Source organism: Cnephaeus nilssonii (genome assembly GCF_951640355.1).
Source record: "Cnephaeus nilssonii genome assembly, chromosome: 14".
In the NCBI taxonomy this organism is placed as follows: Eukaryota; Metazoa; Chordata; class Mammalia; order Chiroptera; family Vespertilionidae; genus Cnephaeus; species Cnephaeus nilssonii.
The window spans coordinates 19,523,648-19,812,005 of NC_137085.1; the positions used below are offsets into that span (position 1 = coordinate 19,523,648).

The 288,358-nt window shown below is 42.4% G+C and overlaps 6 protein-coding genes across 9 annotated transcripts; 4 read left to right on the forward strand and 2 right to left on the reverse strand.

Moving 5' to 3' along the window:
* Positions 1–4,606: 4,606 nt before the first annotated feature.
* On the forward strand, positions 4,607–71,937 carry TMEM245 (transmembrane protein 245). Of its 2 annotated transcripts, XM_079790072.1 has the most exons (18): positions 4,607–5,225; positions 13,305–13,422; positions 14,889–14,990; positions 20,592–20,708; positions 23,514–23,729; positions 25,582–25,751; positions 33,839–33,943; positions 35,929–36,011; positions 38,482–38,572; positions 41,103–41,201; positions 42,141–42,272; positions 43,291–43,326; positions 45,072–45,194; positions 45,323–45,468; positions 52,350–52,450; positions 54,032–54,206; positions 56,761–56,955; positions 66,368–71,937. In XM_079790072.1, exons 1-18 carry the CDS (start codon positions 4,632–4,634, stop codon positions 66,411–66,413), a joined length of 2,649 nt encoding a protein of 882 aa, XP_079646198.1. In that variant the 5' UTR covers positions 4,607–4,631; the 3' UTR covers positions 66,414–71,937. The 2 variants fall into 2 exon arrangements, with proteins under 2 accessions (XP_079646198.1, XP_079646197.1); XM_079790071.1 differs by lacking the exon at positions 43,291–43,326 and having other exon boundaries at positions 4,610–5,225; positions 66,368–71,936.
* Positions 71,938–73,351: 1,414 nt separating this feature from the next.
* CTNNAL1 (catenin alpha like 1) lies at positions 73,352–128,683 on the forward strand. The gene is made up of 19 exons (XM_079790074.1): positions 73,352–73,598; positions 86,726–86,915; positions 91,650–91,837; positions 93,576–93,695; positions 95,803–95,892; positions 96,944–97,114; positions 101,151–101,351; positions 103,423–103,509; positions 105,769–105,927; positions 108,011–108,103; positions 111,266–111,416; positions 117,409–117,446; positions 119,670–119,720; positions 119,821–119,975; positions 123,612–123,660; positions 126,559–126,615; positions 126,777–126,890; positions 127,524–127,607; positions 127,741–128,683. The coding sequence occupies exons 1-19, from the start codon at positions 73,452–73,454 to the stop codon at positions 127,804–127,806; spliced, it is 2,211 nt and encodes a 736-aa protein (XP_079646200.1). The 5' UTR covers positions 73,352–73,451; the 3' UTR covers positions 127,807–128,683.
* Positions 128,684–128,831: 148 nt separating this feature from the next.
* Positions 128,832–135,907, reverse strand: ABITRAM (actin binding transcription modulator). 3 transcript variants are annotated; one of them, XM_079790077.1, is made up of 6 exons: positions 135,735–135,907; positions 134,271–134,322; positions 133,245–133,374; positions 131,074–131,150; positions 130,928–130,988; positions 128,832–130,839 (listed from the first exon to the last, which is right to left on the reverse strand). In XM_079790077.1, exons 1-6 carry the CDS (start codon positions 135,865–135,867, stop codon positions 130,702–130,704), a joined length of 591 nt encoding a protein of 196 aa, XP_079646203.1. In that variant the 5' UTR covers positions 135,868–135,907; the 3' UTR covers positions 128,832–130,701. The 3 variants fall into 3 exon arrangements, with proteins under 3 accessions (XP_079646203.1, XP_079646202.1, XP_079646204.1); XM_079790076.1 differs by having other exon boundaries at positions 130,928–131,012; XM_079790078.1 differs by having other exon boundaries at positions 130,928–130,997; positions 135,735–135,900.
* A 35-nt stretch (positions 135,908–135,942) lies between these two features.
* ELP1 (elongator acetyltransferase complex subunit 1) lies at positions 135,943–196,273 on the forward strand. Its single transcript, XM_079790073.1, has 37 exons — positions 135,943–136,335; positions 139,604–139,766; positions 147,486–147,638; positions 149,236–149,317; positions 149,662–149,742; positions 151,529–151,614; positions 153,363–153,459; positions 154,071–154,161; positions 155,404–155,527; positions 156,506–156,599; positions 159,644–159,874; positions 160,744–160,914; positions 164,773–164,872; positions 166,515–166,697; positions 169,071–169,177; positions 169,731–169,834; positions 170,997–171,050; positions 171,140–171,245; positions 172,303–172,418; positions 172,779–172,852; positions 173,606–173,684; positions 173,780–173,859; positions 175,042–175,179; positions 175,284–175,369; positions 175,647–175,795; positions 178,916–179,039; positions 179,909–180,006; positions 181,102–181,303; positions 183,563–183,624; positions 184,779–184,841; positions 185,200–185,260; positions 186,600–186,713; positions 187,240–187,351; positions 188,675–188,802; positions 189,224–189,375; positions 191,283–191,358; positions 194,165–196,273. The coding sequence occupies exons 2-37, from the start codon at positions 139,617–139,619 to the stop codon at positions 194,230–194,232; spliced, it is 3,996 nt and encodes a 1,331-aa protein (XP_079646199.1). The 5' UTR covers positions 135,943–136,335; positions 139,604–139,616; the 3' UTR covers positions 194,233–196,273.
* A 1,544-nt stretch (positions 196,274–197,817) lies between these two features.
* Positions 197,818–199,498, reverse strand: ACTL7A (actin like 7A). Its single transcript, XM_079790075.1, has one exon. The coding sequence runs from the start codon at positions 199,440–199,442 to the stop codon at positions 198,120–198,122; it is 1,323 nt and encodes a 440-aa protein (XP_079646201.1). The 5' UTR covers positions 199,443–199,498; the 3' UTR covers positions 197,818–198,119.
* A 3,780-nt stretch (positions 199,499–203,278) lies between these two features.
* On the forward strand, positions 203,279–204,541 carry ACTL7B (actin like 7B; the record flags this gene model as incomplete). The annotated part of the gene is made up of 1 exon (XM_079789635.1): positions 203,279–204,541. The coding sequence occupies exon 1, from the start codon at positions 203,297–203,299 to the stop codon at positions 204,539–204,541; it is 1,245 nt and encodes a 414-aa protein (XP_079645761.1). The 5' UTR covers positions 203,279–203,296.
* Positions 204,542–288,358: the final 83,817 nt, after the last annotated feature.

The window sequence follows — 288,358 nt, forward strand, 5'->3', positions numbered from 1 at the left end:
GACTAGGGACCCTCACCCAGCCGGAAAGCAGGAGGTGGTGCTGATGCTGAATCTGAAGGCAGGGCCAGGAAAGCAGACGAAAGGTGCGAAGAAGCATCGCCAAGAAAGGGGAGAGCAACCCCAGAAGAAAGACCAGCAGGATGTGTTTGGGGACCACTGTCATTTGGCGAGGTTTGTCTTAATTTCCTATTGCTGCTACAAAAACAACAGATGTGTTCTCTTGCAGTTCGGGGGGCCAGAAGTCAGAATGGAATCTTCTGGAGCTAAAATCAAGGTGTTGGCCGGGCTGCTTTCTTCTGGGAACCACAGGGGAGAAGGTCCTTCCTCGCCCCTTCCAGCTTCTGGCAGCAGTGGGTCTTCCCTCACACCCATGTCCACCTCCGTGGTCTGATCACTTCTCTTCTGCAGTCTATCCTTAGAGGATTACACCCTCCCACCCCATAAAGATTCTTGTGATTACACTTAGGGCCCATCTGTATAATCCAGGATAATCTCCCCATCTCAAAACCATAATCTTATCTGCAAAGTGCCTGTTACCGGGTCAAGTGACACACCTCACAGGTTCTGGGGATTATACCCTGGATATCTTTGGGGGCCACCACATTGCTGGGGGATAAAGGACAGGGAGGGAGCAGGGCGAAGGGCGGCAGGTCCCTCATCTTGGACTTTGGATGTTCCAGTCAAGGGTTTGGACACCTTCCCACAGGGTACGGAGGCTTTGAAGGGATCAGATTATATTTTAGAAAGATCACGCTGGTTGCAATGCAGTGAATTGATGGGAGTGACCGAAAGGGCAATGACATCAGAGTGGTGTCAAGAGGGTACAAATAAGTGACTCTCAGGATTGAAAGCCAGCAGGACTTGGTTCTCAGATGAACATAGTTCATTTATAAATAAAGAGGGATTGGTCTGGCCAATTTGAAATGTACCCACCATGCTCTGGTTTTCAGTCTTGCTCTGATTTGCAGCAGGAGGCTGGCTGTTTATAGATGGCCTCAGCTTTGGTTGGAGTATTGTTTCGAGTTGAGCCGAGGAAGGGGCGGGCTAAGAATTCCAAATCCTCATTCCTAACTCTTACATTTCAACCATTCCAGATAAAATGTTCCCGATAAAAATCACCCCTGTGAAGATGAGGAGCCACCAGTAAAGGACACTTGAGGCCAGCCACTTTCCGGACCAGTAATTCTGGCTTTTAGCAATGATCTAATCACAACATTTACCTTGCAAATGCCCTTCTCCCTGCTAGCCTCCTCCCACTCTAGAAGAGGAAGGGGGAGTCACTTAGATTGCAGACTTTTTAAAAAAGTATTCCTCCCCTCTTCCTCCCACCAAAGAACTTCCCAAGCTTCTTTTTATTCATCTGGCCCTTTTCTGGGTGCATGGGTCTCAATTGGGTTGGTTGAACCAATTTGAAAATCTTTTCACTGACCCTTTAACACACTGATAACATCATCCTTGTTGACGTGGCGTGGAAGGTTAGCTGCAGCTGGATGGCACAGACCAGAAGGACAGGAACCTGGGGGCAGGAACTATTCCCAATGTTGTGTCAGTTGCTGGGCAACGGAAATGCAGCAAAGCCACGTAAACCACCAGCTTTGGCTGCAGTGTGGGAAGTGCAATCAGAGGGTGAGCAACATCCTGTGGGAACACAGCCTCCTTGTGTTAGGCCATATAAACGTCAGCCCATTGTCTAGTGCTTCAATCTTCATTTCTGTTAGAGTTCGGTTCTCGACTAGAAATTCTGTCGGAGATGTGTCAGTTCTATTAGAACAGTTGAAATGTTCAGAAATGTTGCCTTTCATTGGGAGTGGGAAGCAGAGCACCAAGACAGGGCATTTTTGATTTGCTGAGCTGGGTCCCTAACACAATTTAGGCAACATCACCCCTCCTGTCCAATGCATATGTCTGTTTCTGTTTGCATGCATCCATAGATGCTTTTATGTAATACTAGTGGCCTGGTGCATGAATTCGTGCATGTGTAGGGTCCCTCAGGGTGGCCTGCGGGGATCAGGCCCCAGCTTGCACCCCCAGCTCGAGCCCCCAGCCTCACAGCCCCGCAGCCCCGCCTAGCACCCTGCCATGGCCTGGCGCTGCCCTCTCACCTGCTCCACCATCCCACCTGTGGGCGATTGATAGGGGCAGGACCCCTGTCCAGCTCCCGCAGCACCTGGGAGCTGGGAGGGGCCCCTGCCCACCCCATTGCTGGTCGCCATCTGTGGGGTGATCTGCGGGGCGATCAGACCCCACTCACACCCACCTTGGCTTGGTGCCGCCCACTCACCTGCTCCACAGTCCCACTCTCATTGGGGCCCATTGGGGCCAGCAGTGCCTCCACTGCTGCCTGCTGCCAGCTCCGAGTTGCCAACGCTCACCATGTTCCGCAACGACCCCCTGGTGGTCAGGGCACATCATAGCGAGCGGTCGAACTCCCTGTCAAACGACCGCCCGAGGGGACAATCTGCATATCAGGCTTTTATTATATAGGATGGGATCTTTTTGTAATTAGAGGAAGAGAGCAGAGTCTTTGGTTGGTGGAGGACAGAGGCGGGTGGTTTAGTCTTTGTTCCTTCACTAACCCCTTGGATGGGTTTTGAAACTCTGTGGTTAGAGGCCTGAAAGTTAGACCTGGAAGGAACGCTTCCTGACAGGAGATATAATACATTGGGCACAAGTGACCTGGTTTAGGGCTTGGGTAACAAAAGAGCAAAGAGTATGCAAGTCGGGGAGAAGGACTTCCTCCCCACCTGTGAGTGGAACCCAGCTCTGCTTGGGAATCCTGAAGATTAGAAGTTTGGAAGTATCCAAGATCTGGGAATAATGACACAGGCTCTGACAATCTTATGACACGCACTGAACCCAGCGAGGTGTGTGGGCAGCAGGGTGGACACAGGATGGCTGGTGGTTCACTCATGTTTCTGGATATATGTGAGGCATCCCTTTGAGACTCCTTAGAAATTTACTGAGGGTTTTTTGGGAGGGAGACTGAGGCACTATTGTTATATACATGGGAGTCTGAATCAGTGTAAAATGGATACTGAAAGCAAAGGTGACCGTAAGTTGTAATCATCATCTCAGCAGTGCTATACAAAGTAGTTAAGAAGCAAAGCAAAATGTAGGACAACTGAAGCAAAATATTTACAGAATAAGTCAGAGTCCAAAGACCACTTGAAAAGCAAGGACTGTGACCTGAAACCCAAAAATAAAATGGAAAGGAATTACTTTTTCTTTTACTTTAAAACTTATTGAAAACAGGAAAGGGTAAACTTGCAGGGTTTTGAAACACTCACATATTGGGTACTCGGTAAAGGCTTCCTTCTTTGCTCTTCCTTCCTTCCCTCCTTTTTCTTTATAAATAAACTAGTAGCCCTGCGCACGAATCCGTGCACCAGTAGCTCGCCAGTAGCTCACTGCTACCCTCCTGTAGCTCTCTGCCCGCTGCCCCACCCTCCTGTGGCTCCCTCCCCCCCCCCCCCGCACTCCCCCACATCTTGCTGTCCTGCCCCTCCTGTAGCTCTCCGCCACCCGCTTGTAGCTCTCTACCCCACCCTCCTGCTGATCTGTGATCTGGTTGTTACATGGTCAGTCGTTAAGCTTCATGGTGTAGCTACCATTTGCATATTACATCATTATTATATAGGAAGTGCTGTTTGAGATAGGGCCAGTAGACTTGGATTGTAGAAGCACCTTGCTCTGCCCCAGAGCTTCCTTTTTCTCTTCTGAGACAAGAGCTTCTATTATCATTATACCCATTTGGGGGGGGGGGAAGGGATGCGGAAGGGGGGGTCCGGGGAGGGACGAATGAGGTTGGGGGCTTACTTGACCGGACTTCAGGTCTCAAAAAGAAACAGTGGCAGTATGAGACTCTGATCTAGAGCCCTTTCAGGAGTTTAGATTGCTGCCGCACTGACACCTGCACCAACAGTTGTCAACAGTGGTTGCACAGTACAGTTCTCTGAGGAGCTTTAAAAAAAATGCCAAAGGATCCCTGTCAGACCAGTTAGCAAAATAGTTAAGATAATAGACGTAGGAGCCAGACTTTGAGTTCGAATCCTTCCTCTGTCACCTCCTAGCTGTGTGACGTCGACAAGGTACTCAACTTCTCTGTGCTTGTGTTCCCCTTTGGAAGGTGTCAATAATAACACCACCTTTTTTTGTGGGGTTGTCCTAAGGATTGAGTTAATAGGAATGAGGCGCTTAAAACAGGGCCTGACATATGGTAATCGCTATGTAAAATCCTGCCAAATAGAACCTGGGGATCAGTTTTTTATAAGTACTCCCCCTCGGGATTCTAATCTGCAACCTGGGTTTTCAATCTGCGACTAGAGTGCCACTTTTGGGATTCCGCTTCCCGAAAAGTTGACATTAACCAATCGGTGAAGGGAGCTTTTTTTTTTTTCTTCCTTTTCCTCCAATAAGATTTTGAGCTCAGAAACCTGTTACCTGGATCCAGCGGAGCGAAGGGGTTTTCCCTGTACTTTCTGGGAGTTGTAGTTTGCCAAAGGTCCTGTAAGCGCTCGGTGGCCAGATCGGAACTACAACTCCCACAACGCCGCGCGCCGCCCGCCTTGCTTCTCGTTGGTGGCTCTCCCGGCTTCCCTGTACCGCCTCTCGGCGGCCGCAGCAGAGGCACTATGGCCGACGGCGGCGGCACTCCTGCTGAGACGTCGGGTCCACCGGACTCCCCGGGCCGGACGCCAGCCCCACGCGCGGTCGAGCCGGGTGGTGGTGGCGGCGGCGGCGGCGGCGGGGAGACCCCGCGTACGGCGGTGCTGGCGCTCCGCTTCGACAAGCCCATCAAGCAGGCCTTCTACAACACCGGGGCCGTGCTCTTCGTGTGCCTGTGCTGCGGCGCCGCCGTGCTCGTCTACTTCATCCTGGAGGCCTTCCTGCGGCCGCTGCTGTGGGCCGTGCTGTGCGGCACCTTCCTGCACCCCTTCAAGAGCTCGCTGACGCGCCTGGGCCGCCACTGGCTGCAGCGCCTGCACCGCGCGCACACGCCCATCCTGCTGGCCGCGCTGCTGCTGCCGCTCTGCTTCGCCGACTACGGCGTCGAGGCGCTGGGCGAGCAGGCGCTGCGCCGCCGCCGCCTGCTGCTGCTGCTGGGCGCGGGCGGCCCGCTCCTCTACGGCCTCTACAGCCTCGGCAGCTACCTGGGCGTGCAGGTGCTGCTGGCGCACGCCGGCGTGCTCATTTGCCGCGGGCTGGACTACTTCAGCAGCCTGTGGGTGAGTGAGCCTCGGCCCGGGCCCTCCGGGGTTCCCGGCGGGCACACTGCACCCTTCTCTGCAGCCCCAGCGCCCTGGGGTGCGACTCTGCAACTCCTTCTCCAGGTGCAAGGGCGACCAAAGTTCCACACCTGTGCGGCCGCGGCAGCCTCCGCCTTCCTTCCCAAGCATCTGCGGAACTTGGCACACTTCCTTCCTACGGGAGGGCGGGTGTGGTTTGAAACAGCCTCCCAGCCCTTCCCTCCCCCGCGCCCATCCTAGCAGATTCTCTTAGGGGGACGCGCCCCCAGTTGGGAATCACTGTTCCGCTTTGCAGGTGGGGGCTCCAGAGCGTCAGCAGATGGACTTGGATTTACTCCTGGTCATGGGGATGGGGGCAGGTGGAAGGGACCTTAAGAGTTCCTCGTTTAGCATGTCATGATAGGAGAGGTGACTTCTAACCGGGCTAGGGCTAGTTAGGGACAAGCAGGGGACTAGTTGACTCTGGTTTCTCAAGTCCTGAAACAAAGGTTTCTTAGTAGTCCGGGGCTGCCTCTCAGTTCAGGTGATTTCTCTATACTTTGTGCCAGGCCCTGGGTGCTGAGCCTGACCACACTCTACTTCTTGGGAACTACTTACATTGTGCAAGAACAGCTGTACCACAGTACATCTCCTCCTGCTGGATTACTTAAGCAGACTGGGTGGGAGAAAGGTAGATTCCTGATTCTTGGATCACCCTGGGCTTATTCTTAGAAAATTGGGGAGCCTTAGAATTGGAAGGGACTTCAAAGATAATCAATTGACGCAATTCCTAACTCAGATCAGATTGTAGACCAGTTAATTCAAATATTTAAAAAACAAGTGGATATTTAATGCACAAGAATGCCAATTTATCAATAAAGAGTACCATTAAAAAATTTAAATATATATATTATTGATTTTTTTACAGAGAGGAAGGGAAAGGGATAGAGAGTCAGAAACATCGATGAGAGAGAAACATGGATCAGCTGCCTCCTGCACACTCCCCACTGGGTATGTGCCCGCAACCAAGGTACATGCCCATGACCGAAATCGAACCTGGGACCCTTGAGTTCTCAGGTCGACGCTCTATCCACTGAGCCAAACCAGTTAGGGCCCATTAAAATTTTTTTATTCTCTTTTGTCAGTGTTCCTCAAGTTGCAAAACAATTCTCCTTATCTCTCCAGCAGCGTTTTGACTTGCTCGAAGTTATTGGTAGAGTGATGATTGATCTCAGAACTGCTGTCTTCTCTTGCTCTATCAATACCACTTCTCAGGTCAAGTTAAAAGTCGATTATGTTGGGTGCTGGGCTTTGTGAAGGATTTAAAAGCAGGAAGATGAAGGCTCTGACTTCAAGGTGCATATAATCATATGTGTACATAATCTAATGGAGATGACAGACTCACAGGAATACATATGTTCATTACCCACCAGTTATGGGCCGGCAAGGTATTGGGGAGCACCTCATCCATAATTTTGCGATGCTACCTGTGCGTGCAACGGCTAAGTGATCAGACAGAAGCCTTGGCCTCTAAGAGGCCTGGACTGTTTCAGTTGCAGGAGGGAGGGGTGTGCAACAACCCCCTCTAACTCTGGGGTCTTGTGGTTGTCAGTAGAAGTGATCCCAGAGTTAAGTTACTCTTTCCTGCCGGGTGCCTGCTTCTCTTCAGGAGAGGTTTCTGAGGTCCAGAGAATGTGATTGTCCCAACGTCACTCATACTGTGAACAAATCCATGGTTCCCATTTATGGAGTCCCAGTTCAGTGTTTTTTCTTCTTTACCTTGTTGTTTCACAGTTCAGTAGAAGTTCATTGAATGCCTCTTATACAGAAAGCAGAATACTGTATGCTGTTAAGAAATAGAAAGACTATTTTGGCCTGATTCCTATATCCTCAAGAAATTCAATCCTGTCAAAAGTCAGACACGTTTATAGAGTCTGCTAACAGTTTTCGACTGTTGATATTACAACTTACTGTAAATTACTGTAGCCAAGGCCAAGTATCTTATCCACTGCACTGTAGGAAAGTAGAAAAGAAAGGCATAACTAATGTATGTGGTGTGTTTTCATACTAGAGTAAGAAGTTAAATACATGGGTAAATGGGCATGATTAGTGGAAAATGAAGCATTTCTGTCAGTCACTCTCAGCAGAAAGAGATGAGGAACTAGATACTTGTAAAAAGGTGTTCTCAACTCAGTGTACTATACAGTATAGGTTTGAACATTGTTTTACTGAACATAAACCCTCATCTTTGTATTTTACTTAAATGCCCTTGTATGGTTTGTGGATGAGGAGAAGAGAAGTAAGGGCCAAGGTTGATTAGGCTAGAGCAGTGGTCGGCAAACTCATTAGTCAACAGAGCCAAATATCAACAGTACAACGATTGAAATTTCTTTTGAGAGCCAAATTTTTTAAACTTAAACTATATAGGTAGGTACATTGTTATTAACTTAATTAGGGTACTCCTAAGCTGGCCTTTGCTAAAAACTCAAGGGGCCAGCCGAAACCGGTTTGGCTCAGTGGATAGAGTGTCGTCGGCCTGCGGACTGAAAGGTCCCAGGTTCGATTCCGGTCAAGGGCATGTACCTTGGTTGCGGGCACATCCCCAGTGGGGGGTGTGCAGGAGGCAGCTGATCGATGTTTCTCTCTCATTGATGTTTCTAACTCTCTATCCCTCTCCCTTCTTCCTCTCTGTAAAAAATCAATAAAATATATTAAAAAAAAACAAAAAACAAACTCAAGGGGCCAAAGAGCCGCATTGTGGCTCGAGAGCCGCGGTTTGCCGACCACTGGGCTAGGGGTAGGGAGGAAGGTCAAGCCAATTAATGGTATAAAAAAAGGCTTGAAACTCAGCTGTTTGGCTATAGTAGTAGGGGCAAGGGAGAAGAGGAGGGGGTAAAAAGACCCCCGCCATTTTATAAAAGAGACAATATGAGATAAGAAGTGAGTAGGGAGTGGTAGAGGGACTAAATTGAAAGTAGAGCGGGAGGTTGATCTGAGTTTGAGAGAAACAGGCTAGCAGTTGTGTTTCAGCACTGGAGTGGGGGGTTGGATGCGGGTGAGGTGTACCTGGGAAGCAGAGATAAGGAGTTTTCAGCTCTCGGGCAAAAGTGCTGATTAAGGCCTGACATGACCTGAAAATAGGTCATGTGACTGGGCAGGGGTCCCACGCTGTAACTTTTCTGTCACATAGTTCACAGTCAGTTTGATTTTGTAATCCCTAGCAGGGCTGCCTGTTAAAGAAAAAGAGTCTTTATGCTTTTTGAACAACTTGTAAATTTGAGCCTGCTGCACGTATAGATGGGAGAGGCAGAGGGGAAAGTTACATTTACGCATATCTACATTTGGTGAGTTGACAATTCATACAGTTGAGATGCAATTTTTGAGCCATGACCCAGGCACTGGATTAAGGGCTTTTGTGTGTGTTATTTCATTCTCACAACAATCCTGTGCAGTAGGAGGGGATTTCACAGGTGAGAAGACTGACTAGAGATTAATTTGTTCTTTTTAAAAATCTATTTTTTTATTGATTTCAGAGAGGCAGGGAGAGGGAGAGAAACATCAATGATGAGAGATAATCATTGATTGGCTGCCTCCTGCATTCCCTCTACCTGGGATCGAGCCCACAACCTGGGCAGTGCCCTGACAGAGAATTGAACCATGACCTTCTGGTTCATAGGTTGGTGCTCAACCACTGAGCAACACCGGCTGGGCTATCTTTCTGCTGGTAAATGGTATTCAACAGACCTGTCAGCAATTGAAGTCCCTTTGTCATCAAGACATTCAGTAAGGATTTTTAAAAGTTTTCCTCCAATACATTGTGTTTAAATTTTTAGTTTAATTTTTCAGTATGATTTGATTTTAGTTATTAGGGAAAAAATGGAAGAACATCAGGGATTGGACTAACCACATGTGTTCCCCAAAAGACCCCTGGATTCTAGTCATCTAGAAATCTTAGCCATCTCTCTGTTCTTTGCTTTTATCCTTGTTCATTTATTTTCAATTCCTGTTCAGTTTTCCTTTGTGGTGTCTTCAGTGCCTTTATTTTTCTTTGTTCCCAGTTTATCTTTCTCGTTCTGTTCCTCTTTCCCTCACTTGTAGGCTCTTAGCGCTTTTTCTGTGTCTCCTAACATCTCATCCTGCTTACAAGTGAAGACTAATCATTTATGGTATGAGTAGTTCTTTTTGAACAGTTTCAAATATATTAGGATATTGCACTGACTCAGTAAGAGATTTCTAAACACTTAAAAGAAAATCATTTGTTGCACCATGCTCACATGTGACTCAGTCCTTCAGGTACTTGGCATCTCTCCTAGTGGTAGTGTGGGTTTGTCAAGATAAATATGAAAAGCTAATGGCTTCCCCTGCTCCACCATGTTTCTTTGCTGGGAGTGCCTTGCTTTTCTTCTCTCCATTAATTCAGACTTGTTGGAAAATTTGAAGACCGTTCACAGTGTTTACGGTAGTAATAGCTTTTTTTTTTCTTGGTGGTCTCTGATCGCATTATTCTCATTTTACTTCATAAAGAAGCATGTGGTGGAAAGAATAGTGGCTGAAAGATGAGAAGAGTGTAAATTCTACACTGAGCTCTGTCAGTAACTTGCTTCGCGACCTTGAACAGACCAGGGCTCTTCTCTGGTACTTGGAGGGTTTCTAAGGTTCCTTGGTGTTTAGTTTGGCAGCGTTGCAGGTGAGGCTCTTAGGAAGTGTGCATTAGCCATCCAGGCCTACTCAATTCTACTTCTGAGCCCCCGGTGCCTTTCTGCTTGTCTGGCAACAGTAAGGAGGAAGATTTCCAGTGCTTGCTTAGATTTCAGTGAAAGATTTCGATTTTATAAGATTCTTGACGCTTAAGTTCCCAGACCACAAAGAGAACAGTTTTCAAGTTAGCATTAAGCTGTCTTAAAAGAGAATGAAGTACTTGAAGCAAGAGTTGATTGGGGCTGTGATTAGGGCTGTGGCTCCATAACTTGGGAAGAAGTCTGTTGGTTTAGTCTCTCTTGTTCAAGACTTAGGAAAGTAAGAAGAAGGAAAAAAAAAAAAGACTTAGGAAAGTAAGAAGAAGAAGAAGAAAAGACTTAGGAAAGTAAGAAGAAGAAGAAGAAAAGACTTAGGAAAGTGTTTTGCAGAAACATGCAACAGAAGCAAGCCAAGTTGTCTTTCTAGTTAATGCCCAGATGAAAATAAAGAAAACATTGACTTAGTTTAAAAGGCAGAATCTACTTACGGTTTATGCATTTACTATTTTTTAATCAGAGAAGTATATATGGATAATAAGTCAAGTGAAAGGCCAATGTGACTTTTTAGTTTGCTTTACTGGTAGTGCATTGCCAATTTTTATGCAGTCTTAGTATAGTATCTAGCACACATTATGCAGAGCCTTATATAGTGATTCAAAACAAGCATTGAATGTATATTTTGAAAAGGACATGTTGTTTTAAAGAAAATACATTTGGGAAGGTATGACCTCTTGTGTATACACTTTGCTCATTGATTTATGCTGGGAAGAAAATTCATAGTTGAACAGGTTTGCTCAGAAGCTAAGCATATCTCTTTGGGAGACAGAAAAATAAAAAACTCTCCTAAAGGCACACTTAGGAATCCATACTAGAAATTACATATGGAATTTGAATGTCCAAATCCTTATTTTGAGTTTAAGTTATTTTAAAGAATATTTAGCAACTTAAAAAGTTGACTCAAGTAAAACATGCTTATTATACTAAAAAAAAATGTAAGTCGCATAGAAGTTTTTATGGTAAAAGTGAATTGTTGTCTCTCTTTTCTGCTATCATTTCCACTGTACAAATGTTACTGTTGTTACTGACAAATAGTCTTCTAAATTTATTTCTATGCCTATGTGGATATATAAAGTTTAGGATTTTCGTTTTTTAAAACAAAATGGGGATAACATATGTATAAAACTCTGCACCTTGGTCTTTAATTTATCATTGTATTGTGGACATCTTTCCTTGTTAGTACTTACAGATTATACTTCTTTTTTTAAATAATACTATAGTATACAGACTTTTTTTTTCTAGTTGCCTTTTAGAAAGTGTTCCTACCAGATTATATTAACTCTGAGTCTGTATTAGGATAACCTGATAAACATTTTTAAACATCGGTCATTGTAAAGTAATGGTTTAATAGGAACTCTTAAGTGTTTTTATAAATGGCCATACTTTTTGCGCTAATAATATTCTGTGACTCTTTTCTGAGGAAACACTTCAAAATATTGAAGGTAAAAAATCCAAAATAAGGCCAAAGTGTTTTTTGTTTTGTTTTTTAACACTTACTAGTTATAAAAGTAATAATCTTCTTAGGAGAAAATTCAGTATTTGAAGAAAAGCATAAGAAGCAAATTAACCCCTGAAATCCAACCAGCCAGAGAGAACACATTTTTAGCATTTTGAGAGTATATTTAACCATCATAAATTTTGCACTTGCACAAATTTATAGTGTATCATTGAATATAGATATTCATCATGTTTTTGAAAGTGAATAATTGTTCCATTTTTGGAGATACCATTATTTAAATAGTTCTCTATAAAAATGACATTTAGCTTGTTATCAATTTTTTAATAGTTTAAACTGCCACAGCATTTGTATATCTGTCTGCATAGTGTACAGTGCTTCTGTAGACAAAATTCCTAGAAGTGGAACAGAGGTGTCTATTTCAGTGGTCATTTTAAACTGGAATGAGATGATCTGTGAGTTTCAGGTTTACTAGGTGAAAACACATGCTTCACTTTGGACCATGAGTTTCCCTTAAAAAATCTGAAGTATGTAGTCTGGTTTTTGTTTGTTTTTTTCTCTCTTCCTAATAGTGATACTGATTCCTAAGTACAGATAAAGAACAAAAACTTCTGGGAGATTGGTTTTAAAATATCATAGACTTAAAATCTGAAAGTTTGTACCTTTTGTGATCCTCTAGTTCCACGGTCGGCAAACCGGCTCGCGAGCCACATGCGGCTCTTTGGCCCCTTGAGTGTGGCTCTTCCACAAAATACCACGGCCTGGGCGAGTCTATTTTGAAGAAGGGGCGTTAGAAGAAGTTTAAGTTTAAAAAATTTGGCTCTCAGAAAAAATTTCAATTGTTGTACTGTTGATATTTGGCTCTGTTGACTAATGAGTTTGCCGACCACTGCTCTAGTTCAACTTCTCACTGCTGAGGGGCAGATGTTCCTACTTGGTCATTCCTGACTGATGGTCAGCTCTGGCTCAAACACTTTTAGTGGTGGTAGCCTTATTCCAATTTTAGATTGCTGTAGTTTGTTAGAAAGACTTATCCTCAGACTAAGCTGAAGTGCGTTGCTTCCTAATCCTACCTAAATTTTCAGAAAATTGTCTAATGCTTTCCCCAGATGAATTTCCCCAGCTATTTAAGGATAGCTGTCAAATCGTGACATTTCCTTTCCTTTTCTAAGCTAAAAGTCCCCCTCCCCCAGCTATATCCATATCTCCAGTGTTGTCCTTTCAATTTCCCACTCCTCTGTATTTATTTATTTTAGCACCACTCTTCTTTCTCCTGGTTAAGAAAGCAGACTCTGGAGCTAGATTTCTGGGTTCTGATCCCCCTGCTTTGTCACTTTTTAGCCGTGTGACCTTGGGCAAGTCACTTCCCTGAAGTCTCAGTTTCTTTCATCTGTAAAATGGGAATCATAGTACTTATTATTTTAACCTTTTCTTGTTTTGTTTTGTTTTTAAACATACATTAATCTATAGAGAAAACTTGAAGAATTCCATAAACTCTATGGCTTAAAAATGAAATATTTTACCTTAAGGATCTTTATGCATATAATAGTTTTTGAACTTTAATATATCTTAAGTTAAAACTATATGTATTTTTGTTTAAAAATATTTAATCACTACATGGAATTTTAAATGCCTGTTTACCTTAAAACTTGACTTACCTGAACAGGGAAGGAACGCCTGCACATGCTCCTTGTAGCAGCATCTGCCTTCACCTTATCTGTGTTGTGACCACAGCTCTCATGCGATATAGACACTTGCACATTTTGTACAATTGTATGTATTTTCATGTGTATATATTTTACAACTGTGTCTATATTTCATTTATTTAAGATCTGGACGTTGGTAGTTGGCTATCTGTTGACTGTTTCATTCAAGTGGAATGCAAGCACTGAGCGCTACTTGAGAGCAGTTTCAATTCCTGTCTGGATTATATTGCTTTTTCATTTAGGTGGGTCACTTTTTCTAAGAAAGTTTAGCTTAAGGTCAGCAACGGCAGACCACGCAAATCAAAGTGATTTTTTTTTTTTTGTAGAATTACATGTTACATTTAAAATTCTTTAAAGTAATCTTTAGAAAATGTTCTGCTTTAATATTTTATTAATATTTAATGAAAATGTTATGCTTTAAAATGTCTATCTTTTAGTTAAATTGAATGCTCATTTACAAAAAGGCCCTTTTAAAAATAACCACATCTTAAAAAGTAGAGCACACTTGGATTATCATGGCTATTTCTGAGTGTCATACTGAAGAAGGATATAGATAAGCAGTCAGGTATGATAAGAGGTGCTCAGAATCATATGTGAGAAACAATGAAAGGAACCGGAGATGTTTACTCTGGATAAGAGAGGGGACTGGGCTGCAGGGGTGGGGAGAGGTGGAGGTAAGGGGGATATCAGAACTGGAAGCCTGTCCTGTGAAAGTGGTTTAAACATGTGGGAGAGAGTTACAGCAGTGAGGAGCTTCAGAGGAAAAAAATCTCCGTTCAACAGAAGAAAGATCAGCGTCAGAGCTGCACAACATAATTCTGTTATTTGGGACTGCACTGTTAGCTGAGTGACTACTAGGTGTTATAAAGTGAGTTTCAGGGACTCTTATTTCCAAGTCCAAGTCTGTGGAAATATTTAGTTCTAATTTTAAAACAACTTTAGTAACCAAGAGCAGTAGGTAGCCTATTTAAAGTAGTTTTTAGAGCTACTTATTGTTAAAAGTTGGAAAAAACACACAAGAGAGTTGATTGAGAAAATACATCTCTGCTTAGAGCCCAGAGGGAAGTGTTACTCTCTAACTTTGCTGACTTGGAATGCTGGAGGAGTTTATCAGCAAGACCCCCTAAAACATGACTTGACTCATTTTGAATTGGAGGAAGGCAGAGGAGGGAGGCAGGCAGGTCCATAAGGCTCCAGACAAACTCCAGGAACTCCAAATGGCTAATGGGTGGACACTTGTTAGCATTATGCACTAGGGAGGGTACGTGGAAGCTTTTAGAGCTCTTCTGGGCCGTGCCCCCCCTTCTTGAGACAGTTCACATCTAGTAGTATTTTTAGGCAATCAGGTGAGGCCGCATGACTGTAGGATCCATGCCTTACGCAGATGCCTGATGCAGGTCATTCTGGGATTACTTGGGGGTTTTGAGTTCGGAATAGTCTTAAAACCTGGATGTGCTTCAGAGAGGACTTGGTTCCTCAGGTGATACAAGCCTATTGAAGGTAGGCTGGTACAAGCTCAATCCTTGGGACCAGGGGCCTCTTAGAGAAGTCCTGTGTTTAGGTTTCATCTGTCTGATGGCCTTTTTTTCTTTTTGTCATTTTCCCTGTGAAACACTTTTGTTAACATATATGCCAAATTGTTCTTTTAAAGTGTTGGGTTCTTTTTTTATTTTTTTAATTAAAAATGTTAACTCTTAATAATTTGCAGCATCTCTGGCTGGCTCATGGAGAATTCCAGTATTCCTGGTTATTGTTTTCCTGATGTCTGTGGGCACCCTCTATGAAAAACAGAATGGAAAAGAATCTTCTGGTAAGAAATAAGGCATCTATTAATATTACTCTTAAGAGTAGCTTTGTTTAAAAACATGCTATGATGACATAGCTTTAAATATACTTAAAAACCTATGGTGTTTTCTGAACAGTAAATTTATTTAAAATATTTTAGGTTGTTAGACTATACCTCATGCCCCCTTTTTGCATTTTTTATTGAGGTATAATTTATAAAATTAACCATTTTAAAGTAACATTTCGTACATTCACAGTGTGTGCAACCATTACTTCTGCCTGATTCCAAGATACTGTCATCACCCCAAAAGGAAACCCTTACCCATTAAGCAACTAACTCTGTAGTTAGGTTATTTGAGATCTTCGTGTTTTCTTAATGTAGGCTTTTATAGATATAAATTGCCCTCTTAGAACTCCTTTTGCATCCCATAAATTTTGATATGTTGTGTTTCTATTTTCCCTGAGTAAAGATACTATGTGATTTCCCTTTTGATTTCTTCTTTGACACATGGATTCAAGTGTGTTGTTAAATTTCCACCTATTTGTGAATTTTCCAATTTTGTTGCTTACACTAATTGCCAAATCCATGGTCATGAATATTTACCTGTGTTGATCGTGTATCCTGCAACTCTGCTAAATTTGTTTATTAGCTTTAACAGTTTTTTTTGGTGTGGATTCACTAGGATTTTGTATATGTAAGAGCATGTCATCTGCAAAGAGTTTTACATCTTCGTGCTAAGTTGGATGCCCTTCATTTCTTTTTCTTGCTTGATTTCTCTGGTTAAAACTTCTACTACGATGTTCAATACACCAGGTTCTTTTAAAGATTATTTTTGGCTGTAAATGGTTTTATTCAAAAATAGTTTGTTAAAGATATGAATTTCTAATGAGTTGTAAGGGGACAGCTGAGGGTGGGGGAGCAATAGTGCTCAGGTCATCAGACTGGACTTCCTGGTTGACCAGCCAAGTGGAGGCAGCTGTGCCTGGAGAGGTAAATCTGAAGAGCACACAGTTATTCCAGTGACTGACATTTGTTCCTTGCTTCTTTCTGATGGTTATACATAAACTAAAAGAGCAAACAACTCTCATTCCAGCCTGCTTCGGAATAGGTTATTCTTGATCTAGAATCCTTTTATGGACTTCTAGTCTAGACAATCCTTATCATAAAATAAATCTTTCAAACTTTTTTCCCCCTAAATTTCTGAGTATTTTTTCTCTCCTGTCCCTAGAACCTGTTTCTTTTAGGCATCAGAACTCAAACCACCTAGTCCAGAGTTCCGCAAACAGCGGCTCGCAAGCCACATGCGGCTCTTTGGCCCCTTGAGTGTTCTAACGCCACTTGTTCAAAATAGACTCGCCCAGGCCTTCTGCGCATGGGCCACGAAGTTTCAATCGCACTGTACGTGCGCGCCCACACGTGGTATTTTGTGGAAGAGCCACACTCAAGGGGCCAAAGAGCCGCATGTGGCACGCGAGCCGCGGTTTGCCAACCACTGACCTAGTCCATACTGGGACACAGCCTTTTCCTTTGATTATGGTCCGTTCCCGCCTGTAGATGTCACTGTAGCGTAGTTAGGTACAGGACTGCTTCAGTGTACTGCCATGGCGTGCATGCATTTATTCCTCCCCTGTCATTTCCACTGCCCCATTCATTGTTCTTGAATCCCAGTCACCTGTATAGGCATCTCTCTCAGTGTCTTCTGAGCTTTGAATCTTTTGCTGCTGTGGACGCTTTTATGATCTGTGGTTCACTGGATTCACAGAATTAATTAATCCTTTGGATTTCATCAGAATTCATTACGCCCAGAAAACTCCTCTTGTGAATCATTGCTGAATTAGTTTTAGAGGCTCCTTCTGAATCCAGGGGCCTTACCAGTGTTTTCTCTTAGACCTCGGGAGCTCTTGGTATTTCCTGGAACCCCCAAGATAATGTAGAGAAAAAATGTTAAATGTGTACCATGCTTTTAGATGCACTGTCTTTTTTTAAGAATGGTTATCTCCATTCTGCAGGTGAAGACACTTCATTCCGGAGATTAACTGGTGACTGGTGGAGCTAAGAGATAAACCCAGGTCTTTGACCCTAAGCTAGTGTTCTTTCCCTTCGCCAGGGTCTTTGAACAAGCATCAGTCACCCTGGAAAGGTACTGACTGCTGATCTTCTTGAACTCAGTTGTGATTGCCAGCTGCTTCAGTCTTTTATGTTGGCTCCCCTGGCTTACCACAGCGGCAGGACCTAGGTGCTCAGTCTCCTGGGTCCCAAAGTCTCACTGGGTAGAAACCTGGAATCCAGCTTTGATGTGTTCCCTTAGCCTGTGAGGAAAGGGGAGCACTAGCATTATTGTTAGTAATGACAGTAAGGGCCAGGCCCTGGTAGACTCTTTAGGCATGCTGTCTCCTGTCATTTTACTCATTTAAACTTTTACTCTGAATATGAGAAGTACTTCTTCAAAAGCCAGGCAAACACACCAGCTATATCTTTAATAGCCTGGACACCCAGCTTGAGCAGTACGGGCAAGTGAAGCTGGATCCGTTCCTCCTAACATTGGTAATTGTTTATAAATGACCTTCTACAAGTCTCTTTGCAGGAAGACTTGGTGGTTGCCTTAATTGTTTTAGGACAGCATGCAATATGAGTGAAAAAGTTTGGTCCAGTTAAGCCCAAATTGGAAAAAGAAAAGGAACAAACTAGATTTTTTTACTGTTCATCTTCCACTCCCCATTTCTGACACTGTCAGTTAAATAGACATAGAGAACCTCCTACTGGTACATATCCGCATCCTTGTTACTGACTAATAGTACAATGAGATGATACTGGAAACCATTGAGAAGGAAATGTATTTTCCACATTAGTAATGGAACACAAGAATAAAGTCTCATTTAGATTGGTTGCAAAATATATTTTCCCTTGATTTAAAATAAATGTTATTCTGCCCATTGCTTATTAACAGATAATATTTGAACATGTGATCTGTTATTCTTTTACATTCTGCTGATTATAAGTTTCTGTCCCCTGGAGCTAGGCTGCTAATGTCAGTGGCCTGCTTCTTTGGACTTGTGTAGATCCCTGTTACTTGGACCTCTGAATGCTCGCCCTATCCCTGGGTAGATGGACACTTGAAACCTTGGATGCTCTTTCCTTTTTTGTTTATAGTTCTTGGACCCCAAGATTATGTTCCTTTGTCTGTATGTCTATTTTTGGCTGGGACTTTTTGCCAATACCATGACTTTGTCTAGATTCTCAGTCCTGGAGTTTTTCTGTCTACTTTGTCATCCTTCTGCCCAAACCCTTGGGGTTTTTTCAGTGCAGGTGGATATCACTAAGACAGAAGTCATTAGAATGCCTGTTTGAATAAGATCAGTTTCCTAATCTTACCTCGATAGTTTTCAGATACTCTATGTTGATTTTCTGTGTGCTCTTCTTTTCTTTTTATTTTTTTTAAATTTAAATTCTTTATTGTTTAAAGTATTATGTAAGTCTCCTTCCCCCGCCCCCAATTGACCTCTCCCCAGCTGCTCCCACCCCCCAGCATGTGTTCTTCTTTTCATTCCTTTATGAAGTTCAGGCGCTCTAAAAACTTATTAACTAGGATGGTATTGCATAGTTTTCTTTGATTTAGCTATGATTCACTGAATATTTACTGTGTATTTTAGTGACATCAGCAAGTTGGAGAAAGAGTTAGTATTTGTAAAGGTTAAATTTATTGGATATGTATAGTCCATTTGGAGCTCAAATTCATTGGCTTGGCAGAATTCTACGTTAATCACATTGAGTATTGGCCTACTAAAAGTAAGGTCCCAGCTGTATAAGTGTGGGTGTATGATTTGTTAACTAGGAATGGTCAGTGTTTTTAATTGTGGACAGTGGGATCTATGCTAGCTAGTCTAAATAGAAAGAGGTTTTGATTGGGATATAGAATATTTGCATATAGAATTTTCGGAAAAACCAGACGATTAAGCTTACCATAGATTCGACACAGGCAGAAATAACGCGACCAGGAGAAATGCTCAGTGACACCCAAGGACTCTTTGAGTAGAAGTGCCATCCTGCTGCTGCCTGCCACAAAGTTAAAGACCAGATAGCAGAACCTCTGGAACTTCTGTTAAGGCCTGGTGGATAAGCCATGTATGCCTCTGTGACTGTGTTTGACATGTATGTGGCTTTCAAATTACAGTGAATTGCTTTGGTCTTCAAAGTCTTACACAAGTGTGCCTGTGTGGTAGAAACTGCATCACATGTGGGACCTTAGCTGCCAGGGAGTCCAAGAAATAGTCTTTAGTTTTCTAGTCTCTACAGTGCAGGAAAGCATGCTAGAATCTGGTATGGTGTAACCTAATCTGTGTTGTCTGCCATAACAGATTAAAGGCTGACAATTATAGACAGACCTCATTGGCCAGTAAACCTTTTTAGTCTATTGCAAATTTAATCTTGATGTACTACCTGTTAGGAACTTAACATGGGCATATATAACATAAGACAGAGTAATGATATTCTTTTAGATTTTTAAGTGGTGGATTTTGACTCCTGATTTATGTGCTTTATATATATATATATATATATATATATATATATATATATGGTTTTACATAATGCCCATACATTAACATATTCATTTGTGGAATGTTATAATTGAGAGCATCAAGTATGGACTGTGCCGTACTGTACTCCGAGCTAGTGATATAAAAAAGAGTGAGACAGTATGTATTCAGGAAGCTCACAGACTTGGCAGTATTTTTCAACAGAGATGTGCATTAAAATTTACCTTTGGAATTAAAAAACCACCTGCCACAGGTATCAATCATCAGCATGAAGTTCCCCAATGAGAAAGATAGAGTCCAGGAACCTGCATTTTTAGCAGACTTTCCTGTTCATTATTAAGTACTAGCGTTCCCGTTGCAGGAAAAATCCTGCAATAGGATTTCCTGCTGCACTCTACCCCGCCTCCGCTCCTTCCTTGTCGCCCGCCCTGCCTTCTCCGCCAGCCCGCCTGCTTTTCCCTTCGCCCCCGGCCCTGCCTTCGCTCCTCCCTTCTCCTCCCCCCGGCTTGCTTGCTTCTCCGAAGCTTTACTCCCTTCTGCAGCTCTTGGCTTCTTTCCACACTGTCTTGATATGCAAATTAGCCGCCATCTTTGTTGGGGTAATTTGCATAGTCGTCCTGATTGGTTGGCGGGCGTGGCTTGGTTGGTGGGCGTGGCTTGGGCGTAGCGAAGGTGCGGTCAATTTGCATATTTGTCTGTTATTAGATAGGATTCTCCCTTGGCAAATAACCACTAGTCTGGTGGGTCATTAATAACCATTTTGTTTTGCCTGGCTGGTGTGGCTTAGTGATTGAGCGTCAACCTATGAACCAGGAGGTCATGGTTTGATTCCCTTTCAGGGCACATGCCTGGGATGCACCCAGTGGGGGACGTGTGGAAGGCAGCAGATGAGTGACTCTTTCTCATCATTGTTATTTCTCTCTCTCTCTCTCCCCCCCCCCTTCCTCTCTGAAATCAATAAAAATATATATTAAAAAATATTTTTTTTATTGCTAGTAAAAATTTAGGACTACTATGTTTCAATTTGCAAGTTAATTCCCACTTTGTTCATTTGCTTTAAGAAGTTTTAAAAGGCATGCTTGTTTTACAGGGGCAGAGTTACCAGGACACGTTATCTCCATGGCTGCTTCTACTCTGGCAACCTTGGCCATCTCTATCACAGGCTATGAATCGAGCACTGAAGACCAACCCTCTACTCAGCCTGCAGGTGACTGACCTGATGAAGGAACTAGTGGCCTGGTGCACGAATCGTGCACATTAAAAGGAAATTAATTAGAAGAAATATTTTAATATTGCTATTCGCCCTTTCTCTATAATAGAAGTGTCAACCAAATTCACCATTGACAATGACAGATGGAAACACATGCATGCTATTGGTGCCAGCTAGAGCTTTATATGTATCGTACATGCACGAGTCAACTTAGCTTTTTATAGCTATAGAATAAACTTGCTTAATTAGACCTGCTTTCTGATTTAGCTAAACTTTTTCCAGCCCAGTGAAGCACCCCAACTTCTCTTTCAGGTAATTGTCAGCAACACAGCAGTAAATATCAATGGAAACAGATTATTATTGTAGATCACGCAGGGAGAACAAAGGGTAAAATATTTAACTGCGGCAGTGCTTGACTATATTCTGCGCAGTGAGAAAACCTGAAGTCATTTTCAAGGTCCACCATTTCTTCTTTTCAGTTGAGTCAAGTTTCTAAACTTTCTAAATCTCCGTTTTCCGGCTAGTGAAAAGAAAATAGGATTCCATCGAGTCTCCTATCTACCTACTCTAGGACTTCTGTGAGGATCAAATGAGATGAGGCACGCTTCATCAGACGTTTGGTTAAAGTGTAAAATGTTTCCACCTGGCTAAAGTGTTCCTGGGCTGAAGAAACTGCAAGGAGGCTAGTCGTTGCTAGGGAGAGGAAGCTGGGCATTGCTACGTGATGTCATTACCCGGACGGAGGGAAGAACACTTAGCATATTAGCCTTTTATATAGACAGATGCCTTCAAAATTATTCTGGAAAATGAAATACACATAGAATATAAAATTAAGAAAGACACTAGCATTACAAAATGCTACCTACTGGTCCTTCATTTTTCTCTCTGATTCCTATTTTTACATCCTGCCCCATCTTTGTTCTCACATGTCACTTTTTTCATATATTTAATTATTTACCTTCTTAGGTTTCTTATCTTGATTCTTCATTTTGTACTGTTAATCTGGCATTTCTTGCTTTTCAACATTTGCTTTGCATGCCTCATGCTCTTAATATATTGGCCGTTTCTCTTAAAACAGACCCCTCTGGTTGTTCTGGGCTCAGTGCTCCCGAGAGACCCAGCTGGTAGATTTATATCAGCTTTAAAGTCACTCCATGCTCACGTGGAGGTCAGGAATGTAAAAGGCCACCCTGCCTGTGCCAAGGCCCATTAGAGCCAGAGGTTTGAGAGTTTAGGGATAATTTTAGTAAGCTTTTCTTGAAGAATTGACTTTAGAAAAGCCTGGAATGAAAGGGTCAGCTAAGAAAAAGGCATTTGGGGTAGTAGGACAACTTATTTTTCTTGCACATTGAATCATGTTTTCAAAGCGAGGATGGTGTTTTGATTATGGACTTATTATTCTAAATGTCTGCCATATCCACCAACTTGAAGTTTCCAAATTAGAAAGATACTCAGAGAGCACAAACAGAAGCATATTATAACTAGCTTTGGCTTTAGCCCCAAACCTCAGGGTGGAATGTTAGTTTTGTGAGATGGGCTCGCTTACAATAGTGCTGGTTCTATCAGTGGTAAAAATTTACTCACAGCTAAACATTTCATGTTAAAAGGAACACTAAGGACATTATGATATAGTACTGAGAAGGTTACTGTGTAGTTGCCTATGAAAATTTTGAAATAATAGGCAAGGCATTCTCCCAGTAAATATTTAGTGAATACCTACTAGATGTCAGGTACTATTCTATGTGCTAGGATTTCATTGGAGGGAGAACAAGACAGACAAGGTCTTAGCTCTCTTGGAGCTGACATTCAGCTGAAGGGAGAATGTGGACAAGGGTAGGTGGAACATGGCACAACTATGTAACACTGGGAAGACCATGGGGCAGATAGGGCGCTGGGACTATGGGTGTTCTTGTTTCTTTTCTTTTCCTAGACTTTCTGAAATATGACATACTTTTGTCATTAAATTTTATTTATGGCAGGTAAAATACAAGTTTTAGGATCTTACTCATTTCCATCATCATGGTATATACTAAGTAATACTGCTTTAAGAGTTGTATGATTTCTGATACATGTGGTATGTGTTGGTAAAACTAGGAAATAGATATAATATAACCTTATATTAAGACATAGTAGTTGCATTATTAGAAAATAGTGCATAATGTGAAATAATTTAGTATGATTTCCTTTATTTGAAAATTCCTTAACCCACAGAAATCTTGTTCTATGTCTCATTCTAAGAGGAACACATGTTTCAAAGTCCTGGGTTCTTTTTGTAAGAGTGGTTGGCTCCATTTTAGGTGAAATGACAATGAAAAGCCACATTGTGTCAGAAATATCTATATAAATGCACCTACTATCAAGTTATATTAAAAGAGAACATTTTAAATATAGGAATTCTATACGTTAATGTTTGCTGCTTCGTATGGTTTGATTAATTTTCATGGATTAATTATAATTCTCAGCTATTTTGTTATTTTTCTTTAGTTTTTTTGTTTAAATGGTGTCTATATTAATAAAGATATGTCATAAAAAGCTTGAACAGTGTAAAGTACCCCCCCAACAAATTTAATTAATTTCCCTAGATGTAAACACTGTCAGCATTGTTAATTCATCACATATTTTTCAGTGCATATGCAAACATACATCGAAATCTTTATATTTTTATTTTTTGACCCAATGTAATCATACTGTTCGAGTCCATTTTGAAGGCTTAAAATAGAGTAGCTTAGCCAATTACTCTGTATTACTGTTCACTGATGTGGACTAAGATGGTGGGTAATTCTTTTTTCTTTCCCTCTTCAGAAACCATGGACAGAGGCGAACCCCCTCCAGCATTGTCCTCTTCTTCGCCCTCTTCCCCTTCGCCCACGCTGCGCAGGCAAAGGCCTGAGATCGGAGCGTTCCCCAGAAAGAAGAAAACTAGCGACATCTACTTCGTGGCCCTCGTCTGGGCCATCATTGCCGTCCAGCTCTGGTTGAACCTGTGGATCGTGCAGCTGCTGCCAGTGCCGATTGCAGGTGACCGTTAATTAACATCTTAACGTTGAAATTGTTTTCCTTTTCCTTTTGGATTTTAATACTTGGGATCATTTTACTCTCTTTTTAAATTAAATGACCATATTTCTGCATTTAAATAAGCATTATTTTGGAAATTTGTTACTTGATTCCTCTTTAATATTTCTTCTTTCTGTGGAGGAGAGCGTTAGCAATCTGGGTTTAGGGGTTTATGATTGAATTTTGAGAGCTGCTCTTAGTGAAGTGCATTTTACATTGCATTTTTAATTCAATGGAAATGTGGGTTGTGAGAACTATAATGTATGCAAAATCGTGATTTTTTTTTTATTTGACAGAAAATTAAGTTCTTTGTACATATGTCATATGTTTTTTATCAAAATGGAGTCATATGGCTTTTCATAAATCATTAAGCTAGGTCTTTGTACCTGAATACCATGATTAAAAGATACCTTTAGAGAGAACAACACAATAGAGGTGGGCCTTAAATTACCATGGTATTCAGGTACAAAGACCTAGCTTAATGATTTATGAAAAGCCATATGATTCCATCTATCTAATAAAGAAGGAATATGCAAATTGACTGTCACACCATCACAAAGATGGTGGCGCCCATAGCCACAAGATGGCAGCACCCAGTCCCCTCAGCCCCGCTGGAGTCCCCCAGTCGTTTCAGCTCTGCCGGGGGGGGGGGGGGTGGCAGGCACGCGGTGCATCCGGACCCACCGAGGGCCGGCCCGCAGCACAGGCAAGCCTCGGATGTCGGCTGCATAGCTGCCCAGGGCGGGCCCGAGGCTCAGGCAAGCCTCAGATGGTGGCTTCCCAGCCGCCCAGGGCTGCCCGAGGCTAATGTAACCAGGGCCAGCTGAGGCTTGCGCTGCTGGCAGTGGCAGCAGCAGAGGTGTGATTGATGGGGCGTCGCCTTCCCCTGATCACCAGGTCGCCTCCCGCCCCTGAGGGCTCCTGGACTGTGAGAAGGGTCAGGCTGGGCTGAGGGGACCCCCCCTCTAGTGCATGAATTTTCATGCACCGGGCCTCTAGTTTTGATATAATATATGTGCTATATGTGTACATAGAATTTAATTTTTTGTCAAGCAAAGATAAAGCCTTCTAGTCCCACCACCTTCTTAGTTGGCCTTTACAGGAAGCTTAACCCCTGCTTGAAGGGCCGCTGCATTGCCTAACTGCAGAGGGCAAATTCATATTGTGGTCTGGGAATGGTCCCCGCTGAAGGTGTGCAATGCCCAGCCTCAGGCCATTTGTAACAGCCCTGCTTGTACCCAGCCTGTTTCTCTTCTGAATCCTGGTAAAAGATTCAGATGTATAGCACAACATCACTTAAAGAAATAGGAACGTAAATGAAAACGTTACCTGAAGTGGTATAAAATCATGATGTGGGTGGAATACCTTTACTTTTCTGGTCACTAAACAAAAAAATCGAAGGAAAAGAACAAAATTTGGCAACAGCAACTATAATAGCCAAGGAGATTAGAACATGTCAGAGGTTAGTATTCTTTACCCAAGAAGGGGTATGGTGTGAGTGGCCTAGGTTGTAGTCGCTTAAATCTTCATGATCAAAATAGGCTGTAAAATAATCCCTGACTCCTCAGGGATTCAGACTCCACAAAGAAGGTGGTATGTGTGGGAGCAAGTGGGGATTGTGTGAAAGGTTGCTTGTCCCAATACCATCAATTTGGAATACCTTGAACTTTTTTCCCTCCTCTCCTTTTTAAAATTGATCTTGACTTAAATGCTAGCTTTACTGTTTTAAAAAGGTCACCTGAAACTAGGGACCTTTTCCAGTTATAACCTTGTAGTCTGCATTTTGTTCATACATGTATTTCTTACCTCTTCATAGTCTGGATACTCAAAAAGCTCGTCATTCACTTTGGAGTTGTGGACTTCCTGGAGAAGCGCTGCTCCGTGTGGTGGCGGGTCATGGAGCGCTTCCTGAAGGACCGGCAGGAAGCGCTAGCGCCATGGCCAATTGTCGGACTTGGGAAATTCTTGTTAAAAGTTGATAGCAAGGTAATGTATTTTGAGAACTTGAGCTGTTTTAGTGGAATTTATCTATTTCATTGTCTGAAATATTCCATTTTATGGTATTTGGTGTTTATACTGGAATTAAAATCTCATTCCGTGGTAGAATTTAAAGTTTAGAATTATGGTTTATATAAGGATAGGATATCAAGGACCAAATTGAAATCCAGAGGGTTAAGTGACTTACCTAAAAATTATAGCCAGGTAGTGGCTCAGTTTAGTGAATATTTTTGGAATAATTCCCATGTGTCAGATATTGTGCTAAGTCCTTGGGGGAAAAACAGATAAATCAACAGAAAACTAGATGGGAAATTTCTGGGTAGGGAGTGACAGCAGTCCATTAAAATTTAGAGACAGTGGTTAGATTCAGGTTTAGTGGTTAAGAGCATGGACTCTGAGTACAAATTCTGGTTTCAGATCCCAGTTCAGCTACTTATTGGCTGTGTGATCTTGGATGAGTTTCTTAACCTTTCTGTGCCTTTGTTTCCTTATCAATACACTGAGTGTATGAGCATGTACCTCATAGAGTGGTTTGTGAGTACTAAATGAGTTAATACCTGTGCAGTTCCTAGATCAGAGCCTGGCACACAGTAACCTCTATGTAAGTGTTAGTAGTAATGATTTGTGGAGGAAAAGTACTAGTATGTACAAGAAATAGTGATAGTACTCAGCAAAAAAGTGACTCAGTGTTGGTGAGGTAATGGGAGAAGGGCGGTTTTGTATAGGAGGCAAATTCTGAAGCACAAGTAGGAGTAGATGTGGCAAGGACAGTGCGAAAGCACAGAGACTTCCACAGCATGGATTCTCAGGGAATGCCAAGAAACTGGTCATGGCTGGGCTTTGTGAACGGTGCTTAGTGGGAGGTAAGCCTGGAGGGTCAGGTGGGACTGGATCGAGAAGGTCTTTTTGTGTGCTGTGCTGTGCGAGCTGGACTCTTAGCACAGAAGCTAGTAACTATTTCCGTTAACAGGTGTATTCATGACTTAGGTTGAGAAATGCTGCTAGGTGAAACCGGAGTAGATATTGGTGAGAATAATATCTGGAGTGCATGAAGGGGGAGGAAGTAAATCTTTTAATGCTTATTGAAATATCCTGGGTCAAAGGAGAAGCAGGGGATACATTTTCTTGCAAATTGCCTGGCTGCCTTCCAGAATGTTTGCGTTTTAATTCCCACCAGTGCACCATGTGAAAATACGTATTTCCTTGAGCCCTTGCCAAGGAATATTATAGTGCAACAAAAAGGCCTTTTTAGTTTCATAAAAAGCAGTATCTCACTGTTGTTTTCATTTGAAATTTTAAAAAATAAAAATGAGGCTGACCATCCTTTTCCATGCTTATTGGATATTTATTTATTTATTTTTTGAAATTTGCCTCTTTGTGTTGTTACTAATTTTTTTTCAACTTTTTAAGTAAGAACGAATCTAAGACTTTGCATACATTTCAGCATATTTATCACATCCCTCTTGTGTTAGGGTGAAGCTTTATCTTACGAGAACAGATTCAGCACGTCAAACTGTTTAAAGAGGGTATCTTATTTTCAGTTAACGCTTTGTCTTTCCACCGTCAGGATAGAGATTAACCCTTTGCACTCGCTTGCTTTTTTCTCGATTCCTTTATTCTAATGCTAACCGTGTCGAGTCACACTCGACATCCGAGTGCAAAAGGTTAAACCCTATTTTCAGCGTTCTCATGTACTTGTATTTGGACCCTTCATTTAGGAAAACTGAACAGTTGTGTCAGTTGAAGTTCCAGGAATCTAAAAGTATTTGTTATGGGGTAGCCTTGTAAAAATTAGTCATTTTTATTCTAACTTGTTTGCCAATCTATTGTTCTTAGGGAACAGAGACAGTAAAATGAATAAAACTGGCTTTTTCTGCTGTACAACAATTAGAATAAATGGCTGTTGCAAATTGAATATTTGTTTAATTATAATTGATGCCAAATTTATGTCCTATCTAGTATAATAATATGTATGCACTGTTGCTTTGGGGAGTAAATCTATTTTTCGTGTTTCTATTAAATTTTAATTGATTGGACCAGTGTTTCTGAAATGATTCACCTACAGAGGATTGTTTGAAGAATACCTAAACGTGCTTTGGGAATACTTAAGGGAAAACGCTGCAAAGAGCATTTACAGTCACTGATGAAATTACACTTTTTATTAGCCTTTATACTTCTTATAGCACTAATAATGCTCTAAATTCTGTGTTTACCAATATTTAGGTTATGTGTCCACTAACTAGCATTAGTTATTATAGTGCTAAATATTGTGGGGTTTGAATGAAGTAACATTTATGTGAGGAAAAAAAAAAAAGCAAGGTAATACTTTTGCTTTTTTGTAGAAAAATGTGTGCCTAAAAAATTGGGGTGAAAGGAAATATATCATATAGTAACAAAATCTTAGTTATGGCCTGCTTTTAGCCAGGTGTCCTCTCTTCCAAATGCGCACTAGAATGTTTTTACTCGTTAAAAAATGTGAAATAACTAATACTATAAAGCTGCAACTACAGAGTTCAATGAAAATGTACTATGGGAACATAAACTGGTTTATACAGGGACGAAAAATCCTTTTGGGGCATGATATGCGAAAGGATCTTAATTATTACTCTCATCTTTGGAATTTAGTGTGGCTATTTAAGGCTACAAGCTTTCAGGTTATTTTATGTATTTTTAATTGTTGAATTGCCAGCAAAGCTTGTGGTTATCATCATCACTATAATCACTGTATATCTTAAAGGAATACTACATTCACTCGATTTATATATTTGCAATGCAGTGCAGTTTTTTTTTTTCTTTCTAGTTTTTCTTTTGTTTGGGATAATTTCCTCCTCATGCTTTCAGTGACTTTCTTTTCTTTTCATACTGTTATTGCATTCTCTAATGATATTCCACTGTTGTTATCTTCTTTTTCTCACCTTACTCCCCATCCCCAAGCTCTGGCACTGGCTAAATAAGAAGGTAAATGAACACACGGATGTTGGTTTTTGCTGTTCAGTTCTGTAACTTCTCTCTGTATCTCTGTTCTCACTCCTTCTGTCCGTATGTCAAACTAAGTTTTTGTTATTAAAGTTCTAATGATAAGCTATGGAAGGTCATGAAGCATTGAGGCTGTCCCAGTAAAATTTGCTAAAAACCCAAAGCTATTTTATTCAGGATATTGGTAGTGTCTCCTTGCTCAAGTGTGTGTAAGAAGTTCAGTCGTGTAGTCCTTTTGTCCGCTATGATTTCCATTCCTTTTTTTAGCTCTATAATGTGGCTTAGCCTGATACTATAGTCTCCGTTGATGTGTGAGGGCACATAGGCAATAAGTTACTAAAAAGGGAAGAGAATTCTTTGTTGCTAATTTTTCAATAAGTGACAGGAAGATTTCAGAAGATAAATCTGTGAAGTATTTGTGTAATTCCCTAGATTGGTAATTTTATGTATTGACTAGTATTCCAAAATTTTATATTTAACTTAAAAAAGATGGTAGTCATGTTCTGTATGTTCCCCAAGATACAGTTTGTGTCTGTGGTAAATGGTTTTCATGATTGGCTTGGAATTCTAAAGGTACATTTTAAAAAACTTCAATAACTTTAGTAACTCCAGATATATTAGGAGTGGTATACCTCTAACAAAATCTGCATAGTAGTTCTAGATTTAATTTCATTCAATACTTAGGACAGATAACAAAAGGTGACATCATTTACATGTATTGTGTTTAAACACAATAAGACTAAAAGTTTTCAGTGGAAATATTGTTACAGTCTTTAAGAAAGATGTGGTACTTGGAAATACGTCCGAATGACACTTCTATGTGTAGAGATTAGGGTTTCAATTTGTTGAAATGGGAAAGGGGAGACTATTGACAGTGCCTAAACTTTGGATTGAAAATAAACAGTGTGAAGTATAAATAGATACACACCACCACTGCACATACATCCACACAAATAAACACACACACATGTATGGATGCATATACCTCTGTCTCCTACAAAACTAATGTAAGTAAATGAGTGTAATCCTTGGCAGATGATAGTGCTGCAAACATACGTCACATTTTCTTATTTTGATGAAAGCAGGTGGTTTAAATGTATTTTCCTAATTTGTATATGTACAGGGTGTCTCCCCAAATTGTGTATATACTTTAACAGATATCTGATAGCTCAACTTTGAAAATGAAATGTATTTTACTAAACATTGCCTTTATAATTATTCAAAGTGTGTGTATACATTTTTGGGGGACACCCTATATATTGAAAAGAAAATTTCCTCAAAAGATGAAAGGAGACCTAAAGTCATTAGGTTTGTTTGATTTAAAGCTAAATGAGTTAGATTACCTAATTCATGAGCCAAATTACAGCTAATGAGTGAGTTTTAAACGATTCCTAAGAGATTAAGTAGCTTTTGTCTTTTCCTTGCTGATGCCATGCAGCATAGATAAAGCATTGGTGTGGAGCTGGAGCAACTGCTTGCAATTCTGAGAGTGTGTGCTCCAGGAAAGCGCTCAAATAAGTTGAAGATCATTTTATTACATTACATCCAAGGTCAGAAATTGCAGCATTGGGTATTTAGCATTCATTCCAAGCTCAAGTGGAGTGAATTAGAAAAATGAGAAGTGAGGGTGAAAGAGAACAAATATTATGTTTAGCTAAAATTGCAACCGATTTCTCAAGGCTCAATTTAGTTTTTTAAAAAAAAATCATAAAAACCTACATTCATGGCACAACACTTTTTAATATCTTGATAAATAAGGCCAGTGAGTTTAGAAATTTGAGTGTCTTTTGATATAACTATAAATTCACCAACATCTCTAAATTTTTACACTTGAAACACCCAGAATGTCACTTAAAATTTTTTTCCTCTTCCCCTTTTAGGAAATAAAGTTTAACAACTAAAATGATTTCACAAAGCCTAGAGACTGGGCAAAGTTCTAGGGACTGCGATTTCCGCGAGCAAGGCAGTGGTGACAGGTGGTGTGGTGTCCTTTGCCCAAAGTAGAGCACGGGCAGGTCAGCCTCATGGGACAGCACCTCTGGCATTCCTTCGGCTTCTCCGCCACCTTCCCCTTCTCCTGGCTTCCTCTGTGTTTCTCTTTCTGTGTCTGAGTTTCTGTTTCCTTGTGAGTCTTGTTCCATTCTCTCTTTCAGGGAATTCTTTTCCTCCATGTAAGTTTTGTATCCGTTTTGTTTGTTTTTTCTCCTCTTTTGGGCTTCTGTTCTATATACCAATTCCCTCTCCACATTTGTTTCTTCTTTTTCTTGACTTTTCTTTCTCTCGTTATTCTTTTTTATTTTTTTAATCCTCTCCTGAGGATATGTTTCTTTGATTGATTTTAGAGAGAGAAGTGTGTGTGTGTGTGTGAGAGAGAGAGAGAGAGAGAGAAAGAGAGAGAGAGAGAGAGAGAGAGAGAGAGAGGTGTGTGTGAGAGAGAGAAATGAGAGAAACATCAATTGGTTGCCTCTCATATGCGCCCGGACCGGAATCAAACCCAAAATCTTTTGGTGTTTCGGGCAACACTCCAACCAACTGAGCCACCTGGCCAGGACTTCTCTCTCTCTTTTGCCGTCTCTTTTCATTCTGTGTTTTGTTTGGTTTTTAAATCTAATCTTAACCACCCATAATGTGAATAGAAGCTCCTCCAACTTTTTTTAGCTTATGAATTGAGCTTCATAAATGATTTTATTTTAAATTTTGAATGAAACAGATAACCCTTACTGTTATCCCTTGAATATAAATTTTTATTTAGGTAACTCTTAGTATGGATTTCTTCCAACCCTTAGTTATACAGCTTGTGATAAGAAAATTCTACCCTGGTTGAAAAATACAACATTTAATTTTGTAATGTTGATGTACATAATGTATTTGTGAATATGCCATGTTTTATATGTTAAAAATACCCAGACATAAATTCATTTATTTATTTATTTATTTATTTATTTACTTATTTTAATATATTTTTATTGAATTCAGAGAAGAAGGGAAAGGGAGAGAGAGATAGAAACATCAGTGATGAGAGAGAATCATTGATGGGCTGCCTCCTGCACACCCCCTACTGGCGATCGAGCCCGAAACCCAGGCATGTGCCCTTGACCGGAATCGAGCCCAGGACCCTCCCTCCACAGGCTGACGCTCTATCCACTGAGCCAAACCAACTAGGGCTAAATTTAGATATTTATACTTTGTAAATAGAACATCATTTATGTTTAAAAATACATGTTAGGGTATGACTTTTCCAAAAAAAAAATGGAGGCTCGAGTTATTTTTAGAAACTATAATTTGTGAATACAAATCTGGTCTTATTTCTGAAAGTATTTTATTTATGCTTGCCTATGTAGGTATATATTAACTGAGCACTGTTAGGTTTGGGGGAACAAAGAGGAGTAATACAACACTAGCCCTTATTCAGGAAGTTGTCTCAAGAAATATGTGTAGAGTTGGTTTCTGATTGTGAAACTCTTCAGTTTCATTGATTTTAGAACTTACATTCAAAATATGACATTGACCTTCCATATCTTAGAAACCTGTTATTATTTTTTTAAATCTCTGCATTGTCTTCCATGCTTTGGTGGCACGCACTGAAAATTAACTCTTCTGTTTGAAGCTGTAATAGTTGAGATAGAAGATGAACTTTTTATCTTTGAGTTTACTGTAGCATTGATCTCTTAGTGACAGGATCCTTCATGAAAGATAAAGGGAATGCAAGCTTGTGAGTCTTGAGTGGAAATTAATTTTTTAGAAGTCATGTTATTTTGTGTTGTTGTTTTTAATAACCATTCTTTGCTTTTGGATGTTTAACTCACTGTTTGGAGAGCATATTTCAGATTTAAGTGAAGAATAACTTAATCAGCACCATTTTAGTTCATGTTAGAGTTGAGGGTTGCAATGTAGTGTTTCAGCAGTCACCAGTCTAATTGATTGTATTTTTGAAATGTTAAATACTAGCTTTGCATGGCAAGAATTCTACACATTTATCAGAATGATATATTCTGAAAATAAAAATTTTTATATGTAGGATTATTTGTGATTGTGGAAAATGAGAGAAGTTAAACTCAAAATAGAATATCAAATAGCATTGAAGTAGAGCATAATTTTAATTATTGATTTAGGAATAACCATACATTAATGGTTATTTTCTATTTGCAGTCAGTTATAACTTGTCACAAAGCTTATGTTTTAAGAAAAGAATAGAAATTTCCAGTAGAATACCAGATTTTTGTAAGTATTTTAAATAGTAAAAGATGTAAAGAATACTCATATGCCTACCCTCCAACGTTATAAAACATTACTTACATAATTGAAGCCCATTTTGTATCCCTCCCTGACCTAGAGAAACTATTATTCTGATATTGGTATTTATCATTACCGTAATATTGGATTTTTATTACTGTTTTTGTAACCCTAATGACATCAAAAGGAAAACATACATTGAAAGTAATTACTATTTTAATTTGCTCCTATTTTATCTATATATAATTTAGGACCTATTTTTATAAAAGTCACACTTTTTCTAAAGTCATCTATATTTGCTAATTGACAGTAAAATTTCAAAAGATTTGAGGTCAGCTAATTAATTCTCATTATTTTCTTTAGAAATATTTACCAGATTATCCTACATAATAAAAGGCTAATATGCAAATTGTCCCTTCAATCAGGAGTTCAATCAGGAGTTTGATCAGGAGGTGGGGCGGGCCGGCCAACCGCCCACGGCCCCTTTCCCCAGCATGCCCAGCCCAATCGGCCCCGATCAGGGTGGGCTGGCCGGACCCCAACTGTGCACGAATTTGTGCACCAGGCCTCTAGTAAATTATAATTTGAAATGTAAATTACCATAATATAACAGTTCAGTCATAATGTTTATGTTCACGTTGACTGCTTTTTCTTAGATGTGACAATAAAAAGCTCTTTAAATAACAGCAGTAATTAATACCTAATTTTATAAAGTTGCTTACAGTTGTCACTGCTTTAGTCATTATTCCATAGTTTGCTTTGCATTGCTGAATATCCTATTTTGTCTTCATTATATTTGAATGCATATGTGTTTTTATTAAGTTGTATTTTACAGCTAAGTAATCCTCTCTTTTATTTCTGTGCAGATAATCATCTGGTTGGAGAAGATGTTAGACAAAATAATTAGCATTTTCATCATATTTTTGCTAGTAATAGGAACCCTTCTTTTAGCCCTACTCCTGACTGCAAAGGTAGAGTACAATAATTACTATTACCACTAGTAAACTCTTAATTGTTAGAAGTGTAGTATGGATAAGAAGCTGACAGTATGGAAAATGTCATTTTGCTTATAAATATGTATAACTGCTATAACATAATTTTTGTATTACTAGTTTTGCCATGAATTTACCTAGTATATTTTTACATGCACCATTATTTTATTATCATCAAAATCCTCAGATGTAAATACAGATACAAAAATTGAGATACAGAGGGACAAGTGGCTTCTTCTGTCAATAGGAAAACTATAATCTAGTCTTATGACTCCTAATCTAGTTAGTACCCTGTTCACTAGATCAGAATTTTTTGACTAACTCTTTCCTTCTTGCCTTATTGGTCTGTCTGCTGATATACCATAGGGTCTTTATTTCTCACTCTCCAGGTTCTTCCAGCTTACATTTCCTCTCCCTTCTTTGCTCAGATTGCTATAAGAGAATGCCATAGACTAGGTGGCTCGAACAACAAGGATTTCTCATGGTTGTAGAGGCGAAAGCCCCAGATCAGGTGCCAGCGTGGTTGAGTTCTTGGTGAAGGCCCTCTTCCTGGTTTACAGATGGCTGTTCTTTTCTTTGTATCTTTATATGGCAGAGAGAACTGTTATCTGTCTCCTGTACTGTATAAGGGAACTAACCCCATTCATGAAGGGTCCACCCTCAAGACCTAATTACTTACCAGTGGCCCCACCTCTTAACCATCACAATGGAGGTTAGGATTTCAGCAAATGAATTTTGGGGAATGCAGACATTCAGTTCTTAACACTCCTCTTTCATCTCAAAGAATTATCATTGTCCCAACTAAATGGTATCTATAAGAGATACATTTTAAATTAAAAGCATTAAAAGATATGATAGTAAAAGGATTTTTAAAAAGATATACCATGAGAACTATAAACATAATAAATCTGGTATGATTATATTAATATCAAACAATTAAAACAAGAAATATTACACACAAATAATGATGAAAGAGTTAGTACAGCAGTAAGATACAACAATTATGAATGTGTATATTCTAACGATAGCTCTAAAATACATGAAGCAAAATATTCAGAATTAGAAGGAGAAATGGACAAATCAAAGATTATAGGTAGGAATTGACTAATACTCTTCTTGCAACAATTGGGAGAATAAATAGATAGAAAATTAGTAAGAATAAACAAGCCTTGAAAAACAGTCAGTATGACCTGACAGTAGCAGAATCCTGTTCTTTTCAAGTAAATGTGGTATACTCGCTAGGATAAACCATATGCTCAGCATGCTAATTTAAACAAAGTAAAAGCATATAGAGCCTGTTTCCTGACATTGGCTTGTTCCTTTTTTAATCCCTCATTTTGCTGATTATTGGGCAAGGTAAATTTGGAGCAGCTTCAGTTTCTGTTTGTTTTTATTACTCAGAAACTTTACTCAATTGCTTATATTTGTTTGTGTATCTTGCATTTAACCTTTTGCACTCGGATGTCGAGTGTGACTCAACACGGTTAGCATCGGTAGCAGGAATCGAGAAAAAAGCAAGCGAGTGTAAAAGGGTTAAGCTCATGTAGTGTTGATACTGCATATATATACATATGTACCTACAGACACATTCGTATTATATGTCTATACACATATACTTACACTACACACGTGAACTATATATATTATTGTGTATACGTGTATTTGTATGTATCTGTTTACATATTTTTTGCTTAAGTAAATTGTTGAGCTTCTTGAAGGCAGGGACCTATTATGTACATTTTATTTTCCATAGAGTGTGTGATAGAATATTATATAGCAGCTACTCAATGCATGTTTCTAAATTAACTGCAACTAAGATGTATAATTATTTAACTCTAAAATATTGCTCCACTAATAATTGGGAGAATAAATAGATAGAAAATTAGAAAAATAAATGTAGAAGAATAAATGTTTACTTAGGTTTATTTTTTATTGAGATTCTTTTTATCTCATTTGTGATGCAGGTACATCAAGAGAGTGTGCACATGATTGAAGTCACAAGCAGTTTGATTAATGAAACTCTAGCAAATCACCCTGAGTGGGCAAAGTAAGAATATTGTTTTACAACAACAAAAATAGAGCTGGATGACCTAGGTTCAGTATCTGTTTGCATGAAATGGTCTTCATTGATGCACTGCCTTGGAAGAGAAAAGATAGGGTTTGCTAAAGCTTTGATAAAGCTGTCATTTTTGCAAAAGAATTGCAAACATGTAATCTGGGAGAGGGGTTGATGGGAAAGTGCTTAAGATTTTGGAAACAATTTATAGTAAATGATACCTTATATTTGAATTGAGAGTTACACTTCATAGCATGTTTATAATTTACAAAGTACTTTCACCTGCTTTGGGACCTATCTTCCTCACAGTGACTGTGCAGTAGGTTGAAGAGATTATATCCATTTTACAGATGAGGAAATAGGATCGAAGGTTAAGGAATTTGAAATTATAATCTACCAGCAGAGTCAGCCCTCACATCCAGTGTTTCTGATCAAGTACCATTCCATGTAGGAGAGTTTTAAAAAGCTCTTTCATGAAAGGTCTGATTCTTTTGCAGCAAATTAGTGAGGATGAATATGCATTAATATAAATGGCTTCTTGCATATCTCAGTATTCAGTAGATTCCTGTCCTGATGAAGGCAATTGACCTTGTGAGAAATTCTGTGGATATTCCTAGAGGGGTTACAGTTAAGAATCTATCCAATTACTTTCTTCCAATATGGAGCACATTTTATAAGCCTTGTGTAGGTGCCCTGACTTCCTGTGGATGTGTTTGGTGAGCTGGTGGATAAATTGCAAGACTTAGGGTAGGGTCACCCTAGCAGAGCTTCAAAAAAATGCAGTCAGATCACATCTTAATTCTTGTCTTGGCCAATTCTATTAGTCTGGAACCCACTTTCTACTGACTAGAAAGTATATCAAAACTTGAGGGGCCACATGGTATGTTAGAAAGTTTCCTTTACTGGGGCTGTTCTCTTGGAAGTTTATAGTGTGAAATAGATTAACTTTTACCCAGAAAGATGAGGGCAGGCCAGTCCAAAATGTAAGAAGATGGTTTCCACTAAGAGTAGAATTAGTGATTGACTGAGGTAGTGACTATCCTACTGAAGGAGCTCAATATAGAGGCCGTGGTTGGTGTACGATCAGGGCTCATCCTAGTTGGTCCCAAGGTTGCTCGGTGTTTATGGCCCATGTAGTGTCGATACTGCATATACTGTGTGTGTGTGTGTATGTACATACAGACATAGAGGTCTTTGACTTGGCCTCAGGACAGCTCCTTTTACCTGTTACTGTAATGACACCTGTGTGAGTACGTTGGTGAAGTGTTTTCACTGAAACCAGCAAGATTTGTTATCAGGCCTAATCGACGTTTGTTAGTCATTAAGGATCCATCTGGATGCCTCTATGGATCCTCATACTTTTGAGTATCTCTACAGGATATAATCTATAATAATAAAACAGTAATATGCTAATTAGATCAGATGTCCTTCCAGACGACCTTCTGGACGAAGCCGGGGCTGCGAGGGAAGCCCGGGTCCCAGGTGCCTTCCGGCGGCCCGAGGAAAGCCTGGGTCCTAGGTGCCAGAGGGAAGCCAGTGCCGGCAGCTACGGGAAGGAAGGCCTACTCTTGCATGAATTTCGTGCATCAGGCCTCTAGTTTTCCCATAAAAATGTAGTACCGTATAATTGAAAGTATACAACAGACCCTTCAAACCACTATAAGCCTATAAATCCTAGAGTAATTTAAAGCTACTTAAATTAATTTCTCCCCAATCACATCTCTTTAGAGATTCAAATTTCCTGTTCATATCCTTTTTACTGTAAGATTTATATTTATAAGTATCTCTAAAGTTTTATCTTACTTGCTGAGAAATACTTGAACTGACTGAGAATTTGCAAAAAGCTTCACAAATATTTTGTTTATGTGGAGTGTATGGTGAACTCGTTAATACTAAAGATGCAAACCAATTTGTGGATGTCGGCATCTCTAGTACATAATATTGTGAGGAGCAGTTAAGAGAATTGTTTAGGTGCAGATTGCTGTGCTCTAGCCCCAGAGTTTCTTTTTCAGTGGGTCTGAGTTTAGGCCGGGTTTCTAAGCAGTTGTGATGCTGCAGGTCCATGGACCACAGTTTGAAAACCACCATTGTGAATTCCAGATGTTGACCATCAATGTCCCAGAACTACTTCCTCTAGTGCTGTGTGAATCAGGCAGGTGACCCAGGACTGGAGGGACAGAGAAACACGGCAGAGCAGAATGAGAGAGAGGTTGTGGGGAAAGTGGATGCAAAAGATAAGGAAGGCTTGAAAAGACATCCCGAATATTAGAATTAGGCCAATTGGGCCTGTAAGTCAAGGATTTCTGTGTGTGATTCATTTGTATTTCTGTGTTAATGGCTGTCCAGGAGTTTGTCAGTTCCTGATTGTTTAAATACATCAAGTTCAAAAAGTTACGGGTGCAGTACACTAAAAGTGTGCTAGTTTTTCATTTTTTTTCTTTCTTTCTTTGTTTTAAATTAGTTGGCTTCCTGAGGCTCAGGTAGTCCAAAGAGCCCTCAATTCTGCAGCTAACAATGTGTATCAGTATGGACGAGAATGGATAACCCACAAGGTAAGGGAAGAGCCTCTCTTTGTGGATTTCTCTTTGCAAGTTATTTATTGGTAGTGATTTCTTGCTTCGATAAAGCATAATTTCTGTTTTCAAGTAGGTTTATATCTACAAGTTGACAAGCAACATACAGTGAAATTAAAGCTTTTGCATGATCATACTGAATAGTGCTAGTAACCTGAACAAACTCAGAAGTTGGCCATTTGCTTCTTGTTCAAGATGGATCTGATTCATTATTTGTACACTAGAAAGGAATGATCACTAAGCTTGGTAGTCAAATAAGGTTCTCAGTGCCAAAGAAGACATAAGGAGTAGCCTGTGAGGTAGGAGGAAACCCAAACTGTGTGTGTCACAGAGGCCTAGAGAAGAAAATGGTTCAAGAAAGACTTGGTCAGCTAAGGCTTCACCCAAGATGAGTGCGGACTTGTCATCCCCATTTCATAGGTGAGGGTGTTTGCCTTAAGTCAGTCAGTTTTCAAATGGCATTGTGACTGCCCTTAATGCTTTACTGTTCTTCTTGGGCAAAGAGCATGTCACAAACCCCCCACAGTAGGTGTGTTTTAGTGATCCTGTTAGTAGACTCTGTGCGCTCTGGCCCCGTCTTCCCGGTTTTATAACATGCTGTAAAATTGTGCTGAACTCTCCTTTACTGTTGTAGTGTGGTATTTTAGTTATTCCCTGTCATGCTCGGAGTGAGCCTGCTAAAGGACATGTCAGTTTGAAATGGTATTTTATTGCAGTAAAGGCCACTGTGCTGACAATCTAGAAAAGGGGCTGTCAGTAACCTAAATTGTAGAACTCTTCAGGTTCCAGGGAGAATTCACGGCTAAATAGGAAAGTGACAGAAATAATTGGGAATAGGAAGTCTGTGAGTCTTTGACAGTCATACTATGCAAAAGACAAATTTAAAGAAATGAAAGGAAGTTAGCCTAGGGTAATTGTGGTTTTTAATTATTTGGGGTAATTTGCTCTATTAGGTGTTCTTTGTTCATAGGTTATATAGACTTGAGTTGAAAGAATATGAGAGAACTTTTCATCCTGAATCTGCCACTTGTCTGTGTAACTCTGGGCCTGTCATAGATCCTTTCTAAATCTGTTTTCTCAAATGAACAAAGATGATGCCAAAACTATTTTCTGTCTAACTCATGGAGTTGTTGTAAAGATCACATAATGTAGGTGAAAGCCATTTGTAAATTGTACAATGTGATGAAACTTTGATATTCACAGATTTGTGTTTGAATAAATCAATTAAATATAAAGAACAACATTGGGCAGATGTATTTGCATCAAATATGTCTAAGAACTGGTTTAAGCATCTATAAGGCCAGCATCAAGTGGGCGAAAGGTATGAATAGGCCACACTAAAGGAAATACACATTGAAAACCAAAATGGAAAATGGTCATTCTTGTTACTAAAGAAGAAAAGTATAATCAGTTATCACTTCACACCTTTTAAATTATCTAAAAATCAGTTATCCATAAGGCTTTGGGAAAAATGTTGGAAAGTGTTAATTGGTACAATCCTTATAGTAGACTATTTAACAATGCATAGCAAGAACCATTAAAAATGCTCATTTCCTTTGATTCTTGCACATTTATCTTACTATTAGAAGTAAGGAAAAATACTGTGTATAAGGATATTCATTGCAGTGTTACTTGTGACATTAAAAATTGGGAACCATCTATGTGTCCTGTGATTTGGTGATGATTAAATACTATAAAAACTTAATGAAATAGCATGAAACCATTAATAATAAAGTTGAAGGTTAGTGATGAAGGCTAAATATGAAAAGCTTATGATGTGAAAGAAAATACAGCATTCTAAATTATGTCTATGTAAACAGGCAGAAATTGCAAAGGAAATGAAGCAGCCAGTTTTAGTAAGGAAAGTGAGACTACAAATTAATGTTTGTCCTTTTAAAAGTATCTTTAATGTAACCACATGGTTTTAATAACACACAAAATGTGGGGTAAGATATTATAATGAATTACCTTTCTCTAAGTTATCTCAAGTGTACTTGATTCCCATACATCCTGAAGCCAGTCCGATCAGTCATAACTCTGAGACCCGACACTTCTTAGCAAACGGGCATATTTGCATTTATAGCTAGGGTTCTAAAATGTCACTTAAAAGTTCTGTGGCAATTCTTAATAATATGATAAATGTAACTTGAGACTTCAGTATAATGGGTGGGCACTGGGATCACATGAAAATATTTTTCTCTGTGCAGATATGATAAGAGATGTCCGTAGTCATGGCTTTATTTGCACCCTTCTTTTGCAGTTTGAAGTAACTCTCCTTGAGACCTAAGGATAGAGGAAAGAAAAAAGAAGCAAAAGATGAGAGGGAGGAAATTTACTGGGAATATTGAGGAGCAAAGTTTATGAGAAGAACATTGTGTGGCTAGAGACAATTAAATAGTCTGGAACATTTCAGTTTGATTTGGAACAAATGTAAAGACCCAGCATGTATTCATTTTACTGGGTTATTGCCTGGAATATTAAATCAGATTATATCTGTTATTTCTTCCAGCTTCATAAAATTCTCGGAGATAAGGTGAACAACACTGCTGTGATTGAAAAGCAGGTACTAGAACTTTGGGACAGACTGTATCATTCTTGGTTTGTAAAGGTAAGTTATTTTAGCTAAGGATTTCAATGGTAAACTAATAAAGTCCTTTTATAGACCCAATGACTAAGTAGGACTTTAGTAATACTGAAATTTCACTCATTGACATTTTTAAGCTACAGGGTCTTAAACCTTAGGCCACAAAAAGTCAGAGTGATTGATGGTTAATCTCCATGGCAGAGTCCACCAGACCCTCTGCTGTATCAGTATTTTGTCATCTGTTCGTTATCATCTACAGCATCTCATCATCTAGACCAGCTCTGGGCAGGAGAAATGTAATGCAAGCTGCCTAATGTTAGTTTTTCTGGTGGCCGTGTTAAAGAAAACAAAAATAAACAGGTGAAATTATTTATTCATAGCTCTTTCAAACCTAGTTATTCCTGCATTCCTGCCAATGCAATTCTCTTCCAGATAGACAAGTTAGACTCCCCTCTTGTTTCTTTTTCATATTCTCCCCCCCCCCCCCCGCTTTATTGATATATAATTGATACATAACATTGTATTAGTTTTAAGTGATATTTTAATATTCTTTCTCTCCCCTCTGCTCTCTTTATCTTGAAAAGAAGATTAATAAGGGAGATGAGGAAAGGAGGAAGAAAGCAAAAATGAGACCAAACAAACAAACAAAAAGGCAGAGGGATTTAAAAGGGGGACAATAAAAGTAAATGCTTTGTATACAGTTGAATATACACTGAGGAATAAAGTGTATCCACAAATGTACTGAGGAGAAAAGCACTCAAGCTAGGCTGAGACTCAGTAACTAGCATATTAACAGAAAAATAGGTGTTGGTGGAATTCTTAATTGATTTTTTAAATAATGCAGTTTTTCACTTTTGTGTATTCACTAAAGTGCTAAGTGGACCTAAAACAAAAGAGGTTATTGATACTTTCTGTTCTTTAGGTTAAGTTGGAGATTTAATGTCTGAACTGGTTTTTCCATAGAACGTAACGCACTCTGGAAGGCACAAAGGACACAAGATGCATATAAGCCGTCAGAACAGCTGGCTGGGAGACATTCTGGACTGGCAGGATATCGCGTCCTTCGTCCACGAGAACATCGAGACGTTTCTTTCTGTAAGGAATAGTATTTATAGTTAAACTGGACTTAGAAGTAAAAACAGAAACACTCATTTTCAGTCTTCTTTACCCACTAAAAGGTCTTTACTTACCCTGTTTTTAATGCCACAACATTTGACGTTTTGAAAATTCTAAACGCACTACAAAGATGTCCAAAACCTGTAGCTCTCAGGTGTCGCTGCCCTGATCCTGATGCCTGGAGAGTAACCAAGAGATGCTGTACCAGGGAGCATATGCATGATGCTGTGGCTCTCAGATTCTGAGCTAGATATCCTTGTCCCCATCGGCTGCCCAGAATGGCCCCAGCTGGACCACTACAGGGGGACCTGCCTTTCTGGTGGGCGAAGCCCTTTTGGCAGATGGATGGATATATGGTTTTCTCCCCCATGCACCATCCACCTCTGCCTTATTTTTATTTTTTATTTTTACAAAGGTTAGAAGGTGGCAAGGAACAGCTAGCAGTGCTGTGAAGTTTCAGTGACTGCTCTTCATTCTGTAGTGTACTTTGTGGGGAGTCTGCCTGGGGCTTTTCACAGAGATGAGAAAAAAGTTACTGTGAAAACACTAACTTGCGCCAAGTTAACAAAATCGATGTTTGCAATGCTAGATTTTTTCAATTTAATTTTTATCCAAACAATAGATGACCATAGTTGAAAAGCCAAAAATGCTTTAAGATTTATTTATTAATTTTAAATGCTTTAAGATTTTAAGTGGGGAAAAAAATAGCAGTTTTTTTGTGCTTCTCCACTTCAGTCTCATTCTCTAGAAACAGCTGTTAATTCTTTTATTCTGTTTTATTTTATCACTTTATTTTAAAAATGCATTTATTGAATTTATTGGGGTGACATTGATTGATAAAATTATATAGGGTTCAGGTGTATAATTCTATAATACATCATCTATATATTGTACTGTGTGTTGTGCTCACCACCCTAAGTTTAGCTTTTTCTGGGTGTTTACCTCTGAATTTCTAAAATACTGTTTACGCTGCTCTTTCTTGGTTTTGCAATTTTAGATATTATCTTTTGGCTTTCCAATATGGAAGATGAAGGTAACGATGTGACTTTCTTACGAGTCCCTTGGTGCTCTTCTACTCCTCCTTTGGGGTTTTCGTACAACTCCTTTGGTTCCTACCCTCATTCCTGCGCTCACACTTTTCCTTCCTCCCATTCACCTAATAGAGCTATAACAGTTTGAAATTGTATCTATCTATTTCTGCCATCATACTTTGCCCAACAGCTCTTTTTTATATTCTGAACCTTCCTTCCCAATCCTCTTGAGTACACAGAGAGGTTATTTGATCTTGGCAACTACCAGTCTACAATTAATGAATTCAGTTAATATCTTAAGAATTACCACAGGGCATTTCCTATCATTGTGACCTAGAAACTATTCAAAACTTTTTTTTTTTTTTTGATAAAAATTCCAGAATGACTGAGGCCCCCAAAAGAATGCCTGTCAAAATCACAAGTAAGGGCATTGTTGGTTTGTCTCTGGAATCAGTGCCATTATTCATTCATTCCTTTATCCCGCAGGGTCAAACAGTCAATCATGCATATTTTTGTAGGCACTGTGAAACATTTTCAAGATTTTATGTAAGGAGTTTTTGTAAATGAGACCAGCCTGCCAAAGTTCTCTTATGAAGACAGAGCTGAGGTTTGCAAGAAATGCAGAGGACAACAAAATGTGCTTTAATAAATGGTACATTTGAGTTAGGAAAGGAATGGGTAGGCCTTTCATAGCACAGATGGTGTAACTTGAACATATGACAAAAAACAGAGCTGCTGTTTTGGAAAGGGTAGACACCAAAATAAAATCAGACGTTATGAGTTCTGGTTCCACATATTAGCTCCCTGCCCTTGGGCAAGTTTTTTAAAAACTCTGGGCTTCATTTTGCATATCTATAAAATAAACATGGTGTCGTCTGCATTTCTTCCCTTACGGTGTTGTGAGGTTTATGTGATGAAAACTAAGGGTATTTAAAAAAATTTTTTAAGTTTTTCTGGTCATTTTGCTTCCATGTTTTATATTACTCAGGGAGAATAGAACAGACATCATCATAAAGGAATGTAAGTTTATGAAGAAATAGGAAAAGAAAACATCTAGGTGTGCTATTGGTAATATACATCTTCCTTTAGTAATATTTAACATTTATTAATAAACTTTATTTTAATATCTGGTTCTAGTAAAGTTGCAGGTGATGGATCAACTGAACTCAGTAGTTCTTAATAGAAGGGTCATCATTTATGTGAGGAACGATTTTCAGCTGCAGATCTCTGCGCCCCGACCCTGTCTGTTCATTTCTTTTATTGTCATTTTAGTGAAGATGCTGCGGTAGTTGTAGATGAAGTTAAGTTGAAGGTGGAAAGGTGGAAGGAAGCTAATAAATCAAATGCTAGGTTTTCATGACCTGCACTTGTGAACCTACATGCTAAGGTTGCACTTTGACGTATTCTCCTATCGGTATTACTCCTATGCATATCATTTTTACAGTTGTAATCATGCTGTCTATAAAATTTTCCTATCCTGCTTTTTAAACTTAGCATTATATCATAAAATATGTTCCAATGGTCATAATAGAGATGATTTTAATGGCTGTCTAATATTATTTGGAATAGATTCATCATAATTTACATAATAATTTTCTTTCCTAATCAATATTCAAATGTTTTCAGATGATTTTTCCCCCCAGTTCTTGCCCTTTCAGTTTATGGTACTGTATTAAAGGCACACAGATACCTGGAGAAACTTCTTTCCCGAGGATTAGTTCTGATATTCAGCTTTTCCTCCTCTCAGATCTTGGAGTCTCTGTGGATTGTTATGAGCCGAAACGTGAGCCTGCTTTTCACCACTGTCACCACGCTCCTGACCATCCTCTTCTACAGCGGGACGGCCCTTCTCAATTTCGTGCTCTCTCTGGTATGTACATATAGATAGAACACATCACAATTCCTTCCATAGGAAAGCATCTTCTTGGCGCCCTTTGTGTTTCCTTCCTGTAGTCTCCAAATGGGATTTTTTAGGAGATGCTGTCCTTTGTTTTGCAGATCATTTTCCTGACCACACTGTTTTATCTGTTAAGTTCCAGTGATGAGTACTACAAGCCCGTGAAGTGGGTGATATGCCTGACACCACTGTCTCAGCCAGGCCCTTCTTCTAATATTATTGGCCAGTCTGTGGAGGAAGCCATCAGGTAGGGATAAGATTTACGCTGTTCTTCTTTCCCAGAAACTTCTTTTCACGAGAAGCCCATTCAGTTTCTGTCTTGAGTCTTCCTGGTAACATTCAGTGCTAACCTAGTGAGGGAACTGCTGATGTTTAAAAACAAACTTTATCTCCTTTTGAGAGGATTATATAAGCAGTGAAAATGTTGCTAAGAAAAAATTTCAAAACAATTCCAATATCCTACTCTCAAGCCCACGGTTTACAAAGATTAATGGCCTGTCCCCATTGGCTTTTCCTTTGCAGACTCTTGCTCTGGGTGCCAGTCATCACGTCACTTGCTCACTCATATACCTCACCTTCTCTCAGAACCCTCCTTCTGTTCTCAGCAATTCCAGCTCTGCTCTGGGAGGGCGTCGATGGCCTCCCGGCGCCTTCCTCTCCCTCCACAGCCAGGCTGTGCCTTCTGCAGGGGATAGTTTGGACACTGGCAGTGCGGAGTTTTGGGTTATCTTTAAGTCATAGTCGCTGTGTGCATTGTAGGTTCTGGCCAGAAACTTCCGTCATGTTTTCTGGGATCCATGTATTGCAGGCTTGGTTTCTGAATGAGATGCTTCTTCAACATTTGTTCTTCACATGCTCTTTCCAGGTCACGGGCTCCTGCCCCCCTTTTCTTTTTTCTCATTTCCAGTAGGGAGAGGCCTTTTGAAGCCTCGGTCTTGTCCCTCATTGCTCTGAATTTATCATTAATACTTCGTCACATTTTTACTTTTTAAAAAGAATCTTGCCCTAGCTGGTTTGGCTCAGTGGATAGAGCGTCGGCCTGCGGACTGAAGGGTTCCAGGTTCGATTCCAGCCAAGGGCACATGCCTCAGTTTCAGGCTCGATCCCCAGTAGGGGGCGTGCAGGAGGCAGCCGATCAATGATTCTCTCTCATCATTGATGTTTCTATCTCTCCCTCTCCCTTCCTCTCTGAAATCAATAAAGAAATATATATATATATATATAAAAAAATCTTTATTGTTGATAGTATTACAGATGTTTCTCATCGCCTCCCTTTTTACCCCCTTCCACCCAACTCCCATTCCACCCAGGCCTTCCCCTACATATTTACTTTTTATGAATAGCTACTCATGTTAACTTCTCATGGTATCCATTAGAGCTCCTTTATCTAGTAAGTTATTAGCCAGGTGGTTGTAAGCTTCTCTTGAACAGTGAATCTTTGGCTGACATTTCTACATGCTTGTAAAATATACCATTGCTTGGAACCAGTCTTCTGCAGAAATCTTGATTTGACTGATAATCCGTGGCTGAGCTTGGCTTCTTTTTTTAATGTATTCACGTACCAGCTATGAAGATATCCCTTGGATCTTCAGAAAACCCTCCTCATTTAAATAGGTTGGATGTTCCTCAAATATCTTCTCTCTGGAAACTTTGGTAGGTTTTCTCCCTTTTTCCTACTAGCAAGGCCTGGGTAAGGTCTTCACCAGTATCTTACATTCTTAATTAGAAATCAAAGTTTTGTTGTTGTTTGTCATTTTGGATTAAAAAAAACAACAACAGTTCTTATCTACTATGGTGCCCTTGGGTATCCAGGGCGGGGAGGGCATTCATGTAAAGGCTCTAAGTTTGGGAGCTTTCAGGGTGAAGCTGTTCCTCAGGAAGAACCTCCTGGCCTTAGCATGCCTTCTCAGCCTGTGTGACTCTTGGTTATCATCTTTATTGAGTAAACGAATGATGAAAACTCCAGCAATAGATTAACTTCAGTTTATCTAAATGCCATCTATCTGCCAACAAAAATTTTTACCAAAAAGGAAAATAACCTTCTGTCTTCCCAGGAGAATAAAGCTATTCAATTCACCATCTCAAAGAGTGGCAGAATCCTCTAGTCAGTTGACTTAAGCCAAGATTTACAAAAAAATTATCTACCTTGTCCATAGAGAACTTCAAGAAATATGATAGCTTATTTTCCTAAAGTAATCTTTATTAGCACTGATTCTTATTCTCACAAAAGCTTTTCTATCTTTGAATCTCAGTTTTTGAATTTTCCCTTGTTCTACTTTCTTAGTGAACCACTTGCTGACCATTCCCTGAATCTGGGTCATTGAGTCACTGTTGTTTTTTTTCTCTCTCATGAAAATCAAGTTATCCTTTGATATGAAAACTAAGTTATCCTTTGCTTTAAATTTAATACTCTAATGTCATGGTTGCTTGTAATTGATAAGCAGAGCTATGTGTTGCGCCAGGATAATGAAAACCCATTATCCTTCTGGTATTCCAGGAGGAGCTGGTTCGGGGAGAAGTTCATGAGTTAACTTTGTGGTTCTGTTGAGACTGTTCAGATGGACACATGAAGCTGATGGCTGAAAACTCAAGTCTTTGGCTCAGGAGGGAATTTGAGATTAGAAGAGTTCAGTCATCTACAGAGATATGAGGAAATCAGTGTCTTTCTACAAATTAGATTTGCCTCATCGACTTGGGTTTGCACACACTAATCATGCACTCTAACAGTAGCCCATGTCTTGGTTCCAAAGTATACTTGGACAAAACCCATTCATTTTATCATATTATTTTTAATACAGAAATTTTTTTTAACAATCCTCAGTACCATCCTAATGGTCTCAAAACTGATAGGTTTTTGTGAGTCTGAAAATAATTGTACAAAACTAGAGAGTTTGTTACAGCCTGAGCCATTTTTCTAACCACAGCTATATCATGTTATATAAATTAAAGGTTGTAATTCAGGATGATTTTTAGCAGTCTTAAGTGCTTTTGGTCTATTTTTTTTTTTTCTGGGTCAAATTCAAGACTTAAAGAAAAATATATGAGTTTTACATAGATGCCTCTGAAGATCCTTCTCATGTATATGAGGGCAGTGGGTTCTAGTTATAAGAGCTTCTGTCAAACTTTTCGTTCTGAAGGATTGTCTTCAAGATGGAACATAGCTCTTCATGGAGAAACATTTTAAGAGGAAAAATATTGTACAGATGATAATGAAAATTCTATTATAGTGTCCTGAGAGTGTAGTTTAGTCTGCAAATTATTAGTGATTAACAGACTTCATAAGCATCAATCATTAGTCATCATCGATGCTGCAGTTAAGCCGCTCATTAAACTCATTTTATGTGGTCCATTAATAAGTTAAAGGTGGAATGGAAATTGGGAGTTAATTGCATGACCAGATAGTGAACATGTCTTTGTTCTTCAGGCTTTGCCTTTTGAAATATGTGGTTACTTTATAATCACTGTCTCATTGAATTTTTGAACCTTAATTGTTACTCACAATTCTGAATAAGCATTCTAAATTAAATGCATTTGTGGCTGGGTTTTCATTTCATGAAGTTTTGCGTCAGTGGCATGCATCCTTCATTCCCAAACCATTTTCCTCCCCTTAGAGCATGTTGTGTCAAGAATGTTTGCATCATACCCTTCTTCCCTGATGCTCCCATTCTGCTTGCTCTGGTGGAGATATTGCACATTACTAAGTTGCATGTTTCACGGCCTCAGTGCAATTTAGTGTGTGTGATATTTTCACATGAGTGCATGCACACGGGTATGGCTCTTGCTTGTGGGATTGCAGCTTTTCAGTGCCAGTGGGTAGGATGTATGTATTGTGAGATTTTCATTTGGAAAGTGAACACGCTTCCCATGTCTTTCCCCCAATTTTGGAGGATTAATAGTATTTGGGTTTTTAAAAAAATCAGTGTTGATCATTTGGTGAATCAGTACTTCCATTTTTTACTTGGAGCAAAGTGAATTTTCATTGGAAAGAAATTCTCATGATTTAAGGTTATAAACATTTATTTGAAATGTGTAAGGGAGAACTTAAAGCTGTTAGAAAATGTATTTTCATTTATTTGAAGAGATATCTCTCCTAATACTGGAATAGAGAGATATACTTTCTTACGGATAAATGGGAAATTAAATTAGCTATAGTTCTTAAATAATAACCAAATCAGTAAATATAATGCCTATTTAACCTACTTGGTTAAAGATTGTTCTAATAAACCTAACCATTTACTTCTTTAAGTTTCCAAGGAAAATGACCTTAAAAAACTTTGTCTTGTATTTAGTTTCTCATTGTGTTGCTTTAAAAATTACTAAATTTATTTTAATAGGCTTATAATAGAACTGGTGTTGAGATACAAATGTTTGCTATTTGCCTATATAATTGAAACAATCCCTTGTTAATTTTTTAGTTAGCATCTTCCAATCTCTTTTTCTCTCCGACTTCACTTCTGTCCTCATGTCTCCTTCCCTGACTCTCCTGTAGAGAAGGCAAAACTGTAGTGACAGAAAGCGTATCCAGTGGCTTTCAGAGATCCAGGTTTAGGGAGGGATTGACTATAAAAGGGCGTGAGGGAACTTTTGGGGGTGATAGAAATGTTTTATATCTTGATTGCAGCAGTGGTTATGAAACTGTATGTTTGTCAAAATTTACTGAATTATGTACTTAAAGTTGGTGAGTTTTACTGTTTATAAATTATAGTTCAATCAAGCTGAGACAGAAAAAAGAGAGAAGAAAAATGGCTAGAATTTGAGGGAGTCAAAAATGTTCTTAGTACATGGTTAGAGGATTTTCCTCTGCTGTTTTATAAAGCTTGTGTACCAGATCGTAAGTAATTCGATAGGGGGGAATATGTTGTCTTTTCCTCCCTCAGTGAGTTGCATGAATATGTTTAGTAACTGCAAACAATATATAATGCCTTTAGGGTCCACAAAACTACTTAAACAGTGCCTTAGTGAGAAAATGACGAACAAGCAATATTCCCAAAGACAGAAGAAAGAGGACCGTGCTGTTTCCTGCAAGTGGTCCTTTTTGGATTGAGTGTTGCCTCCTTGCCACCCCAACAGATGATTCATTTGTGATATTTTGATGCACCTTTGATGTCAACTTATTTTTGGCTTAACATTTCTTAAATAACATAATGTTGATGAAAGCACTACAACTATATCTTTTCTCATTGACTCCCCCAGTTCTAGTCAAATTCTGTACTTTTTTTCTTAGACTTAATTCTCATTAATTTCTCTGTGGTATTTGGTCTATTATTATTCCCTCCTTTTCAAAAGCTGCTTTTTCCCTTGGTCTCTGAGAATACCACACTCTAGTGATTTTCTTCCTACTCCAGAAATGGTTTCGTTATCTCTGGCTGGTGTTTATTTGTCTGTGGGTCCCTTTGACAATGGGACCATTGCCCCATTTTCTCCAGGCTTTCCCTCGGGATAGCTTATCCTTTTCTGTGAGTAATCCGTTCTGGCGTATCTCTCTTAGGCCTCGTCTCTTATTTCCCGCTACCTCATCTTCCCTTTTTTTCTAACCATTGCCCAAACTAAATGTATTCCCTTTTCTTCCATGGCCCCCCATTCTGGGCTTCTCCATGTCTTTGAGGCACTGCCATTCTTTCCCCTTTGCCGTTTTCCTTTTCCTCTGTCTCCTCTATTCAGTTACTACTTACATTTTTTATATTTCCTGTGGGCCATCTCCATTCCTTTCCGTCTTTTTGATACCACTTTAATCCGTGTCCTTATTGTCAGAGGTCACATGGCACTTTTAAGACATTCTTGAGTGAAAGCTGCTGGTCAGGGTGCCAAAGAAGGTTTCACATTTGGGGAGCCACTTTCACCAAATCCGTGTCTCCAAACCCTATTAAATGACTGAATCAGGAGGTTCCAGAGCTTGACTGCTCTGACAGGAAACCTCTTGGGCTACTTTGGAAAAGCTTTCCTTTTGTGGGTTCAGTGCCATCTTTGCTGCGACAGCCTCTGCTTTTTCCATTGCAGAGAGCTTTTCCTTCTCAGGAGTATGTGAGCGTTCCTCTCCTGTGCCCTCCAGAATCCTGATTTTTGTAATTTTGTGATGCCTTGTGATAACTTAAAATTTGCTGCTCCTAACACAGTACTGTCTTAATAATTTTCCACTTGAAAAGCACAAATGGAGTGCCTGAGACTGCCCTTTTTTTGTACTTCATTCCTACTAATCACCGAATATGTGTATCTGTTTTTACCCCTCTTATATATATACTAGAAGCCCGCCCCGCCACGCTCACAGCCCCGCCCACCCGCACCAGTCTTTGGTCCTTACGGCTTTAGGGCCTTGGGCTTTTTAGATAGATAGATAGATAGATAGATAGATAGATAGATAGATAGATAGATAGATAGATTTTTTTTTATTTTTTTTATTTTTTTAGGGCATATGACTTAGGGAGGTTTTATTTTATTTTATTTTTTTTCTTTATTGATTAAGGTATTACATATGTGTCCTTAACCTCCCATTGCCCCCCACCTCTTGTATTTTTGTCTCTGATTTTACTTTGGAGTTAATATGTTTGGTTTTCTTTTCTTTTTCTTTTTTTTTCATAAATTCTCTCCCAATGACATGCATTCTTTGATAGTTAGCATATGCAGAAGTTACTTTGTGGGCTTGGTTGAACAGTTGAAGAAATGTGGGAAATTTTGTTAACAGAAGGAAGGCTGCTAAGTACAAGTTCTGTTATTCCTCCCTTGCTCTTCCCAAAGGGGAGGGCTACTCACAGCCTAGAGGTCTTAACTGTATCCTCAGAAATATGATATTCACACTTAATTTTCTTTTCACCTATTTTGGCAGTAAAAGGTCTGCTTTAGAAGTGAAAAGTTGATTCATTATCTCAGTGACTAGGGTATTTAAAGGTGTTTTAGTCCACTATCGTTTCATCAGAAAGAAATGTAAAGAGTAGTTTAGAAAACATTTCTGGGTTTTAAAAGAAGTCTTTATATTTCTGTAGAACAAAATGAAAACAGCAATCTCAGGCATTGGAAAAATTGAAGCTGTTACCAGATTTGTAATGAAGTAGCCAGAAGCCTAGAAATAGTGATTTTTCTGAATCACAATATACTATGTTTATTTACTTCCCCTTTTATCTTTGGGCCTTCTAGAGGGGTGTTTGATGCTTCCCTCAAAATGGCTGGCTTCTATGGATTGTATACCTGGCTGACTCATACTATATTTGGCATCAATATTGTCTTCATACCATCAGGTAACGACTGTATCATAACTTTCACTGTCCTTTATTTAAGAAAAGTTAAGCCATTTTACATACATTGGGAAATGTCACATTCCCCAAATTAAAAATACTAAAATTTTGAGATCGAATCTAATCCAAATTAGGAACAGAAATAAAGTTCGTCATGTTAATTTATTGCTGTATCCCCAGTAGCTAGAATAATACCCAGCACATAGAAAGCACTGTGTACTATTTGTTGAATGAATGAATGTCCTATCACTAAGCACCACACCTAGCCCATAATTGGCACTCAATAAGTGTTTGAACTGAACTGATTGGCAGGAAGCAGTGAGTTGGTCAAATAGCTTTGCCCCATGAAGGAGGTTGTCCAATGGGCAAGATGAATGCTTCTGCGGGCCCGTAAACCGTCCCCACACCTCTTGAGGTCTATTCTGATAATACCCACATTCCATACGCACCAGGATGGTTTAACCTTTTGCACTCGGATGTCGAGATTAAAATTACTCTTTGAATGTATCAATAATTTGAAATATAAAAAAATCCAAATAAATAAGTTTGTATGAAGAGAAACTCCAGTTTTTTATTCTACTGCCGCGCTTTGTAAAATCTGGGGTATTTAAAAAATTAAATCCCGAGTAGAATAAAGGAATCGAGAAAAAAGCAAGCGAGTGCAAAGGGTTAATGATCATCTTTTACTTTTTCTCTATGTTATCTCTGCTCCTCTCCTTCCACTTTTTCTACCTTTATTTCTGTGGCTGCTTGTCTTTCTAAATATATTTGCCTCTACCACCAGTTTTTCCACTCGGGTCTGTGCTCCCATCCTCCTTCACATTCCCAAGTTCATTCAGGTTCTTCCTTACTTTGTTTTTCACATAGCCATCCTCTGACATGCAAGCACCCTGAGAGCACATGGAGGTTGTTCATGACAGCCCTATGAGGCAGGCAGGGCGGGTGATGTCCCTGTCGTATAGATGAGAAACCAACGTTTTCCAAGGTCACAGGCCTGGTTCATGGTTAGGACCAGAACTGGAATCCACGTCTGCTTGACTTTTAATCAGGAGAGCCCACGTCTCTGTAGAGTGCTTTAATGTAATGTTCTGGAAGGAGACAAGCTTGAGTGAGATCCTCAACAAGCGGGGTGTTTTGTTATTTTTAAATTACATTTCATTTTTTTTTTATTAGAATCAAGGTAAAGACTATATACTCATATCTGAACTATAGAAACTGATTTGGCTTTGGACTCAGTACAAATTTTGACCAATGGTCTATAGTTACGTTATAGAAGTGTATATTAATTAACTAACCATTGGTTCAAAATAACCACAAGACACAGAAATTTAATTACTAAAGAATAGATTCATGAAGTAGACACACATTTTAGAAAGATTTCCAATATCAACTTTTAAGATTTCAGACCTTCATTTAACTAGCAAAGTTAGTTAAACAAGGACATAGCATTCCCTGAAAATTTGAGTTGCTGTTTAACTTGTTTTGGTGGAAATTTTCAAATGGGAGGAGCTAGTGTTTAGGTTCTGCTGTGTTGCTGTTTTGCTGATGATGTTCAGTTGCATTTCTTAATTAATCTTTTACTAGCTTTAGCAGCAATCCTTGGAGCAGTACCATTTCTGGGGACATACTGGGCAGCAATACCTGCAGTGCTAGACCTGTGGCTTACACAAGGCCTAGGATGCAAAGCCGTCTTACTGCTGGTTTTTCATCTCTTGCCAACATACTTTGTAGATACTGCCATCTATTCTGATATTTCAGGGTAAGTATTCTATAGAACTTCCAGGAATCATGTCCAGGGATTTCTGTGGCATTTTTAAAGGAGAGTTTTTATATTTCTTTTGGAGATGGGAGAAAGGACAGGGGGTGGGAGTTTTTAGTGAAGTAGCTTCTGTGTTCTCCACTATATAATCAAAGTTTAATTTAATATAATTAATATTGTTTGCAAGGTATTTTGGTATTATGTAAGTATAATTTATAATAAAAAACACCCTGAGTTAAAACAAAAATGTGAATAATTTAACCTAGGAAACAAATATTACTAGATGTACATTAAATATTCAAAGTAACAAGTTTGTGATTATTTTCAGAAAGTCTTTGCTTTTGGAGAAAAGACATTATTAAGTTGTATGTCTGGTGATTTCCATGGAAAACCAAATCTCATCAAGCTAAATATTTGACAAACAACTCTCTTATTTAAGATGTTAGATAGTATGGTTGTTTGATAAGTATAGGTTAAATTTAAGACAGAAGCCAAACTTGAGCCACATAATATCAAAAAATATATATATATGTGTGTGTGTGTGTGTGTGTGTGTGTATATGTATATATATATATATATATATATATATATATATATATATATACATATACACACACACAGTAGATTTTGATATTTATTTTAGAACTGGCTTGATTTAGTTAATAAATCATGCCCAGTCTCATTTAGTTATATATTCAGATTCACATTGTTTATTCGAATCTGGGATGTCACCAGATGTTGAATTTTAATCAGCTTCTTAAATTCAGGCTACAGCCTACCGAAGCTATCATACTAGTAGTAAGTTTTCTTTCAGTAAAACTCATCATCACAATAAGGTTAGATGTGGTCTGAGTTTATAGAAAGAGTACACCCTTCAGCTAATTTGAAATTATATAAGGACAAATTGTATGTCCCTTGTTTTTCCTCTAGTAAGTTAAAGTAGAAAACAAATGAAGTAGAACTACTCTGAAGCTCCACAGGTCCAGAGCGAAAAGCAACAAGCAACTCTATAAACAAGCCTCCTAGGAGCTTTAATGCCTAAAACTTGAGAGAGATTAAAGATAAGAGAACATCAGAGTGTGGTAACTAGTGCTTAACAATTGATACGTAAATAGTAGGAATAGGTACACAGTTTATATCAAAGTGCTCTCATTTCTTTAAAGTTTACTGCACATTTTATATTAGGTTTCTAGGTAAAATTTAAAATTTATATGTAAATTTTTTCTTAATAATAAAATAATACCTTAATCAGCATCATTAGGACATGAAAGGTTTTGCATAAATTGTTTTATTTTTTTAATAAATTAGCTTTTTCTTAAAAGCTCTAGGACATTTTTTTAAAGCAGTAAGCATTTTTGATAGAACTTTACTTAAATGTATCATTTATTGACATAGCATACATGGAATACTGCCATGTATCTTTTTTTGGAAAAAGATAAATTGTGAATATAATGTATTGGTTTTCTGAAGACTGGCTCACTTCAAATGTTACTTATTGAACTATAATATAATACAAAACATCCTTCTAGGGCAGTGGTTCTCAACCTTTCTAATGCCGCGACCCTTTAATACAGTTCCTCATGTTGTGGTGACCCCCAACCATAAAATTATTTTCGTTGCTACTTCATAACTGTAATTTTGCTACTGTTAATGAATCGTAAAGTAAATATCTGTGTTTTCCGATGGTCTTAGGCACTACAGCAGCGGTTCTCAGGTTGGGGGTCACCACAACATGAGGAACTGTATTAAAGGGTCGCGGCATTAGAAAGGTTGAGAACCACTGTTCTAGGGTATACAGCTATTTGCCCCTCACTAAATTGTTGTAGTCATATGTGTTTAAAAACTAGAAACAAACAACATACCTTTTTCCAGTTCCCCTCATGTCAGTGGCCCTTGTTATCATTATCATTGTGCTGTGTTGCCATAATCTATCTTATTTTGTTCCAGTTATGTAAGTGATATTGTGATATGCTGGAGGACAATTATGACTCTCCTGTGAAATAAAAATCTTGGGTTTTCCGACAGATCTTTTCCTCGTGAGGCCTTTTAGCACTACCTACACTAAAAACTACTTTTGGGGGTTGCCAGAAGTCTAACCTATGAGTAACAGGGATGCTCTTATATTGTCATCATCTTTTAAAAAAGCATAATTAATTAATTACTAAATTAGGCTCACTTAATTGTTCTTAATGGAGGTAAACTTAACAGGTGACTGATATAACCAATCCTAAGCCGACATTAACCCACTTCAGGCAGCCACGTAATGCGTGCAAGGTACCTGCTAACATTACTGACTTCACTCCTCCAGTTGCTGGACCTATATGAAAGGCAGAGGTCAGACATGTTAGGTAGACAAGAAAATTCTTCCATCTCAATGCTATTACAATGTTCAGTTATCCACATTGAGGTAATCTGAAGAGAGCGATAATAAACTAGTAGTCAAAAGCCTGGTGTATTGGAGAATGACCGGTGTGTTAGAGAATGTATTACAGATTTACTCCAGGGTTTATGTTTGTTAAAAGTCATGAGCCAGCCTGTGTGCTCTTTTTTCCAGAGGTGGCCATCCTTACTTGACAGGCCTGGCCGTGGCTGGCGGAGCATACTACCTGGGCCTGGAAGGAGCAATCATCGGGCCCATACTTCTCTGCATACTTGTGGTCGCTTCCAACATCTATAGTGCCATGCTAGTGAGTCCCACAAGTTCAGTGCCCATGGCAAACCAGACTCCGTGGCCTGCTCAGAGTCAGCGGTGAGTTAAAGCGGAATGATCTCTGCCTTCTTGACCCGAGTGGTCTGGCAGGATGGAGGTGTTTCAGCGCCTACACTCTGCTAAAGATGGTAGTAGACACTGAGTACAGAGAAACCACTGCGTTTTGTATACCAGGAACATTTGAAAACTAAGTTGGGTCAGAAGATAGTTAATGTCATGAATGACCAAAAGTAAGTGGAAAATATAAAGGACTATTTTGGGACATGGGATGTCAGATTAAAGATGCAAGGTATAGGATCATCAAATGCAATACATGGATCTGTGGTAGCAAAGCATGCATGGCAGGTCAACTTGGGGACCATGCATGTCTGAAGAGGCTTTTCCTGAAGTCGTAATTGGTAACTTGCCTGTTTAAAAATGTTTCTCTTTAGATTGTTATTTCTTCACTGTCTTCTACCTCCCACAGTTGTTAAAAGTGTAAAGCCACTCTGATTCCTGATTCTTTGTAATTCAACTGTTTGAAGGCCTGTAGGACCTTCCTTTTTTTTTTAATCTATTTTTTCTGTTGTTCTGATTGGCACTTTTATCTAGTGCCTTTGTGATCATTAAAACTGGAAATTTATATTCTGCAGTTCTGAAATGTTCCTGAAACATTTCGTTGATGATTTCCTTCTCTCCCTATCAGAAACTTACTTTTATTTAATGCTGAGCCTCATACACTGGTCGTGTCATTTTGTCATCTTTTATTTGCTCTTCTATTTCTGTCTCTTTGGCCCTATTTTCTAGGTGATTTATCTTCTAAAACTGCCATAGAGATTTCCATGTCTGCTATTTTATTTTTTTTCAGTCTGGTTTATTGAGGTATTATTTATGTAAATAAAATTTATCTTTTTTAGTAGACAAGTCTATATCAGTTTTCTATAATCCATAACAAATTACCACTAATTTAGTGATTTAAAGCAGCATACGTTTATTATGGTCATCCCCAGGGGTCAGGAGTCCAGGCACAATTCAGCTGGTCTTCTGCCTGGAATCTGACAAGGCCACAGTCAAGGGGTCAGCTGCAGCTGGGGTTTTTATGTGTGGATTGGGGTCTTCCAAGCTTGTTTATTATTGGCAGAATTATTTCCTTGCAGTTGTAGAACTGAGGCGCACAGCTCCTGTAGGCCACTTCTCCAGGCCATTCATACATGGATGTTTGCTTCCTCAAGGCCAGCTGGAGAGTATTTTTCTGACTTCTGTCTCTGCTAAAACCATTTTAAAGGGCTCACCTTATTAAGCCTGCCCCACCCATCATACTTTTGATTAAAGCCAACTGATTAGAGACCTTAATTATATCTGTAAAATCTCTTCATTTTCATAGTATTAACACAACATAATCATGATATCAGAGACCAGATATTTTTGGCTCTTGGCTCATATTAAGAGTGCGACACTCACTCAAGAGCTGTGAGTAGGTTATGTATGTTACCATAATGAATCTGGTAGGGCCATTGTCTTGTGCAGCCTTCGATGTCGGTGCTTTGGGGTTCCCTTTTTGGGCTAGTAAATTCCTCAGAGAAAGATCTTCTAATCTCCTGCCTAGAGGTTGACGGCATGTTCAAGATATAAGCATTCACTCAATTACTCTGGACTGGATATCTGTCTTTTCTTTTCCCACTGGACTGTGGTTGCTGTTACTGCAGGGGCCATGTCAGTTTTAGTAACTGATGTATCCACAGCACCTGTTAATAGTGTTTTGTACTTGGAATGTGTTCACTTCCTAGTTGACGGAACGAATGGGCTGTGAAGGAATAGTCTCTACTGAGGCATGAGCTGTGGAACGTTTGGCTTCTCCTGGGAATTGATGTTACAGTGTGATAACAGCGGGTGGATGGTTGCATTTCATTAGGCAGACTTACCTTCTAGCTGCAGATGCAGGCACCGGTGGCTGAAAAGACCCATTTGCAAGACTCTTTCTATGTTCTGCCATCTGTCTTCAGACAGATGATCAACTGTCCACCTAAGGAGAGATGTAGGAGGGAGGACTCCCTGCCTTTAGTGGTGAATGCAGTGTGTGCTGGTGGTGAATGTCGCACAGCATTGGGCTTCCCACGACTTCGGGCTGATTCAGTCAGTAATCAGAACCTATCCCTTTCTCTTCCCTGTTAACACTGGGGCTGTTTGAAAGGACAAAAACGCGCCTACAATCATACGGCTTGGAGTACTTTCTTCATATTTTGACAGGATAATCAGACTTGATTTGATGTACGTATTTCACCCCTACCAAAGGCTGAGCAGCAATCTCTGAATATCAAAGCTCACAAAAACCTTAAGGCGGAAGCAGGAGACTATCCCAGGAACTCTTCCAGGAATGCTGTTCTCGGCATCGTTTTCCATTGCCCTCTGACACTCCCAAAGGTGACAATCGAATGTGGTCCTTTAGGAGCTCAGCTTTATCTTTCTCTAGGGAAGAGTTATTACTAACTCATTGCTGTTTTGAAGAGGTTTTTTTTTTTCTCTCATATTTTTGCAAAATGAGATACAAAGATATTCTTGAAAAACTTTACAGCTCCTGCCCTAGCTAGTTTGGCTCAGTGGATAGAGCGTTGGCCTGCGGACTAGAGGGTCCCGGGTTCGATTCCGGTCAAGGGCACATGCTTGGGTTGCAGGCTCGATCCCCAGTGGGGGGTGTGCAGGAGGCAGCTGATCGATGATTCTCTCTCATCATTAATGTTTCTATCTCTATCTCCCTCTCCCTTCCTCTCTGAAATCAATAAAAATATATATATTTTAAAAAATTACAGCTCCTGCAGCCCTTTACATTAAACCTCAGAATTTCAGTCGGGGTGTACTTCCCGTCATCTTAATTTGGTGTAATGAGGGGGAAAGAGAGAAATCTGGTTACTAGGGAGCTACTGGACTCACCCTCTGCTGACTGTTGCCTCTCCTTTGACTCTGTCGCTGGCACATTTCTTGAATCTGTTCACCCCTCTGTGTTCCCTGTGGGGTGACCCAGGGCTGGGGTTACCCTCAGGGGCCTTTTCTCTGGCCCCTGCCTCTCTAGTCTGGCTTCCCATATGGTCTACTTTCCATGGTGCGGCTAAGGGAGACCAAAGTTTTACCACCCAAAATATACCTTTTGGGGTATTGATTTTAAGCTAGTTATTAAGAAACAGAAGACTCAGAAAGAACCTTTGACTTTTCCCTCCTTACCAATCTAAAGGAATTCGGATAGAAAAACCTGCTTAAAGGAAAGGAACATCACCTTAGCATCTTATTATAAACTAAATGTGGCAGACAGGCAGAAGGCTAGCAAAGCCAGTGTGTTGAGCTTCCTTCTGTGCCCCATTGTCTCCGGGTGGCCCAGCAGGAATTGGTTTACAAGGGGTTTGCCCCCTCTCAGCTACCTATGAATTGCCTGCGTTTCCTTTGAAATCCCAAACCCCTGCCTCCCCTCCTTTGTCCGAAGTGGCATATAATCCTCAGGTGTCCTGTGTATCTTTGGGTCTCATATCTTATGACACCCCAAGTGTACACCTATAATAAATTGTAGACATGGTTCCTGTTGCTCTTTCTTATGTTAATTTGATTGTTAGTGCAGCTAGAAGAACTTAGAGGCGGGAGTGTTGCCAGTGGAAATGGGGTCCTCTCATGGACTCACAAGGAAAGCATTCTGGGTGCCCACATGTGGAAGGGTAAGGTGCAGTGGTAGGATTTATTGTAGAAGCAAAATCACTGTGAAAGAAGTCCAGCCTTGTCTTCATCAGGCTCAGAGCAAAGGCCAGCACCTTCATCCAGAGGGAGGTGCTTCCTCTGTGCTGTTGCTTCCGTCCCGTTCAGTCCCTGTCCCCATCCCGCTAGGTGAGCTTCTGTTCCCAGCTGTGCCCTGGCTGGTGCTTGGAGTCCAGTGGCTGTGGGGCCACAGGTGGCTGCTAGGGCTGCGTGGCTGTTATGAAGAGAGAATGTGTAAATAGGGCGAGTGTATGTTGGGGGGTAGGAAGGGGGGAGAGAGAGAAAGAGAGAGAGAAGGAAGGAGAGAGAGAGATCCCACATGCCCTTGTTAGGCTGATTATATTATCTCGTGCTTGGGAAGGACCAGGCACCCTTTTAGAATAACCAGTCCACTTCCCAGTCTTTCTTGGGCTGGCACTGGGCCCTCCCCCTACCCTATCCATTTCCTAGATCTTCTGGGGTGCTGTGTCCCTTATCCAGTCCAATCCTTTTCCCAGGCTAGGCTCTGCGGCCTTGTGATGACCGTCTTAGTTCCTACTGTGCATGCCTCAAAGTGGAAGCACCTCCCCCGTGCCACCTGGCTTCTGTGCCTGTACCCAGCAGAGGAATGTCCCTGCTCTTTTTATTCCTCCCCCTTCCCTGGTACCTGTAGGGATTAGGTCCCCAGGGTGGAGGATGCAGAGGTTCCCTGGGGAGCCTATGAATGCTGCAGTTTCCAGGTGAAGCAGGCTTATGATCTCATTCAGCTCCTCAGTTTATGATGCTCAACAATGTTGGGTTCCCTCTGCTCCCTTTATTAATATCTAGCTACCTATGCTAACATGAGGAAAGTTGTTTTTGCACCCCCACAAAGCCTCTCTGGTTTTTCTGAAGCATAAATGTTATGCTCCTCTGTACTTAAAATTCCCACAGTGGCTTTACATGGCCTTCAAGATAAAATGGAAACTTTTCATGGCTTCTTTCTGTCTACCTCTGCAGACTCCTCTCTCTGCTGCCCGCCTTACATTTTATTTTCTAGCCATCTTTAACTTGTTTCAGTTCCCTGAAGTCTGTGTCATCTTTGCACTTGTTTTCCCCTCTGAAAAGAATACTACCCCCTTTCTAGCCAAATCCAGTATCATGGTCTATACCTTTTTAATGAAAAGCATTGCTGGAACTCACTAGACTAGGTAAGATGTCCCTGCTGTGTGTCCCCATAGCATGTTGTACTTCTTCTATTGGAACTTAATACACAGTGTATAAATGTGTGCTTCATTAATTGTCTTTCTCACTAGTTGGTAAGCTTTCTGAAAGTAGGAGCTATGTCTGACTTCTTTACCACTGTTTTACCATTCCTAGCCTGGTGTTTGGCACATAGAAAGTGCTCAGTGAAAATTTGATGAGTTAATAGGTTAGTGAAACCAAGAGAAGATTTGATAAAAAGAATATTGCAATATAACCTTGAGGTTGAAAAAGACAGACGGAACATAGCAAACCTCAGTCTTAGAAGTTTATTCCATATCTGTTAGAAGAGAAGGTATGTGAATAGTGATGATATGATATAATAGTGATCACAGGTTTTGTACCTATGTGCTGGGGAGGGTTTAAGAAATACACACTCAGCTATGCCCAGCCAATGGAAGTTAAATTAGTCACTTAATGCTTTTTATTGGTTTTTTATTTTCAAATGTTCAAAGTTTATTCTGTTTCTCTGGGAGGCCAAGAGTCAACAGCTCTTGAGTTGTTAAATCAGAAAAGATTTAAAGATTTACATAAAACTGAATCTTCCTAAAAATCGCATTGAAACTTTAGGGCAGTGATGGCGAACCTATGACACGCGTGTCAGCACTGACACGCGTAGCCATTTCTGATGACACGCGGCCGCTGAGGCGGCCACATGCCAAGGATGAAACATTTGCTGCTCCTGAGGATGAAACATTTGCGAAATAATGTTTTTTCCTCAAAGTGACACACTACCCGAGTTATGCTCAGTTTTTTGGCAAGTTTGACACACCAAGCTCAAAAGGTTGCCCATCACTGCTTTAGGGGAAGCAGATCCCCAAACATTTTCCAAGGAGCAAAGGCTTGTGAATGGGAAACCACACTGCACATTGCCCGTTGCCCTTAAAGGAGCTCTAAATGCTCACAGCTGTCCTCTGTCCCCAGCTCATCCTGCATTGCTGGTTCCACCACCCTGGTTCTAAGGAGCATAATAATCCTTATGGTTTGGGAAAGAAGACTGTAATTTGGTAGTTTAGATAAGACATTCACCATTTTTAGAAATAATGTCAATGTAGTCTTTATTTCTTTTTTTCCCCTAATCTAGAGAGCTGCAATTTTATGAGCCCTCGAAATTAGTTAGCTCTGTGCCTCTTGACGAGGCCAGAAAGAAATCAGAGAAAGACAAATCCCTTATGATTTCACTTACATGCAGAATCTAAAAAAAGAAAGAAACCGCCCGACTGGAGTGGCTCAGTTGGTTGAGCGTCGTCCTGTGCACTGAAGGGCTGCCAGTTTGATTCCCTATCAGGGCACATACCGGGGTTGTGGGTTTGATCACCAGTTGGGGCACATATGGAAGGCAGCTGATAGATACCGGTTTCTCTCTCCCTTTCTTTCTCTCTCCCTCTCTTTCTTTCTCTCCCTTTTTCTCCCTCTCCCCCTTCCTCTCTCTAATAAGCATGTCCTAAGGTGAGGATTAAAAAATAAGTCCTCTTAAAAAATCAAACCAAACTTATAGATACAGAGAACAGATTGGTAGTTGCAGGGGGTGGGACAGATGCAGGGTAAGTGACCTGATTTTGTTTTGTAATTTTAGTTTAAATAAATTCAATTAAAATGTTTTTAAAGAAATTATTTCTGCATCTCTAGATTATGGAGTTTGTTTTCCAGGAGAAAATTGGAAGTTGGTTTAATATCAATGTTATGACTATAAGGTTTTACACACACACACCACCTTCACCAACCTAAACATCTAAAGAAGATATAATGTTGAGATGGAAAACTCTCAGTAACTTAAAAAACTCAGTAACTGAGTTTTCTCAGCTTGCTTAATTTTATTTTCTTTCTTCTGAGTGCATTTGGAGGCTTTCTTGGCCTGGAGGGAGCATTGAACAGTAGGTATGAATTTCAACATTAAGGCTAAGCTTACTTGTCAACAGAAGGCAGTCACCAGGCCAACCACAGTCTTAATCTTATTTCATGCCTCTTTGCCTGAGGCAGGACTTTCCATTCATCATCTGAGGAATTGTCTCATTAGAGATTCAGACTTGCAGGTAACTTAGAAATTTGAAAAGATGTCAGAGGATGAATTTAGAAACTTGTTGGGTGTTGGGAATGCTTTCTAGTATTGGCCAGTTTTTGGTTATTGGTTGTGAAGCCTTTCCAGGGGTTCCCAGAATTGAGTACTGCCTGGGATTGTCCTCTGCGACATTTGGTAGTCATCTTAGCCTCTATACAGGTGTTAAAACACAACTTTTGGGGGCGCTATGAAAAATAGGTGTATAAATAAATAGGTATCTAGAGCAATGGTTGTGGAGGGGGTAATTTTGCTCCTCTTAAGGGACATTTGGCAATGTCTAGAGACATTTCGATTGTCACAACTGTAGTAGGTAAAGGCGGGAATGCTGCTAAACATCTTATAATGCCAACAATGTCAATAGTGATGTTATTGAGAAGCCCTGACTTGATTAATAGACAGATTGGTAGATAGTAATATGTATAAAGCATCTATAATAATAAAAGCATAAAAAAAAAAAAAAGCATAATATGCGAGGGAAGCCCGGGTCCTGGGTGCCGGTGCCGGCAGCTGGGGGAAGGAAGGCCTACTCTTGCACAAATTTTGTGCATCGGGCCTCTAGTGTGTATATATAAATCTTAGTTTGGGGGAATTTTTCTCAGAGTTTCAAGTTATTTAAGGAAACAATTCATTTCGATTCCTAGGCCCATCAGCATATATTCAATATGGTGGTTTGGGCCACATCACACATAAACCCTTTCAAAACCGCCAGAGCCAGAGCCAGGAAGCTCAGCCATTACTCACAGCTGTTCCTTTGGAAGTAGAGCTGTGCTAGTTAGAGGCACGCTTCAGAGGCTGAGGGCACCACCCATTGGAAGAGCCTTGATGTAATCTCTGTACTGTACCATTTTACCTGGGCCCCTCTGGATTTTGAAGTACTCCCGGCATTGTACAAAAGGGTCAGTCTTTAATTTACCTCTGCCCTCTCTAGCTCACCCTCCTAAATATGTATATGAACTGAAAATTGGGAAGACAAAAAATGCACCTGAAGTTCAAAATTATTTGCTTTGCAAATTTTTAAGTAATTTGTATCTAATGACAACTTTTTGTCATCTTTTGTTTCCATAACTATGAGTGATTTCCTGAAGCTTTGTAACACTTTTCTTATATTCTATTTTAGGTCTATTTCTAATGAAAAAGTTAATCTTTTTAATTATAAGGTATGAAAATAAAAAGGGCTTTATTTGATAAATAATGTTAGAAGGAACAACGTGGTGTAGTGATGTGACTACAAATTAATATAGTATAGCTTGAAGACTTTAAAATTGTTTTGAAAACTAGCTTGTTGAGCTCAGATGTTCTTCTGCGGTCCTAATTGGTGATACTGCTGTGAAGGAGCAAGGTAACTTCTAGCTAAAAGGATGGCAATGAACTTCTGCTTCACACTTGTACCCTTTAAGATAGATTTAGCTTCATATAGCCCAAAACAAACAAACTCAAGAAACCACTGTCAGTAGAACTCAAATGACTTAAAAGAGCTAGAAGTTGATTTCTCTCACTTCTCTCTCGGGTGAAAGCGGTCCAGAGGCAGGCAGTCCAGGGCTGGTATAACTGTTCCACAACATCCAGCCGAGCCTCCCTCCTTGCTGTTGTGCCAGCCTTGGTGTGAGGTCTTTTCCTCTAAGGTGGGTGCTTGGGCTCATGTTCATTGATAAACTCTGACCTGGCCAGTTGGCTGCCAGCACAGATGCAGGCCTGACTGGGTGACGTAATCCTAGCTTGGGCATATAAATTATGTAGTAAAGGCAAATGAGCTACTACAGTCCTGAGGCAGGCGCCTCACAGGTGCAGCACACCACCGCTATACAGCCTAGATGTTACCTGCCAGTTAGTGATACGCACTTAGCTTGCCTATGTGGGTCAGACAGTTCAGTACCAGGCAATTTGGTGAAAAGACCTAACCTCATTTCTCCTTCCCTGAACCACATCCCTCAGAGCTTGGACTCTGCTGGGTCAGGTTTCCTGTTTTGTAATAAAACTTATTCACTTGGCTTTTGATCTTTGATCTTCCAGTGTTTTTCTCTAACATCCTTGTGTACACTTCTCAGCTGGCTAGAGTGGGGGAGGGAAGATCACCCTTCTCTTTAAGGACACTGCTGAGAAGTCACACTGCTCTTCCACTTACATCCCATTGGCTAGAACATAGTCACATGGTTGTTAATTTCAAGGGAAATAGTTTTTTGGATGGGAGATAATGGACTCAGCAAAAAATAACAACTCTGGAGTTCTTGTTACTAGCATACTTTGAAATAATACTCAAAATATCAACTCGTGATAATATTAAGAAAAATGACTATTATAACCTCATCAAGGCTCTCAGATTATAAAATAAGTTATTATTCCATTGCATTTAATTACTGGTTAGGTGCTGTTTTCCTCTCTTTTTTTAGTATCTCTGTGATTTCATTCTTCCTACCACCTCATTTCCAAAAGCAAAACGAATTTTATTTTTTCTTATAGGACTTTCCGTGACATTTCTGAAGATCTGAAATCTTCAGTAGACTGACATGGCTTCCGCTTCAGTGGTTTCTCTAGGAAGTTCAACCTTGACTGTGAGTTCAGCTCAGCTGTGTCTCCTGTCCTTTCGGCTGAGCCTAGCTCGCAGAGCCGGGGGAAGAAGAGGAGTCTCCTGGCCATCCTCCAGAATGCGTGGGCAAGAGCGAACTTGCTGTGAGCTGCTTTGCATTTTAAAGCACAGCTTTAGAGCTCCCAGATGTGGTTTGCTCACCTAACTGTTGCTAAGATGGCTTAGTTAAGAGTTTCAGTGTATACACTGGTACCATGGCTTGAAATTTACCCCCTTTGCTTATCTGTATTATTATAATATGTATTTATAAAGTTATTTTTTAAGAGCCCTAAACTACCTACTGTTGAAAGGACATACATGTAATTTTTCTCCTGTTTTAAGAAATCTGTTCATAAACTTTTCTACAACGGTCACTTTTCAATGAAAAGGGCTTTCACTTTTGAGTACGTAGTTGCTTGAGCAGGAAAAATGTGTCTGCTACCCTTTTCCCACAATGTATGGTCCTCTCTAAGAAGGAACCAGGCTCCCGTGGAAGGGCAGGTGGCTCACTTCAAGTTCAGTTGGTTGTGTGTTGCAACCCTAGGAGAGACAGACTGATTGAAGCTCTCTCTCCCCTTTCTTCTGCCTCCATCCCCGCATTACACTGTTGCCAAATTTCTAAAACTTGGCAGACCAATGGCATTGAAGTGAAATACACGTCCGCTGCTGTTAATGGTAACAATGTGATAGAATTCATGTGGTGATTTTTCTTTTTTCTTTCCAAATGTTTCAAGTGAAAAATCTCAGGTGCATCGGTACTCTGATTTGTTAAATGTATCCCTGTTTCACCATTTGGAACTCTGCCACTTGGTTACTTACAGACCAGAATTTTATATTTATGCAGTATTTTCCCATCACTTAGCACAGTGCCTTGCACATGAGACTCTAGATGAATGCCTGTTGACATACATTGTAACTTCTTAAACTTATCAGATATCACAATAACCAGGATAGTGCTTTACATTTTACAAAGTCTCCTTGCCTGTAATTATTTCACAACAACTTCACATAACCTTTCATACAGCATTATGTTGTTTTATAACAGTTTCACACAGATGATGAAGCTAAGGTTCAGAAAACTGACGAACTGAAAGTCATAAAGTTCAGTAAGATTTGGCCTCCTATCTTCTGACTCCGTAAGTCTGCAAACTCTGCGTATGCCGTAGTGTTTCTTCTACTACTTTCCAGTTTTCCGTGCTGTGAGATGCCAGTAGAATAGGTGTCCTTGGACTTGTCCTCCTGTTCCCGAGGGCTGGGACTAGAACCCAGCTCTGCGCTCTGTGCCCTTGCCGCCGTATAAAACAGTCCTCACGCTCTTTCTCTGGCCCTGGGGGAATGTGGAGGAGAAAGGCTTCTTAAGCATCAGAGGTCACCGCTTTGGAAAACACTTAAAAGGAGAAATTATTTTACCTCAAAGACTTTTTCACTAAAGAGCACAGTTAGTATAACTAGCTTAAATTTATTCCGATATTAAGAAAAGCTCCATTTAGAAGAGAGGCTCCCGTGAAGTCTTTGTTTATACCGTAGACTCTGTGCACATCTCTAATTTTTCCTATGAACCCTTCAACAATTGTCATTTGATATAACACCAATGTTACGTTTGGCCACTAATTGCTTTCCTTAGTTCGTTGCTTAATCAGTTATTCAGTAAAACATTTGCTAAGAGTTTGCCAAACTCTAGGCCCAAGCCAGGCACTGTACAGGGTGCTGTAGGGGATAACTCGTAAGCAGGCCTTCTCTTTCGGTAAATCTTAGCCAGATCATGTGTATTGCCAAAATAAAAAATTTGCATTAAAGGGGTTAAAAAAGAAATCGGGTTTGTATCTGTTAATTGTATACTGGTAAGTTTATAGCTGTAATTTGCACGCATTCACAAGAGGTAAATGTTGTACACAATGAGTTGGGTGCCTATACAGATTATGTTTTTTCAAAGTGCTTTTAGCGGTACAAAGTGATATTGTGAAAAACTAAACTTGAGCTAATGTGTGGCTGTAGCTGATTACAATTATTCATTGGAATACCAGATTGTTAGAGGGGGCACTCTGAGCACTAAGAGACTAGGTTAGAGCTGCCAAAATGAGCAGTGATGTAATGTCACCCTGGAATAGCAGGAACAGAGGTGTCCTCGTGCTACCCAGACCTGATCAGGAACTGAAGTGGCCCCAGCACTGCAGCAGCTGCATAAGGACGGGGAGGCTGGCCGGCTAGGGGAGGGCTTCCTGGAACCCTCACAAACATGCCCCTCAGGAGCAGTGAGGTTGTGCAGAACCTTCACAGAGCATAGAGATCAAGTGGTATGAAAAGGTAGGAGTCTCAAGCTCCAGTTTTAAAGATGACCAGCCCTCAGGTTCTCAGTTCGGATCTGACCCAGAAAGAGGGAGAAAATGCATCGATGAAGTAGAAGTAGCTTCAGTAAAAACTGAGTTCAGAAATCCCATCACAGTGTCTTGCATTTTACAGCTCGATTAAAGATTAGTGTTAAGTTCGCATTCACTATTCGGTTATAAACTAAATGGAGGAGACAAAAACTCTCCACACAAACGTGCTCCTCTCTTTCTCAGAGAACAGGAGTGTTGTATTTAGCATAAACTCCATATATAAGTCCTGCTTCAGTTCCAAAATTCTTACCATACTCTCTGTTCCTGGAAGTGAGCTGTCAGACTGCTTTAGATTCCAGTCTTATTTATTTTTTTCCATTTGCAAGGAATCCTAACACCCCCTTCCATTAGAGGTGGTGAGCTGGCAGAGGGTTCCCTTGACCTCTGAGACTGGTGTAGAGCGACCCTGGGCAGTGGGAACATACCCAAGAATTGTTATGGAGATGCTATATTTAAACAAATTCCGTAGCTCTTGGAAATGGCAGCTGTTTATTCCAGTTAAAAAGGGCTGCTCCAGGGCTTACAGATAAAATCCTCTGGCTGACCTTGGTCTTAGCAGGAACCCATCAGTGACCCTTCAGGACTTCCTAGTACCACTAGTTCTCACTTACATTGTATTTAGCGTTTCAGGAAGTGTCCCTGCTGGGTAAGAAATACTCAGAAATTCAGTCCATGAGGGTTAGATTAGAGCAAAGCAATATTTAGGTGAGCTATCCAGAGCTTTCCACCCCAGGTTTATAGGAAAAACCCCTTCGGGACTTCCCATACTCTGGTCCTGTCCTGAGGGTCTCCCAAGACCCTTACAAGAGTTGTACAGTAGGCACTTCACAGTGGAAATAGCCTCTGACAGTAAACTTCCAAATGCTAGTTCCAGCTGAAAATAAGTACTTTTGTTTTTATTAACTTGTTGCCTTTACATAGTTTGCAATAAAAATATATTCATTTAATTAATTTACCGAGGACCTGCAAAAAATGTGCATACTATCTGCAACACTGAGCAGTTGTTTTTTGATAGACTTGATTTACAGTTCTTTTATTTTTAGACTGTCTATTGGCATCACAGACATTCTGTGCTAGAATGGGCCTTATATAATTAGGTGGTTTTGTCGTTTTCTAGAGAAGGGAACAAATCCAAAGGTCCGAGCGGCTTTTCTAACACACACAGCCAGTTAGTAACAGAATTCAGAGTAGAGTACAGTTCTCTTTTCACCCAGTCCATTGTTCTACTTCTCTTTCCCTTTTCCTCATAATCGAGTAGCTTTTGGAAAAACGTGTTTCTTGTAGCAGTTGTTCAAATGGATGTTATTAGGTGGTATCAGAGAATAAAGTGTGCATGGGGGAGGGGACTCCAAGGTCAATTAAAATTGAGACATGCTGGGTTTGTTTTCTTTCTGTAGGACTTCTCAGAGTTTTTGATGTGCTATTATATATTGTGAATTTATGAGGGGACAAAGACTGTGTTTACTTAGATTTATTTGACCTTGAACTTCGGCGCCATCCTTCCTTTTCTCAGAGCATCTCAAAGTACTACTGGTCCTTTGGGAAACATAGCTGTAACAGTGAGTTTACAGCTTTTGTAGAAGACATCCTTAGTGGAATTTCTGAAAAGTATATCTGTTACCATGGTACCCTGTAATCGTTAACAAATCTCAAAGTTTACTGAGAATACTAGAAAGAAAACATACTTGCCCTTTGGAGCTATATGTAAAGTATAGAGAGTCTTACCACCTATGGTACGTAAAATCAGTATTTGTGTTTAGTTTTTTCAAGTTTTTCAAGGATCTGTTAATGTGCAGATACAGTGGTGACATATTGATATTACATTGTAATAATGCTTTTGTATGGCACTTTATAGTTTTCAGATTGTTTTCATAACAACCCTGTGAGATAGGCAGGTGTTAAGTATTATCAGATGAGGCATTGGAGGCTCAGAAAGGTTTTTGTGATTTTTTTTTTCCCCCCTGAAGTTTATAACACAAAGTAATGGAGCCAGAATTCAGTTTCAGAATTTCTGACTCCAAGTCCAGAGTTATTCGCACCTGGTTTCTTGTTTTTTTTTTCCAGCTTTATATTTTACAATGAAAGGTGTGGAAGCAATTCTTAAAGTAACATCATTTTGGCTTATTATCAAACACTGTTTCTTCTTTATTGCAGTGACTCAAAATTTAACTACTATTACAGCTATCCCAAAGAAAACCCTCCTTTTGTCCCTTGCACTGCCAATTTGTTTAGGTGACTGGAGTGTATAACAGGCACCATTTGATTTTGAAACCAAAATTGGATATGTAATTGTGATTGCTTATGTAATTTTGGGAAATGTACCATCTCTGCATTCTCAGAAAAAGTAGAGATGAGATGGTGTGAAAGTAAAAAAAGAATATTCAAATACAATACACCTCTGTTCTCTCACAAATGCTGTTTCTTAGCTTTAACTTGCTTTGACAACCTACTGATGTAAGTACTTTGTAAATGTAAAATATTTATATTTTGAAATAAAATAACTGGTGTTGAATGAATCAGGTGGTAAACGTAGTCTCATTTATGTTGAGAAATTTGATCGTTTGTGAAGTCAGACTTTCACAAATACACTGTCTCTTGGGTCCTAATCTTCTTTGGCACCACTGCTTACACTGAAGTTTTATGAAATAAGGGTCACTTACAAAAGGAAGATGCATGTGGGGAGTGGATGCTGGGCACCTTAAAGAGGTAAAAGGATCCAAGGCTGAGTTTGGAGCCCTCGGTACACAGGATAAGGTGGCCTTAAGGTGGGTGGATAAGGAAATGATGAGGTGGATGGCTGAGGAGTAAGCAACCAGAGGGGGGGAAAGTTGTATAAAGGAACTGTACCTTTTGAATGAACAAAATAAGCCTAAGTTAAGGCTATATTCAATACCAGAGACATAGGTGCAGCCCTGGCATCTATGCCAGGCAGCTCCAACCTGGAAGATGGAGCTGAACCCACAGTGGAAGTCCTGTGAAACACCTATCGGTGATGATTGCAAAAGAGCTTGCTGACACCTCGAGTTGGTGGTGTTGAGCTCATCAACCTGACATTATGGATGGAGAAATGATCCTGGCTGAGGTGTAAGGGTGACTAGCCAGTAACAGTTTTTAAAAAATATATATATTTTATTGATTGTTTTTTTACAGAGAGGAAGGGAGAGGGATAGAGAGAAACATCCATCAGCTGCCTCCTGCACACCCCTACTGGGGATGTGCTAGTAACCAAGGTACATGCCCTTGACTAGAATCAAATCTGGTACCCTTCAGCCTGCAGGCTAAGGCGCTATCCACTGAGCCAAACCGGTCAGGGCCAGTCACACAGTTTTCTACTCTAATGGTTTCTCGTTGGCAGACGATGCCTGTTCACAAAGCATTTCTACGTGCATCTCAGCCTGTTGCATAAGGCTAGACCCTTCAGAGCGAGTGTGCTCCTGACAACCTCCTTTGGCTTTGCCCTGGAATCCATAGGCAAGGGGTATTCAGCTCCCCCATTCCAATCCCGCAGGGGCGCTGTGCTTCTCAGCCTTACCCTTACGCGAGTTTAGTCAGAAGTAAACACTAATGATCGTTTCAGGCAATGAACAGCTGTTAAACTGTTCTGTGCTAGGCAACAGGAGAAAAATAATTTGGAAAAGTAGTTTTAAAAAGTAATAGTATTGCCCTAACCGGTTTGGCTCAGTGGATAGAGTGTTGGCCTGCGGGCTGAAGGGTTCCAGGTTCGATTCCGATCAAGGGCATGTACCTTGGTTGCGGGCACATCCCCAGTAGGGGGTGTGCAGGAGGCAGCTGATCGATGTTTCTAACTCTCTGTCCCTCTCCCTTCCTCTCTGTAAAAAATCAATAAAATATATTTTTTAAAAAGTAATAGTATTGTACTGTAGGTGAAGCTTTTTCATACGCTCTATTTAATTTCCTTTTCAAGAGTAATTCCGAACAATAGCCTGAAAGATACCCAGTACTCCTTAATTGCATAATCAAATATTTCATCTTCAATCCAGCTCAAAGTATTGTGAGAAAGTCGCAAAAGGAGCCGCGTGGAGGGGAAATGGGACCTCTGAAGCGCTATTACTAGTGGAATTCCCGCCGCAGGGCAAACGCTCTCCCTTCAGACTTGACTCTGGTTCTGCCCTACTAGGTAGTTTCAATCCCAGCGCAGCTTCTACACATTGTCGCCGAATGGGAGTGAGAACGACTCAGCGATCCCAGGACGGGAAGCTTTGCCGGGGACGGTTGTCCTGGTCGTGGTCAGAGGCCGCGGGAGGCCCTCAGGTGACCTGTTTAGTCCAGTGGGGCGAGACGTGCGTGGGAACCACTGCAGAGCGGTCTCCGGAGACAGACGGGGCGGGGCCCGGGTTAGGGGCGGGGCTTCGGGGCGAACCCGACCGAAGCGCGTTGGTGCGAGGTGGGGGCGGGGCCGTGCCGGGGGCGGGGCTCGGCGGCGGCAAAGCGGGACGGGGCGGGGCGGGGCCGTGCCAGGGGCGGGCCCGGGCGGGGGCGGGGCCTCCGGCGGCGCGGGTGCCTTGCCGCCGCCGCGGGCGGGCTGGCTGGCAGGCGGCGGGCCCGCAGTGGCGCGGCGTCCGAGCTGTGCGACCGGGGGATGGCCATGGCCGCCTCTCCGGGCCCCGCCGGCGTTGGCGGCGCCGGGGCCATGCCAGGCTCCGGCCCATCCAGCTTCGGCTTCGACTCGGGACTCGAGATCAAAACTCGCTCGGTGGAGCAGACGCTGCTCCCGCTGGTTTCCCAGGTAAAGTGGCTCCCGGCGCGGCCCCTCGGCTCCTGTGGCCGCGGCCCGCGATGGCGGCGGCGCTCGCGCTGCGGGGCCGGCCGGAGGCAGCCGCTGCCCCACATTCCGCGCCCGCACGACGGCGTGCGTGTCCGACCTCCTGTCGGGGTTGGGGACCCGCCTGGGCGGAGGCGGCGGGAGCCGGGACCCTCCGAAATCAGGAGGCGAGGCCGAGGGGGCTGAGCGCCCGGGAGGCGGCGGGGGCGCGGATCCCAGTGCGGACCGAGTGCCGGCCAGCAGGTGCGCCGCCGGCCTGTCCCCCTGGACCCGCTTCGGGGCTGCGGCTCCGGCGTCCCGGGCCCCGCGAGCCCCCCGCGGAGGGAGGGCAGCCGGACCCGGCTCCCCGGAGGCAGAGAGGAACCTGGCCGGGGCCCCCCGCTGGCAAATAGGGACCCTCCTCGTTGCCCCTTTGTAACCCGCTGCCGGCTCCCGTTTGCATCCCCAGCTCAAACCTGGACTGTTGGCCGCTCTGGCGGGGGGTCCCTGCCCGCCTCCAACTCCAGCGCGCTCCCCGCGGCCTTTGTCCCTTTCCCCCGCCGGGGTGCGTGCGGCTCGCCCGGCTCCCGTTCACCGGGGCCGCCCTGCCCCTTCCCCTAACCTGCCAGCTCACTCCACTGGCTTTTGTCCGGCCTCGGGGGAGTGAAGTGAAGGACTGTCTGATAGTTCATCCGGATACACATTTTTTTTTTTTTTTTTTGCCAAATTTCACTTGGGATTTATTGTACTTGCTGGTCCTAACAGAAGTCTGGAATCAGCTCATTGATGCGCTTAGTTTCAGAGAAGTTTTTGTTACCGTGAGCCGAGCTGTGGGCCGCCCGAGGGCTCGAATTCCTCACCTAGATCAGTTGTGTGCCAAGGACTGGGTGTGTGTGTGTGTGTGTGTGTGTGTGTGTGTGTGTGTGTGAGTGTGTGAAGAATTCTGTGCCTGGGGGCGCGCGTTGGCGTTGTGTGACTCACAACTAGAATGCAACGTCCTGATGACTCACTCGTATTGCCGAAATTTTTCGAGGTGGAGGGAATCTTCAAGACTACCTGGCCCTACATTTTTTAGAAAAATCCTTTCTTACAGCATCCTTGACACCTGGTCGCCAGTCCCTTCTTGAAACGTGTTTCAGTGATGGGAAGCCGGGAGCAGGTCCGTAGAGTTTTAAATGCCATCTCTTCTCCATCCCACTCCTGCAAACACTTGAAGTCAGCAGTCACACATGTCCCTAGGTCCCTGTGCTGCTGATTAAATGAACAGCTCCATTTTCCTTCCTCATTTTAGCCTGGCTAACAAAACAGGTAATGAAATACACCTGACGAGCTCCCCTCCCCCCACCCTGTCCATGTCTGAGAGAAGCACTGACTCGTGGGAAGGATTGCTAGGATCACTTAGTTGTATCTGCACTGCCCCTGCCCTCAAAAGAATACCACCACCACCGATACAACCACCCCCCCCAGTGAGAAATAGGGGAGTAGTTTTAGGAGACACGGAAATAAGAGAGTAGTGGGAGTTCAAGTTGACAGGATTTTATTCATTTATTTAACATTGACTCTACGACAGGCCATGTTCTAAGCACTTTATAAATATTAACTCATTGTCATACAATCCTGTGAGGTAGATAGATGTTTATTCTCATTATATGGCTGAGGGAACGGAGAAATAGTGAAGTTAAGTAACTTGTCATGGGACTGAACTATAAACGTCAAACTGGTATTTGAACCCAGGCAGCCTGGCTCTGGGGTCTAGGGTCTTAGCAACTGTGGTTTCTAGCAATTGGAAGCAGTGATGAGGTCAGCTAGGAGTAGGTTCAGAGAAGAGAGTCTACAATGGAAAAACAAGCTCTGGAAGGCTGTAATCTGAAGAAATGGTAACTTTTCACAGTATCACTGCTAAAAAAACGTATCAGTCCTACAGCTGTGCCTTGTGTAATTCTGGGGTAAAAGAGGGTGGAGGGAGGAGGAGAGTGGAGGAGGAATGTATAAATCGCTGCTGAGAGTTAACTAGAGGTCAATGCCAAAGAGGGAAATGCCAGTTTTTTTCCTTCCCTATTAAAGACTCATTCAGGCCCATAGCTGAGGTTCTGCATCCCACACGTTACATAGCCACGGCAATATCTTTAGCACAATACCATGACTGATGATCCTGATAGACTGTACTCAACAAGAAAAAAGTTAAATTATGCTTAACATGAAAAAAAAAAAGAGTATAAAGCATAGCCAGAACGCTGTTAACAAAACAGGAACGTGTGGAGTACAATTAAATGTGATTTTTGCCGGCCTGTGTGGCTCAGTGGTTGAGCATCGACCCTCGAACCAAGAAGTCACCACCAGTTTGATTCCTGGTCAGGGCAGAAGCTCAGGTTGCGGCCTCGATCCCCAATAGAGGGTGTGCAAGAGGCAGCAGATGGATGTTTCTCTCTCACGGATGTTTCTACCCCTCTCCCTCCCTCTCTAAAAATCAATAAAAACATTTCTTTTAATAAAATGATTTTTAAGTTTTGGTGAATGTTAGCATATTAAAGCTGCAGCTCTCTAGAAAACTCATGTCCAAGAATCTCCTTTTCTAAGGATGCTGCGTTATTATGCAACTCATGTTTCATCATCTTATCCAAAAAAATATTTCAAGCATTTTAAGAAAGCATTTGTCGTGTGCTTACTAGTTGCTGCTTTTTGAGGGTCTTGTATTCTAGCTGGGAGACGGGTGTACAGAATAGCACATCAAGTGTCAAATGGACATTGTCAGTAGTAAATGCTCTAGCCCTAGCTGGTTTACTCAGTGGCTAGAGTGTGGGCCTGTGGACTTAAGGGTCCTGGGTTTGATTCCGGTCAAGGGCACATGCCTGGGTTTCGGACTCGATCCCCAGTAGAGGGCATGCAGGAGGCAGCCGATCGGTGATTCTCTCTCATCATTGATGTTTCTCTCTGTCTCTCCCTCTCCCTTCCTCTCTGAAATCAATAAAAATAGATTTTTTAAAAATAGTAAATGCTCTAAGAGCTCAGAGGAGGCATGGATGAGTCAGGAACGATGCCATAGAGGAGACAGAGTCTTGAGGTGAACAAGTAGGGCTAGCACTGTACAGTTTAGTGAGTTTCTATTCTGATGCCATCTAACCTCTCTGACTCTCCAAGTGAAAAGTTCGGGATTACTGGCCTTATTCTAGGAATGCAAGGTTGAGTCAGCATTAGACAACTATAAACAATTTCCTGCATTCACATATTAGAAAAGATGTATTTTCTTATCAGTAGATGCAGAAAAAGCATTCAATTAAATTCAACTTCTAAGCATGATAAAAAGCACTTAAACTAATAACAGAAGAGAACTTCCTTAACCTGATAAAGTGTATTTGCAGAAAACCTTCAGTTAACATCATAGCAATAAGTTTTAAAAAAATGTTTTTTAGTCCTTACCAAGGATATGTTTTTATTGATTTTAGAGAGAGAGGCAGAGAGATAGAGAGTTGAGAGAAATAGCGATGTGCCCTGAAGGGGAATTGAACCTGCAACCCTTTTGGTGTACAGGACAGCGCTCCACCCACCCAACTGAGCCACCTGGCCAGGGCTCGACTGGATTTTTAAAGGTGGAATTTGATAAAGGTAATCCTAAAATTTATATGAAAGAGTAAAGAGCCAAGAATAGCCAGAAGAGAAGCAAAATGGGTGGACTTACTCTACCAGATTTCAAAAGTTGTTATAAAGCGATCACAAATTAAGACAATGTGGGTATAAGGATAGAGATGGACAAATAGAGTAGTGAAACGGAATGCGAACCTAGAAACAGATCCACACATACATGTAAACTTGGTAAATCACAGAATTAGCTCTGCTCGTCAGTGGGAAAAGGAAGAAATTTTATAAAAAACGGGTCTGGACCCTGGCCAGTGTTCTCAGTGGTTAGAGCATCAGCCCAAGCACCGAAGGATTGCAAGGTTGATTCCCTGTCAAGGGCATGTATCTGGGTTGCATGTTTGCTCCTGCCCCAAATTGGAGTGACTAGGGGAGGCAACCAGTTGATGTGTGTCTCTCACATCGATGTTCCTCTCTCTCTCTCTCCTCCTGCCTCCCTCCCTTTTACTCTCTGAAAAGCAATGGAAAAAAATGTCCTCAGATGATGATTAACAACAACAGCAACAAAAATAATGATAATAAATAAAAAATAATGGGTTGGGGGCAATTGGTTATCTAAATAGAAGCACGTGAAACTGGATCCATACCCCTAAGAGAAACTCCTATGTATGTGTTAGAGACATGGATTAGAATTTTTGGCCTTTTTTTTTCCTTTACTTCTTATGGCCCCAAACAGGAAACAACCCAAATGTAGGATGTTTAAATAAATTGTGCTACGTTCATACAATGAGATACTCTACAGCAGTGAAATGAATGAACCGTGGGTATAATTATCTATATGGATGGGTCTCAAAAAACATAGTGTTGAATGAAAAAAAATTAAAGGTTCAAAATGTAGCAAAACAAAACCATATGTCATTTAGGGATATAACACTTGTGCAGTAGTTATAATAAGGGAAGGATGAGCACCAAATTGGGACAGTGTTCTTTCCCGGGGGAGGGAGTGATAAATAAAGGGAGGGGCCCACGGGCACTTGGGTTGTCCGAGGTACTGACAGTGTTTGCTTCAGCTCAGCGGTGGTTGCATATGTCTTCCTTTCGTTTCTTCAAACTGTACGTGCATATGTTATATGCACTCATTTGCTACACATTTTCTAACTCAGACCATTTTTTAAAAAGCTCTGGGCTAAGTCCCAAACATATTTTCTGCAGAATAACTCCCCACCTCCTTTAATAATCACTTTATTCTTCCTGTCAAAACTCCCACTCCCAGTCTTAAAATGTTTTTATGCAAGGAAGGGAAGGGGGGAATCTGCCACCCAGCTCCACCCTGGCGTGGAATGTTATTCTACCACCCACTAGTCTTTTCCTGTCGGTGATGGATTTACTTCATTCTCCATTGTGCAGACCCTTCACAGTTCTGAGTAGCTCGCCCTGTCTTCCCATTTCTCTCCGCAGGGTCCTGGAAACTTTTCAGGATCCTTGTCTCACTAAGCTGGAGATAACCAGGGTACGTAGGGGGCCCTCTTTGCTGATTTGTGTATGTGAATATATGTGTGTTTTTAATTGCAAAGATAAAACACACAAAATTCAAACACTGCAGTGGTGTATAAAGTAAGCATAATTGCCCCTTTTTCTTACTCTTAAAGCATCTCCCATGATTTGGTGTATTTTCTTTCATAGTGGTTTCTATAGTTGATTAGCTGATTTTTATGTCTAATGATTTTAAGCATTTACTGATGAGTGTCGAGGGAAGAATGTCCGGCCTTAAGAAAAGCCTCATAGGAGTTTATTTGAGTCAAAGTGACGGCAATTGCCAGGAAGCCAAACCTCAACAGATTGAGAAAATGCTCTGGAGGATGGCAGTTTTGCAGCTTATTTTATACACTAGTAGCCCATCGCGTGATATTGCGAGCAGCAGGCCGCCCACCGCTTCCACGGGAGCCGGGAGGGAGCCACGCCGATTCCGTGGGAGGCGGGCCCGCCGTCTCCTCTCCGGGCTGGGCCGGCCCCCTGTCCCCCAGAGACCCTCCACGGCCGCCACCCAGAGGCCGCCCCCCCAGGACTGGGGTACTCCGCTGGGCTGAGGGGACTGGGCGCCACCATCTGTGGCTATGGGCGCTGCCATCTTTGTGACGGAGTGATGGTTAATTTGCATATTGCTCTTTTCTTAGATAAAGAATCAAAGGAGACCCAAGGGGGGGGGCGGGTGAGGGTTACATGAAATCCACAGATTGTAGATTAGGGAGGTGGGAGAAAGCAAAGTAGGGAATCTGAGATTAGATAAAAAGCAAAACAGAGACACATACTTCTTTTACAGTGGTGGGTACAGGACAGAACACAGCACAGAAGGTTATGTGGGCAACAAGATAACAATGTGGTCTGTGCTTGGTGCCTGTGCTGTGCCTTCGAGGCTCCGGAAGAGATTTTCTGACATTCCAGAGGTATGTTATCTTAGATGCGCAAAGACAAGAGACAGTTTCTTTATCTCTTGTCTTTGCACATCTTAGATAACGTACCTTAGGAATGCTACACATGACTACCCACCATGACCGCTATTAGTTAGGAATTTTTACGTTCAGACCGCCCTGTGTGTTTACTTTCGGTCACTGGGTTTGTAAGGCCCTCCATGCAGGCTTCCCCTGAGCTTGTCAGGTTTAGTATGAGGCCCAGGAGTTAAACCCAGAGACAAACTTCTCTGCCCTGGGCTGGCTTTCTTATTTTTCAGGTCCCAGGGAATTAAGACTTTGTTCTTTTTTAAGTATTGGCTACTGCCTTTTTTTTTTTTCTTTTTTCTTCCTGGTCTTTGCTTTCTTGCCTCCCCACAAAATCAGTAAATAAACGAAGAAAATCGATTTCGCTCAAGAGATTATTGTTAATTACTCTAGGAAATAAAAATAACATCACAAACCTGAGATTCTAGAAGTGTAAACAGTATCATACCTAACAGTCACGAGGTGTTGTACTGTTTTACATTTACTAGTGTATTCCCCACAATGACCTGGTGAGATGGGTGCTCATAGTATTCCTGTTTTCACAGGTGAGAACACTGAGTCATAGAAAGGTTAGATGACTTGCCACATGGCAGAGCCAGAATTCAAACCCAGGCAAGGTGACACCAGAGATCGGGCTCTCGTGCAAGTTTATGCTTTGTTAGAGATGGGTCCTTCTTGACACTGTTGGTTAGAAGGTATCAAGTAAGCCCTAGTTCTTACTCTTTTATTCCACAGCAGCGTTCTTCATTGTATCAGATTCTCTTTCTTCCCCAGGGACCCCTTCTCTGCTCTCTTTACCGGCCAACCAGGCATTCTCTAGGTTAGTGTTAGGGCAGCTCCAGGTTGTGACTCCCAATATAAGATGCCTCCTCTTTTGCAGAACAGTAGCTCAAATATTTTCTGGTGCATTATATGATTTACAAGGCACTGTCATCAGCTGTCTTTCCTTGATCCTCAAGACAATCCTGGAGGAAAGAGCAAGTGTAGTGATTAAGAGTGTCGGCAACTTATTGTGACCTTGGGCAAATACTTATCCTCTTCAAATTTTAGGTTCTTTATCTGCAAAATGCGGGTGGTAAGAATATCTACCTCATAGAGATATAACCATTCAATGGATCAACACATGTAAAGCACATAAAATAGTGCTTGCTACTGTTGTGCTTAATGTTACAGGTTACCTGTTTTTATTTTTTTTGTACGATGAGGGAATTGAAGTTTGGCCTGAATTTTGTAAAACTGTGTGTTTAAATGTGTATATGTATATGTATAAAACAAGACTGAAAGAATTATGCCAAAATGCTCATGGGATAGTGGAATTATGAGTGATTTTTATTTATTTAGGCTTTTCTAATTTTTCCTTTTTTTTTTAAACAACATGAATAATTTTTGAACCTCCCTTTTTTAAAAGTTTGGTCATTATTCTAGAATATAAGTAGACCTCTTAGTAAGGAATTTTATAAATGGACTCGGCTCCTCTGTCAATTTTAAAGGCATGCCTACCTCTATTTGGACTGGAACATTTTCTATTCTGCTTGGAGTAAGAGGAAGACAGCCAGCCACACCTAATTATGCACCCGGGAGGATGCTTGTAGTGAAATCAAAGTGTGCGTTTCAGAACTGAACAATAGTTGATATTTTAGCCTAATTGCAGGATCTTTTCTTTATGATTGAAAGTTTAAAGCTTTATGTAAATGAAGGGTTTGACAAACTGAGTCTGTTCCCAGGTGGTTGTTTGGAATAATCAATGGTGATCAAGCCCTGGGTACTCCAGGTGGTCTGCAGAGTTTCCTGGTCTATCCGATGTGGAGAAAAACTAAGCTGGTGCTAAAGGATTCCTATTTGTCTCCTTGCTTCCCAGCAGCATGGCCCACAGTCACCTGCAAAATTCACCCATAGCAACTCCTCTTTGACATGATAACCTAATGGCTTTAGGTAATATTTTATTTTGAAGACAGTGTTCTGCCACCCTCAAAAAAAAAAAAAAAAAAAAAATATATATATATATATATATATATATATATATATATATATATATATATCAGGAAGATTGAAAACCTCCACCAAAGGAGAGTACTGGGTGGGCTTTGGTGTCAGGCAAACTTGGGTTCACATTCTGAACTAGGCCACTTTTAGCTGTGTGAGGCAATACTTCACTTCATTCAGCCTCAGTTTTCTTATCTTTAACTAGTAGCCCGTTTGCACGAAGATTCATGCAATAGACCTTCATTCACCTGGCTGCCTGCACCAGTTTTCTGCTGGCACCAGGGACCCAGGCCTTGGCTGTGGCCACCGCCTTCTGCCTTTTTCAGGGTCGGGGCTTGGCCCCGGGCGGTGGCCTTGGGCTCGGCAGCACCCAACATCCTTGCTAAGGATCGAAGGAGCCGACCCCCAGTGGTTTCCTGCCCACTGGTGCCCAAGGCCGGGAAAGCCTCCGCCCCAGGCTTTCCTGGCCTTGGGCTCGCCGCACCCAGCGTCCCTGCTACCGATCACAGGAGCCGACCCCCAGTGGTTTCCTGCGATCGGTGCAGGCTCCCCGCTGGTGCCCAAGGCCCGGAAAGCCTCGGCCCCTGGGACCCCCGGGAGCGGCGGGAGGGGAGGGATGGGCCCGGCCAAGCCCCCCCAGGTGGCCAATCGACACCCGGGACCCCCAGGAGGGGCGGGAGGGGCCGGCCACACCCCCCCAGGTGGCCGATCGCCCCCGGGACCCCCGGGAGGGGCGGGAGGGGCCGGGCCACGCCCCCCCTGGTGGCCGATCGCCCCAGGCACCCCCGGGAGCGGCGGCCTGGGCACGGCCACGCCCCCCCCGGGGTGCCGATGGGCCCGGCCACGCCCCCCGGGGTGCCGATCGCCCCAGGCACCCCCGGGAGCGGTTGAATGGGCCCGGCTACGCCCCCCCGGGGTGCCGATGGGCCCGGCCACGCCCCCACGGGGTGCCGATCGCCCCAGGCACCCCCGGGAGCGGTTGAATGGGCCGGCCACGCCCCCCGGGGTGCCGATGGGCCCGGCCACGCCCCCCGGGGTGCCGATCGCCCCATGCACCCCGGGGAGGGGCGGCATGGGCCCGGCCACGCCCCCCCCGGGGTGCCGATCGCCCCAGGCAACTCCCGGGAGCGGAGGCATGGGCATGGCCACTGGGCACCGCCATCTTGATCTTCTCAATAGCGATATGCCACCCGGAGTCCCGCCCCCAGCCTCCTGCCGGCCCAATCGTGGGCATAGCGGAGGTGCGGTCAATTTGCATGTTTCTCTATTATAAGGTAAGATAATGCCTGAGAATTAAATAAGAGAGCTAATTATAATATACCTTGAGTGCTTGCCATAAACTTGGTACTTTGTTAAACACAATATGTGGATCATTTCATTTAATCCTCGTATCAACATCATAAGGCAGATAAGGCATTATGGCTAAATCGTTAAGAGGCGAGGCTCTGGAGTCAGAATGTCTGGGGTCAGAATGTCTCCTTGATGTCCAATTTCTTTACTCTTCATGATGTCTAATTTCTTCATTTGTAAATACCTGCTTCATTGGGATTTTTTTGAAGCATTATAGGGTAGTATCAAGAGGGATTCCTCTCTGCAATGCAAGGATGGTTTAACAAATGCAAATCAATAAAGGTGATATACCACATTAACAGAACAAAAGGGAAAAAATCATATGATCATAGAAAGCATTTGACACAATTTAACATTTTTTCATGATGAAAATGCTCAACAAATTGGGTATAGCAGGACCATATCTCAATATAATAGTGAAAAGTTGAAAGATTTTCCTCTAAGATCAGGAATAAGACAAAGATGCCCATTCTCACTTCACCTATTCAGAATAGTATTAGAAGTCTTAGCTAGAACAATCAGGCAATAAAAATGAATAAAAGGCCCTAGCTGGTTTGGTTCAGTGGATAGAGCGTCAGCCCACAGACTGAAGAGTCCGGGGCTTGATTCTAGTCAAGGGTATGTACCTTGGTTGCAGGCTAGATCCCTGACCCTGGTTGGGACATGTGCAGGAGGCAATCAATCTTTGTGATGTGTCTCTCTCACAGTGATGTTTCTCTCTGTCTCTCCCCCTCCCTTCTAGTCTCTCTAAAATCAATGGGAAAATATACTCAGGTGAGGATTAACAGCAACAACAAAAAGAATAAAAGGCATTCTAATAGGAAAAGAAGAAGTAAAATTGTCTCTATTTGCAGGTGACATGAGCTTATATATAGAAAATCCTAAAGACTCCACCAAAATACTGTTAGAACTAATAAACAAATTCAACAAAATTGCAGGATAAAAAAAGTCAACATACAATCAACTATTAATAAAAATAAAATTTTGAAAATAGAAAATAAAGGTAGCCTGTCATCCCTTGCTTGAAGATTCTTCTTGGTTTCTAAGGTAATAGAAAGAAACTAGACTTTTGATAGTGAGCATGCAATATAGTATACAGATATCAAAGTATAATGTTGTATACCTGAAGTTTATATAATGTTATTAACCAATGTTACCTCAATAAATTTAATTTTTAAAAAGCAATATAAGAAATCAGTTGTTTTTATTTATTTCTTTTCCTTTTATTTTATTTTTATTTTAAAATTTTTTATTGTTGAAAGAAATCAGTTGTTTTTATATGCTAACAATAAAATCTCTGAAAAAGAAATAAAGAAAACCATTCTATTTAAAATAGCATCAAAGACAATAAAATACTTAAGAGTAGACTTAACCAAGGAAGTGAAAGAACTGTACATTGAAAACTCTAAAACTTTGATGTCTTCACGACAGGGCAACTGGCTCCCCTAAAGTGAATAATCTCAGAGCGGGAGTGAGACGGGAATTGGAGTATCATTATGACCTGTCCTCAAAAGTAGCATGTTGTCCTGCTTTATTCCAAGTGCAGCCCATGCTTAGGGAGAGAGGAATGAGGCTCCAGCTCTTGAAAGGTGAAATATCAAAGACTCTATGGACGCACATCAAAACCACTAGAGAGTCTATCACTTTCCTGCTTCTATCACACTTACAAGAAAATACAAACTCTACTCCAACTCGTAGCCTTCATAGCTGGTCTCTGCCTACCAGTTGGATATCAGTCTTATACTTGCCCTCTGGCCCACCGTTCCTTAACCACTCTGGCCTTACCTCATTCCTTAGGTGACCCCCTCTTTTTTAAAACAATGATTTCTTTTCCCTAGAATACTTTTTCCCTGATGTTGGCCAGCCTGGCTACTTGATGTCATTTACATTTCAGCTTAAATATCATTTTCTCATGAAGGAAGAGAAATTACTTTCAGCTACACATACTTTCTATCACATTTTCCTACTTTAATATTTGCATAGCATTTATATTTAAATTTTTTTGTTTACCTAGTTATGTGATTATTGTGTCCCCCGACATTAGAATGTAAGCTCCATGAAAGCATGGGCCTTTCTTGTTCATTGCTGTTTCATCATTGCTTGGAATTTTATTTGGCATATGATAGGTGTGCAACAAATATAGTTTATATAATTGAACTAGAGGCCTGGCGCACGAAATTTGTGCATGAGTACAGTCCCTAGGCCTGGCCTGTGATCAGGGCCATCTTCCCTGGCTGCCAGCAGGAGGCCCCACCCCCCGCCACTACCCACCCCTGGTTCCCCATTTGCCATCAGGTGATCAGAGCCTGCTGGCCAGATGGTCAGTGCACCTCATAGTGACTGATTGAGTGGTCATTGTGGTTGTTCTGCCGTTTGGTCGATTTGCATATTACTTTTTTATATATATAGATTATTGTTATTCTACTAGACAGTTAACCAGACAGAGGCAGGATTGTAATGGTCTTGTTTACTGATGCATCCTCAGGGCCTGGCATCTGGGAAGTATTTAAAATTTGAAAAACAGTATTATAGATGAGGACATTTAAAGAGATTAAATACATTTCCCTAGGTCATGTAGCTAGTCAGGACAGAGCCAAGGCTCACACCCAGGCCTTCCTGATTCTAAACTATTAATACCATAACATAGAACGTGCTTGGCGCATAATTATTGCCCAGACAGTGATTCCCTTCCTGTTCTCTTAATTCTCCATCTGGTCTTTGTTGATATATTTATAGAAATCACTTCAAAGTTATGTTCCATGGCCATCTACTATTTAGGATCTATATTTTATGTAACATTCTTTAAATATTTTTATATGTCAGCAAAGTTCACGTGCTAATTTTATAAGACATTTTGAAGATTTATCTTTGTTTCAACCAGCTTAACTTGTCACCTTTTGTATTTTATTTCAGGGCCTGGAACCAAGTGTTCAGACTCTTGGTATTTCATTTACTTTGAGCTACAACAAAACTTAGGGAAGCATAAGACATAGATTATAATGGTCGTTCTCAGTGTCTATTGAATTCAGTATACATGTATGGCACCATTTTGTGCAAGCTCTGAACTTGTGTGAGGCAGTAGAGTGGAATGCAAAGTTAAGATGCTGTCTCTAGTCCTGGCCGGGCAGCTCAGTTGGTTAGAGTGTCATCCTGATACAATCAAGGTTGTAGGTTCGATCCCTGGTCAAGGCACTTACAGGAATCAGCTAATGAATGCATGAATGGGTGGAGCAACAAATAGATCTCTCTCTCTCTTTTCCTCTCTCTCTCCTTCCTCTCCCTTTCCTCTCTCTTGAAAATCAGTAAATAATAATAAAAATGGTTTCTACTCATAGTAGCTCAAGTCATAGCAAAAGAAACTAGACCTAAAGTGCTTTGATTTTCTGTGAATTCTTTGAATGTAATGATCTAGCCTCTCTTATTTATCTCCTGTCTCGAAGATTTGTTGAAATACCTGGAGGGCTTCTGGAACTGCATGCCCCAGCTATCTGCCCTCTCATAAACTTGGAATTGTTATCAATGGGAGCATTGTCCTGAGGAGAGATGCAGGATGCTTCCTGGTTCCCTCTGGGTTGAAGCATTAAACTATGAATTTGGTCTGTTAGGTTATCCAGGATGCCAGGATTAATGTACTTGGCCTTTATGATATAGCTTTAAAAAAAAGTGATTGCAATAAAATTTAAACAAGTTGCTTTTGTCTTTTATTTTTAGATTACCACACTTATTAATCACAAAGATAATACCAAAAAGTCTGATAAAACTCTGCAAGCAATCCAGCGTGTAGGACAAGCTGTCAACTTGGCAGTTGGAAGATTTGTTAAAGTAGGGGAAGCTATAGCCAATGAAAACTGGGATTTGAAAGAAGAAATAACTATTGCCTGTATTGAAGCTAAACAAGCAGGTATGTGGATGTTGATATCGAAGTGTGTTGATACCAGTTGTACTGCTTTGGATACGATGGTAAATTATTATCTCATTTGAGTAAAGATGTGCACTATGATTTAGCCCAATGATTACAGGTGCCTGGGACATAGAAGGACAGGATTGCCGAAACCGGTTTGGCTCAGTGGGTAGAGCGTCAGCCTGTGGACTCAAGGGTCCCAGGTTCGATTCCGGTCAAGGGCATGTACCTTGGTTGCGGGCACATCCCCAGTAGGGGGTGTGCAAGAGGCAGCCGATCGATGTTTCTAACTCTCTATCCCTCTCTCTTCCTCTCTGTAAAAAATCAATAAAAATATATTTTAAAAAAAAAAAAAAAAAGAAGGACAGGATTAGCTTCTAGGTCTATAGAACTTCTCTTGGCTCAAGTCCTAGGTCTGAAAGTATCATTTATCCATTTATTCTTTTAATAAATATGTTTTATTATTATTATTTTTTATTTTTAGAGAGAGAGAAACATGGATATGAGAGTGAAACATTGCCCAGCTGCCTCCTGCATGCTCCCCACCGGGGATCGAGCCCACAACCCAGGCATGTGCCCTGACCTGGAATTGAATCAGCAACCTTTTGGTGCATGGGACAAGTCCCAACCAAGAGCCACACCAGCCAGAGCTCTTTTAGTGTCTACTGCATGCTGGCTATATGCCAGGCATTTTTCTAGGCCATAGGTATCTAGCCATGCACAGATTAGTCAAAAGTCTGCCTTCATGGAACTTGGATTCTGGTATAGTAAGGGAGACATACCTCTCTCTGTCCAGACCATAAACAAACGAATCAATATGTATATAAGGTCGATTAGTGATAGTTACCATGAAGAAAGTTACAAAGCACAGAAAGGGTTAGGAAACCAATGGAATTATATTTTAGAGAGAGTAGATGCCATTGACATTTTGGGCTGGATCAGTGGTGGGCAAACTCATTAGTCAACAGAGCCAAATATCAACAGTACAACGATTGAAATTTCTTTTGAGAGACAAATTTTTTAAACTTCTTCTAACGCCACTTCTTCAAAATAGACTCGCCCAGGCCGTGGTATTTTGTGGAAGAGCCACACTCAAGGGGCCAAAGAGCCACATGTGGTTTGTGAGCCACAGTTTGCCGACCACGGGGCTGGATAATTGTTTGTTGATAATCCTTTGTTGGGGGTAGTAACTCTCCATTGTCGACTGTTTAGCAGAATCCCTAGCTTCTACCTATTAGCTGCCAGTAGGTCCCCTCAGTCCCCATTGTGACAACCCAGAATGTCTCCAGACATCCTCAAATGTCCCCAGTTGAGATCTACTGAGATGGGGGGTGGGGGGTCAAGAAATCCCTCTAAGGAAGTAACATTGGAGCAGAGACTGCCCAGCTATGTGGATACCTGGGGAAAAAGAAAAATAAAACCAGGTCTGGCCTTCTAGGCAAAGGTAAGAACCTTGGGTTGTGTTGTAAGTGTAATAGGGGAGCTAGAAGAAGGTTTTGTGTAGGGTGGTGATCTGATGTCATTTATATTTTAAAAGGCTGACTGCTGGCTCCTGTTTGGAGAATGGGTTTTAGGCGGTAAGAGGTGAGAAATCAGAGAGACCAGTTGAGAGGCTGTTGCAGCGGTTCAGGTGATAGATGGTGGTGACTTAGACCAGGTGATAGCCTTTGAGGTGGTGAAAAGAGGTTGCATTTGGTTATATCGTCAAGGTGACACTGACAGGATTTTCTGACAGTTTAGTGGTGGGATGTGATGGGAAGAAGAGTCTAGGTGTGGAGTATGAACAGCTGGGTAAATGAGGGTGCTGTTTACTTCCACGGGCAACCCAGAGGGGGGAAGCGGGTGATTTGGAGAGTCGCCATGGGGGGGAGGGAGTCGGGGAGATAAGGCCAAGTAAACATGGAGAGGCCAACAGGTCAGCCATGGTTCTGTATGTTACATGACTGACTGCGGGTATTATTCCGCAGATGGTCATCGGAGGAATTTTGAGCCAGATGAAAGACTTGTTGTTTTGTGTTAGAAAACTTCTGGTAGTATGGAGGGAATGAACAAATGAGGGCCGAGAGAGTGGAGACTGAAGGCGGGGAAGGGTTTACAGTAAACCAGGCTGCAGCAAGGCAGGGTCCGGGCGATGTAAAGAGCATCAAGAATGCACCAAACACCCCCCGGCGCAGTTAATAGCTAGAAGGTTGTGGATTACAGGAAAGGGAGGTCCCTGGTGACTTGGATTTGTAGCCGTTCACGAGGTGGAGAATAGGTGCAACACTAGCTAGTTACACATAAGTTAGAGATGACAGCCATGAAGCTATAAGAAAGCTCTGTGGCTTTTTCAGGGAACTGATTTCTGAACAGTCTACACTTGGAAAGACTTCATAATGTTCAGGGAGCACTGAACCTTTTGGTGAGCAGGCCAAATGCGACCAACGCACGTACTTTAAGTTCAATGCCAGGGGTTTAGTCAGAAAGGTTAAATAATGCCATATGTGCAGGCTCATGTGTAATGTTTTCGGTGATTGAGAGCTACAGGGAAAAGTAACATTTTCCAGAGGTCCAGAGGAAACGTTTTCATCCTTTCAGCTCTTGCTGTTAGAACGCAAACTTACACTTTTTCTCCTGCCCCTTTTGGTGTGTATGAGGTTTAATGCTAAATGCTTTTCTCTGTATTTTTGGCTACATAAAACTTTGTAATAGTTCCCTATGGCTGTGTAACTAATTAACCCAAACTTAGCAACTTAAACTGCAAACGTTTATTACCTCACATCTTTTCCGAGGGCCAGGCACCGGGGAGTGGCTCACTGGCTGGCTCTGGGTCTGTGTCTCCTGGGGTTGCACTCACCGTATGGGCTGAGCCTGCAGTGATCTGAGGGTGGACTGCGCTGCAGGGCCTGCTGTCCAACTCCTTCTCAAGGCCGTTGGCAGGCTTCACGTCTTTCTTGACCATTGACCAGAGAGAGAACACCAAAACGGCTGGGGGGAGGAGGGAGAACACCAAAACGGCTGGGGGGAGGAGGGAGAACACCAAAATGGCTGCCTCGATGCCTAATAACTCAACGTTGGAAGTCACATACCATCAAACTGCCATACTAAACCTCGTATGACGTGGGAGGGACAAACTCAAGGATGTAAATCCCAGGAGGTGGGCATCACTGGGGGCTTGGCGATCACAGACTTCACCTATTAGCAGAGCTTCAGCGGTTGCCATGGTATTTCAGCATCCATATGAAGTGGCGTTCATTTGGGCTTTCCTGTGTCACTTCAAATTCCTGTTGTCTGACACTAAATTTATCCTCTCCCTTTCCATGCCCTTCTGATTTTAAGTAACTTAGGTTCGCAACCTTGAAGCTATTTTTATTTTTCACTCTCCTTTCCTTATCAACTGTTCAGGTACTAATTTTATATTTTATTTTATCAGTATCTCCCAAATCTTTTTTTTAAAATCCTCACCTGATGATTTGATTATTGATTTTAGAGATGAAGTGGGTGAGAGAGAGAAAAAAAAAATATTAATGTGAGAGAGAAACATTAATCATATGCCTCCTGTACACGCCCCGACCAGGGATCAAACGCAAAACCTAGGTATGTGCCCTGATCTAGAATCAAACTTGCAACCTTTTTGGTATGAGGGACAACACTCCAACCGACTGAGCCACCTGGCCAGGGCCAAATCATCCTATTTTTAATATTCCTATGGCTTCCATCCCAGTAAGATCCTTACTGTTTTACACCCACAATTGAAATAGTAGCCTGACTTTAAGTCTTTCCTTTCAGGTGTATTTTATATGTTTCCACTAGGCCTAACCTGGACTTTCATTATGCCACACTTTTACTCAGGATCCTGAGCACATAGGCTGGTACCTGGTGGGTGTATGTAACGTTATTGACAAAGAGTGAATTTGTGAGAAAATCAATCTATTATGCACTCAGGTTTATTTAGGATTTAAAAGACTACCTAGAACATTACAAGGTAATTAAGTTTTTTGGTTTTTTTTTTTAATACTCACCCAAGGATATGTTTTTATTGATTTTTAGACAGAGAGGAAGGGAGAAAGAAAGAGAAACATTGATTGGTTGCCTCCCATACGTGTCCCAGCCAGGGATTGAACCCACAACCTTTTGGTGTATGGGATGACACTCCAACCAACTGAGCCACCTGGCCAGGGCAAAAGTTAATTTTTCTAATCTTGTTAAAAGTAAGGTTTAGAAACAATTACACACTGGTTTCATTTTTGAGTAGAACAAATATTTGTATTGTTTTATAGATTGATCATTGCTATTAAACGTTAAAAGGTTTTTTAAAAAGAAAAAAATATATATAAAGTTTTTGATAGCAGCAGTGAAGAACTTTTTCTAGAGGGTTGGGAGTTCACTTGGCAGAATGGCTCCTGCTGGGTATCATAGGAAGTATCAATTCAAACAGCAAGCCTGAGTGAGGGTCGGCCGTGGACTGAATTCTCAGGAGGGATGCTCTCCTTTAGTTTTGCTGGCCAACAGGTGATCTCGCTATTGTTTCCTTTTGCTTATGGCTGATTCTTCTAGGCCCCCTTTTCACTGAGGGTGCCTCTCGCTGGGGCCCAAAGCCTTGTCTTCTCTCCACTGGGTGTCCACAAAAACTCAAGTGCCTTCAGGTTATGGAGATGGGCATTGTGATACCTTCAAGATAGGAGAAAAATCTGGATTTTAACTTCAGTGTGTTTAATTCCCAATTTGCCATTTCTTCCTTGCCTTTCTTGTTAGGAGAAACGATTGCAGCACTTACAGATGTAAGCACCCCGCATCACCCCGAATCTGGTGGCCAGATCACCATTTTTACAGACAAAACAGGAGTTATAAAGGCTGCGAGATTACTCCTTTCTTCAGTGACAAAAGTGTTGCTGCTGGCAGACCGAGTGGTCATTAAGCAGATAATAACATCGAGAAATAAGGTACTTGCCTTTCTGTTGTTTCTATACTGGGACTTTCAGGGTTGTTCACAAAGTTTGTTGTTGTTTTTAGGTTTAATTTAGCAATGCTTGTCCACTGAACACCATGACAATGTATATAGTGGAAACCTAGTTGATAAAAATACTGAATTTCTCAGTGCCCTTTTTTCCAGTTCAGAGAGTAACAATTTAGAAGCTTAAGAAAACAATCACCAGAAACCACAATTATCCACACGATAGAATTTTCCTGTGCAAAGTCCCTAAGTATTACTGAAAAATTACAAACCTTTGAGAATAGATTTAAACTCTTCCAGTGTCTCAGATAACAGTGTTCCTCGGTCATCCAGGAATCTGTGGGGGGGCGGGGGGGCGCGGAGGGGGGCACAATCACTTGTTTCCCTGGATAATGCACTAGGCAAGGAGGGCACTCAGCCAGGGACGGGATGGGCCCAATCGTGTTTAAGGGACAAAGCCACCTGACCAGTGTGGAGTGATTCAGAAGTGTAAGTTTAAAGAGAGGAAGAAATTGGAGAGGTGAATAGATCGGGCAGTGCTAGAGGAATGAAAACCACCTTCCCGTCTCTGAAAGACAGACGCTCTGCTCAGTGGCGGCAACCTGCCTTATCTGTGGAGTCACCGGCACTTCCTGAGCGGCCCGGGCAGATTAACTCGCCAAGCATCCATCATATCCTCATTAAAGAGAAGGAAACACAGGATATCTGTGTTTTCTTTACTTAGCTTGGTCGGACTAAAGCTAATCCAGCAGTGTTATTTTAGAGAAAAAGTATTTGAAACACTGTTTCACATCTATTTACTTTCCTTTTTATTTTTATTATTTTTAAATTTTTTAAATTATTTTTTTAATCCTCACCCGAGGATATATTTTTCACTGATGTTCAGAGAGTACTAGGGAGGGAGAAGGGGGAAAGACACACACACACACACACACACACACACACGTGCTAGTACATCAACCGGTTGCCTCCAGAATTCACCCCGTCAGGGACTGGGGCCGGGGATCAAGCCTGCAACTGAGGCATGCGCCCCTGACCTGGAATCCAGCCCACGACACTTTGGTCCGCAGCCTGACACTCTAACCACTGAGCCAAAGCAGCCAGGCTGTTTACTTTATTTCTAATGTCAAGAATATGCATGACAATTTCTGTTGCCTCTACTACAGGTTCATGCTCTCTGTTCACCCCCGGCTGCCCAAAGCTTCTTGGCAATGAATTCATTTAACACAGGCAGTTCCTGACTGATCCACCCTGTTTCCTGCTCCTGAAGTCCCCACGCCTCCCTCTCCACTCCTCACTCAGCAGATTCCTTCCTTCCCCTGTCCTGAGAAAAAGGGTGTTCCCACGCCTGGTTGACTAACCTTAAAACATGTACCTTCTCTTAGCCTCACCCCCTCCGGGTCCTCGGAAGATGGGATTACCATAGTCCTACCGGTCCTCACCTTCTCCAGCGTTCTCTACATACACGATTTCTTCTCTTGGATATTCTCTTGAATATTCTCTTGCATATTAGTCCTTTCCTTTATGCTTTTTCCTTTTGATTTTCAAGTGAGCCCAAGTCTTCCCATCCTAAAAACAACTTGTCCCCTCGATAATTCTCACCTTTGGTTCTCTGAGCCCCGCTGTCCCCTCAAATTTAAATTTCTCTTTCCCTCTCTCTCCTCAGTCCTGACCTCTTAGTCTCTGTCATGTCTACACCTGAGAATAAAATATTCTCTGGTTTGCAGGTTCTTGCAACTATGGAAAGACTGGAGAAAGTGAATAGCTTTCAAGAGTTTGTCCAGATATTCAGTCAATTTGGAAATGAAATGGTGGAGTTTGCACATCTAACTGGAGATAGACAAAATGTATGTATTTACCACATGTTAAAGTTTTCAAGTACATGCACACTTTTCTGGTGCACAAATAACAGTTATTTGTTCCATCTCACACACTGGGGAAGGTCAGACTTGCCTTCAAGGCCCAACTCAAGTACTTCCTCTTTTGTGAAACTTTCCATTTCACTTTTCGATCAGAGCTCATTATTTATTTGCATTGGCTATGTGTTAGGTACTTAATATCCGTGATCTCATTTAATTCTCAAAACATCCCTATGAAGTAGGTATTGTTATCGTGAACGTGAGGAAACTGAATCTGAGAAGATAATGAACTTTCCCATGGTCACTCTTCTAGCAGATTGGGCTCAGTTATGTCTGATTCTAAAACCCATAGTTTTCAAATGAAACCGTAATAGAAGTTCTTTATAGGTCTGTCCCCCAGTTCAGACTGCACGCTCTGAAGTTTAGGAAGGTGGAAGACCCTATTATATTTAGGACTGACGTTTCCTTGTGAGGTTATTTGTGCATGAGTGTACCTTGTAAACAGGTTGAATATGTAGTAATTGACCTTTGCTTGGGGTGCTTTGGTGTAGCCCCACAGGAGGTGGTCTGGGGCGTGAACTTTCAGGCTGTGGCTGGAGTTGGGAGGTGGGTATTGGCCTGGGAAGTGCCAGACCAGTTGGTGATGCTTCCCTTGGTGCTTCTTGGGCCACCTGGGATTTATGGAGGCCTCTGTTTCGTCCTGTGGACCAGCGCTCTGAGATTGAGAGGCCATCTTTGCCCATCACTGGCCATCACCATCCACTGTATGATATGGTGTGTGGCTTACAAGTGTCTTGTGTGACACACGTACTTGATGCATTGTCAGCTAGGCCCACAGGTTGTTTTGCAAGAAGTCCTGTTCAACATGTTAAAGACAAAGGGGAAATTTTAGAAGTGACCTCAACTTTTATTTTTTATACTCATGATGGATGATATTCACAGGTAGGACACTGTCCTTTGGGATGTGATCTTGTGACGTAAATTAACGTTTGGTTCAAAGAAAGCTATATTGGGATACAAGTGAATGAGTGATATTATAGGCATAACTTTGAATCTACTATAATAATTTACTAAAACAAATAAAAGGCAAATGATTCTCAAACTTTGAGTCTTTGTTTTTTGTAAGAAAGGGCTTGTCCCTCAACTCAGAAAAGAAGAAAGACCGACTAATGTGGCGGGTGGAAATTTTATGTAATTTAAATGTCAGTGTCCACAAGTAACAATTTATTGGCGCACAGCCATGCTAATTTGTTTAGGTATTATCTGGGACAGTGTTCACACTACAGTGATAGAATTTTAAGTCATTGTGACAGAGACCGCCCTATGGTTCAGGAAACCTAAAAGCTTATTATCTGGCCTTTTATTGAAAATATATGCTGACCTTGAATTAGATGGTCATAACCAAATCATTCTAGATTGGATAAGTAATATTCGATACTTCTGTGATAAGCACACATTCCATCAAGGGCTCTATGCAGAGAAATCAAAAGAAAAAAAAATTCAAAATACAGTTTTTGCCTCAGAGTTCATAATCTAGTTGGGGAAGATTGTATATCTACGAAACAGCCTAAGAACATTTCAGAGCAGCAGGTTGGTTAAGTGTAGGACAAACCAACCTCATAATGAGATGAATTAGTACTTCGATGGGATTAATCAGACATGGTCCCTGGAAAGAGTTGGCTTCTAAGTATCTATTTTGAAGGAAATGATAGCCCATGGGTGCTCAATAAATAAGCCACTTTTATTTAAGTAAAGCACGGGGTGATCGTTTCTGGTTAGGAGTGAGGTGTGTCCACGAGGGCACAAGAACGCCAGGCATGGCAGGCCACCAGAAAGTGAGCACGTGGCAGTACCTCCCTGGGGCTCAGCCCTGTCCTTACGAAGGGCAGCTGTTTTATTCCCCTCTGTTCTGTGCATGTCGTCAGATTGAAGAGGGGACACTTTATGAAACTTCATTCTAGTTTTTTTCACGTTGTCACTTTTTTAACCATGTCACTTCACTGTTGAGTATTGTCATTATTGAGTAAATGATTTTTCAAGAAAGTGGATTGTCCGCATGACCCTAGCATGCTCAGTGATTTCATTCTCTTTTTAGGATCTGAAAGATGAAAAGAAAAAGGCAAAAATGGCAGCAGCGAGGGCAGTTCTTGAAAAGTGTACAATGATGCTTCTCACAGCTTCAAAGGTAAGAACACTTTTTGTTTCACTGTATTGCAGATTAATTAGAGAACCTGATTGAGTGCATCTAATTTATATATTGTACATTTTAAAAATGATCAAAATGATAAATTGGAATATAGGCTCTCATAGTTGAATCTCAGTTATTCTTTGGCAAGAATGCTAACTCTCTTCCCCGGTTCCAAACAGCAGTTAATCTACGAGTCAGCTTTGCTTGAGCAGCTAAGCAGAAGGTGCTGTATTAGGTGCTGGGAATGGAGGCCTGTCCCACATGGCCACTGCCTGCAGGGTTTTGCCAGTCTCGTTGGGGAGCCAGCACACCTATCTCTAGCGCAAGCTAGGCAAGTTAGAATCTGTTAAGTAACTGGAGTATTAAGTCAGCCCTTAGTTTGTTTATTCTGGAAATTCATATCTCTAATTCCTTATCCTACTTTAAACACAATTGTCAATCAAGAGCTTGTAATTCCAAACTGCAGTTGGCCAGCAAATTGGTACAATTCAAGAATGAACTAGTCAACATCTCATTAGCAGTGTGTTTAGAATTGCCTTTTTCTGCTCAGAAATATTTATTCTGCTGGGATCAGTAAAGCCACAAAAACAGATTTATCTGGAGCCTAGATGGAAGCCTCTGTTAGTATCTGGCCCTTGAGTAGTTTTGCATTTACATCATTTTTTGAAAAGGCAAACATACATCCACAGTCATATCTCACCTGTTCATTTTTCCTCATTGTTTTTCAGCTCTTACACACATAAGACAACATTTAAAAATATTTTTAATCATGATAAAGATATAGATAGGGTTTTTCTCAAAAATTTTAAGTAAACTGATTATTGAAGTGTAAAGATGTAGTTTTGCACTCTGCCTTTTTCACTTAACCTTGCTATCGCTTTTTACTCATCCTGCTTCCACTTTTAGTGAGGAGAAGCAGCTGGGTGAGCCAGGGACCCGGGAGATTTTGGTAAAGAACCATTTTTATTAGCATGACATGTTCTCTGTAAGATTTTGTGTGTTAGGATTTGGATCAAATCTTAAAATAAAAGCTTCACTTGTTTTGAAGACGTGTCTCAGGCATCCCAACTGTGAATCGGCCCATAAAAACAAAGAAGGGGTATTCGACCGAATGAAAGTGGCACTGGATAAGGTCATTGAAATTGTGACTGACTGCAAGCCCAATGGAGAGACTGACGTTGCAGCCGTCAGTATTTTTACCGGAATTAAAGAATTCAAGGTAAGAATTAAGAGAATATATTTTGATTTTTTTTTCTTTCAATTTTAAAGGAGCATCGCTCTATGGAATATCTTTATTTTTGTGTAATATTTTAGAATAGATGCTTCACAAAAGCAGATATTTCTCTTTTGAAAATGCCAGGAGGTACAAACTTAATAACCAGTAGCACTTGGCTTAGTGTGGAATGTACAGAGAACACTGGTCTTGGGTTATCGCAGCTACTCTGGCCCTGGTTAGCTGTATGGTTTGGCAGTAGCCTCCTGTCATCTGTTGAGGAGTGTGTCCCTAACCAAGACTTTGGAGCAGTGCTACACCATCCACGGATGGTGGCAGACAGCAAATAATTTCTGCTGGGATTTCTGCTCTTCCCTGGGATATAGGACTTATAATTTGAGATAGTAGTAGTAGTAATAGTATTTATGATAACTAAAATTTTAAAATTAACCATAATACATGCTAACATTTGTGGAGCACTTACTGTGTGCCAGCCCTGTTCTGAGTTCTTTAAATGTATGTGTATGTCTAATTCTCACAAGAACTATTGTTCTTATCCCCATAGACCCGGGGTGGGGAACGTCTGGCCCGTGGGCCATATCAGGCCCACGAAATCTTTTGGTCTGGCCAAGGCATTAGGGGTGAGTTAATTAAATGTGTGACCAAATATAGCAGGCTCATTGTTAAGTTGATCATTTTGTATGGCCCACGAATGATGTTATAAATACCCAAATGGCCCTTGGCAGGAAGAAGGTTCCCCACCCCGACATAGACTGTTGGGGAGACTGAGAAATGGATTAAGTATACTTGCCAGCTAGGAAGTGCCAGGGTTGGGATCTGAAACTAGCAAGTCTGACTCAGGAATCCCATCATTTTAGGGCAGAACTTCTCATCAGAAGTCAGAGAGATGGTGAAGCTGCTCTTTGGCTCAGAGCCGTGTCTGAGGCAGGGGGGGCCCTAGGAAATCATCTAGCACAAGCCCTTATTCCGCAGATAGGAAATTAACTGATTTGCCTACGGGTTGCCACCTCTCTGATCAGCAGGGCTGTGACAGGACAGGGATGGCATGGTTTTCATCTGACTGCACTTTCACTTTTCAGGTTGATTGTTCTACGATTTAGTTGTGTTTCCACTTTGGTTCTGGGAGGAGGTGAGTGTAACTCCCACCTTCTCCACTGCCATCCTGGATCGTCCACTTTGAGTTTTAATTGTGTGAAGGTCTAAGTGGAACATGGGGTGAAAGGTCCTTTATTTTTAGGGGCTGTGCTCTTAATAAATATTATTTAATCTCTAACACCCTTTTAGGTGAATATTATTACACCCATATTTTTTATGTAATATTTTAAAAATTGATTTGAGAGAGAGAGAGAAAAAGAGAGGAAGGGAGGGAGGGAAAGAGAGAAAGGAGTGGGGGAAGAGAGAGAGAAACATTGATTTGTTGTTCCACTGATTTATACATTCATTGGTTGCTTCTTGTATGTGCCCTGACCAGGTGTCAAACCCGAAACCTTGGCTTATCGGGATGGTACTCTAACTAACTGAGCTACCTGGCCAGGGCCTATTATTTCCACATTGTTTTAGGAGAAAAGCTAGTAAGTGGTGGAGTCCTTTTTTAAAAGCAGAACTCTCTATTCCCGAAGTCCATGACCTTCCAGCTTATACCTCTGGTTTGTTTGTATGCTGCCAGTCCTGCCATCAATCCCTTCCCGAGGGGAAAGAAGCTACAAGGAAGGACCATTCTCTTAGAGTTTTTAAAAGGGATCATATTATTCTAAACCCCTCTTTTTATTCAGGCCGAGGAGGAGGTGTCTTGTCAAAGGTCAGAGGATAATGAAGGAAACAAGTAGGGTTGGAGCCAGGCCTTTTGCCCCTTGACACTGCGTTTCTGCCGGGCTCACTGGGGCGGGCAGTGCTGTACCTGTGGCCACTGAGCCTGCGCCCGCGCTGACCCTCTCACCGCAGGCATCGGAGGGCAGAGCTGCTATGAATAGACTCAGTCTGGCTACCAGTGGCTATCTTTTTGGCATCTTACCTATTTTCAGATGGAGAGTATGACCTGTAGAGGGAATATTTTTACTGCATTTGGTACTGTGAATATATGGACACATCTTCTGAAACCATAAAAATGAATGGCCTTCAACAAAATATCTTTACCAAGTTACTGTTTAAAAACGCATCTTAATAAAAAGAAAAGAAGGGGGTAGGAAAGAAGGGGATCCTAATATGTGGTGACAGGAGAAGATTTGACTTTGGGTGGTGGGCACACAGTGCAATATACAGATCTTGTAACATAGGAACCCACACCTGAAACCTATATGTTCATGTTGGCCAATGTCACCCCAATAAATTGAATAAAAAACAAATAAAACCCACACCTATATTCTCTCTAAGGGGAAAATAAAAAACCTTAACATAAATGCTGTGGTCAACATGGCTGATTTTTATGAAATTCTCAAATTCTCAGATCCTCATTGTCAATTCCATACCTCACTTTTATCCATGCTCTTTCCGACCTTTAAAAAAAACAACCCTGGCCCTGCCAATGTGGTTCTGTGGTTGAGCACTGACTCATGAACCAGGGGTCACAGTTCAATTCCTGGTTGAGGCATGTGCCCAGATTTCGGGTTCAATCCCCAGTAGGAAGTGTGCAGGAGGCAGTCAGTGATTCTCTCGTCACTGATGTTTCTCTCTCCCTCTCCCTTTCTCTCTCTCTCAAAAATATCAATAAAAACATATTTTTAAAACAATCCTGTCAGCCGAAACCGGTTTGGCTCAATGGATAGAGCGTCAGTCTGCGGACTGAAAGGTCCCAGGTTCGATTCCGGTCAAGGGCATGTACATTGGCTGCGGGCACATCCCTGGTAGGGGGTGTGCAGGAGGCAGCTGGTCGATGATTCTCTCTCATCGATGTTTCTAGCTTTCTATCCCTCTCCCTTCCTCTCTGTAAAAAATCAATAAAATATATTAAAAAAAAACACACAAAAAAACAAAAACAATCCTGTGCACATATGATGGAGGGATACTGGAGGAGTAGGGGCAGCAGGCAGTTCCCTATGGCTCTGGATCCTCCTGAATCTTAATATTGTAAAGATTAACTTGAAATAGTATGAGTGAAAGGACTTGAACGTGCTAAACAGATGTAGCCGTTTTTCCTCAGCACCTTCACTGTGACACAGCCTGGATCATCACCGCTTGCTGCCTCCTGGCCCCCGTTGTTTCTGTGATATGTTTCATGAGCTAGAGGTGACGTGAGGTTGAGGTGGCGTAGCGTATCTTAGAAAACCGACAGGGAGGAAGGCTGTCCAGGGACATTGTCACACAGTGAAGGAACTCGAAGCACCAGGTGGTGAAGTGAGCGTGGGGGTGAGAGAGACTGTTAGAGAGGTATATAAAGGCAGGACCCTGAGGATTTTTTGTTTTACCATAGAGGTTTGGACTTGATTTTATAGGTGGTGAGGAGCCAATTAGAGAGGGGTGGCAATATCAGAAGCTTCACCCTTTCAGAAAGATTATCCAGGCCCCCTGGCCGAGGATACTGGTCAGGGAGGTGCTGTTAGGGACATAAGACAAAATGGTCGAGTTTTGCTGAATTAATTAAGGAAAAATTGAATCCTTTCCCATACCCTCTACCCTCCACACCCTTCCCCTGGGCTCAGTACATTTTTCTTTTTTGGGTGTAGCATTTTCTAGGACTTTGCCTCAGCGTTTTCTCAGATGCAGATCCTTTACGTGGAGGCAGGTTCATGTTTTCTACCGGTTGCTACATGCTAATGCTCTTCCTGTCTTCACTGACCTCACAGGAATGTTGTGTTAACAGCTATGGGAGCGAGGCTCTGCCTGGCCATGGGGGTTGGGGGGCTCCCGAGCCCTGTGTCCTCCCGGGTTAGTGGAGAATGTAGTCATCACTAGAGGTTGCATTCCCCCTGAGCCCCCAGATCAGGCAAGAAATTGCTCGTGCCTCCCTGGGCACTGCTAGAAACCACAGTCCCTTTTACTTAGGTGGGAACATTGACTCGTGGATGCACGTTGTTTTTGTTCTCAGATGAATATAGAAGCTCTTCGGGAGAACCTTTATTTTCAGTCAAAGGAGAATCTCTCCGCGACGTTGGAAGCCGTGTTGGAGCGCACGGAGGACTTCACCGATTCCGCCTACACCAGCCACGAGCACAGGGAGCGCATCCTGGACCTGTCGGCCCACGCGAGGGCGGAGCTCCAGCAGTTAGCCTCCGTGTGGATGCAAGCCGTAAGAACCTGCTTTCTTAGAAGTAACTTTTGTCTGGTAGCTCTCCCCTAAAGTTGTGAGAGATGGGGACGCTAACCACATCACCAGGAATGTGGATGTGGTCCAGAGGGAGACAAGGGCGTCTCCCTCCTCGTCTCCCTCCTGCTTGGCCAGAGCACGCTTACCATCACCGCAGCACTCACAGGACCTGACATCCCCAGCCTGTTTCCCATCCTGGCCAGTCTGGACTCTGTGCCACCGTCACCATCACAGTTCCCCCTGTTGTCTCTGCTCCTCCACCAAACTCACCTGGGGAACATTCCTCCCCAGAATGCTGCTTCAGAGTGAGGAGCAGAGGAGACCCCACCTTTAGGGTCTTGGGACCTGAGTCTTACTTGAGGCGCTCAGATGTGCACAGCTCTTCCCTCTGAGGACAGCTGGTTTGCAGACACACTGATTTAGGAAGCTTATTGAGGTCTAGCTGCAGTGAAGACAGGGTAGATCCAGCTGGCCGGTGGAAGATTTCTCACCCTCGCACAGATTCCCAGTCTGTGGGCAGACTCTTAAAGAGCCTTCCTAGGCTAGTGGTCTACGTAAAACATGGGCAGCTCTCAGGGCAGGAGAGTAAAGGCTGGCAGAGGTGGGACAGCCCAGGGAGCAGGTGCCTTATAGAGGGTGGGTTACAACAGAGAGAGACAAGCCTGAGATGACACTGGCACCTTTATTCTTAGACCTCGGTATTTAGCGTGGTTTTCAACATACAGCATGGAGGGAACAAATCTGGAACATACAGCATGGAGGGAACAAATCTGGACGTCTTAAAGGAAAGCTTTGGCAGTAAAGATGAAGAGGAAGGGTGAAGGTGGCTGGGAATGTCTGAACAGAGCAGAGCTTACTTCCTTTAATACATTCATTTGTGAATAAAGATTTCTCTCATATTTTCTTGGCATCACAGCATGGCAAATGCTCACATTAGCAGGAAAACTTAACCTCGGGTAGAGTAGTGTCAGGGATGAAAGCAGTATTTTCTGTCTAGTTTGAATGATCTGTGCGATATCTAATCTGAAGTATAGATTGCTTTGTGTTAAATATGTAAGCCCAACATTCAGGGGAAAACGTTTCTGTGAGGAAATGCTGTCTGTGTTGGGAATCTTATTCTATTAGTACTTAGATTTGCAAGTAGCACCCTTCAGATATTTTACAAGCACTGGCATCTCCAATTCTGCATTCCAGATGTATTGTTCATGCATTCATCTATTTCAGTTGTTACCATGTGCTTTTTATATGCCAGGCCCTGGAAATCTAAAGATGAAGAAGATAAAATATTTGACTGCACGAGTTTTGCAATGTAGAAGAATGTGGGGTGGGGTGAGGCAAGTACAGAGAGCTATGTAAGCGTCCAAAGAGAAGGGACAGACCGTGTGTTGAGAGGATTTGAAGGGGGATGGGTTTTTATTCAGGGAGAAAAATGAAGATGGCTTCTTGAGGATATTGACATTTAACTTTGATTTATTCATTCAAAGAGCTGAACACTTCCTTCCTTCCATTTGCTGTGCCAGGGATTGTGGATTCAGTGGTGAGCAAATTAAATACGATCGCAGCCTTCATGGAGCTTACCAACGCCTAGTGGGGAAGACAGACATTAAACAAACAAATAAAAAAGTAAACATGTAATGGCATACTGGGATGACGACTTAGACTGAGGGTTAACATGGGTAAGAAGGGGGTCTCATTTAGGTTGTGTGATTTGAGAAGGTGTGAGGACTTGTTTTAATTTTTAACTAGGTCAAGAATGATGATGAGCATCCTAGGCACAAGATAAAATAGTTTAGTCTTCGATATGATGAATTTATTTAAGAAAGTTAGATTTTAGAAATTAACCCATTTATAGTTAGAGTGGGAAAATATAACTAAATACTTAAAATTCTATTTTCTATTCTAACCATAAACAGGTGAATTTTTTAAATCTACGTTTCTTATAATGCACAGAATGATATTAAAAATTTATTATAATTTATAGTTCAAGTAAAATTGGAGTCATCAGATGAAAAAGATGAGGTAACCCTACGTATATACTTTTTAAATTTGTTAGCAAAGCAAGAGAACAAAAAGCATCGCTGAAGAGCTGGAACTCAGTATATTGAAAATCAGTCATGGCCTCAATGAACTTAAGAAAGAAGTAAGTATAGTTTGAAATCTAGCCTCTCTTAACTCTTTGCAAATTTTCATGTTGTATATGGTACATAGAAAATGCATTAGTATGTCGCTGTGCACAGAAAATAATTTTTTAAAGTTTTCCTTTGACCTAGTTATTTTGAAGCCACCATGTTATTGGTGCCATCAGTCTTAAAGCTTGTACACGAATGCTCACAGCAGCTCTACTTACAATGGCCCCAAACTGGAAACAACCTAAAATTTCATCATTGGGAATTGATGAAACGGATTTTGGTATGACTAAACGAAATATTGTTCAGCAATAAAAATTATATACATGGTGATCTGTTTCACATCTTACTTGGTACCGACCTCTGTTGAAATCTTCATTTTCACATCCTATTAAACATAGAAGGATACCATTTTCTATGGTTTAAACAAACCCTCACCATTCCCCTCCCGCGCCCCCCCCCCCCCCCCCCAGCGCCTATTCAATTTCAACTGAACTATTGTTAGAAATGTGACCATCAGAAGAGCACAAAATCCCCAAGGCGGAGTGGCTTTCCACAAGCTTCATTTTTCTTACCTCTGAAATGGGTATAACAACAACCTAGGACTTTGTAAGAATTACAAGCGATAACGTCTATAAAGCTGTTGTCAGTACATTGCACGGGGCAGGAATTGATGTTATTCCCCCTTCCTCCCTCAGGGTTGGTCGTAATTGTAAAATTTGTGTGGCCTTGGACAAGCGACTCCACCTTTTCATAGTCTGTAAAATAAGGGCTGGCATTAACTATTCTCTAAGGCCCTGGTGGCTAAACAAAGTCTTTTAGAATTCTCATGTTGTATTTTGTTTCCCCAAAAAAAGGGGGGCATTTTAATGTCTTTGTTTCTGACTAATTATTCTCACTTGATTGCGTGAATGTGGACTGCCTATTGTTAATTTCATAGCAAGTCCTGTAATTTGAGTTGACATTGGATTACTTCCAGGGGGAAAAAAATCACTTTATTCAAATAGAATCCACTCAAGGTCAGATTTTTTTTCTGGGGACAGTGTTATTAAAAGTGATCTCTTTCTGGAGAACCCCAAAATAACCTGTCACATTATTTTTAAATTTATAATTTTATTGATTTCAGAGAGGAAGGGAGAGGGCGAGAGAGATAGAAACATCAATGATGAGAGGTAATCATTGATTGGCTGCCTCCTGCATGCCCTCTACCCGGGATCAAGCCCACAACCTGGGAATGTGCCCTTGACCAGAACTGAACCCAGGACCCTGCAGTCCACAGGCCGACGCTCTATCCACTGAGCCAAACCGGGTAGGCCTATCACATTTCTTTTTTTAAGGTCAGCATAAGAACACTTTGGAGTTAATACTACCCAAAGAGATCCAATATGAGTGGGCCATGCTTAACATGCACTCCAAAGTCAAATATAACCTTGGAGGTTTTGTTACCCTTTTATGCATCGTTTCTCCTGCGACCCAGATGTTAAGAATACAGTTCTGGGTAACAACTATAGATAGACTGTAACCCCACTGAGGGGAGGGTTGTGTCCTATTTGTCATGTGGGCCCAGGCTCTAACCCAGTGCCTGGCATGATGTAGGTGTTCAGTCAAATTGTGGTGACTACTTTACTGACTAAATCCCACATTGATCCTTTTTCAAAAGTCTGATAAAAAAACTGGCTCAGTGGATGAGCATGACCTATGAACCAGGAGGTCACAGTTCCATTCCTGTCAGGGCACATGCCTGGGGGCATGCAGGAGGCAGCCAATAAATGATCCTCTTATCATTGATATTTTTTTCTCTCTCTCTCCCCCCCCCCCTTCCTTCCTAAAGTCAATCAAAATATATTTTTAAAAAACACTCACTCGTGATCACAAACTACCATTGATTTTTTTTCTTAATACTTTGGATACCATGCTGTAATACTGTTCTATTCCTCACTAACTTGAAGAGTAGCAGAAGCATTTTTTAAGGTAGGAGAGGACTGTGTGGGAAAGAGCTGATTGGTAATAGAATGAACAAGGGATCGAGTTCATTTTTCTGCAAACAGCATTACTTCCCACACAGGGGCCTCAAAGATGTTCCTATCACCCCTCCCAGATCTACACAACTGCTACCCTTACCACGGGGAACTGTACACTTCCCCCTGAAAGGTTCCACTGGGACTGTGTTGAGGTCACTACTCTTTGGTTTTTAAAGTGATTCTGAGGTGCTTGGCCACAAAATCTGATGGTTTGTTGTTTGTTTCATCACCCTTCACCCCCCACATCTGCAGCTTCACAGTACAGCAACTCAGCTGGCAGCAGATCTGTTAAAGTACCATGCTGATCACGTGGTTCTAAAAGCGTTAAAACTTACGGGAGTAGAAGGAAATTTAGAAGGTTTGGCTGAATATGCCTGTAAATTCTCAGAACAGAGAGAGCAGCTTGTCGAGGTGAGTGATCGGTTTACTTGTTCAAGAAATGGTGGTTTAATGGTCGCTGTATATCATCAGGGAATGTCAACGCAATGCAGTTTCGGGGCAACTTTTGTGAGCATTTTCTCTCTCGTTTGGAATTCTAAAGGTATTATGTTTATCTGTTCCGATCTTACAGCGAGCGGTCTGGCTTCTAAAACAAAACAACCAAAACTGCTGGAACCCACAAAAGCACTTCATATTAATCTTTTCCTTATTCTCCCCGGGAGCTCAGTCTCTGAGTAGCGCTATGGAGTCAGATGCACTGTCTGACCTTGTTTCTGTTTGAACCTGTGGGTCTCAGCAGGAAAAGAATGGCACACTCAAATTAGGATCCTCTAAAGATGGTTTAATAAAGGAGCTGTTTACAGTGGCATACATAGGGGGCTGGGGGGTGGACCATGGAAGTGCAGTAACTGGGGTGAGTGAGAGCAGAGCTGGTGTCACCCCCACGCCCACCGTGATGGGGGAGGGGAAGGGGAGTGGTTACTAGAGACTGGAAGGGCATGGAGTCTTCCAGAGAGACACCTTGAGAGGTGGTTTTAGGACTAGACATAGAGACAGTCCAAGGTGACCCTGCAGGGAAAGGACATGGGAATAAAGTCCCTGACTCTCCTCATCCCTGCTGGTCTATTGCTGGGGGTTCCCACCGGCCAAACATAGCTGCAGACCATGTGGGTCAGTGTCCCAGAACAAAAAGCAGATTTGAGAGAGAAGGAGGGTAAATATGGAGGGACAAGGAGAAGCCATCCAGTACAAAATGCCTTCTCTGAACCTCTCCTGTTCTTCCCAAATCTCTGTTACGTGTTACTGATGCTTACCTGCCACTTTTGTTATAATTCCAATTATTAATTGATATTCTAAGCCTTCCACCTATTAAGAATGTCTGACATCTGATCTGCTAGTAAAAAATACATACTCAATCCCTGTATACCTTGTATATAAAAGGTATCACTTAGCCCACATGCGTATAAATGCATAAATATGAGCCATCTATCTAGCTGTCTTTAGATTTTCTAATATACCCTGCCCATCACATCTCAAAGACTAAGGGCTGAAGAAACCTTTAGGTCAACTGGACTAGCTTCCTCTCCTTCATTTGATTATATCTTAAATCTGCTAAGGAGCTTTTTTTTTTTTTTTTTTTTTGGTCAATCCTTACCCGAGGATATTTTCCCCATTGGTTTTTTCGAGAGAGTGGGAGGGAGGGAGGGAGAGAGAGAGAAACATCAATGAGAGAGAGACACTCATTGGTTGCCTCCTGCATGCACCCTGACCGGAGCCAGGGATCAAACCTGCAACCCAGGTACATGCCCTTGACTGCGAATAGGATCCGAGACTCTTTGGTCCAAGGGCCGGTGCTCTAACCATTGAGCAACCGGCCAGGGCAGGAGCATTCTTAAAATGAGTGTAGATTCATCTCCTTTTAAAATAGTTTTGATGCTGTTTTGTTTGTAAGCCATATATTATGACTGTAAGCAAACTTGGTAATTATAAGATTCCTGCAGCAAATCATTTTAGAAGATGAAAAAATATTTTTTTCTAACTTTCTGTTTCAAGCCTCAAGGTTTCCAGTAATTTTTGCTGATATAGGTAGGCTCGCCACTCATTACATCAGTCTTGCCTAATCCAGTGTTATCTCCAATTAAAGGTGTGTTAATTAATTTCCCATGAAGGAAAGTGGTTTTTGTTGACAGGAAGAATACTTAGCTTTTAGTAATTGACCTAGTTTAGCCTAGAGACCTTGGGCAAGTCACTTCTCTGAGCCAGGTGTCTTTATACATAAAATGTGTGGGCACTGCGAGATCCTTTCAAAGGCTGCTCCTGGTCCGAGAAGTCTGTGAACACCTTGCCATGATCAGATAGGACCCCAAAACAATACTCTGTACCCTTATTTGTTCCTCGAGACTCTGTAGTATTATATAGTATTATAATTTCTCCTTGATGTAAAGACTTGTTTGTGTGGGTTTCCATGTTTTATTGTTGTTATAAAATATAAAATGAGTCTGCCTTGTGAAGAACGAGAACGTGGAAGTTGAACTGTAGAAATGCTCTCTTGCAGACCTGTCGATTGTTGCGACATGTATCTGGGACAGAACCTCTTGAAATAACCTGCGTCCATGCAGAGGAGACATTTCAGGTGACTGGCCAACAGGTACGACCAACAGCAGATTGTTCCTTCTGTATTAAGTCTTGTCTGAGTGTCGTAACAGATTGTGTGCAAGGAAGAGAAAGTGGTTCTGCATAACTACAGGCCAAATCTACCGAGAGAAATGCAGACTCTGGAATTTTCCTAGGTACAGCGCCGGAACATAGCTGACATTCCACTGGGTTATCTGGTCATCTGCCAACCTGGAGATTGGCTCATTCAAGGGAAGCCTAGTTTATATCTACTTTAATGAAGCTGTTGGCATTGTGGGTTGTTGTAACATGTTTGAAAAGTAAGCTATCTCTATGTAACAAGCCATAAAAATATTCACATTTTGACCCCGTAATTCTTAAGGACATAGGAGATAAACAACTACAACAAAAAACAAACAAACCGCCCTACCTGGTTTGGCTCAGTGATAGAGCATCGGCCTGCGGACTGAAGGGTCCCAGGTTCGATTCCAGTCAGGGGCACATGCCCGGGTTGCAGGCTCAGTCCCCAATGTAGGGCCTGCAGGAGGCAGCTGATCAATTATTCTCTCTCATCATTGATGTTTCTATCTCTCCCTCCCTCTTCCTTCCTCTCTGAAATCAATAAAAAACATATAAAACAAAACAAACAACCAAAAATGTTGTTTGTTACAACATTACTTATAATAAGTTCCACTGGAAACAAAATAGCTATCTTAAGTTAGGTAAATAATATAACTTAAAATAATAATAACTAGAATTAGCAACATTGAAAAATGTTTTGTTAAAATGTTGGGGCATAAAAGCATTATACAGATTTGTATATGTACTATAATTGCTGTTATTTAAAATGTATATATATATATATATATATATATATATATATATATATGAAAATGACTCTATGGGAATATGCAGAAATGAAAGGTCTTGTGTTTGAGAAAACTGTGTTATTTTTTCTTGACTTTCCTGTACTAATTTTCAAAGCCTTTTAAACATTTACAGCCCATTTAATACTGTCCCTGTCAAATCAATCTAAGGGGAAAAGTGAGGGACAGAACTTCCTTTCTAACCCCCAAATTACAAATACCAGGTGTGCTTGTTTCATTTACCACGGTCAGCCAAAAGGGCTTACCTTTTAATTGCAATATTGAAGATAGATGCCACGCCCCTGGATTTATGGTTGAGAACAGTGAAAGCAAGTTGGTGGTACGCGCCCTCCAGCAGAACCACGTTGGATGTTGGAGGGATGATTATATGCTCTCCTGTAGGGAACAGTGGCAAAGGCTTATCGTAGAAGCAGTAACTACATCGTTATACGTGGACTTTTGAGTGTGCAGAGGTCAGGGCCCCTAACCTCTGCATGGTTCAAGGGACAGCTGTATATGAGTGACTCTCACCAGTGGTCATCTGCTGAACATTTTATTATAACCAGAGGGCCTCTGTTTATTGGGAGAAACCAAGGCTTCATTATTTGCTGGTGCAGCTGGGTGTCATCCTACTAGCCTTGGCTGCAGTGTATTTCACTAGAACTAAAGCATGTGACCCTCCTGCCGTGTGCAATCAGCTGGTTGCAGTCCTCTGTTTACTGTTTCTACTGCAGCAATGATTAGGAAAAGCCAGATTTTCTTCCCCACGATGATGATAGAGCCTGTTGTCAACTTCTAAACTTGAGAAGCTTTTTCTGTCCCCATCACCTTGGCTTTCACCTAGTCTTTGCCATCTGTCTCTCAAAGGGATTTTTAGGAAATCTGTCTATTTAGGAAATAGAGCATGCCTCTTGGATACTTAATATTTATTTCTGGAGCTCTCTGCTTTAGCAATGCCATTGTTATATTTCCTTTAAAGTGTTAGGCACAGTGAGCAGGTTGCACGCTGTTCAGTAGCTCCGGCGAGGAGGGCAGCAGTGCTGAAACCTGGCTGGCCAGCCCAGGGTTCCACCTTCCCTGCCGATGGGGACCGTGTTCTGCTCATAAGGCTGCCACCAGCTTGTCAGCCCTGTGCCCGTGGGGCCGTGGCCCCCAGGAGAAGCATCTAGTTCTAGTTTCCTTGAACGTAGCATAACTCTGATATGCCAGTCTCTGGGAGCTCTCCAGTGACTTTCTTCCTTGCTCATAAAGTCCAGTCCTTACTGTGTAGGCTTCACCATCGCATGGCCACTGGTGACTTGCCTTTTTTTTTTAAATTTAATTTTTAATATATTTTTATTGATTTCAGAGAGGAAGGGAGAGGGAGAGAAAGATAGAACATCAATGATGAGAGAGAATCATCGTTTGGCTGCTTTCTGCACGCCCCCTACTGGGGATCAATCCCACAACCCAGGCATGTGCCCTTGACCGGAATTGAACCAGTGACCTCTCAGTGTGTGGGAGGACACTCAACCAACTGAGCCACACCAGCGAGGGCTGTTTGTGTGTGTTTGAGGATTAATATCAATATATGTCAAACACCTAACATGCTATCTCAAGAATATATCTACAATGTACTCATAGGTGTGTGCATGTTACTACTACTACCTCTACCACTAATAATATCAATACCTCTACCACCACCACCACTGCTATCTAGCTACAACTACTACTCTCACTACTATTGATACCGACACTACTGTACCACCACTGCTGTTGCCAGCACCACCAATGCTACTGCTACTACTACTACTCTAAAGGTCCCCACCAGACTGGCAACCAGGGGGGCAATGGGCAGTGGCAGCTCGTCCCAGGCTAACCCCCTAAATCTGCCCCCAAATTCTCCTTTTCTCTGACTCTACAGTGAGCTGACAGCAGCCCCGCTTGGCTCACTTCTTTCCCATAACCTTTCTAGAGAGCCACAGCAGCCCACCCATTCTCTCTCCTGTGGCTTCTTCTGTCCCAGGCCCTTCCTGGTTTCACTGTCCCTCGCTTTAATAAACATACTCTTGAAATAAAAAACAACCCCTCCCCCCCAAAGATAATTGCTAGCGGAATCAAGGTTTGTATAGAATAACACGTACTGTTTGTTTGTAGATAAGGTTATAAGAAACAGTAAGTTTTGTTCTACCATGTATCTCCACATTGGCCAACATGAGGCTTATCTGTGGAAATTACTTCATAGTTGTGTATTGAGTTGATTTGGACAGTACAGACTTAAGTTTGGTCTTGCATTGATTCTAAGAGCTAAGATTTTGAAAATCACACTTGTTTATATTGTATTTCTTCAGATAATTTCTGCTGCTGAAACATTGACATTGCATCCATCTAGTAAAATTGCTAAAGAAAACCTAGATGTATTTTGTGAAGCATGGGAATCCCAAATTAGTGACATGTCAACATTGCTAAGAGAAATCAATGATGTGTTTGAAGGAAGACGAGGTGAGAGACTGTCCACATATTGAAATATATTATTATTTTATTGTAACGCTATTAGTTTTTCAATTTCACACTTCAGATGCAAAATGAATTATCTTGTCATATCCTGAGTTATTTTTATAGTAAGATATCTTCCACAAAAAATCATGAAAATAATATTTGTCCTTTATTTAGTATCAAAGCAGTAAAGTTTGTTCTACAACAGCGCAGTAGATTTCTTTGAATTAATATTAGCATTCTAGTTTTCTTATTGATATTAAGCCATTTTGTTTCTTCTAAATTGTTTTTTAGTTTTAGTACAAATTTCTTCTGCAATACAGTGATTATCTGATTTATTTCTACTAATTTCATAATGAAATGAATGTAGTTGTTTGATTTTTGAATTGCTTTCCTTCCACTTGGATGGAATCGTTTTCCTTGATGACCACCTGACCTGGGAATATTTCCTATGGTGGGTAAGTTCATTATTTCTACAACATGTAGAATAACACCGTACAATGTGCAGGAGGGCATCATTTTTACTTTTTATTTTAACATCAACTGGGATTTTTGTTTATTTCCCATTGTACTGTGTGTCCTGTCATTTGTTTGTATTTTTATATATTTTTCCCTTCAAATGGCTTCTGTTAGTGTCAAGCATGCTTAGTTTTTAAAATAAAATACATTTAAAGTCACAATAATATCAAATTAGATATTTTTTACTGATTAAGGACATTTAAACATTTCATATTTTTTGAAAATATTTACTTAGAATAATTGCTGATATGCTTAAAAATTGGAATGGTATAGACTTTATAGATATATCATAATTTGTAAAATATAATAAAAGTTTACCATGCTTCTTCATTTAAAGATCTCTGTGATAGCTGGTCTGAATGGCATATCATTTTGATGCTTGGATAAAGTATTTATGGTTACATGGGTTTTTATGTGAGGCAGGTTTCATACATTAAAAGGTAAAGTGAGGTGACTGATCCGCATTTACAGGAGAATGATCGCTTAGCCCTAGGACTTGGCTAGGGAAGGAAGAGAAGTGGCCTCCCAGCCTTTCTTAGCACTCGCACCCACAGCGGGTAGACCAGACTTGACACAGGAAAAGTCATAGACTTATTTTAGACTACATGGTCACTGTGGTTTCTTTGACTTTCAAGCTGGATATTACATAATAGACCTCTTCTTTAGGTCTTCTTTACGTTTGGGTAACATATCCTAAAAAATTCAGGATTGCCCTGGCCGGTGTGGCTCAGTTGGTTGAGCATCGTCCCATGTCCCATGCACCGAGAGGTGGCTGCTTCAATTCCGGGTTAGGGCACATGCCCGGTTTGCGGGCCCGATCCCCAGTAGGGGGTATGCAGGAGGCAGTGATCGATGTTTCTCTCTCTCATCTATGTTTCTCTCTCTCATCTATGTTTCTCTCTCTCTCTCATCTATGTTTCTCTCTCTCATCTATGTTTCTCTCTCTCTCTCTCTCTCCCTTTCCCTTCCTCTCTGTCTAATATCAATAAAAACATATTTTTGAAAAAAAATTCAGGATTACTTTAACCTCCTTAGGGCGGAACAGAAATTTCTTTTTAGGAGGAAAAAACTCTGCTGCATTCTATCCATAGGACACCCACTGTTTAACTGGTAAAGATATCAGATGGCATCTTTATGTGGGGTTAATTGAGATAGAGTTGATTTCTTACAGTGCCTTTCTTTATCCTTGCTTTTTATCATGAAGCTCTTAAGAAAAGCTTTCTCCACGAAGTCCAACTCTGAGTTAGCCATTATTGATTGGGCTGAGTCTGTGTCACGGGGCTGCTCTCCCTGCTTTGTGGTTACGACAGACCTGCCTGTTCACCTTGCACCTGCACACTGCTTGCCACCCAGCACGGAGGGTATTCTTCCGATCCCGCTTCTCTCTGCTGCTGTAATAACTCACGTTATAACTGTCATTGAAAAGCCTTTGCTGTATTCTAGCCACCTGAGCTCTGCCCTGCATATGTTGACTCTCACAATTGGGAAAGTTATCAGATATATTTGCAACTATCATGGAACCAACCAATTAAGTGGCAAACAACGTGCTAAGCGATGAGAAAGTGTTCTCATACTTGAAGTCATTCTGAGAGTTCGGTCATTGTTCTCTTTACTCAGACACTCATATTTCACAGTCGGGCCTCATGGGATTGTTTTAAGAACTCAAAAATCAGCCCGACCAGTGTGGCTCAGTGGTTGAGTGTTGACCTATGAACCAGGAGGTCATGCTTCAATTCCTGGTCAGGACACATGCCCAGGTTGTGGGCTCAATATCTAGTGTGGGGCATGCAGGAGGCAGTCAATCAATGATTCTCTCTCATCATAGTTTCTATTTTCCTCTCTGAAGTAAATAAAAAGATATTAAAAAAATAATTCAAAAATCAATATCTGTCTTTTTAAAAAATATATGTATTTTATTGATTTTTTACAGAGAGGGAGAGGGAGAAAGAGTTAGAAACATCGATGAGAGAGAAACATCCATCAGCTGCCTCCTGCACTCCCCCCCCTCCCCCACTGGGGATGTGCCTGCAACCAAGGTACATGCCCTTGACCGGAATCGAACCTGGGACCCTTGAGTCCACAGGCCGACGCTCTATCCACTGAGCCAAACCGGTTAGGGCTGGTCTTTTTGTCTTTTCACCAAACTTCTGTAGCCTTCATATTAGAAGGGACCAGATAAAGACTTCACTTTCCCTTAGTGATGAGTATGTGGCAGCATTTAGAACTTGAGATTATTTTAGACAAATGTCAGGAAGAAGCCTTCTCTCCTGGCTTGCAGACTCTATTCCCCCCTTTAAGGAAGCTGCATTTCATTGATTCTGTTTGACCCATTTTAGAGTTCACATGACTAAGCTCAGTTTTTAAGGATGTGTGGTAGCCCTGTTTCATAGCCCTGCATGTAATTCATCACCTGGCAGGTTGGGTGCATGGGGTGCTGGTCAGTGACATGGGAAATTCAGGAAGAGGAACATGCTTGTGGATAAATACAAGCTTATTTGGGGAACACATGAGTCTGGAACATGGAAGTGATCCATCCAGACAAGGGATGATGGTGCAAGGGTAATAGAAATGGAAATAAGAGGACTGATAACAGAAGTTTACAAATAATATTGGTAGGATTTGGTGATTGAATGTGAAAGTAAAGAAGGGTTTGAGGTTGACGATTGGGTTTGGGTTTGAATCTGTCAATCCCACTCCTGAGGTTAGACAATAATCTGACTGTCCTTCAGTGATTAGGGATTCATTTTAAGTGGGTCTGGGGACATGGTTTCTTTTCTGATCAAGCATGTCATAGAGAGCCCCTCTTGAACCCAAAAAGCTAACTGACCTTCTCATAGGGAGTAATGTAGCACATCTTCAGTGAAATGAAATGATGAGGCTTATATGTCCCTGGGGAATTTGTTTTATTTTGTAGAGATGCAGAAAAGCTCTGAATATTGTAAATGGGAACAGTACTTCTCATTTAGGTTTTCAGAAGAAATCATTTTGTTACTCTTGTAAGATGAGAGGGCCTTTGGGACTTAATGGTGAGCTTAATTGATCTTGAAGTATAAACTCAGAAATAAAGATGGCACAATTGTGGTTTTGATTTAGAGGATATTAAACAAAGGATTTAGTGCTTTGAAAATAATTCTGTAAAACAAATATCTGTACCAAGTATGTGCTCCCCAAATATTTGTTTTTCCAATTATTCCTAATGTTTATAACATGTTTTCATCAGAGACAGCCTCTTTAATTTGATATAATAGCTAAATATAATTGAGTCAATATATTCTTGCTCTGCTTCAAATTAATGGCAATAATTAGACTTGTGTGGAAAAAATTATAAAATGATTCAGATTCATCTTTTTTATTTTATTTTATCAACTTATTTGGCAAGAATGATCAGTTTTGCAATGATCGTCAAGCATTCTGAGTCTCACTGAGGGCTAGGAATGTGGAGCAAAGCCAAGTGCAGTAGCTGAAAGAGGGCCTCAGTGAGTAGAACTGCTGGTGACTAGGGACTGGTGAATGGGAATGTAGCAGACCCGACTATATAAAGGCTCTCTTATGGGTTTATTTATCCCTACCTTCTGGTTTCTTTAACTGTGTTGTACCTTGGAGAAATAAGAAATACTGAAACAGTTGGCTATTTTTTCCCTTTTGGAGAGTAAATGTGAACATTTCAGGATCATGGGCACTACAGGGGGTCACAAGGGTAGATAACACAGGATGGCTTCCCTAAGCTAATTATCCTGAAGTAATGATTATGCCCTCTTCTCTGGCTATTAAGATCACTTTTTAAGAGGTATTATGGACAGGATTCACACTTTGAATTAAGATAGATGGTGAGTTTTGAGGTTCTGAGTGACTTAAAGACCGTCTTCTGTTAATCTCACAGCTAAATCTGGCACTTTTTACATCAGGGTTAGGAGACAAGGCATGGAAATTACTACTTCCTCTTTAAAGTTTTATTTTTCTCTCACAAGTTTGAGACCAGAAAACCATTAATAAAATCTCCTTACAATTCTGCCATTACAAAGAAATGATTTGAATCATAAAGCTATTTCCACATACCATTAAGGCTAACCTGTAATGACAGGTCATCTTCTAAATCAGCTCCGTTCAATGGAAATACAGTGCAAGCCACATATGCAATTTAAAAATTGTGGGAGGCAGCCCTCACTGGTTTGGCTCAGTATATAGAGCATCAGCCCACGGACTGAAGGGTCCCGGGTTTGATTCTGGTCAAGGGCATGTACCTTAGTTGCAGCCTCGATTCCCAGTAGGGGACGTGCAAAGGCAGCTGATAGATGTTTCCTTCTAATCGGTGTTTCTAACTCTCTATCCCTCTCCCTTCCTCTCTAAAAATCAGTAAAAAATATATTTTAAAAAATTATAGGAGGCACAAGAAAATTTTAAAAAGAAACAAGTGAAATTCATTTTAATACTATTTTTATTTAATCTGGCATACCCAAAATATTATTTCCATTTATAATCAATATTTTAAAATTATTGTATTATTTCTTAAAAATCCAGTATGTATTTTACTTACAGCAGCACATCTCAATACAGACTGGCTATATTTCAGTTGATCAATAGTGATATGTGGCTAGTGGATTCAATATTGAACAGCACAGTTCTAGATGAAAATTTAAATATGTTATGAACAAGTTTGCCTTATTTGTGTAATAGTCATTCCATAAGGAAGGGCATGATTTAGTGTTTTTACATATTATTGCCTTTAATTAGGTAGAACTATATGAAATTGCTGTTTTTATATTTCAAAGTTGTTGAGTATCAGCAATTTTATATGGTTTCACCTAATATATTATGGCTGAACACAATTTCCTTGAAACCAAAAGAAATCACTGTTCAAATCTTACCTTGAATTTTTACCCCAGATAAAACAAACTAGCTTAAAAGGAAAATCTATCATTCATTGTAACCTGACTTTATACATGACCCAGAAGCCAGAACATGAAAGGGCAGGGATGAAGTGGGCGTTACACATATCCTTTCCTTAGTAGTTGTGCTTCCTGCCACATGTCAGTTCCCAGCAATTGTTGTTTGCTCTTTTTCATCTTCCTATCTGTACCCTAGAGCTGTCTTCTTCCCTGACTGGGAGGACATGCTGGGGGGGTAGCTGTGCATGGTTTGGTCTGGTACTTGCAGGAAAGGAGGCAAACACTGATAGCTGGTACTGCAGACCCGGTTTCATTAGGGCGGGCTGCGTGGAAGCACTCCCTGTGAGTGAAATGGGTGGCTGTTGTGCCGTGTTCGTGGAGGAGCTGGCGAGGGCCCACATAGGTGCCTTAAAGATGCGACTGCTGACAGTCTCTGTGTTCACCATCAAATTACACTTTTATTTCTCAATCATATGTGATTAATAGCCAACATTTTAAAACTAATAGACTGACTTTTCTGTTTATTTAATAATATTTTTAAATTAGATGTGAATAATAGAAAATTTGTTTTAAGTTATATATGTTGTTTGTAGGAGAGAAGTATGGCTACCTTTCACTTCCCAAGCCCATGGTAAGTAGTTTTGTACATTTCAGAATGTTTTTTATTCAGAATTCAGTTATGCTTTTGCTGCCTATTGCTACCCAGCCCCCAATAATTGACATTAAAAATAGGATATTAAATGTTGATTGCTCATAGTTGTTATTCTGAGTAAAATCTAGTTTCAGTTCATATTATGATTATTAGTGTTGGGTTTGGAGGTTGAGGGAATAGGTAACAGATTGCATGATTAATAAGAAGCCATAATCTGAAGTCAGAGGTCTTTTTGTTCTTTAATCTTTTATCTAATTCACATTGTCATGTTGGAATCATTTTCTATAGACGAGGTACTTTCTTAATGTTTCCTACCTTGATGAAATTATGTCATGCTATTTATATTTAGAGACTTGAAATGTACAGCTTTATATAACTGAAGCTGAGGTACCTGACTGCATTCAAAGTAGTGTCCACTAGATGGCAAGCTCGGTTGCATGAGTAAGATAGTTTCTGTACCTTTTCAGGCAATTCCCTTCCTGTATCTTCATAAAATATTTTAACAATAATTTGTAAAAGTAAACCTAAAAATAATGAAAACAGAACTCAATTTCAAAAAAAAACATGGAATATAAAATTCTAAATAAAATAAAACCTAAAAACTTGTAGGTATTCTTATCTTTCCTAAATGCTTTATTAATTGCTTTGTAGTCTACTAGATTAAGGAAGAAGATATAGATGATGCAACTTTACGAGGAGGAGCCAAAGAGATCATTGATCATCTCCAATTATTTTCTAATGAACATAAGAGGCAGCTTGTGTGTGCGTGTAACCTTATAGTTTCCCTGTACTTAGTTTCTGTCCTTTAACTTCTCCCAATTCTTCTATAGCAAGGAGCATTAGAAAATCTCAAAAGGGCTATATTAAATGAGCAAATATAAACTATGGAGTAGAAAAAAGGGAAAAGTTGAGGATGTTTAGCTCTACAGTAAAACTGGTGACACAGTAGCTGGCTAGAAGTAATAAATCATGGTAATAATGAGGGCAATAAAAACAGAGAGGTACACCTATACCTCAGAGGTGTTTGTGATGATCTGTTTCTTAAGTGGGCACATGAGTGTTTTGCTTTATTATAATTTATACTTTATGTACTTAGTGAGAGAGAGAGAGAGAGAGAGAGAGAGAGAAAGATTGTGTATCTATATATAAAAGGCTGATATGCAAAGTGTCCCCTCAGGAGGTCGACCAGGAGACCGGGAGTTCAATCGCTTGCTATGATGTGCACTGACCACCAGGGGGGCAGCACAGAATGAAGGGAGGCCCTGGCCCCAATCGGCCCTGATCGCCAGCCAGGCCTAGGGACCCTACCTGTGTATGAATTTTGTGCACTGGGCCTCTAGTTGTTTAAATAAATGTTTCCTTAAAAAAAAAAAAGTTTCCCTGCATTTTCTGGACCTTTTATGTCCATGAGCCCAGCTGTTCTGGAACTCCTGCCCCAACCATGGGAGCTCCCAGCAGATCTCAATGTGAGAGGGATGCCCAACCTGGTCTGCCATCACTGAGAACTTCTGAACATATTTTTCCAAGGACCATTGCTATGGGTAGTGCTTTTTATCCGTCTAGTCAATAGGCACCTGTGGGCAAGCCTGGTAACCTAACTGGTGGACAGTGTTTTCTGCTTTCCCGGGGGAAATAGATTCTGAGTTCCAATAGTTCACATAGAAACAGATTTGCTGTTTCAAATATAGAGGCGTGTCCAACATGTTGGTTCAGATATTAAACCCTAAATTCTGGATATAATCTTCCATACAAGCTGGGTGAAGAATTGGGAACCAGGATGTCAGTGAAACAAGGGTGCTGAAATTTAGCCCTCAAAGGGCACATTGGGTAAAGGCGTTGAATTCCAGTTATAACATTAGGGGCAGATGGACCTCTACAGAGGGTGGCTAATTTTATTATATCATTTCAGAAGAATAATTATAATAATGACTCTGGGAAAATGCCAAAGTCCTTTGGTCCTTCTGCTCCGTTTCCCTCGCCCCAGATTTCTAACTACCTACCTGTTCCAAGCTGAGCTCACATACTGGTAGAGTACTTGCAGTCAGTTCTTTGTTTTAACTTATACAACTTAATATACTTTAAGTGTGTGCTGAAAATGTTTAGGTTACAACTTTATTATAGGTGTTTTATTATGCTTTCCAGTACTATTATATTTCCTCACAGTGACCTTAATCTTTTATCTTGATCTTTTTAATGTCACAGAAGAATAATGCAAACCTGAAATCATTAAAGCCAGAGAAGTCTGACTCTGAGGTAAGACCTTTTTCTTTGTCATAATCTTACTTCTAATCTCCCTCTTACATCGGTAATAACAAAATCATTGTGATTAAAGTATCTTCTCCATATTTTATAGGAGAAAGCCAAGATTGCAAAGCTTGGACTTAAGCTGGGTTTGCTCACCTCCGATGCCAACTGCGAGATCGAGAAGTGGGAGAATCAGGAGAATGAGATTGTTCGATATGGACGGAACATGTCCAGGATGGCCTATTCTCTATATTTATTTACTAGGTAAATATATTTTGATCTTTTAAAATCAATTTAATATCTAATGTAGAGGGAAAATGCCACGTTAAATCACTGATAGGTTGAGTCGGTTTTGTATGCATGGTAAAAGCCTATATATGTCGTTCTTATGTCAATTATGTGGATGCAACAAGAACACATTTAATTAAGACTTAGATGTAGTAGGGATCCTCTTCTAGGTTTATATTCTATTCTTTTCATAATTTTGTATTCTACTTTTTTTATCCTATACATCAACCCAGCCAGCATCAGTAAGTTTACAAAACATGCCTTTTAAATCATTATACAAATGATTGATTAGAAACAGATCAAAGAATAGAACCATTAGGCCTACCACCTCAACAGAGTGCCAAATCTCTGTGAGTCACTGTTTATTATATAGCACAGATTTTCAATAACTTTGCAATTATCTGACCTACATTCTTCATCTTGTCCATATCACAAGACTCTTGAGCAAATGCCTGTTGAAGTCAATGTTGATCACATTCCAAAATCTTCCATTATAATAACCTCCCTATATGGTATAATAATGTATACTAGTATGTGTATATGATAGTAATACCATGTTGCTAAATATCAGTTACTGCTCAATAGTCTGTTCTAGAATTTTCTCCTGGAATGACTTCAAACATTTCACTAATTTTCTGAAATCTATCTTTTTTATCTTTGAAAACCTGGAAAGTACTTGATCTATCCAATGTTATGGCCCCTCTTTTACTCATTTTGATTTTCAAATATTGTCAGCAGTGGTTCACACCTGCAAGTTGTTTCAGTATTCTGAAATGTAATCCATTTAATCTGGAATCTTAAGCTTGATTAAAGTAGGTAGGCTCTCTACTACTGTGTGGGCATTGGGGCTCAATAAATAGCTCTCTTTCCCTACCCAGCGTCTGAACAAAATACAAAAATAAGCAGAAGACTAGGCAGATGGGGGGCAGTTACATTTATACTGGTAAAGCTGATATTGGACAATGTAATTTATATCCACAGGCTGGTAGGTTTTACCAAATGATCTCTAGAATTAAGAAATCTACCTCCACAGGAACAAACTATGTCTCTTAAAACCCCTGAAAGAGCAGGAATCTCTGCAAGGTAGCTTTACTTTCAAGAGAAAAAGAAAAGAAAGAGCTACCATGTCCCATTTATTTTCAGAAAGTCTGAGAAGATAAATAAATGTCCACATCTTCAATGGGATGGGAACATGAGGGAGGGATGTGTACTAGTGGAAGGAATTTGAGGACTCAGCATTCATTAGGAAGAGCATTCATTTCCCTTTTGTGTGTGCCTTCTATTTCTTTAAGATAAACCATTCTTCAGGAGGGCGAAGGAAAAATGACAGTTGAGCTATTTTTTCTGTGTTGAGCAGTCATTTGTTAACACCTTACCATATTTTCCATCATTGGTGACCTTTCCTCTTTGGTGGTTTCCTTCCTTTGTTCTTAATTGTTTTAGCAAGCTTCTCCTGGGATTAAGTCTTCCCAGCACTATGACCTTCTTTAGTTCATATCTTTTAAAAATCTGGTAAGTCAAGTCTACAAAAGAAAGTAAAATGGAACTCCTTTGTTTTCTCAACAAGAAAATGTGCACAGATGAACTGAAATAACAAAGATCTTTACTTTTGGCTGGAATCATGCTAATAATCTCATGGTGATAAAAATCAGATCTTTAAAAAAACTTTATTTTGACTGATAAAAACTGGAGAAATACATTATTAATGAATATAGTCTGATATATAAAATCTGTCCTAAGAAAAGTTTCATGAGTAGATTTTTTCCTGTTTGTCATTTCCCTTTTATTTCTTGTTTCTTATTTCAGAATGTTTCAGGATGATATGGTCAGCATTTTTTTGCTTCACAGTCAGAATAGTGGGTTTTGATAAAGGATGACATGCACCCCACAGAGATGGGAAGCATGGGGGGTTGCATTATGAGGAGTAGGGAAAACTCAAGTTCTGTGGAATGGGACTTGTTGCTAGAAGATGGTGATTGGACAGGAACACTGAATCTCAGGACAAGGAAATCAGTTTCTGTGATGGATAGATAACACCTTGTGCTGTTTGGGCAAGTCTTGGTAATAGAATTGTAAAGCCTCGAGCTGGCTTTGTTTTCTACCAGCATGTTTAGTGGACCTGTTTTTTCTCCAAGTCTTTCCTGTTTTCCCTTAAGACTGTGGTTTACCAACCTCATCTAGTTGCTTCTTTCAGAGACTTACCTGTTGGACCTCGCAGTATCCAGTTTTGTAGTTTTCCTGGGTAATTTTATAGCTCTTCCTCAGGCTATTGTTTAATGTTGTCCTAACAGTTTATATAAATTTCTTAGTAATTTATATATAATTAATACTTCTTAATAGTTTATATTTATACATTTTATAATTTTAAAAAATGTCAGCTTTACCAATGCATTATACATTTTTTGTTGTTGCTGTTTTTAATCCTTACCAGAGGATATTTTTTCCATTGACTTTTAGAGAGTGAAAGGGAAAGAGGAGGCGAAGGGAAGGAAGAAAGGAAGGAGAGAGAAAGAGAGAAATATCAATGTGAGAGAGACACATTAATTGGTTGCCTCCTGCATGTTCTCCTACCGGGGCTTGGGATCAAACCTGCAACCCAGATACATACCCTTGACAGGGCATTGAACCTGTGACCCTTTGGTGCCAGACTGACACTAACCACTGAGCACATTGACCATTGCAGCATGTGATAGTTTTTAAAGTGGTTCCTGCTTCATAATTTCTTTCCTTTTATTTTATTTTTATTTATTTATTTATTTTTAAAATATATTTTATAGATTTTTTACAGAGAGGAAGAGAGAGGGATAGAGAGTTAGAAACATCGATGAGAGAGAAACATCGATCAGCTGCCTCTTGCACACCCCCTACTGGGGATGTGCCCGCAACCAAGGTACATGCCCTTGACCGGAATTGAACCTGGGACCCTTGAGTCCGCAGGCCGACGCTCTATCCACTGAGCCAAACCGGTTTCGGCAGCTGCTTCATAATTTCATTTGATTCTCACAACAGTTTGTCTGAGAACAGGAAAAATTTGCTCACTTGTCACAGTTGTTAGGAGGCAGAACTGGTGGCTACTAGATTTCAGGTCTCCTGACTCATGCCTTGTGAGTCCAGATTCATGCATTGTGTTGCTCTTTGTGGTAATTCACTTTCATTTGTAGGATCTAATTCTTCTTGATGGTTTTCAATCTGATACTCCCTAACCTTCTGATGAGATAGGTACACAAATATTATTATGATTATTTTACAGACTCAGAATTGAAACTTAAATAACATACCTCATCAAAGACAACTGAACTCCTCCTTGAGTTGAAATTGGAATGAGAAATGAGAAAAATAGGAAAAATAAAACTTTAATATAACTTGTGAGATATAAATTTTTTTACATTGTAAAATAAAGATGTATAATGTTTATTTAAAAATTTTTAAAAGTGTCCAAGAAATAATAATTAAAGTTGCTTTAAGAATAAAATCATAATATTATGAATCTATTCCACAGTCTTCAAAATTTGGGATCTCTTAATATACAAAATGCTTTATAACTTTAATATTGCAAAACCAATTCCCAGGCAATGACTTTTTCTTACCTTCTTATTAATTCATTTATTTCAGGGGAGAGGGGCCACTGAAAACTTCCCAGGATTTAATTAATCAATTAGAGGTAAGTTTTATTTCCATTTTTTGCTGCTACTTCAATTCTGGGCTAAAATAGATAATAACTAATTTCTAAATAATTACGGTATCATGTTTGTGTGCTTACCTATGCACACATGTGTACTACAGAGAGTGGAAGAAAAGTAGAGGGTTTGCTGTAACTTATTGTGGAGCTTTTTTGGTTATCTTTTTTGGGGGAAAAACACACCCTTAAATAAAATAGGAATAAAGTAGAATGGGCTTTGATAGTCAACAGGTGAAATAATAAGTTTTAGGTTTTCCCAAGTAGGTGAAACTGTGCTGTCAGCAGATGCATTTCTCTCATACTTTCCTGAATGCTCAAAGGCTTTTTGGCCTCTTCATTATTGATTGGATGAATGCTAGTGATTAAATGAGATAACACACAAGAAAGTATCAGTCATAGACGAGACTATCAGAGGGGACGCGGTACACGTTAGTCTCCTTTTTCTTCCATATTCTTGATGATTTGGGGCATTCAGGGAGAAACACGTATACCAACACCCACGCTTGTGCCCTGTGTGTGTAATGGAACTGCACATGGGCCCATCTCTAATTCTCCTCGCTTAGGTAGATGCTTTAGAATGACAAGCAGATGACAAGATTCCTTCTTATCTTCCCGACTCTCATGTCAGTCTGTTTGTCCCTCCAAAACCAAGAGCATTCTTGCTTCTGTCACTTTAATCACCTTTATGCCACTTTCTTTGGCATTTCCATGCTTCCACCTGGGCCTCTCGAGGAAAGGGAGGTACAGCTTGAGAGGATGTGTGTCAACTGAGTCAGAAGAATTGTAGAAATATTTCTCTGGATTTTTCTGTAAAGTTGACTATAAATGAGCTTTTTCTCTTGAAACAGTTGGAATAAATTCTAGATTCATTCCAAGTCATACCACAGCATAGTGGGTATTTCACTGCCGAAGATCCACTACTCACCTTCTTCTTGTGTGAGCTCGTCCATGACACTGATGCCTGCTGAATTGCCTACAAACAGCTGAACATAAACTGTTCATCGAATATTGATGGAGTTTGTACCATGTGTCAGACCCTGGACACATGGGTCAGACTCTTTGGACAAAAGTGAACAAAACAAAGCCCCTGTCTCCATGGAGCTTACATTCTAATAGCAGGAGATAGACAATAACGAGTATTAAGGCCCATGTGTAAGGACTTAGAGATGAAAGTGTGTAGGATAAGAACAGAGAGGGGATAGAGGGGCCATCAGAAAAGACCTCTCTAAGGAGGTAACATCTGCATAGAGATAGTAATTGAGAAAGTGGGATGGATGGATATCTTGGGATTGACTATTTGAGGCAGACAGAACAAGTATAAAGGCCCTGCCTGAGGTATGAAACTAGGCTGGGGGAATCTGAGGAACTATAAGGAGGGCAGTGTAGATGCCATGGAGTGAGCCGGAAAGAAACTGGTAACATATGACATCTCTGTAGCCACGGAAGAAACTTTTTCCACCCAAGTATGAAGAAAAACTCATTGGGGGTTTTGAGGAGAAGTAGCATGATCTGACTACATTTTAAAGCTTTTTTGGCTTGATCAACAGGGTAAATGGTAGTGCTGTTTGCTGAGATAGGGGACACCAAGGGACTACACCAGATCTACAGGGTGGAAATTGAGCATTATTTTGCTAAAGACTGATATCAGGGTAGTTCAGGAATAGAGAGAGAGGTTTGGAAGTCATCAGCTTTATGGTGGTTTTAAAACCGTGACACACTATGAGACAGATGTGGATCTTGCCCTCAAGGGGTTTACAGGCTAGAAGGGATAGAAGAGATAGGTAAAATAGAAAGTGGTAATGTAGAATGAGGAGGAATATATGAGTGAATCAATCCATTTGTTTAGACAGGCGTCCTCAAACTACGGCCCGCGGGCCACATGCGGGTGTTTTTGCCGTTTTGTTTTTTTACTTCAAAATAAGATATGTGCGGTGTGCATAAGAATTTGTTCATAGTTTTTGTTTTTTTAAACTATAGTCCAGCCCTCCAACGGTCTGAGGGACAGTGAACTGGATCCCTGTTTAAAAAGTTTGAGGACCCCTGGAGAAGCTCGGTATAAAACTCATTGGTCTTCCTTTTAAAGGAGAGGGAAGGATGCAAAGGATGATTTGACTTTGAGATCAGTTTATCTAATGACAGCAAGGTGTTAAGGCTATTGGACAGAGGAGTGAGTTATCCCTAAAATTATTGCCTCCTTCATATTTTTCATCTATGGTAATTTATGAGCAAAACCTGTTTTTTTTCCTTCACAAATCATTCTCAGATTGCCCTGTTCACTTCATTCTTACTGCTGCCATTTAAAGTTAAGTCTTCATTTTTTTACTCCCCTAGTATCTTTCACTTATACTGAATATTCTTATCAGTCCAACTCATTTGTCACTGTTTTTTCCCATCATCCTGTTCCCCTACTGGGTTGTGCAATGTGTGGTGAATAGGCAAAAACCAATCTGAATTGCTCCTCTCGAGTGGCTGGTTAAAGAATGTGTGTGGGTGACAAACTTTATCTTGCTTAGCTGGAAGTAGGGATGTTCTAAGCCTTTTCGGCTCATGTTCTAAAATTCGTCACCCTTTTATAATTGGGGGTATTACAAGGTGAGCTTTGGATCCCTCCAGAAGTTCAGACACGATTTGTATGGCTAAGTATCATAGGTCCATGGACCCTCGAGTGCTTGGAGGCGTCCAGATGTAGAGGAGCCTCCTTAGGGATGGATGCTGCAGCAGGTCGGGGAAGCCGCCTTCTAAATACCATTAAAATCTTGTGTTTTCCTGGGTGCAACAGAAAATGTAGGTGCACCATGACAGGCCTTTTATGAGTATTTTTCCTTCCAACTATCCAGAAGACGTACATCGAAAGTAGTGTTATTTTTTTCTTCCCACCAGGTTTTCGCTGAAGAGGGCTTAAAGGTTGCTTCAAGTGCACAAGCTTTCTCAAAACAGGTAATGCAGGTCTACCTGCCTGGTGTTGGTGGTGATGTCATGAATACCCACTTTGGGGGTATATTATTAAGATGTAAAGATTTAAAGATAGAAAGATTGATATTTAAGATGGAAAGATAGAGTTTGTTGGAGTTGTTATAACTTCCCAAATTATGTTTCAGCTGAAAGATGACGACAAGCTTATGCTTCTCCTGGAAATAAACAAGCTAACTCCTCTATGCCACCAGCTCCAGACAATAACTAAGACACCTGTGCAGAATCAAGGGCTTCTAAAGGTAAAAGTGAGGGTGGGTTATCCAGGTAGGCACTTGAAACTTGGACACTTCTTTAGCAGGTTAGCCTCCAGCCCCCTTTTCTTCAAATAAAGAGCTAATAACCACAAAAGAACAATTTATTTCCATTTTTCTTGCCATGAATGCGAGTCACCTATTATCTGCAGTTATAAATGACCCCAAGAAGCAGTAGGTTCGCCAAATAAATCGGCTTTTTTGACATGATTAATTCCATAGCATTAAGTCACTTCCCTTAAATCCTAACGTCAGCACATGTCTAAGGCATAGACTCCTGAGTAGGGGCTCCATTCACAGGGAATTAATTGGAGTGCCACAAAGCAGGGTGCTGGAGGAATTGCAAAGTAGGGGGTTCACTGCCACTATTTGAAATGCTTAGAGAAGCCCCAAACAGCCTAAAGTAGAACGGGTTGATTTTCCATCCATTCTTGGGGATTCATGAACTGGGCACGAGAACCAGCAACAATCCTTGCATCTGTGTTCTAGGACCTCAGGTTATCAAGAACCCTTAGATTTCCATCATGGAGAAACGTTATCATTTAAAAATTAAATGGTGATGAAGTCTTTTGAAGTAACCCTTGTAAAGGAGTTTGATTTGCTCACCTTTTGTCACTATAGGTTGATAAATGTATTACAAAGACAAGATCCATGATGGCTATTTTGGTCCAGCTTCTCTCACTTTGCTTTAAACTACTGAAGAAGGTGAGATAGTTTTCTATCTTCACTCACATTTTAAAAACTAGTTTAAAGGACAATGCAAAAGAAAATAGTTATTTAATTTTACAAATTTTATTTTGAAAGTAAAGAATAAATGAACTATGTTAACTCTTTCCAGCTTCAGATGGAAAACAACAGATGGGTCTCAGTCACGAATAAAGACTCCGTGGATGGTAAAACTTGAGAAGTTTTTGAGGACAGATCTCGGGAACACCATATGGCAAAGCTGACATTTTTAAAGCAAATGATCCTTTATATTTTTTGAAGTTCAGTCATTTTATAAAGAAAATAACACTGAAGTACTGCTTTATTTTCTGATCATGAAACCGATTGTGGCTTTTTGACAATTAAGTGCTGTGGTAGTTGCTAGAATTCTAATTGCAGTGTGATTTTAAAATGAGACATTGCCATCAATATTCTTTAAAAATCAAGCCAAATATCCCAGCTGTCTTAACGACAGTTTAATCCAAAGAAGCTATTTTGAATATGTGCTCACCTTTGGCATATTTTACCTTTCTGTTTTCCGTTTTTTATTTAAGCTTATCATCTAGAACACTAACTTAAGCCGGAAATACACAGTAGTCTGGTTGAAAGCAGTTTTTCTTAAGCCTGTGGACCCTCTGTCCACCAAGTGTGAGTGGGCCTCTCGGCCACCCGCTGTCACAGATCATCCATGCGAGGAGCACACATTTGTTCTCTAACAAGCATTTCACAGGCCGAGGCCATCTGTTGTGATGCATAGCCCTTCCCCACCCCCAAAGCTGGGTCATGGAGCTCACACCACGGAATCCTGGAGGAACTCACAGGAGATGGCTTTTAGTTCTAGTTGTAGCCGAGCAGCCTGTCTACCCTGAACACTAGCTGGAATCCTGAACCTATTGTGCTGGCTTAAAAAAAGTTGTTTTTAAACTGTCTTCAGTAGTGACTGATGGAATGAAAGATGTAAGACAGAGAATGATAGAACTAAGAAGCTGTTTAAAATAAATTCTGAACCATACATTTTATATATATGCCTTTGGAATGTTCATTGTAAAACAAATAAATGTCTATATTCTTTTTAATTTCAGGGTTTAAAGCCTTTCTTGTTTTTGTGGGGTGGGATTTGATGCAAGGTTTATAGGTCCTGCCTACCTGATATAGTGCAGTTAACTTTGGTTTGGACTTGTGATAGTGCTTGTATCCCAAAGCTCTGAAATCTTAACAGGACATGTCAGTTGCCAATTGGCTATCCTATATAATAAAAGGCTAATATGCAAATTGTACCTATGGGTGGGAGTTCAACCAACTGGGAGTTAGACATGCACTGACCACCAGGGGACGGTGCAGAACATGGCAGGCATCAGCGATGCGGCACTGGTAGCCGGCAGCAGTGGAGGCGCTGCTGGCTCCACTGGGCCCCGACGAAAGTGGGGGAGGATGGTAGAGCAGGTGAGCGGGTAGCACCAGGCCAAGGCTGATGCAAAGGGAGGCCCCAGCCAGCAGCGGCAGCCGCTAGGGACTCTCCCTGTGCATGAATTTCATGCACTGGGCCTCTAGTAGTTTTATAAGCTTGTCTGATGACTCTTATCTGGGTTAGCCACCACAATAGTCACAAGATTCCAAAGACCCACAGTACTACCAATTAGGTAGTCAGTATTTTATTGAAGGAAACTTGAATTGTATGGGCTTCTTCTTTATAAAAATCATGACGCATGATTTTTATTCCCTGAAACCAAAATATATTTAAATTACAATAGAAATAATGGTGAATGATGAGAGGTAGTTATATGTAAAATAGATACAATTTTTTTTACTATCATTGTGCTGCCCAAACCGGGGGCTTGCTGGTTTGTGATACATTCTCAGTGCACGGCACTGTCAGCGGAGATGTTTGCAGAGTTACTACCTGGATCATGTCTGGTGGGTGTACCTGGGGACAGTCATCTGGCACTTAAGTTACAAGAAGTTTTTCTTGTAAGTTAGAAATAATTTTTAAATTTTATTTACAAAATACTTTTACAGACCTGAAATAAGAATATTCTCTTATTTAAGTTCAAGTCGGGTGGGGAAGGGATGACTTAGGACTTCTACAGCATAAGATAGGGAACCAAAGGAATTTACATGTCAATTGATTTCTTCTGTACTAAACAACTGTTTGGATTTAAAAACAGATATTTAGACATACGTGTTTCAGTATGTCTTAAAAAATAACATTTTTAAAGTCTTTTATTTAAAATTAAGTATAAATAAGTATACCATCTTAAAACATAAATTCAGTTTTTTTAGTTCAAATGTGAAAGCTTTTGTTCTATTCAAAGGCCTGTCTTTGAATTACAGTAATTTCTCTTTTCTTGTTACCCAGTAGCTAGTGTGAGACTGTTACTGTACTACTATTAATATATGTACTGTATTATAATGCTTCCATAAATTAGGAAAGCCCTTTGTATTTTTCAAAGCCTTTTCATGTTGTTCCTCATAGAAGCCACAGTGTTAGAGTTCTGCTTTGCCTCAGAGAGGAAGGCCATCCTGTGGCATAAGGACTAGAGAAGGTACATCTATACACAGCCTCTTATTACAGCCTGGAGAGGACTGGGGGCAGAAGGGGTGGGACTAGACTTTCTGGTAGAGTCACAATGAAGCATACTCGGTAAGAAAGGTCAGCTGTTGTTTCCTTTACCATCAAACTGATGGAAGTTTGAGCAAAAACAATTAACCTTGCCATAACATTCAAACAGAAGTATGTCAAAAAGTAGTATTTACTAATGAGTTATAGGATGGGTAGATTATTTCTACTTGCTACTTTAAAACTTGTGTCTTCTTTTCCAAATTTTCCCCAAAATGCTCTCCTTGTTTTTAATCAGAAATGTTGCTTGTCAGTGTTTAGGAAGAGAAAAGCAAAAGAGGAGCAGGCTGGGTCCATGGCTGGGCAGATCTGAGAAGCTAAAGACAAATGGGAACCAAGGCTTGTCTTGCAAGAGAAAGGGGGAAAACAACAGGCTTCCCTGCAGAAGGCTGGCTGCGGAGAATGCTCCTGCCATACGGTGGTACTTGTTCAGTGCACGGATCGAGTGCCGCATTGCTTTTTATGCCATCTCAGTCCTCACGATGTGGCTGTTGCGGCATTACTGCGTTTTACCACAACTTCTTCATACTGTTTTTGTGTCAGTAACCCTTCTGTTATGCTTTTACTTTCTTCAAATTTGGGCAACACAACTGCAATGTAACCTTCAGTGGATGGCTAGAAAGGAAATAGAACATTTAGTACTGTCATATGACAAAAATCAGATGAAAAGTATGTGGATGGGATCATACTTCTCCCCCTTTACCTTCTCTTGAAGAATAGAAGGCTTATGGAGAATATTTTCATTCACTTCCATCAGCCGTCCTCTAACACAGCTATGGAAAAAAGAACTGTTTTGAAAAAAAAAATCTCCTTTTTTATCTCCTAAATTGTGGTTAAAAAGTAACTCACCTAGATATAGTATATTCTTCCCCATCAGAGCAGTAAATCTTACATAGAGGTGCAAGTTCTGTTAGAAACTGTGCTCCCTGAAAATGAAAGGGAGGAAGTAATTAATTGATATACATTTTCACTTTCCTTTGAGAGGTAGCCCTCAGTGTCATCATAGGATATATTCATGGAATTAGTGTTTTAAAAACCATTTATTCAAACATATTAAGTGCCTACTATGGGCCAGGTACCAACCTAGGTTCTAGGGGAAAAAGCAAACTAAGACACATGTGATAACAGGTAGTTTAAAGATTAAGAATATATTTTTTGAACTTAAAATGAGAAAGCTGCATATAGCTAAGTATAAAGATTTAAACAGTGTAGGAAAGTCCATCAATAAGCAATAATAGAAAATTCAACATGAGAGTGTGACACCAATATTGTACAAAGTTAACTTCATTAAGATTCCGACCTTCTCTAAGATGGTTTGAAAAAGGGATGTTTTTCTAGTTAACAAGTAATGAACTTGGAGGAAAATTTGGACAACAGGTAAGTTGTAAGTAGCAAATAAGAATCATTTACCCATTATCCTATAACCCAGAAGTAAATACCACATTTTAAAAATATATATATTTTTATTGATTTCAGAGAGAAAGGGAGAGGGAGAGATAGAAACATCAATGATAAGCGAGACTCATTGATCAGCTGCTTCCTGCACGCCCCCTACTGGGGATCGAGCCCACAAAAGAAAATCGAACCTGCTACCCTTCAGTCCATAGGCCAATGCTCTATCCACTGAGCCAAACTGGCTAGGGCAATACCACATTTTGACATATCTGTTAGAATGCTAAGGCACGTTATTGTTTCATGTACTCCACACTCTATGGATATATCTGGGGAGTTTCTGACAAAAATCTGCAAGGAGGCTCATGGGAACTGAGGCAGCCATGTCTCGTGTGTTGCTCTTTGTCCCCCTCAAGGAATTTTTCCCAGAGTGAACATAGACATTTGAGGTCAAGATGCTCTGCCTTATGATCTTTACCCCTCAAAACATTATTATACAACATTCATATGTACCACATTGGCTTCACTCCTCTGCATGTGGATACTTCATTCCAAAATACTAGTCCGTGGGACTCCCCACCTTTATAAGGGTGGGGTACTCATCCCAGAGGGTTTGTCTACCACTGGGACTATGTCAAAAGAGCAGAAGTGTTTTGACTCCTTTTTATCACCTCCCTTGGAAGATTTAAATGACGGGCAGTGCTGAGATCTAATTAAAACTTATCTGCAGTGGTTCTATTTGCAGGTCTCTCTCTGTTCTTCAGTAGTAACAACAGTGTTACTATTTTGGATAAAAATTTATCACAGGACTTTCACAAGTACTAAGTGTTTTTACTTGTAATTTGCAGACTTTGTCTTTTAAGAATGGTCCATGCTTTTCTAAGTCCATGTTTCCTGAGGAAAAATATCAATACTCATAAGCCACGTTGTTAGGGGATTTCAGGCCAACAAAGGGGAGTATAAACAAGGGTCTTCTGGCACAGTGAGGGTTATTGGCAGAAATTGTTAGTATGCACTCAGTACATGAAGGACCTAAATCATCCTCTGTGACAGAGCTACTAAGAGTGATCCTCTCCTTTAATGTGTTCATCCTGCCTAGGGTTGTAGAGGGTAGAGATAGCATTTTGTACAACCGAGCATTATGTGGAAGTAGAGGGTGTGGCTATATGTGTATGAAATAGGCAATGGAAAATGCTAAGGAGCAAATACTGTACATTTTTTAAGATTGCTTTTTTTTCACACCTCAGGAAATTTTTTTATTTTTATTTACTTGTGCAAATATATGGTAGAGTTGGTCACCTAAATTTTACAGAACTCAAAAACTGGTTTAACAAAACTGGGAGGGACAAAATATCTCATATAGTGGTATTCGAGTTGTTCTTTCAAAGGTCCACCTTCCCCTTCATCCTGGGGATGACGGGTGGTGATATAGAACCTGAAATGACAGATCCTCCTGAAATACCTCATTTTTTTGATCTGAGAATTTCTCTAGGGTCAATGTTTTCTTAAGATCAGCATCTCAAACTGCCAAGGAAGGATGCTGAGCATACATCACTGGATTCTAAGACTGAGTGGACCTATCTTTACTATGAAGTAGAGGATTTAAGTAGAGAATTATAGGAACATACCCGTTTAAATTTCCCAGAGACCTTGTTCTGAAGTCTGCTACAGTTGGTACTGATTTGATAGGAAATGCTTTTAATTGTTTTTCCACTTTGAAGAACTGGATGAGATTCTGCCAATGTGATGACACATATTCTACAAGGAGCAAAAATTGGTCCTGTATTACTGCTTGATATAATTTTTCCTCATATAGCACAGTATTCCTCCTGACCAAAGAATATCTGAACTGACATTTGTTTAGTCGAACTATCATTTCCCTCTGTTTTCTGTAGAAAGGAATGCAATAATAAAATGGGAGAAAATGGGGTTTTATATACTTCCCAGAGAAGGGAAGAGTACCAGGTCTTCAGGTAGCACTGAGGTAGAAGAGAGAGTAGTCAGGAATGCCCATATACACTGAGTGGCCAGATTATTATGTGTTCAGAGATCATAATAATCTGGCCACTCAGTGTATATCCTATATAATAAAAGGCTAATATGCAAATTGTCCCCTCGACCAGGAGTTCGACCAGCAGGTAGGCCGGCCAACCGCCCATGTCCCCTCCCCCTGGCCAGGCTGGCCGGACCCCACCCCCGGGCCTCTAGTGTGTGTGTGTGTGTGTGTGTGTGTGTGTGTGTGTGTGTATACACACACACACACACACACACACACACAGAGTGGCCCGATTATTATGCCTTCAGAGATCATAATAATCTGGCCACTTAGTGTATACAGGATACCACCTAGACCTCCACCCTAGCCTTCTCCAGGGGCTCTGGCAATTCAACGGTTAAGCAAAGGCTGGTTACTTCAGGCCGTAGTAACTGACTGAGGGCATGGTGGTCCATTTGGATGTTTGGATAATCACACTTGTTTAACATGAGTAGGCACTGAAAGGCTCATTCTTGTCAACCTAACTCCTATCATAAATAATACTATTTCAACACAGTGAAAATAATCATTTATTGAACATTAGTTCAATCCAACACCATACCAGACTACTATAGCAGAAAAAAATTTTTTTTTAATTTAAAATTCCCAATTTGCTTACCGGTTAGAGTGCTGTAGTATACAGTGGTCCTCACAGGGTTTTCCTTTGACATCTAGAAGAATGAACAGGTCAGGAGTTTGTGGAGTCAATATTTACTATTTACTGTATAGCTCTTTCTTTGGTTCATAGAGATAGTAAATTATGAAAATTGTACACATACCAATCACTTGTATCCTTTCGTTACTCGAAAAGATATACCTAAAAGGCTTGCTATAAAGTAAAGAGATGTGGCCCAGATGGAATCATTCATTCATCATTAAAGTGATTACCCTTTGCTCCATCTTGCTTTATCCTCTCTTTAAAATGAGTACACATTATTTCTACTAGAAAAATGCGACTAGTAATGCATTCTTTATATAATACAGTAGTGTATGTTTTAGAAAAACCAACTCCTTGTTTGCCTAGGACTGTCCTGATGTTAACGCTGAATGTCTTGGATTCTGGAAAACCCCTCAGTCATTGGTAAACAGGGACAGTTAGTCATCCAAAATTTGGCTAATAACACCTATGCTACAATATTTTAAAAAATGAGTACACCTGTTATCCCTGAATGCAATGGAGCAAGTATGGGGCTAGAACAAGGTCCCCAACGATGTTTCCACCACTGATATTCACTGCATACACAAACAACAGAATACCCAATTATTAAGTGGCAGATGTCGGCGGCTTCTCTTTTAGTAAAACTGTTGGATTCTGGCTTGCTACCCCTTCCCCCACAGGCCTGATCGAAACTCTAAGGGACCTCAGGAGACTTGCAACCAGGGGAGCAATGGGCAGTGGCAGCTCATCCCAAGCTAACCCCTGGACCTGCTCCCCAGGCCCCCTTTTCTCTGATCCAGTGAGCTGACAGCACCCCGCCCAGGCTCACTTCTCTCCAGTAAGGTTCCTAGAGAGCCAAAGCAGCCCCGCCTATTCTCTCTCCTGTTGCTTTTATCCTAAGCCCTTCCTTGTTTCCCTGTCCCCAACTTTAATAAACCTACTCTAAAAAAAAAAAGGCAATACACAAAATGGTTAGATTCTATTTTCTAAATGCCTCTATTCTAACCCACCTTCTCCCCATCTCTACAGTCTCTACCTTACTTCCGACCAGATCATGTAAGTCATTTTCTTAGGGCCACTCCCTATAGGATTTGCCGCTCTAATCCCGTCAGGCACTCCAGGAGATGGCCATCCAGCCCCTCCCTGCCTACCTCGGCGCCTCACCCATCCTCCCGCCGGCAACCCACCCAGGAATTCGCACAGCGCTCGCCAGCCCCAGAATGCGCTCTGCTGGCATTTTAGCCTTTGCAAATACCCATTCCCTCCTGCTTAAACAAAGCAATACACAAACACACACACACAAATGGTTCGATTCCTTCCATCCTGGGGCTGAGGCACCGGAGAGAGCGCGCGTGGCTGTCACCCTAGTCCCTACTGCATCAGGCCTATGTGGCTCAGGAGAGACCGACATTATTCCCCACTTACCCGCTTTGTACCAGCGAGTGAAGTAACGATCCACAAGTGACGGCACCGCGGACTCCACGGCCACCGGCTCGGTAGCCATGGCGACCTCGGGCACCGCTCCCTCCGCCCCCGGAGACCCGAGCACTTCCTCCATGCTGGCCCGGAGGAGGCGGTCCTTCCGGCGCGCGCCTGTGGCGTGCGCGTGCGCACTGCAATACTGGCCTGCAGGCTCCGCCCACCGACGCCAACCATTGGGCTTTGGGGTTGACGTCGACGTGAGGATCAACTACAATAGCATTTCTCTGTCTTTCTGGGGCGGCTTGCGGAAAAGGCCGGTCACGCCCCTTCAGCCGAGTGACGTCTTTCCCGCGCCGCTCTGCCCGTGTTCGGCCTGCTTCGCTGGCCAGTCGTTGTCCCATCGGCTGCCTCTGCGCCGGCTTCAGCCACTAACTACCTCGGGGCTCCGGGGGCCCAGTGGCCCGGAGGCCCAGTGCGCCCGCGAGAGCTCGGAGCCGCGGACGGAGAGGCGCGTGCGCAGCCGCGGGCGGACTCCGGGAGGCCGGCTGCGCGTGGCCCGGGAGGCGAGGGACGCCCCGTTGTTGGGGAGCGAGCGCGGCGTCAGGTGAGCGTTCCAGTGACTCCTGGGGTGGGGGCTCGCAGCCCGGCCCGGTCCGCCAGGTCCTGATGCCGGGAATGCCCAGCGCGCACCTCTGCCCGGTGCAGGCCCGGGCGTGGGGTGCTGCGTGACCACCTCTGCCCTCGAGCCTTAAGTTCTCTTTCTGCAGGTTTGCCTCCACCTGCGGCATTGGGCAGGGGGGCGGGCCCTGCTCCCCAGCTGCACACTTTCCCCAGCCTGCGGATTCCTTGCAGGAGTGGGCAGTACCGCCGAAAGCGAATCAATTAATGCGCGATAGAAGGCGATGGTTATTAGAAGTTTAAATACGGTGGCGGGTCCCTTCTCGTGTCTGGGACTTTTTCGTGATGTCCCCTGTGCTTCTCCGTCTAATGTGGTATATATTATATGGCCCTCTATACCGTTAAGCTGTGACCTCTTGGAGGCAGTGACAGCATCATTTCTTGTCTTTCAGATTGGAGCACTTACCAAGTTATCAGTTTTGTTTTTAGTCGTCACCGGAAGATATTTTTTTCCAATGATTTTTAGAGAGGGGGAGGGTGAGAGAAAGAGAGAGAAACATCTGTGTGAGAGAGACACATTAATTGGTTGCCTCCAGCATGCTCCCCAGCCAGGTCCAGGAGTGACCCTGCACCCAGGTACAAGCCCTTGACTGGGAAAGGAACCTCGATCCTTCGTTGTGCAGGCCCATGCTCTACCACTGAGCCACACGGCCAGGGCGCTTTCCGTGTTTCATGTAGGCCACACACCAGTTCTTGGGATTGACTAGGTACTTACTGTATAAAGGACTCAAGCTGTATACTGACAGCCACAGAGGTACCCAGTGAATAGTTTAGAATGAAAAGTGTGAACAAAAAGTAGGCAGTTTTCAAGTTGGGGAACAGAGAGAGTAGAAATGCCATGTCCTCAAATAGGGAAAACATGTGGTGGGGAAATAGTTAGTACTTCATTTTCCAGGTTGCATTGATGTGTTTGTGAGACATTTTTGTGGTAACATTAGGAGGTTGAAAATGTGGGTTTATTATCCAATTTAGGGAGGGTCAGGGCTAGACGTTTCCATCTCGGCAGCATATTAGTGAGCTGCCTGGTACTTGTAGTCAGGGGCTTCATAATTAGCTAAGGGATGCATAAAGGAGCAAGGGAAGAAAATGGAGTTGTCAGAAATTTTGGAGATCAGGATTGATCTCTAGTGTAGAGAGTTCTTGACTACATATAAAGACAAAAAAGTTGAATCATTGAGGGCTAGGAGTTGGAGATTGCAGGTGTAAAAGAAAGGGTACTAGTAAGTTGAGGTCCTGGGGAAGTTTGGAGGATACTCCTTTGCTGTCCTTGCAAATTGTGGGGACACTTGGAGAAGATAAGGGAGTAAGGATGATGGGTGTGAACATTGAGAGAAGTTCTTTTTGAGTCGGGGAGAGTCAGGGAGTGGGGAGATGAATGATGAGCTCACCTTGGCAGGTGATTCAGGAAGCTCAGTGATTTGAGAACTCCGGTTGTTGGTTGTATTTGTCAGTCAGGGTCCAGTTGGAAAAGTAGAAATCACATTATTATTTGAACAGAATTTAATATGAAGAACTAGTTAAACAGCTGTTGGAGGAACAGAAAGCAAAAGGTAAACTGATGGAAGTAGCTACAACACTTAGTTAGGGCTGGGGATCAAAACAAGGGAAGCCCCTGGGATTATCATGGCCTAAACTTGGAGCAGAGGCATTCATAAAGCAAGGACTCAGACTTCTGGAATTCAGAGGAGGAGCCCTCCTATGGCTGGATTTCAGACACCTGGAGGGGGCCTGGTTATTGCTGGTACCTCTAGGGATGGGGGAGATGAGGCTGGTCATGGGAGTACAAAAGACTGGGACCAAGGGCCCCTGCAAGGATGAAAGCCCACTGCTGGGGCAGCAGGTTTGGGAACAGTAAGCTAACAGGAAATAGTGAGTTCCTCTCAGCTCTTACTGCCTTTACCCTCCAGATTCTTATCCTTCGGTACATAGACTCAGGGCTCCACAGGTTATTGGTGAATATTCACAGGGAGGGAGATGAATATATTTTTATGATCTGATCATGGCAACAATAACAATGATAATTATTATTAGGTGAACCAGAATGGAAGAGCCGGAAACTACACATCTGGTCCCCCTCTTGTCTGTCCTTACCTCTTGCTACTGTATCACCCGTTTATTCTCCTCTAGTCAGACATGCCAGGCAGTCTCTCATCTCAGATCTACCAGTTCTTTCAGATATATACCAGTGGTCATCTCTATGTTTAATGAAAGATCAAGGATGTAATTTTTATATGCTTTGGAAAGTCTAAACTTTCTGTGCAGAATTAAACTTAAAACCTTTATGGTATAATACAGGTTCAAATAATTTCTAGAAGTTCTTGAATATAAACATCACCTAAGCTTATAAAACCATTGTTTACCTTGATTTTTTTTTCTTGCTTCCACCATACATGGTTTTGCCTTTCTCTTAAACCACATTTTATATATTATATCTTTCATATTACACTTAACATTATCTGCTGTGTAGGAGAAGGATTACCTCATCTTTTTCAATGTCATATGCATGAAATGCCAAGATGAGAGAATTCATCTTAGAATACGGTGGCTTTAGGCCATTGTGGTTTGTGTAATTGCTACTCCTAACATAATTTAGGGATTTCCAAGTATAAACCTTAGAGGGATCAGAATATAAATACCCAGCACATTAATATTTGCTTTCCTCTTACTTAGATAATATACATTAAAGCAAGTCTGATTTTGCCAGATTGAAGTAGGTTTCCTGTTTATCATTCTTTTCTCTCCTTACTCTTGCACTGGCAAAAACCAGGCCAGGAAAGCTGAATTACATGAAGTAATTATATCAAGTCATTAAGCAACTCAAACATTGGTTATCATTTTGAAGTAAACTGTTATAATTTTACAGGTCTTATTTTCCCTCTTAGAATGGTATGTACTTATATTTACTTCTACTTTTGATTTAAATTTTAACTTTTTTAATGGAAGTATATCCCAGCTTATAAATAAATGTATTTAGTGATATTAAAGGAATTTCATTCCAGATTTTCTTCAAATATTTATATGTATTTTACATGATTTTATAAATCTATTGGATTATAAAGTTATCCTTATATTAAAAAATAAAATGTTTTTCCATTCATTTTCTTCTTTCAAATTTACAGAGGAATAACTGATGTTAAATATTTTTGTTTTAGAACTGAGTGTTTTATCAAGGGATATTTGTACTTTTCTTTCAGGAATTGCTTCACCATGAGAAATTTGAAGTTACTTCGGACCCTGGAGTTCAGGGATATTCAGGCTCCAGGGACACCTCAGTGCTTCTCTTTCCGAACTGAGCGGAGCACAGTGCTCATTGGCTCAGAACATGGACTGGTAGAAGTGGACCCTGTCACAAGAGAAGTGAGTTATTGATTGAGAATGCAAGCATTTGGCATGACCGCTGACTTGTTTTTTTCCAAACTTGCTTCCCCCAGATAGTCTTTAAATCGTACTGATTTTTTATACTCCTAAATGAGAACTCCCTTTGTTTTACAGTGATGTCATATTAGGTGTAATTTAAATAGTAACCTACCTTTTACTTTGCTACTGTTTTAAATATGAGTTGGCAAAACTCTGACCTCATATTTTATGTGGGTACCCTACTTTTTACCCTTTCTACCTTGTACTTTTTGTAACAGTGGTTCTCAACTGGAAATTGAAAATTGCCATTTTAAAACTGTTTTTGTAACAGTGGTTCTCAACTGAAAATTGCCATTTTAAAACTGTTTCAGCCTCCATCTCATACCAATTAAATCAGAATCTTCACTCTAGGATCTTGAGCATATATGTATATACATATATATATATATATATATATATATATATATATATTTGTATATGGTGGGTCAAAAGTAGGTTAATGGTTGTTATGTGGAAAATAATACAATTAATAAATGATAATACAAGAATAAACTCTGGACGGAAGAAAGATGGTGGAGGAGTAGGAGGATCTTTCTCCTACCTCCTCCCAGGATCTAACTGGAATTAGAACTTAAGTGGGAAATATTCACCCTGACATACCTGCTTTAGACAGAGGGAAGAGACTTTTAAACAAGGAAGGCCAGAAACCACCTATAGACTTGTAGGAAGGGCTGGGTCGAGAGGCCATTGGCTGAGCTTTCAGGAGCCATGGGCCAAGGGTGAGGAGGGTTCCCTGGGAGAGAGTCTAGGACAGCCAGAGAGTTGAGCCACTGGGCAGTAGCTGCCCACACAGCAACCGGGGGTGGAGCTTCTAAGAGCGCTGAGCAGCTTGGCAACAGCCACCCACGTAGCAACCAGCGCCTGGCTTATATCAGCCAGGGAGCAGAGCCGCTGGAGGCAAAGCCACTTTTTTTAGACGGCTAGAGCTCAGGAATTCTGTGCCCAGTCTCTCACCCAAGTTTTGTTGGAGTGGGAGGTGCATACTGGAGTTGCCTGAGGAGAGACAGGGGTAGAAGGGGTTAGGGAGCATGGCAGGGAGGACGGCTGCCAGGATACCTGTGCTGTCACCCCCTTTCTCCCATATTACAGCGGTATTTCTCCTGAGACACACAAGCCTCTCCCTGTACCAAAAGCCTGGGAAAAGGCAATTACCCCACCCCTTGGGATACAGCTCAGGAGGCAGCAATCTCAGGAAGCATTAGTGGCTGGCTATCTTGCATGAATATTCCCCCTTTTCTCTTTCCCTTTTCTTCCTCTTTTCTAGTATTCTTTAATTTTTATTTTATTAGTAGTAGTATTATCTTTTTTGTTTATTATTCTTGTTGTCTTTTCTCTTTCCTAATTCTCTTTTCTTTTGGGGTTGTTTTTGCTGTTGTTGTAGGGTTCTTTTGTATGTTTTGTTTTGTTTTGTTTTGTTTTGTTCTGTCAGCACCTGCATGGCATTGTCAGGCTTGAGCATCACAGTTATCCAGCCTGAGAGGACATCTCACCCAGGAATGGAAAACAACGGTCAAAACCCAATTACAACAGAAGAGCCCAAATCACATAAGGGTCACTACTAGAGCATGCAGCTCAGTAGTTCAGGGAGTCTGCACCACTGGTTCCAACAGGACATTTACTACAAAAGACCACCCTTGCTAAGACCAGAGTCATAGCAGGTGTTTTAATACATAGAAACAAACACAAAGATACAACTTAAAGGGGAAGACAAAGAACCCCTAAATGAAAGAAAAGGAGGACTCTCCAGTAAAAGACTAAAAGAGATGGAGGTAAGCAATTTACCAGACATAGAGTTCAGAGTAATAGTTATAAAGATGCCCAAGAAACTTAGTGAAAACTACAAGGAACTTAGTGGGAAATACATTAGCACGAAAGACTATAGAAACCATGAATAAGAACGAATTGGAAATGAAGCATATTGTATTTAATATCAATAATACACTGGGAGGAATTAAAAGCAGGATTGATGAAGCAGAGGATTGATGAAGCAATTTGGAAGACAAGGTAGAAAGACACTCAGAGAAATAAAAGGCAAAAAAACATTTAAAAAGCATGAGAAGAGTTTAAGGGAACTTTGGGACAACCTGAAACAGAACAACATCTGCATTGTTGGGGTACCAGAGGGAGAAGAAAGTGAGCAAGGGATAGAGAACCTGCTTGAAGAAATAATGACAGAAAACTTTCCTAACCTGGTGAAGGGAAAAGTTATACAAGTTCAGGAAACACAGAGAATCCCAGTCAAGAGGAACCCAAAGAGACCCACACCAAGACACATCATAATTAAAATGTTAAATGTTGCCCTAGCCAGTTTGGCTCAGTGGATAGAGCGTTGGCCTGCGGAGTAAAGGGTCCCGTGTTCGATTCCAGTCAAGGGCACATGCCTGGGTTGAAGGCTCAATCCCCAGTGGGGGGTGTGCAGGAGGCAGCCAATCAATGATTCTCTTTCATTGATATTTCTGTCCCTCTCTCCCTTTCTCTGTCTGAAATCAATTAAAAAAATTTTCTTTAAAAAACAAAGGCCATAAGAGACAAAGAAGTTTACTATATAAGGCTAGATGGATCATTCCAACAAAAGGATATAACACTGTTAAACATATGCACCCAACATAGGAGCACCTAAATATATTTTTAAAACTACTGGAGATTGTAAAGGGAGGTAGACAACAATACAGTCATGGTAGGGGACTTTAACACTCCATTGGGTGGATCTTCCAGACAAAAAAAGAATCAACCTGGAAACAATGACCCTAAATAATGCACTAGATCAGATGGAGTTAATTGATATTTATAGAACATTTCACCCCAAAACTGCAGAATATACATTCTTAAGTGTACATGGAACATTGTCAAAGATAGACCACATGTTAGGACACAAAACAAGTCTGTACAAGTTCAAGAAAATTGAAATCATGTTAAGCATCTTCTCAGATCATGATGGCACGAAGCGACATCAACTATAATAAAAACACCCCAAAACATTCAAACACATGAAGGCTAAGGAGTATGTTATTAAATAATAAATGGGTTACCGATGTGATCAAGGAAGAATTAAAAAACATCCTGGAAACAAATGAAAATGAACAAAATCTATGGGACACAGTGAAAGCATTCCTGAGAGGGAAGTTCATAGTATTACAGGCCCACCTCAAGAAACAAGAAAAGGCTCAAGTAAACAATCTAACCCTACAGCTTAGAACAACAAGAAAAGCCCAGAGGAAGTAAAAGGAAAGGAATAATAAAGATCAGAGTGGAAATAAATTACATGGAGGCCAAATAAACAATATAAAAGATCAATGAAACCAAGAGCTGGTTCTTCAAAAAGATAAAATATTATAAAAAAGATAAAAAAGATAAACACCTTAGCCAGACTCATCAAAAAACAAAGAAGTGATGACCCAAATAAATAAAATCAGCAATGAAAGAGACAAAGTAACAACTGACACCACAGAAATACAAAGGATTGAAAGAAAATACTATGAACACCTATATTCCAACAAACGGACAGCCTCAGTGAAATTGACAAATTCCTGGAAACATACAATATTTCAAAACTCAATCAGGAGGAATCAGAAAACCCTGAATAGGCTGGTAACAATTAATGAAATTGAAGCAGCAATAAAAAACACACCTCAGCAAACAAAAGACTTGGCCTAGATGGCTTCATAGGGGAGTTTTACCAAACATTCAAAAAAAAAACTAACACCTATCCTCAAAGTATTCTAAAAAATTCAAGAGGAGGAAGGCTTCTCAGCTCCTTTTTATAAGGCCAGCATTATCCTAATTCCAAAACCAGATAGAGACACTACAAAGAAAGAAAATTAGAGTCCAGTATCTCTGATGAACATAGATGCTAAAATCCTAAACAAAATTTTAGCAAACCAGATATAGCAATATGTTAAAAAGATTGTACACCATGAGCAAGTGGGATTCATTCTGGGGATGTGAGGCATGTACATTGTTCACAACTCAAATGTGTTATGTCACATAAACACAATGAAGGATAAAAATCACATGGTCATATCGATAGAATGGATTTGACAAAATCCAGCACCCATTTTTTTATTAAAAACTCTGCAAAGTGGAAATAGAAGGAGCATACCTCAAAATATCAACATAATAAAGGCCATATATGACAAACCTATAGCCAACATCATACTCAGTGGGCAAAAACTAAAATACATTTCCCCTAAAAACAGGAACAAGACAAGATTGTCTGTCCACTTTCACTGTTCCTTTTCAACATAGTACTGGAAGTCCTAGTTACAGCAATAAGACAAGAAGAAAAAATAAAAAGCATCCAAATTGAAAGGAGTTAAGTAAAACTTACTATTCACAAATAAGATGATATTGTACATAGAAAACCCTAAAGATTTTTACCAAAAAACTACATTTATTTCTGCAAAGTACGTAACAAATTAACACCCAAAAATCGATAGCATTTTTATACACCAATAAAGAACTCTCAGGAAGAGAAACTAAAAAAACAATCCCATTTACTATTGCAATGAAAAAAATAAGAAACCTAGGAAAAAATTTAACCAAAAAGGTAAAAATCCTGTACTTTGTAAGCTATAGGTCATTGAAAAAACAGAGGAAAATACAAACAGTAGAATATACCTTCTTCATTCATTGGAAGAATTAATCATTAAAATGCCCATACTACCCAAAGCAATCTGTAGATTCAACGTAATCCCCACTAGAATACCTTCTGCTTATTTCACAGATCTAGGACAAATATTCCAAAAATTTATACAGAACCAAAAAAGACCTTCAGTAGCCACAGCAATCTTAAAGAAGAACAAAATTGGAGGGATCACAATACAAGATATCAAACTACTAGTGGCCCAGTGCACAAAATTCATGCACGGGGTTGTGTCTCCCTCAGCCCAGCCTGCACCCCCTCCAATCTGGGACCCCTCGAGGGATGTCCAAGTGCCTGTTTAGGCCCGATCCTACCTCTGCCGGCCTGGTCACCCCTAACTGCCCTCCCCTGCAGGCTTGATTGCCCCCAACTGCCCTCCCTTGCAGGCCTGGTCCCTCCCAACTGCCCTCCCCTGCTGGCCATCTTGTGTGTTGGAGTGATGGTCAATTTGCATATTATTAGATAGGATAGAGGCCTGGTAAACCGGTGGGGGCCGGCTGGTTTGCCCTGAAGGGTATCCTGGATCAGGGTGGGGGTTCCCTTGGGGCGTGGGGCGGCCTGGGTGAGGGGCCTGTGGTGGTTTGCAGGCCAGCCACGCCCCCTGGCGACCCAAGCAGAGGCCCTGGAATCTGGGATTTATTTATCTTCTATAATTGAAACTTTGTAGCCTTGAGCGATGCCAAGCCTCCTTCCTGCTCGCTTATGGCCGCAGCCATTTTTGTTGGGATTTATTTGTCTTCTATAATTGAAACTTTGTAGCCTTGAGTGGAGGCCTGGGCCCACCAGAAAGCTTGGCTTCCTCCATCACTGGGGGCAACTCAAGCCTCCTGCTCACTCCAGTTCCGTGACTGCTGCCATTTTTGTTGGGATTTATTTATCTTCTATAATTGAAACTTTGTAGCCTTGAGTGGAGGCCTGGGCCCGCCAGGGCAGGCAAAAAGCTTGGCTTCCTCCATTGCCGGGGAAACCCAAGCCTCCTGCTCTCTCCGTGGCCGCTGCCATCTTGTTTGGGTTAATTTGCATACTTGTTCCTGATTGGCTGGTGGGTGTGGCTTGTTGGTGTAGCGGAGGTGTGGTCAATTTGCATATTACTCTTTTATTAGATAGGATACTACAAAGCCATTGCAATAAAAGCAGCCTGGTACTGGCACAAGAATAGGCATATAGAGCAGTGGAACAGAGCAGATACCCCAGAAATTAGCCCACGCCAATATGGTTAATTAATACTTGATAGAGTAGGCAAGAGCATACAACAGAGTAAAGACAATCTATTCCATAAATGATATTGGGAAAATTTGATAGGTACATGCAAAAAAAAGAAACTAGATTATCAACTTACACCATACACAAGAATGAATCCAAAAGGGATAACAGACTTAAATGTAAGTTGCAAAAACCATAAAAATCCCAGAAGAAACCATAGGCATCAAACTCGGACATCTCAAGTAGCAGAATTTTTGCTGATACATCTCGTAGGGCAAGAGAAATGGGTAAAAAATAAGCAAATTGGACTATATCAAACCAAAAAGTTTCTACACAGCAAAGATATCATGAAATGAAAAGGGATATCTTTGCCAGTGATACATCTGGTAAGGGGTTAATTTCCAAAATATATAAAGACCTTATACAAAAAAAGGAAGAAAATACAATTTAAAAATAGGCAAAAGACCTGAATAGACACTTTTGCAAAAGAAATAGACAGTTGACCCAGAGACATGGAAAAATGCTCAACGTCACTAATCATCAGAGAGATGCAAATGAAAATGACAGTGAGGTACCATCTTGCACCTGACAGAATGGCTACCATAAAAAAAAAAAAAATCAATGCTGGCGAGGATGTAGGGAAAAGGGAATCCTAGTACACATCCTAGTGGAAATGCAGACTGGTGCAGGCACTATGGAAAACAGTATGGAGAATCCTCAAAAAATTAAAAGTGTAACTGCCGTTTGACTCAGCGATCTCACTTCTGGGAATATATTCTAAGAATCCCAAAACACCAATCAGAATCAATATATGTACCCCTGTGTTCATAGCAATGTTATTTACAATAGCTAAGATCTAGAAACAGCCCAAGTAACCATCAGTAGATGAATGGATAAAAAGGCCATTGTACATTTACACAATGGAATACTATGCAGCTGTACGAAAAGAAGGATCTTTTACCCTTTGTGACAGCATGGAGGCACCTGGAGATTATTATGCCAAGTGAAATGAGCCAGTCAGAGAGAGACAAATATCATATGATTTCACTTACATGTGGAATCTAATGAACAAAATAAGCTGATCAAAAATAGGTACAGAGACATGGAAGCATGGAACAGACTGGCAGATCTCAGAGGGAAAGAGTGGGGGGAGAAGTGGGAAGAGATTAACCAAAGAACTGGTTATGTATAGCTTATGGATATAGACAATAGTATGGTGAAGGCCTGGGGTGGGGTGGGAGCCAGGCGGATGGGGAAAATGGTGGGACATCTGTAATACCCTCAACAATAAAAATTTAAAAATAAAATAAAAAAGAATAAGCTGTGTCATGTACTCACCTATAAACCTACTTTTGCCTACCCCTGTATATATTTAAAAGCTATTTGGATTGATTCTAATATCTTCCCTTAATTATATTTTGCTACTAATGTATTTTAGGTGATTACATTCTTAGTCCCCTCCCTGCATCGATAGAAATCTCAGAAAACCATAGTCAAAAAAAGAAAGAAAGAAAGAAAAAAGAAAGCCATAGTTATTAACTTCATGTTTTATTGGATATTTTTTAAGAGACCAGGCTTTTTGCTTTTATGTTTGCTTATCAAAAATGTTGCATAAACTATTTTTCTTGTTAAAGATAGTAGGGTTATGAGAGTCCTTAAGTGAAAGTTTGGATTTTTATCTAGAAAAAAAAATTTTTTTGAAAGCTGTTATATTATAAATGAAGCATTAAAAAGCATTTTATTTCTGGAAATGTTGTCAGTTGTTCTTGTAAGTAGATTGGCTTAATTTGCTTATGTGTTTGTTTTGATGGAAGGTGAGAAACGAAATTTCTTTAGTGGCAGAAGGCTTTCTCCCAGAGGATGGAAGTGGCTGCATTGTTGGTATTCAGGACTTGCTGGATCAGGAGTCTGTGTGCCTGGCCACGGCTTCTGGAGATGTCATACTGTGCAATCTCAGCACACTCCAGGTAAGTGCAAGAGTCAGTGTAGAGGAAGTCTCAAGCGTCCTCCAACAGGACCTTGTTTTGCATAGAAGTTTAAATATTCAGGCGATGTACTATTTAAGCATTTTACAAATTACAGTCGTTGCAATATATATTTCTTTACAAAAAATTGTTGGCTTTAGCTGTATTTCATGATGCTTCTAAAACTCAGTTTTGTCTACTGCATTTGTTAGTCAGAACAATTACAACCTGGAAAAAACACACCCTGGCCATTCTTATGTGGTGTAGTTCACCTCTTATCAAAATCTGATCCTGAATTGTAATTTATATTTCTCAATTAGAAAGTCTTTGAAATATTTAAGATTGCCAAAGGAGATAGATTTCAACCGTTAGCCTCTTTCTCTACTATAGCATAAGGCTGACTTTGCGGATTTCTGTCTTTACCTTTTTAACAGCAAGGGTTTCACACTAAAATAGTCTAAGTCTTTTTAAACTTCTTTGATTACAACATGAGTTGTGATCTCTTTAATATTGATTGTGCAATGAGACTTATAGTATTACTAATAATATAATGATAGTAGTAGCAGACACTTATTCAATGTTTACAATGTGCCAGGCACTTTGTCAAGTGCTTTTCAAGCATAATCTATTTAATATACAATCTTATGAGATAGATAGTTTTTCAGTTCTTTAGAACTAGAGGAAATTGAGGCACAGAGAGCTTAAGTAACTAGGCCAAAGTCATAGTTTTCAGAGGGGATATGAACCTTGGCTGTCTAAATCTGATACCTTTGCTTTTTTCCATTGCATTTAGTGCAGTAATAAATGTTACTTTCAGTTTATGGTAAGAAATATCAAAGACATCAAGTCCAACTTAAATAGTGTTTCTCATATTTAAAAGGTATGCTTTTATTTTCAAAACTTCCTATAGCGATTTTTCCTGATTACTGAGCTCCTCCTGTCCATTAATTTAATCAAATGATTTTAATCCTCCCTATTTGTGGCTTTTCAATGTATGCAAGACAGAATCCATGTTCTTATTGTACCTTATAGGAACTTTCACTATGTGTTCCCCAAATTCCTTTTAGCCTCTCCCCTCTCCCATCATTCCTGTGTGTGTGTGTGTGTGTGTGTGTGTGTGTGTGTGTGTGTGTGCGCGCGCGCGCGCACCTTATGCTCTACTTGCAGCTGTTATTTAACTGCACCTTTTTTTTTATTTTGTGCCTCAATATTGCATTTCCCCCTGATGTCTTTTTCCTGGCCCTATTATCACCCTTCAAGGCACCTTTCCAGAAAAGCTTTCCTGAATTCCTGGGCCACTAGTGATTTCCTGCTTTGAGCCTTAACTTAGTTTCCAGAAACCTCAATTATATCTCTAATCCCACTGTAGAGTCATCTTTTCATCTCCTTCTTGAGATAACTCTGGGAGGAATGGAATGTCCATAGTCACATCCACTTCCTGTGCCCTGTGTCATGCCTAGTCTCTCAATACCTGATACTGAATAAATGTTTCTTGAGTAAATTCATGGTTGTTTTGTTTTTAATTATTTTGATTATGGTTGTAGTAAATTTTCACTGAGACAGTGGGGTTTTAATCTCTTATTTTTTCTGTCTGTCTCAGCTGGAATGTGTAGGGAGTGTAGCCAGTGGTATCGCAGTCATGAGTTGGAGTCCTGACCAAGAGCTGGTGCTTCTTGCTACAGGTAAACTTGTCATTAATCTCATCTGACTTTTATCAAACATGGCTCCTAATATCTCACAGGGTTAAGCTGTGTAGGTTTCAAATTTTTCTTTTAACAATTATACCAGTGTTATAATTTAGAGAGGACTTTTATGTTAGCCTTACAACATAAATAGCTGAGAAAAAGCATCACGTCAGAAGCTCTTTGCGTTTATGAGAGTCAAACACTTAGAATGAATTCTCTCTGTCTTGTTCTGACTATAAACTCCTTCACACCAGCTCTGCAGCTTCCAGTGCCATTGATACTTATGGAATTGCAAATTTGTTGTATGAAAATGAAATCATTCTTGTTTGTGCCCCTTCAAGGTCAACAGACTCTGATTATGATGACAAAAGACTTTGAACCAATCATGGAACATCAGATCCATCAGGATGATTTTGGTGAAAGTGAGTATAGCTTTGTTTGAAATGTCTTGTGACCTGCGTTCCACTCAAGTTTGATCATTGTCTTGCACACTAATCTCCATGTCATAACCCAAAGGACTATGATGTTTGAACTTCCATTCATTAAATGTCTGATCGCCCAGTTCCTTTGACACACTCCCAATCTTGAAAAGCATACTTCAGAGCCTCTCCCAGTCTGAGAGTTAGCTTTGTCAATAACCTGGGGAATAGAAAACTATGCTTAGGGTCATCTTGATAGTTGTTGCCCAGGAAAGGGACTACACTAGCTAGACAGAGGCGGGGAACGTCCAGCCCATGGGCTGTATAAGGCTGCGAAATCATTTGGCCTGGCCCTGCCAAGGCATTAGGGATGAGTTAATTAAATGTTTTTTAATTAACTCATCCCTAATTAACAAGAAAGATTTTTAACGTTTCCTGAGGTCTAATTTCATGCCTTCTTATTCCACCAACTCTGAGAAGTCATTTAGAAAATGGCTATTCATTTATTCATTCAAAAGTAATTTATTTGTTCAGTAATAATTTTGGGGTTGGTATGAACCCAGCAGTGTTAGGTGCTGTAGACAATTTGGCTTTTCTCTTAAGGAATCCCATTAGTTCACTGATAACTTGATGTGCAGGTATTAGGGTAGCATAAGGGGAGGAAGGGAGTTACGGAGAGGGAAGGCTTCTCAGACGTGGCTACTTCAGCTGAGTCTTGGCCGAATTGGTCTTGGGTAAATGAGGGTGGAGGGTAGGGAAATGGTTCAAACAAGTGAATAAACCCATTCCAAGGCAAGGTGTTTCCCAGAAGCCTTTGACACATCATAACTTTTTCAGACAACTGTGAATACTTAAGCATCGATGGTTGGCAGGACGTGAATGTGGAATGAAATAAACAGGATGAATTTTGATTATGTTTGGTAGGAAGGGAATTTGGACATTGAGTTATAGGTGATCAGCCATTAAAGGTTTTGATGATATAAGATTGAGTGATTGGTACAGAGGGAAGAGTAAGGGTGACCTGGTAAGAGGTTGCCAGAGGAATATAGGTGAGGGATAAAGAAGGTGGGTGTGGGGCCAAAAGAGGGAATAAATTCAGGAAAAATTTGATTCTCAACAAGGATGGGAGTACATTTTTTGGAATTATCTGAGCAACTATTTTGGAATATGTGTGCATGGTTCCTCTCCTGGCCTAGCCAGTTTGAAAAATACCAGTTTAGAAAGTACAATAGTAGGCTTTGGGTATGTAAGGTGAAGAGGAAAGTTTAATGGGACTCCAGCCTGAAGCTCAGATGGTGGGATTAAAGGTACCAGGATTTGAGAGGGAAGGTGGGAATTGCTGGACTGTAAAGGGGTAGGTGGTGAGTTATGTTTTTGGTTTGTTTCAGGGCTACATGGTATTACTATGTGAAGTAGGCAAATGTAAGGGGCCAAATCATTGGCATGTAGGAATCTTTACAATCTTGGGAGTAGATGAACTTGCTCAGGGAGCAGGTATGGTCCTGGAAGAGTACAGGATCCAGGATGGGTCTCTGGGGCATTCAGCTTTGAGGCCAGTCATAGAGATAGATAGTAACCAGCATACCTTTGCATGGGAAAGTGCCCTGGGTCTAGCTAATCCCACCTACTTTTTCTTAATGTTGACTGCTGGTCAATTTATTGAGAGGTCTCAGAGCACCCAAGTAATTACCAGTCCCTAACTTCTTGGAAACTAGCAATGAAACTGCTTTTATTTCATTTCATTTAGCTCACTGGTTGTCTTGCATGTTCTCAATCATTTGTTCTCTAGACAAGTTTATCACAGTTGGATGGGGCAGGAAGGAGACCCAGTTCCACGGATCAGAAGGCAGGCAAGCGGCCTTTCAGGTGCAAATGGTAAGGTTGATCTGATGGATAAAGACACTTAGAGGCTAATAAGGGACAGATGTCTTGTGCTTTAGTAAAGCTGACACTGTTCAGAAAACCTCAGGGAATGAGTCATCCTAGGACAGTGGTTGGCAAACTCATTAGTCAACAGAGCCAAATATCAACAGAACAAAGATTGAAATTTCTTTTGAGAGCCAAATTTTTAAACTTAAACTTCTAACGCCACTTCTTCAAAATAGACTTGCCCAGGCCATGGTATTTTGTGGAAGAGCCACACTCAAGGGGCCAAAGAGCTGCATGTGGCTTGCAAGCCGCAGTTTGCCGACCACTGTCCTAGGAAGATCCTTCTTTCTTTTTTAATGCCAGTTGCTTTATCTTTTTTATTTTTCAGCATATGGAATAATTATAATCAATATTCAGTGTAAAAAATAAATCACAGATAGAAATAAAACACTCTGTATCTCTTCCTGATATGTAGAAGAACTGTTTTTATACTTTCCTACATATGGAGATATTAGATATTTTTTCCTGCTTTTTCCTTTTGGATGAAACTTATTTTCCTTCATTCTGGATATATTTTGAAGGTAGAGCTTCATTCTGGATATATTTTGAAGGTAGATCTATCAATAATAGATCAGGTGTGGGGTGTGAGAAAGTGGAATTGAGGATAATTTGGGGCCTGAGCAAATGAAAGCATTGTGTGTATATTATATGTAGAAATTTCCATGAACTGCCCTTATAGTATAAACCAGAGGCCCAATGCACGAAGATTCGTGCAAGAATGGGCCTTCCTTCCCCTGGCTGCCAGCACCGCCTTCGCTCCGGCCGGGAGCCGCCTTTCTACCTTCCCACGCTGCCCAGAGGCCCGGAGCGGCTGGGGCGCCTGTGTATGCAAATTAACCCACCATCTTTGTTGGGTTAATTTACATACTCCTGATTGGCTGGTGGGCGTCGCGAAGGTACGGTCATTTTGCATCTTACTCTTTTATTCGTGTAGATGAGTCAGTAATACACTGCCTGTCATGTACCGTTTTTCATCTTTCATTATTTCTAGCTGCATTTTGTGAATCGTATTTCATCTTTTAACCCTGCACCTGAGGAAGTTTGTGTTCTGTACCATGGTTTCGTTTCGCCTAGAATGAATCTGGTTAGGCTGCCAGTGTATTCCCTGGGGTGCAGACTGTGGCACCATTCTGACTTAACCTGTCACAGGAATGGATGATGGCTGCTCAGGCGGAGTTGTCCCCAACCCCCCAAAAGTTGGTTTCTGTCTTGAAGGCCTTCAGGATTGAGATGCAAGTGGCACTGGACTGTTTTCACCATCGCTGCTGCCTTGATTACCGCTGGCTCGGCTCTTCTGTGCACTGTTGTGAAGCTTACACAACAAATAGAACTCTCTCTTTCTTCTATTTATATTTAGACAAACAACATTTATTTTCTTGTCGAAGTTACCTGGTAGATTCCTCAGCTCATTGGTGTTAATATCTCGATCTGTAGCTTTTTTTCTGTTGCTTGAAGGCCATGTTTTTTAATGCCCAAAGAAGAATTTTGTTTTGTTAGAAGTTCTTTTCTCTTCTACTGATGATTTCTGCATCTAAGGGTCCTTTTATTAGAAGAGTTCCTAAGGTTTCTATGAAGCTGGTTTTTTCTAGGTAGCTTAATAGCGTATGAAAGATTGACATTTAATAGCCTGAGGCTTGTTTGATTCTGGGCCACTGAAGGCCCTCAGTGACATTTGTCTTTCCTCATCTCTTTAGATTGAGTCTGCTTTGCCCTGGGATGACCAGAGACCACAAATCACTTGGCGTGGTGATGGACAGTTTTTTGCCGTGAGTGTTGTTTGCCCAGAGACAGGTATGGAAATAAATTGCAGTTAAACAAACTAAAAGTTTATCTTATTAAGTTCAGGAAAGTTTATTCTCTCTTTTTTTTAGGTGATACTCAGCATTTTAAAGATTTTTTAAAAATTGATTCTTAGAGATAGAGGAAAGGAGAGGGAGAGAGAGAAAGAAACATCAATGTGAAAGTGAAACATTGATCTGCTTCCTGCTACTCAATCTCCACTGGGGACTGAGCCCACAACCCAGGCAACCTTTTGTGTATGAGAATCCAACTGGCAACATTGTGTTGCATGGGATGCCGCCCAGCCAACTGAGCCGCACTGGCCAGGGCAATTTTTTCTTTCTCATTGAGAGTTTTCTTTTATTACATAAAGATATACTTTAGATGTTAATGAATTTAGAACTAAGAATTAGAAGAGTTCTTTGAGGCTATTTTATCCAGCCTCCTATGTGTTGGACACAAATTTTTACCAAGATTAATCTAATTTGTTTGTAAAACTATGACAGTTTTTATTAATAAGGGGGGGGGGGGAGGTGTTTGAAAAGTTCCGACTTGACAGTGCTTATCATAATGCTTTAAGCTTGTTTGTTTTTTGTTTTGTTTTCTCTCTACCTACTGCATAGGGGCTCGGAAGGTCCGAGTGTGGAACCGTGAGTTTGCTTTACAGTCAACCAGTGAGCCTGTGGCAGGACTGGGTCCAGCTCTGGCCTGGAAGTGAGTGGGAGAAGAAATCTTTTAACTCCTTCCTCAGAACTCTTGGAACTAAGGGTGGGGGTAAGGGAGAGAGAGATCAACCAAAGGACTTGTATGCATACATATAAGCCTAACCAATGGACACAGACACCAGGGGGGTGAGGGCATGAATGAGGGTTGGGGGGGCATTGGGAGGATAAGGACACATATGTAATATCTTAATCAATAAAGAAAAAAGAATACCAAAAAAAAGGATTCTTGGAACTGGGGTAGAGGTGGTACCTATTGAATGTGGGTGTTTATATAACACAAAAAGAGAATTACTTTTTTTCATTTGGCTGTAAGCCTATATGTTTTTTTCTTTTTTAGTTCCCTGAAGTCTGACTTCAATTTGAATAGTAGATTCTGAGTTTCTTCGCAGATCTCACAATTCCGAGACCCATATGTTTTGTAGGTTATAGGCAGGGTCTCCATGAAGCCATTGTATAAAGCAGAAAATGGTGCTTAGAAGGGAAGTCGCTGTATGCACAGCTCAGTGGGCAGTGGAGTTCTGGTGAGGACTAGGAGGAGGGCTTCCTTCCTGTGCACCATCTCCCACACCAAGGGAATCTGTTTGCTGAGGAACGTGCAGGGTGGATCCAGCCTGATTCTCTTGGCCCAGCACCCTTGTGTGGTCACAGCCTGCTTGCTTGTGATTGTGGCTGCCCTTAATATAGAGAGAGGATGTGTCCCATCCACTGTCTCAGTAGCATCTGTTATATGCAAAGCCACTAGGTCTGTAGGTTTTAGATATCTCATTTCCCACCAGTCTTTGAGTAGCAGTTGGATGATAGAGCAAAGAGAAAAATGTATTTGAATTAAAACCTAGAGATGAGGTGATTGAGAAGTCTTTAAAATACCTACCTGAGCATGGAATATTTGCTGAAGTTATCTACTTGAAGGAGAAATAGGTTATGGTGTTATAGGACATTATACATGCAATGATTTAAGTAAGGTATTGACTTTCTAAAAAGTCACCCAAGTGCATTCTAAATCTGAGGCTTTGGGGGCAAGTGGAGGCTTTGTGCAAATTAGGAAAAGGCACTCTTTCCTCGGGGCAGGCATAGTCTCACTAGGGTGACTGCTCACCTGGTGACATGGAATTTAAAACTTCCTTGGATGCTTTTGGTTTTTGCTGAAAAGAATCATTTCTCCTAATTTTATCTCGTTTAAAGCCAGCTGCATGTACTTGCGGGCCTTCTAACACTCTCCATTTGCTTTAAGGCCCTCGGGCAGTTTGATTGCATCCACACAAGATAAACCCAACCAGCAGGATGTGGTGTTTTTTGAGAAAAATGGACTTCTCCATGGACAGTTTATGCTTCCTTTCCTCAAAGATGAGGTGAAGGTAGGTGCCTGAGTTGTTTCAGAATAAAATTTAGGGACTTCCCACAGCTGTAGAGAAGGTTTATATTGGATATGGGCATGCGTGTAAATAGAAGCTCCCGTGTACGTAGTAATAGAAATAGTGGCTTCTTATAACTTAAGTTCTTTTGTGGGTTTCTTTTCTTCTTAAAAATGAGAAACTATTTTTCTTAGATTTTTAAAGAATAAGTGGTAATTCTTTCCCACCCTACATAAAACATAGACAGGAAATAGAAATGCTAGTTTTATTGTTTATTTTGACAAAAGTAAAATTCTTCCAGCAATAAAGATGCCTTTCATTCATAATATTGAAACCTTAAGCAGCTTGTGTACCATTAGGATCTTTGTTGGAGCAGATACACATCCAAAGGTAATCTTTAATTAAAGACACTAAAAGTGGAGAGAAGAGGTGGATGACCTCCCATGTACCTATTATTTGTAAGATACCAACATTTTGCAAAATTATTTTATCTATTCCCTCTCCATGGCCCTCACACACAAACATACATACACACACATTTTCATTTTATTTCCTAGGGTTTTTTTTTTAACTCTAAGAAATGTACTTTTAATATTTTTTCTAACAGTTAAGAACATTTTTCTTTAAATAACCGTAAGTAACCACAATTACATTATCATACCTTACAAAATTAGTAATCATCCCTTAGTATTATCTAATCCCTAGTCCATATTCAAATGTCCCTGATTGACTAAATGTCACTTGCATTTGGTTGTTAAATCTCTTTTAATCTTTAAGCATAATGCATTTTTTAGAGTCCTCTGCATATGAGGACAGATTACACAGATTTGTTTAATGACTCTGTAGGTTAATAATTGATAGCTAGGGGTCTGCTCCAGGAGAGGATTGTTTGGTTTGTGAGAGCGGGGAATTCAGGTATCATAAAGATTTTGAAGTAAATACATAGTTAAAGGACAATGACAGGTCTGTTTTCCCTACTAGGTAAATTACCTGCTCTGGAATGCAGATTCCACTGTGCTTGCAGTTTGGTCGGAAGACCTTCAGAGGGAAGAAAATTCCACTCTAAAAACCTATGGTAAGACAGCACTGTTTCAGCCTTTTGCCCCATAAAATATAGTTGAAAGTAGATGTGGAGTTGTCCTTATCCCTTCTACTTAGTCCTGTGGTGGAATAAAAGATGGTGGAGAGGGGTAGGTGGAGATGGGCCGGTGGTTAGGTTTTGATTATTTATGGTTTCAGCCATGCATCAGTCACGGGTCTTTAGAGAAACAGAATCAGGGCAGGCCAGCAGGCTGGAAATTCAGGTAGGAGTTGATGTTTCAGTCTTACCTGAAATTTATAGGACAGGCCCGCAGTCTGCAGACAGGCAGGATCCTATGTTACATGTTTGAGGTAGAATTCCTTTTTCTCCAGGAAACCCTTGCTCTTTAAGGCCTTTAATTCATTGGATGAAACCTGCTCATTGTGGAGGATAATCTGCTTTATTTAAAGTCAACTGATTGTTGTAGGGCGAAATGGGTAAGGGGATCAAATCTATGGTGACAGGTGGAAACTAGAATTTTGGTGGAAGCACTCTATAGTATATATAGATATCATATTATAATGTACACCTAAAAATTATATAATGTTACTAACCAGTGTTTCTCAATAATAAATAAATAATTTTTTTTAGAAAATTGAAAGAAAAAAAGTCAGCTGATTGTGTATGTTAGCCACATCTACAGAATACCTTCCTACCTTCCCAGCAATATCTAGACTAGTGTTCAACCTGGCACCATAGCCTAGCCAAGTTGACATATAAAATTGACCATTAAGGTCACCAGTAATTTCTTTTCTTAGATGGTATTGCTACAGGAAGTCACAATGTTGACCAAAGGAATACTACACTGAAAGTGAAAGAGAAATTGGATTAGATATAAGAATCGTCTCTATACCTTTTAAATTATGTAAATAGGTATTTTTTAGTGTATACATAATAGGTGAAAACATTACAAAATAAAGATGAGAAGGAAAATAGTTAATTCATAATTCTGTCTCTTTAATAATCACTATTGAAATTTTCTCATCTTCCAGATTTTATTGATATGTTTCAGTATAGCCATGACCTCATTTTTGTTATGTATATAGATAGGTGTATATAGATAGGTATGATGCATCAGTTTTTGTAACTTATTTTCTGCTGCCACAAACATATTTCTACTTCAGATATCCATCTATATTATTTTTAATTACTGGATAATATTCATTTGTGCCGCAGTTTATTAAATCCCATTCTGTTAGACTTTTAAAGTTTTGTGCTTTTTCATTATCAATAATAATGCACTGAATATTTTTTCATTCACTCATTCATTCATTTGACCCAGTGGCTTTCAACCCTGGTTGCAACTTTATTTTTTTAATTTTTATTTTTTTAATATATTTTTATTGATTTCAGAGAGGAAGGGAGAGGGAGATATAGAAACATCAATGAGAGAATCATTGATTGGCTGCCTCCTGCATGCCCCACACTAGATATCAAGCCCGCAACCCGGACATGTCACCTGACTGGAAATCGAACCATGACCTTCTGGTTCATAGGTTGAGCTCAACCACTGAGCCACACCCGGCTGGGCAACCCTGGCTGCACCTTTAGAAAACAAAACAAAACAAAACACTTAACAGGCCTCATCAATATTGGATTCATTGTATCGGGATGAAGACTATCTGTATTTAATTTAAAAAACAAAATGCTTCCAGATAACTTTTAACATGCAGCCAGGGTTGAGAACCACAGGGTGTCAAGGGCCGGCAAGGCACTGTGATATGCTCAGGATATGTGTTACATAACAACAGCCATGATACCTGTTATCACAGCATGAGCAGAAAGTCTAGCTTACCAACTCACTGCTAGGGACAGTGATGGCGAACCTATGACACGTGTGTCAGCACTGACATGCGTAGCCATTTCTGATGACACGCGGCCGCATGCCGAGGATGAAACATTTGCTGCTCCTGAGGATGAAACATTTGCGACTAGAGTTTTGGAGTTAGTTTTTTCCTCAAAGTGACACACTACCCGAGTTATGCTCAGTTTTTTGGCGAAGTTTGACACACCAAGCTCAAAAGGTTGCCCATCACTGGCTAGGGAGATGTATTGCGATAGCCAGGTTAGAGAACTAGGTTAGACTTGCTGTGATCACTGAATTAAGAATTAGTGAGCTGGGAGATAATTAAAGAAAATAAGTTTCTTAATATAATCAAGAGCTTCATTTACGTGTGTCATCTGTTTAATAAAAGTTGGTTTTGACTTGACATGATTAGGTCTTTTTTTAGCTTTATTGAGATATAATTGGTATATAACTGTGTAAGCTTAAAATGTACAATGTATGATTTGATACATGTATATATTGTGAAAAGTTTATCACAATGAGATTCACCTCACATAATTACCATTTTTATTGTTATTGTGAGAACATTTAAGATCAACTCTCTTAGCAAGTTTCAAGTAAACGTTACTGTATTATTAGCTGTGGTCACCATGCTGTACATTAGATCCCTGGATCTTACTCATCTTATAACTGAAAGTTTGTACCCTTTGACCAACATCTTCCCATTTTCCCCACCCTCAGGATTAGGTCTCTGCTTTTAATAGATGTTGGAAAAGATAATCGCTTGCTAATCTCCCTTGGACTGCTGAATCCTAGTTAATACCAGAGAGCCTTGCACCCAGTTGCATGCAAAGTACTTGGGAGAAAGTAATAAGCAACTTAAGCTTAATAGAACATAGTGGTGCTAGTCCAGTACTTCTGGATTGAGTGTTTTAATACTTTTAATCTTCCTTCTAATTCTTTATGAAAAGAAAAACAACTGACTAAAACACTGTCTTGTCTTAGCCTTCCATCCTCATGATTAAAAAGTTTGAAGGTAGAGGCAAAAATAAACATGTGTTTCTGACTTTATTGAGCTTGACATTTTGTCTTCATGCAAAATTGCCTTTTACCAATTATTGTTAATATTTTAATGGAGAGGCTGAGCAGGAAGGGTCATTCAGAAAAGAAAAGATTGTCCCATCCCCCTCTAGCAAATGGTATGAGGTCTCGTCCTCCAGCCTCTGAGGCCTCCTTTCATTCTCCCTTGCAGTTCAGCTCTGGACTGTGGGGAACTATCACTGGTATCTCAAGCAAAGTCTGATCTTCAGCGCCTGCGGGAAGAGCAAGATTGTGTCTCTGATGTGGGACCCGGTGACCCCGTACCGGCTGCATGTTCTCTGTCAGGGCTGGCACTACCTCTGCTATGACTGGTGCTGGACGACCGACCGGAGCTCGGGGGATAATTCAAGTGACATGGCCAACGTGGCTGTCATCGATGGAAGTAAGCAGCTAGAAAAGGTGTCTGTGAGCCTGGAAGGGGCCCCTGAGCCGATGCCTGCAGAGGTGGTGGTTTGGTTAAAACCAAATATTTATTTGGTTGGTTGGTTGGTTTATCTTTACTTATTTGTTGTTTTGTTTGGATGAGAATTCCTATAGCTGGGGCATGTACTTTCCTGAGGACCATAGTCCCTCCTCCCCACATCCACCTCCCACCCCAATTCCTCATTGTGCTGCATCCATGGTCTTCACATATTTACTGGTCCGCCTTTGAAGACATTGAAAATTCTGACCCTGGGCAGAAGAGGCACAGTCGTGTTACGGTTTTGTATGTGTTAGCCTTGTCTTTTGCCCTGACTCAGATTTTCATTGACCCTTGCTTCTAAGATTGTAATGTGAGTTGCTGTACTAATTCATGTTCTATATAGTTGTCATAATACTGATTTAATAATCTCATGATCTGTGTAGAGGACTTAATCATATATGCCTTATTACCAAATCCATGCAGAGGGAAGTGCTTCAAGGATTTTAAAGGCATTGATTTCCTTGCATTAGTCTGGAATGCAGCCAAAGCTAGAACTCTGATCTCTTGACCTTGTCCTAGCTCCTGGCTCCTAAAACCTCCAAGACAAGAGATGGACTTCTCCAGGTCTGGAGGTGACAATAGCCTGATACAGACAGAGTCCATGATATTTCCTTCCCCCCTTACACGGTGTTTAAGCTTATTCATGATAAAACACCAAAAATTATTTTAAAGAATTGCTGTGTATCTCCTACCACCGTCATTTGTTAGTGGTACTGTGCTGTTCTGATGCCTTAATTCACAATTGAACATCCATGTGTCTGATCCTCCTTCTCCTCTGTCACATGCAGACAGGGTATTGGTGACAGTCTTCCGGCAGAGTGTAGTTCCACCTCCCATGTACACCCATCGAATGCTGCTCCCAGAGCCTGTGAATCAAGTCATGTTCTCTTCATGCCCTGAAAGGAGTAACGACCTCGCTATCCTCGATGCCAGCAACCAGATTTCTGTCTATAAATATGGTATGCTCAGAAATGTTAAGATGTTCTGAGTCAGGTTTCCCCTCTAAAAAGCAAGTTATGGTTTGATGTTGCCTTCGCTCTAGTGTTTCTAAAAATTTTGAAGTTTATAATTAATATCTTTATCGTCATGATATTTAATTGGCTTGGGGGGGTCTTTTGGGGGGAGTTTCAGTCTTACTATGGCTTATAAGAGCTATTCCTTTGCTTTGTTGAACTTGAAGAGTCAGTTATTTAAAGAATAACATTCAACCCTGGAAATAGGACGGTATCTTATTACACCTGTAATGTGTTTTACAGTTTTCATTGCCTTTGCACAAATTTTCACTTGATCTCACAGCACTCCTAGGAGCTGTGTCACAGATGGACTTCTTTGTGTTGTGCTTTTTAAAAAAACGCTTTCATTGATTTTAGAGAGGAAGGGAGAAGGATAGAGAGATAGAAACATTGATGAGAGAGAAACACATCCATCAGCTGCCTCCTGCACGCCTCCTACTGGGGATTGATCCTGCAACCTGGGCATGTGCCCTGACCGGGAATCAAACCAGTGACCTCTTGGTTCATGGGTCAACGACACTCCATCACTGAGCCAAACTGGTTGAGCTGGATTTTTTCTTTTTTATAATGAAGGACAGAATGCCAGCGAGTTTGCAATTTTCTTCAGCAAGCATGGACAGGGAGTCCAACTAAGGTGTCGTAGCTTCTAATCCAGTTGTTTTCCACAGCCCCATTGCTCTCAGTTCCTAGTTGCTTTCCTGATGGGCTGGGAAAACCTGACACTTGTTTTCAGTTGTGAGTTCTATGTTCATGTCATGAATTATACAGGCAAATGGCGCTGGTGGACTTGTTTTCAAATAACTTATGCATTCTCAGAGAACAATCTAGATAGCTGCTAGGATAGAATAATCAAAATTAACTAATTTGGATTGGAATTCCCTGCTAATCAGCTTTTCTGTTGAATCAGCAGGCTTCTGTTTATACTAACAATAACAGTGGGCCCTCCTTTCCTTCAGTGTCATTTTCTTGGAACGTTGATGAGATGCTTTGTAGGAACTCTTGTTTATTCCAGTTACCACATGATAAAATAGATTTTGTTACATATCATTTTGTTTAAAGTCACAGAACCCATTGACGGTGTTAGGTAAGGACTTACTGTACTTGAATATGTCTCCAGCTTCTCTGATTTTAGTTTTACTCTGTAAATGCTATAACAGTTCTCCTTAAACTTTTTATTTCTTAATAGCATTAAAAAAAAGTAATAGTAATGTGTTCATTTTTAAGGAAAATCAGAAAAAGCAAAAATTAACTTCTTTTCGAAGTAGATTTTTTTATCAACCTGTAATATCAAAAGTAAACAAGTGATTGTCTTTATACTCGACTACTGTTACTGCTGGTTTTGTTAGCTTAAAAGAATCAGATGTAGAGTAAGCTTTTGTGGTGCTTACTAGATGATACTAATTTAAAATTGTATAATTGTTTATTGTCTTACTATGTACAGAATATTTTATCCTACATTCACTTAAAAAAATAACTTTATTCATACCACTCATCCATTTAGGGTGTACAACTCTAGGGTTTTTAGTATATTTGCAGTTTTGCAACCATCACCATAGTCAATTTTAGAACACCTCTATCTCCCCAGAATGAAACTCTGTAGCACCCTACATTCATGATACTGACACTTACAACTCCATGATCAGATAGGGCAGGTTAGACCTCCACTCTCGGGCAACGTGTCAGGTGTCTGTGTGCGGGCAGGCCATGGTGTGGGCACCTGGAGACAGACATACCAGTGAGGCTGTTCAGAGTGACTAGGCAGGAGATGGTGAGAGTTTGAGCCAGGGAAGTGTCTGTAGAAAAATACCAAGTGGGGAGCTGGAAGCCTTTGAGAGTTAGGAGCATGTTGTAGCGTATTTGGGTATAGGAGTCTGGGAAAAGGTTGTGGGCGTTGTTATTAGAGTGTAGGATGTAGAGATTAGCCTTTCAAACACGGAGCGATTTCAGATGATGGCCCTGGTGTGGACAGCTCACCTGCGCAGGGAGCACAGCAGGAGGGACGGTGGGTGGGAGAGTCAGGATTGCTGTGTAGAAGCAGCGGACATCAGCTGTTGTGCAGGTGACAGTGAACGTTGAAGAATAATGCATTGTATTGGGATTAAAGGAAAGATTGGCAGTTGATGTCAAAATCAGAATATTCCAGTTTGAGGTCTCAGAGTGGACAAATCAGAATACTGATAAGGGCTACTGAACCGAAGGGAAAGAGCTTGTGTTACAAATGAACAACTTGGAGGTGAGTAGTGCACATTTGAGTCCAGTGGAGACATATTAGATGCCAGAATTTGCATAGGAGACATTTGATGTGTCCCGAGTATTGCTCCTTTTCCCCCTCCATGTTTATTGATTGTCTCTTATATGACACGTTTTATTCTAGTCCATACGATTGTGGAGTTTATCTTCTAGTTTGAGAGAAAGATCCTATCTAATAAAAGTGTAATATGCAGATTGACCATCACTCCAACACACAATATGTCTGCTCCCATTTGGTCAAAGATCCTGCCCCCATGTGGACACAAGATGGCCACTACAAGATGGCCAGCAGGAGAGGGCAGTTGGGAGGCACCCGGCCGGCAAGGGAGGGCAGTTGGGAGGGACCAGGCTTGCAAGGGAGGGCAGTTGGAGGTGATCAACCCTGCAGGAGAGGGTAGTTAGGGGTGACCAGGCTGGCAGAGGAGGAAAGTTGGGGGCAAACAGGCTGGCAGGGGAGCAGTTAAGCATCAACCAGGCTGGCAGCGGAGTGGTTAGGGGGTGATCAGGCTGGCAGGCAGAAGCGGTTAGGGGCAATCAGGAAGGCAGGCAGGCAAGCAGTTGGGAGCCAGCAGTCCTGGATTGTGAGAGGGATGTTCGACTGCCCGTTTAGGCCCGATCCTGGTGGGATCAGGCCTAAACAGGCAGTCGGACATCCCTCCAGGAGTCCCAGATTGGAGAGGGTACAGGCTGGGCTGAGGGACAACCCCCTGCCATGCACGAATTTCGTGCACCGGGCTTCTAGTAGTAAATAAAAGTTGAAGTCTATGAGATGGTAAATGCTGTGGAGAAAAATAAGCAAGGTCAGCATATGGGAGAGCATGAGGATAAGGGCAGGCAGGGAAAGGTGGCTTTGCTTTTAGGTCGTCAGGAAGCCTCTATGTGAAAGTGACATTTAAGCAGAGACCCAGTGGCAATTGGAGAGGGAGCCATGCGAATGCCTGGGGTAAGAACGTTCTAGGCAGAGTAGAGAGCAATGGCTAAGGTGCTTGTCTCTGTGTAGGAAATAGCCAGGATTTCAGGGAGGCTGCAGCAGAGGGGGTAAGGGGAGGATGGTGGGTGGAGTCAGAAAACAGCTCTTGTTGGCCTCGGAGGCTCTGGTAAGACCTCAGTGTTATTCTGTGTGAGACAGGAAGCCTCCGGAGGGTGTAGAGCCGAAGAGTGTGGTGTTCTGACTCAGTTTTTTAAAGGGTTGTATTGGCTGCTGTGCAGTGAATAAACTGGATCAAGAATGGAAAGAGAATATCTTTTGATGAAGGATGCCAGGTTGGTGAGAGGTGGTGGTGGGGCAGTGGAGGAAGTAGCACTGGGGTGAGAGGGCAGCCCTCCCCTGGTCTTGCTGAGGCACAGCGAGGATTGTGACTGGGGTAGTATGAAGGGGAAAGAAGATTTGGTTAAGCCTGAAAGGTAGGCAGAGATTTTTAAAAAGAGATTGAGATGTGACTTTTCTAGATTGCTTTATTTGTAAAGTAGTTTGACTTCTAGAACCCCATAAACTTAGTATGAGGAGAAGTGTTCATAGTGTGATATGACTGAATTTGCAATTTTGTTTTCTAGGTGATAGTTCAAGTGTGGATCCCACGGTGAAACTGGGAGCTGTGGGTGGAAGTGGATTTAAAGTTTCCTTTGAGACACCTCATCTGGAAAAGAGATACAAGTAGGTGGTTCTTAGTTTTGGGAACGTCTGGGAACAGAAGGAGCCAGCATTTACTCCTAAATTACCCAGTTGTTGTCCTGTGCTTGTTGCTGAGTGGAACAAGTAGATACCACACCTGGTGCTAGCTTTTAAGCCCTCTTGGGGAAGCCACTTACCTGGATTCTGAATGTCATGTAGGATGATGGGTGCAGGAGAGCCCAAGTGATAAACCAGCCTAAAACCCATTCTTCTCAACAGTCCTTGGTTCTCCACAGAAACATTGCGTGGGAAAGATGGAGATGAACGACAGGGCAGATTGCATTCACGTACCTAAATGAGGATGTCTAGGTTATTCACATATGGCTGACCTACAGCAGCCTCTGTCTTTGCCTCCTCCTACACTCCAAAACCTCTGGGTGCTGTGTTTTGAGGCTCTCAGTTTGGAAATCAGAATACATTTTCCCATGGAAATAATACTAGAAATGACTGGGTATAATTGAATACCTCAGGTATACTATAGGCATTATAAAATAACCCAGAAGCCAACTTACAAATTATAATGCCATTCCTGCGAGAATCCAGGATTTGAGTCTATTCTTGATGAGTCTGTGCTCTTAATTCCTGCTCTATTCTGTCTCCTGGGAGCATTTATTCCTAAATTAATAGTAATAATAAACTAACTAGAGCAAATAACTGAATGTTTCTTAAATGTATGCAATATATGTGTGTGTGTGTGTGTATATATATATATATATATATATATATATATATATATAACCTGTGTATGATTTGGGGGCTGCCTATATAATGCTTAAAAGTTTTCAAAAAACATTTATATGGATGATTTTATTTCACAGATATGAAACTACTAGAGGAAGGAAGTGTAAGGCAATGTAGAATATAGTTTCATTTAGAGAAGACTTCATGAAGGACGCGAATCCTTATCAATCCTTGAAGAAGGACTAGGACTAGGTTAGGATTGCAGAGAAGGCTTGGGAACATTGGGTGTGGTGGGCAGAATATCGGCAAGAACCAGGTGGGGATGCTCCTGCATGGGGCTGCATGCAGTGGAGAGTCCTAGGAGCTGGTCGAGGAGGAAGATTGGGCTAGAGACCCAGCTCCTTCAGTGCACACTGAGGGTTTGCTGCTCAAACTCAAAGGCAAGAAGTGATCGTTATGAGTTCCTGCATGAGGCAGCAAAAAGTGCTGTCCTCTGCTGCATAAACACTGCAGAAGATGTTAGAGGCAGGGAGACTCAAGTTAATGTATTCATTCTGGTGTGGGATGCTTGGGAAAGGACCCATTCTATTGAAGTCCAACTAGCTGCTGCAGTTTGGTTTGAATGCTGGTAAATGGGACAGCGGAAAATCTCTGGGTTTATTAGTATAGGGTCAACCCGGGGCAGGTAATTTTCTTGTGTGGTCAGATTCATAAATCTAAAGCTCTCAGAGAATAAGAAACAATATTAAGTAATCAGAAACCACATTTTCGAACCAGACAAACAGTATTTTTGGGGTTTTTAGTATTTGACATCACTTCAGGTTTTGCCCCTACAAATAACTAGGTGTTGACTGTATACAGGGTGGTTCATTCTTCCTTCATTCAGGCAAATCTCAGTGGCATTAAAGTTTCATTCTTGGATATTCTTCAATATTTAAAACAGAATTCAATTTGAGAATGGGGAAGATCAAGAAGTAAATCCACTGAAGCTCAGCTTTCTCACCTGGATCCAAGAAGACGTCTTCCTGGCCGTACGCCACAGTCAGTCCAGTCCACAGTCTGTCATTCACCGTCTCACCGTGGCCTCTTCTGAGACAGATGACCAGCAAGGACAGCTCACTATTAGGTATCACAGCTCTTCTGTGTTCCATGTGGTAATAGGTAGAGTTATGCTTTTCTGTTTTGTCTTTATGAGCATAGGACTTTCTTTAGCTTCTAGTGAGGTAGGTTAAGAGGCAGTAGCTTCCTTGTTAGACACACTTGGCAAGAGGTTAAGTCTAGTTTTGAGTCATGTCAAAATACAGGCTGAAAATGTGTCAAGAAGTGGTGAAAAAGAGGACAAATACCAACAGATGAGGCAAAACATTTTGAAGTGTGTTAAAATTTTTATATGCTTACATTCCAGCAAGGCAATTGCTAGCCCATGAGAATCAGTCACTCTGATTACCCTTGTTAGTTATTAAAATCAGTTATGTTATAAGACCTATTTATATGTGCTGCATTTTGATATCTGGCCTCTTACTCTTTACATTCTGTTTGGCACATGACGCATTTACTACTGAAAAGTCTCCTCTATTTTTCTTCTTTTTTTAATCATCTTTTTGTTTTTATTTTTTAACTTTATAGTTTCATTGAGGTATAATCAACACACAACAAATTACACAAATTTGTATGTACAATTTGATAACTTTTCATATCTGTATGCATCCATGAAGCCATACAATCAGGAAATAGAACATATACTTTCCCCACAAACGTTTCCTTTTGCCCTTTGTGACATACCCCTCTATGTCCACCACCATCCCCAGTCAGTGAGAGATCTGTTTTCTGTCATGGTAGATTGCATTTTATAGGATTCCTTTATTTTTCTTTGCTAAATTTCACTGCCCCCTAGCCTTGAGTTTCATTTTGATCCCTGACTGCGTCTTTGTCATGTAACACCTTCTAGTTCATGAATGCTGTTTTCTGTAAGGCAAGCCCTGTTGTGCAGTAGATAGACAGTATTGTCCGGGCAGCTCTGGGAAATCCTCAGGTTTCCAGTGTCACCCTGGGCACCATGGGCCTACACTGATATTACTCGCTAGCTTCATTTGTAATGGAAGATCTGCTTAGATTTAAACTCTGAAAACCCTTATTGCAAAATTAGGAACCTTTCCTCATTGTATACATCAAACATTCTGATGCAGTCATGAACTCCTAATCTTTGATTCATAACTCTTTATATTTTTAAAAGCTTTTTGTGAATATGTCTCGATGCAGAAAATGTTGTAGCTACATGTAGCACTTAAAGATTTTTGAAAAGCAGAGCAGTTTTCATATGTTTAAATTATGAAATTTCTACTTTTCAAAATTTAAAATTATTTTTTAAGAAATTTTTATTTTTAATTACACTTGACAAACAATATTATATTTCTGGTGTACAACATAGTGCTGAGACATAAAATTTAAAATTATTTATAGAAAAAAAGCTAGAGGCAGTCATTTCATTTACTGAAAAGATAATGAGAAAGTCATTTAAAATATATTTCTGTTGCTTTGACCTTTGTTTCTCAAAAGAAGACTGTTCATATACAATATCAATGTTTTTGAGGAATATAAAGTCCCTTGATTAGCTTGCAGCTCTTAATAGTTTACATACTACAGTTTGTCTTTGTAAAAGGTACTCTTCTTAGTGCTTTACCAATATTAACTCACGGATTTCTCACAGTACCTCTTTGGAATATGTACTGTTAGCATTTTACAGCTGAGACAGCTGAGGCACAGGGCACGTAAATAGCTTGCCTGAGATCCCAGTCCCAGCAAGACTAGCTCCTCAGTCTGTTCTCTTAACTTACAGATAATTTATCCTCACAAAACTTGGGACATTTTGGTATTTCATAAATTGGTTAAAAAATCTTTGAATAAATGTTAGCATTGGAATCATTTTATTTTAAATCACTCTCTCTTTCACTTCCTTTAAGACATATCTAGTCTCTTTAAGATGTATCCGTTCATTGACTCAGGAAAAAATACTATGGCAACAGCACATTTTTCCTCTCCCCATGAATGAAGACCCACAGATTTCCATGAACGAATATGATAGTGATAGGGAGTGTTCTATATTCCTACAGACTCACTGCTTCATTAATGTAGTTTATATTTTAAGAATACAGAAATAATATTGGTACCAGGTATATCTAATGAAGGCGGTAAGTGGCAATAAGTTATAATGAGTTGCTGCCAGAATAGGAATGATGGACTTCACAATGTAGACTCCAGTTTATTTGTATTGTGGAAAATAGTGTGATGTGACAGGTAATCGCTTTATCTGGGCTTGTGATTGCAGAAGTTTAGTGTGTGTGTGTGTGTGATGTGTATATTGTATTGAAACAAGCAGAGTAGCACTGAAAGGAAATTGCTTGTTTCTTTTTCTGTTTTGCAAAATCTGTGAAATGTCACTACTTTTGAGAAAAACTAGATCTGTTCACATCCCCTTTCTCCCTTTGATTACTTTTGTCAGTTCATCTGTGACAGTGGATGGGGTCATAATCAGCCTGTGTTGCAATTCCAAGACCAAGACAGTAGCATTGCAGCTAGCTGGGGGTCAGATACTTAAGTACCTTTGGGGTGAGTATCACAGTTAGGAAAACATATTTATGACTTATATGATGTTTCATTGTTAAAAACATGACTTGTATCTTGTCTGTGCCACATTGACTGTTAGGTCTTTTAACTACTCTGGAAAACCTTAAGCTATAGCAAGGATTGGCAGGTGTTTTCTTTTTTTTTAAAGATTTTTTTACTGACTTGTAGACAGAGAGGAAGGGAGAGGGAGAGAGAGAAACATCATTGTGAGAGCAAAACATTGATCAGTTTCTTCCTTAACGCCCCCTACCAGGGATCAAGCCTACAACCTGGGCATGTGCCCTAATGGGGAATTGAACCAGCAACCTTTCAGTGCATGGGATGATGCTCCAACCAACTGAGCCACACAGGCCAGGGCGGCAGGTGTTTACTACCTGTTTTCTCTTGTAATGAATTGGAATACCCTAATGAGTTTCCAGAATACATTTGGAAAGTAATCCAAATTGCATGTTAAGTGTTTTAGTAAGTATTAATGGGACAGTTTTTTACAAAGAGCAGATCAGCTCTTGGTAAACCTCATCTGCTAATCCTGCAGAATCACCTTCTCCAGTTGTTGAACCCTGGAAGAACCCGGGTGGATTTCCTGTTCAAATTCCTTATGAATGCACACAGACTGAATTGGCCATGATTGGAGGGAAGGTAAGTGATCACAGGGCAGAAAAATTTACCACTTAAAAGTAGGGACCCAAGATCTGATAGCATTAGGTACAAAGAGTATGGGCTTTGGATGTGAGCCTGGGTCTCCACTAAATTGTAAGGCAACACTGAGAAGGTACGGTTCCCTGAGCCCCAGCTTCCTCTGTAAGAAGGAATTAAGAGGTTGCCCGGTAAGCAGGCTTTAGTTAATCCCTTCCTCGGAGCTATAAATTTAAAAATAGAATGCAGTTAGCAAACTTTCATCCCCAGTTGTACAGAACAGTCAGTTAGTTTTATTAAATACCTTTTGGGAACAACAGAAATGTAATCTTGAAAGTAGTATTCAGTAGGCTGTCATTCATCAAATATTAAAATGCCTATAATTGTGGTGGGTGGTAGGATACATTTGTTATAAAGCAAAACAGCTGTTCAATCCCTTGTTCTTGTGGACTTTATAATCTATCAACAGATTATATGATTAGCCCCTCCAATGGGAGAATGAAGGAAACAAGCAGGGTGTAATGACAGAGAATGGTGAGGTGCTGGGGACTAAGTGGAAGATGGTCGCTATGAGGATGGGGGACCTACTTTGGTGGGAAGCTCTATGGTGGGGTGTGTGTACTGAGCTGTGAAGGAAGGGAAGGCTCCCCGAGGAAGGGAGAGTGTTCCAGGGACAAGGAACTGTACACATCTTGAGCTTGGAAAGAGCTCAGCTTATTCGAGGAACTGAATGGAAGCAGTGTGGCTGGGACTCAGTGAAAGGCCATAGGAAGGAGTGTGGATTTTTTATTTATTTAACAGAGGTAGGAAGATTATTAGTAATTTTAAATCAGCAGAATAATGTTATTTGCTTCATGGTTTGAAATGTTTTCTGGCTGCCAGGTGGGGAGTAGGTTGGAAAGGAACCAGAGCGGAAGTGACTGTTGGGGTGGAGGCAGAGAGGGCAGAAAGGTGGCATATTTGAGATGCAGGTAGGAGATAGAAATGACGGCCTGCAGATGGGTTGGATGGCGTCTGGACCAACCACATCTAACATATCTATATTCAGCCCTGATTACAGAGACTTAGATGTGAAATCACAGGTCAGTAGAACTGTGTGATTGAAAGGTTAGGTTTAACTAGTTTGGTTAGAATTGTTTATAATTTCAGTTTTATTTCTTTGCAGGAATATGTCCTTGGTCTGACTAACAGGTGTCGCTTTTTCATCAATGACAATGAGGTATAAAGGCTTGGTTTGGTGACGGATCTTCTTCAGTGTTGCCTCCAAGTAATAAAGCTAAATTTCCCCTTGTCTCCCTTGCCTTGTAGGTTGCTTCCAATATCACATCATTTGCAGTATATGATGAGTTTTTGTTGTTAACGACTCATTCTCACACCTGCCAGTGTTTTTGTCTGAGTGATGCTTCATTAAAAAGTAAGTTCTCAGTGTGTAAAATAGAAAATGGTCCCTCTTCTGCTATCTTTTGTCCTTTGAGGTCTTGATGACTTTCAAGTTCTTCACCTACTTTGGCTTTTGACTGTGGAGTCCTGGACAGAATACCATTAGAGTTTAGTTCCTTCGTCCCTAACCTCAGCACAGCATCGCAGTTCAGTCATCCTGCACCAGTTAGCAAAGACTTCCAAAAAAGGAAGTCCTTCCTTAAGCAGAATATTCTAAAGTTAAAATTGTTCAGGAAATTTCATTATGTAATTAATATTTTACTTTGAGTTACCAGTAAATACCAAACGAGCAATATGCTGTGACTTCTTTGTAATCTTTTCTCACTGTGGCCACCCTCCGCTGTACCCTCTGAAGGACTTCGTCTGGGGCAGTGGTCGACAAACTCATTAGTCAGCAGAGCCAAATATCAACAGTACAATGATTGAAATTTCTTTTGAGAGCCGAAAACCGACTTCTGCGCATGGGCCACGAAGTTTCAATCGCACTGTATGTGCGCGCTTGCACGTGGTATTTTGTGGAAGAGCCACACTCAAGGGGCCAAAGAGCCGTATGTGGCTCGCGAGCCACAGTTTGCCGACCACTGGTCTGGGGTTTGTAGGAAGTTGGCTCTGTTACTTCTTCTATTCCTTGCCCATCCATCCCCTCACCTTCAACCCCACCCCCCCTTTGTGTGTGTGTTTTCCTTATTCTGAAAATCCCCATTTATTTTCCTTGTTTCTAACTTGGAAATGGAATCATTCCCTGGTCTGATCATAGTGCTAAGAAAGAGAGAAGCTGCCCGTTCTCCCTGTGTCTTCCAAGTCAGTTGATGAGTTGTGTGTGAGAATATGCATGAAGGCTCTGAGAGAGGGCAGGTTCGAGGGATGAGACTGTTTATCAGAAAGGCTGATGGTCTTGAGGTTGAGTGGGAGAGCAAAGGAGCCTGGTTAGTAACTGCTCTCTTGTATTTCAGATAACATGCAGTTTCAGCTGCAGGTAATGGAGAGTGCCTGGTCATGACAGTGATTCTTAAGGCCCATGTTGTCTCTAGCATTGCAGGCAGGTCTGAGCAGCAGTCACGCGTCTAACGGGGAAACACTGCGGATGGTGGAGAGGGGTTCACGCATTGTCACTGTTGTGCCCCAGGACACAAAGCTGATATTACAGGTAAGCTGATTTTCCAGGCTGTGTTTCTGATTGCCATTGGACAGTCAATACCAAACAGTTTTTGCAGATTGTATTTTAGGCTCTCTTTTCATTTTCAGTAATTTACTCTAAGTCTTTCCTTGCCAGGTTCTGTTAGCTTTACAAAGGAGTGTTCTTACAGGCTCTGCCTAGTAAGGCTAATAGGGAAGCTTTTCTGGAAAGTCAGTATAAATATTGAGCACAACTAGATTCTGCTAAAAGTGGGCTCATTTTACCTCGCGTGGTAGTTCACTGTGAAGTTAGGTAAAGTTGTGTAGCCTGGGTATTTAAATGTTTTCTATTTAATTTAAAACATTATTATTTTGATTTATATATTTTAAGATGCCAAGGGGAAACTTAGAAGTTGTTCATCATCGAGCCCTGGTTTTAGCTCAGATTCGGAAGTGGTTGGACAAGTAAGTACCGCGCACAGGACTAGTTAGCTTGTTATGACTTATGTGTGAAGATCATAAGTATCCTTTCAAGGTTTAAAACCTAAAAGTCTGGAAAACCTTCATTACAGATGTCATCAATCAGATTCTCAGAGGCTTTTTTTTTTTTTTACACTTTGATTTTTCTTTTTAATATTTATTAATTAAATTGATTGTGGTGACATGGTCCACACTGATTTTAATGCCATATGGTGTAGTGACATTTCCAGCAGAAGGGATCATGAAGCTCATCGTGTAAGTCAGGGCTTCCTAGCCTAAGGGGACCCGTGTGGCTTCAGATGGCCTGTAAACCTGGGACACTGCACCAACTGTGACTGCATGTCTTTCTAGGCAGGAGGCCCAAGGCTTTCAGGTTCGCAGGGGGCCCATGACCCAAAGTGCCTGAGCCACTGTTAGGAGGGAAATGATCCATTGTCTGACTCGGTACAGGAGAAGCTTTGCATTATTTTGTTAAGAAAGACCCAAGTTCCATGATGAGTGTGTCTGTGAGGATGTAGTCCTCACCCTGCCATGATGATTAAATCATTCCTTTTCAGAAGGTAAATGAATTTGGTAGCCGATTTTCTTATTCTGTGATTTCAGAGTGAAAATCCATTAGCAGTTGTTTGGCACTTGGGCTGTAATCTCATTAGAACTGGTTTGTATCATAATGAAAACATGCTGGGTCCAGGGAGCTTAATTTTTGTGAAATGCCTTCTCTGTCCATTCTCTTCACAGGCTTATGTTTAAAGAAGCATTTGAATGCATGAGAAAACTGAGAATTAATCTCAATCTGATTTATGATCATAACCCTAAGGTAACTTGCTCATGCTGCTGTTTACCCTAGCTTACTTTAGACTTGAAATAATGTGATCTGAACTAAAATGTTTTGTCCTTTTTTTTTTGGGGTAGGTGTTTCTTGAAAATGTGGAGTCCTTCATAAAACAGATTGATTCTGTAAATCATATTAATTTGTTTTTCACAGAATTGAAGTAAGTATTTTGAATAATTCATGAGTATCATAGCCATGATTTTCTCTCTTCTAGTTAAGGAAATCAAATAGATAGATAGCTAGAGGAGAAAAATTAATGTCTAGTATTTTTTTATCACTATAACTCTTAACCATATGTACTGGATTTTTCCTTTTTAAAACAGTCTATTTAAAACTAAGACTTTAAGTATGTAGGTCAGAATTATTATTTGACTTTATTTTTAGGTAGACATATAAAACTGTTTTTATGAATTTAAAAGAAAATGGTGTCTTCTTATGTCTGCATTGACCATTTCTCCAACTTTTTAATGAGAAATTTGAAACAAAAAAGTTGAGAGAATTGTCATATGAGCATCCTGTACTTCCACCTAGATTCTAGAATTCATATTTTTCTACATTTGCTTTATCACTATTTGCCACCGGTTCATGCATCATCTATTTTTAGACTAATTTCAAGGTAATTATAGACATTAGTCTACCTTTACCTCAGTATTTCATTTTGCATAGCACTATCTAGAGTGCATCGTTTGCATACGGGGGTCCCGTTGTATTTATAGTGAAATGCAACAATCAATGTACCCTTCAATGAGTTTTGACATATGTATACTTCCATGTAACCTGAACCTCGACCAAGTTCCCTCCAGTTCCTTCTCAGTCAGTCCCTGACCCTTAGGCAGCCACTGTTTGGAGTTTTACACCCTGGATCAGTTTTACATGTTCAGGAACTTTATAAATGGATTCAGAATATTTACTTTTCTATGTAAATAAAGCTCCTTTCCCATAGTGTATATTATCTTGAGATTCATCCATTTTACATGTATTCAAAATCCATCTTATTTATCACTCAATAGGATGCCACTGTATAAATATACTAGTTTGTTCATTCATCCCCCAGTTGATGGAAACCTGGTCTGTGCCTTGTTTGGGCTGTCTGGATAAAACACCTATGAATATCATTGTACAGGTCTTTTGTAGACATGTTTTCATTTCTCAATAAATTTCTCCATTTTTTATCTTATATGAGTATTTTTATAATTAAACTTTTCCAGTAGCTTTTTTTTTTTTAATAGCTATCTATTTTTATTTATTGTCTCATCAGCACACCTGGATTTATGTGAATGGTTTGGTGGGTGGGGGGGGCACAGGTTCAGTTAGTGACCTTTTAATACACACTTGTTCTTAGGGAAGAAGATGTCACAACTACCATGTACCCTCCACCAGTTCCCGACACTGTCCCACAGTCCAGGGGTCTCGAGGGGAGTAAAGTAGACCTTATCTGCGATGCCATGCGAGCTGCCATGGAGAGCATAGACCCTGACAAGTACGTGTGCTGCGTTAGGGGCGTCTTGTGAATGACACAAGCACTAGCTGTCCTTACTCTGTTCATCCTTCTCATCCTGTGTTGCTCTTCGTGTCTGACCTCAGGTACTGCCTGTCCATCCTCACCTCTCATGTGAAGAAAACAACCCCAGAACTGGAAGTTGTGCTGCAGAAGGTACACGAGCTTCAAGGTAGAGACCCGTTCACAGAAAGAGTGTTTTCGGGGCCTGATTGTCTCAGCCTTCCCAGCTCGGGAGAGCGCACTGAGCAGACCAGTGTCACAGCACAGATTTAACGTGTGGACTTTGACTGGCCATTTTAAGATCTGTGTCATTCTTTTCAGTGCTGCATGTACAAAAGAGTCAGAAATATCTGTCTATTGGAAAATGTGTTTCTTTGTCGTTTGGTTATGATGCCAGGTGTGTGGGTTTTTGCCCAGATGGTTTGTTCTGTTTTGTTTTCTGACAGGAAGCACTACCCCTGTTCCTGATGGTGTGAGTGCTGAAGAGGCCCTAAAGTATTTGCTGCTGCTGGTGGATGTGAATGAATTATATGATCATTCTCTTGGGACCTATGACTTTGATTTGGTCCTCATGGTAGCTGAGAAGTCACAGAAGGTACGTGGAGTTGCTACTTTGCCATCTTTTTGGTTCTCGTTTATGTAATCATGGCAGCATGAATCCCTCTCCTAATGGTGCAGTGTTCTGCCCGATGTTTTCCTGGGAGCACAGGCCTGGAGGCAGATCTGAGTCTCCAGGCCCACACTTCTAAGCGCCATTCTCTATCATAGTTCTTTGCTTATCAAAGTGTTTTGATTGCTAGGTTGAGCAAGTGAAATAAAATTATGTGGTTATTTTTAATATTATAGGCATATGTGTGAACAAATTCTCCTCTTATCAAGGAAATAGAACAAGTGAATCGTATTTCAATTCAGGTCTCTATTTTGTAGCTCATTTACTAGTGGAAAGTAGGAACACAGAGAATAGAAAGGTTCAGGGCCTCTGTCCCCCTTAGCATGCTACAGTCAAAATGTTTGAGCACCCCTGGCTTGCACCTTTTTTTATCTATTGTACAGCCTTAGTTTCATCCCCTACCATTCCTTTCTTTGCTCTTGTCAGAGTGACCTTTCCAAAAAGGAAAACTTGATCCTTTATTCCTCTGTTTAAATACTTTATAGTCCCCATGGCCCCAGCATGAAATCAAAGGCTGTAATATTACTTAAACATCCTCTGTGATCTGTTCCCTGGGTATCTCTGTCCTCATCTCTTCACGTTGTCCCCTTTTCTCTGCCCGTGGAGGAAAGGCAGTGCTTTGGTTGCCTTAGCCACCACACACCTTTGTGGATAACATGACTTCTGCCTCCCCTCTCACCCTCCCCATTCACCTGGCTAATTCTCACTCATCTTGGTCAAAGGATGTCAAGGTGGCATCTGCCCAGTAAGCGGTTCTTTTTCTTTTTTGGTGCCCTGATGGGATCGAACCCACAATCGGGATGACACTCCAAACAACTGAGCCACCTCAGCCAGGGATTCCAGTAAGCCATTTTTGCCTCCCTGCCCACCACCCAGGGACTGGAGGAGATGGCTCCTGTGTATTCCACTGCACCGTGTCTACCCCTGCATCCAGTCTGTCCTCTTCTAGACTACCTTTCCTGAGCTTCAGGGTTATGTTGCATCCCTTGTACATGATGGAATGTTTTGGCCTGTAGTCATCTCCTACATCACATGCATGAACATTAATTATTTACTCTCAATATTTTTCCTGTATTGTTCTTACGTGTCTCTGCCAGGGAAACTGAATTAAAAACAGGAAGCATCTCTTCTTCAGGAAGAAAATAGTTTTTTTACAGGGCATGGCACCGAGCTGGAGAGGATCAGTGCCAACAAAAACTTGGTTGACAGGGCCTCAGAGTTTTGTGTCCAACTCAGTATAACTTTGCCTTTGCAAGTGGAGGGCTTGACGTGTCATGGAAACAGCTCTAAACACAGTGCCTTGCACTTTTAGGAGAAACTTGGATGCATTTGTTGAATATCTTACAGATTGGAACCTTGTTTTCCTTATTAGCCTATGAAATAAGTGTCTATTGTGAGACTTAGGTAAGAAGTAGTTATTATTCCTAATGAAAGCTAATAACACCCATATGTTAAGCATTTTCATCAAAAGTATTATGGTCCTAGCTCGTTTGGCTTAGTGGATAGAGTGTTGGCCCTTGGACTAAAGGGGTTCGATTCCAGTCATGGGCATGTACCTTGGTTGCATGCTCAATCCCCCGACCAGGTCTGAGTGCATAAAAGAGGCAACCAATCAATGTATATCTCTCACATCAATATTTCTCTCTCTGTGTCTCTCCCTGTCCCTTACACACTCTCTAAAAATCAATGGAAAAGTATCCTTAGGATTAGCAAAACAAAAGTAGTTGTATTATATAGTTTAGTTTTTTCTACCTATCTATATATATAAAAGCCTAAGTGACTGTTATGACCAAACGACTGGTTGCTATGATGCGTACCGACCACCAGGAGGCAAATGCTCAACTCAGGAGCTGCCCCCTGGTGATCAGTGCACCCCCACAGGGGGAGCACTGCTCAGCCAGAAGCTGGGCTCACAGCTGGCGAGCGTAGCTGTGGTGGCGGGAGCCTCTCCTGCCTCCGTGGCAGTGCTATCGAGTGGTGGCGGCAGGTAGGGCCGGGATGAGCAGCAGTGGAGCTGCGCCCGGCCAGGCTGGGGCTCCTCCCTGGCCACCTGCCACTTCGGCACTGCTACATCCCTCAGGGAGATGTTGGACTGGATCCGGATTGCAAGAAGGCACAGGCCAGGTTGAGGGACCCCACCCGTGCACAAATCCGTGCACCAGGCCTCTAGTATATATGTATAAGGCTAAGTGTCCATCTGACTGGTAGCTATGGCACATACTGACCACCAGGGGGCAGACGCTAAGCGCAGGAGCTGCCATGATGCACACTGGCCATTTAAAAATAAATGGCACCACGGACCTGGTGCCGACAAACCAACACTCAGTTCCCCCCAAGTGGGACATAAGCCCTGCCACCACCCTGGAGTGACACCCCACCAAATCACAGCCAATGCTGCCAAGACCCCATGGTGCAAAATGTGGCCCACAGCCCAGCCCAGCCCAGAAAAGGTCACTGTGGGCACTGGGTAATGACATCATGTAGCAATGCCTGGCTTCCTTTCCCTAGTAACTAGCCTCCTATAGATCACTGCGTGATCTATAATAATAATCTGCTTTGTGTTGATGTTTACTGCTGTGTTGCTGACAATTACCTGAAAGAGAAGTTGGGTGCGTCACTGGGTTGGAAAAAATTTAGCTAAATCAGAAAGCCGGTCTAATTAAGCAAGTTTATTCTGTGTGTGTGTGTGAAAGGCTCAGTTGACTCGCGCACATCGCGCACACACAATACATATAAAGCTCTCACTGGCGCCAATCACACGCATGTGTTTTGATCTGTCATTGTCATTAATTTGGTTGACACTTCTATTATAGAGAAAGGGAGAATAGTGATATTAAAATATTTCTTCTAATTAATTTCCTTTCAATGTGCACGAATCTGTGCACCGGAACACTAAGTATTATATAAAAAGTAATTAATATATTAATATGGTACCTATTCTTAAAATTATGTAGCTTTGGATTTACTGCTATAATTATTATATGTTTATTTTTATAAGTAAATATTATCACAAGCAATAAAGTTCTATTTATAATTTTTTTTTAGGATCCAAAAGAATATCTCCCATTTCTTAATACACTTAAGAAAATGGAAACTAATTATCAGCGGTTCACCATAGACAAATACCTGAAACGGTATGAAAAAGCCATTGGCCACCTCAGCAAATGTGGTGAGTATGAGGATTACTATGCTTATTTCCACTTCGGATTTTCTTTGGCACTAGGCAACTATAAATTAAAATGTTAGTTTAAACACACACTGCTTTCAATTTCCACTCCTGAAATCTTCAACAATTACATAAATACACCTGATTTTATATGTTCTGAGAACTGAGGATAAAGCAAGTGTCTTTTAAAGAGCTGAGGGGCTCTGCAGCTAGGGAAATAGAGCAGATCCTTTTTGGGTTAAGAATGATTGCCTCCTAAATTCACTTCAGTGTCTCAGAATCAAAATTAGTAGATAACTCACTGTTCTCATGGTGTTTGCAGACACCTGAAGGAAGCTTGGCTTGTCTGGAGCGAGGTGCCCACTGCGGTGCCCTGGAAGCCGGTCTCACTCATCAGTGATGGGGTGGGCCAAGCGCAGTGGCGGGTGCTTTGATCCCACCCCCTCTCCACCCCCGGCCCTGGCCTGGGCTGCAGCCTCTGGCTTCAGCAGTTGCGATTCCTTCCTGAGGGCTGGGAGGGGGACAGGGAAGAGTCACTAGGGCTGGGCAGTACTTGGCGTGTGTATGTTTAATACACATCCCAGGGGATTCTTAAGGAGGTTGAACCAATTGGGCTGGATGGTCATTGATCAGGGGTAGTGTGAAAAAGTTCTGTAAAGTAGAACTCTGATCCCAGGCAGTTCTTCTAATACCTCAGAATCTGCAGTGGTGTTCATTAAAATTCAGATTCCTGGATTCATTCTCCAGATTTTCTGATTGTGCAGGTCTTGGAATCGTCTCTGTTGATTTTTTTAGAGACTGTTAGTGAAAATAAAATCCTTTCTGCTTCCAAGTCTTAAGCTTGTGTGTGTATATGAATCTTATTCCTGCAGGACCCGAGCACTTCCCAGAATGCTTAAACTTAATAAAGGATAAGAACCTGTATAATGAGGCTCTGAAGTTATATCCACCAGACTCGCAGCAGCACAAGGTGCGTGGTGTATGAAACGCACTCCTGGTTTTGCTTTGTGCCTTAGTTGGAAAGGGTGAGGGTCCTGAGTCCATAACACTGTCCTTGGTTTCAAGGTTCATCTTCAGACAAATTAGCCTCACCTTGAACTTCTTACCTGAGACAGTGGTTCTGCCCTGTTCCTACTCTGAAGAACTTACACAGGCCAGAAACCTAGGTATTGTCCCAGATTCCTCGTGGGGAATACCCACACAGCCTCCACTTGGGCCCCTGCCTCTCTGCCCCATAACGGATCATCCTGCAAAGTACAGATCTTTCTCATTGGTGAGCTAAACATATAATTCCCATAAAAACGTGATAGTGGTGTGCACAGTTTATAGATGAGAAAACAGCTTGCCTAAGGACCTGGGGCTGTGAAGCGGCTGACCTAGGCTACGGATCCTGTGCTGTTAACCACTGCTCACTGTGCCATCATCCATTGCCATCATTTCCAGTTCATCTGCAAAATTGCTCACATCTTTCTATGATCTGGCTCCTGACTGCCTCTTTAGCACCCACTGCCTCTGCCGGCCCTCTGCCTTCCCCTTCCTTTAGCCCCACTGGTCCTTCAAAACGCTCAGGTCTCCTCTGCCAGGAAGCCCATGCTCTTTGCTTGTCACACCAGCCTTCTTGCGTATTCCTCCTTTATTCCATAATGTTCCTGCCCGGTGGCCACGATGCCTTCCTGCTCTCGGCCTGGAACACTCTCTCTCACTCTTCATGTGGTTTATTCTCACTGCTCCCCGGGCCTTTACCACTGCAGATCCTTTCTCTTATTTCTAGAGCAGGAACTTGGTGGTGGTTCTTGTTACTGTTTGGTTTTTTGCTGGTTTGGTTTTATTTTTGCACTGCAGCATCTTTGTCACTGTCCTGAATAGTACCCAGTAATTGTTTGTTAAGTGAATAAATGGCACATCATCAATAAGGTTTTGAATGGAAGAATGATTGGATTCACTGATCAACTGTAGGACTTTCCTAAATTCAAGAGTTTCAAGTATAGCAACTAAGGCAGCCTACAATGGAGACTTAAACATTGATTGTCACCTTTCCTCACCAACCCTACATCTCTTGTCACAGGATATCAGCATTGCTTACGGGGAACACCTGACGCAGGAGCACCTCTATGAGCCAGGGGGGCTGGTGTTTGCCCGCTGTGGTGCCCACCAAAAAGCTCTTGATGCCTTTGTGGCTGCTGGCAGCTGGCAGCAGGCTCTCTGTGTGGCGGCCCAGCTTCAGCTGAGCAAAGAGCAGCTGGCTGGCCTCGGCAGAGCTCTGGCAGGTAAACACACATGTTCCCCAAAATGAGAACTTCTCCAGAGGTTTTTCTATTCTTTTTTTGTTTGTTTGTTTTATTTGGCAATTTTGCAAAGAAATTTAGGGCAGCATACTTTAATGCAGTCCCATGCTCAATAAAAATTAATTTGGAATGCTTTCCTAAGTAGAGTAAAGGTTAAACTGCTATGACAGGAGTCCTAAGACGCAATGGTGTAATAAAATGGTTTATCTCTCATCTGACTAGTCGTCCCGTTGTATGGCTCTGCCATCTCTTGGGCAGAGAGCTGTAGCTGGGTTAATCTCATCTTCATTCCATTCCTTGGGGCGCACACTTACCTTTAAGTTGGAAATGACCTACAAGTCACACTATTACTTCTCCATCTCATTCACCAACACTAACATTATGTGGCCACGCTTAGTGGAATGTAACTGGATGGCCATATGCCCTATATAAAGCTAAAGATGATTTTTGAGGTGAGGCTATTCGGAATAAACAGTAGGTTGTTGGAAACCCTAATAGCAGTTTTCAGAAATGAGGTAAAAGAAGAGGCCAAATGCATAAGCATTTGCAGATTAGAAATGAAGGCAGTTTAGGTGTTTCAGGGTCTAAGGACTGATCGGACCAGAGGCGAGGCTATACCAAGTCTGACTTCTTAGAGCAGAGGAAAGGTTAAGGTCTGCCTGTGAGAAGAGGTGAGGAGAGGGTCTGGTCCTCTCGCCAAAGTAAGAGATTGATTAGTATGTTTTCCCCTTTCCCTTCCAGGAGACTTGTACATATTACTTCTTTATTAATTATTATTGTTTCTAAGGGGGTAAAAAGCATTTCTAAAAAACTAAATTATATCCTGTTAAATGTGTAAATATTCTCATTTGAATTATTCTTTTCCTTGGAAATATAAAAATGTGTAAGATTATCACTTTTCTTTTTCTGGCATTTTCTGGTTATTAGATCTGTATGTAGGCTCTTCAGTAAGCCCTCTCAATTTCCAAGCTGAACTCTTTTTATAAGTGTGAGAATTTTTTATTTTAGCCCTTTTACTTATTCATTCTGGCTCCATTGTTACTTCTGCTTTAGAAACTGGTATTTTTGATAGTTTATACCTTCTAGCTCTATGACCTATGACCTGTGATTTTTTTTTAAATTCTTTACAACTCTTAGCTTGCATTTGCCTTATGGTGAACACCTAGTCCTCCAGATGTTTAGCGGAAAATGGTGGGGAAAGCAGTGGCCAGAAATATTTGAGAAATATTATATGGTGATATTTGAGAAATGTTATATGGCAGAGTTGCTTCATGTGCACATTAACTTGATTAATTAACATGAGCCAGCAAAATAAAGAAAAGATAGGTGACTCTGTTTTTGTCAGTCATAATGTGGCCTGGAGTTAGCATGAGATGGGAGGCATGAATCTTCCAGCCCCTTAGCCTCTGGTCCTATGTGCCTCTCATAGTGTGATTATCTCAACTGGGCTGACATGATTCTAGGATCTAAAAACACTGCATGACCCCAAGCATAAGCCAACTAGCTCCACCTAGTGCTCAACCAAGCAAATAGCAGTTTTTTCCAATAGGAAGACAAAATGGATTAGTGAGAGTTACTAGGTCAGCTTCCCTTATCCATGCCTTTGTAAGCATTTTTCATGGCTAATTTTGATTATACATGGTTTTCACATCTCATGCTAAATTTAGATTATAACTTCCATTCAAGATAAACTCCATGGTATTCCTGCCTCTTTCCGTTAAAGCAGTGGTCAGCAAACTCATTAGTCAACAGAGCCAAATATCAACAGTACAACGATTTAAATTTCTTTTGAGAGCCAAATTTTTTAAACTTAAACTTCTTCTAATGCCACTTCTTCAAAATAGCCTCGCCCAGGCCATGGTATTTTGTGGAAGAGCCACACTCAAGGGGCCAAAGAGCTGCATGTGGCTCGCGAGCCGCAGTTTGCCGACCACTGCCTTAAAGAAATTCACAAAGTACATACTTTGATACATAATGAAGACATATTAATGAAACACTTTAGCAGAAAAGTCTGTTTAACTTTGTTATTATCCTCTGGAACAGTCTTAGCACTTATGAAAATGCTGTTTTAAAGCAGGTAGATTGGAATGTATACTTGTACTCTGTAGAGCTCAATCTCCAGTTTGTATGAGACCATATTTACTTAAATAGTACTACCCAAAACCATTTCAATTTGGGTTTTGGTAGAACTGTTGTTCTTATAAGCCAACTGTGGTCAAATGCTTCTTGTTACCTTTGCAGGAAAGCTCGTTGAGCAGAGTAAGCACAGTGAGGCGGCCACAGTTTTGGAACAGTACGCCCAGGTAAGCTCACTTCCTCCTTTCTAAAAGTGCCCCATTATCAAGCAAGGACTTTCTAGTGGTACCTCACAGATCATGAAAATTTAAAAATCTATGGTAGGCCCTGGCCAAGTAGCCCAGTTGGTTAGAGCATCGCCCCGATATGCCAAGGTTTTGGGTTTAATCCCCAGTCAGAGCACATATAAGAATCAACCAGAGAATACATAAGTGGAACAACAAATTGATGTTCTCTTCTCTCTCTTTCTCCTTTCTCCTCTCTCTCTCTTAAATCAATCAGTAAATTTTTTTTAATGTGATAAAAAAGAACAACTGTGGATAATTAGGATGTTCAGAGATAGTTTGCCCTAATGTCTCCCATCTTGACTTGGAAATCTAAATTCAATATGTCTCTATATGAGTGCTGGGATGTAGAACACCAGAGAGCTCTACTATAATATGTTCTAGTGGTTTGACCTTGGAAGAAAGTATTAAATTAAATCTCAAGGGAGTCGTACTTTTTATGTTAATTTGGCAAAGTAGAAAGAGTGAGAAAGAACCATTCTCAAACAAGGTGATTGACTTTAAATACGTTTTGGCTTTTACACTCATGCTCTCTATTGGAAATATCTCTTTTACCTCAGCAGGTTTTTATCTCAATACAACACACACACACATGTAGGTCAAACAAAACACATCCTACCATGTCCCTTTGTGAACCTGTGGTGTGGGCCTGTTACTGTGGCGCGTGCCAGTTGATCCAGTGGGGTCTGGGAAGAAAAATTTTATGTTTTTAATTAAATTAACTTATTTTATGCATCCTGATGAGGGATCGAACCTGCACCTAGGTATGTGTCCTGACCCAGAACTGAATCCGAAACCGTTTTAGTGCACAGGACGACGCTCCAACCAGCTGAGCCCCGGCCAGGGTGAAGTGGGCCTTTTTAGCAGACCTGTTTGGTGGTTTTGATTGATGCTTAGGGAAATAGGGAGATGATACTTACCTTGTGCTCTTTGCAGAATGCATGCCCTCCTTTGTGTTTCGGATCAGTATGTACTGAGCATGAGCTCTAGGCCAGGCCAGGGATAGAACTGGGACCGGAGGATAGCTGGGAAGGCAGAGGGGCTTCTGACATGCTTGCTCCCTTAACCTGCTGTTTGCCTTGATGTTCCTTTGTCAGGATTACGAAGAAGCTGTGCTCTTGCTGTTAGAAGGAGCTGCCTGGGAAGATGCTCTGAGACTGGTAGGGGAATGTTTATAGCCCTCCCAGCATTGGGTGCTGAGCAGAAAAGAGCAGGCGTGCAGGGGGACGGTCAGCTTCAGTGCCTTCCCTCTGAGCTCGTGAAGTGAGGTGGTAGTTCAGTTCCCACCCTAAGGACAAGCAGTGATTTGTAAACCATTTAAAAATCTATCCTTGATGTTGGGAACTAGTTATTCCTCTAAGTGTGAAATATTGCGTATTCTACTGAAATTAGTTGCATTTCCAATGGTTGTCTTATAGGAGGCTCACTCCTCTGAAGTGATCCACTTCTTTCTAAGTGTCTGAACTCTCTGGCAACTTGAATGTATCCTGCCTAAAATTACTGTCTGTTTCCTCTTAGGTTTACAAGTATAACAGGCTGGATATTATAGAAACCAACGTAAAGCCTTCCATTTTAGAAGGTGAGGGTTCCATTTAAATAGAATTTCTCATTTTGAAGTGGAGGGGTGAGGTGGGAGTGCGTTCCTGGTGTTATTACATCCTTGGCTCATGTGTTAAATGGAGTCCGTCAGAATTCTCCACTGGTGTAGTACTCAGTTCTGACCAGGGTTTTTCACAGGCTAACCAGTTAGGTGGTAGCACATGAAATATTTGAAGGTTAAAAGTCTGTGATAAGATAGGAGTGAGAACCTTTGCATTTGGGAGTAGTTGATTAACTTGAAATGAATAGTATTGTATCAATGCACAGTTTCCACATTTAATCATTATATTGTGTTTATGTTAGGTAATATTAGATAATGTCTTTATCTTAAGAAAGAGCTGCTGAAGTATTAAGAAGGGGTCATATCTGCAACTTATTCCTAAAAGTTTCTACAAAAATAATGGTGAGAGAGAGTGTGTAGAAACTGGAAGCCCAAAATATGGCAGAATGTTAAGAATTGGTAAATTGAGGTTCTGTGTAGGATTTATGTATGTATATTGAACTATTGCAACTTTTCTGTAGGTTTGAATTTTTTTCAAAATGAAAATAAGAACCTTCGCAAATGAGGTTGCTGGTTCCTAGAGAGCAGATATGTGTTTCCAGGTGTAGAGTACTCTGTGTCACTGTGACCCTCCCAAGCTCAGCTGAAAAGAAGGACGTCAGCTTGACTGGTGGGAATCTTTGGGAGTGGGGGGTTGACTTCCAGCACTGCCATTTTTAGTGCAGGCTAGGTGTAAGTAAGGTCTAGTCTTCCTGACATTGACATGTGTTCACGTTCCTACCGGCCTGCTCCCTCCTCCCATTCTAATAAAACGAGGAGGGTTCTTTCTGTACCATTCCCTTTGGGTACCCAGATCTGGGTACTGAAAGCACCCTTCCTGGCCCCACAGCGTCCATTAGCCAGCTCTTAAACTGTCTCCACTGTTGAGAACGTAGGAAAGCGCTGACAGTTCACCTGCAGAGGCCGCACACCTGTGTTTGGGACGCATGTCAGTGACTCCTCCTGTTGTGTTAACAGCTTCCTGTGCTCCTTTTGTTTGCCAGGTCTGTTCTGGGTTAGGTATCACGTCTGTTCAGGTGATTGTGTATGTTTAGTGGTAAGAGTATTCTAGAATGATGTCGATGAGTTCTAAGATCTGGAATCTCAGTTTAGTTCATTTTCCTAAAACGGTGTAGGTTAATACTCATTAGGAAAAAAATCTTCCTTGGAAAACGTAGTAACCTATTTCTTTTTGGTAAATTCCAGCTCTCACCTTTCCCCTCTAGTTTTCTCTTTGCTTAAGCATCATGCTGAAATTATTTTCCATCTTCACCCCCAGCCCAGAAAAACTATATGGCTTTTCTAGACTCTCAGACAACCACTTTCAGTCACCATAAAAAACGTTTACTGGTGGTTCGAGAACTCAAGGAGCAAGCGCAGCGTGTCTATCTGGGTGAGTGTTAATGGAAACCATCGGTGCTGGGATTGGGGAGGGGTGGACGGCTGCTTATTGTGCCTCCTGCGGTGTGGGTACTGTGTCGTGGCGAGTCTAAGCCTCTGTGAAAGCCCTTGGGGGCTGTGTGTCGGTGTGTGTGTGTGTGTGTGTGTGTGAGTGTGTGTGTGTGAGAGGAGGGCTTGGGAGCAGCACCGAGCACGAATGGGAAGCACTCTGCCAAACCTCCCCTTCGTCCCACCCAGCCAGAGTGTTTGACCACTGTGTTTTATAAAATAAGTCTCCTCATTTCTAAAAGTTCTTTTGCTGTAATAAAAAGGAAGAAAAGACTAAAGAGGTTTGGTACTGGTGTACTGGTATATAGTAGTAATTGTATTTAATATTATCTCATTTCATTTTGAGATCAACTTTGTAATAATTTTCATCCATCCTTAGCTATGCCCTGGTTAACTATAACCCACCTACCCCACTGAAGGTAAACCCACATTAGCAGGAAGTTTTCATTCTGCATCTGGTTCTTTTCTAGATGATGAGGCGTCCCGCGGTCAACAGTCTGACCTCTTCTCTGAAACTAGCAGTGTCATGAACGGCAGTGACATGAGTGGCAGATATTCCCATAGCAACTCCAGGATATCAGCGTATGTATCATGTTTACCCATCACACCCACCATACCCTGGGCAGTGGAGAAAGTCCAAGTAAATGGGTCGGTTTTCTACCAGGATGTTGCTGCAGGAACCGGAGGACATTCAAGGCCACGTGGAAGTTGTGCAAGGCCTGTCCCAGCACATCCAATAGGTTAGACTTGGTGTTCACATGTTTCCCCTGCAGCTTCATGGCCTGTGTGCTCACCCAGTGCCCACACGAACCTCACACTGCGTATCAGTTTATAAAACATCTGATTTTATTCACTTAATAAATACTATGTGACTATAATGGGTGGGCACTGAAAAAATAAAAATATAAAGAAAAAAGATTTTAGGCTTCAGTTCAAGCTAAGGATTGGAAGAGGAAATAAATATGTCATCACACTTTTACTCAGTGTAGCAATTTGTAGAAGTGTTACTGAACACCTATAGTTGTAGTGAAGGTTGCAGAAAACTTTTAAGGAGATCTGAGTTGTAAGAGTTAGAGCCTTACTTGGGAGACCAATACAAGATTATATAATTCAACTGAATTGATCTTGAGGATGTGGGGAGTGATCAGAAACTGTAAGAAAGGTGACTAGAACTGGGTGTTTAAAAGTTGGGGTGAGCCCAGCCGGTGTGACTCAGTGGTTGATCGTCAACCTATGAACCAGGAGGCAGGTCATGGTTCCATTCCTGGTCAGGGCACACGCCCGGTTGCAGGCTCAATACCCAGTAGGTGGTGTACAGGAGGCAGCTGATCAATTACGTTTTCTCGTCATTGATGTTTCTATTTCTCTCTTCCTTTCCTTTCCTCTCTGAAATCAATACAAATACATTTGGAAAAAAAAGTTGGGCTGGGAGAGCCCCAGACAAAAGAAATGGCATATTAATGACCCAAGGCAGGAAAGACTATTGGATTTGTATAGATTTTATTATGTTCAAATTCCAATCTAGTATGTCTTTATCTTCTAATTTAAGTTTTATTTTGTTGCCTTTAAATTTGTTTTTTATTATAAAATTCAAGTTCAGTTTTCTGTATATTGTTTAGCTCTTATTATCAGATGTGACCTCATTTTCATCTATATTTCAATGAAAGCATCAGGCCAGATAATACTTTTTAGGGTTTTCCTTATTTCTGCCTATAAGACTTGCCTCTCCAAGTTTTGTGGGTTTTTTTTAAATCACTTTTAACACCTCATCACCATTTCTCCCAAGTACAGATACCATCTGTAGATGCCTGGTTTCTCAGAAAGTTAGTGGCCAACAGGTACATTCATTTTAATATGTTCAGCACAAGAAGAGCCCTTTATAAATAGCTGTCTAATTTCTAACAGGCGATCATCTAAGAATCGCCGTAAGGCAGAGCGGAAGAAACACAGCCTCAAAGAAGGAAACCCCCTGGAGGAGCTGGCCCTTTTGGAGGCTTTGAATGAAGTGGTGCAGGGCATTGAAAAATTGAAAGGTACCTGCTCAATACTGCCTGACAGTTCCTGCCCACAGGCAGATAGTAAATGGACAGCACAGACAGACAGAATTTCTCCAACTAGAGGAAAGACCAAAACTGTCAACGGGAAGTGTCATTTAGGGCACATTCCTGAAACAGCCCTTCCCAGCCGGTCCCCAGAAGCCTCCTTCTATTGGCATCCCGGTACCTGCGCTGGGAGAGCTGAGCACTGAGGCAAGGTGAAGGCTGTGGGACACTGCTTCCTGCCTGGGCCCTCAGTGTGGTTTTTCCTGTTGTAGTAGATGTGTCAGATTACTCCAGCTTTGGGGAGGAGAGAAGAAAACGTGGGAGATGGCAACTGTAGTGTGATATTAAATGTTTTTTATATGAGAGAGAAACTGTGGACACAACTGAGCTCTCCCTCACGTTTCTGTCCTAGATGAAATACACTGCATTTTAAAGGTGCTCTTTCTCTTCGAGTTCGATGAGCAAGGAAGAGAATTGCAGAAGGCCTTCGAAGATACCCTGAAGCTAATGGAGAAGTCCCTTCCAGAAATTTGGACTCTCAGCCACCAGCACTCAGTTACGCCTGTAAGTTTTCCTCGAAGACAGAAGGTGCATTTTTTCATCATTTCACGGGTTATGTCACTCACAGTCTCTTACAAGTCAAAGCAAAAGACTTCGCTGTCCTTAAAACATACTTTGCCACAGTTCAGTTATCTGAGACTTATGTTGAAGCAATCGCTAAGATTTTGTTTGACTGTACAGCGACTGTTACACCGTGGCTGAGGTTGCGTTCCCTTTTATTTCTCCTCTCTGCATGGAACACTGTCCTGCAGAATATGGGACAGTCAGACAGTTGCCCCTGGCCTTCGATGAGCTTGGAGTGGGGGTGAGGAGTGTTCAGACTTAGGGGTGGTATCAGAGTTCTCTAAAGGAAGCCCAGACAACTGATCTTCCTTTTGTTTGATGTTAAATCTGACTTGTTACTTCTGATTATGCTGAGGGGGGTGTGTGTGCCATCAAGAATGACAGTAACCGTGGGAAACTGCTGAAAGAGCAAAAGGGAGAGTTTGGGGTTGTTAGGATTTAGAGGTTCGCAGGCTGGGCCCTGCTGCGCTGGTTCCTGACCCTCTGGGAAGAGGGAGCCAGCCGGCTGGGGCTGGTATTTCTGAAGGGGCATAACGATGCTAGTTCTCTGTATCGAAATGAACTGACACAAATGAGCAGCTGCTGGTGGTGTAAAGAGCTACTGTGGAGTGAAGGGAAGCGGACAAAGGAGCAGATTCCTCCTCCCTCCAGCCCTGCTCTCTCCCTCTGGTGGGGAGCAGCTGACAAGGGAGTGTCTTCTCAGGCTCCCAGCCCAGCAGTGTATGGAAGGGTGGGCTTGGGGCTCTGAGAGAGGTTAGTAGAAACACACAAGTGTACTGGGCCTGGACTCCTCACAAAGGGGTAATACTTCCCCTATACACCTTATGATATGTTTTGACTGTTAAATAAGAGGAGAGATGTAAAAGCATCTTACAAACCATAAAAATAAAAGCAACTAAAAATCATTACCCTCACAAATATTTGGATTTACTATAATAGGTCTTTCCTAGAAGAAATGTGATCACCTTTAAATCTCTAGTGATTTCAAAGCTAGCAGTTTATAATGCTTCTCTTCCCCTCTCCTCCCCTCCCCTATTCAGATCATACTAACGTCTAAGTCACCAACTTGATGAGTCTTTTAGGGGAAATGACCAAGAATATTGTGGTTTGGTTTTGGTTGCTAAAGTATGGTAATGGCTTAAGTGCAGGATACCATGAGTCACGTGGGAGTGCTTGGAGCACGTCATCGCTGCTCAGGGTGCCACCAGGGGGCGCTGCCTGCACTTCACCCTGCAGAACTGAGTGGAGGCAAATGGAGGGCCTGGCATGCCCACCGTCAGGCTTGTGCAGCTCTGGAAGTCCCTTGTTTACCTTGAACACATGCAGAATTTTCACTCTGTCCCATGGTACGCACCTTTTTATTTTATTGTAAGAATTCCCACAAATCTCTGAGTACAATTTGATACTCTGTGTATTCTATAGCCTCTTGTACTATTCCCTCTCCTTCAGGGTCTGGCTTGCTCATGTGAAAGGATCAGGCGCATATTGTTGTAGATTTTCTTTCCTTTCTCTTTAGCAAGAGAAAACAACCAAACTTAATACAGACATATGTATGGGAACCCCGCACACATGAGAGAGTCAGACTCCACATGAGGAGAGGTACCTAGATTTTCTTTTCTTTAACCCCCATCATTACCTTGTCCTTCTGGTAGAAAGGAGATTTAGAGGTCTGAGTTGCAAATGGAGAAACAGGCGAATTAAAATCACATAGGAAAAGAGAATTACTGTATTTGCTACTATCCAATGAAAATGACGGGCTATTTCCTGCTGGCAGAGTCTGGCCTTTGGTACCGCAGTTGTCAGAAGTATAAGGTCATCTTTGCTGATACAGTCTACTTTCTGCTTAGGTTCTGGGTCCCAATTCTACGTCCAACAGTATCATGGCTTCTTATCAACAACAGAAGACTTCAGCGCCTGTTCTTGGTTAGTATTTTTCCCTCTGAATTATTACAGTACTAAGCAGGAGTATCCTTCTGTTGTGTTGAGAATTCAGCAGTTTAAGGTGAGAATCTAAGACTGCATCTTTAGTAAAATGAGTTTAATGCGTCTAATGGTGGGAAGCTGGGGGGTGGGGAATCCAACATGACTTTAAACGTATAAGTGTTTTTTTCAGTTGTTCTATTGTACACTTGTCAGTACAGTGGCATATTCTTGCCTGCACCAGCACACCACAGTTGAAATTTGAGTCTAAACGGTTGAATTTACACATACAGTTTAAAGATTCTCCTGAATCATAATTTTTGGTGATTGGAGTTTCACAGTTGCAACTTTGGGATGTTTTCATAATCCTAAGAGCTGGACTTCTTGATCATCTTTAGGATTGACAGTGTAATTTGAAAGCAAATCCAAAGACCATTAATATCACATGTAGATTTCCTGTTTACTTATACCTAAAATGTTTTGTTTGATGGGGGGAGGTGATTCTCAGTTAGATTACATAGCCATCAAAGTTAAAAGTCCTAAAGGCTTTCTTTTGAAAGTTTAATGGAAACTTTTGACAGATCAATTTGGTACCTGAATATTTGCCTTTCAGGTAGATTAATCAAGGGTACCAATCTCTTAGCTTTGAAAGGTTAGAGAGATGTTTAGAATGGCAGTTTTTACTATTTATATTTTCTAGCATGTGAGAGGCAGCAGTCTGAAAATTTTTCAATTAAATGCCGAACTATAATAGCATTTTTATGACATTTGAAATAGCCTGTGAGGGTTCAAATTAAGTTTAACTTTAATGGCTTAAGTTGCTGCCAGGAATAAACCACTACCTACCTTTCATCCCAGCTAAGCACATATATATGGATAGTACCACTGCATTCCCGGCAAGCTGCTTATGGTATCGATCCCAAAGCATACTTATTTCTGAGGTGCTACAAATTCATCTTAGACCTGAGGCAGGTTAATAATTACTTAGTTTGTACTGTGACTAAGCCAGTTGTAATTTCTGTCCCGTTTTCCTTCTTGCCGGCCTGATGCTGACCTGCAGGTCACGTCAGTCACCCCTTTCCCTGGAGTCTAGGTGGCTCTCCTTGCAGAGCCCTTCCTTTCCAGCTGAGCAGTTTGAGGCTCCTCATTACCTGAGTATGTGTTATCTATGTCCTGTGGCTACAAGATTATGTAGGAAAGGAGAAGATGAACTACTCACAAAAGTAGTTCCACTCAAATATTTGTCAGCGAGTCCTCTCCAGCTAACAATACTGGTTAAGTACATTCATACATCCCAGTGGGACCAGTGGGCATTTTCTCTGATTGTTTCATGTTTGCCATGCAGTGTAACATCATGCAGATCGATTGCAAGTGTTGCAAAAATTCACGATTTTATAAAATGGATTCAAGTGTTATTGGAGGAGTGCTTAAGTCATAATCTAGTTGGACTTGTTAAAATGGATAACAAAATAAGTGCTTCAAATGAGAGTGATTTGACTCTCAAATAATTAAGAGAAGTCCTTGGAAAAATTGATAAAGCCTTTGGTGTATTTTTGTAAAAGTTGCTGTGAAATCAAACATGAAAATCATCATGTCCTACTGTCATACACTTTGTCAGTGTAATTATTTTCCTCCAGATTCAGTACTTGGTATTTATTGTTAGTTAAGTCTAGGAATCAAATATTATTGTAATGCCTAAGTTTTTAATAAGATAGAATATATTTTCATAACTTTTTTCTTCTTTGAAAAACATATAAAGTCTAGGTCAAAGTTTATTAATCACTATTTAATATGAAATTATGGGCCTTATTGACAATGGACTTATTTAAGTAGCCTTTTCCAATATCTATTCTTAAATGAGTAAAACCTCCTGTGGTCTTTGTATCTATATAGTTTTTGTTTGGGGGGAGTAGAGAGCAGCAATTGTATGTGAAATTATAAAAGTGATATGATTAGTAGAGAAAGTCTGGATTGTACGGAAAAGTATATTAAAGAAAATTAAAATTTGATGATTTCTAGTTACATGTATAGATATATATTTATGTATAATATTAAACCATGTTTTTAAAAACTTTCTTGAGCATTTTTCTCACATTGTTAAATACTTTTGAAAATAAGTTTTAATGTCTAAATGGCTCCTATGTGCAGACATACTGTTGGAACTTTATCATGAATCCTGCTAAGATAGAACATCTTTTAATGGACATATTTCTCATCTCTCTATTTCCTGTATATGATTCATACTTAGATAATAGATTCCACAGATCTAACTGGAAAAGGGTCTGGGAGTTTTATCTAACAATGACAATGCTCTCTCACCCATTTCCCCCCTCTACTTTTTTTAAGTAGGGACATTTTTATCAATCAGTGTGCTTGTAGAATTTTTTTTATCGTAAAGTATTTTCTGTCCAGTATCTTTACTTATTGAATACATGCCCCATGTTTCTTTACTCTTACAGTTGAGGTAAATTTTACATAGAGTAAAATGTACAGATTTTAGGTAGATGTAGTCTGATGGGATTTAATAGAATATAATATGGCCTTATGACCACCACCCATTTGAAATATAAGACATTGTTTCACTTGGAATCACTTGGTGGGCATTTTCCTGCTACTCCCCCATGTGCCTGGAGTTGTAATGGAATCCCCCGCAGCGTTTGCTCTGATCGAGGTTGGAAGGTAACAGAAACATTAACTCGCTTCTGATGGTCGCCTTGTAGTGGCCCAGTTTTAGATTAGAGTTACTGCCTCAGCTCCCACCACCAAGAAAAAGAGTGTGTCCTGTCACCATCTCTCTCCTTTGTACTAGATGCTGAGTTTTTGATACCGCCGATGATCAACAAAAGAACCCAGTGGAAACTGAGCCTGTTGGAGTGACGGCTCCTCGTTGGGAGGGCTCGGCAGAGAAGACGTTTTCTTCCCACCCCTCAGTCCTCCAGGCCTGGAGGCCTGGCTGCCGAGAACCGGGACGAGGAAGACTATGATCTACCTTCGCATTGCCGAGAGCGGCTCCGTGCAGCAGACCTCTGCACACACCACGCAATTCTATTTTATTTTGCATAGAGTTTTAATTCACTAAACTTTAATCTTTAGTTAATATAGCATCATTTTGTAAGGTTTAGTGTTCTTTTATTTAGTGCTGTTTGAGAGCATATTTCTGGTATTTATGATAAACAGGAGCTGGGGTTTCAAGCCCAGTTGCAGGTCTAAGTCATATTGGGACCTTAGACAAGTCACATAATTAATTTGTGCCTCAGTTCATTGGGAATAATGTTTCATGGTTTCTACCTCAAACATGTGAAGAAATGTTTTTAAATTGCTTTATGTTCCTGGAGGAGAACATTGTATATCAACAACATGGCTGTTAGTGCTACCAACAGTTAGTCACATTTCGTCACTTCAATGGTTTTTTTACCTTGACCTAAAGCAGAATGAAAAGCTAGCTATATCCTTTGAAATTCAAAGCTTTTCCCTGCTAACCTGTTATTTTGCAGTATCTTACCTGATTATGTGCTCCCAGTTATAACTGGAGTAAGCCTTCCATCACTACAGTGTCCACAAGGACTATTTTCACTGCCTGTGAGTTTTCTGCTAGAGACTTAGCAGAACAAAGTAGACTTTCTGAAACGCATCATGCAATTTGTTATGGTGAACAGTGTTCATCAGATGGCATGCACGGTTGTGAGTTACTCCTTTTTCTCCAAATACTGCTGCTTTTAACAAAATGTTTTTGTCAGTGTCTAGACCATTTCTTTTTCTTTCTTTCTTTCTTTCTTTTTTTTTTTTCTGTATGGTACCTAACTGACCTCTATCTTTTAGTTACTTTCTTTGAAAGAAATGAGAATATTTTCTCTTTTTGGTCAGTCTAGAAAAAGCTCATGTCATCTTGATGCTAGTTTTGGGGCTCTTAGGTAAGATTAAAAATTTCTTCCATGCCTTTAGTGCCAGACCCAGATCTTCATCACTATACATAAACTAACTGGAAATGCTGCTTTTGATTCTGAGTATAGGTATATCCAGAATTAGAATTTCAGACTTTTCTTAATATAGCAAAATGTTAGCTGTAGAATCTAGGTGTGTTCCCTGTGTAATTCAACTTTTCCGTGTGTCTGAAAATTTTCACAAAATAAAACAAAAAAGAAGAGATAAAGATATGTATATCCTGCTTAGGAGAAACTGGCTTTTTGGTTCATGCCCATATGGATTTGCTGTAATTAAGTTCCCAATACTGATAGGCTACAAGTGCTTTGTGGCTCCCCTTTGGCATGGAAAAATGAGCATGATAACTGCTATGACATTTTAATAAGTTTCAGTGCTCTTGGTATGGGTCATAGTAAAGGGACTTGCTGATGGATTGGAAATACAAGTAAATGTGTGTCTTGATAATGGTGTGATTTCGTGGATGGTCAGTTTTCTTAAAATAATGTAGTGAAGCAACAAGAAAGGATTTGTGTGAATTCTTTCAACTCAATTTACTATCAATTATTATCTCTCATCGGAGCAAGATGGAATTTTGTTCACTTTGAGAAGTGGCAGGCGGGAGCAGACCTTCCAAATTAAAGGCAAAATTGAGGAGGAATGCTGTATGGAAAAGGAGGAACTCCTGGGAGTGGTGAATGCCTCATTCTGGGGAAGGATTCCGTGAAGTTTTAGGAAAGAGTATATAGCTCTTCCCCCCAAATTGGACTGTGTCCCAAAGCAAGTTCATGCCACAACCCGGGTTTGTGCCCTGACTAGAAATTGAACCCACAACTGTTTTTGTGTGGTTTACAGAATGACACCCCAAACAACGGAGCCACCTGGCCTGGACAGCCTTGGCACTTTGACACTTTGGGGCATATCATTCTCTGTTGTGGGAGCTGTTCTGCGCATTGTGCGGTGTTTACAAATCCCTGCCTCTACTCTCTAGATGCCAGTATTTCATACTCCCCACTCGTGTATGACAACCAAAAACATCTTCAGACATTGCCAATGTCCCCTGGGGGTCAAAATTGCCCCCATTTGAGAACCACTAGTCTAAGATAATTTCCAAATACTTAGTAAAAGTATTCACCTCTTTCTTAAAAAAAAAAAAAATATATATATATATATATAATTGATTTCAGAGAGGAAGGAAGAGGGAGAGGAGATTAGAAACATCAATGATGAGAGAGAATCATTAATCGACTGCCTTCATCAAGCCCCCGACTGGGGATCAAACCCACAACCCGAACATGTGCCCTTGACCGGAACTGAACCTGGGAGCTTTCAGTTTGCAGGCAGATGCTCTATCCACTGAGCAAAACCAGCTAGGGCAAGTATTCACCTCTTTATGAGGAGTATTCTTTTTTTCTACAAGGCTGATTGTGTAAGGATCAAGTGAGGGAATTCATAAAAGTGCTTTGGAAAAGACTGCAGGTGTTTAGCCTTACATTTTTTCATTTTAAAATACAGCATAATGTTTAGGCCTAGGGAGGCCTGGAGAGTGCCATCCTCCAGAGCTACCTCCCCTGCCTCCCCTTCATCAAGACCCTCACTTTCCAGGGTTCTTGACTTTTGTTCCCAGACCCTTACAGGATTTGAAGATAGTGTATTTCTATATGATTGTTTTCCTCTGTGATCCCTATTTTATTTTATGCATTTTAAAATATTACTTAGAGGAAGGTACATAGGCTTTATCATCCTGCCAAAGTGGTCCAAAGATTAAGAATTAACCAAACTTCAACCGGCCCATCAGTGAACGTTCATGCAGTGTTGACACGTGAGTGGTTTGGGCAGAAACTGACATGAGCAGGACAGTGTACCCAACTCCTAGCTGATTCCCAATGCTGCAAGGTAAGGCTGTCATCCTTGCTGACTGTAGGCACTCCAGGTGCCCGTGTGGGGCTATCTTTGCTGCTCTACTCCAGCTTGCTGGTGCCAGCCACAGCCAGCAGTGCTTCGTCACCAGGCCAGGACCCAGGGTCTGCCATGTAGGTCTTTCAGGGGAGTCTAGGCAAACCTGGAGGCTCTGAGGGTGGTTCTGGAGAGCTTCTCCCTGGGCGTGGTAGAGATGCCATAGCTCTCCTGTGAGTGCTTGAACGTGTGCCTTTGTGGGGTGGGAGTGGGGGTAGGGGTGGGGGACAGTGAGGGTTACAGGAGACTCAAGACCATAGTAAGACTTTTGGGCTCCTGTGAAAGAGAGAGAAGTCTAAGATAATGCTAGCAACTCTTGTGATCCCCTCCTGGAGGCCGGACACTGGTGTTTAAGTGCGTTGTGGGAGACTGAACCTTGACGGCATACTTCCTATTGGTGTTCATCAGAAGGGATCTTTGTGAACTTAATATATGCATAGCCCACGGACACAGTAGTGCAGTGAAGGCCTGGGATGGGCAGGGACTGGGTGGAGGGAGGCAAAAGAGGAAATGGGGGACATCTGTAATTCTGTCAATAAAAAAGGGGGTGTCTTACATGTCACAACAGCATATAATCTACCATCATACTTCGCCTTCCAAGCAGATCTTAATAATACATTAGTTCCTAAAGTGGAAAATAAAATAAGAGAGAGCACCATTTTAGAGCTAGTCCCTCCACCCCCCACCTCCACCTTTGTGTTTGCAAATGTATATTTTAAGGCAGAGCTGCATGTATGGAGTTGTTCTCATTAAGTCAGGAAATAGACACACTGGAGGGGAACGGAGTGTTTAATGCCGTCGGAGTGAACGTGCCGGGCCTATGTGTGGGGTGGGTGCTCACCCAGCAAAGCTGACACCTGGCAGCCACAGCGACCATGCTTCATCCGCGTTCAGAAGCACCTTCTGTAGATGAAGAAAGGCCCGTGTTCCTCATACTCAAAGCGGTGGACCCACAGTGGCTGGAAGCCATGGAGCGATGCCAAGATGGAGCCACCCGTCCACACCGCAGTCTCTCTCTCGGGCAACACGTTTACCTGGGGGGTGTCATTGGGACACAAGGTGCTCAGCTCCCTCTGCAGACGGTTAGGGAAACCACTGAGCATAGTGCTCCCCCCGCAGAGCAGGATATTCCCCATGAGGTCCCGTTTGAGGGCGATGTCGCACTTGTTCAGGCAGGACACGGTCTGGGTGTGGAGGCCCAGCTGCATGGACCGGATCAGGGAAGGCTTGAAGAACATCTCTGAGCAGAGGAACCTCTCCTGGCCCAGGTATATCTGCTGCCCGTCGGGCAGGGTGTACTGGATCATGTGCTTAGTCTCTGGGACTTTCTTCTCTTCGATGGGGTCCAGGGCCACGAAGCAGCATTTCTTCTTGATGTCCTCCACAATGCCCTTGTGGGCCTCGGTGAAGTGCTTCCCCGAACTGTTCATCAGGCCCATCAAGTAGTTTGTCAGGTCAGAGCCCGAATAGTCCAGCCGCCCCGTGATGCTGGGCAAAGGGTAACCTTCGTAGATGGGGACGACGTAGGACACGCCGTGGCCCACCTCCACGACCAGGCCGGAGGTCCTCCCGTAGGAGTACATGGACAGGCGGGACTGGTAGGCGATGTGCATGGCAGGGGTGCTGAAGGTCTCAAACAGCATTTCGGCATACTTCTCCCTGTTGGTGTGCGGGCTCAGCGGCGGGTCTGAAACCAAGACCGCGTGCTCCTCCGGGGCGATCTTCATCTCCTTATGGAAGATATATTCCCAGATGCCCTGCACCGAGTCCCAGTCCACGATGACGCCGTGCCGCAGAGGGTTAACTAGCTTGAGGCGAACCTCCGGGTTGATGAGCTCCTGCCCCACGAAGGTCTCTTTGCGTTTGTCCCCGGTTTTGGTGGTCTCCATGTAGGGCTTGCCCACCGTCGATGAGATCTTGTGGGTGGGCCGTGGCAGCCCAGCAAAGCCGCATTTACAGTAGCCGGTGCCGAGGTCCACAACCACCGCTTTGGTCACCTTTACCTGGGCCTTCTCCCTGGCTTCTCCTGATTTCGTGGGCTCTTCTGGCTCCAAGCAGTTCCGGTGGACCCACACCGCACGCTTTGCTGGGCCACACTTTAGGGAGGCAGTCTGGAGGGCCTCTGTGTTCAGGGAGGCCTGTTCGCCCTTCCCCTTGTCAGGCCCGTCCCCTATGAGCCCTGCCTGCGGAGCCCACGTGCCATCAAGAGCCATCTCGCTCTCAGAAAGTTCCTTGATCCCACAGGCTTCAAGGCCGGAAAGGCTGAAATTGGACGGCAACTTGAGAATGTCCGCAATGATGACATCACTGATTATGACATAACCTAGTGACCTGGGGCTTTCTGGATCCTGGGAAACTTTGTCCCATGGTAGGGTTGATTTGGGTAGTGTTTTATGGAGATTTACCCTTTTCTCGACTTTGTAATAAACCCGAGTCATCCAGTCAGTATTTATTGAATGCTTGCAGTGTTCAGGCAGCTGAAAATACAAGGCAGAGTAAGAAAAAGAAAATTATCCACCCTTTTAGAGCTTATATGCTAATCAGTGGGAGTTGGGGAGAAAGACAATAAGCAAATTATATATATGTATATATAATAAAGGCACTGTATTAAAATACATTTCATTGCTGTGTCTGGGCAGGGCTCCCTGAAAGTGACTGAGTGAAGACCTGCAGGAAGAGAGGGAGAATGCCGTGTATTTATCCGAGTGGCAGATGTAGAGGACTGGAAGCAGAAGTGCCTCTGATGCGTTAGAGCAGGGGTCCGCAAACTAGGGCCTGCAGCCTGTCTCTAAATTTTTATTGGAGCACAGCCACTGTCTATGGCTGCGTTTGTTGAGTCATTGCAACGAAGACTGCAATGGCTCGCAAAGTAGAAAGTAAATATTGACCACCTGGCCCTTTACAGAAAAAGCTTGTCAGCCCCCAAGTTAGAAGATCCCCAAAAGATGAGTGTGGCTGGAGTGGGAAGAGTGAGGAACAGCACATGAGATGGAGGATCTAGGGGGGTAGGGAGGGCCAGCAGCTCACATTGGGCCTCATGGGCCAGTGCTAGGACTTTGGCTCTGGTTCTGCATGAGGTCAGAAAACACTAGAGAATTTTGAGCAGGGAGTTGACACCATCTGACTTAGATTTTAGCAGAAATAATTGCTGTTGTGGTGCTTGTACTAAGAACGTATGTCTCATTTGTTCCTTGGGACAATCTGCAGAGGAATTATTTTTGGACACATATTTGTACACATATTTATCCTTTATTTAGGCCTTTGGTTCAGCAATGAAATTTGACCCTACACAGTCCCACTGATGACAACATTGAGGCTCTTAGGTGCGTAACTCACCCAAGGATGGTCCAGCCAGCCGTGGCCAAGCTCTCCTAACTACGACTTCTTCCCAGGGGTGTGCTGTGGACACACCTTGATGGGACCCGACATAGGTCTCCCATGCCATCTCTGAAGCTGGGCATGTTGGTGCTGACACCTGCCACCCTCAAGGCTCCCAGAATCCAACCTTACGGTGTGCAGTCACGTACTTTTCATAAAAGAGACCGTCACTACAATGGTGGGCTTTCTCCTTTAAGACGGTCACTGGGGTGTTCTTGGCTCTTTGTGGGCTGTGTGTGAAGAAAAGGACCAAGTCCCGTCTCATGAGCCTTATGACTGTCTGATGGAGGTGGCTGAGCTGCCATCTCAGAAACAAAATCTCAGCTTCTTAGTTCATTGACTAGAGGGTGAAGAAGCACAGAGTTTTGAAAGGATAGGAAAGCGCTTTTCTGAATGCCTGACTACCTGAAAAATAGTTTACTTGCTTCTGCTATTCAGGGATTTCCATGGCCAACTTGGATTGTTTGACTTTATTTCAGAACTTGCATGATAAGGCGTATTTAACTTAGAATCATCTATTGTCCTTCTCCTCACCCCCCTCTTGAATTTTCAGAAATCTGCAGCTGCTTAGTACATTTCACTGTCCTGGGTTTCTGGAGGGGCCTCTATTGCTGCTGTAATGAATGATCACAAATTTAATGGCTTACAACACAAATTTATCATCTTATAATTCTGAGATGGAGGTTAAAAGTCCACAGTTGGTCTTCGTGGGATAAAACCAAGGTGTGGGCAGAGCCCTGTTCCTTCTGGAGGCTCTAGGGCAGTGATGGGCAACCTTGTGAGCTTGGTGTGTCAAACTTCGCCAAAAAACTGAGCATAACTCGGGTAGTGTGTCACTTTGAGGAAAAAACATTATTTCGCAAATGTTTCCTCCTCAGGAGCAGCAAATGTTTCATCCTCAGCAGCCGCGTGTCATCAGAAATGGCTACGCGTGTCAGTGCTGACACGCGTGTCATAGGTTCGCCATCACTGCTCTAGGGGCTCATTTATTTCCTTGTGGCCCTTTCCTTCCTTCATCTTCAAAGACTTCTCGGACTTCTGCTGCTTTGTCACATCTTCTCCGACCTGACCCTCCTGTCTTTATCTTATTAAGATCCTGTGATTCCTTTGAGCCCACCTGGGTACTCCAGGGTAGTTAACCTCCCATCTCAAACCCCTTAACTCACATCTGCAAAGTCCTGTGCCGTGAAAGGCAACATAGTCACAGGTTCCAGGGATTAAGGATGTAGACATTTTCGAGGAGGCGGGGGGGGGGGGGGGGGGGGAGCGGGAGGCGGGGACGGGCATTATTCTTTCTTCCTCACTCTCCACATCTGATCTGATAATCTAATGCAAATGCAGTTTGTGAGGCTCGAGGAGGCTCAGGAGCCGACCAGAGAAGGCCTCAAGTGCTAGAGTAAGAGCTTGGATTGAATTGAGGATAGTTGGGGAACCAACCAGTTCGATTAGATTCTACCTTCTCAACTTCTCTAGAACCTGTCCCTTGTTCTCTTCCACATGATCACAGCCCTAGTTTAGGCCACCTTTAGTCTTACAAGAATTTCTTCAATTCTCTTTTCAGGTCTCAGAGTTTTGCACCTTTATTTTATAGCTAAACACAGATCTTCCTAAAATTATCTAGAAGCCAAATCTGACCACTCCTCTGCTTGGAGTCTTTATAGTTTCCAGCTGTCTTCATTTCAATCCAAGCTCCTTCTCCTAGCATTTGAGCCCTGCCTGGTTGGCTCCGTGACCAGAGCTCTAGCTTCATCCATTTTTCCAAACACCTGAACTATAGGCAGTTCCCCACCGTGGCCCCCTCTGAGCCTTTGCTCAGGCTGTCCTTTCTGCTGGGGATGCCTTTCCCGCCTCTTAACTACTGGACAGATACCCACGTATCTTCCAGAACTCGACGGAAGCATCTCTCTAGGGGACCTTCTGACTGCCCCCCTCCAGTGAGCGCTCCCCTCTGTGCACCTCTGCTCTCCCAATGGACTTTAGCCTGCAAACTCCTCTGCATCCATTCCACCTTCTTCCCACCTAGACTGGGCGCTGGTTGTGGCTGAGTTCCTATCTATCACCAGCAGACTGTACGGGCTGGACCCACCACAAACCCCTTCAGATGTTGGAGGAATGAAAGTGCTGTTGGGGCCCTCACTCTCTTTAGGAGACTTGGTGCATTGAAGTTGCATGAACTTGGGTTAAAGTACAAACACTCCAAAAGCTGTCTGTTCATGGGCAAGTCATTGGAATTCTGAGCCTCGATTTCCTCAGCTCTGCCTACCTCATGGGATTCTGTGAAATAACATGGGAGGTGTCTGGTACACTGCCTGGCTTACTGTAAGGGCTCAAATATGCATCATCCTTGCAGCCAAGAAGCAGAGGAGGGAAAGGTGTCCCGTCAGTGAGTAGGCGAATAGGATCAGGGGAGTAAAAGAGCAGGAGAAGAAACCTCTGAGACCCCAGTGTGCTTGGGTTTCTAAAACTGTGCTGGCCACTTAGTATGTCCGTGCAAAGTCCAGTCAGGCAGATGGGGGTGGGATGACAGATCATGGAGCCAAGGCCAAGCCTCCCCTGACTGCTGGAATGGACCAGCCTCCAGTGACATCACAATCCTGAGTGGCTGCTGAGGCACTGCTGGAGGTGGACCCTCATTGCTCTCCACTGAGCACTACGATGTGGAAGCGAGAAAGGTGAGCAAGGAAGGCAGATGGCAACGAGGAGCAGCTCAAGCCCCATGCCCACGGGCACGGCTCAGGGTGACCCCGGAGAGACAGGGACGCTGTCAGCTCCGGATGCTGGCATTCGGGACAGAAGTTCAGCCACTCAGCTGAAGGCGAAGCCCAAGTATGCGCGCAGGGTCAAGGCGCTCATCATCGACCTGGGCTCGCAGTACTGCAAGTGTGGCTACGCAGGGGAGCCGAGGCCCACCTACTTCATCTCCTCCACGGTGGGCAAGTGCTGCTCCCAGGTGGGCGACACCCGCAAGAACACCTACGTGGGCCACGAGCTGCTCAACATGGAGGCGCCGCTGAAGCTGGTGAACCCTCTGAAGTACGGCGTGGTGGTGGACTGGGACTGCGTCCAGAGCATCTGGGAGTACATCTTCCACACGGCCATGAGGATCCTCCCCGAGGAGCACGCCGTGCTGGTCTCCGACCCCCCGCTCAGCCCCAGCAGCAACCGGGAGAAGTACGCGGAGCTCCTGTTCGAGACCTTTGGCATCCCCGCCATGCATGTGACATCCCAGTCGCTGCTGTCCATCTACTCCTACGGCAAGACCACGGGAATGGTGGTGGAGAGCGGGCACGGCGTCTCGCACGTGGTCCCCATCTCAGAGGGCAACGTGCTGCCCGGCCTGGCGGGCCGCACCGACTACGCCGGGGGCGACCTCACCAACTACCTGCTGCAGCTGCTCAACGAGGCGGGCCACAAGTTCACGGACGACCACCTGCACATCGTGGAGCACATCAAGAAGACGTGCTGCTACTCGGCCTTGCAGCCCGAGAAGGAGGTCTGCCTGGCCCTGGAGGAGCTGCGCGTGGACTACGAGCTCCCCGATGGCAAGGTCATCACCATCGGCCACGAGCGCTTCCAGTGCGCCGAGATGCTCTTCAAGCCCACGCTGGTGGGCAGCAGCCTGCCCGGCCTCCCCGCGCTCACGGCCACCTGCCTGGGCCACTGCCAGGAGGCGGGCTTGAAGGAGGAGATGGCCGCCAACGTGCTGCTGTGCGGCGGCTGCACCATGCTGGACGGCTTCCCCGAGCGCTTCCAGAGGGAGCTGAGCCTCCTGTGCCCCGGGGACAGCCCCACCGTGGCTGCGGCTTCGGAGAGGAAGAGCTCCGTGTGGACCGGCGGCTCCATCCTGGCCTCCCTGCAGGCCTTCCAGCAGCTCTGGGTCAGCAAGGAAGAGTTTGAGGAGCGGGGCAGTGCCGCCATCTACACCAAGTGCTGAGCGCGGCCCGGCAGGCCAGGCCTCGCGGGCAGGCGCCCTCAGGCCACTCTATACATTTACAGAGTTTCCCATAAACATTTAACAATGGCTCTTGTCCGGTCTGGATTTCTTGCTTTAGGAGGTGATGGGGAGTTGGGTTTAGAGGTAGCAGCACCTTTTGCTCTGCTGGGTGGGGAGCAGCAGGGTGGGAGGTGGGTGGCCCCTCTCCTCACGAGGGTGACATCATCTCAGAGCCTCAAGTATGGCTTCCTGTTCCATTAGCTCCTCAGGGTTCAAAAACCCAATTCAGCAGACACATTGCTTGCTCATCTGTCCAGGAACCATGTGGGACATGAAGGCCTGGATTAAGGGACCAGCTTGGGTTATGTAGTTAAGTGGTGGGGGGACCCTCACAAGCAGGTGTCTGACTTCACCTCTTGTCGCCCGCCCATAGCTGCATCGTTGCTGATTGCCCCAGGCTCCCTCCCTGCCCTCCCCTCACTGCCTGCCCTCTTCAGAGGCGCAGCCCATAGGTGTGCCTCTCCTGAGTGGAGGGGCCATTTCTACCCGTCCGCCTTCCAACTTCAGCCAAAATTGCAGCTGTTTCTGCAGTCACTGAATCTAGAAGATGTCGGAGGAACCAGAGGGTCCTTTGGAAATCACCAGTTCTCTCCCTCCTGTTCAGGTGAGGAAGCTGAGGACGGGGAGGATGGGGGCCGTGGCAATGGATGAGTCCAGGTCTCCTGACTCGGGGCGTAATTATTTCCAGAAAGGCAAACACAGTTACTTCAGCCTGGGCTGCTATAAAAGAAAAAAAATCCACAGACCAGGTGGCTTATAAACAGTAGAAATTTATTTCTTACAATTTTGGAGACTGGAAGTCCAAGATGAGGGTGCCAGCATGGCAGGGTTTGGGTGAAGGCCCTCTTCTGGGTTGCAGACTGCTGACATCTTGCTGTGCTCTCACATGGTGGAAGGGGTGAGGGATATGTCTGGGGCCTCTTAAGCACTAATCCCATTCTGAGGGCTCTACCCTCATCACCAATCATCCCCCAAAGGCCCCACCTAATACCATTACCTTGGGCATTGGGTTTTCAACATATGAATTTGGGGGGAGGAAGTGGGAGACACACATTCAACCTATAGCAATGATTTCTTTTTTAAAATCTATTTTTATTGATTTCAGAGAGGAAGGAAGAGGAAGAGATAGAAACATCAATAATGGGAAAGCATCATTGATTGGCTGCCTCCTGCATGTCCCCTACTGAGGATTGAGCACACAACCTGGGCATGTGCCCTGCCCAGAATCAAACCACGACCTCCTTGTTCATAGGTGTACGCTTAACCACGGAACCACACCAGTCAGGTTAGCAATGATTCCTAATGATTAGTAATCATTAAGCACTTACCAAGCATCTACCATGGCTGAGGCCCAGAGCTGGAGACCAAGAAATGACCAGAATGTGGCCCTTCCCTTGGGATCACTCAGACCCAGCCAGCAGGGATTCAGTGGACAGCACATTGGTAAGGAGACAAGGCCTGACCTCAGTGTTCTTGGGGTGGGAAGGTGGAGGTGGTGTGTTGGAAAGCTGTAAATGGGGAAGTGCTAGACGTAGTGGTCAGTTAATGACTTTGGGGCTGAGGGAGAAGTTTCTGAGTCTTGTGAGATTTCAGCTGATGATTGACTACCTACCACCCTCACCTCCTGATGGAGCCTGTGACCAGGGGCCCATCACCAGATGTCCATGGGATCACACATTGGTGAGCTGTGTGACCTGATGGGCTACCAAATGTCTCTGAGCCACCTCTGACCTTAGACCTGCTTGGGGGCACTCTGAGGTGCCTCTGTCCTGGGCCCTGCACTGGGGGCTGCAGGCTTGGGAAAGACCCAGACACAGTCTTAAACGCCTAGCCCAGTGGTCGGCAAACTCATTAGTCAACAGAGCCAAATATCAACAGTACAACGATTGAAATTTCTTTTGAGAGCCAATTTTTTTTTAAACTTAACCCTTTGCACTCGCTTGCTTTTTTCTCGATTCCTTTATTCTACTCGGGATTTAATTTTTTAAATACCCCAGATTTTACAAAGCGTGGCAGTAGAATAAAAAACTGGAGTTTCTTTTCATACAAACTTATTTATTTGGATTTTTTTATATTTCAAATTATTGATACATTCAAAGAGTAATTTTAATCTCGATGCTAACCGTGTCGAGTCACACTCAACATCCGAGTGCAAAAGGTTAAACTTCATCTAACGCCACTTCTTCAAAATAGACTCGCCCAGGCCGTGGTATTTTGTGGAAGAGCCACATTCAAGGGGCCAAAGGCCTAGCCCATTGGCCAGAATTGGGCTTCTAAACTGGAGTCTGAGGTCCCCTGAGCTGGCAGGAACTTGGGCTCTTTCCAGGAGAGGGGGGGGTTGCAGACTGGAGGCCTTTAGGCTGATGGTGCCAGTAGACACATCTTGTTTGGCCAGCACAGCCTATAAGTTTTTTTCTTGAGTGCACTTTTTTTTCAGGAGGGCCTACATTTTCAGGTTGCCAAAATCTCTACTATCCCGATGACTTCATATGTACTTGCTGCTTCAGCCTCGTTTGCTTAATTAGGCAGCATTCATTCTATTGGTTGCAACCTAAGAACCGCTGAGCAGTACTAATCCTAAAAACCTGATGAAGTACAGACAGGGAAACAGGCTTGTCGAGGGGGAAGTGATGTGCCCCAAATCACACAGGCAGAAAGTTAAGAGCTGCAGGTGAACCCTATTCCACACACTGGTCTTGAAGAGGCGGTGCTGGTACAGGGTAGCATAGGGGAGCCTATGAAGACCAGGTATGAACCTTGCCTGCAACCCTTTGTCCCGCCCCTAAACCTCTACTCATGCTCCGGCCCAGCTAACATTCCCCAGGTGGAACCTGCCGTTCCCGCCTCCATTTCCCCTCATTCCTTCCCCGCAACTCGCAGTTTCTTTATGGGCATCAGACTGCCACGAGGAGCATGTGACTTAAGCTAAGCCAATCAGAGCAGCCCATCTGTTTGGCCACATGATTGGCTGGGGGTGAGCGTGTGACTTCAGTGCACAGGTGCGGAGGGAATCACAGGCTTTTTACTTGGAAGGTGGACATAAGCTTGGGGCGTGTGGCCTCTCACTGTTGCAACCACATTTGTTACCAGGACGGAGCCAGCTGGAAGCTGACCCACCAAGGAGTGTAAAACTCAGCGGGTACCCTGACGACAGTGACCTCCGAGTGAAACCACGCCTAGGGCGCCCTCTCCTGTCAGACCTTGTGTTTCCGCGAGTCCTCGCCTTCGGCCTCATGGCTCACCAGGTGAGTGTGAGTCCGCCGCTTGCAGCTGAGCACTTTGTAACTGCGTCTGTTTCTCTCTCAACAATGGTATTCCACCCGAGCAGTTTCCGACGCGGAGGGACCAGGCTTGGAGAGGCCTCTTATAATTGAAATATTAAGACCAACATTTCATTTATTTCCCAACAAGAAGGCTACTACACATGACGGATTTTTATCAAGGTATTAGAGAGTGTCAGATATCACACTAACGCTCAAGTACAGAAACTTAGCTAAGAGGTGGTCCTGTTCTGTTGTTTAGATATTTGTTCTGGAGGTTGGACTTGGAGCTTCTCAAGGGCTGGAGCTTCTATTTCTTTGTCATAGCCTTCTTCGCGCCCAGTGCAGACCCTGGCACAGAGTGGATGCTTAGTGCATGCCAACTGAAACCACCTACTCCTACTCTGTGAGGAGGAAGTCACCGTGTTTTCTCCCATCTATATGTATAAAAGCCTAATATGCAAAGTATCCCCTCGGGAGTTTGATCGCTTGCTATGACATGTGCTGACCACCAGGGGGCCTCTAGTATTATAGATGAGGAAACAGAGGTCTGGAGAGGTTAAGAATCTTGTCCATGTTCACCTGCCTGGGAAACCAGTCTTGTGCTAAATCAGAGTTTTGTGATTCCAAAATGCCTCTTTACCCTTGTTGCCTCTCTTTCTGCAAATTATCAATCTCTTTTACAAGAAAAAAAAAAAGATGTAAAAATTGCTTTTTAAGTCATGAACAGTAAATATGATGTAACTTCACAATCAGCCCGAAGTATGAAAGTTAAGAATGCCAGTCTTTTAGCAAAAGAGAGACTTATCTTGCCCCAGATTTCCAGAGACATAATAAGTAAGCAAGTACTAGGGTGACCTCATGTGGCGAAGTCCTACTATTTAGACATGGCAGGAGGCCAGTTGTCCCCACTGCCTCTTTGGACAGCTTGATCTCTCTCCCCCAAGTGTTTATTTACCAAGTTTTCTCTAAGAGTTATCTGCATAAAGTGGGCTTAAGCAACTAATGAATTAGTTTAATCACAATACAAACTAGTAATGGTGTTCTGTTTGATGAAAGGTGCTGCTTTTTTTTTTTTAATATTCTACATTTTCTTGGAATGTAGTGGTTCTTAACCAGTGGGAAGGGGAACTGTAGGGTATTGGTTATGCTGGGGCTAGTTCTTAATGGCTCGTAAGAGCCTGTTTTTAATATTCAGGAATCTTGCAAGCCAATTGTTAAACCATGTTATAGCTTGAAATTGGCCATGGTGGGAGTATTTACCCCCACAGAAACCAGCAAGAATTACAAATCATGTTCCCCTAACCCTGAGAATTTGTTTAAAGGAGGGACAGGGGAGATGGAGAAAAATGGTGGGTAACAGAATCATCTGGGGAGCTATTTCAAAACCCAACCCAACCCATGTGTACCTTCTCCCCAGAGTGAATCAGTAGATTGGGAAGCACCGAGGACTCTGCGATTGGTGAGTCCCCAGGTGGTTCTTATAGACGCTCTAGTAAAGAAGCTGCTCAGAAGAGTGCTGGCGCGACTGAGCACCGAGCGAGCGTTCAGAGTGAACCAGAAGCTGCGGCAGGGTGTGGGACAAGCCGCGGCACCGAGAGACTGAGCCGCTGCTCCTTGGGGTCAGAATGTCTGTCACCGGCTGTCTAAGCTCCACTCATCCTTCAAGGCGCCGTTGCACGGCTGTGGCTTTGCACGGCTGCCTTGGCTGTCATTGTCCACCCTCTTGGTGGAAAGGAGGAGACTGTGTCTTTTCCCTCTTCGTGTTCTGGGGCAAGCTTGGGCGTGGCACTGAGCAGGTGCCGGGGGAGGTATGCTGCATTTGTGGCTCCTAGGCTTCTTGCTTTGTATTTCCTAGTTCTTGCCTTTTTGCTGTTCTATCTTCCCAGAACTTGGCAGGATCCCTGGTTCTTAACCCTTCAGCCCTGGCTGCCTGTCAGAATCCCCTGGGGAGCTTTTAAAAAATCCTGATGCCCAAGCTCACTCCCAATTAAATCAGAATGTCTGAGGCCGGGGGAGGATGGGAGCACCAGTGTGGTCTCCAAGGCCCGCAGTGATTCTGATGTGCCCCTCAGGTGAGACCCGCTGCTGGGGGAAGCCTCAGGGCCCTTCATAGGGTTTCCTTTTCACGGTCAGGAACGCCCAACAGCCGACTAGGCAGCGCACAGTCTAGAACAGCGTTCTTTTTCTGAGGCAGAGCTCTAGAATCTGCCAACGTTCTGAGCCTTTAGCATTCCAGAGGCCATGACACTGCTTCTGAAAGAAGTTCTAGCCCTCTGGGCTTCTTCTGCATTTGCACAAATATGTAAAATAACAATTAGGAACCAAATGAGTCACAGAAGAAGCAATAGAACTCTGCTTCGTGAGTTCTGGGAAAGTCAGGCAAGGAAACGGTGCTTTAAGGATGCCTCTTGGGTAATTGCACAGGGACTGAGCGTTACCTCCCTGGTTTCAGGCAGGAAGTGTCCAGCAGAGAAAACCATGAGAACCGGAAATGGATCAACAAGATCTTGCTTGACTGACTCCAGACCCACAGGCTTGAGAACACCCCTCCCACTTTCTTCGGGCCAAATAAGTGGATATGGAGTTGAATTCAACCAAGGGCCATTTCTGTGGCTCTAAGCACTTTCTGTCTTCCTGAGGGGACCAGGCCTCATCTCTACCCTCACCGGACACCACAGAGCCTGCAGTCTGCTTAGGGGAATTCCTTTCTTTGTTAAGGGGCATTCAAACAATGGAGGGCAAAGTTCTCTTGTTGGCCTTGTGGTTCTCAAATTTTGTTTTATGTTAGAATCACCTGGGGAGCTTTGAAAAATCCTAATAGCAAGGACTTCTGGTTCTGCCAAGATGGAGAAGCCTTATTCTGTCAGGTCCTCCCTCTTACAACTAAAATCCCCTGGACGTTGGCAAAAATGCTCTCCTTGACCAAACTCTAGCCAGGCTCCTCTGAACCCCTTCTCAGGTAGGCCTCAACCTTGACCCATAAAGACTTGAACAAACATTAACATAATGTCTAACAGCTCAAGGCTACATCCCTAGAATGACTCTATCACCCTTAAAGTGACTGCCTGAGAAACACAAAGATGCCAAAAGAATTTGTTTGTTCTGGCCAACACCTGAAGGAAGATGGGGTCCCTGTCTCCTGGTGTCCGTGGGAGGGGAGGAACTTACCTGCTTCCTGCTGTTTGTAATTTTTCACTTCCCTGACTCTGCTGAGCCTCTGCTCACGCCACCCCCAGGCCTCATTCTCCCTTTAAAATGCCCAGTCACCTCTGTATAAAGTGAAGTTGAACTCCCTTCCCTGCTGTAGTGGTATTTTACTGGTTAAAACCTATCTTTACCACTTTAACTAGTATCCAGCTTTATCTTTGACTAGTGGCCCAGTGCATGAAATTCGTGCGTGTGTGTGTGTGTGTGTGTGTGTGTGTGTGTGTCCGTGTGTGTCCCTCAGCCCGGCCTGCACCCTCTCCAATCTGCGACCCCTCGGGAATCTGGCCTAAACTGGCAGTCGGACATCCCTCTTGCAATCTGGGACCGCTGGCTCCTAATCGCTCACCTGCCTCCCTGCATGATCGTACCTAACCACTCTGCCTGCCGGCCTGCTTGCCCCCAACTGCCCCCCCCCCCCGGCCTGCTTGCTTCCAACTGCTCCCCACTGCTGGCCTGCTTGCCCCCAACTGCCCCCCCCACCAGCCTGATTGCCCCCAACTGCTGCCCCCGCCAGCCTTCTTGCCCCCAATTACCCCCCCCCCGTTGGTCTGCTCACCCCCAACTGCCCCCTCCTGTTGGCCTGCTTTCCCCCAACTCCCCTCCCCCCCCCCCCGCCGGCCTGATCACCCCCAATTGCCCTCCCCTCCTGGCCTGATCGCCCCTAACCACCTCTGCCTCGGCCCTGCCACCATGGCTTTGTCCAGAAGGATGTCTGGAAGGTCTCCCAGTCTAATTAGCATTTACCCTTTTATTAGTATAGATAACCCAACAGGTAAGCATGAGAAAACTCCAGAAAGTGAAAGATATGCTCAGAGCAAGTTGTCATAACCTTTAGAAATTAATTATATTAACTGTATTTTTTTTTTTTTTGTAAGACTCCCAAGTGCCAGAGCATCAAGAGCACAAAAAATAAGAAAATATAGTTAGTATAATTGACCCTGCACTGGATGGATGTCAAAACGAACACAGAATCTAAGGAAACACAGAGTAGGTTTTCATGGGGCTGATGGAGGAGTTGCTCTCCCATCCTGCCCTCCCACTCCATGGAAGTAGGTGCCATGCTCAGATTCCCCCAGTGGGTAGTTTTGGGGGGTCAGAGTCAAGCTGTGCCCCCATGCCCACCCAGCAGCAACAAGGCAGAGTAAGGGGATGAGAGATGGGACTAATTGGCACTTTCCTCCCTCTTCCTCACCACTGGGGATAGTGGGGCTCAGTGAGGAGCTAATCTTCTACCCACTTGGAGGCAAGTAATTTGTGGATATCAACAATCAGATTTAAAGTTTATATGGAAAATTAAAAGACCCAGAGTAGCCAACACAACACTAAAGAAGTTGGAAGACTGACACTATATGACTTAAAGACTTACTGTGAAGCTATAATAAAGAAGACAGTGTGGTATTGGTGAAAGAATATTCAGTAGAGAGAGCTCCAAGATAGACCCACACAAATGTAATCAATTGATTGTTGACAAAGGAGTAAAGGCAATTCAATAGAGAAAGGATAATCTTTTTAATAAATGGAGTTCGAACAATTGGAAATCCTTTTGCAAAAAATTAAACCTAGACTCAGACTTTATCTTTCACTCATTAACTCAAAATGGATCATTGACCTAAATTTAGAATGCAAAACTATAAGACTTCTAGAACATAACACAGGAGAAAAATGATAACTTGGACTGAATTAAAATGAAAAACTTCTGCTTCATGAAAGACACTATTAAGAGAATGAAAATACAAGCCACAGAATGGGGAAAAATATTTGCAAAACATATCTGATAAAGGATTTGTATCCAAAGAACTCTTAAACTCAACAATGATAAAACAACAACACCAGTTTAAAAATAGGCAAAAGATCTGAACACACATTTCACCCAAGAAGAATACAGATGGCAAATAAGCATATAAAAAATGCTCATCCTGCCCTAACCGGTTTGGCTCAGTGGATAGAGTGTCAGCCCGTGGACTGAAGAGTCCTGGGTTTGATTCTGGTCAAGAGCATACACCTTCGTTGTGGGCTTGTCCCCAGTGGGATCATGCAGGAGGCAGCTGATCGATGTTTCTCTCATTGATGTTTGTAACTCTCTATCCTTCTCCCTTCCTCTCTGTAAAATCAATAAAATTTGTTTTAAAAAATGCTCATCCTGCATAAAAGATGCAAAATGCTACATCCACACTGAAAGGGAATTTGGAAGGTTATTTGTTTTAATTTTACCAAGTTAAACATATTCTTACCATGTGATCCAACAATCACACGCCTACATATTTACACATTTGAGTTGAAACTTACGTCCACATAAAAACCTACACACGAATGTTTATAGCAATTCTGTTCATAGAACTGGAAGCAACTGAGATATTCTTAAATAGGTAAATGGATAAATGGTGGTACATCTGTACAATGGAACATTATTCACAAATAAAAACTATAGACTTGAGTTAATGTGTCAGTACTGGTTTATTAATAATAACAAATGTGCCGCACTAATGCAAGATGTCAGTATTAAGGGAAACACATAATGGGCACAGGAGAAATGAATGAGAAGGACAGAGCTGTCTTTTCCCTGCAGTGTCTGCTGAATAGTTCCACACAAAGAGCAGACAGGAAAGGTCCCGGGCAGCTGGGGCACTGGAACAGGGAGTTTGGAAAATGGTCTGGTCAAAGTTTTTTGAAATGAGAAAACAGAGGCCTAGGGTCGGGAAGTGACCTGCCCAAGTACATAGCTGGTGACGGGAGGAGCTGAGACCATTGGGAGATTTCCCAACATCTGGTCCTGCACCCCCTCCATACCACTGGAACTGCTAGTTCAGCTACGTGCGGTGGGGCACATCCAAAGCACTTGCACTGTGTGCTCTTTAATCCTTTAAGACTCATTTAAAGAGGAACAGACTAGTCTGCAGATGCCAGTGACCTGGCAGGAGCACACTCCTTGCAGGAACAATGTTATTGTGCTCCCTCTGCAACGATTAGGGATGCGTCATCCCTCGTATCAGCCAAGCCATATGGGCATATCTCTCTCTCTCCTGATACTGGGGGTGGAAGGGGGAAGTCCCCCCACATCAAATCCATATCTTCAGAAGAGACGGCTGGTACTCATGGAAGAGCTCCCTTTTGGGGCCCAGCTTTTCCATTAGCATTAGGAAGCCCAAGTGGCCAATTACTATATATCTCTCCAGCAGGTCTGATGGCACAGATGTCTTCCCCCCAACCAAGGCCCAATTTAGTAAATGGCAAAGGCTTACAGCCAGACGAAGAACAAGCCAAGCCTTCTTGTTGAAGACGAGGAAAGCGGAAGGAAGGCTATGGCAGAGAATGACAGTTGTCCAGCAAAACATTTCTCTTCCTTGATAGGATTTATGTGTGGACAGGCGGCGACTATACGTACCCGCCTCCCTTGTAGCTAAGTGTGGCCATGTGACTAAATTCAGGCCAACGATATGTGAATGGAAGTGCTATGTGCACCTTCTGGGTCATCTGCAATTTAAAGGAAGATGTCTTTAAAGGGAGCAGCTGTGCCTTTCCTGTTCCCTTGAGCTGGAACATGGATCTTCCTGTGACCCAGCCTTGACCATGCAGACAAGGAGAATGCCCTGGGTGATGGCCATACAGTCAATGGAAGGAACCGGGATTCCTGAATGGCTGCACCAACCTGGACCTCGAGCCATGAGTGACAGAAACAAATCTCCATGGTGTTTAAACTACGTGCTATATTTTGGGGGGTCTTTTGGGTATAGAAGCTTTACTCTGACTTATAATGAGGAGAGCACAATAGGAAGTGGATCGTATTTTGAGCAAAACTGGAAGGACTGTAGGGCAGAGCAGGTATAAAATCCCATTCTTTGGGAGAATGAGCTGTTCTCTATCCCTTTTCCTTTTCTGACAGTTTCCTAAGAGAGCAAGTCAGCTTTCTCATATAACCCTATAATAATCCTATGAACAGGGTTTTCTCCCATTTTACAGTTGAGAAAACTGAGACTGAGAATGAGGAAGTCATTTGCCCAAGTTCGCACAGTTAGTAAGTGATGAGACTATGATTAGATCGCAGGTCTCTGAGACTCCAGAGTCTGGATGCTTTGCTCTTTGGCACGCTGCCCCTCCCAATGAGCCATATGTTTCTGAGAATAAGTGTTTTCTGGGCCTTGGTGGTTTTAATGTCTTATAAACAAAAGGCCTTGATTGTTTCCTACAGGTAGAGGCTGGCAGGAAGCTATAATTTCAGGTTGTACCCAATTTATAAATGACCAGTGATCTGACAATTCACTTACATTCCTGTTGTTTGGGACTCAGGCCATGTTTTTCATAGAATCAATATGATTCACGGTGACACCTGCCCAGGCTAACTCCCAGTCACCTCTGTAACTCTTAGCCTGAGGTCTGGGTCTATGGAGGAAGGCAAGAGTCAGGATAGAGATTGTGATTCTTGATCACCAGATACCCCTATGCTTCTGGCCTGCCTTGCCTCTAAAGTGTCACCTTCCCTACTTCTCAACCAAATCCCCCAACTCCTCTAGCTCATTTCACATAGAGATAAATAAATCAGTGTGATCAATCTAATTTACACTAACATGATTGTTATCTAAGAAAATCTATGCCATTCACTATGGTGGACTTAGAAAAATGTGCTTTCTATTTAATGCATTTTATTGCAGTGCAATTGTAGTCTACAAGCATACTTGGATCTGGCCAGGGAATGTTTTATTGACCACAGTTAACTATTTCTTAATATATATATTTGTATTGATTTCAGAGAGGAAGGGAGAGGAAGAGAGAGATAGAAACATCAATGATGAAAGAGAATAATTGATTGGTTGCCTCCTGTTCTCCCTCCCCGGGAATCGAGCCCCCAACCGGGGCACATGCCCTAATGGGAAATCGAACCATGACCTCCTGGTTCATAGGTCAACGCTCAACCACTGAGCCATGCCGGTCAGGTTTGAGGAGCTAAAATTTAAATTTATTTAATTTGAATTACTTAAATTCAATTTTGCATAGCCACATGTGACTAGCAGCTAGTGTTTTAAATAATGCAGCTCTAGAAGGAGGGTGGAATGGAGGTTGAATGAGCCCATCCATAGTAGCCAGAACACTGATTGTAATCCTCTCAAATAGCTGTGGAGGATAACCCTCATGGCCTCTGTATCCTCACCTGTAAAATGAGGATAACCACTTCAAAGGATGTTACAATAAAGTAGCTCGGAAACAGCTTATGGTTAGCAATAAACTCAGGTCTATGAATACCAAGGGGGGCTAGGATGGATAAATATACTAAAAACTAGGGTCTGGTACAGTACTCTGGACAACTCACAGACTAAGTGTACCTTTCCAAGGAGAAAGCTACTGATATGTGCTCGGCAGAACTTGGCTCTCTAGTCCAAACTTCTCTACTGAACCCCATCCTATATAATAAAAGGCTAATATGCAAATCAACCAAACAGCGGAATGACTGGTCACTATGATGCGCACTGACTACCAGAGTGCAGACACTCACTGCCCCCTGGTGGTCAGTGTGCACCCACAGGAGGAGCGCCGTTCAGCCAGAAGCCCTCAACTGGGCTCATGGCTGGCAAGTGCAGCGGTGGTGCCGGGAGCCTCTCCCGCCTCCACGGCAGCGCTAGGGATGTCCGACTGACGGCTTAGGGGAGCAGGCCTAAGCTGTCAGTCGGACATCCACCGAGGGCTCCCAGACTGCAAGAGGGCACAGACCGGGCTGAAGGACCCATCCGAGTGCACGAATTTCGTGCACCGGGCCTCTAGTATCAACATATCTATCTACTGAATGGCTTCACCTGGATGCCCAACAGTCACCTCAGATGCAACACATTTATCCATCCACCCATCGGTCTACCTATCAGTCCATCTATCAGTCCAAGTCCGTCCGTCCATCCATCCATCCATCCCTCCACCCATTCATCCAAACATCCACCTATATTTATTATATACTACCATAGCCAGGTAATGAGCTAGACACTTGGGGTATAGTGTTGAACAAAACAGATAATACCTCTCTATCAGAGCTTTAAGTTTAATAGGTAAGAGAGAAGTAATAGTGGAGTAAGTGGAAATACAGGTTGCTGTGGGACTTACTTGGAGAAACACCAGACCTATGCCTGGAGGGCCCATACTGTGTTAGAAAAGGCTTCTTGCTAGTCTACCTCACAGTTGCCATCCAAACAAATCTGGTATTTTTGGTTCTAATAGTCAAAATAATTGCTTTTCTATCTCTTCAGATATGGTTTTTTTAGATCTTCTGAGCTCTGCCCCAGACTATCATCATACACTAGAGGCCCAGCGCATGAAATCGTGCACAGGTAGGGTCCCTAGGCCTAGCCTGTGATCAGGCCCATCTTCTGCCCACTCACCAGTCCCTGGTCCCACCCTGCGGCCACCGCCAGCCACTCAGTTCCCCTTGCCGGACCCCCCACCTCATAGTGATTGGTTGAGTGGTTGTTCTGGTCGTTACACTTATGGTCGCTGGTCTTTTATTATATAGGATTATTTCTACATTATGTAAAAGGATTTTTAAAAGGACACCAAAACTGCATGTTGGTCAAAAATTTAGACAAGTAGGTCTAAAATTTCAAAGTCTCACTAATCTCTTAAATATTCTGAATAGCTCTTATATTTTGACTATTTACCATGAACCAGGCTTTTAACATATTATCTCATGTAATCCCTAGAACATTTCTAGGAAATGGGTATTATTCTCATTTTTATATGAAGAAATCATCTAAAAAAATCTAGGAAATGTCCAAGTTCAAACACTAAGTGGGTTCAAACCATAATCTTTTTCTACAATGTTTCTGCCCTTTCCTCACATTCTTCTACATCTTTTTTGTTGCTGTTAATTCTCATCCGAGGATATTTTTTACCATTGATTTTTAGAGAGAGTAGAAGGGAAGAAGGAAGGAGGAGGGAGAGAGAAAGAGGAACATTGATGTGAGAGAGACACATCAATTGGTTGCCTTCCATACATTCCCCTACCAGAAATTGAACCTGTGATCCTTCTAACCACTTAGAAACATTGGTCAGGGCCCTTCTATATCTTGAGAGAAGAAGTAAGTCATCATTGTCCCCAAAAGTGTTGGAAGTGAGACTTAAGAATAATTTATTTACTTTTGAATTTTGAACTGTATAAGTGTTTTATATTTTTTGAAAAATAAAATCAACAGGGAAAATAAAGCTAACCCTAAAACTGAAACTAATAATCTTAGCTCTATCAAATTGGTTACATAGCCACACAGACAAAATAATTATTTCCAGTTATTTTGGAACACGTTCTTCTGGTATACATTCTTGGTGGGGTAGAGTCCAAGGTAAAAAAGAATTGCAAGTAATTTCAGTCTTCACTCAGTAGTTTTATCATTAGGAGTAATAATTGCATTATACTTTTTAAAAGTACTTTATATATTAAGATAGATTAAGAACAATAATGTTATTAAGATCCAAAATTTGCATTGTGAGAAAAATATGATACATACAAAAATCATAGTTATGTAATCTATATATATATAAAAGGCTAATATGCAGAGTGTCTCCTGGGGAGTTTGACTGGGAGACCGGGAGTTCGATTTCTCGCTCTGATGCGTGCTGACCATCAGGGGGTGGTGTGGGACGAAGGAAGGCCCTGGCCAGCAGCCGGAAGGCCCGGATCGGCCCTGACTGCTGGCCAGGCCTAGGGACTCTACTCGTTCACAAATTTCATGCACCGGGTCTCTAGTGTTAACATAAAAACATTCAATCCTGTAAAGAATTTTTGTGAGTTTGAGCCAATCTGTCAACAATTGCCTGGGAAGCAGAACCTCAACGAATTGAGATAACGCTTCAGAAAATGTCAGGTTACATCTATATTTATATATTGCAATCAAAGGAAGGGATGTAGCTTATATGAAATCTATTGGTGATAGACTAGAGAGGCAGGAGAAAGCAAAGTGGGGGAAACCCCTGGGATTGGATAAAAAGTAAAATGAAAGACACATACTTAGGTGGGTGCAGGAACAATTAATATAATAACAATGAATTTGTGGTATCTGTCCTGGCGGCCAGGCACATTGGGTTGTGCCCCAAGGGGTCCAGAAAAAGGGAAGTTATAAGTTACCCAGACATTTCAAGGGTATGTTATTATAGATGCAAAAATACAGATAGGCTCAGTTAAGGTAAAGGTTGACCTTGTCAGTGAAGATACCAGCCTAGGACGTAACTACCCACCAGAACTGCTTTTAATTAAAGTTTCATTTCAGACCATCCTTTGTGGTTCCTTTAGGTCTCTGAGTTTGCAAGACCACCATGCAGGCTTTCCCTGAGTTTGTCAGGTTAGCATGTGGCCCCTTCATCCACAAAGGTAGAAGTGCGTCAGCTGGGCTGGTAGGCTCAGGAAACAAGTTACAGAGGCAAAAAGGGTCCTTGGAGCTTAGCAGAGAGAAAGGCAAAGGTAACCCCCTGGTGGGGAGGGGGGTGGGGAGAGGCGTGTTGTGTCCCTGAGAAGGAGAGCGCTAATTTATTATTTTTACTGTCTCTGTTTACAGAAAGGACTTAAAACCAACAAAATTCCAGTAGCACTGTTAACTATCCCTTTGACAGTTTGCTGCCAGTTCTGACCAAGTCTGGTCCTATGGGTGGGAGGGGATTGGGTGCCCTGGGCCAAGACTGTTTTGGGGAAGGAAATAGTTCAGTGCTTAATTCAGCAGTGAGAAACTTTAAAGTTGTCAGGGGTGAGGCCTTCACCCCTCTCACAACATCATTTGTAAAGGCTACATTGCTCACAAATGCTTTTATGTGCAAGTGGACTCTTTTGAGTGAACGTGCAGGTGGGGTGGTGTCGTGTGTCTGGTTTGACGCAAGGCAGAAACCTGGACTTGAGAACAGAGGAAATCCTGAGAAAGTAAATCCCTGGGAATTAGCAAAAATTCCTGGAAGAACTTCGTTTTCAAAGGCGATAGAATTGGTAGGATCACAGCTGAAGTGACCAAGGGGGTAATGAGCAACTCAGTATCTGGGCTGTAGGAGGAATGACTACAAAAACAGCACTATTATTTATGATAATGGTGTAGAAAGTATTTTCTTAGAATTAGAAAATACTAAGGCCCAGAGAAGGATGGAAGGATCTGGAAGGCCCAGGGAGGCATGCAGGGCTCTGCTTAGCTTGAGGCTGTGAGGAGGGATTGTGGGTTCAGCCTCCTCTTTCAGGGCCTTCTCCGTGAGGGGGTCCTGGTACCCTAGTGGACAGGGCAGCTTCTCAGTTCTCAGCTGTCAGAGGCTGATACCCACACGCTCTGCAGATAAACTCTGCTCTCAGGTGTAGCTCAGTGAGTCTGGGACACTGGTTCCATTTGATACTTTATGGGTCGTATGGGGTTCCTGTTTCTGACCCTATTTACAGAGGAGTAAAATTTTACCAATAGTTTAGAAAAATAGGCACACGAAATAGGTGAATTTCCATAGACAACAACCTATCTTCTTCTTCCTACTTTTCTAAATCACTTATGTTGACACAAAGAGCCACCTGAGATGGGACCTCTCAGGAAAGATTAGAATGCCATCAAGGAGAACAGGCAAGCATGGGAGTGGGAAATGGGACTATTTGAAGTTCACAGTCCCTCTCTCTGGGTTTGGTAGAGGGCTCCATGAGAAAATCCTGATCACAGTGAGTCACAGACCATGCGTTGCATTATTAAGAGAGTTCAGGATACTCGTAGGAGGACAGAATCCCTCAACTTAATTCATCAGTCACAGCATCAGTTCACATGGCTCTGGGCCAAGGTGTCTCCGATCCCTGTGTTAGGGCTGATATGGAGAACAATGCTCTGAGCCTTTGAAAGCCTCCACTCAGGTGCTGGAGCCGAGCTCTGTCAATGAGCATGACATACAGAGAGCCCTCCTTCAAGTTCTCCAAGAAGGAGAAATAGGCAATATCTATATCCACTTTAAAGTGAATAACAGGGTTGGATCACAGAGCCCCATTAATTCGATTTAGAAAATCAGATGATTTATGAATAAAGAATGTCCACTGGTGCCTGTAGAAAAGACCGAGAAAATACAGTCCTGGCCACTCACTCTAGTCTCTTAAGTACAGAGCCCAAAACAGGAACAAAAGTGCAATATTAAAAAGTAAGGTTTGGGCCCGGCCAGTGTAGCTCAGTGGTTGAGTGTCGAACTATGAACCAGGAGGTCATGTTTCCATCCCGATCAGGGCACATGCCTGGGTTTCAGACTCGATCCCCAGTAGGGGGCGTGCAAGAGGCAGCCGATCAATGATTCTCATCATTGATGTTTCTCTCTTTCTTTCCCTCTCCCTTCCTCCCTGAAATCAATAAAAATATAAACTTTTTTTTTAAGGTAAGATTTTGTTTGCTCAGACCTGGGCTACCCAAAAGGTTTGACCTTAATCTCCCTTTTCCATGAGGGCCAAGGTCCACAATCTCTGAGGATGTCAGTTCCTAGAGCAAGTCCGTTAGAAAACAGAGCTCTCAGAGGGGTGGCTCACAGGAAGGATTCAGATGCCCTCTTGTGTCCAGTGTCCATCCCAATAAAAGAAGGATGAAGCTGGGCCACGCTGGTGGCAGTGCGGGATGTATTGGAACCACTATTGGTTTTGGAGGCACAACTCCCGGGTTGTGAGTTTGGACTAGCTGTTGAACTTGGGTCAGAGAGAGATAGGATATAAGAAGAAAGAGAAGGGTTCAACCCTCCATTGCTGGCTTTGAAGGTGAAGGATAGGGGCCACAGGCCAAGGAATGTAGAAGCCTCTAGAAGCTGGGAATGGTTCTTCGTTGATGGAAAGCAAGGAAATGGAGTCTCAGGGCTACAACCACAAGGAATTGAATTCTGTCAACAACCCAATGAACAGGAAACAGATGATTGCCTAAAGCTTCCAGAAAGTCGTGCAGCCTGCCAACACCATGATTAGTGAGACCTATATTGAACTCCTGACCCACAGATTTGTAAGATAACACATTGGTGTTGTTTTAAGTCACTGCGTTGGAACCCCAATGCTCAGGTTCCCCTTCTGCGGCCACACCTGGCCTCCATACCTCACAGGATTGTTGTGAGGATCAGGTGAGATAATGTCTGTGAAAGGCCGAACTACTCCTGTCCTGGACTATCTTGGATACTGATTTTGGTGCTTCCAGAGTCTTAGTATCTAAGTCTCCCCAAAGGACATTCCACTCAGGCTCCTACGACATCCCTTTGCTCCTGTCTCACCAGGAGTGGCCCAGGCTCTGGGGTTCCCCGTTGGAGAGGTTGGCTAAAAGACCCAGGTGTAGCACAGGACAAGCTCTCCCATGGAGCAGGAGATGAGACGAGTCTGTCTCTTTCCCATGCCTCTCGTCCTGGGATGGCTTGACCCCGGGGAGGAAGCCTGTGGGACCGGGATGTGAAAGAAAGCCTTGGTGGGAGGAATTAGGGAAGCATTGTGAGGTCTAGGATGCGGGGGACACTGTGTTTCCAGCTCTGTCAGGCCCCCAGCTCTGCCTTCTTGGCTTTAGCTTATCCTCTTGTCTTTGAAGCCTGCTACAGGCAGTCGGTGGCAACCGTTTTGTCAAGGTCCCCGCTGTGCGCTGCGTGACACCTGGCTCTGGAAGCCGACCTCCTCCCGGGTGGGGCGCTCATGGGAGATGCCGCTGTCTGAGAGCCATGGCTCCCGCCTTCCTCTGAGGGGGCAGCCTCTCTCTGACCCTCAGAAGACCCATAACCATCCCCTCTCTCAGCCCCTGTACCTGTGGCTCCCACCTTCTCACTAGATTTTGTGGACGCCTGAAACACTGGCTTCTGCCTTCCCCGGGGACTCTCCAGGGACGTGTTTACCTCGGTGGCCTCTGGGCCCCAGAACCCCATGGGCCCATCTGCCTTCCCTGAACTCTGTCTCCTTTCCTCTCAGTTGTGTCCTGTTTTCCAAAGCACCTCCTTTCACCCCCATCACTGGCTTCCCTTCTGTGATGATTAGGTTGGAAGTGCTAAATTTCACAGAAGGTTTCTGAGCGTGGTTTTGTTTAGGACCAAAAGCTTTCTTTCTGTGTGTGACATGATAGGGGGCGTTTTGGAATTCTGATATCTGGCCAATTACACTGTACCCCAGATCACTTCTTGGTTGAGCCTCATCTCCTAGAGAATCAGCTGATTAATCCCATGAACTTGCTAGCAAAGGAAGTGCAGACCCAACACTGTAATTGCATCCTGAAGCCAAATCGTGAGCAAACTGCAGCCCAGCGTTGGACTCAGGGAGGAATGACTCAGTGAGTAATAAGGATTACTCAAAGGGGTCGGATAGTTGATAAGAAATTTAAACCTTAACTCTGCAGAGAGTAAAGAACAAAGAAAAAGAACAAAAGCACATGCAGATTGAAGCCCGGAGAGCTGGCTCTGATGGTCTTGTCTGGCAGGTCCTGGGAGAGGGGGATGCGTCCTGGGGCCACCTGCTTGGTCCTGGTGGTGGTGGGTGGAAGGTGCCCTTTCCGGCAGTCACCTGTTTTGGAGGTCTCCGCACAGCCTCGCAGTGATTTAGAGTCACTTATGTCTTATGACTTGAGGCAAGGGTTTCATTGTTGTGTTAGTTGTTAACAGTACCTGGGGCAAGGTCCTTCTTAATGAGGTGGGGCCAAGTCTTTCTCCCATGTCTGACCTAGCAACTAAAAAATAAGGAAATGTGTCACCATTTAAGAGACTGACAGAAGGAAAAAGAGTTAGCAGAATATTTTGGTGATTCAAAAGAAAACTATTATCTAGGCACAAAATAATTTGGTCATTTTATGGAAGGAAACCCCTAATTTTACTCTTTTTGTATATCACCTATACACATTACATCTGTAGTAAAAGATTTGTAAGCCTTTTCTGTGAATAAATACATTAACATGGAATACACTTGTGAATTTGTCTGTCATTTGTAGAATTAAAATAATATACTTTTATTTTTTATGTCTTTGTAAATAAATACATAATACATCTATAATAAAATTTTAGTTTTAAAATATAATTTATATTAGCATACTGAAACAAATGTTTATATTACATATAATAAACAAATCATTAACAGACAAGCCATATTCATTATCTTGCATATATATTCACATTCTTCTGTAATTATTATACAAAGTATCATCCTAATCATTTTTATTAATTACCACATTTACCAATTTTTGTTTTCTCCAAACAGGGAAAACTACAAGGTAAGAAACCAAGAACTGCCTAACTAAATTTTTAGTAGTACGTGTTTTAGATTACCTTTTACCTTCTTAGGAGGCAGAATAAATACATTATCCAAAGGCATTTATACTTTCTATTAATCTATAGTCCTTTGTATAATGTACATGAATAAGGATATATTAAAAAAAATATATAATTTTGTTAACTTAGAAACTGTTCAGGTATCCAATTAATATATATCAAGTAACTCAACATTTTCTAAAGTCTTAGCATTTTAATTGTTTGGAAGTTATAATTTTAGCTAGAACATTAAATCCTCATGATTTGTAGTATTGTAAGAGTTTTACAAGATCAAAACTCTTTAAAAAAACATCTGTTTTATGATTTCATTTAAACACAATTTTATATTTTGTTCCAACAATGATCTTTTTATTGTCCCATAAAACCAATGTACAAAATTTAGAAAACTTCAAAAGTTTTAATCTTGGTCTTATATTAACTAGAATATTGTCTTAGCATTCATTTTATTTTTAAAAAGTAGGCAATGTAGACATACAGTTGTCTTTAATAAACATTAACTTATTCCATTTTGTCCAAAATTTATTTATCAGAAATATTACAGGATACTTTAAATATATACTTTATAAATTTTGTATTCATAAAGCAACATTTAAATAATCATAAATGATATTTAAAAACTCATAGTAAAGCTAAGGTATTTTCTTCTTTCATAGCTATAGCATGAAGGCTATTTAAATACATTTGTCTACATTTTATATTGTAAGATACACAGTTTATTGACACTTTTTTAGACATTTTCAACTATTGAGTATGCAAAATAATGACAATGATTTTTTTTTTCTGAGCAATTAATCTTTAAAATTTCCCAAGTGAGGGAAAAAGGGACAGAATAGCAATATCAACAGGAATGTGTAAGAGACAGTTTTAGACAAATAGGAAATGACCACTGTAAAAGGTTATCATCTCTGTTAGGAGAAGGGCGAATGTGTAGATGCAGGAAAATCTTTTTCATATAGACATAGATACAAAAGAGAAAGCCATTATAGCTGGTTTCAACAGTAACTCAAGGCCTGTCCTAGACAATTTTAACAAGCCATGCAATGAAAAGCCAATGTTTATTAATCCCTAAAGCATGGAAATGAAGGGGAAATCTCCGGCAAAATCCCAGGGCTCTCTCTCTTTTAGACAGACCAGTTTCACAATATCCTCTTGAGAGTTTCTTTTCCTTTTTTGCCCCAGGCATTTCTCAAATGAACATTCTTCTTCGAGTCAAAGTTCCCCAGGTGGCCACTAGAATTCTAATTTATTCTCAGTGAAGTCAAGTCAGGAGGTAGCACAAGCTTATTCGCAAAGCCCATGAAAGAGTGCTTGACTGTTGATCAAAGGTAAAATAGCACTTGTGTTTTGAGTTCTCAACCCTAAAGTTAAACTGCCTCTACTTGCTGACTTGAGAAATCAGCAGCCACCTGACTCGGGGAATGTGTGGAGAGCTCTTTCCCAAAGCCAAGTTCTCATACTCTGAGCATATGGGGGAAGTTCTCAGAGACAAAGGATAGTGGACGCATGGAAGATAGGAGATGGTGTTAAGAGCCAGATTTCACCAGGGGACACCAAAGACTAATTGGAAACCAAAACTTCCAGGAGACAAGTCATCAACTGATGTTGAAGGACCAGAATCTAAATTCAGTACACAACCACACACAGAGAAAGGGACCTTGAATGTCTTGAGACTCAAGAAGTCTAGGTATGCACATTATTACTGAGTCAAAAAGGCCAGTCTCTGGTAGGGAGAGTCTTGACCAAATAGCCAGAGAACCTCTAAATGTCCCAATCGGGACAGCAGGAGCAAAACGATAGTCTGACCAAGTCATTTATTGGTGACAAGGGACATTACACACCAGAGGAACCATGCGGTATGGCACCAAGAAAGGAATAGTTGTAATATAATTTTGGGGAAAGGGTGGCGATAGGTGAAACTGCTTTGAAACAGTATTTTGATAAGCTAAAGCAAACAGGGCTTCATCAGGTCTCAATGCCAAAGTGGACTTTTCTTAGAAACTATAAGGTAAGATTCGCGTGGAATATCCCAAACCCTCTTACCTGAATCTGCACCTGGCTTGGTGCTGCTCTGTGACAAACTGAATTAGATCCTGCAGGCAAGAGCAAAAGGTTTTGTTCTTACTGAAATGATTTCAAAAGCAAAGTTTCTGATAAACTGTGATTTTAGAAAACAAGATTTCTCAGAAGCAAAGTAATAGTCTTGCTACTGAGTATCATTAGGACACTTTACAGATGGAGTGTTTCCTTGGGAGAAATGTAATTTTCTGCTAACTTTGCAGCTGGCTTTCTGTGTGTTCTGTGGTCTGGTTGCCCTGTTTGGTGAATGAATGCCATGGTGGATTTTCATTTTCTCAGGCCAAACTCATTTTCACTTTCTCAGCATGTAACCCAGTCTCATTTTACCAGCTTGTGGAAGTTGCTAGAAAGAAGCTGTGGTGGCCTGGGACCTTTTCTGGAAGAGATTAATCTCTTCCCTTCTTTCCTATCTCCTCCTTTCTAGCACGGGCTTTGCAATGTTAGGGCCCCAGTGCAGCCTCGATTGTTCCTGAGGGAGGAACCCATAAGGAACAGAATGAAAGAGCAAGCTTGGGGATGAGGGATAAAAAAACATGTATTATGGGACAAAATGCCTCGTTACGCAGAGATGGTCAGTAGTGAGCATGTGGACATTTACTTACCTCCTCCTGAGTTAGTATTGTCTGCGGCAGCTTGTGCTCTTGTAAACACATCGAGCATGAAAGAGATTACAGTTGGAGGAAGTATATCTATTACAACTACTTGTCTTCTAGCAACATTTCCAAACTTATATAACTTGCCTGATGATCCCCTGAAGAAATACATACATAAAGATCGCGGAAAGAAGGATGCACAAGGAGCTCCAGCGAGCTGGGGACCTGAAGATGTTCAGGTAAAGAGTATTGGAATAAGTACCATCGTTAAAACTGCACTCGCTCTCACCTATTATGATGTCCGCAGATCTCAACAGAATCCGATGTCTCAGATCACCAAACGATTTAATGCGTTTCATGCAACATTGTTCCCAGGAACACAAGCGCCGACTACAGACTTAGACCCAGCTCTTGACTTCCGCGAGGCTGCAATCTGGATTAGTTCTCAAGGACTGGACGTACTAATTCTGCAATCATTACAGAAGAGAAGGATTTACCAGGACCAACGGCAAGAGCATTTGTATCACAACTCAAGCTCTTTGCAGCTTACGCTGAGATGACTCCGTTTATAACCATGAAATCCTTGATCAATGAAGGGTTGTCGGATGCAATGTTACTACCTTATGTAGGATATGAGGCAATTCAGTTAAATGGTGCTGAAGAAGCTCTAAGACAAAAACACTCTCCTACAATGTTTCCTTATATCAAAGTTCTGAAGTTAGATGGTCATGACACTGTCTCACCCGCAAATTACCCGAATCTCTTCAAAGCTGCTACTTTCAGAAAGAGGCGTCTTGATGGAACATTTAAGGACTTTAGGTCCAATTAAGAGTCTATGGCACAGTTGAGTGATAAAGAAATTGATGACGCAGTAGCAGAGCCACCGTTCAAGAAGAGTGCTCTGCGCCAGGCAGATTTCAATGGAGTTCAAAAGTTATATAGTTTATCAGCAGAGGAGTTGACGGCAGTCATAGAAAGCAGACGTCAAGTGTCAGCCAATCCTGTAGAAAAGTTCCAATCAATCGTTAATAGAATGGAAAAGGCAATCCCTGAGATGAAAGAGAAAGAGAAAGAGAAATGACAAACGCAACTCAACAGATAAGCTCAGGGAGAGATTTCTACCTCACTTTAAGTTAGCAGGTTCTCCATAGTCTCTTTATTAAAGAAAAAACAAAAACAAACAAACAAAAACATGTATTAGGAAGTCTAAGACGTGGGGGAACGGTAAGGGGACGCACGCTTCAGGTGCCCTTACTCTTGCCAGACCCTCTTGCTCCTGTCCTGTTCCTGGCTGCACCTTGCAGCCCCTTGCAGATTTGGTAACTGCTGGGTCAGGATCTGTGCAGGGAGCGTTGGGAGAGTGTCACTGTGGAGGCCGACCTTCTGCTTTTGGGAAGCCTGTGAAAGGTGCTGCTTCCTCTGTGCCCCCTTCGGCTCCCATTGCTCTTCTGCCCGAGCCCTCTTTAACGCTGGCCTCCACCATTTTACCAGACCTTCTGTCTGAGCTCTTTCCCTTCTGGCCTCCTTACCAGCCTCTCTTCTCAGGACCCTACAGTGCCTCGTCTTTCCCTGCTGTGCCCCCTCTTGTGTTTGACTCTTGCAGAGTCTGTATTCTTCTTATTGTGCCCTGCCCTTCACAATGGGTCCCCCTCTCTCACCACTCTTTTTACCCCCATTACTGGCCTGTTCTCTGCCACCAAAGGCTCTACCATTGTTCTCCACATCTTTACTCATTGCCTTTTCTATTCCCACAATGGCTTTGTCTCCCCTGCCTGGGAGCCCTCCTTGCCTTGGCTTCTCCTAATCTTTCATTTTTTCTTATTTCACCCCCACCACCTGCTTTCTCATTTTTTCTACCAAGGTTCTCTCTGCTGATGCCTTCCCCCCTCCCGCCCAGTCCCCTTATTCAGTCTCAACACTGGGAACCAGACCGCTTTTTGCTTCTGAGCTACAATCTTAATGGACCATCTTGGACCCCCATCATTTATCCTTCTTCCTGTCCCCTAGAACACACACTCAGATGCCAGACCCTCTTTTCTAGCCAGATTCTACCTCTTCACGTGATCCTGCTCTTTTTGTCAGGACCTCAACGTCTGATCTCTCCCAACATTTCATTCACTCCATGAAGCCTACTGATTCATTTGCCTGTCATCTCACCACCAACTATACCCCACCATTGCCAGACCCTACTTTAACAATGACTCCATTTGGCTTGGTTTCAATCCTACTCAACACTGTCCCAATAAGACAGTGTTCATCCTCAGAAAACCCCTTTTGTCTGGCCTCTTCTATAGCAACAGTAGGCAGTGAGTGCTCCCCAAACTCGCCCATCTCTACCTTCTCCTGGTGGCAGGTGTGTGCTGAGGACTTGGTTCTCCCTACTTCTTCATACTGTGATTTCCAGCAGGAGCTTTATTCTTTTCGTCCACTGAGTTCTGTCTCTGGCGAGATCCTGCAACCAGACCTGTGGAAGCAGGTAGACTCTCTTTCCTCAGTCCAGAAGCTCCTAGAGAGACAAATCGCCAAGAGTGCGGATTTCCAGGTTTGGGAGGAGAAAGTGAAGGGGTCATTTCTAAAATAATGGAGGGCAGCCCTAATTGGTTTGGCTCAGTGGATAGAGCGTTGGCCTGCGGACTGAAGGGTCCCAGGTTTGATTCCGGTCAAGGGCATGTACCTTGGTTGCAGGCACATCCCCAGTAGGGGGTGTGCAGGAGGCAGCTGATCGATGTTTCTCTCTCATCAATGTTTCTAACTATCTATCTCCCTTCCTCTCTGAAAAAAATCAAATATATTTTAAAAAATAAAATAATGGAGGGCACACTACCAACTTGGTTGTTCTGCGATTCCCTTAGCATCATCTGCTATTGAGCACTGCTCCACAGCCCTCCGAGCCTTCTGGAGAAAGGAAGGCCAACCAGAGTAATTGCATAGTCCATATGAGCTTCCAAATCCCCAAACCTTGGGAAACCAGCAGAAATGTAGCCAGCTCTTCAGAGGGCTCCCTTCTCTGTACAGAGAGGGCCCTGCTGGCCCTCTTCTATTTTTTGATAGCCATCCTCCACCAGTCTCCCTTTTTTTTATTCAATTTCTAATGGCCTCCTTCCCCAATCCAAATGCAGATAGTAAATCCCCGGCTGCTTCCTAAGGTCTCAGACCTTGCCTGCATCCTAAAGCCTAACCCCAGCCCTTGGGGGAAGGAGCTCACCCAAGAAGAGCAGTATCTTCTCTGCTTTCCACTTTAGGAATTTGATGATGGAGATGAATTTAGGAATTCTTTCCAGTGTTAAACCGTCCAGGGAGATAGTCAAGGCTAAGGAATCCCCAGTCTAGAGCAGCCTGGGTCAGCAGAAGCTCTGTGTTGCTAAACGTCAGACCCCCATGGAAAAGCAAGAAAAAAGAATATAGCCCCAAAGGATGAGAGAACCTTGGGAGATCCAAAGCATAAATACATCAGTGAGGGATAAGGAGCCTTCCAAGCCAAACAGTCACCCTCACAGACTAGGGACTTAGTTGATACCTTAGTGAGCAAGACTCCTTTTCTACAAAGGAGTAGACTTCTACAAAAAGTCACTTGGGGAAAAAGGATGAGATGCTTGCTTGTTTCATTGGCTTTGTCCCAGGAAAACAAGGCAAAAGGCAAAAAGGTCACGTGTGATCAAAATCTGCATCAACTCTGCATTGCCCACATCCAGTTGAAACCAGAGGGGTCTTTGGTGAAGTATCATGGTCATTGTTCCAAGCGTCTGAGACGCATTAGAAAGAAAAACAAAGCCGCCTGCCCTTGTGGAGCCTACGGCATTGCTCCTGAGTCAGCTCCCTCTCCTGCTATTCAAAACTGTATCAAACCTTCATTGTTCTGAAGTGCTCCTCCCACCCCCTGCTGAAAGGAACCACACGCCTTCAGGGGAGAACTTTTCATCATCAAATCTTCAAAAAACCGGTGTATCCCACCCTCCTTTCCCCTTTACCTACAGCTGCCTGAGAGAAGGGTCCTTGTGGGAGGCCTTCCGCATGCCTTCCAAGGAAGAGGTTGGTGCCCATCACAGCTCTCGTTACACTGTGCTGTCCTCTCGGGCTATTATCTAGCTTCTCTGAGGACTGGGCGCTCCCCTGTCGTCCTCACTGCTGGCCTGGTGTGTTGCACCCAATTAACGGTCATAACCGTTTGGGAATGAACAGGGAGAAACAAGGCAGAATCTTTGGGGGAGAAGCCCCGCCCAGCGCGTTTGGGGGCGGGGCTGCGACTTGGAGGCGGGGCTGCGACTTGGGGGCGGGGCTGCGACTTGGGGGCGGAGCCACACTCGGGCTTGGGCTTAAATTGGGCCAGAGGTTGGGCTGGCGTCCTGCATTCAGGTGGCGTCGTGCCCCCGCTTCCAAGGAGCCTGCCCCCTGAACCAAGCGCTGGGCCGGCAGGTGCTGGGATTCACACCTCAGGTTGAGACGGGACTTCTGGCACCTTTGGGGCCTTTCCACCTCCCTTGCCTGCGGCGCTCCGCGGACTTCTGGCACCTTTGGGGCCTTTCCACCTCCCTTGCCTGCGGCGCTCCGCGGACTTCTGGCACCTTTGGGGCCTTTCCACCTCCCTTGCCTGCGGCGCTCCGCCAGCTCCTTTCGCCTCTGTCTACCCGGCATTGCACTGGGACTGCGAGGACCAGGGCTGCGGCTTCCGGAGGCCCTGGGAGCCCCTGAGCGCGGGGCCGGCCCAGAGCCGGTGCTGCAGCTGCCCCTTGGACTGGGCCAGGTCAGCATCTCACGCCCCTGCAGGACCAGTTGCCACACCATGGAGGGTGCCCACTGCCCGCTGGGAACTGTGTTCAGAGGAGCTTCAGGAAGGCCCTGGTGCCTTCAGCAAGGCCTGGGAGACTGGTGCGTGAGAGCCCCCTGGGCAAGGCCCAGCAGGACAGCGTGACCCTGGAGGAGATGCCACTCGGAGGGGCAGAGGCAGAGCCCGAGCCCATGCCAGGGCCGCGCCCCCTTGGGCCATGCCGAGGCCTCCAGCAGACACGCGGAGCTGCAGGCGCTCTCAGGTATGGACACCCCCCTGCTTTTATACGAGCCTCCGGAGTCAGGTCCTGTGTTAGCACTCTGGCGATTGTGGGACTGTGGCCGTCACTAGAGATGGAAGGAAATACCGTGTTTCTTCAGCTGTTTTGGGGGGTGGGGTGGGGGTGGGGTGGGGGTGGGGGTGGAGGAACAGGTGTTCTTGCCTAAGTATTACATCACAAATTTGCAAGATGTAGAATAGTAGATGGCAGTACCCATAGGGTCCTAACCTCAAAACAATATTAATATTTTGGTGTTCAGGATTTCTTTCCAGACTTTGCTGTGCATATTTTACAGTGTTTAAATAATATGTATATTTAAAAGGTAACCACATGAAACATTTTATCATAAGCAATTTCTGCGTTATAGAGCACTCTTCCTAAACATTCTAAATGTCTTCCAGATTAATTTAATCATTCTAGTTTACTTTTATATTTAGGTTCTAAGTTTTGGACATTTTAACACATTACTTAACGTGTTTGTGCATACTTATACTTGCTTATGAACTGTCTGTGACAAAATCATAAAGCTTTCCCTGAACTTCAGGATATTTTTTCTAATCCAGGGTTTTGCCTGAGTCAGTTCTCTCTTTCTCTTTCTCTCTCCCCGCCACCCCCCCCCCCCCCCCCCCCCCCGCCGCCCCTATAATCTCTTTAGGTGAGATAGCTACCCGTGTAATAAATTATCTTAATGCTGACTTCTTCCCTTTGCTTCAAATTTATACACCTAGAAGCTTGCTAAGCATTTCCCACCCTTGATTTCCCACAGGTGCCCCAAACCTAAAGTCTGTAAATTTAGCCCATCTTTCTTTGCTACTAACCACTCTTGCTCTTTATTCCCAGCCTCAATTAGTAACATCTGGTCTCTAAGCCAGACACTTAAGAGCCTTTCTGTGCTCCTCCTCCTTCTCGCAGATTAATTAGCCAATAATCAAGTTCTGCTGATTCTATGTGCTATCTATTTCTCAAATTTTATTCCCTCAATTCTTACTACCACCCTAGAAGTTCAGGCCCTTATCATCTCTCACCATACTCTGCAGTAGCCTCCTAACTAATCTCTTTGTGCGCCCACCTTTGTCCTTCTTCAATTCTTTCCCCTCACGACTGTCAGAGCAATCTAGCTAAAAGGGATGTGACCACAGCTTTAAATCCTTCACTGACTCTGTTCCCTACTGCATGACACCTGAGCTTCCCCACGTGGTGAACAGAGGCCTCTACTTACTCATCTGTCCTTGAGCTGTTTCTGCTACTCTCTGTCATGTGTTTTCTACTCCAATAATACATGCCTGTTTTGTTCAGTGCTTCCACATCTTTGCTCATGACTTATCTAGAATTCCTTAGACAGGTCAGCGTTGGAGTTCTCACAGTCTACTACAGTAGGGCAGGGGCTGTATTGTTCGTCAAGGAATTTGTCCATCCAAGTTGTTGAATTTATTACATAATTGTTTATAATGTTTTCTTATTAGTCTTTTAATGTTCATAGATCTGGTGATGTCCTCCCTTTCGTTCTCGACAATGACAATGGTGATTTGTGTCTTCTCTTTGTTGATCAGTCTGACTAGAGGTTTGTTAATTGTCTTTCAAAAAAACAGCTTTTGGTTTCATTGATTTTCATTATTTTTCTGGCTTTTATCTCATAGATTTCTGCTCATTTTTTAATTTTCTTCCTTCTGTTTGCTTTAGGTTTATATTGCCGTTTTTCCTAGTTTCTTTTCTTTTTTTTTCTTCTTTTTTTTTTTTGCCTGGTATAGTGAACTTTATTGATGGTGCATGACAAAGTAGGGCTCCCTACGCCCCTCCCCTTCTTCAGGGGGTCTGGGATGGAAACGGTGGTCAGCAGATTCTCAGTGTGTCAGGGGACTGATCTGGGGCAAGGACTCCCCAGCAGCAGAGGGCCTCTCTTCCTCTTGCTGGGGCTGGTGGTCCAGGGGGCTCTTACTCCTTGGAGGCCATGTGGACCATGAGGTCCACCACCCTGTTGCTGTAGCCAAATTCATGGTCATTCCTGGAAACGAACTTGACAAAGTGGTTCATTGAGGGCAATGCCAGCCCCAGCATCAAAGGTGGAGGAGTGGGTGTCACTGTTAAAGTCGCAGGAGACAACCTGGTTCTCAGTGTAGCCCAGGATGCCCTTGAGGGGGCCCTCTGGTGCCTGCTTCACTCCCTTCTCGATATCATCGTATTTGGCAGCTTTCCTAGTTTCTTAAGGTGAGTACTTATCAGGGCATTGATTTGAGACCATTCTTCTTTTCTCAATATAAACTTTTTTTTAATATATATTTTATTAATTTTTACAGAGAGGAAGGGAGAAGGATAGAGAGTTAGAAACATCGATGAGAGAGAAACATCGATCAGCTGCCTCCTGCACACCCCCTACTGGGGATGTGCCCGCAACCAAGGTACATGCCCTTGACCGGAATCGAACCTGGGACCCTTGAGTCCGCAGGCCGACGCTCTATCCACTGAGCCAAACCGGTCAGGGCTAAACTTTTGTTTTTTATGTGAACATAACCTCAAGATTTTTTTGCCTTCATGTTAAAACAAAAGGTGAAACTCAGAACTGGATCATTAGGCCCTTTCTCGTGTATCCCTTCCCAGTGCACAATGCATGCATCTCTTAATAGCCAGCATTCTCTTAGATGTATACGTAGTTGGACTCAATACAGCCAAGCCGAAGCACAGTCTTCTTGGTAGTTGTAGCCTTTTTCTGGCAAAGTGGCTTAATCTGCTCACCACGCTCACTCTTCTTCCTGTAGTGACATTGCTTTCCATGGACACACACGAATCCTTGCTCTCCTTGTGCCGTCTCATTTTGTGGGATTGCGCTTGCCACATTTATTATACAAAGTCTAATGTGTTTTAGGAATATTTACCATGTTTGCAGGGGCACGTACTATTGCTATAAACTCTTAGTGCTATGAATTTTCCCGTAAATGATGATTTATCTGCAACCCAACAAATTTTGATATGTTGTGTTTTCCTTTTCAATTCAGATTATTTTATAATTTCTCATGTGACTTTTTCTTTGCGTTATTTAGAGGTATGTTTTTAAATCCCCAAATATTGAGGAGTGTTCGAAATATATATCTATTCTTGATTTTTAATTTAATTCCATTGTGGTGAGAGAACATACTTTGTACAATTTCAGTGTTTAAATGGTTGAGATTTGTCTTATGACCTAGTACATATTTTATCTTGGTGACTGTTTCATGTGTACCTGAAAAAAATGTGTACTCTGCTGTTTGCTGGTGCTTCTCCAGCGTGCATACCTAGAAGGGGAATTAGAACACTCCAGTAAGAAACAAAGTGGAGAGGAGAGTTGGAAGTTAAACCTAGAAGGTTTTAGGGTTGCACTAAGGGTTAGTGGGTGTGGTAGTGGGTAGAGGCTGTGGATGTGACAGATGCCTTAAAGCCTTGGACCATCCTTGGTAAAGTTTGACATCACGTTTGACATCACAGTAATGACAACACGTTTGGAACTAAGGGATGTCTGAGGGAACATGGGTTGGTCACTATTTCCATGCCTTGGGTATAAAGAAGTAACTTTTTTCTTCATCAGTGATAGAAAAGAGAAGAACATGACTCATTTGGATGGTCTTTCAGAGGGGCTAAATGACTTGCCCAAAGTCATTTGGCTAGTAAAGGGCTTGTTTTGTGGTCATCTCCCAGAGGAATGAGTGACAGCCCAGTGACCTTAGGAAAGTAATTGAATTTAGAGATCACCTGGTTATACACCTTCACTGTTCGAATGGGAAACAAGGTCTGCAGAGGGAAAGGCTTGCTCAGGATCCTACATCTAATCTGGTGAAGCTGGAGCCCCAGCCCTCAGTGCTGGCATACTCCAGCCCGGCTGTAGGAGGCAGAAAGCAGAAACAGGATGGAGTTGGCTTGGTGCAGCAGGGGAAGTGGTGTGGGGGTCCAAGGAGACAGAGGCAGACAATATTGCCACCTACTCCCCCAGCAGCCCACTCTCTTCCTTTCTCCAGATTCCTGCGGACTTCTTTCCTTAGGGGCATCAAAGAAGTCCAAAAAGGAAAACTAAACAATCCAAATTACAGGGTAGAGAAAAAGCCCATTTCCATGTAAATGTTACCATTCTGCAGCAAAACAAACATAATAGAAATAACGAGACTTTGGTTTGGATCTGCAATGTAGAAGATGGGCATAAATAGTCTCTAAACCAACAAGTGGAACCGCAGTAATTCTCTTCTTGACGGTAGAGGGCTGGGGGCTGGGCACACCACCCAAATGCAGCTATTCAAAAAGTGGTCTTGATCCTCTTGCAGTAAGCATTAATTCAGGCAGCAAAACACAATAAACAAAATCCCAACCAAAGTGTGCAGTGGATGGATCATTAAGACAAAAAAAGCTGGACACACAAAGGACAGCTGGAAAGTTGTGGAGGTTGGATTTGAAACTGCCACCCGGCTCTTGCCCACTTTTACAGCACAGGGTCTCAAATGGATCCGCCCACCAGTCAACTAAGGATGCGCATTGAGAAGTGGGGCATCTTGGGGTGCTGTCTTCTGAGTATTCTGGGCACAGAATATGCAAGAGGGGAGTGTCCCTTAGAGCAGTCTTCCTGCCTTGGGATTTCTGGGATATTTTATTTTATTTTATTTCTTTATTGATTAAGGTATCACATATTTGTCCTAGTCCCCCATTCCCATCCCACACCCCTCCCCACACATGCCCCCACCCCCCTGTTGTCCTTAACCGCCGGTTAGGCTCATATGCCTGCACACAAGTCCTTTGGTTGATCTCCCCCTTTACCCCCACCCTTCCCTAACCTCCCCCCGAGGTCCTGGGATATTTTTAAAAAAAGGCAAATTCCTGAACTACCCTACCCCAACTCCCGTAAGGACCAGTATGGGGATGGGCCAGGAATCTGCATATTAATTGATCTCCCAGATGATTCTTGTGTTGATGTTTGGCCCGGATGGGCTTGTCCAATCATTTTGCAGGGAGAAAGGAACTGTCTTTTTGAAGATCTGCATCAGTTGTCTTGAATCCCTTTGGTAATTTCACATGATTCAACCTAGTATCTTTGTTTTCTTTATATTCATCTGAGTTCCAGAAAATTGAGTTTTCTAGATCTTTGATTGGACACACTCATGATGAGGAGAATTTCCAGGATGCGAACATTAACAAACAAGTGACCTAGGGCAGAGGTTTCTAATTTAGAGGGCATTTTAGAATTCTTGTTTGTATTTGGAGCCATGAAGCTCAAAGACATATCTTATGATGTAGCAGGCTCTCTGGTTTTAAAGTTACGTTTTAAAATATATATATTTTTATTGATTTCAGAGAGGAAGGGAGAGAGAGATGGAAACATCAATGATGAAAGAGAATCATTGATCAGCTGCCTCCTGCATGCCCTCTAGTGGGGATCAAGACTGCAACCCGGGCACGTGCCTTGATAGGGAATCGAACCATGACCTTCTGGTTCATAGGTCGACGCTCAACTACTGAGACACACCAGCCGGGCTAAAGTTACATTGTTATTTATGTTTCAGAACGAATCTCTTTTTAGGATGTCTACAAACACTTTGGGAGAGTTTCTCAAAATAGAGATAAGGATTTAAGGCAGCCTCTTCTGGAATAAGGCAAGTGTGTCAACCCAATAGTCAATCAAAACAAAACTGCCAGTAGTGCATTGACTAGGCCGGCATCGCAGACATAGGGGTTGGGAGAATTCGGCTTTGATCTTAAGTCTTTTGGAAGCAACCAAGTGCCGTAAAAAGAGTCTGAATTAAACTAAATTTGACCCTAAATTAGGGTTGTCACTAGTCAGTTACGTGATCTTAATAAAATCAAGTAACCTCCTTGAGCTATCTGCATCTCTGAAACAGGGAGGATGCCATGTTGCGGAGCTGGTGGGGTGGGGTGCTGTTGTTGGGGAAGGTGTGTGAGTCCCTCAGCGCAATGCACGCCCATAGGAAGTGCTTAGTAATGGTTATGGTTAGGGAATTGTAGGCTGATGTTTTTCCACAGATGCACAACAGCCTCTCAGGTGAGAAGAACAAGTCTCAGTGCCTTTAGACCAGTTGCAACTCTTCCCCTCCTCCTCCACCATCCCCTTCACACATAAATGCCCTGGGCATTTACCCTCCTGGGAGAAAATTTCCTCATGAAGTTGGCACATCTACCATTGGCACCAGCAGGTGCCAGCACAGGCTAAGCTTTCCAAAGGGCAGCTTCATTTGATTTTATCATTCTGCATCCTTCAGTGTGACTCATGAAAGCCCAGACTTCCTTTCCTTTCGTTCAGAGTGATTTCTGTCTCTATTAGGCTTTCTGCGTGCTACTCTGAGCCTGGGAGAAAAGGCCCCGTCTTGCACTATCAAATGTCAACGAAGAAGAAAGACCTCCTGTTTGGGGGATCCTTGTAACAAAACTAATAACACCAGTGGCTGCATTTGGGCAGCACTTGACAGTTTGCAGAGTGGATATAAAATGGTTTTCATAACCTAACCATTCGTTGGTCCTCAACCTAACAGGTCAAGGCCCACTTTCTTCATTTTTACACCCAAATCCTTTCCTTCCAACCCCCTGCCTCCATACCTTCCTCTGCCTCATTACCCCTCACACAGCCTACACTGAACTTTCCTTTTCCTGCCCTGTACAGGTCGTCTCAGGCCTTTGCATATATTATCCTATCTTCCTGAATCCTGGTAGATATCTACTCATCCTCCCAGTAGCCCGACTTCCTCTTATCCCTATGCTCCCTGTCTGCTTTCTGTACACCTTGGTTACAACCGTTGTGCGGACTGGGATTGTCCCTTTCCCTGTCTATCTTCTCATCAGACTGTGCTCCCTGGGTCAGGGACCGTATCTCACCTGTAACCCTGTGCCCGATGTCTAGTTGGTACCAAGTAAATGCTGGTTTGAATGAACAATTGTAGAATTCATCATTCCAGGTAAAAGGATCTTATGGAAGCATCCAAGTCATCGAGTCCAGATGCTGTGGAGCCAGTGAGGGAGCCCACGGTCCAGTTCTCAGTTCCATGCCCTCTGGGTGCTGCTCACAGCGCCTCTCAGAGTGGCCCCCTGACATTGCTGCATAGAGTTTTCTGATCAAGTTGGGCACAGAAAGACAGAAAGGAATGATATGAAAGCATGGGACTTCAGATTTACAGGCCCAGAAGAGATTTCCAAATGACACCAGGCAGCCAGTGTGCAAAGGCGTGCTTTTAATGTATCAGAAAAGACAAAATTACAGTATGCCTGCCTTTGATGTGCTGTCTGTTTCGTGTTTCTGAATAAAAGGGAAACTCTGGCTCCAGGCTGATTTTCAATTGCAAAAATAGACTAAATTCCAACCCTTAAATTATCAAAAGTGCCACATACTTGACAAGCAGCTTAGCAGAGAGCAGAAACTACCAAGTTAGTAATTAAACAGCTTAAGTCAAATTAACAGAGACAGACATTCTTGTCTGGCGGTCAGAACAGAGGCCTGCAGAGCCCTGGATCTGGCCCTGTTCCTGTGTGTGCCAGAGTCAAGTCCTGATGTGCAGCTACAGCTGCCAAGGAGAGACCCGTGGGCCCCCCACCTCCGGCTGTCTTCCTGTACAGGCTCCCAGAGTGGGAGGAGGGTGTGTTCCCACTGAGAGATGGGATGGGGAGGGTAGGCCTATAAGAAGTAGGAGGAGGGCGAGGGGGGGCAGTTCCCCTCCATTTCAGAATTTGTTTCCAAATATTATGAGGCTGTAGAAGATTAAAAAAATTTTTTTTAAAAAATCCTCACAGAGGATATGTTTTCATTGATTTTTTTTTTTTTTTTAGAGAGAGAAACATTGTTATAAGAGAGAAACATCAACTGGCTGCCTCCTGTATGCATATCAACTGGGGATCAAACCTGCAACCAAGGTATTGTGACCTGACCAGGAATTGAACCTGCAACCTTTTGGTGTATGGGACAATGCCCCAACCAACTGAGCGACCCAGCAAGGGCTGGAAGATTGAAAAACACACACACATATAAAGTGATTATATCTTAGGAGCTCTTATAAATATTTTCATATAAATTATTCTTTCCCTCAGAATATTCTTTCTCTTTGTCCCTGCAGCAATGGACAAAGCAAAGTCCTAGCTTTGGATCACTGACGTGGTAGGGGAAGACCAGTAATGAACAAGCAAATAAATGTCTAGTATTGCAGGTGGCTGTAAGTGACATGAACGTTATAGTGAAAGGAGGAAGCTAGGGAGTTCAGGAATAGGGGAGAACAGAGTATGGGAGAAGGGGAGGATGCAGTTGCTCTTTATATTAGGCACTTAGGGAAGACTCTTCTGATAAGGTGATATTGGATCAGAAACCTAAAAGGGAAGAGAATTTCCAGGCAGAAGGAACAGCAGTAAGTGTAAATGTCCTAAGTTGGGAGAGTGCTTAGCATATTTAAGGACAAGCAAGGAGCCCAGTGTGGCTGGATCAGGGCAAGCCAGGGACTGGAAATGACATTTAAAAGAGATTAGGGGCTAGATCATGTAGGCATTCCAAAGACAGTGACCTTTCTGTTAAGTTAAAAGTGGAGTCATTGAAGGATCTGAGCAGATCTTACATGATTGGTAAGGGTCACTTGAGCTGCTGTGTTGAGAGTAGACTATAGAGAGACAAGAGTACAAGGTCTGTTTATGAGGCCAGTACAATAATTCAGGGGAGATGCAAATATAGCTGAGATCAGATGGTGATAAAAAGTAGTTAGATTCAGAATAACTTTTCACAGTAGAGCTTGCAGGATTTACTGATCGTTTGATCTGGGAGGTAAAAGGAAGAAAGGATTAAAAGATGACTAAAGATTTTGGCCCAGGTGGAATGATGGAGTTGCTGTTTAATGAGATTGGTCTGGGGGATCAAAATCAATAACTTATCTCTGGGTATGATGATTCTGAGATGCTAGTTATGCCACTATACCAGGTATAGTGTAGAAGCACAGCCCTGGGGATCAATCAGAAGGCAGTTTTATTTTTGCCTTCTAATGACAGCATTTATTTGGTGGAGAAATAGTTTTCCCTGCTACTGGGTGAAAACTCTGTCGGACACCATGATTTTTCTGGTCACTCTTAGTTATCAGAAAGCACCACTATTCTCTTAAAGTAGGAAACCATATTCTAGGTTCAGAAATAAGAATGTCCAACACAGCTCATTATTAAAAGTTATGTGCCTTTTGCTTCCACCTTCCTTCACTGTCAAACCTCTCAAGCTAGGGCCCGCAGCAGGTAGGCCATCCCCTTGGAGAGCAGGTTATGGTTGGCTTTTTTTCTCTTTCATGATGGTCTTCTCATCTGCTGTGGTTGCGACCATTTCAGAGTTGGAGACCTTGAGGGTAGAAAGCAAAGAGATCAGAAAGTTCTTACCAGTCTGGGACTGTCCCAGCATTTCACTCTCTCTCCTTGGTTCTTTTGTGGATTCTGTGGCTGCTCCCGTGCTGTGGCTCCTCTCTCTGCGACATCACTGGCATGGGTGATGCATCCTATTCCTCCAGCTGCCACTGGTTTTCCTGCAGCTCCCTCCACACGGGTTTTCTCCTTACAGTCCTGTCGCCCCACCTGGCAGGACACTTGAGCAGGAGTGGTAAGGCTCCTGCTGGCTCTCCTCTTGTCCACGGGAAGCACACCCTGTGCCTTGGCTGACCCCCAAGGGAATCATCTGTTCTCTCGGCTTTAGCAGTCTCTCACCTTCAGGTTCCCTATGAATTTAAACAGCTTCCTCCATCCCCTTTCTCCAAACTGCAGGCAACACAATATCAGCACTCCATTCTATTCTCCAGGGGGAGGAGCTATTCACAGCATAGCTTCCTTCAAAGAAAACCTTTCACAAATCCTTCCTCCCTTCAATTTCTAGTGACCTGACCATTTAATGACCTTGATTACAGTGAGTGGTCCAAGTTAAACTGTTGTCAGATATCCCACCTTGAAAATACTGATTTGTATTGGCCCCAAATACTTTAGTATTTGATATCTATTGTGTTGGAGCCTTGGCCTAAATGCCCATTTAAACGTCTTGCTACACTCTGAAAATCTGAGAGGCAACTGCATTTGAATCATACTCAGAAAGCCATGAGATTAGAGGAAATCACCTGTGGTATGAACTGCAAAAAGGTCTAAGAAACTGAGCCCTGAGACTTTCATAAGTTGAAGAAATGACACAGAAGGAGCAGTCAGAATTTGCCCAGTTTCTAGATTGGCCAACAGCCCCAAAGAAAACACACACAAAACAAACAAAAACAAAGTACAAACAAACAATGAACACTTCAGACTCTTAGAACTCATCCTCTATTCTGAATTATAATCAACTAGAGGCCTGGTGCATGGATTCGTGCACCTGTGGTGTCCCTCAGCCTGGCCTGTGGGGATTGGGCTGAAACTGGCCCGGTGCATGGATCTGTGCACCTGTGGGGTCCCTTGGCCTGGCCTGTGGGGATTGGGCCAAAATTGGTTCTCCAACATCCCCTGAGGGGTCCCGGATTGCGAGAGGGTGCAGGCCAGGCCGAGGGACCCCACTGATGCATGATGGGGCTGGGATGGGACTGTGGGAGGGCTCCAGGGCACGTCTGGCCTGTCTCACCCAGTCCCCATAGGCTGGACCTCAGCAGCAAGTTAACCTATTGGTTGGAGTGTCTGCCCCCTGGTGGTCAGTGCATGTTATAGTGATTGATCGAATGGTTGAACACTTCGGACACTTAGCATATTAAGCTTTTATTATATAGGATACTGTACCAGTTGTCTTTCCCAGGAGTGACTTTTCCTTCTTCATGATGCCATCGTCATAAGTGTCTTTGACATTCAGATAGTGTCCCTTATCTCATTTCAACAACCCTGTACTCCTGTGAGGAAGGTTCATTATAGATGAGGAAACTGAGGGCCAAAATACTTTTAAGAGGCTTTCCCTGGGTCCAAGAGGTAAGAGGTAGAGTGTGGATTTGAATTCAGGTGTTTGGCTCCAGGTTCTGAGCTCTTTTTTTCAGTCACATCAGAGACACTCAAAATAATCATAGTTTTTTAGGTTTTGCTAAAGTAGACTAATAAAACGAAAGCAAAGGTTGCATTTTACATGCCAGCATCCATGCATTAGTCAAGGTTACCTGGAGAGCTGTGTTGAGCAGGATTCTGAGGTATAATGATGATCAGCAGGAAAAGAGTACCTTGATTTATTAGTGATGATTGCCATTTGTGTGGGAGGGTTCTGGTGGCCTATATGCCATGCATTTGGTATCACTGATTTAATTATTTCTGCTGTGTGTGTGTGTGTGTGTGTATGTTGTTCCCTGGAACAGTTGTAGTTTCTCAGAACATATTAAAAAAATGGGAAGAGGAAGAAAGAGCAGCCTAAACCCACATGGGGTTACTGGAGATGACAACATTGTATACATACATTCTGAGAGCACACATTTTTTAAGATGTGGCATGAGCAAAGGAGACATACTAAATTCAGAGCAGTCTTGCAAATAAATAAAACAAGCCACTATTCTCCAGCATTTTTCTACCAAATTTTTATTTGGTGAGACTTCAAGCCAAGAGAAAAGTTAAAAGACCAGTAGAATAAATGCCCTTATATCATTTTCCTAGTTTCATCCATTGTTGACATTCTCTCACTCGGCTTTTATCCTCAATTATTTAAAAGTAAATAAATAATTCTTGACACCAAAGCATTCATCTCTTAAGAACAAGGATATTCTGCATAATCCTAATATCATTATCATACCTGCAAAAATAATATATAAGCCATATTTAAATTTCCCTAGTTGCCCCTTACATCGGGATCCGATTGAATGTACTGCTTTTGACCCTTTTATTTTGGTAAATTATATATGTATCCTAAGACTTTTCACTTCATCGATAAAAAGCCCTTCAAAAGCGAGCATGTCATTTTATCACCTTGATATAGTAGACTGTGTTTTACCAGCCCTTTAGTTTTGGGCATTTACTAGTAAGTCTGTTTTCTCTTTTTTTTTATTGCTCTTGTAAATACTGCTGCAGTGAACATTGTGGGGACGTGGTGGATTGGCCTTCATATATATTCCGACCTCTTTCAAGGGGTTTCCTGTATTGACAGACTATGTTTTTCCCAGCCTGCCTTACAGTTTGAGTTCTAGATGTAATTTGGGTTTCACCAGTCACTTGCACTTAACCTAGGATTTGGAAGGCAAAAGCTTTTGCTGCTCCTGTCTTTCTCCTGGGAAGCATGGTCCTTTGTTATTATTTTTTCTGCACGGTTAGGAGAGGCTATAGAAAGCCGTGGGAGAGTTGAGGGCGGAGGCTCGGCAGGATCTGATTTAGTTTTTAAAATTGCTGGCTTTTGTGTGGAGTAGATTGTAAAAGGGTGGAATTGGAATCAGGAGCCAGTTAGGAGTGAGTCTTTTGCTGTCTGGTTGAAGATGATGGTGGTTAGAATAGGACCGTATCTATTAGTAGAGGAGGTGAGAGATAGCTGGATTAAGAACATATTTTGATTCATCAGAATTTTCTGCTGGATTGTATATGGGATGTGAGAAAAATGATCATCGACTCCCTTGTAGCTAGAGTTCTGGATGTAATTCAGCTTCCACCTATCAGATGACCTTATAAGATTTGGGAGGCAAAGATGAGGTAGAGATTTTGCCTTTGCTATTTCTGACTTAATCCATTGGAACTGGCGGGAAGGCTGTGTCCAGTTGTAGGGAAGATAGTAGATTTGGTGATGGGAGCATTGGCAGGCTGTCTCTTGTTTTCACTTTTCTCATGAACTAAGAAGCAAGGATATCAACTGAGATTGGAGGGGTTCTGGGAGGGCGGGGCTGGGATTTATTGTTGATCATGTGGTATGGCCCCTAGAACAGTGGTTCTCAACCTTTCTAATGCCGCGACCCTTTAATACAGTTCCTCATGCTGTGGTGACCCCCAACCATAAAATTATTTTCATAAATATCTGTTTTTTCCGATGGTCTTAGGCGACCCTGCTAGCGGTTCTCAACCTGTGGGTTGTCCACAGGTTGAGAACCACTGCTGTAGTGCCTAAGACCATTGGAAAACACAGATATTTACTTTACGATTCATTAACAGTAGCAAAATTACAGTTATGAAGTAGCAACGAAAATAATTTTATGGTTGGGGGTCACCACAGCATGAGGAACTGTATTAAAGGGTCGCGGCATTAGAAAGGTTGAGAACCACTGCCCTAGAAGATGGCCAGCTCACTGTTCACTGAACCATTCTCTACTTTCACAGGAAGATTTACCAGTAAGCATCAGCTTTGACTTCAAGATAAATCCGTGTAGTAAACTAAAGCAAGGAGAATCTCACATCGTTAAAAGAAGCAATTTTTTAATATTTAAACCTCAGGTTTCAAACAGTCATTGTCTTTGAAAGGCTGCAGGTTTAGAAATGTTTCCTGACTCTGACTTACCCCAAAGGTCTGTACCTTTTCAAGAAATGCCTGTCTCCTCAGAAGCTGATGATGTTTCTTGAAGGGACATTAGCACCTATGTTTGAAAACTCTTAAGAAATCTCTGGTATTTTTCTGACAGTCTTGAGAAATACTTCGGTAAACCTGCCTTTAAAACTTAGTGTGATAAAATTGGTCACTTCTCTTGTGGCCAGTATTTCTCTTTAGAGTATGTTGAGGCTTTAATTTTTTTCTATCATCTTTGTTATATTAAATCATCATTTATTGATTCAAATTTCTTTACTTATGAGTGTACTCATATAGGAGTTGAGTGTTTAGATTTTATATAAGGTAACTGTGGTACCAATGGTGGAAGAAGTATTTAATTTGGAGTTAGAAGATACAGTTTTGGGTCCTTCCTCTACAGTGTCCTGGCTGTGTGCCTTTGGGTTATTAAATTCCTGAGACTGAATTTTCTTATTATAAAACAAGGCTCTATCCACGTCATATAGTTGCAACATTTCTGTAACTTTCAGTCATTTTCCCATATACTAGTATTGTCTTATTTGATCCTCAGGCCAATCCCATGAGCTCAGTAGGGCATAGACTATCAATCTTTTACATACCAAAAACAAAACAAAACAAAACAAAAAAACAACCCCACCAAAAAACAAACCCTACAAAAAACAAAACAGAGGCTGGGCAAGGCTAATGTGAAAGGTCAAGTAGAAGATGTCAGAGCTGGGATTTGAGCTGAAATCTTTTTCCTATCAAAGACCATATGCCACCTACTATATTCCATTGGGTTTATCTAGCATTTTATAACTCTCAAAGCATTCTTCAAAAGAAAGGATTATTATTTCTGTTATGCTGCTCTCTATTCCTGAGTGGGCGTTCAGTAGAGGTTCTGTTGTGAAACTGGTCGGACATGCAGTCTGATGAGCTAAAACTGCGCTGTGCATTGTGGGAGCCGATAGGCACATGTACCTATTGGGTACTTGAAGTGTGGCTGATATCACTGAGGAACTGAATTTTAGAATTGTGTTTAATTTTTATAAATTTAAATTTAGAAACTGATAGTCATTTCAATTACTGGAAAACTTTTAAGTATATGCAAAACAGTTTGGGTATGTGAATCTGTTTTTTTTCCAGCTATAAATGTTATGATCTAAATACTAAAAGTATTTCCATTGAAAATTTAGCCTTGATATTGAGATGTGCTATAAGTGTGAAAATACACTGGGTTTTGAAGACTTAGTGTGACAATTGTAAACTATTTCACTAATAATTTTTATATGGATTACATTTGGAAATGATAATATTTTGGATATATCGGGTTACATAAAATATGTTATTAAAATTAATTTTATCTGTTTTTCTTTATTTTTATGTGGCTACTAGACCATTTAAAATTAGACATGTGGCTCCCATCATATTTCTCTTGGACAGCCCGGCTCTAGAATTAGCCATGAATGAATATTTGTGTTTTCTAACTGGGGATTTCCAGATTAGACCAGTGCAAATCATAGTTCAAATTCACATTTTCTCTCCAATAAAGAATTTCTGGAGCAACCTGTTCTGTATATTAGACACTGGCTAGTTGCTTCTCCTGTTGAGACTCTGTGGGTACTGACTGAGGTGGGTTTAGACCTTCTGTGAGGCGGCTTCCTAGATCCACATCTGTGCTTAGTTCCAGCAGCCAGTCTGGGGGGAGCGGCCTCCCAACACTCCTTCCCTCCCCCAAGGCTTCCTGGGTTTGTGGACTCAGGCCCCACTTTGACCTGACTTCCTGCCGGTCTGTCTGACTTTACCCAAGCTTGGCTTTGGTGCTTCTGGGTCAGTGCTGGTTTGGCTATTTCCTTGGAGTGCCCCACTGTGCAGGACACGACTGGACACAGCTATGGGAAAAGCTGGATTGCAGGTGACTCCTTACTTTGATACATGCCCACATTCCTGAAAGCTTATGTGAAAGTTCAGCACACCCCAAAATAGACATTTCAGCTGTAAGATGAAGACTGTAAACCCAACAGCTGACATAGTCTCAAATAATACCTCGTCTTTTAGCCACAGTCTTTGCTGCTATCTTTCCAACATTACATTAACGCTCTATAATTTTGTGATGGTATTCGCAGTTGAAAACACAATTAACTAGCTAACTGTTCCACTAAGTCGAAAGATGCACCACTTTTAACACCCCTAACAAGTGCACTCATTTTTTTTACAAATATATTAAATTTGTAAATCCACACTTCTTAGTAGTGTTAATATTTTCATTTTTTCCCACTGCACATTTAAAAAAAATATTAAGGGTAAAGAAAACAATGCTTTTCAAAGAATTTTAGTCTTGGATTTTTTGCCTTTTTCCAAATGAAACTTATATGCTAGCCCAGTAAGGAAGGCAGAGGATTGTAGCATGCTGTGGTTGGAGCAGGGGGGACATGTGCATAGGAGGGAGCGAGGGGTCCAGGGGTGCTGAGGGGCGTGGACAGATTGCTGCCAACTCGACATGTAAAAAATCACAAAATCACTGAAATAAACTCTTTGCACAAGGCAAATACCCTTTTTTTGGGGGCAAAAAGGTGATGCTGCTGAAACTTGTTGTCTACCAGATGGTCCCACCAGGATGTTTTTGAGCTGATGTATAAGAGCCTGAAATAGGTGGTTGAAAGGTGGTTTGGGGTTGTGACAGTGTAATGTACAAAAGTGGGGGTTGTTTACTTGAGGCCTGATGGGTCCCCACTAGATTCTTAAATCCCATACTGGGCCGTGCTGGAGGGAAGCCAGTGTGTATTTTTTCCTATGAGAACATGTCTATAATTTGAGGGCGGCGGCAGCGAGCTACAGATAAAGGCACTTTACGCCATGCTCAACAGTCTGGTTTTATTCCCTCAACATGCAATTCTCTGAAGATCACGGATGATTTTCCTGGCCGAGTGTGCCTCATAAACCAAGACAATGAGTGTATGGGACGCTTGCCGAACATGTGAAAACAGTGTGTAAGTTCGTGAATGCCCTCCCATCCTGCTCCCTACTCCCGTTCCCACTTGGTGACTGGCCTGGTGGTGGGGAGGGCAGCTCCAGCACCTCAGAGTGACGCCATGTTAATAAATGTGCATTCTGTCAGTGGTAAAGAAATCCCTGCTTTTCCAAACAAGACCTGGTTTCAGTGGCAGAGCAGAAACGAAGATTCCTGTGCAAGTGAAGGCTTTAAAAAATTGCCTTGTAAATGAGAGCAGGTAAGCAGTTTATCAGACCCCTTCCTCCTCAGCATTCAGCCTCTTTGGCTCTGCGCAATGGCCTCCAGTTCTCAAAGAACCTGAGAAAAAGATGGGAAGGGAGATGCCAGGTTGAGATTATTTATTGTATGATTAGCTCCCTGCTGTATGTTTTAAACAGTTAAGTTCACTGAATTTCCACAGTACTATGAGGTGGGATCTATTTTTCCATTCAAATATGAGAAACCCAGGTCTAGGAGGTGTGGTGTATTTACTGAAAGTCACACAGCTGGTAACTAGGCATTGCTCTAAAACCCATTTACTTACGTAACACGAGGAAAACACCTCCAACATTAGAATTAATAATTCGCACAATGTCCTTAAACCCTTGCACACAATGGAATATCACATGCACCATGATTCTTGTTAATGCGCCCATCTGTCCCTCACTGTATACTATGTGGGTTCCCTGAAGTTAGGGCCTGGGGAAGATAATTTTGGTTCTTCTCCCATCAGCCATTCCTTTCTTTTTTTTTTTTGCCAGTAAGACTTATCTCATTGACCAGAATATAGTCACATGATCACACTTAGTTGTAAGGGGAGCTGGGAAATTTTAGTCTTTTAAGTGGGCCATTTCTGCCTAAATAAAAATTGGATTCTCTTGGTAAGAAAGGAAGGATGTTTGGATATGGGGTAGTACATTAGCAGTTTCTCCTTAAAGTACTTCTAAAAATGTATATTTTAGCCCTCGCTGGTTTGGCTCAGTGGATAGAGCGTCAGCCTGCGGACAGAAGGGTCCCAGGTTCAATTCCGACCAAGGGCACACGCCTGGGTTGCGGGCTCGGTCCCCAGAAGGGGGCACACAAGAGGCAGCTTATCAATGATTCTCATCATTGATGTTTCTCTCTATCCTTCTCCCTTCCTCTCTAAAATCAATAAAAATATTTTAAAAAATGTATATTTTAAAATACCTTTAGGAAGAGTTCATTTTTCAGAATGCTTTCTTACTTCTTTGCCCTTTTAACTTGGCTCAATTCATACATTTGTGTTACCCATGGGCAATGAATCTGGAAGAAACCTCTGTGGAGGCAGCATCCTCCTTCTCCATTCTGGTGATTTCCAAAGATTTCTTTAGTTGTTTTCCACAGGAAATGTAAAAGTTTAATTTTATTCATTTTGAAATATTTCAGGAAAACAGATCTAATGTGTAAATAGGGAAGAATGTGTAAATAAATAGATGGGTAAACTTTTTTTTGGATTCAGGAAATGAGTCATTTGATGTTGCTTTACTGAAACCCAGTTGATACTAATCATGCCTACCATTATTTGAAATTTAACTGTCTTTTGGAGGTCAGGATGGCTTGGTAGTGTGGCTCTGTAGGGCAGGGCTACGGCATTTGATTCATTTTGGTAACCATCACAGAGATAAGCATAGCCAGGGGCCTGGGACATATGTGTTGAATTGATTGGGCAACAGTCGAGTTTCATCGGACCTAATTGATTCATGTGATAAAATTTTGAGAACATTATAGATTTCTGGCTGTTCTGTGGGAGTTCAGTTTGCAAGTTAATTAGCTTCACATGTATTATTGTGCTCAATTCTAATTGTTTATGAGCTTTACACAGATGGTTTTGCTCTGAATGAGAGAATTAGTGCCCATAAATAAATGAAAATGTTAGACTTTTCTGTACTCTTTGTGTCTGTCATGTATATTATAGCAGGATCCAAGGCTGATAAATTATTTTGACACAGAGAATTGTGATCAGGAACTTTCTACCTAAGTAAGGATATAAGTGGTCTTCCACAGTGGTAGTAGAAATAGAATTTTGAATTTGTTAATTGGCAAAATGGGTCATTTCCATCAGGTCAGTCTTATAGCCACAGGGCAACCTTTTGACTACTCAGTTAAAAACATCAGCAATTAGGAACACCTAATGTGAAATAATGGAAAAAATATATATTGGTTTCTGCCTCCAGTTCTTAGCACAGAGCTCCTAAACCATTGTAATTTCCTAAATGCTAAGAGCACCAGGACCATCTTTAGTTCTCATATTTGGTCTTTGACTCTGATTCCTGACACAGAGCTCCTAAATCCCTTGAATTTCCTGTGTGATAGCAGCGTCTTTTGTTTTAGTGAGGTGACTCCTGGATGGGGGCTGGTCACCAAAAATACTAGGTCATGATTAGAAGCTTGGAATTTTCAGCTCTCTGTGGGGTCTGATTAGCTCCAGGTAGATGGAGTCAGAACTGAGTTAAATTGTAGGACACCCTGCTGGTGTCGTGGAATTACTTGGTGTGGGAAAAACCCACACATATTTGGTGTCAGAAGTGTTGTGAGTGTGATATAGTGTGAGAGGAAAGGAGAAACACAGGAGTAGGGTAAGTTTTCTTTATAGGTGCCTATAAGAGATAGCTGAATTTGCCACATATTTGAAACACTTCTTCATTAAAGTCTAATTACATATAGAAAAACATAAAAAATCTTAAGTGTAGGGTTTGAATTTTACGAACAGAACCCACTCATGTAATTAGCAATCAGGTTAAGAGACAGAACATGAATGGTGCCGTAGGAAATTCCCTCACGCACCCTCGCAGTCTGCCACTGTTTTTTCCAAGCGCACCTTTTTCTTGGGCACAGGAGGAAGGAAATCCCTCTTTGTTTCCATCCATTCTTAATACTATCCAAAAGCAAATGAATTCTACTAAAGATAAAGCCATTTCTTGAATTATTCCTAAAATAATAATATTAGGCTGTTTAATGGTAGTTCTGTATTTCCATTTGTATTACTTTAAAAGCAGTTTTACACTGATTTTCTCATCTAATTTTTACAACTGCCACTGAAGTGTAGGGATGATTGTCACCCTTTATACCTGAAGAAGGGAGGCTTAGGGAGGTCACACAGTGTTCAAGGGATCCCCTGACTGAGAGACTCGAGGGTAGGGTCGTTGATGTTCCATCAAGAATAGACGAAATGTATGATCCTTCACTGACCAGAGTGTATTGTGGATTCAGAGACCTTGAGAACCCCTGGTTTATGTGACTCACAAAAGGAGACGCCTTCATCCATCATTCAAAGACATGCTAAGTATGCAGATAATTCAGAACAGGGCTGGGGAGAGTTGCTATCCATTAATCTAGTAATTCATTCTTTCCTGATTACTGTTTGCCAGTCGCTGCTACAGGGATACAGCACGCAGCAAGACAGATACTGTCCTTGTTCTCTCTTGGTGCTTATGTTCTAGAGAAGGATACAGAAAACACGTAAGTAAATACAAACACAGACAAGCTAGTTGGAAATAGTCATAGTGCCATGAAGACAATAAATAGAACTAACAGGAGATTGAGAACCTCTTGCATGGGGTGGTCAGGGAAGGCTTTTCTGAGGAGGTAACTTATTTAGTCAAAAAACATTTTTGTTGAAGTATAGCATGCATACAACACATGTGCAAGTCATAAATGTACAGCTTGATGAATTCTGAACACACCCCTGTAACCACCACCCAGGCCAAAAGCAGAACATTGCCAGCACCCCAGAGGTACCTTCCTGCCCTGAGGAGGTGACATGGGCGTTGAGACCTGCGTGCTACGTAGATGGCTGTAGGTTCAGAGTGTTCCAGGAAAAGAGGACTACAGTCGAGAGGGCCCGGGGAGGAACAGACGGAAGGCCAGTTTGTCCCAGGCTGTTGATTTGGCATTGCGATGTCTGAGTTATGTGCTTGTAATGTGGCTCTGAGCGGGGACCTGGAAGGGAAGCAGCACTTTGACTGTAACTGCGCTTCCAGCCCATCAATCAGTAAGCTGGGCTCTTAGGATTCCAAAGCAAATTGGAGCCGAGTCTCAGCAGGGAAGTGGAGATTTTGTTGATCCCGGTGTCCACTACATCCAAGGAGGGCAGTATCCTGGTCCATGCCCCGCTCAGAAATAGAGACTTTCTCACCTTACAGAATTCTCCTGGATTCCTTCCAATTCCATCAGTCTCGCTTCACCATGGGAACCCATTACACATAAGAGTTCCTCCTTGTATCTTGTCCAGGGCCCTGCTCTTGACATTTGATATCCCACCATTTCATCATGACCATGCACTTGAAAATCCCAAGTTGCGTAAACATTTGAATGTAGGTCGGGTTGATTCCTAAGAAGGGCTCTAGGGAATTAACAGAGGTATTGGGAGGCATAACGTAACTGGGGATTATAGGACACTGGGGGAGCCATTCCACAAAGATCTGCTACTGAGAGCTATTATGTTCGGAGAACATGTCACATTGTGGCAGTCAGGGCAGCTTAACCGTTTTCTGCCTGCCTAGTGAAATTCGAATCCTACTTGAACAGTAGACAGTTCCATAGTTTTTAACATTTCTTTGTACGAACAGCACTCATTAGGAATTTGACAGATGAGAGCTTTGGTGCGGAAGCAGCCCTGCCTTCGCACGGGACACAAATTAACCTACTTTGGCCCCCGACTGCCTGTGCAGAGGCTGCGTCTGGGCCCCCAGCCACACTTCAGGGGGTTTCCCATGAGCTTAGAGCGTGTCCACTGCTATCATGTCCGTACCGTGCCCATTCCTGTGGTGGCCATCACTGTTGTACAGTAGGCAGGGCTGGGGACACCGCTCTGCGTCAGTCTGTAATTGGCTGTGACTTGGCCCGCAGCTCTTCCCTGGCTGCCACCGAGCCTTCAGGTGCCAGAGGTGTGTGGAGGAGGACCGTCTCCTCCACCTTTGCTACACAGTTCCAGGTGTTTCCAGCTTTGCTCGCAGCCTTTTCCTGCACAGAGGTCTCTGACATGAATCTAACGGGCGTTGGGTCAAGAGGCACATTGGAGGGGCAGACACTGGGTCGAACTCAGAATTCTCCATCCTTAGGACTTCATACAGCCTGCCGGGGTCTTTCTGCCTTTAGGGCAAGTTCCTTCTCAGTGGACTCCTTGGCAGCTCTCCATGACAGACATCTGCCAGGTGTGCTGGCTCCTGACTCCCCAGCCTGGACACAGCACCAGATCCATCTCAAGGTGGCCCTGTGGTCCATCGATGGGTCACCGGAGGCCTAAATCGTGCAGACTTGAGATGGGAGCCTCCACCCTTTTTTTAAGCTGCTCAATGCTGTTTTCTTTTCTCAGCAAAAGCCTGATTCTGGTTTTGATGAGTCATATCCCAACATGAGAAAGTGGCACTTGGACTTGAACTACCTCTGTATGTGAAGCTCCTGGGTGTTTGGTTTTTGTTTTTTTTTTCCCCGCTCAGTCTTAGTGAAGAAGAAGGCATTTGGCTCCTAACAGATGTCTCTGACCAGAGTCGCCCCTGTACTTGATCTGCTTGTGTGGGGTCACTTGAGTGATCTTGCTAAAATGCTGAGTCACACCCCTGCTCTCAAAACTGTTAATGCTTGCTTGTCACTTAAGGCCAAGTTCTTCACCATGGCAGACCAGGCCCTTCCTGATCCCTTGGCCCACCTTACTTTTGCCCTCTTTCCCCACTCCCTCTGCATGTGGCACCCCCAGTCACAAAGGTGTACTCCTAGCCTGTATCCTTCCTCATGCTGTTCCCTTTTCTGGATACCTCTCCCCACTCTCCTTTTCTACCCAGAAAATTACTCATCCTTTAGGCCCAGCTCACACGTTCCCCTCCACAAAGCCCTTCCCTCCTGACACACAGGCTGTCTCCTCGCTGCAGAGCAGGATGAGCAGGGTGTGGCTGGCAGCTGTGAAGCAGAGTCCACGTCCTACCTGGGGTTGGTCGTTCCCGAGGCCTGGCGTACCTCTCTACACGGCATGGATTTGCTCCCGGTGAAACGCACTCTCCTTATTTGGCTTCTGGGCCCTGTGTGCCATCCAGGAGCACGTCAGGGAGTTGCCTGTTCGTGCGAGATCATCAGCCCCCTTAATCCTCCTTTGTAAGTGGATTATGTCAGACTTGAACATGGGCCTGGAGGCTTCCTATGGGTCTAGTTTCAAAATAACAGAAGTGTCATACTAACTACCCCCAACTCCTGCAACCATGTATTTGTTTTAGAAACAGTTTAATAGAATAATACCCAGGAAGAAACAGGAGCAAGAGGAAAAAAAAGAAAAAAAGGCTCCCAAGTGCACAAGGCAGCCAGTGCACTAAGTATGTCCAAGGGCTCTCAGCTCCTGCAGGAGTCACAGTGCAGAGAACCGCGTGCTCGTCTCCACGGGGCAGGTGACACTGCATTGGGCTGTTCAGAGTTCGTTATAATGTTAGAGCCTTTTCTGTTCTCTTCCTCCCCAGAGGCTCTGGCAAAGGTGCACTGTTCCTGTTTCCTCCCTATGGCAGGGCTTGCCACTCTGGGATTCACTTCTCCTGGTTGCCTTGTGACCTCAGCCCTCTGAAAGGCTCAAGGGAAGTGAGGATTCTTCAGATTGTCTGTGTTTCTTTCTCTCATTGTTGGGGTGGGAGTTGTGCTCTCTTGTGGCTTTCTACCTCTCACTGTGGTTTTTAATTTAAATTTCTTCCATCACTAATGAGTTTGAGCACCTTTAATTATAATGACCTTATTTTGCATGTTTGTGCTGCACTGCCTCCATCTGAAAAGCCCTTTCCTTTATTCTCTGCCTGTTCAAGGGTTTCTACTCAGCAGGCTTTAACCACCTCTGTCTTCCTAACCACCCCCAAACCTTGCTCTTTTGCTGTCCAGTTCCCCAGTATTTTGTACTATTTGTACGAGGCAGCTGGGAGTTGGAAAATATATCCCTTTTTTCCTGGTTTCCATCAGTTTTTTCTTACAGTGATGGGGAGAAGCGGAGCAGGCGGCAGCGCAGGCCGGTGAGAGGGTGATAAAGGTGTCCGGGGCCTGGAGGGAGGAATGGAGAGGATTTCTTTCCGAACTGTTAAGGCTGCACCTCATTCCCCCAAGGTGGTGTGCACAGCCTGGGGATTTGGAGCAGGGTCCCCTTACAGCTGCTCTGGAAGCCTCCTCCTGGCTTTGGTTGTCTCTTTAGTCCTTGCCAGGCCCTGTTCCTGCCTAATTGAGCCCAAATTGCTGAAAACAAACTTCCATGGGGGTTATCCTCATCCTGTTGGGTATCAGCTTTCCCTAAAACCAAAATTGCTGCTTCGTCTAGACCTGCACATTTATTGTTCTATTTTAAGAGAGGCCCAAATCCGCCGCAGCACAGCAGAGGTGGCTGCTCCGCGAAACAGTGCCTTTCCCGCCAGCCTCTGCTCATCTCCTTGACAGCCCTTGGGAGGGTATCTGTCCCTGGTGGCTTCTGGGTGACTTAACTGCTTTGGTCCTGTCCAGGGCAGCAGTAAGGATGGAAATAGCATGTCCAAAGTGAGAGGAGAGGAAAATAGGATAAGTGCTTTTCTCAGGCACAGAAAAGCAAGCCTGAACTCTGATGGTTAACCAACCGCCTGTTGATTAAGCCATGTCCAGGTGTGCAAGGCTGGGTGCCCTCAGTCTTTCTTTTCCTCTGACTTCATGCACTGCACTTCCCCTTTTCATTCTGCTTCTACGCCTATATTTCCTGGAGGAGCTGGTGAAGCACTTTAGTGTTCTGTGATTCTCTCCCACTGAGACCTCTGGGCAGTGGTGTGCTGGAAAATGTTTAGCAACCAGCTCTCTAGGAGGAAAAGTCCTGGTTTGCAGTGTTTGCCCATTTCCATAGTGTAAACTAGTGGCCTGGTGCACTGATTTGTGCACATTGTAAATAAATTAATTAGAAGAAATATTATCACTATTTGCCCTTTCTTTATAATAGAAGTGTCAACCAAATTCATGATTGACAATGACAGATCGAAACACACGTGTGATTGGCGCCAGTGAGAGCTTTATATGTATCGTGCATGCGTGAGTCAACGTTTATTTTTAAATTGTCAGTGCACATCTAATGTACCAGCTGGTCGGTCAGTCGAATGGTCGGATGGATGTACGATAGCTTTTTATATATATAGATACTCCCACCATAGCTGATTTTAAGTTGCCAAAGCGATATCATTGACATGGAATTGGAAAGAGATACTCAGTCGCACACAACTATATAAGTGAAATAGATGTAAATATTGCAAGGGCGTAGATCAGTGGTTAGCAAGTCATGGCCAGTAGGCCAAATCTGACACATGGCCTGCTGTTATGCAGCCCATGAGCTAAGATGGGTGTTTACATTTTTAACGGTAGTATTTGTCCCATTATAGAAAAAGTTTTAATAGAAATAGTATCTATGATTCCTGGCATAGATACTATTACAATGTAGTAAAATAATTAGGAAGTGATGAATTTTGAGTATTTTTACTCTTGGGTTTTAATACAATTAATTTAACTGTAAATGTAGGTAATTTAATTCTTTATAACAGCCGTGTTTAGCACCAAACTCACAAAATCTCCCTGAATTTAACAGTCAGTTCTCATGATGCAGAAGGAGCTGACTTCAGCACACCACTGCCTCCAGGGTCATGGCTGCAGGGACCACAGGTATTTGGCTCAGTCCCTTCACATAGATGGGGAAGATGATGCCCAAAGATGAGAATGATGCACTTCAAGGTCACTTGGCAAATTAGTGGCAGAGCCAAGTTTTCTACCCCCAGTTCTGTTGTCTTTGCTCATTTGATGCCACCCAGTAAATAGCCATGGTTCACTTTGTGTTGCTTTTACCTGTTGCTCCCTGGTCTCCCCTGCAGTCTGAGCTGGCAGAGTTGGCCCCAGGTTGGTGCCCCCAGCATTGTGCAGCATCAGACCACACAGTGAGAACGCTCCCTCCCCATGAGTTACTGTGACCCATTCAGTTTCCTGGCTTTGCTTTTCTGAGAAAGAACGTGCACCTGGCATTAAAATATCAGCAGGGAGCTCTCGCTGGTATGGCTTGGTTGGGTGTCATCCTGTGCACTGAAAAGTTGCTGGTTCAATTCCTGGTCAGAGCACATATTTGGGTTTTGGGCTCAATCCAAAGGAGGCAGATGATCACACTGATGTTTCTCTCTCTCTCTTTCCTTTCCCCCTTCCTCTTTCTCTAAAAATCAATGAAAATATTTTAAAAAATCAGCAGGGATATTGTAAACCTATCTATTTTTAGGACATCATAATGGCACTATGAAGCACCTATCAGGGAAAACTCACCCAGAATTCAACTCCCTATAAATAGTGTTTTCATTTTGTCTGACTTTCTCCTTTCCTTCTTTACGTACACTTTTGCATACATGTGTTCATAACATATTTGCAAATTTTTTGAGTTATGAAAAGTTTTTATGTTGCTGTAATCTAGATCTTTTCATTTCTAATGGTTGAGCAGTATTTTTCCATTGGTTTACCACAGTTCAATTAATTATTCTTTTATAATTAAATATTTAGATTGTTTGTAGTGTTTGTTATCATCAACAATGAAATGGACACTTATTTTTGATTTTAAAATTAAAAAGTCTAATTCCTCAGTGCAGTCCCCTGAAGGGGGAGGGAAGCTTCATGGCAGGGATGCTGGACTTAGAGTTGGAGACCTGGGGTTGTTCTTTGGTCTATTACCTGAGTGATCTTGGGCAAATTACCTCATGTCAGTTTTCTCACCTGTTAACTTTTTTTAAGTTGAATTTATTGGGGTGACATTGATTAATACAATTACATAGGTTTCAGGTATACAGTTCTGTAATTCATCATCTGTATATTGTGTTGCATTCACCACCCCAAGTCAAGTCTCTTTCTCTCACCTGTAAAGCTGATTTATACAATTTCATACCTTGCAGGATTTTTGAGGATTAATGAGATATCATGTAGATATTAGCACATAGCATACTCAGCTGAGTGAGTTTCAGCTACAAAAGAATAGACATTTTTATCCTGCTTCATCCATGCCACCAAACTCCTTCTCAGAAGATAGAATCACTAGGGACTTAATGAGAATATGCGGGTTTGAGGGCAAACTCAGCAGATTGTATTTTATGATTTTTAGGTCAATACAATAGACACGAATGCTATCAAAAGGTACTTAGGGACAGTCAAAATGTGCAGAAGAAATGCTTAGATAGTAAAAAGTAAAACAAAGATTACAGCAGCAGGCAAAGCTCAGCATGGTATGAGATGACTGAAATAGGAGAAAGAATCAAAGAGACTGGGGTGGGAGAGGGCCTTGGCAGGAAGCTGACTTGTCCTCTGCGTCCCTAACCTCTGTCAGGTTGGCGCATGGGTGGGCCGCCCGGGAGCATTCAGCATTTTCCTTTCTTCTGGATGGGCAGTGCATGGCTCTCTCCCTGGGCCCTGGCAGATGCTCCAACCCAGTTCTTCTCTGCCCTCCACCCTGAGGGGAACAGATGTAAGGCAGGGAGGGAACAATGCCCACATTGTGAGCCCAGCTGTCACACACAACTCCCCACTACCCTCCCCACTAGGGAGGCTGCCCCCCATGCTGCCAGAACCTCCAGCCCACTTCTCTGCCCACTCAGGCCCAGCCCTGCCAGACACCAGGGGGCAAACAATGGCTGGCTGTTCTCAGGCACACTGATCTCCTGGCAGGGCAGCCGCCTCCCTTTGCAGAGCTGCCTGTGGCCCATCTCTGTCTCAGAAAGGAGGGTTCACTCTCCACTGCGGGGCCCTTGGTGCTAGAGGAAGGGCCAAGATACTGAAGTTCTGAGGGACCTGGTTGAAGTGACCTGAGTCTGTCTCATCATCATGAGGCTTAGAAGGTCTTGATCATGAACTGAACTGGAAGCATCAGAACAACTCTGGTGAGCTCCATGTTCCAGAGCTGCTCTTATGGAAACTTCCATGGTCTCTACAGCAATGGTCTGTTCAGGGACTCACACCATGCGTGGGAAGAAGCAGCCATCTCTGCATCAGGCACTTGTTTTAAAACCAAGTACGAGAAATGTTCTGAGGTGCGAGGAGGGTTTCTTCCCCTTTAACGTGCTTGCCATCCCATCAAAGCTTGTTCTCATCCATTCCCTTTGAGGGAGGCAGAGCTGCAAATGGGAAACTGAGGCCCCTGGGTGGAGGGCAGTTACTGTGTATGGGACTGAGGCTTGGAATCTAGGTCATCGATCTCCTGATCAAAGTTGTGTTTTTCTCGGGTAGAGCGACCTGGGACAGTGTGTGTGGAGTGCAAGCACACAGGACTGGCTCTCAGATTTCTCCTGCGTTTGGTTGACACTCGAGCTCCTTTGTGGCTTCCTGCAGTACTTCCTCTCCCTGGGTTTCTCTGGCTTCCAGTAGGACCGAGAGGGCTGCTCTGAGCTGAGTATGCCTAGGGCTTCTGATGCGTGAGCCTTTGTGAGCAACCATGGGCTGGGGGCAGCTGCTCAGCACCAGACTGTAACAGCTGGTGGATCTCAGGTTACCTCCATTAGAGACTGACAGTCTGTTTCTCCCTTCTAGGCCATCCTGTGCCTCTCATGGAGGGTGATTATTTTAAAATCCCCTTGCTCAATGATTTGAAGGACTCTTATTCCCTTCCCTTCCTCCCACCTCCCTCCCCCTTTCCCATTCTCTCTTTCTTTTTTTCTTGTATTTAATAAATTTTATTTGATGCCTACTGTATGTCAGGCAACATCCCAGAGTCTGGAAGAAGCTTTTGGTGAGAAGAATGTGTGTTTTGTTGTCTTTTCTTGCCCATGTCCCCGAGGGAACTTTGAATTTGTCTATATGACTTAGCCTCAAATGACCGTCCCAGCAAATCCGGGGATGTGGATAACAAGGCGCTGGGATGAAAAGGGTTTAGGCTGGGCCTGCCTCCCAGATCCCTGCCCCCCCCCCCCCCCCCCAGCCCACCAGGAAGTCTCCACTTGTGATATGAAAATGCCCCTTTCAACAGCACCCTTGTGGAAGCTCAGATGTTTGTAACAGTTGCTTAATTTTAGGAATAGGGATATATTTTGCCAAGTTGTGATCCCACCGGGCTTTTGAGCAGTCTGAACTTGGAATGAAATCCAAACTATGGGGTCTTGAACTTTTGAAACTTAAAAAAAAAAAAAAAGAGATTCCAGGTTCAAAGGAAAATACATGACCAGGCTCTTGGATGAAAGGAGCTGGTCCAAAATACAATCATCCAAAAATAATATTCTGAAGATTTCTGTTGGAAAAATTAGATATCTATGGGTAAAACTCTTTTTAACCAAATGATATAAATAGGTAGAGTGTGGAGAATGGGTCTCCTTTCCATTACATTCAATCAAGAGTTGTTTTGTGATGTCAACTGCTCGGAGAAAATAAAATGCTTTAAAAATATTTTATTGATTTCAGAGAGGAAGGGAAGGGGAGAGAGAGAGTTAGAAACATCAGTGATGAGAGAGAATCACTGATTGGCTTCTTGCACTCCCCACATTGGGTATGGAGCCCAAAACCTGGGCATGTGCCCTGACCAGGAATTGAACTATGACCTCCTGGTTCATAGGTTGATACTCAACCACTGAGCCACATTGGCTGGGCTTCATTTTTTGACTAGGAAAGATCTTCTATGGCTAATCCTATATAATAAAAGCCTAATATGGTAAGTGTCTGGTCATCCGGTTGTCCGTTCAACCAATCAAAGTGTAATATGCTAATGATATGCTAAAGCCACTCAACCGCTTGCTATGATGTGCACTGACCACCAGGGGGCAGGCAGTTGACCAGTTGACCAGTTGCTATGATGTGCACTGACTACCAGGGGGCAGACACTCCGACTGGTAGGTTAGCTTGCCGCTGGGGTCCGGTTGATCGGGACTGAGCAAGATGGGCTGGACACACCCTGGAGCCCTCCCACGGTCCCTCCCTGGCTGGCTAACCTCTTGCATCCCTCCCTGGCCCCGATCGTGCACCAGTGGGGTCCCTCGAACTGGCCTGCGCCCTCTTGCAATCCGGGCTGAGGGACCCCCCATCCCCTGTGTGCACAAATTTTGTGCACCAGGCCTCTAGTGGATTTATAAGTTTGAATCCCATTTATATTGCTTACTTCTGAAAGATGGAGTTCACAATTATCCTCTCCGGGGAAGGCGAGGAACCCTTTAAATGTTAGACCATATATGCATAACCCATGGACACAGACAATAGAGTGGTGACAGCCTGGGAGGGGTGAGTGAAGGTTAGAGGGGTCAATGGGAAGCACACACACTCAAAGGGGACCTCTGTAATACTTTCAACAGTAAAGATAAATAAATAAAAAGACTGAAGACTATTAGCGTAGTTCAAAGCCGATTTGGTTGAACATAAACTGGGATTATGAAAGATATGCTGATGGGATATTTCCTTCTCCTCTGTACTTTTCCCCTCATCTTGTGTCCCTTCATTTTCCCTGGCCCATTTACCTCCTATTCCTGCCAGCTGCCTCCTGTCCCAGGTGTGTGGTCTGGCCCCCAGAGGCTGCTGGTCCTGCCTCCTACCCCAGTCCGCTGCCTTCAGGACCCACACCTTGGCCCCTCAAACAGCTGAGATCTTTAGGAGAAGAGTGCTGGTGGGTAATTGCAGCTAGTCAAGGCCACAGCCATTTCTCCCTAGGAAACCACTCGGAGTCAGAGGTGGCTTACTCTACCTGCCTGATTGCCGGGAGCATGAGGATACAGAAGGGATATGTTCCCTGTATATGTTCCTGGGAGGAATCCCTGGCTAGGGAGAGTTTGGAGGCTCCAGAGGGAAGAAGTGCATGTGCAGAGCCTGTCCTGGGGGGGGGGGGGGGGGTCAGATGTGGCTCACCAGCCTCACTGCTCCTCTAGCGAAGGAGGGTGGAGGGGTTGCAGGAGGCAGTTCTGCTGGCCCGGGCCTGTGGGGAGGCCTGGGCCTTAGGAAGGTCTGCCTGGGTGAAGAGGGGTGCTCAGCAAGGAGTCTGTGAACTTGTGGTTCAAGTTCATTGTGAATGCACTAGTAGTTGGGCCCATGGTAGGATGGGAAAAGCTTCTGCAGGAGTAGGAACTAGGACCCTGGAGCTTCAGGGGATGGCAGCTTAGTGTGGGGCAAGAAGGGAGAAGCTCATGCATCTGAGCCCTCTCTGCTTTGCGGCTCTGGATTTGAGGACCATAGGTAACTCTGAGGCAGGCCCATCTGTGGAGTCCTCTCCTGCAGGAAGCTGCTACATCTGCCTGGGCTGAGACGGAGGAGAAGGCACACTCCTGGGCTGGGAAGTGTGGCTTCAGGAGAGGAATTTCTTTGACATGCCACCCATCAAAAGGTGGAATCTAAATGCCCCTTGAATATGGGCTGGCTTCAGGGATTCACTTTTAACTAGTAGGATGTGCAGAGGGATGCTACCTGACTTCTGAGAGTAGGTTTGAGAAGGCAGTGCAACCTCTTGGAGCCCAGGCCATCATGCTACAGGGAGGCACAGGCCACAAGGAGAAGCCATGTGTATGTGTTGCAGCCAAAAGTGCCAGCTAAGGTCTAGCCTGCAGCCAGCTTCAATTACTAGACCTTGAATGAGCCTTCAGATGCTTCCAGCCCCTAGCCATTGACCCAGCCCAGCCGATGCCACTCTCCACTGCCAAGCCAAATTGCAGATTCATGAATGAAATAAATGTTGCATTTTAAAAAAAAGATTTTTTAATTGGCTTTTACAGAGAGAGGAAGGGAGAAAGGGGGGGGGGGGGAAGAGAGAGAGAGAGAGAGAGAGAGAGAGAGAGAGAGAGAGAGAGAGAGAGAGATCCATGTGAGAACAATACATCAGTCAGCTGCCTCCTGCATGCCCCCTTTTGGTGGTCGAGCCCGAAACCTGGGAATCAAATTGCGACCTCTTGGTTCATAGGTCAACACTCAAGCACTGAGCCACGCCAGCTGGACTTAAGTCACCAAGTGTTAAGAACACCAAATCCCTGGCTTCTCTCAGGTCTTTGACATATAGGTATCCTGTCTTCTGTCCCCCAGCTGGAGAATGAATGAAAAATATAAGCTCAGCACTGCATATATGATAGAATCCCAGTTTTGTTTGAAAAATGTGTGCATAGGAAAAGAACTAAAAGGAAACACACCTATATGATGAAGTGGCAGGATTATGATATTGGAAAAAATAATTTCTGTCCATTTCAGATATTCTATAATACACATACGCTTTTTTAATGAGAAAAAATTGTTACATTAAAAAGCGTGATCAGTCCATTTTCTTTTCTCACAATAAACATGGTGCCATTTTCTTATTCTCAATTTCCAGTTTCCAACTATATATGAGGCGAGAATTCATATTCATTCCAGAAAACAGTTCCAAATAGATAATAGTAATTAAAAAAACTGGCTTTTTTCAAAACAAATAAAAATTAAATGAGCTTTAGATTTTCAAAAAGTTCATCCTTTCAGTCCTTCCTTCCTCTCTCATTTTCCTCTTATGTAAACTTGACTCCGAGCCATATTTCATCTCATTGAGTGTCAAAGTCTTCTGGAAACTTCATGCTTTCTGGAACAGTCTCCTGGACCTGCCTCCTTGCCCTGCTCTGATTCCCGTTTCCAAACTTATGATTTCTTGCTCCCTGAGGAGCAAGAAATATCTTTTCGGAACTGTTGTTAAAAGGCACATGCTCTATGTTAAATTAGCCTCCAGACCAAAGCTCTCTCTCTCTCCAGCCCTAATTCAACTCTGTAATCCAGGAGATGGAAATGGAGTCCAAGAATATTAAATTTGGGAGAAACCACATAGATTTTCTGATTCTACTTTTTTCTTCCAAAGGGAAGGAACTCAACATCTAAAGTGTTTAAATGGCATTCCCAAGAATACTATAAGAACATGACAAACCAGTATTGGGGCCAAGTTTTTCCCGACTGGAAACAGTGAGGGTGCTGTTGGTGCCAGACATTTTTGGGTTCAAGCCTTTGCTCTACCAGTTATTGACTCTGTAAAACTGGGCAAAATTACTTAATGTCTCCAAGTCTCAGTTTCCCCATCTATAAAATGAGGAGAATTGTGTTTCTTGAAAAAACGTTGTGATGTTAGAAATACTTCATCTTCCTTTCAAATGATCAAAGAAAACATTGTTCTTGCTGGGCTTTATGCAAGCACGTAATTTCTCCAGAGGAATCAATTCAGGGATCACTGATGGGGACAACTGTACACTCAAGACACAAATACAGGCATTTTCAAGGTCCAGACTTTCAAACACCTGAGTTCATGAATACCTTTTGAACACCACCCTCCTCTCCATCTGTCCATGTCACCTCTCACCACTAGGTAGCTTGTCACTGCCCTTTCATCTTGTTCACGCCCCCGGCTGAACACCCCATTCTCCTCCCTCTGTGCACGGTTTACTTTACTTTTGAATCCATCTATTAAAATAATTCCTTTTCTTCTTCTGTATCTTCTAACATATGTGAATTACCTCAGGAAAATCTCTCTTCTTTTTATATTAGCCATAAATTTTGAAGTTCCCCAAGTCCTGGAGGACACATATGCCAGTAATGATGCTTTTGGTCACGATTCACTTGTATGCAGGAAAATGAAATCCACATGTGTTTTTAGTGTTATTAGATTACAATAAAATATGATTAAAAGTTAAATAATACTTTTTGTTCACTAGATTGGCAAGAATAATAAAGACATAATGTTAATTATTGATAAGGATGAGGGAGAATTTATATTATTATGCACTATTATGTTAACTATGAATTTATGATACATATGAGACAGTATATTTGCATCAATATGTAATTACTGATGCAGCCTTTTGGTAGAACATTTTGACTATATCTGTTAAAATTTAAAAATGTATTCTTTATTTGTATACATGCACAAAGAGGCATGTCCAAAAACACTAAAGTATTACTTACACTATAAAAAATTAGAAGCAAATTAAATGTTTCTAAGTAGGGAAATGATGAAATGAATCATGGTTCATTCATTTTATGGAATACTCTGAAGCACTTAAAATAGATCTGTGCCCAGCTAGAGTGGCTCAGCTGTTGAGCATTGACCCATAACCCAGGAGGACAGGGTTTGATTCCCAATCAGGGCACATGACTGGGTTTTGGGCTTAATCCCCAGTAGGGGATGTGCAGGAGGCAGCTGATCAATGATTCTCTCTCATCATTGATGTTTCTGTCTTTCTATCTCTTCCTTCCTCTCTCTGAAATCAACAAAAAAATTTTAAAAATAGGTCTATGTTTGTCAATACAGAAAGATCCAGTCAGCACTTAAGGAAGAGGGGATCACACACTGGCATGAGCACCAGGAGGGGGCGACCATTGACAGCCATTTCAGATACTGCCACCATAGAAACTATTGGCTTAGGAAATGAAGAACAAAATCTAAAAATAAACATTTTTTGTCAAGCACCATCGTTCAATTTTAAATGTGCTTATTCAATTCACTTTTAATTTTAATTATAATAATTACTTAAATATTTTTACACCTTACTGCATTTCTTAATAGCTCATATTGGTTAAATACACGTTTGTGACGAGCCTGGGATCTCAGTCAGGTCTGAGTTCCTATGGGGAAAATACATTTTGAATTCTGTACAGTACCTCCCCAGATTGAGGGAACATCACTCACTTGTACACTCTGGGATAGGAGCACTCATTCTAGAGATGAAAATGACCAACACATCAACCTCTTTCTCACTTGAGGGTTTGCTTATAATGGGAGTCTATTTTAGTCAGCATCACTGTGTAAATACTACCTTGAAACTTAATGGCTCAGAATAACAACCATTTTATTATTGGTCATCGGGTGATGGGTGACTGGGCAGCTCTGTAGTCAGCTGACCAGTCCACTGCGGGGTGCGGCGGGGGTGGGGGGGCTGGGTGGTCTGGGATGACTTCACTCACCTGTCTGGTGGTTTTTCAGCTGGGACAGATCCTCTGTATTCCACGTGGTATCCCATTCCCCAGTAGCTAGTCAGGGCTTCTGCATGTGGCGGTCTGAGGGCAAATCTTATTGGTCAGTGCAATTACATGGCCAAGTCCGGAGTCAGTATGGGAGCCCTGCTGCACTAGGGGCCTTACTGAACATTACTACCAGTGTCCTAAAGTTTTTAAGATGTTTGGTCACTTTCTCGTTCTGTACTCTTGTTTAACACAGGGTACGAATCCTGTCAACCAGTAAAACAGGAGTTGTACTTTTGGGTCTCACCAGAGAGTACATCTCAGTGAGGAGTGCTCCAGCCCTTGTTCAAAGCTAGGCTAGGGCTGTTGCTACTTGAGGAAATGAATTTGAGAGACGTTTTATCGATTCCTCTCTGTATTCTAAGCTCTATCCTCATAGCAACTAAGGCCAGCCAGCATCAACGAGCATACCTGGGTGGTATTAACTCAGCTACTTGCAGGAACAAAACATCCCTGGATAACAGCTTAATGTCATACCCTTAACTCATAGTCATGATCACTGTGAGAAATGACCACAGGAATAAATCTAGACACCTTTAGTAGAAGCATTGTGGAGAATACTATCAGGAATGATTTTCAGTGTCCCGCGAATGAGGTGCCAAGTGATAAATTCCTTCCAGAAATTAGTATCAGGAAAGTGCTTGTTTCACCTTACAAAGGGTAACCAACCAATCTTTCTTTGGAAGACAAGAGTCTCTTTCTCTCTCTCTGCTATGGAGGCTAGAAATACAAAGGTAAATTTTAGGTTTTGTTATAGTAACTCTATTCGCCTGTTAGCTGTGGCTTTTGATACACACTTATTTCCCTCTTTCTACCATATGAGATCTTTCTGTTTTGATGATCTTAAATTTTTGGGAAGTGTTAGGGGTTTAAAATTACCAATACATGAACAAAACAATAAACATATTAAGCAATCTCAGTTCTTCTGCTAACAAGTTGTATAATCATTTAACAAACAATCAATCATAAGTTGCATCATCATTTAAAAAATAATAATTTCCCCTTACGTATACTGTGAAGATGTTAAGTTTGCCCAAGTCCTCTTTAAAGTCCGTTCAGCTCTTAATAACTCAAAACTGTTTCTCCTGTGACTCCTCCACTCAAACATTCTATACTTTAAGAGTTTTTCCAGCTATTAAATATCTTGAATGGCTTAGTAGAAAAAGAGATAAATTCAGATCTGTTTCAGTGTGGTATAAGACTTTTTCAGTTATTTTGTGCTTGGCAAAAAGTGAATTACTTGTTACCCTTGTTGAGTCCCTTGTTGCTAAAACCCAGGTGTGTAGTATTTCCAGGGGAATGTAAAGTGTATGGCTTTCATTCATAGTACAACTCACCCACAGTGTTCATCAAAACCCACTTTACACCCAAGAAACTTTTATGCCTGACATATAAAAAGCTTTAAGTTTGATTTGCTTTTAAAAATAACTTAGGTGGTGTTGGCCAGATGACTCAGTTGGTTGAAGCATCATCCCATACACTAAAAGGTTGTCGGTTTGATTCCCAGTCAGGGCACATATCTAGGTTCACATACCAGGGCACATCCCTGGTTGGGGCATATATGGGAGGCAACCAATTGAAGTTTCTCTCTCTCCCTTCCTCTCTCTCTAATATTAATAAACATATTCTCGGGTGAGGAAAAAAGAACACATAGAACTTAGGTGCTAAAAGTTTCCAAAAGGCAACCATAGACTCTCAAGTGTTCTTAATTTCAGCCACTTTTCTAATGACAGTTACAGGGTAATTTAGCTTTTAGATGTCACTTTGGGATTCTGTTGTTCAGACTGGCTGATTTGTCATGAAGAAAACTCTTAAAGAAGAGACGTTGGCCTGGACAATTTCTAGCTTTTGAATTTAAGTGAGAGACGTGTGACTTCCTTTCATTGAACATGTAGAGGCCATTGCAGGGTTATTAATTGGCCCAATTTCTTTTAAAAATACATTTTTATTGATTTTAGAGAGGAAGGGAGAGGGAGAGAGAGATAGAAACATCAATGATGAGAGAGAATCATTGACTGGCTACCTCCACACTGGGGATTGAGCCCGCAACCGGGGCATGTGCCCCAACTGGGAATTAAACCATGACCTCTTGGTTCATAGGTTGACGCTCAACCACTGAGCCATGCCAGCCAGGGTGGCCTAATTTCAATGTTGTATTGCCTCCGGGAAAAGGGAGGCCTGAGGGGAAAAGAGAGAGAAATGGGGGAAAGGCTGGTTGATGGAGCAGTTAGAACATACGATATTTATCCATTTGGTTTGCTGCCTTGTATGGGCAGTGTTCGTGGTGGCCCAAACAATTACAATAGTCACATCAAGGATCACTGATCAGATTACCATAACAGAAGTTATAACAGTGAAAAAGTTTGAAATGTTGTGAGGATTAACAAAATGTAACACACAGACTCGAAGTGAGCAAACATGGTGCTGATAGACTTGCTGGATGCCAGGTTGCCCCAAAACTTCTGGGCTTATATTCTGGTTCCTCTACTTTCCAGCTATGTTAGACTGAGCATGTTTCTTTACCTCTCTGAAAATTTTGAAAGCATATTGTAAATTTTTCTGCCATCCTGGCTGGTAGATGAAGAACAGGGCTCTCGATTCAGTCACCAACATAGTTTGCTTTTTTGTGACCAAGCAAGCAAGACTCTGATTGTAAGACCTGCACACCATAATGGTTCCTGCTGGCCCCACATGGGGCTCTCACAGCTGGGAGGTGTTTGGAAAGCATTTGGGGTTGTTTTGACTGTCATAGCGACAGGGGGTGTTGTCAGTAATTAGTAGGCAGGAAGCAGCTATCCCAATTGTCCGGCAGTGCATGAGGTCGTCTTGTACAACGGAGAATTGTCCTGCCCCAAATACCAATGGCATCCACTTGAAGAAATGCTAGATTCAAGAGATCTGAGAGGGATCTCTGGCTCAGAGTCCACTACATTCAGTCAAGGTGTTTGGGGTGTTACCTCCTAGGCGACTAAGACAGCTGACTCATTTGAGGCTCAAGGACGTCTTTGTGCATGCCACCTTTCCCAAGATTTCACTACTAGCATGGATACTGAGTCTTATCCTTAAAGTGCCATGCAGATATCACCAGCTTTCCTACTCACATGGCCTTCTTGCTGTTCTATGCCTGGCCACGCGCTCCTGTCAGAGCCTTTGCACTGGCTGCTATTTCTGCTTTGAGTGCTCCCTCTAGACAGCTCTACCTCACCTTACTCATGTCCTTTCTTAACAACACCTTCTCAGTGAGGCCTACTCTGACCACCCTATTTAAGATTGCACCCCCTCCGACACTTCTGGGTTCCTCTTACTTTGCTCCCCCCATAGTACTTGACATTTTCTGAAATATTATATTACCTATATATTGATCATGTTTATTTTTGTCTCTCTCTACTAGAATGTAAATTACACAAGGGCAGTGTTGTGTGTGTGTGTGTGTGTGTGTGTGAGTTTAATTCACAAGTGTGTTCTAAGCCTGGCACATAGCATAGTTGCTCCATAGATATTTGTTGAGTGAATGAATATCAGCAGTAAGAGCTAGAAAATCTTATGGAGTTAGAAGGTCCCAAACAGAGCAATGAAAAAAGATTTAAAAAATAAATAAATTTGGGAAATACACAGAGCCTATGTGAAGAAAACTATAATATGTTACACTGAAGCATGAGAGAGGACTGAGTTCAATGAGGAGATGTGTTGTGGGCTCTTAAATGGCAGATTTTGTATTGAAAAGAAAGCCATAACTTTAATGAAATTTCGATAAACGTTCTCATGAGTTTTTTTGAACTTGACCAAAATGGTCTCAATTCGTTGGAAGAATAAATAATAAAAAAGCCAAGAAACATATAAAAAAGAGTAACAAGGAGAGGCACAGCTCAACTTTATTGAAACCAATTATAAAAGTGAAATAGAACAGCGCCCTACTGGTGCAAGAGTAATCAGACAGAGCAGCGGAACAGAATGAAAGCCTCAGAGGAAAACAGGTATATACGCAGATCTAGATGGGATGGAGGTAGTATTTTAAATTAATAGGGAAAAGTACAAATGACTGACATTTATTGAGCATTACTACTGTTTATTTTATTTACTTCTTACATCAGTCCTAGAAGGCATGGACTATCATTACTTATTTATTAGACGAGGGAATAAAATTCAGGTGCAATCACTTCCCAGCTTGAAGTCACCTGGTTAGTACATTGCAGAGTTGGGATTAGAACCCAGACCTAACACCAAAGTTCATACCCTTAACCTTCACCTTACATGAATAAAAAAGATGTTGTGATACTGGCTAAAGGTTTGGAAAAATTACACATACAGATTTAAGTGTAAAAATGAAAGTGTAGCTAAGATTTAGCTTCAAAGATTTTTACAAAAATGTTTTTCTATTAAAAATTTAAAGCCACATGAATTTCATATTCTATTTTAAAATAATTACATATTTTCAGATTAGATATATCTACAAATTAGAATTCTAGGCAATTGTCAAAAAATGAGGTAGAGGAATATTAAAGTATGTGAGAGCTTAGTCAGAATTTGGGTGAAAAATATTTGATAAAAAAGTGTGAAGTATGATTTATTTCTATAAAAATGTATTTATAAGCATCAACCAAAGCATAAGAGGGACCCCTCATCCTCCCTCTACAATACAGGGTGGGTCAAAAAGTAGGTGTACAGTTGTGAGTATGTGAAATAGAGTTTATTCTTGTGTTATCATTTATTGATTATTGTATTATTTTCCATAAAAACAATGTACACCTACTTTTGCCCCACCCTGTATACGTTACATGTTTGGAAAAGAAGGTTGGCACGGGAAGAATTCTGTGGCTGTTTCTCTCTTGTGGGATGGTTCGCTGCCGGGGCCAGACAGAAAATGGCACCCTGGTACCTTGCCAAATAGATACTCAGGTCTTCTTTGTCCACAGTCATTTCTTCACCTGTCACTCCTATCAGCCAGCCAAGACAACAGCCTGACTTTCTTTGCGCAGAGCTCCCACCGGATCCCTACCTTCCTCAACCTGATATGTCAGACTTTATAAAAGGCAGACTGGAAGCCTTGTTAACTCTCTTTTGAGTCTTCCTTGACTTGGAGTGTTTGAAGGTTTAGGCTGGTTAATGATGTCTGCTTTTACGGTTACTCAACCCAGGGCCTATTTCTTACCCAGGTGTCGGGCTGAAGGGAGGCCTTTCTCTAAGCCATGCCCACCGATGAGCAGAGGTTCAGGCAGTGTGTGTGTGTGTGTGTGTGTGTGTGTGTGTGTGTGAGAGAGAGAGAGAGAGAGAGAGAGAGAGAGAGAGAGAGAGAGAGATATTGACTGCACTCAGTTTCTGCCTCTGCTAACCGCACTAGGAAGGACTCTGTGTTCTGGTTATTTCACATGAGTCAACCTGCCCAGTTAAAATATGTGAACACGGTAAGATGAAATGGCCCAATAGAGGCTGGGTGTTACTCACCTCTGTGTCCTCAACGCTTTGTACTCAGTGTGATGTGGAGGAAGGAGCCTGGACTCTGGGAATTCCCCAGATCTTGGTTGGAATCCTTACTAGCTTGGTAACTCTGATTTAAACCTTTCAGCTTCTCCTTTATCATCTATAAAATGTAGTCACCCAGTAAAAGTATTAGTGAAACGATGTATGTGAAGCCACATATCCCAGCTTTTAACTGTTGTCCATTGACCACAGACAGGGCTAATGGCTCCAAGTAGGTGAACATGAATCCTCCCCTGTAGTAATCCATCTTGCCCACTAGGAGGCGTAAGAGCTCCATGATTGATTTCCTTTCTCATTCAGTTAGTTTGCGAAATTCAACCTCTGCATCTTTAATTTTGATTTATTATTTATGAGTCTTCGAATGGCCTGCCCTTGTATTCCTTTTCTATTCAAATTATTGTCATTAAAATTAAAGACAGTGTAGCTGGTCAGTAAAACATTGACTCCTTTTTGTCTGTGGGTTTTTTTTTCTTTCTTTTGCTGATCTCCATTCGGGGTACCAGAGCCTTGTTGCTTGGGTACCTAAAGCTTAGCCTTCATTTTTTTCTGTGTGTACTTAACTCCCTGGGCTGACACCTGGTGTCTTGGTCTGAAAGGGTGAACTATTTGTGGGAGGGGTTATGAAGCCTGTCTTGATCCATTGTCTTTTATAGAACCAGGAAGGGCCATCTCTGGCCCCCAAAGTGCTTAGAAGACACATTCTCAGCTCAGTTTTTGTTTATTGTCTCTGTTGTGTTCCCTGCAATCCAGCAGTCACTTCCGGTCTGAAGCTTGGGCCTTGATGGGGTCTCAGCGTCACAGAGGTTATTTTAGGAAGAACCTTCAGGGAGGAGTGAGCCCACGATGCCCTCGGGTGGGGAGACTGTGGTGCAGATGGGAGTGGGGCTGGGACCTTGGGTCTCAGTTTCTTTGTGGGTAAAATAAGAGGATGGGCTGAGTATTTTCTAAGGCCATTCTAACTCAGACATTTCACACGTCCAAGTCCGGAGGCCAGGCTCACCTGAGGTGTGAATTCCGGTTATGAAGAGCAGAGAGATATGTTGTAAGCCTTAGATTTATGGATGTTGTGGCAACCTAGCCCTCGGAGCCATGCCGGGACATTCTCACAGTCGACATTATGCCTTGGAACAGGCTGTTCTGATGAGCAACACAAGGACACATCAAAGACTCTACCTCCCGTGCTTGGCTGTGGGACCCACGATTCTCCTTTTTATAGTCCTGTGACGTTGGGACAGCGTTAGCATTTACTTCTGTTTGCTAAGCAGGACAACATGCCACAGGAAGGCAATAGTTATGACTATTCTCATGGAAGTAAGTCGAGCCAGGAGGAGAATTCAGTTTTCTGACATATGGTAGGCATTGGTATTGACCGCAGTCCGAGTACAGAGGAAAGAGCCCACGTCCCAGAACAGAGCCAGCTTGGGTTTAAATCCTGCTGTGTGATTTCAGACAGGTAGCTAAACTTCTCTGAGGCTCACTTCCCTACCTCTAAAATGGGGTAATAATATCACCCACTGTGTAGGATTGAGAAGAGGGCATTTCTGTAAGGTGCCCATGAAATATGAGGTTATTTTTATTTCTTTCATTTTGAAGCACAAGAACAATGAAACATGCATTTTCTCTCCTGAACTGGGAGTTCGGGTAGGGTTAAACATGGGAGAGAATAACTTGAAGGACTTCAGTGAGCAGCGGCAGAGTCTGAATAGGGATAACTGAAAATTAAAAGAGAAGAGTGGTGGGAAAAACACGCAAGCCCGTGGATCCCCCGAGCTTTTGAAAGAAGGGAAGCCAGGAATCTTTTATCGGGAATTCCAGATGGGCCAGACCGCTGAGCATCACATCAGCCTAGTGACCACGGCTTCTTATCTTCCGGTATCAACTGCTGGAATACGTATCCTCTTTCTGCCCCTTCTGCCCCATCCGGCCATGCAAGCATCTCTTGAGCACCCATCCCGAGCCAGGCTTGTGTCACTGCTGGGGTCACTAGGAGGCCAAGGGTAGGTCCTGGACTCCACCGTCTGATAGGGAAGGCCCTGGTGAAGAGTCAAGTTCACTATCCCTAGAGCAAAGGGCCTCAGTCGAGGTCCGCCTTCCTCAGCAAGGAGGGAGGCATGAGGAGAGTCCAGGTCTGTCTTCCAGACACGGGTCAGGGAAGACCTGGCCGAGGAGGGCGTGTCTGGGCTGGGCGTGGAGAATAATGAGGACCTGGCGAAGGTCACGAAGGGGCCGGTGATGAGAGAGGAGGAGCAGGGGGGTGTGCTGCTTGCTGCCTCTCAGGGTTGGGAGGAGGAGGTGGTAAGGATTGTTGGAGGAGGCTGCTCACTCTGTCTTCTTACTTCCCATGCCCAAGGCGAGGGTCCAGGTTATCCCAAAGAGCAAACTTAAACCCTGGTGGGAAAGCCTTCTTCTGCAGCCTTTAGCTCCAGGAAGACCATTTAAACCTATCAGCGTCCCATTTTAACTCTGACCCTCACGGCCTGACAGCATCGCCTCAGATACTAACGGAAGTGTCTGAGGGAGAATAAGACCAGCAGGGAGCATGCACAGTAAAATCCATAGCTTCTCTCAGGGACTGATGTGAACTAACTGAATTGGCAAATGTCTGGGAAAATAAAAGGTTAACACTCAAAGCGGACGAGTTTCTGTTGAGAATGACTCGTTTGCTGTCTCTAGCCGCATGAACAATATGGCAACATGTAGCAACAGCCATGACGATGTGTGTGTCCCTAGGCTGCTCCTGGCCCTTAGTTCCGTTCCCCTACCCCCGAAAGGAACTGAAGGAACCTGCCCCAAGGCAGCAGCTCCCCGGCATGGGCCACCTGGGCTGCGGGTGCACCTGCTCCAGGGGTGTCATTCGTGTGGACACGGCAAAAACAGCGTCCCAGGAGTGGCACGACGCTGCAGTCCTGGGAGCAGGGACGGTGTCTCGCTCACTGTTAGAATCCGGGGGCCTGCATCTGGCACGCTGTAGGCACTCAGTAAATACTGCCCGGCTCTGTGGCAAGCATAAGTGGCACGCCAACTCATGAGTCCGCTGTCCAGAGATTTAAAATGATTACCATGACGATAAGGCATACACTCACACTGAAACTTTAACCAGGAAAAAAGCGAGACTTAAATATCACTTCTGTGGTGTACTTACCACTATGCAGAATTGTATATGAATGTGAAAACAAGGCCTGGAATGGAATGGGCAAAACCGAAAATGATTACATTTAGTATGCTGTGATTATGGGCCGTTGCTTTACAATTTTAAGTTGTTTTCAAAATAAAGCAAAGTCACATATTTTTCGATCACACATTTAAGGTCGGTTTAAGAAAAACAAGGCAAGGCATTTTTAGTAGTGGAACTGGATTTAAATAACTAATCTCACAACTTCTTTTCTCCCTTGGAGTTAATAAATATTCTTCAGGTATCTGTAATCCATACTTTGTAGCCTCAGTCTCAAGGCAGTAAACCAATTCAAAAGCCAAAGGACCGCCAGGATAGAAAAGGAGAAGAGGACTTTTGTTTTCAATATCTACTGTGAGAATGCACTCAAGTGAACAAGAGAAGCCACAAAGGGAAAAGCAAGCCCTGGTTTGTTGGAAGGCTTACATCCACTAATTATCCGGAGATAGAACTCCCCTAATGAACTGAGGGTATAGTGAGGGTGAGCAAAGAGGTCCAAAGGTTCCGAAGGCAGAATCGGCTTTGCCGGAGAACATGCTATTCATTTGCCTGTTTGTGTTTCAGCCTCCATTCCTTCTCGCTGCAAAGGAGGGATGAGTTGCATTGTGGGGATGGAACCTGAAGCGAAGCTTCCTGGGTTCACTTCCCACAAGGGACTCTGCATCCTTTTCCATGTCTAATTTTCAGTCTCTGGCTGGTTAGGAGTGCGAGTTGCCACTCACGGCACAGAGATGCTGTATACAGCAAAGGTTTCCTGTGTTCGGGCACCAGAATCAACTGGAGAACTTGGTAACACAAGGTCCTGTCCCCAGAGATCCTGTCTCAGTAGGTCTGGGTGGGCCTAAGAATGTGATTCTCACCAGTCCCAGGGTGGTGCTGATGCTGCCGGCGGGGGACCACACTTTGAGTAGCGCTGGTGTGCTGCTTTCCCAGGCGGTCACTGGATGGTGTTCCAGGGGCATCTGGGTGAGGATTCACCTCCCCTATGACAGTCCACAACCTGGAGCCTGGGTCCATCGTCGGCAGGATAGTTACCAACACCTTTCAGGGAGCCAGCCAGGCTGCTGGGGTTCAGGCCCCTCTCCCTTTTTTTATTTTTATTTTTACTGGATTTAAGGTCAGGAGCAAGTTCCTTAACCATTTACAACCCAGTCACCTTGCCAAAAACCTGGGATGATGATAATGGTACTCACCTTAGATAGGTTGTAGTGAGGTTTAATGAGGGTGTCCTGTGAGGCATTAAGCACTGGACCGATATTCAGTGCCGGTATTCAGCAGGTGCTCAATAAGGACTATTGTGAGGATTGGGGAAAAAAAAAGGAAACCTTTCAAAATTTAAGCTTTATGTCAGCACTATGCCCACACTGTATTGAGTACTTTCATTATCCTCACAGTCCTCTTTTACAGATGGAGAAGAAATTATGTCCTTGCCCGAAGTCACATTGATCATAAATAGTGGGGTCAGGATTAGAACTCAGGTCTGAGTGATTCCATGGACTGCAGTCTACCTGGCCTCTCACTGTCATCCTAATGAAACCGCAGAGACCCAGCTCTGCTCTGCAGGTCCTGGTCCCTAGGAGCTGCGATCCCTGGTGGAGGGGCCACAGTTCCGTGCAGAATGAAGACAGCAGCCATCTGGGCCAGCAGGGAAGGCTCCCTGTCCTGAAGGCTCCAGGCTCCATCTGTCTGTCACCATCTCCAGCTGTCTATACAGTCTCCATCCATCCTTCCCAGTCTCCACCATGGTCTCCATCAGGTGACCCCAGTCATTCAAGTAAGCCAGCACCTTTCCTCCCAGGGGATCCCCATCCTAGAAACAAGGACTCCAAGGCTCAGAGGACTGAAGTGACCAGCGAGGAGGTAAACAAATGGGAGGCGGCAGAGTCCAAATTCAAACACAAACCGGCCTGATTCCCAAATCCACACTTTTGGCATCACATCAGGCTGCTTCTCCTTAAGGATAGAAACACTTGGTGTGGTGCATGGACTTCAGATTTGTTACTCTTTCAGTTTCATTTTGCATTGGTTTCAGGTGTACAACTTAGTGGTTAGACAATCATATACTTAAGTTTACATAGTGTTCTCCTCCATATTTCCAATACCCCAACTCGCGCCATACATAGTTATCACAATATTATTGGCTATATTTCCATGCTTTACATACATCTCCGTGACTATTTTATAACGGCCAATTTGTGCTTCTTAATCCCTTCATCTCTTTCACCCAGTCCCGCCTCCCCCCTCTCATCTGGCAACCATCGGTCTGTTCTCTGTGTCTATGAGTCTGTTTCAATTTTGTTTGTTCATTTATTTTGTTCTTTAGGTTCCACATATAAGTGAAATCATATGGAATTTATCTTTTTCTGACTGACTTACCTCACTGAGCATAATACCCTCTAAGATCCATTCATGCCATCACAAATAAGATTTCATTCTTTTTTATGGTCCATTCCACAGCTTTTTTTATCCACTCATCGGTTGATGGGCACTTGGGTTGCTTTCATATCTTGGCTATTGTAAATAATACTGCAATAAACATAGGGGTGCATGTATTCTTTCGAATTAGTGTTTTGGGTTTCTGCAGATAAATCCCCGGGAGTGGAATTGCTGGGTCATAAGATAGATTCATTTTTAATTTTTTGAGGAAACTCCATACTGTTTTCCATAGAGGCTGCACCAGTCTGCATTTAGGGACTTCAAAAGTTAATGAATAGGATTGGGTAGGGTAGGTAGGGTCAGTAGGGTGGATAGAATAGTACAGAAAGGACAGAATAAAAGGCGTTTTCCCTCAGACAGCACAAAAATTAGGCTTAAAAGACGTTGTGGTTTAATGAATTATATCAGTTTTTCTCCCTTTCCACTTCCCTTTCTAACCATGAAGGTGCTCTTATGAATCTCCCTCGACATGCTTAAAGAATTAATAGAGTAGCATTTTAGTATCTGTAGACTCTTAAAAGAAATTCTATTAAAACCATAATACCTATTACGAGCCAGGCACTGTGCTAGGTATTTTCCCAACACTGTCTCATCTAATCTTTGAAAGACCTCTACCGGGAGGCAGCATTGGCCTCATTGTGGATGGGAAAACTGAGGCCCGGACAGGTTAGGTTTCCACGGCCAGGGCAGAGTTTTGACCCTGGACCTAATTCTGAAGCTCTTGTTCTTCTCATTCTATCAGGAAATGAATGGGGTTCACTTCACAGCTAGGGAGTAACTCCTTGGACTCTACTCTTTGATTCCAAGCCCAGATTCCTTTTTGCTTTTCAGTTCCTTAACCCAACCAAGTTCTCTTTACAGGGCCTCTGTCAGCCTTCCAGGCTCAGCTACAAACTCTCTTCAGAGGCCTCTCCTGATCCCTGTACCCAAGGAAGTCCCTCATACCATCCACTATCACCACGCCATGTGTGTTTTCTTGTTAGTGCCTATGCTGTTCACAGTGACGTGTTTCTTTTTCTGATCATTGTCGCTCACCTCTACTGGGCTGTAATCTCCATGAGGGCAGGGGCAACATTGCTTTATAAACTGCCTGTCCCCTGTCTTGTCAATTGCCTGGCAAAGATTTGTCTGAATGAATGAATGAATGAATGGCAGCTACGGTGTAGACCATTATTTCCTGCCTCCGCTCTCACTCACTAAATGACTGTCGTTACTCAGAGATTCAATTTCCTCGGCCATAAATATAGAGCCATGAACCCCACCTTGCAGAGATGTTGTGAAGATGAAATCACATAACAGACATGAAAGCTTTGCTATAAACCATATGATACTGCGCACATGTGAAGTGAAGAGGAAGTAGTTTCCTTTTCACTGTGGGACTTTGATGAATATACAGATCAGCTCCCCTGCTCCCAGCCAGCCTTCTTGAATTTTTCTTTTCTTATCTGATACATGTCTTGGCAGTGGGGAAAACTTAATGCCACCTTAATCATGGAACCTAATGACAGACCACTAAAGTAATTTTAAAGTCATTATGCCTGCAATGGTAACAGAAATTCTTCCCACTCTCTTTAAAAGCATTCGCTGCTTTGTCTTTTAGCTGCAGGGCCCTTGATTGATCAGACAGGCTGCTAAGGAGGATGACTCCAGAACTTAAACTTCAGAGACCCAGGTTTCATTCTTGGCTCTATCAGATGATAGACCTTGGGCAACCTCTTCCCTTCAAGATAGAGACAATATTAGGAAGGGAAGTTAGAGATCCTCTAGTCTAGGAAAGGCAAACCACAGGCCAGTGGGCCAAATTTGTCCCACCACCTGTTTTTGAAAACAAAGTTTTATTGGGACACAGCCATGCTCATTTGTTTACATATTGCCTGTGGTTGCTTTCTTGCTACAAAGACTGAGTAACTAGTTGTAACAGAAGACCATATGGCATATGAAGCTGAAAATATTTATTACCTGGCCATTTCAGAAAAAGCTTTTTGACTCCTGCTCTAGTCCATTATTGCCACCCCTTCCTTTTTAAATATGGAAAATTAATTCCAGAAAGAGAAAGAGAAAGGGACTTTCCCAAGATCACATAAAGAATGAGGAAAATCAGAAAGGCAAAAACTTAGGAAAAGCTAATGTTAGTAAATATTCTGCCATACTCCAGAGGCTAGACATATCAATTATTCTAAAATCATGAAGATATATTTGAGGGGCTTTGCCCTCCCTTATTTTATATCTGTCTAAATAAAACAAGTATTATCACATTTACATGGTTCCAAGATAATAAGTGCCTCGAAGAGTCTTATCATGAAGGCCTTGCAGTGCGAATCCAACACATTCATCACAATGAATGTACAGCCAAAACATCCATTGGCATTTTGTTTTTGTATAATCTCTCTGATGTTACGATTCATCTGGACTTCACTAATTTGGAAGGTCTGCTAATTTGATGACATAAGCTCTGGTTAAGTTTATCTTTGCATATTGCCTGACAAAATGCTTTATTAAGCCAATTGATAGTGTAGATAAGAATTTTGGGGAGTGGTGTTTTTACATTACTTAGGAGGACAGGTGATTACTTAGGAGGACGGGCGATTTTTAGCACTGCCAAATTATTTAGAAGTGTTTATTTGAAATAAATGATGATTGGGCAAATCACAAATCATTTTTATTTCATCAATGCATGTTCAAGGTCCTTCTAATTGGAAAATATTCTGACAATGTTTCCGTTTGGACATTGAAAGTCATTTCTCTCAGGATAGTCTGCAACTCATTTTCCCACTAATTGTGATCATCCTTTCTCTACAATAGCATCCAAATGGAATATTGGTGTGGGAGAAGACCTTAGAAATTATTAGTTGTTTTCTAAACCATAGGAATATTGATATATGGAGTCCTGTAGTGCAAAGTTACTCCCTTTTAACTTCTTTCAATTTTTAAAAAAATGTTTTATTTATTTTTCATCACTATTTATTCCCCCTATACCCTCTTCCACTCCCACCCCCACCCCAATTCTCAAATGGGTGCTGGTCCTTCACAGCTCTTTACTGCTTACTAATCTCCTTGCCTGAAAAACAGAGAGCAGACCTCGGGGAGCCAGTGCTCAGCGAGTTTCCCCAGAGATAATGAGCAGCATTGTTCTGTTTCATTGCACTTACTTGTACGGCTGCCTTCTGTTCTGGCAAGCGATTGTGGTTTCCACTCATGGTAATTCTATCAAGTTTCCTTTGAAAATCAATTTTAAGAAGAACAGTGAGGAAGCAAGGCAGTTTTAACCAAATATATTATGCAGACAGTGCAGATGATTTGTGGATACGACACAAATCATAACGAGGTGAATGTTGATATGGAAAACATAGTGATGATGGGCTCGCGTGATGGAAGTTTGGGTTCAGATGAACTAATCCAATTGCCTTACTTTATGGCAGAGGAAATCAGTGCTCAGAGAGGGCTAGAGACAGGCTAAGGTCACACAGCCCCGGTGTTAGAGCTGAGTTCAGTCAGGCCCATGACCCTCAGCTCACACTCTTTCTGCCTCTGACACCACCATCTTACACCCTTTTTGGTGTTCCTGTCCAGGTATAAGTAAATGTCTGGGAATGTGACCTTGTTGTTTGAATGTGTCTTTCACCAACCCACCCTGCATCAAAATGTTTGCCTCAAACCAGCCTGCCCTGTGGTCTTAAAGAAAAGTTGGCTGGAATGATGATGGTCAGTTGAATAGGATCAGGCCCACACCCTATTGTGGTTCTAATTTCTTCTGAGACTTAACTCACACAGCATTGAGAGGCCACACAATGTTGTCTCTTTGAGAAGAAATGTGGTCATCTTCTCAGTAATATCCCAGGAAGTCTTTGTGTTCCCCCCTCAATGGGGAACTCAATACTTAATCACGTGGCTATTCCATGAATGGTGGTGAAAATAGTCCTACGGATCTTCTGGGGCTGAGGGGAATGGCTCGTAGCCCTGAGACTTCAGATGCCCATTTCCTTAGAGCTAAACTAGCAGAGATCTTAGAACCCTGGTGGGGATTGTGGGCTGCAGCACTGGCCTTCCAGTTTCTGTCTCTCCTTGCGGCGGGCCTGGAGGCAGTCTCGCAGGGCGATAGGGAGGTGATGGCCCTCCTATTCCCCAAGCTCCTGGCCTCTGGACACAGCTGAGACACGGGTCCCTTCCAACATGGGGCCACACCCATTGGCTATGTCTCTCTGGCATCCCAGGCATGTGGAGCATGGACAGATGTCACCTCCTTGCTTTGAAAGTAAAGTGGCGAAGGGAACAAAGGCTCACTTCTCAGAGTATTGTGCCAGGAAACATATTTCCTAGGCATTTTTCAGATGCCACTCGACCCGCCTGAGCCAATAGTTGTTCCAAAACCACATACCACCTCTATGGCACATGATGACATGGGTTTTCAACATTGGCCCTCTAAGTGACACAGTGATTGGCAAAACAGGAGATGAAAGGCCAGATGAGGAGGCCAGGTCCACGTTTTGGGGGATGACTGAAGAGATTTTAAGCAACAGTAATAAAATTCCTACCACCTACTGAGCAGCTTCTTTGTGCCAGGCACTATCCTAAGCACTTTATTTCTCTTGTCCTGTTGAATTCTCTGGAACACTTTAAAAATATATATATAATAATTCTCACTTTTAGGTGAGAAAACGAGGCTCAAAGAGGTTAAAGTATGTGCCTAGGGCAAGGAGCCAGCATGAGGCAGAATTGGGATTCATCCCAGGTCTTTCTGATGTTGGAGCCCACAGTCTTTTCAAACTGCAGCAGCCTTTATAAAAACACTGGACTATTGGGACTCTCTGGTCTTGCTCAAATTGTACTATTATCTATTTATCAGTGCCACATTCGATCAGAGTCCATTCAATGAGAAATACTGCTAAGGGGCCCGGGCAGGACTGATGTTAAAGGAGAAGATTATTACCGGCTTGTTGTGAATCCTCGAGACAGCTGCCCCAGGTTCTCATCCGACGGACTATGGGTGCTTCCGGTTAGGGACCGGGGCACAGCACAGGGCCTGGCACCCGGGGGCTCCCCAGTGAATTGGATTTAGAATCACTTATATCCCTGAGCCCTGGAAGAAACACTCATTGGAGAGAGGGCAAGTCATCAGGAACAGGTGACATGACTATTTGAAAGGTGTTATTGATAAGTGTCACATTTTTAGATACTACTTGTTTTTTCTCTAATGTTATGCTCCTTTCCCTTCCGACATGTGTCCTGACTAATTGAGTCATTTGGATGAGAACGTCATCTTACACCCAGTTTCCCTGCCTCTAGTTTCTCTCTTTCAATCTAGTCTATCTCTATGGTCCTGCTAGGACAGGGGCATCTTTCTCAAATGGGATCCTGATTCCATTCCCTTCACAACCCCCTCTGTTCTGCAGAGCCCCTTCGCCCCTTTGCCCCTTGGAGTGGAGAGCCCCTGAGATCACATATTCTCTCTCTCAGTGCTCACTGCTGTGCCCGACACAGGGCAGGGGCTTAACAGTTCTTCACGGAGGGTGTTCCTCTTACTGACATGTCCTTTCCTTTTCCAAAAAAAATTAAAACACATTCCCAGTCATTGCTCAGGCTGTCTTGGGTCAGGCTCCTTGAAGCAGGGCCCGAGATGAGGATAGTTTTGCATGTAGTTTATTGAGGGGAAGCTCTCAGAGACAAACCTGGACGAGGCAGGGTGAAGCCCATCAAAGAGGAGCTGTCAGCTGAGGTCTTGTCTCAGTCTGATCCCACGGGAGCTCTGCAGCATGAAGAGGACCCTGAGGCAGGGCCAGGCCTTCTCCTCTTAACCAGTCGGCCATTGACTGAGGCTTGCTCCTGTGTGGGCTTTTTCTTTTGGGGCTGCGGGGGTGGAGAAGTATATGACCTCTCAGGCCAGGTGGCTTCAGTTTCTGCAGAAAATTCTCTGGAAAAGGGTGCAACTGCAAGCACTTAGCAGCCCAACTGCAAGCACTTAGCAGCCCACCCAGCTTCTAGGCAAGTGGGCACCTGAACCAAGTAGAGACTGGCTGGGACGGGGCCACCAATAGCATGCTGTGAAGACCAAGCTCAGATGTCACCTCCTCACCCGGCCACTGTGGGTCAGTGGTTGAGCATTGACCTGTGAACCAGGAAGTCATGGTTCGATTCCCAATCAAGGCACATGCCGTGTTGTGGGCTCGATCCCCAGTGTGGGGCGTGTAGGAGGCAGCCAATCAATTCTCATCATTGATGTTTCTATCTCTTTTTCCCTCTCCCTTCCTCTCTGAAATCAATAAAAATATATTAAAAAAATGTCACCTCCTTTGTGACTCATTGGGGCAGGACTTAAAACATTATTGCTTTTGACGATCATGAACACAACCTGCTGCCGTTCAGCAGGCGAGTTGCTTGCCAGTCATGGAATAAACTGAGGTTTTGGAGCCAGTACATCCGGGTTCTGGTTCTGCCCCTCAGTACCTCTGGTGCCCTGAACATCGAATCATCTCTCTGAGCTCAGTTTCTGCCTCACATAATTGTGGCCCCACGTGAGTGATGGGCACACAGCACCTTTTCCACAGGAGACTCTAAAGAGTGAACCCAACCAATTAATGAACGAGCGACTTGCAATGAATTTCATGCTTTTCAAAGAGTTGTCAGCTCTCACCACTATAATTATCCCCCCTACATGGGTGAAGAAACAGAGTTGAGTGAGCTGATCACTTGCGGAAGGCAGCAGTCAATAAATGGCAGGGCTGGGTCTTACCCTGGGACTCCACTGAGGAGAAAGAAGCACAAGTGGTTTTTGCCCCCCCCCCCCCCCCCCCCCCCGTAGTTATGACTTTTAGCTCTGATGACACCCCGGTGATAAGTAGATTGAGCCACTTGTGTCTGGTTGAGAAGGTGGACCAAGAATAGAACTAATACTTATTGGGCAAGCACTGGGGGAGGCATTTTTGTACTTAAGCTCTTTCAATCTTCATAACATAAATGGAAAATTTCACTCCCACTTCACAGACAAGGAAAGCCACATGTTGACGCGCGGAGCATCAAGCTCTCTTTAGAACCGGGCTGCCTTCCTCAGAGAAGGCGTGGTGGCTCCTGCATTCACCCTCTGCTGTGGTCTGATCTGACAGTGGCTTCCTATTCAGTCCCCATCACGTGCCGCCCCCTCCCTTGGTGTGTCTCCAGCCCTGCCCAGTGTGGCTGCGGATGGTATTTTTATTGCGGTGGACACAGACCTAGGCTTTTCCCAGGCAGTGCCATCTGCCTGCCCAGTGGACACTGGAGGCTCTTCCCAGCACATACCATCCAGGGGCACATTCCATGCACTGCTCAAAGGCCCCTTGTGTGGGCCTACGTGTGCGCACTTGCCCAAGCATCCCTCATCCCCTCCCCCCAGCCTGCGAGGCCTCTGGCATCAGACAGTCTGTCAGAATGCCCCTCGGGAAAGAGGTTGGTGTGGCTGCCCCATTGTCTGTCCACAAGTCTGCCTGTGCACTGCTCTGGTGCTTGGAGCCTTGCTGCTCCATCAGTGTGCCCTGAGTGGCAATGCCATTCATGCACGGGTCCACTCAGTCATACGTTCTGCCCCCTCTTATTGGACACCTGCTGTGTGTCACTCAGCCTTGTCCCTAAGGAGCTCAGAATCTAATGGGAAACGCAAAGAAGGCAAAAGACCACTATAACCTAGTCCGTAGAGAGATGAAAAATGGTCCACAACTGTAGCTGCTGGTGCCTTCTCAGGGGCATGGTGTATATCAGGGAGACCCTTCAAGTTCAAGGCTTTCCTCTTGTGTGGATTCTTCCTGCTGGGCTCAGGCTCTTGTCCCTCGTAGTCACACCCATGGTGGTAGATGTTACTTCTGTTGGAACCGTCGCCATGCTGGTCACAATCGGCCATCAGACTATGAAGACCGTCTGGTCCTTTTGAGTTGTAGTATCAGTGTGGCTTTGGAAGCAGAGAAACCCAGACTTGAATCCCAGCGCTGCTAGTTATCCGTGCAGGGCCAGGACAAGGGTGAGGGGAGCGAGGCACTCACTCTGGGTGCAGTTTTAAAGGGTCACCAACAAGCTCAGTAATCAAGTAAACAGTATTTTAATAAAAAAAAACAACAATATTAATGCCAAAAATCCACAATGACCAAAATTTTAAATAAAGACAGGATCTGACCTAGAACTTGCATGATTTATCTCAGTTGCCTCTCTGTAATACTGCCCTGTCATAGTAAGTTTTCATTAATTTGGATTAATTTTTGCATTAATATTGACAAAAATACTGCCCTCATGGAGCTCACGTTCCAGTGGGGGAGGTAGATGTATGCACAAATGACAATCACACATACCATCAAGGAAGGCACAATCCATCTCCTCTAAGACTGCTGCTGCAGGCAGTGGGGTGGAAGGTGGAAAACGTCACTGAGAAGTGGTGACATTTGACCTGGATCTTGAAGGATAAGTAAGAGTTCAACAGCTGCTCGAGAGATGGATGGTGGAAGGAAAGCAGTGCGAATTGTCTGAGGAGAAGCAGAAAAGCATGGGAGTGCTGATGTGTCTGGGGAATGTCAAACAGATCGAGCTGTTAGATTTGGGGAGAGCTATTCTGTTGATAAGAGACATGATTATATCCATTCCTGATGTGTTGTGTCTCCAAGGACATTCAAGTGAAGCTTTCCCCTGCAGGCAGCTAGAGATCCCGAGAGTGAGACGGGAGGGATTTTGGAGTTAGAGGTAGGGGGAAAGGCAGGAAAGAATGTTTCTTTGGGGAATGGTGTGGGCTATCTGGCCCTTGATAGAAAAAGTTAGCTGACCCTAGTCTAGTGCATAGCAGGTGCACATTTATTTTGTTATGTAATTATGTTGTTCAATTCCCACAACAACCCTGTGTGATTGATTTCATTAGTTTATTATCTCTCACGTCAGAGATGAAAACCTTAGTGAGGTTAAATAACTCGTCCAAGATTACATAGTATGGGAGTCACTGGAATGTAGGAAAAGGGTTGAAATCATGGGAAATTGCCAAGGGAGAGGTTATAGAGACTAGATCATTTATTCCAAACCTCTTCCGAAGAGACTATAAGGCTCTTTGGAAATCTGGTAAAAGCCAAGAACATCCCTCCCCCTCTCCCATGCCAAGCATATATGTATACACACAGGCATGTGATATTGTGATTTATAATACGAAATATATATTTGGTTTTTGTCCCTGTTTCTGGCACAGAGTTCTTAAAACCCTTGGGTTTTCTAAATGATAAGATCCATAAAGGTGTCCTGATATTCATAACAAACTCCTTTCAGACACCCCTGAGTTTGTTAATGAGATGACTTTTGGAAAGCAACCTAAGGATGGGGGCCAACTGACATGAGAACCAACCATTCCCCAACCTATAGGGAGGGGAGAGAAGCTGGAGATTGACTAGATCGCCAATGGCCAGTGATTTCATTGATCATGCCTGTGTAATGAAGCCTCATGAAAACCAGAAAGGGTGGAATGGTACTTTTTTTTTTTTTTTGTTAAACCAAGGATGAACCTACATTGACACATCATCATCTGTAGTTTACCTTAGGATTTGTTCCTGGTATTGTTCATTCTATGGGTTTGGACAAATGTATAAATGGCATATATTCATCATTATAATATCATACAGAGGTTTTTTCACTGCCCTGAAAATCCTTTGCACTCTGCCTTTTTAATTCTCCTCCACCCCATCCCTGGCAACCCCTAATATTTTTATTGCCTTCATAGTTTTACCTTTTCCATAATGTCATATAGTTGGAATCATACAGTACATAGCTTTTTCAGATTGGTTTCTTTCATGAGTAATATGCATTTAAGTCTTCTCCATGTCTTTTCATGGCTCAATAGCTCATTGCTTTTTAGCACTGAATAATATTCCATTGTCTATATATACCACAGTTTGTTTATTTATTCACCTACTGAAGGACATTTGGTTGCTTCCAAGCTTTGGCAACTACGAATAAAGCTGCTATAAATATCTGTGTGCTGGGTTTTGTGTGTATGTGAGTTTTCAGCCCGTTTGTACAAATACCAAAGAGGGTAGTTGCTGGATTATCTGGCAAGAGTATGTTGAGATTTGTAAGAAACCACCAAACCATCTTTCAAAGTGGCTGTGCCATTTTGCATTCCACCAGTGATGTGTGAAAGTTCCTATTGCTCCAAAATTTACTCATCAGCACTTGGTGTTGTCAGTGTTCTGGATTTTGGCCATTCTAGTAGGTGTATAGTAGTATCTCATTGTTGTTTTAATTTTCATTTTCCTGATGACATATGATGAGGGGCATCTTTTCATATACCTATTTGCCATCTGTATATCTTCTTTGGTGAGGTGTTAAAATCTTTGGCCCATTTTTTAAAATTTAATAAATCTTTATTGTTCAGATTATTACAATTGTTTCCCCACCCCCATAGCTCCCCTCCCACCAGGTTCCTACACTATCCTCTGCCCTTACCTCCCCCCTCCACTGTCCTCATCCATAGGTGTACGATTTTTGTCCAATCTCTTCCTGCAGCCCCCCACTCCCCTATTCCCCTGAGAATTGTCAGTCTACTCCCTTTCTATGCCCCTGATTCTATTATATTCACCAGTTAATACTGTTCATTAGATTTTTTTATTCCCTTGGTTTTTAGATTCACTTGTTGATAGATACGTATTTGTTGTTCATAATTTTTATTTTTATCTTTTTCTTCCTTTCTCCTCGTCGTCGTCCTCCTCCTCCTCCCCCTCCTCCTCCTCCTCCTCCTCCTCCTCCTCCTCCTCCTCCTCCTCCTCCTCCTTCACCTTTTAGCATTTCATATAATTCTGGTTTGGTGGTGATGAACTCCTTTAGCTTTTTCTTATCTGGGAAGCTCTTTATCTGACCTTCAATTCTGAATGATAGCTCTGCTGGGTAGAGTAATCTTGGTTGTAGTTTCTTGCTATTCATCACTTTGAATATTTCTTGCCATTCCTGTTGGGTCTGCATAGTTTCTGTTGAGAAATCAGCTGACAATGGTATGGGTGCTCCCTTGTA

What these genes read in the sequence shown, in the direction of transcription:
- ELP1 (XM_079790073.1), top strand. Translation starts at nt 139,617, where the DNA reads ATGAGAAATTTGAAGTTACTTCGGACCCTGGAGTTCAGGGATATTCAG. An exon ending in TTTATGATCATAACCCTAAG is followed by an intron (nt 173,685 to 173,779) that starts GTAACTTGCTCA and finishes TTTTTGGGGTAG; the next exon opens with GTGTTTCTTGAAAATGTGGA. An exon ending in GGGCATTGAAAAATTGAAAG is followed by an intron (nt 188,803 to 189,223) that starts GTACCTGCTCAA and finishes TTTCTGTCCTAG; the next exon opens with ATGAAATACACTGCATTTTA.
- ACTL7A (XM_079790075.1), bottom strand. Translation starts at nt 199,442, where the DNA reads ATGGCTCTTGATGGCACGTGGGCTCCGCAGGCAGGGCTCATAGGGGAC.
- ABITRAM (XM_079790076.1), bottom strand. Translation starts at nt 135,867, where the DNA reads ATGGAGGAAGTGCTCGGGTCTCCGGGGGCGGAGGGAGCGGTGCCCGAG. An exon ending in ATACTACAGCACTCTAACCG is followed by an intron (nt 133,375 to 134,270) that starts GTAAGCAAATTG and finishes TGCTCCTTGTAG; the next exon opens with AATATGTGTCATCACATTGG. An exon ending in CTTCTATTCTTCAAGAGAAG is followed by an intron (nt 130,840 to 130,927) that starts GTAAAGGGGGAG and finishes TTTCCTTTCTAG; the next exon opens with CCATCCACTGAAGGTTACAT.
- CTNNAL1 (XM_079790074.1), top strand. Translation starts at nt 73,452, where the DNA reads ATGGCCATGGCCGCCTCTCCGGGCCCCGCCGGCGTTGGCGGCGCCGGG. An exon ending in TAACTGGAGATAGACAAAAT is followed by an intron (nt 93,696 to 95,802) that starts GTATGTATTTAC and finishes TTCTCTTTTTAG; the next exon opens with GATCTGAAAGATGAAAAGAA. An exon ending in TTCAGGTGACTGGCCAACAG is followed by an intron (nt 108,104 to 111,265) that starts GTACGACCAACA and finishes GTATTTCTTCAG; the next exon opens with ATAATTTCTGCTGCTGAAAC.
- TMEM245 (XM_079790072.1), top strand. Translation starts at nt 4,632, where the DNA reads ATGGCCGACGGCGGCGGCACTCCTGCTGAGACGTCGGGTCCACCGGAC. An exon ending in ACATCGAGACGTTTCTTTCT is followed by an intron (nt 42,273 to 43,290) that starts GTAAGGAATAGT and finishes TTGCAATTTTAG; the next exon opens with ATATTATCTTTTGGCTTTCC. An exon ending in TCAATTTCGTGCTCTCTCTG is followed by an intron (nt 45,195 to 45,322) that starts GTATGTACATAT and finishes TTTGTTTTGCAG; the next exon opens with ATCATTTTCCTGACCACACT.